Source organism: Phyllobates terribilis, unplaced genomic scaffold (genome assembly GCF_046119375.1).
Source record: "Phyllobates terribilis strain yellow unplaced genomic scaffold, ASM4611937v1 Scaffold_60__1_contigs__length_8166268, whole genome shotgun sequence".
Taxonomy (NCBI): Eukaryota; Metazoa; Chordata; class Amphibia; order Anura; family Dendrobatidae; genus Phyllobates; species Phyllobates terribilis.
The window spans coordinates 4,151,133-4,439,490 of NW_027362820.1; the positions used below are offsets into that span (position 1 = coordinate 4,151,133).

Consider the following 288,358-nt stretch of genomic DNA (forward strand, 5'->3'; position numbering starts at 1 on the left):
GTACGGAGCAGAGCCGCGTGTGTACGAGGTGTACGGAGCAGAGCCGTGTGTGTACGAGGCGTACGGAGCAGAGCCGTGTGTGTACGAGGCGTACGGAGCAGAGCCGTGTGTGTACGAGGCGTACGGAGCAGAGCCGCGTGTGTACGAGGTGTACGGAGCAGAGCCGTGTGTACGAGGTGTACGGAGCGGAGCCGCGTGTGTACGAGGTGTACGGAGCGGAGCCGCGTGTGTACGAGGTGTACGGAGCGGAGCCGCGTGTGTACGAGGTGTACGGAGCAGAGCCGCGTGTGTACGAGGTGTACGGAGCAGAGCCGTGTGTGTACGAGGCGTACTTAGCAGAGCCGCGTGTGTACGAGGCGTACGGAGCAGAGCCGCGTGTACGAGGTGTACGGAGCGGAGCCGCGCGTGTACGAGGTGTATGGAGCGGAGCCGCGTGTGTACGAGGCGTACGGAGCGGAGCCGCGCGTGTACGAGATGTACGGAGTGGAGCCGCGCGTGTACGAGGTGTACGGAGCGGAGCCGCGTGTGTACGAGGTTTACGGAGCGGAGCCGCGTGTGTACGGAGCGGAGCCACGTGTGTACGAGGTGTACGGAGCGGAGCCGTGTGTGTACGGAGCGGAGCCGCGTGTGTACGAGGTGTACGGAGCGGAGCCGCGTGTGTTCGAGGTTTACGGTGCGGAGCCGCGTGTGTACGAGGTGTACGGAGCGGAGCCGCGTGTGTACGAGGTGTACGGAGCGGAGCCGTGTGTGTACGGAGCGGAGCCGCGTGTGTACGAGGTGTACGGAGCGGAGCCGCGTGTGTACGAGGTGTACGGAGGGGAGCCGCGTGTGTACGAGGTGTACGGAGCAGAGCCGCGTGTACGAGGTGTACGGAGCAGAGTCGCGTGTGTACGGAGCGGAGCCGAGTGTGTACGAGGTGTACGGAGCGGAGCCGCGTGTGTACGAGGTGTACGGAGCGGAGCCGCGTGTGTACGAGGTGTACGGAGCGGAGCCGCGTGTGTACGAGGTGTATGGAGCGGAGCCGCGTGTGTACGAGGTGTACGGAGCGGAGCCGCACGTGTACGGAGCAGAGCCGCGTGTGTGTATAGAGCCTTGTGTGTATGCTGTATACAGCTGTATACTCCCCAGGTTTGGTCGGAGACACCGCGGCTCTTTATCAGACTGTAGAAGAACTGACACTGGACACTCGGTAAAACTGCACTCGGACGTCTCTTGTTTCTCGCACAGATATTGATGACATAAGATGGAGTCAGACGAACCCTCCTACAAAACCTGATAACAAAGTCATTACTACAGGACTGGATGAGAAAGGGATTTATTCTACAAGAAACGCTGGGGCCACAAATGAGAGAATCCGGGCCCTGTGGCTGGATACTCCGGGCCCCCAGCGTGTTAGGACCAGACGGGGTCTTTGTCCCTGGAGCTTCTCTGCTCGGTATAATGAGACTCTGATCTTGTTCTTATAAAGAGGGTTGGAGTAAAATAGAAGCTGCCTGAATATGAGGACCTTGTCTGATCTCTATGTCCTTGTGTACAGAGCTATGGAGATAGCGCTATTCTCTGTATAATAGATGTGATGTCGCTGGAGCCCTAATATTCCTGTACAGGGGTCTCTGGAGAGATAATCTTACCCCAGCATTATGGATTGGGAGAAGGGAAAAAGAGAATGGAGACATTTTATTGTAATTTCCCTGTAATAAAAACTGTAATAAAATATAACGGATTAATAAAAAGTGCTTTGTTTTCCCACCATTTTGTCTGTAGGAGGTAAAGAGCCGAGGCTGAAGATGCGTTGTCTACAAAAGGCCGCAGCCCCACTATCAGTATTTGGTCAGTATTCGGTCAGTATTTTTTCTCAGGAGTGGGTGATAAATGCAGAATTGGTGACTTGTTTCTATTTTACCTTTTCTCTGATTGCTCCTCACATGGTTTTGGCTCCCACTCCTGAGAAAAAATACTGATAGTGGGACCGTGGCCTAAGAGGGAGGATTGGAAACTCCGAATGTCCTTGTCTATTTGGGGATTGGGAGTTAGGAAAAGGGGCAGGGGAACATTTTGGGTTTTGTTTTGGGGGCAAGAGATGCAATATTTATCCATAGAGTGTAAATATATGAATACAGTTCGGTCCAGAAATATTTGGACAGTGAATCTTCGTGATTTCAGCTCTGCAGCCGCTAATCTGGATTTAAAATGAAACAACTGAGATGTAATTGTAGTGGAGACTTTCAGGTTTAATTAAAAGGATTAAACAAAAATCTCCTGTGAAACGTTTAGGAATTACAACCATTTTTCTACAAAGCCTCCTCATTCCAGGGGCTGAAAAGTAATTGGAGAAATTAACTTTACCATAAATAAAATGCTCATTAATACTTTGTAGAGAATCCTTTGCAGCAATGACGGCCTGGAGTCTGGAAGCCATGGACGTCACCAAACGCTGGGTTTCCTCCTTTGTGCCTTTCCTGCAGTGACTTCAGTTGTTGGTTGTTTGTGGGTCTTTCTCCCTTATGTTTTGTCTTCAGCCTGTGAAATGCAGCTCGATGGGGTCGAGATCTGGTGACTGACGTGACCATTGCGCCATTACAGAATATTTAACTGCTTTACAGTAAAAAACCTCCAGGGTTGCTTTCGCACTATGTTTTAGGTGATTGTCCATCTGTATTGTGAAGAACTGATCATGTGACTGCTGTCCATGTGATCTTCTCTGCCCAGCCACATGACCGTGACTATAATGATGTGATCGTACATCACTTCCCATTCTGCCACCACATTATTCATTATCATGTGATTTTTTTATGTGCCGAATCCGTCAGCACCTCCAGTATTGGCGCGTCACCAGTGAGATGACTGCTTCCTCTCACGTGTTGATCGCATCACATGAAAACAGCACCATCAATCATGCGCACAGGCACCTTGTTTTCAGTGGGCGGGCCATCTGAAGATAGTGTCTGAAGTTACTACCGCTTCTTGGATGATGTTCCATTCATTTTGTATGTGTAGGAATCCACATGCGTTACAACTTTTTTTATTGGGTCCTACATGTAAATAGCCTGGTTGTTCAGTCCACCATCTCCCCATGACGAAGCCAGGTGCAAAACGTGCGTCGGGTGTGTTTTTCCCTTTTGACTGGTGAGGTTACTTTATGCCACTGTGCATTTCTTACACTATAATATTAATATAATATAATGATGGTCTGTTTCACTTCCATGAGAGCTCTTTTCCGCGTTATGGGTTCACAGCAACAGTTTCCAAATACAAATGCCACACCTGGAATCAGCTCCAGACCTTTTACCTGCTTAATTGATGATGGATTAATGAGGGAAGAGCCCATGCAGTCAATGAAAGAGCTTTTGAGATAATTGTCCAATTACTTTGGTCCCATGAAAAAGATACTGCTCCATATTAAAGAGCTGTAATTCCTAAACCCTTCAATTAGGATGTGAATACCCTCAAATTAAGGCTATGGCCCCACTATCAGTTTTTGGTCAGTATTCGGTCAGGAATGGGAGCCAAAACCAGGTCACATGACCGTGAATCGCTGATGGGCTGGCATGACAACCTGGGGTCTGCAGGAGACCCCTGCGGTTGTCATTGCCAGGACGCTATGAACGCCGCCTAGCGGTCGGCGCTCATAGCCAGTGAGCATTTCTGCTACACACAGGTGATCTGATGATCGCAGCTTCTACTCTCCCATAGAGACTATTGAAGGACGTGAAAAGTAAAAAAAAAATGTTTTTAAAAATATTTAAAAAATATAAAAGTTTAAATCGCCCCCTTTCACCACATTCAAAATAAAACAATAACAAAAAAAATAAAATATACAGATATTTGGTGTCGCTGCATTTAGAATCATCCATTCTATCAATATATGGGCAGCTGACCAGTGCTCAACGGCCAGTGGCGGCTGCCCCATAGTTAGCCCGGCTCCTGAGGTAACAAAGAGGGGTGGAAAGGTAGGGTAGCACGGTGGCTCAGTGGTTAGCACTGCAGCCTTGCAGTGCTGGGGTCCTGGGTTTAAATCCCACCAAGGATAACATCTGCAAGGAGTTTGTATGTTCTCCCCATGTTTGTGTGGGTTTCCTCCAGTTTCCTCCCACACTCCAAAAACATACTATAAAATAAGTAGAGGGGAGAGAGCACAGATTGTAAGTGCAGTATCAAGATTCAAATATATATTAAATAAGTGCTGGTTGCACTCACCTTTATGATGTCATAATAAACTTATCAATAATTCCAAGATAACCATAAGAAAGAAAAATGAGCTGCACTCACCAGTCCTTAAAAGCAGTATCTTTATTGCATGAGGATAAAAAGTCCAGCAAGCAGGGAGAGCAGGGAAGAAAAAAGCAGACAACAGCTGTTTCACGTGAAGACGCTTCTACAGGTCTGTGTTACAAACCTTTTAGTAGCCGTTTGTGCATGATGGGAGGATGACTTATAGCGTTTTGATAAAAGACTATCTCGTGTAAAGTTTTGTGCTTTCTCAAGGATAACCACGAGCAAGAAAGTTGTTTTTCAACTCTGTAGCCTGATCAAGAAAGGTTTTGTCAGAAGTATTCAGTTTGCGCAGAGGGAGAAATTGGCTGTATGGAACCCCAGCTTTAGTCTGCACTGGATGAGCACTATTATAATGTAACAAAGTGTTACCAGCTGAAGGTTTTTCAAATAATTTTGTATGAATGGTATTATTTTCAATTGAAATGGAAACGTCCAGAAAATCAAGAAAAAGTCCTCCAAAATTCGCAGTAAAATTCATATTAGCTGTATTTGTGGTGTTCAAAAACTGAACAAAAGCCGTAAAATCTTCTGCGGTACCCGACCAAGCAATGAAAATATCATCAATATATCTTAAAAAAGATCTAATATACTTAACAAACGGATTTTTGCAGGAAATGATAAATTGCGTTTCACAAAAAGATAAAAAAAAGTATTTGTGCCCATTGCAGTCCCGATATTCTGGCGGTACCATTGGTTCTGGAACTGAAAACAATTATCTGAGAGTACAAAATCAAGGCTTTCTAAAATAAAGGAGGAAAATTCCTCACTTTTATTAGACTGCATCAGGAATTTTTTTACTGCCTCCAACCCTAGTGCTTTGGGGATGCGAGTGTATAAACTGGTAACATCTATAGAACATAGAGAAAAATCAGGTTGCCAGTTAACCTCCTTTAGAGCAACCAGAAAACGATCAGTGTTCTTTATGAATGAAGGTATTTTTTGTAGAAACGGTTTTAAAAGCCAATCTATATATCTCGAGAGAGGTTCCAAAAGGGAGCCCACCCCTGAGACAATAGGGCGGCCTGGGGGGATTTTGGTACACTTATGGATTTTTGGTATAGTATACAAATAAGGTCTCAATGGGAATTCTGGCAGAAGCTTTTCAGCAGTAGATTTAGATAGAACGCCTTTCTCTACGTATTTTCTTAATAAAGATCTCAATAAATTTTTATTTTTGAATGTGGGGTCACTAGGTAAAGGTGTATAAGTATTGGAATCTGCCAATTGAAACAATCACTCTGCCACATAAAAATCTCTATTAAGTAATACTATTTTACCACCTTTATCTGTTTTACGTACAACAACATCCTTCCAAGATTTAATTTCATTCAAAGCCGATTTTTCATTTTGTGACAAATTAGAAAGCGGGGGTACATAAATCAATGATTCAACCTCCCGGATAACACGATCCTGAAAGGTGTCAATAATATTACCAGGACTAGTGGGAGGTAGAAAAGAAGACGAGATGCCACCAATGAAGGCTGCATTCTCATTACCGTCAGGTAAGTCAGACAACACCTCATAATCAGCATCAAAATCAGCAGGTGGAATAGTATTCAAATTAGCCAAAACATTAGCCGATTATATAGTAGATTACAGGGTTTTTTTTAACGGAAGTTACAATAAAATGTCCCCAATCCCTTTTTTCCTTTCTCCTAATCCATAATGCTGGGGTAAGATTATCTCTACAGAGACCCCTGTACAGGAATATTAGGGCTCCAGCGACATCACATCTATTATACAGAGAATAGCGCTATCTCCATAGCTCTGTACACAAGGACATAGAGCTCAGACAAGGTCCTCATATTCAGGCAGCTTCTATTTTACTCCAACCCTCTTTATAAGAACAAGATCAGAGTCTCATTATACCGAGCAGAGAAGCTCCAGGGACAAAGACCCCGTCTGGTCCTAACACGCCGGGGGCCCGGAGTATACAGCCACGGGGCCCGGATTCTCTCATTTGTGGCCCCAGCGTTTCTTGTAGAATAAATCCCTTTCTCATCCAGTCCTGTAGTAATGACTGTTATCAGGTTTTGTAGGAGGGTTCGTCTGACTCCATCTTATGTTATCAATATCTGTGCGAGAAACAAGAGACGTCCAAGCGCAGTTTTACCGAGTGTCCAGGGTCAGTTCTTCTACAGTCTGAGCCGCGGTGTCTGCGACCGAACCTGGGGGGGTATACAGCTGTATACAGCGTACACACGGCTCAGCTCTGTACACACACGGCTCTGCTCTGTACACACAGAGCTCCGCTCCGTACACACACGGCTCCGCTCCGTACATGCACAGCTCCGTACACACAGGGCTATGTACACACATGGCTCCATAAACACACACGGCTCCGCTCCGTACACTTCGTACACACACAGCTCCGCTCCGTACACTTCGCACACACACAGCTCCGCTCCGTACACTTCGCACATGCACGGCTCCGCTCCGTACACCTTGTACACGCGCGGCTCCGTACACCTCGTACACGCTCCGCTCCGTACACTTCGTACACGCGCGGCTCCGCTTCGTACATGCGCGGCTCTGCTCTGTACACCTCATACACGCGCGGCTCTGCTCCGTACACCTCGTGCACGCGCGGCTCTGCTCCGTACACCTCGTACACGCGCGGCTCTGCTCCGTACACCTCGTACACGCGCGGCTCCGCTCCGTACACCTCGTACACGCGCGGCTCCGCTCCGTACACCTCGTACACGCGCGGCTCCGCTCCGTACACCTCGTACACGCGCGGCTCCGCTCCGTACACCTCGTACACGCGCGGCTCCGCTCCGTACACCTCGTACACGCGCGGCTCCGCTCCGTACACCTCGTACACGCTCGACTCCGCTCCGTACACCTCGTACACGCGCGGCTCCGCTCCGTACACCTCGTACACACGCGGCTCCGCTCCGTACACACACGGCTCCGCTCCGTACACCTAGTACACACGCGGCTCCGCTCCGTACGCCGGGTACACACGGCTCTGCTCCGTACGCCTTGTACACACACGGCTCTGCTCCGTACACCTCGTACACACACGGCTCTGCTCCCTACACCTCGTACACACACGGCTCTGCTCCCTACACCTCGTACACACACGGCTCCGCTCCGTACACGTCGTACACACAAGGCTCCGTACACCTCGTACACACACGGCTCTGCTCCGTACGCCTCGTACACACACGGCTCTGCTCCGTACACCTCGTACACATGCGGCTCCGCTCCGTACACCTCGTACACACATGGCTCTGCTCCGTACACCTCGTACACACGCGGCTCTGCTCCGTACACCTCGTACACACGCGGCTCTGCTCCGTACACCTCGTACACACGCGGCTCTGCTCCGTACACCTCGTACACACGCGGCTCTGCTCCCTACACCTCGTACACACAAGGCTCTGCTCCCTACACCTCGTACACACAAGGCTCTGCTCCCTACACCTCAAACACACACGGCTCCGCTCCGTACACCTCGTACACACAAGGCTCCGTACACCTCGTACACACACGGCTCTGCTCCGTACGCCTCGTACACACACGGCTCTGCTCCGTACACCTCGTACACACGCGGCTCCGCTCCGTACACCTCGTACACACATGGCTCTGCTCCGTACACCTCGTACACACGCGGCTCCGCTCCGTACACCTCGTACACACGCGGCTCCGCTCCGTACACCTCGTACACACACGGCTCCGCTCCGTACACCTCGTACACATGCGGCTCCGCTCTGTACACCTCGTACACACGCGGCTCCACTCCGTACCCCTCGTACACGCGCGGCTCTGCTCCGTACACCTCGTACACACGCGGCTCTGCTCCGTACACCTCGTACACACACAGCTCTGCTCCGTACACCTCGTACACACACGGCTCCGCTCCGTACACCTCGTACACACGCAGCTCTGCTCCGTACACCTCGTACACACGCGGCTCTGCTCTGTACACCTCGTACACACGCGGCTCTGCTCTGTACACCTCGTACACACGCGGCTCTGCTCCGTACACCTCGTACACACACGGCTCCGCTCCGTACACCTCGTACACACGCGGCTCTGCTCCGTACACCTCGTACACACGCGGCTCTGCTCCGTACACCTCGTACACACGCGGCTCTGCTCCGTACACCTCGTACACACGCGGCTCTGCTCCGTACACCTCGTACACACGCGGCTCTGCTCCGTACACCTCGTACACACACGGCTCTGCTCCGTACGCCTCGTACACACACGGCTCTGCTACATCCACACTGTAAACCCCTCCTGACCCCACACATAAACTTCAGCTCATCCAGCACCATGACAACCAGCACAGCAGAGTCCTGCATCCACTGAGGCCCCTGATCATGTGACCCCTGACTCCTCCCCTCCTGTGACCTCATCACAGCTCCTGTGCGCACAGAGCAGCCATATATGTGGTGGCGGCTCTGCAGGTGGAGGTATGTGGAGACCCCATTACTGGGCGCAGGGGGCATTAACCCCTTCAGAACGGAGACTCTTTTGGGGTCTTGTGTTGCCCCTTTATAAGAATCATAAGGTTTTTGTTCTGTTTCCTGTAATAGATACATACGACCCAACTATGGAGACAGGAAGGGGGGAAACGTATTGTTCTCATAGTACAGGACCCCTTTACTGGCCCCACAGTGTAATGCCCCCATTATGCCCCTTATACAGGATGTATGATGCCCCCACAGTGTAATGCCCCTTATGCAGGATGTATGATGCCCCCACAGAGTGTAATGCCCCCATTATGTCCCTTATACAGGATGTATGATGCCCCCACAGTGTAATGCCCCTTATGCAGTATGTATGATGCTCCCACACAGTGTAATGCTCCCATTATGCCCCTTATGTAGGATGTAAGATGCCCCCCACAGTATAATGCCCCCATTATGCCCCTTATGTAGTATTTATGATGCCCACACAGTGTAATGCCCCCATTATGCCCCTTGTACAGTAAGTATGATGCCCCCATTATGCCTCTTATGCAGGATGTATGATGCCTCCACAGTGTAATGCCCCCATTATGCCCCTATGCAGGATGTATGATGTCCCCACACAGTGTAATGCCCTCATTATGCCCCTTATGCAGTATGTATGATGCCCCCCACAGTGTAATGCCCCTTTTGCAGTATGTATGATGCACCACACACAGTATAATGTTCCCACAGTACCGCCTGAGGTTGGAATAATTCCTCTGGAGTTGGTTTTACCTTTCCTTGCTCCCCTACATGTAGACCCTCGAGCATGTATACATGCATGTAGGGAAGCAGTCTTCACTAGATATCGAGGCTTTGTACAGCAATATACCGCATGAGGATGTAAGACGTTTCTTGAAATTGAGATCAATAGAGTGTAGCAGACATAATGACTTCATAGAGGATCTTCTAAAATTCACTCTTACTCATAACTTCTTCCTTTTTGACAGGAAGTACTTCCACCAGCTCAGGAGTACTGCGATGGGGAGCCCCTGTGCCCCCCTCGTATGCTAACCTATTCCTGGGATGGTGGGAGGAAACCACAATATTCAGGGATGATCATAAGTGGTGGCATCCATATACTGGGACATAGTATAGATATATTGACGACATTCTTATTATCTGCTCGGGGACGAGTGAAAAGTTTCTTGAATTTGTCAGGGAACATAACATCAATAAAGTGGGCCTTAGATTTATATCAGAGTTTAATTATTACCAGTTGCCTTTCCTGGATGTACCAATCAAGAAAGAATGGGATGGGACCCTTGGGACACTCATCTACCATAAACCTACAAGCACTAATAAACTATTGAAGTGGGAAAGTCACCACCCCATCCTCCAAATAAAACAAAAACAATATCCACGGGCCAATTTTTATGGTTGAGAAGAAACTGCTCTAATGTCACAGATTTTAATAAACAGTAAATAGACATGAACACCAGATTCATGGAAAAAGGGTACAGACACTCCTTCATACCTAACCAAGAAAAAGATGGGATAACACGAGTAATAGGAACTTAGGACAATCAGAATGACCATATCTTTAATATCCTCAGAAAACACTAGGGTGTACTTGTAGTCAACCCGGACCTGGGGGTGTTGTGTGATCAACTCCCACAATAATTTCAGAAAGGGTCGGTCAATTAGGGACCGTTTAGTGCAAGGGGACTTGGTTGGATAGAAGAATCTGCTGTTTCTTTAGATGTGGAGAATAATGTACATAGATTTACATGGTCTCATCCAATTACATCTCGAGTTCCTCTACAGGTAAAGCCCCCGTCTCACATAGCGAGATCGCTAGCGAGATCGCTGCTGTGTCACGGTTTTGGTGATGCAACAGCGACCTCACCAGCGATATCGCTATGTGTGACACTTTGCAACGATCAGGCCCCTGCTGTGAGGTCGCTGATCGCTGCAAAGTGTCCTGGACCATTTTTTGGTCGTTGCTCTCCCGCTGGTCAGCACACATTGCTGTGTGTGACCAGCGGGAGCAACGATCAGGCTGGTAACTATGGTAAACATCGGGTTACTAGGGGCACACGCGCACCTAGTAACCCGTTGTTTATCATGGTTACGAGCCTGCTAAAGTGAGCGGTAACCTCCCGCTCACTGTAGCAGAGTGGTAACCATGATAAACAACGGGTTACTAGGTTCGCGTGTGCCCCTAGTAACCTGATGTTTACCATAGTTACCAGCCTGCTCCTGCTTCAGCAGGCTGGTAACTAGGAGCAGGACATCGTGGAAAGATTCTTTCCACAATGTCGCTGCTCCCCTGATCGTTGGTGAGCCTGCCTGTTTGACAGCTCACCAGCGACCACATAGCGACGCAGCAACGATCCCTGACAGGTCATATCGTTGTCGGGATCGTTGCAGCGTCGCTAAGTGTGACGGGGCCTTAAAACCTTTTTCCAGAGCCAGAGGGATTATTTCAACTGTAAAACTTCAGGACTTGTATGTGTGGCCACATGCACCTGCCCCCTAGATTATGTATGCACGACCAAGAGGCAATCTAGGAGGAGGGTGGGGAGCATTTGGGCGATATAAACCATGGTCGAGACACATGAACAGGGCACATTGAGGTGAAACCGGAGACATCTCTTTTTGTATCATTGAGTTTAAACCCAATGTGAGAGGAGGTGATCATAATAGATGTGTCCTCAAAAAGGAAAGTAAGTAGATTTCCAGACTTGATTCATAAACCCCTAAGGGACTCAATGAGCAAATTTCCTATGCCTGTTTTGTGTGAATACAGCCCCATTCTGGATTACATTTTTGGGTTTTATACTCTATCCATTGCTACTCAGTTCCCTGTGAATGGGGTTCACATATTGTTGTACTTCATCGATATATCTGAGCTTCTATATAAGAATTATTTCTCATCAGTTATATCCCATATATACTATTTAGTAATTAACAAGTGTGGTGATCCTTGTGTATCTCTAATTATGCAATAGGGGTCAAATTTGACCATTTAGGAATATACTGTGGGCTATCATCATCTCATATTTTATGTAGTGATGAAGTAGATCTACATGCCTATTGCATGATGGGAGAATGTGCAATACTTGTGTGACGATACAGCATAAAATCTTAATTAGCCAGACGATTAGATTTGTTAATCCAAGACAAATACATTATTGTGTTTTATTGGAGATTACTGGCTGGGTTTTACTAATGTTCTGCTTGCTCGTCAGTTTATGTACACTAATTTAACTTGTAAAGTGTCCACCATTCCACTAATCTCAGTATCTCAGGAGCCGCTAACCCAGGGGTCGACAAAGTTGTTCAGAATCTAGGAGCCAGCCAAAAAATTTAGGAGCCAGAATTTTTTTTGTTGACAAACTGTACATATAGACCCCCTCACACACGGCGTCTCCCCGGGGAGCACGGCCTTTGTATGTACTTACACAGGTAGCGGGAGATGAGAATGGGCCCCCGGCCACAGCGATCCTTCCCCCCCAGGGCCGGCTCCAGGTTTTTCTGGGCCCCGGGCGAAAGAGTCTCAGTGGGCCCTTTTAACACATACACGATTCATGATGCACAGATACGGCGGAGAAATAAATATATATATATATATATATATATATTTATTACACATGGCCCAGCCTGCCCCCTCATCCTTCACGTACGCAGACATATGCGCGCGCACACACGGTACGCAGACATATGCACACGCACACACGGTACGCAGACATATGCACGCACACACGGTACGCAGACATATGCACGCACACACGGTACGCAGACATATGCGTGCGCACACACGGTACGCAGACATATGCGCGCGCACACACGGTACGCAGACATATGCGCGCGCACACACGGTACGCAGACATATGCGCGCGCACACACGGTACGCAGACATGCGCGCGCACACACGGTACGCAGACATGCGTGCGCACACACGGTACGCAGACATATGCGCGCGCACACACGGTACGCAGACATGCGCGCGCACACACGGTACGCAGACATATGCGCGCGCACACACGGTACGCAGACATACGCACACACACGGTACGCAGACATATGCGTGCGCACACACGGTACGCAGACATATGCGTGCGCACACACGGTACGCAGACATATGCGCGCGCGCACACGGTACGCAGACATATGCACGCACACACGGTACGCAGACATGCGTGCGCACACACGGTGCGCAGACATATGCGTGCGCACACACGGTACGCAGACATATGCGTGCGCACACACGGTACGCAGACATATGCGCGCGCACACACGGTACGCAGACATATGCGTGCGCACACACGGTACGCAGACATATGCGCGCGCACACACGGTACGCAGACATATGCGCGCGCACACACGGTACGCAGACATATGCGCGCGCACACACGGTACGCAGACATATGCGCGCGCACACACGGTACGCAGACATATGTACACATACAGACATACACATAGATAAAACAGACAAATATATATACAGTCATATACACTGACATTCACATACATGCACTCACACAGACCCATTACTAATATTTTTAATATGGGGATTGGGGAATCCTCACTCACCTGTCCCCGGTCCAGTGTCCTGTCCAGCAGCTCCTCGGGTATGGGGCAGTGCAGGGCCCCCGGCGTGTCACAGACTTCATGGCCCTGGAACATCAGAGGGGCCCACTTGCGGTCGGGTCCGGGCCCCACCCGCCCATCTGTGCAGGACCTCCGCTCCGACGGTGTTTGATTGCCGGCACTCCCCCAGACATGGCCGCGCGCTGTGCGGCTGTGTCTGCTAGTAATGACGCGGCAGGAGCGACACACAAGCACAATTAAAGGTGCAGTGCCGTCGACCCTGCCGTGTCATTACTAGCAGACACAGCCGGACAGCGCGCGGCCATGTCTGGGGGAAGTGCCGGCAATCAAGCAGCGCCTGCGTCCCTGAACAGGTGCCGAGGAAGCGGCCAGGGCCCCGACAGTGAGTGGGCGGGTGGGTGTATGGGCCCGGCCCCGACAGTGAGTGGGCGGGTGGGTGTGTGGGCCCGGCCCCGACAGTGAGTGGGCGGGTGGGTGTGTGGGCCCGGCCCCGACAGTGAGTGGGCGGGTGGGTGTGTGGGCCCGGGCCCCGACAGTGAGTGGGCGGCTGGGCCCCTCTGATTTTCCAGGGCCCCGGCACTTGCCCGGGTACGCTGGGTGCTGACGCCGGCCCTGCTTCCCCCGTAACCCAACTCTCCCTGTCCAGTCCCGGAGCATAAGGGGGGCGGAGCAAAGTGGAGAAGGCAGCCTGAGTGATACTGTCCCTGCTTCCTCCGATTGGATGACTCCGTGCAGGAGGTGGGATTGGATTGAGAGTATTTTTTTTTCTTCTCAACTCCTCAACTCCTCAAGCACCAGGCAACATTTTCTAGGCGCCAGACAACATTTTCTAGGCGCCACTGGCGACCAGGCGCCTGGGTTTGTCGAGCCCTGCGCTAACCATTGTTCAAGAAATTGTCTAGGCCCATTGTGTGTAAGTGTTGAAAGAAGAATCCTGTGGAGCCTTCACCACAGGGAGTCTCACATGTAGACCCAGGTGATGAGGTCACCTGAGAAAGATACCTCCACTAATACACACTTAGCTTTGGGGGAGGAGGGTGAGAGCAGTTCTGCCATTCAGGGGGCTGAGCCCAGAGAAGCAGAAGGGACATGTGTTTCTGTAGCAGTCACACTTGAAACAGAGATTGGAGAAAGACTTTACAAAGAGAATGAGAGACATCCTTCAGGACAGCAGATGGATTGCATGGCATTATCCAAAGAGGCACAGATTTCTATTCTAAATGATTCTATTGTAAGGGTATCGGCCCTGACTGGAAAGATACAGATCTTCTCCATTTGACTATCAGAGAGAAAATGGATACATTTTGGGGAGACCAGGAGAGGACAAAGAAGTCACCTGGCCCCATGGATATATTGTTTGGGGTTGGCAGGAGGGACCCACCAGTCCCCTCCAACCCATGGAGACATTCGGAGAAGCCAGATTGGGACCTGCCAGTCATCTGGCCCCATGGAAACTCTTGGAGAGGCCAGGTTGGGACCCTCGGGTCTCCTGGTCTTGTACCTTGATGGACTGCTAGCTTCCTAAGCTTGCCGCTACCTCCTCTTTGTGGGGCCCACCAGAAGCGGGGAGCCACTGGTTGAGGTAGTCGGCTCTGGAAGTTTCCAAAGTCGCAGCTGTTCTATCCCAGGCAGGCTGAGAAGGATGGGTGAGACTGTGTAATGTTGTACCATCTTGGGTATTTGCTAGGACTGTTTTGTGTGTTTATTGTCCTATTTTGTGGTTCAATAAAGTATTACCACACTGTTTTACCATCACCCTGTGTTGTCTGAGTAGTGTTATGCCCACGGAAGACCCAGTGTCTTCGCAATTTTTTTTTAGTCTCATATGATGCTGATCTCAGAGGATTTTTGTGAGATGGAATGCAATCCAATACCATATGGTCTCCGGCGTGAAACGCAGACATCCGGGCATACGCAATCGCAGACAATGATCCTAGATATGTTCTGGCGTAGAACGCATAACTATGGGAATGCGCAGTCACGGGTACCAGTGGGGCGGTCGCAATCAGTTTATTTGGTGTTTCAGTGTAAAGCACGTCACTTCCGAACATGCACACTAGGGTATGGAAATAATCGAACTGCTAGTGCATGAGAATTTGCGCAAGTTCAGTACATTATTGTAGACAGACTCCATTCTATATATCCTATGACAATTCACGTCTAGGAATAGGAATGGGTCTCCTAGTCTGGGGAGGGGTTTTGGATGAAGTGGGATATTTAAACATGGACACCTGGCTATTAGACACACTATGCTGAATATTATGAATTATCTTCCCTATATCAATTCTCCTGATGAAGCTGTTGGGGAAACGCGTTGAGGCGGATTATTGAAACATTCTGAGTACCATACCCTTTCCTTTATATATACCTTGATACGTATCTGGTTCTATTTAATGTATCAGTGTATTATATACAGTTGAAACCACAAGTTTACATACACTATTTAAATAGACACACATGAATGTTTTTCTCAATATCTGACATGAAATCAGAATAAACCTTTCCCAGATGCCAGAATAATGAGAGAGAGAGAATGTTTTAAGGCATTTTTATTACTTACTGCAAAGTCAAAAGTCAAAGTCGTGGTGATCGCATTAAATCTCTGGCGCCATCTTACTTCAGGGTAGATGGCGCCGCCTCCCCCCACACCTACGATCGCTGTGATTGGCTGTTCAATTCTGAACAGCCAATCACAGCATTTCTCACTGTTTCTGGCAATCAGATTGCCAGAAACAGTGATGTTCAGCTTTGGATCGGTGCTCATAAGAGCATCGATCCTAGGCTGTTGCTAAGAGACCCCAGCTCTCTCCCCAACCTGCTATGATCGGTGTGATCGACAATCACATCGATCACACCGATCATAGAGCAACCGCGCGGTGACTGGGCGGTCACCGGCTTGTGACCTACCTGTCACCACCCCATGACCCCTTGTGATGTCAGCAGAGGCCCCAGACAGCTCTGATTGGAGCGATCGATGATGACATCGATCGCTCCAATCAGAGTATCTGAACACAGGTGACAAGGCGGTCACAGGGCGGTGACCGACCTGTCACCTCCCTGTGACCCCCTGTGATGCTGCCCAGGCCCCAGCCATCTCTCATTGGTGCGATCGATGTCATCATCGATCGCACCAATCAGAGTGCCTGACCGGGAGGTGACCGGCGGGTGACCTACCTGTCACCACCCTATTACCCCCCAGTGACCGCCCTGCAGATCCTCACACTTGGTGAGGATTTCTACAGACCGGTCACGTTTGATCACCTCTGTGCTGGGCCTTGTGTTGCCACAGAAGCACCTGTGACACCACAAGACCTTCTTCTCACCTGCTCCAGTCGCTGCTACTCCGGCGTCCTGCTGCGGTCTCCTGGGTCTCCTGCTCCGTGTCCTGCTGCTGCAGATCTTGATCCTGAACCTGCTTCTGAAAGAAGAACAGAGAAGACTTTGGTAAGTCCATCCCTGTTCTCCCCTCATCCACCCTAACCCCCTTCTTTTTACCCACCCTGCCCCCAGTTTTTTTTTTTTTTGTGCGTCCTGCAGCGGCCGAGCACTGACCAGTGACTACGTCCATGCTCGCTGCTTTTCAGGACTTTTTTTCATCCCTGTCAATTATTTCTCCCCCACCCCCCCTCACTTTGCACCACCTCCGTGCGTACATCCAGCAGCCGCCGAGGGTTGATCGGTGACGCAAATCACCGATCAGCACTAGTGCTCGCTACTTTACCTTTTTTTTCAACTAACCATTTTTCTTTTCTAGAGGGCAGTCGCGCTGTCCGATTGTGCGCCGTGTTGGGCCACAGAAGCCTGTGACACCACAATCGCCGCTCCTGCTCCAGAAGACATCTTACAGAAGACATGTGATAGACGACATCTGAAAGACAACAAATGTAAGCAGGATTTTTTGATCCCTCCTCATCCACCCCAATCCCCCTCTCAACCTTCCCATCCCCCTTTCTGCCACCAAGTGCTGATCATCACTTCATCGCTCGACTGTTGTCTGTTGTTTTTTTTTTGCGCTTCCTGCAGCGGCCTAGCGCTGATCAGTGACCACAGATCTTATTCCAATTGCATACCTTTTTGTACTCCAGTGAGCGTCAGTCACAAACAGCCAGTGATCGCTAATCAGCAGGTGCTCTGCCCAAAGAAAGATTTTTCCTTTGATATCCTGTTAGCAGATAGAAGGTGGCACTCCAGCATGCGATTGAATATGAAGATCCTTTATTCTTTACACACAATTTTAAAACATGGAGCCGGGAAAGCGGCAGTCCTTCAGGTGCTGCTGAACCGCCACTCAGACGCCCCAGGAGAAAAGATGAACCAGCGCCCTCCCCCTACTACTGACCCCGTGTGGACCTCGCCCCTCAAAAATTATGAGCCACTGATTCCTGATTTTGTGGCGGAATCAGGAATCAAGTTTGACACCACCAGCCTCACAGAACTAGACTTTTTCAAAGTCTTTTTCTCTGAGGATCTTGTATACCTCATGGTGGGCCAAACTAATTTATACGCTCATCAATTTTTGGAACAAAACCCCTCTTCATCATTTTCTAACTGGTCTCCTGTAGACGCAGTAGAAATAATGAAGTTTTGGGGCCTGGTCCTTCATATGGGATCTTGAAGAAGCCAGAACTTTGGCAATATTGGAGTGTTGACGTTTCATATAACACTCCAGTGTTCCAAATGGTCATGACCCGGAAACGTTTTCAGGCCATCTACAAGTTCTTGCATTACAACGATAATGCAAGGTGTCCTGCACGCGATGACCCGAACTTTGATCATCTTCTCAAAGTTCGGCCGGTCATCGACCACTTCAACAACAAGTTTGCTGAAGTGTACATGCCCCAAAGGGACATCTGCGTGGATGACTTCTTAATTGCTTTTATGGAGCGGCTTGGATTCCTGCACTACCTGCCCAATAAGAAGGCCAGGTACGGAATCAAGCTGTATAAACTTTGTGAGAGTACCTCAGGGTACACTCACAAGCTTAGAGTTTATGAAGGGAAGGACTCTCGGATTGAATCCACTGACTGACCCCCTGTTCTGGGAGTGAGTGGGAAAATTGTGTGGGACTTGGTGCACCCACTGCTGGATAAAGGTTAGCACTTGTACGTGGATAACTTTTATACCAGTGTCCCTCTCTTCAAGTCCCTCTCTGCGCGGCGTACCGCAGCCTGCGATACTGTCTGCAAAAATAGAGAGGCCTCCCAAAGACGCTAATTGGGCAGCTGCTCAGAAGGGGTGAGAGCAGAACCCAATGTAGCGACTACCTTCTAGTGGTAAAGTACAAGAGGGATGTCCTTTTCTTGACCACCATACATGGTGATGGCAGCACCCTCAGCACTGTACAAGGTTCCACTACACAGGTCGTCAAACCAGACTGTGTAGTGGGGTACAACAAGTACATGGGGGGAGTTGATCTCTCTGATCAAGTCCTCCAGCTGTACAGTGCTTTGAGAAAGGCCAAGGTGTGGTACAAGAAGTTGGCCGTGCACATTGTACAGATAGCAATGTACAACGCTTTCCTTCTGTCACAATGTGCAGGCCAGACTTCTACGTTGTACCTTCAGTTCCAGGAGGTAGTTATCAAGGCCCTGATATTTTGCAGTAGTGACAGAGCGGGCCCCAGTACTTCTGGAACTGAAGGTCCTCGAATTGTACGAGACCAGCATTTCCCAGGGCAGATGCCTCACAGCGGAAAAAAAGGTAAGTCACAAAAGAAGTGCCGAGTGTGTTTATAAAAGGTGAATACGCAAGGACACCATTTATCAATGTGACACCTGCCCCGACAAACCTGGCCTGTGCATGAAAGAATGCTTCAAAAGGTACCATACTTCCATGGACTACTAAATTAATTTCAGACGTATGACAACCTGACAAACACTACACAACTGACGTAGTGTTTGTCAGGTTGTCATACGTTAGTTGTGTAATGTTCGTCAGGTTGTCCTATACAACTGACGTATGACACTACATTATAAGATTCACAAATTGGGTATTCGTTCCAAAAGGGGGCACTTGTTGGCCATTTCCACTGTTTAGGCACATCAGGGGCTCTGAGAACGTGACATGACGCCCCCAGACCATTCCATCAAAGTCTGCATTCCAAAACGTCACTCCTTCCCTTCCTAGCGCTGACGTGCGCCCAAACAGTAGTTTTCTCCAACACATGGGGTATCACCGTACTCAGGAGGAATTGGACAACAGATTTTGAAGTCCACTTTCTCCTAGTACCCTCGAGAAAATAAAAAAATTTAGGCTAAAAGTTCCTTAATGGGTCTAGTTTCCAAAATGGGGTCACTTGTGGGGGGTTTCCACTGTTTAGGCACATGGGGTCCTCTGTCAATTCCAGCAAATTTTGCATTGAAAACGTTAAATGCCGCTCCTTCCCTTCCAAGCTCTGCCGTGCACCCAAACAATGGCTTTCCCCCACATATGGGGTATCAGCATACTCAGGAGAAATTGCACAACAACTTTTGGTTTCCAATTTTTCCTGGTACGCTTGTGAAAATAAAAAAAATTGGGGGTTAAAGTAAAATTTTAGTGAAAAAAAGTTAAATGTTCATTTTTTCCTCTCACGTTCAATTAATTGCTGTGAAGCACGTGAAGGGTTAATAAACTTCTTGAATGTGGTTTTGAGCACCTTGAGGGGTGCAGTTTTTAGAATGGTGTTACTTTTGGATATTTTCTGTCATAAAAACCCCTCAAAGTGACTTCAAATATGACGGGGACCCCCAAAAAATAGTTTTATAAATTTTATTGTACAAATGAGAAATCGCTGGTCAACTTTTAACCCTTATAGCTCCCTAACAAAAAAAAATTTGTTTCCAAAATTGTGCTCATGTAAAGTAGACATATGGGAAATGTTATTTATTAACTATTTTGTATGACATATCTCTCTGATGTAAGGGCATGAAAATTCAAAGTTTGAAAATTGTGAAATTTTCAAAACTTTCACCAAATTGCCATTTTTTTTCACAAATAAACACAAGTGATATCGAAGAAATTTTACCACTATCATGAAGTACAATATGTCACGAAAAAACAGTCTCAGAATCAGGGGGATCCATTGAAGCGTTCCAGAGTTCTTACCTCATAAAGTGACAGTGGTCAGAATTGTAAAAATTGGTCTGGTGATTAACGTGCAAACCACCCTGGGGGGTAAAGGGGTTAAACTGAATGATTTGGGTCAAGCATTTGGGATATTCTTCCACAAGCTTCTCACAATAGTTCAGTTGGAATTTGGGCCCATTCCTCCTGACAAAACTGGTGTACCAGGTTTGTAGGTCACCTAATAGGATTGAGATCAGGGCTTTGTGATGGCTACTCCAAAACATTGACTTTGTTATCCTTAAGCCACTTTGTTACCATTTTGGCAGTATGCTTCGGGTCATTGTCCATTTGGAAGACCCTTTTTCGCCCAAGCTTTAACTTCCTGGCTGATGTCTTGAGATGTTGCTTCAGTATTGCCAAATAATATTCTTTTCTCATGATACCATCTATTTTGTGATGTGCATCAGTCCCTCCTGCAGCAAAACAACTCCACAACATGATGCTGTCACCCCCCGTGTTTCACAGTTGGGATGGTGTTCTTAGGCTTCCAAGCTTCTCCCTTTTTCCTCCAAATGTAACAATGGTAATTATGCCCAAAATTTTAGTTTAATCAAACCACAGGACATGCCTCCAAAAATTAAGGTCTTTGTTCCTGTGTGCATTTGCCAACATTAATCTGGCTTTTTTATGTTTCTTTTGGAGTAATGGCTTCTTCCTGGCAGAGTGGCCTTTCAGCCCATGTTGATACAGCACTCGTTTCACTGTGGATATTGACACAGTGTAACATACCTGGCTGCGTCCTTGCATAGTGGTCCATCTCCCACTGTGCAAGAGCGCGCACTTGATCTCCAGTCCAGACTATCACTCTGGCTTCCCTCCATGCTGTCTGTTTGCCTCTGTTTCTGCTGCTTAAGGGCGGCGCCTGATCACTTCCTGCTTTTTGTATCTGCTGCAGGCACACCCCTTGTGCGTCCTCAGCCTATTGCTGTCTGTCACCTGGTATTTAACCCAGCTCCTCCCTGGAATCCCTGCCTGAGCATTGTGTTCTGTCAGTTGGCGTCTAGTCACTGATGTGCCAGGTTCTGTCTATGTTTCCTGCCTTGCGGTATCAGTTCCCGTGTCTGAACTGTGTCCTGTCTGAACTATCTTCTAGCCTGTTGTCTTCTGCCTATCCTGGAGGCTGTATTTCCAGGCCAGTGTGAACACGCTCCTAACCTGTTCTTTCCGCCTTCTAGGGGCCGCATACCTAGACCCGTTCCTGTATCTTGCCTGTTCCTGTCTGAACACGCTCCTAGCCTGTTCGTTCCGCCTTCTAGGGGCCGCATACCTAGACCCGCTCCTGTATCTTGCTGCTGTGTCTGTTCTTGTCTGAATACTCTCCTAGCCTGTTTCCTGTTTTTCTCTATGTCCGTACCTTCCCTTTTTCTGCAGAGTCTGAACTCGTACCTAACTCCTGCTCGTTGTCACTGTACTTCCGTTTGTGAGTTTGTGGTCCACTCGCTACTTCACTGCAAGTACCCTGTGGGTATCTGGTTCTGCCTTTCCCTTCCTGTCTGTTCCGTGTGTACAGAGCCCTGTCCCCCCTGCTCTGCCTTGCTCACCGCTCCGGCGGTTCTTGCCTGCTCTTCCTTGCTCACCGCTCCGGCGGTTCTAGCCTGCTCTGCCTTTGCTCACTGCTCCGGCAGTCTTGCTCCGCTCTGACCCTTTGCTCACTGCTCCGGCAGTCTTGCTCCGCTCTGACCCTTTGCTCACTGCTCCGGCAGTCTTGCTCCGCTCTGACCCTTTGCTCACTGCTCCGGCAGTCTTGCTCCGCTCTGACCCTTTGCTCACTGCTCCGGCAGTCTTGCTCCGCTCTGACCCTTTGCTCACTGCTCCGGCAGTCTTGCTCCGCTCTGACCCTTTGCTCACTGCTCCGGCAGTCTCGCTCCGCTCTGACCCTTTGCTCACTGCTCCGGCAGTCTCGCTCTGCTCTGACCCTTTGCTCACCGCTCCAGGCGGCCTTGTCCTGCTCTACTGGCGGTCTCGTCTTGCTCTGCTCTTGCTCACTGCTCCGGGCGGTCTCACTCTGCTGTGTTTGTCCGCTGCATCTGCGGTTCTGTTCCTGAGTCCCAGTCTGAAGTGGGTCCTATCCACTCTGTGCTCCAACCTGTCATACCAGCCAGTACCTCCCTGCCTGCATACCAGTCGTGCTCGCCAGCATCCACCCGTCTGTATTCCAGCCGTGTCTGCCTATACCCACCAGTCTGTGTGCCAGCCTAACCTGCCTGTTCCAGTATTCCCCTGTGTGGGTCAACAGCCGTGTCCGGGGTCTGACCTGGAGTAGCACCTGGTCCCTCTGCCCGGTTCCTCCCTGGTGCACTGACGTCGTATGCCGTCGTGCGACCTTGGTCGGATCGGGCAGATACTTAGTTACGCCCCTCCAGACACTCTCCGGTTCATGGCACAGTGGAATCACTACATACACACGCACACGCCACTCAGCCCGGGCGTGTGCATTACAGCATGCTCAGGCCATGGTTCCCGTTGAGCCCCACGGCCTTCGCTCTCTGAGACGTTTTCCAGCGAATACATGCTTCTAGAAGAAATTTATTTTTTTTTGCTACCAGCTGAGTTTCAGGCGTATTACGCACCCGTCCACATGGATCTATCAGCACTCGTTCCTGCGGATTCGCCATGGTACTATGGGGATCCAAGACTGAGTCGTGCATTTGTGGAGCAATGCATGCTACACTTCAAGTTCTACCCTCTTTGTTTTCCCACCGATCGGTTTAAGGTGGGATTCATGATGTCTTACCTAATGGGTGATGCCTTGGAATGAATCAACCCCCTATGGGAAGCACAGGATCCTATCCTCCTGGACCTTCAGGCCTTCCTGGTGGCCTTTTTAATGGTCTTCGATGACCCTAATCCAGAGGCTCCTGCTGAAGCTTCACTTCCCAATAACCCGGAGCAGCCCCGTTGGGTAATGTGTGTGGGTAGCGCACTAGTCCTCCTACCCGAAGAGACTACTGCCCACCCAGAATCCACACAGGATGACTACTCTCTTCGGAATACTTCTCCCAACCTCAAGAGGCAGTCCAGACGTGCTAGGCATAGAGGCAAGCCGTCACGCCATTGTCTGTCCTCCCAAAGACCTCCTGACCCCAACCTTGAAGTCCCTGCTGAAGCTTCACTTCCCTGTATCCCGGAGCAGCCCCGACGGGTAATGTGCGTGGGTAGCGCACCAGTTCTCCTGCCGGAAGAGACTTCTGCCCACCTAGAATCCACACAGGAAGACTTCCTGCACTCGATATCTGATGCTTCACCCACTTTAACCGGTGAGCCTGTCCAAGGGTACTCCGAAGCAGTGATTACCTTCGAGTCTGTGCATCTCTACTACCTGGCGGAGGACCCCCTGTTGCCTCCTGAATCCTCTGGGATACCACCTGATGACAAATGGAGAGAGACTTCCCTACACCCGGTACCTGATACTTCGTCCGCTCCATCCTGTGAGCCTGACAATGGGTACCTCAAAGCGGTAGTTAATCCCGAGTCTCTACACCCCTCCGACCAGGTGGAGGACCTCCAGTTGTCTCCAGAACCCTTCGGGGTGCTACCTGGTAGCGAATGGACTGAGTCTTCCCTATACTCTGTACCTGATACCTCGCCCGCTTCTTCCAGTGAGTCCGACCTAGTGTACTCCGAAGCAGAGGTTGCCCCCGAGACTCTGCACTCTTCCGACCCGGCGGAGGACCCCCAGTTGTTTCCTGAATCCTCCGGGGTACCACCAGATAACCAAGAGACAGTGACTTTTTTACACCTTGTACCTGATACCTCGCCCATTTCATCCTGTGAGCTTCACAAGATGTACCCCGAAGCAGAGGTTACCCCCCGAGTCTCTGCACCCCTCCAACCCGGCGGAGGACTTCCAGTTGTCTCCTGAACCCTCTGGGGTGCTACCTGATAATAAGTGGAGAGAGACCTTCCTTGTGTGCTGTTCCTAGTACTCCACCCATTTCGTCTGTTGCTGAGGATGGCTGGATAGGAGGTAGCATCCTAGCTACTCAGATGAGACCAGTTTTTCCTGTGGACAGTGGAAGTGATCTCCTTGAAGTGAAAGATTGGCCCTCAAATTCCCTGCGGAACATTCTGGCAGGCCTGAGGAAGAGGGGGCGTAAGGGGGGGGGTACTGTAACATACCTGGCGGCGTCCTTACATAGTGGTCCATCTCCCACTGTACAAGAGCGCGCACTTGATCTCCAGTCCAGACTATCACTCTGGCTTCCCTCCATGCTGTCTGTTTGCCTCTGTTTCTGCTGCTTAAGGGTGGCGCCCGATCACATCCTGCTTTTTGTATCTGCTGCAGGCACATCCCTTGTGCGTCCTCAGCCTATTGCTGTCTGTCACCTGGTATTTAACCCAGCTCCTCCTTGGAATCCCTGCCTGAGCATTGTGTTCTGTCAGTTGGCGTTTAGTCACTGATGTGCCAGGTCCTGTCTATGTTTCCTGCCTTGCGGTATCAGTTCCCGTGTCTGAACTGTGTCCTGTCTGAACTATCTTCTAGCCTGTTGTCTTCTGCCTATCCTGGAGGCTGTATTTCCAGGTCAGTGTGAACACGCTCCTAGCCTGTTCCTTCCGCCTTCTAGGGGCCGCATACCTAGACCCTTTCCTGTATCTTGCCTGTTCCTGTCTGAACACACTCCTAGCCTGTTCGTTCCGCCTTCTAGGGGCCGCATACCTAGACCCGCTCCTGTATCTTGCTGCTGTGTCTGTTCTTGTCTGAATACTCTCCTAGCCTGTTTCCTGTTTTTCTCTGTCTGTACCTTCCCTTTTTCTGCAGAGTCTGAACTCGTACCTAACTCCTGCTCGTTGTCACTGTACTTCCGTTTGTGAGTTTGTGGTCCACTCGCTACTTCACTGCAAGTACCCTGTGGGTATCTGGTTCTGCCTTTCCCTTCCTGTCTGTTCCGTGTGTACAGAGCCCTGTCCCCCCTGCTCTGCCTTGCTCACCGCTCCGGCGGTTCTTGTCTGCTCTGCCTTGCTCACCGCTCTGGCAGTTCTAGCCTGCTCTGCCTTGCTCACCGCTCCGGCGGTTCTAGCCTGCTCTGCCTTGCTCACCGCTCCGGCGGTTCTAGCCTGCTCTGCCTTGCTCACCGCTCCGGCGGTTCTAGCCTGCTCTGCCTTGCTCACCGCTCCGGCGGTTCTAGCCTGCTCTGCCTTTGCTCACTGCTCCGGCAGTCTTGCTCCGCTCTGACCCTTTGCTCACTGCTCCGGCAGTCATGCTCCGCTCTGACCCTTTGCTCACTGCTCCGGCAGTCTCGCTCCGCTCTGACCCTTTGCTCACTGCTCCGGCAGTCTCGCTTCGCTCTGACCCTTTGCTCACTGCTCCGGCAGTCTCGCTCCGCTCTGACCCTTTGCTCCCTGCTCCGGCAGTCTCGCTCCGCTCTGACCCTTTGCTCCCTGCTCCGGCAGTCTCGCTCCGCTCTGACCCTTTGCTCACTGCTCCGGCAGTCTCGCTCCGCTCTGACCCTTTGCTCACTGCTCCGGCAGTCTCGCTCCGCTCTGACCCTTTGCTCACTGCTCCGGCAGTCTCGCTCCGCTCTGACCCTTTGCTCACTGCTCCGGCAGTCTCGCTCCGCTCTGACCCTTTGCTCACTGCTCCGGCAGTCTCGCTCCGCTCTGACCCTTTGCTCACTGCTCCGGCAGTCATGCTCCGCTCTGACCCTTTGCTCACTGCTCCGGCAGTCTCGCTCTGCTCTGACTCCTTTGCTCACTGCTCCGGCAGTCTCGCTCCGCTCTGACCCTTTGCTCACTGCTCCGGCAGTCTCGCTCTGCTCTGACCCTTTGCTCACTGCTCCGGCAGTCTCGCTCTGCTCTGACCCTTTGCTCACTGCTCCAGCAATCTCGCTCTGCTCTGACTCCTTTGCTCACTGCTCCGGCAGTCTCGCTCTGCTCTGACTCCTTTGCTCACTGCTCCGGCAGTCTCGCTCCGCTCTGACCCTTTGCTCACTGCTCCGGCAGTCTCGCTCCGCTCTGACCCTTTGCTCACTGCTCCGGCAGTCTCGCTCTGCTCTGACCCTTTGCTCACTGCTCCGGCAGTCTCGCTCTGCTCTGACCTTTTGCTCACTGCTCCGGCAGTCTCGCTCTGCTCTGACCCTTTGCTCACTGCTCCGGCAATCTCGCTCTGCTCTGACTCCTTTGCTCACTGCTCCGGCAGTCTCGCTCTGCTCTGACTCCTTTGCTCACTGCTCCGGCAGTCTCGCTCTGCTCTGACTCCTTGCTCACTGCTCCGGCAGTCTCGCTCTGCTCTGACCCTTTGCTCACCGCTCCAGGCGGCCTTGTCCTGCTCTACTCTCGCTCACCGCTACTGGCGGTCTCGTCTTGCTCTGCTCTTGCTCGCCGCTCCGGGCGGTCTCACTCTGCTGTGTTTGTCCGCTGCATCTGCGGTTCTGTTCCTGAGTCCCAGTCTGAAGTGGGTCCTATCCACTCTGTGCTCCAACCTGTCATACCAGCCAGTACCTCCCTGCCTGCATACCTGTCGTGCTCGCCAGCATCCACCCGTCTGTATTCCAGCCGTGTCTACCTATACCCACCAGTTTGTGTGCCAGCCTAACCTGCCTGTTCCAGTATTCCCCTGTGTGGGTCAACAGCCGTGTCCGGGGTCTGACCTGGAGTAGCACCTGGTCCCTCTGCCCGGTTCCTCCCTGGTGCACTGGCGTCGTATGCCGTCGTGCGACCTTGGTCGGATCGGGCAAATACTTAGTTACGCCCCTCCAGGCACTCTCCGGTTCATGGCACAGTGGAATCACTACATACACACGCACACGCCACTCAGCCTTGGCGTGTGCATTACACACAGTCTTACCAGCTTCCGCCATCATCTTCACAAGGTCTCTTGCTTTTGTCCTTGGGTTGATATGCACATGTCAGACCAAAAGCACGTTCATCTCTGGGACACAGAACCCGCCTACTTCCTGAGCAGTATGATGGCTGGACATTCCTATCTTGTTTGTACTTGCGTATAATTGTTTGTACAGATGAATGAGGCACCTTCAGGTATCTTGAAATTGTACCCAAGGATGAGCTGGACTTGTGCAAGTCCACAATTCTCTTCCTGAAATCTTGGCTGATTACTTTAGACTTTCCCTTGATGCTACACAAAGAAGCAGTGGGTTTTAGGTGTGCATTAAAATACGTGTCTCTAAATAACTAAGATGTTGCCAAAAAAACTATCGGAAGCTTCCAAACACATGATATGTGTAGTGTCGGCGTCTCTGCCTCCTGCCCGGCAGAGATGTCGATCCACTCATCACCGCGGCTACAGTCCGGCATCCCCCGCTGCTTCCTCTGGTCTCACCGCAGCGTCTTCCCAGGGTGTGTGCACCGCGCGCAGATCCACTGTACTCTTAAAGGGGCCGCGAGCGCCGTCCTAAAAAGTCCCCAGCCAATAGCCCGAGGACTGCCCCTATTTAAAGCACCTCCTCCAAAATGGAGGTGCCTCTGCAAATTTGTGGTTTGTGTTCTAAACACTCTCTCCAGCCCTCAGGTCCCAGTGCTGCCTGCCTGTCTATCAGCCGTGTCCGCCTGTCAGCCAAGCCTGCCCGTTTACCTGCATTGTCTATCAGCCGTGCTCATCTGTCTTGCCTGTTGGCTTTGGCCATCAGTCCCGTGGGAGTCGCCTGCTCTCACTTGAGGTCAGTCCCAGTGTGGCACCTGGTCCACCTTCCCGGTCCCTCCTTGGTGCACGGAGTCGATTAAGCCACCGTGTAGCCAGGGTCTGTCAGGGTAGGCACTTAGTTACGCCCCTCTGGTCCCTCCTTGTATCTCAGCACAGAGGTTCCACCACCCGGACCTGTAACAATATGATCATATGGGCAGTCCAGAATTGTTTAAAGGCATAGTAATCTTAGTGTATGTAAACTTTTGACTTTGCAGTAAGTAATAAATATGCCTTAAAACATTCTCTCTCTCTCATTATTCTGGCATTTGACAAATATTAAAAATTATAATAATCCTAATTGACCTAAAACGGGAAAGGTTTATTCTGATTTCATTTCAGATATTGAGAAAAACATGCATACAGAGAAGGAAATAATTATTTCATCCCTTGCTATTTTTATAAGTTTGCCCACTGACAAAGACATGAACAGTCTGTAATTTTAAGGGTAGGTTAATTTTAACATTGAGAGATAGAATATCCGAAAAAAAAATCAAGAAAATCACATTATATAAATTAGATAAATTTATTTTCATTTTGCAGTGACAAATAAGTATACAAACTTACAAAAACAGCAAGGGATCATAAGGGCTTCTGAGGTACAGCCACCAGTGAGCGGGGTCACCATTGTTGAGGGTGCCAACCTCGTCAGCTAGGCAGTATAAGCTTTGTTTAGGTACAGGATAGAGTAAGGTAGTGACTGTACCAATTATTCAGCAGCATCATTGTTTACATCTGTTTATATACATCCACAACAAGCCATTCGGCTTGTAATTTTGCTTGTTTTAAGAACATATGTGTTGTTAGTCCAGTTTTTAATGCATATATTTAATAAATGTTTAAGATTTTACTTTAGGGAGGTTTTCCCACAGTACTGCCCCCTACACCCACAATATGGTTTCATCCACTCCACCGACTACCCCAGTGCTGATTAATAAATACTCACTTAGCCCCATTCTTGGTGCAGATACTAATGAATCCAGAACCTATGAGATTTTTACCACATCATAGTTGGATAGTTAAAGGCGTATCATCCATAGCGGCAGCCCACCCAGCCACTATGGTGCCCATGAGAAAAACAAGAATTTGAGCTTGGTTTAAATTGGTATACATGCAGCACATAAATGCATGTTTACAATGGCCATTAATCAGAAAAAACCTACAAGAAGAAAAATGATCATAAACCCTGCTGTAAATAAATAAATAAATAAATAAATAAATAAAAAGCAAAAGTGCATTTAAATAAAATAGGGTTCTTAGTAACACTGTTTTTGATCAAAAATAGCATGAAAGCTATCCCAACCATGGCAAGGTGAACCTATTTGGGATAGTCCTACTCTGTCTAATATTAAAAATTTTACCATGTGTCAAAGCCTCAAACTTCTGTGTGTGAATCAGACGTGAGATCTAATGTGATACAAGATTACAGTCCGGAGAAGACGGAAAACATTCATATAGACGGCCAGTGGTGATGTAGTCAGCGAGGCATGAGGGGGTATATACAGTTAGGTCCATATATATTTGGACAGAGACAACATTTTTCTAATTTTGGTTCTAGACATTACCACAATGAATTTTAAACAAAACAATTCAGATGCAGTTGAAGTTCAGACTTTCAGCTTTCATTTGAGTGTATCCACATTAAAATTGGATGAAGGGTTTAGGAGTTTCAGCGCCTTAACATGTGCCACCTTGTTTTTAAAGGGACCAAAAGTAATTGGACAGATTAAATAATTGTAAATAAAATGTTCATTTTTAGTACTTGGTTGAAAACCCTGTGTTGGCAATGACTGCCTGAAGTCTTGAACTCATGGACATCACCAGACGCTGTGTTTCCTCCTTTTTGATGCTCTGCCAGGCCTTCACTGCGGTGGTTTTCAGTTGCTGTTTGTTTGTGGGTCTTTCTGTCTGAAGTTTAGTCTTTAACAAGTGAAATGCATGCTCAATTGGGTTGAGATTAGGTGACTGACTTGGCCATTCAAGAATATTCCACTTCTTTGCTTTAATAAACTCCTGGGTTGCTTTGGCTTTATGTTTTGGGTCATTGTCCATCTGTAGTATGAAACGACGACCAATCAGTTAGGCTGCATTTGGCTGGATCTGAGCACACAGTATGGCTCTGAAGACTTCAGAATTCATTTGGCTGCTTCTGTCCTGTGTCATATCATCAATAAACACTAGTGACCCAGTGCCACTGGCAGCCATGTTTTACAGATGATGTGGTATGCTTTGGATCATGAGCTGTACCACGCCTTCGCCATACTTTTCTCCTTCCATCATTCTGGTAGAGATTGATCTTGGTTTCATCTGTCCAAAGAATGTTCTTCCAGAACTGTGCTGGCTTTTTTACATGCTTTTTAACAAAGTCCAGTCTAGGCTTTTTATTCTTGTTTCTTATGAGTGGCTTGCACCGTGCAGTGAACCCTCTGTATTTACTTTCATGCAGTCTTCTCTTTATGGTAGATTTGGATATTGATACGCCTACCTCCTGGAGGGTGTTGTTCACTTGGTTGGCTGTTGTGAAGGGGTTTCTCTTCACCATGGAGATTATTCTGCGATCATCCACCACTGTTGTCTTCCATGGGAGCCCCAAGTCTTTTTGCATTGATGAGTTCACCAGTGCTTTCTTTCTCAGGATGTACCAAACTGTAGATTTTGCCACTCCTAATATTGTAGCAATTTCTCGGATGTTTTTTTTATGTTTTTGCAGCTTAAGGAAGGCTTGTTTCACCTGCATGGAGAGCTCCTTTGACCGCATGTTTACTTCACCGCAAAACCTTCCAAATGCAAGCCCCACACCTCAAATCAACTCCAGGCCTTTTATCTGCTTAATTGAGAATGACATTACAAAGGGATTGCCCCCACCTGTCCATGAAATAGCCTTGGAGTCAATTGTCCAATTACTTTTGGTCCCTTTAAAACAAGCTGAAAGTCTGAACTTCAACTGCATCTGAATTGTTTTGTTTAAAATTCATTGTGGTAATGTCTAGAACCAAAATTAGAAAAATGTTGTCTCTGTCCAAATATATATGGACCTAACTGTATATGATGTGTGGGGGGAGCGGTAGCGGCGGAGGAGCGGGGCTCAGGAGGCAGCAGCCGCCTGCTACAGCCTACACTGTCCCCGCTGCTAAAGAAATTGAATATTCAGTGCTCCCCACGCCCATGGGCGTGGGGAGCACTGAATATTCATACTCCTTAATAGCGGCACACAGTGTAGCCGCAGTGCGGCTCCTGCTGCTGCCGGAATCGCCTGTGCCCGCTGTTAAAGGGCATGAATATTCAACCTCTCTCCATGCTCATGGTCGTGGGGAGGGGGTGAATATTCATGCCCTTTAATAGCGGGCACACGCGATTGCCCGGCAGGAGCCCCGCTGCAGCTACGTTGTGTGCCGGCTATTAAGGTGCATGAAGTCACTGCTCCCCGCGCACACAGTCCCGGCGTGGGGAGCAGTGATTCCGGCAGCTGATCTCTCCTTGTGAGCCGCGCATGGTGGTGACGCCATGCGTGGCTCACATGGCGAGGTCAGTGCGGGCAGACAGGACGCAACGCTGGAGGAGAGAAGAAAGGTGAGTAGGAGTGTTTATTTTTTTTATGTGCAGCATGATGGAGATTAAGGGGACCATGCATACCAGGATAAAGATGAGGGGGACCATGCATACCAGGATAAAGATGAGGGGGCCATACATACCAGGGTAAGGATGAGGGACTATACATACCAGGATAAGGATGAGGGGTGCCCTGCATACCAGGACAGGGATGAGGGGTGTCATGCATACCAGGACAGGGATGAGGGGTGCCATGCATGCCAGGATTAGGATGAGGGGTGCCATGCATACCAGGATAAAGATGAGGGGGCCATACATACCAGGGTAAGGATGAGGGGGGCATTCAAACCAGGATAAGGATGAGGGGGCCATACATACCAGGATAAGAATGAGGGGGCCATACATACCAGGATAAGGATGAGGGACTATACATACCAGGATAAGGATGAGGGGTGCCATGGATACCAGGACAGGGATGAGGGGTGCCATGCATACCAGGACAGGGATGAGGGGTGCCATGCATACCAGGACAGGGATGGGGGGTGCTATGCATACCAGGACAGGGATGAGGGGTGCCATGCATGCCAGGATTCGGATGAGGGGTGCCATGCATGCCAGGATTAGGATGGAGGGGTTCCATGCATACCAGGATGGAGGGATGCCAGGCATACCAGGATGGGGATGGGGGCCACGTATAAAAGGAAGGGGGGGCATATAAACCAGGATGGGGGATATTGTCAGATTTGGGGGACATTACCCCTATACCAGTGTCAGCAATGTCAACACATTTTTTGCTTACATTTTTTTTTCTATTTTCCTCCTCTAAAACCTAGGTGCATCTTATAGTCCGAAAAATATGGTACTGTAAAATAATATATCTCCTCATATGTTTCTGTGGCATCCCGGTACCCATTCTACTGCTGCTAAATGAGACAGTTGTAGTGTGATAGTAGACTTGTTCCACTGTGGGCACTGTGAGTTAAGAGATATAATACATTGCATTGTAAATTGGACTTTCCTGCCATCTACTGGCCAATGTGTGTATATGAAAGGTAAGTGATTATTCTCCTCACAATAAGCTGCCATACAAATGTCTGTGAGGGGTCTCCCAGCTCAGGGCTCGCACACTGACTGAGCACTGGTACAAATCAGTAGTGGGGGGTTCACGTTGCCTAATGAAGATATAGGAGACAGACACTATTTCTCACAGAAGAGTTTCCATGCCAGTCCTCGCTGGGGGGACATTTTTCTCCACATAATCTCCTTCCCAAAAAGACAAGCGTCTTCCAGTCAGGAGAAATAACGCTGTTCGTGTGCTCTCCTGCACGCTGGTTATCCTGTTTGCTTCTAGTCGGGACTAGATCCACGTGGCTGCCACACCACCGACTTTTTGTTTAAACCTACCCCCTGCGAAAGGGAACGGTGGGCTAAAAACTGTGAGCACACCCACACTTTAGTGTGTTTCCACGGAGAGCCAATCTGTGAAGGTCCCTCCATCAGTGTAATATTTCTTAGACTGCGCATAGCATTTCCTCTACCAGCAAGTGAAGAGGACTCTGCTCCAGCCGCCCTGAGAGGCCATAACCTCGCTTGTCTCATGAGGAGAGAACCATTACTTTCATATGCACAAAATACTGTAAACTTTGCCTTCAAGAGAGACTGTACCCCGTTACCTCCTTCAGTAAAATTGTTATGTTTACAAGTTCACCTGCGTGTCTGGCTGCTTGAGTTTGCACAAACATCACAGGCCCTCCAAACTTGCACCCAGACACCACTACTACAGGAGTGCCCCCTGGGGGTCCTATACCATCCACAAGTGCCAACTCCTGCTTTTGACAATTGTTGTGGACACTAGGGAAGTGTTTAGGGGTCCAGCGACCCACTTCAACTACTGTGACATCATTCTCTGCTGCCTTTGAGACTACATACCCCAGCTGGCCCTTCTGCAACATCTGGCGCCTCCCCAGTGGCCCACCACATTTCCCCTTATTGTCTCCAGTAATTGTATTATTACACAGGATTTTTATGATGTTACATCGGCTCATCATCTTCTCATTCAGGTACCTACAATATCGGATCCTCTCAGTGAAGATCTTCTATATAAGAGAATTATCCTTATTGACCCATCAAAGATGGATATGGACAGAAACAAGATGGCGGAGAGGATATTACACCTCACCCTAGAGATCCTCTTCCGGCTTACTGGAGAGGTGAGAGATTCTGATGACGTCACATTACATCATTCTTATCTATGGGAATAACAGATGGACAGAACTGGAGAGGTGAGGACTCTGGAAATGTCTAGAGTGAGATTTATTAATGTGTCTCTCCATAACCAGAGATTAATCATGGGGCCTCCATCTCACCCCCTGATACATGAGGACATCAATGACCAGAAGATCCTAGAACTCGCCTACAAGATGATTGATCTGCTGACTGGAGAGGTGACACTGCTGGGACATTATACAGTAACGCTATGAAGGGATCGGAGGAATGACTGTATCATTTTATGTGTCAGGTTGCTATAAGGTGTCAGGATGTCGCCGTCTATTTCTCCATGGAGGAGTGGGAGTATTTAGAAAGACACAAAGATCTGTACAAGGACGTCATGATGGAGGTTCCCCAGCCCCTCACATCTCCAGGTAATAGACAGGACTAAATACACACGGCCTATAATTATCTGTATGTAAAGAATGAATTAAATCCCTGTATGTGTTTCCTCCAGATCTATCCAGTAAGAGGACAACACCAGAGAGATGTCCCCATCATCTTCTTCCACAGGACTGTAAACAAGAAGATCCCAATGTTCCTCAGAATCATCAGGTAGATGGAGAGAAGGTGTCATGAGATCTCCCCTATGATGTGTAGACAGCTGTGAAGGTCTTGTGCTCAGTCTTGTTTTATCCACCAGTATTATATGTTTTATACTAGCTATTGAACCCATTCTACGCCCAGGTGGCGAGCATTTTTATTGGTATATGGTCTCCCATGCTGGTATGTGCTGCCCCCCTCCTGGTATTTGTGCTGCCCCCATCCTGTCCCCACCATCCTATCCTGGTATGCATGGCAACACTCACCCCCAAACCCTGGTATGCATGGCACCCCTCACCCCCAAACCCTGGTATGCATGGCACCCCTCAACCCCCAATCCTGGTATGCGTGGTACCCCTCACCCCCCAATCCTGATATGCATGGTCCCCTCACCCCGCAATCCTGGTATGTGTGGTACCCCTCATCCTGGTATGCATGATCCCTCATCCCACAATCCTGGTATGCATGGTCCCCTCACCCCCCAATCCTGGTATGTGTGGCCCCCTCATTCCTTTCACACTATACACACTTACAAAAAAATAAACAGTTATACTCACCTTTCTTCTCTGTGCTCCAGCGCTTCTGCGCCCTGTTCTGCCGGAGGCCGGGGGAGGAGTGTGTCGTCGGAGCACTGCGCTGACCGGCGCCATTTTACTGAGCACACACTGTAAATGTGTCTTCAGTAAAATGGCGCCTGATAGCGCTATGCACATGCGCCGATCTGACGCCTCACTCCTGCCCCATCTCCGACAAAGAGAGGCGCCGCGGCAACGCTCCTCCCGATCAGGTAAGTATGTAAGTATGGCGCCGGAGATTGCGGTATGCGTTCAGTGCCTACGCATACCGCGATCTCCGGAGCCATACATACCCCTCTTACCTGTAACGGCTGGATGCCTGATTCTGTCTGGAGCCAGACTGCGCGTCGCGCATGCGCAGTCTATCGAGGCTTCAGACAGAGACCCGCATCCCCGGTTATATTATAGACTATTGTAATGAGAACGGTGGAGATGGCAGGATTAGAGCTGATCATAGATGTGACTTCTCCATCTGTCTGTGACTTTTACAATATTTCTTTCAGGGTGAAGAAATGACCCATATTAATACTACAGAGACATATGTGAGGGGTGATGAGCGGTGTAAAGAGGAGATTCCTTCATATGACTACCCAGGTGAGTAGTGACCACTAAATGCAGAGAAGTCACAGATTCTTCTCAGTCATCGGCTGTGGCTGCTTTATCAGTGGTGTAGTCCGGCTGTATTACAATCGTGTGATCACCATTTTACCTCTAGTCCACAACATTCACCTCCATCCAAAACTGTTCAAATGATTTTGGACATTGAAAGCCCTTTTCTATAGAACTTACAACCTCGACAATCCACCTATATCCTGGGATTAGTAGACACTGACCATTTCCTGCCCAGATCTGTAAACTACAAAAAATAAATAAAAAGATTATTATTATTATTATTAACTACAAAGCCAAATGACAGCGTATGAAGAATGTGCTGACAAGTTAGAAAATCACTTTAAGAAAAATATTATGATGGGCCTGTAAGAGAAAGTGGAGGGTAATGATGCTGTTGGCTTCCTAGAACCCTGATATCTTATTGGATGAATCTACCTTCTCTCCCTTCTGTGCTGCTGAATGTGCTCATATGGTCCCTACAAGACCAGGTCCAGTCTTTCTGGCCAAACTTCACTTTTATGATCGACAGCATTAAATGTGCAGTGAGGGACACGTGTGAATTTCTGTACAATAACAGCAGAGTTTCCCTTTATCCTGACTTTTCAATTTCTTTTAAAACCAACTAACTTCAAACAGGATTGTGATAAACTACATAAAAACATTACACCTGTGCCATGATATATCTCTAAGCTGTGCGTGGCTGATGGCTGTAATATACATTTATTCCCGCCTGCAGGAGATGTGTTGGCTCCAGCCCTGGTTTCATGGATTCACTCCACGTCATAAATTCCATTATGTTTTCAATCCTAAGGAATTCAGATTACTGCACAATCTCTCCTGAAATGGGGGCGCTAATACTTTCTCTACTCTCCTGGTCAGGACTCATAGTAGCTCCAATGGTCCACCACAAATGAGTGCGACTCCGATTTAGTTTGTAGTTCTCCTCTCATACATACATTGATGTTGAGGCTGTAACAGAATAAAAAAATAAGTTATTTTTTCCAAGTTCATTCTGTATGATAGTTTGATTGTGTTTGGATCGGCCGGCCTCACTTATGTCAGTCTGTAACTCCCTGGTAGCCTTTAAAAAAAAGGTCTCCATTGCCTCTGCCAGATGCCCGAGATCTAAAATTAAGACATTTTCAGCTCTGCACTATTATAAATAGTTCTCTTTAATAAAAGTATATTTTTTCTTGAATCTCATGTGATAGAAAATATTTATTAGATCTTACAATAATTTAGATTGCCAAGAGCCACCAAGCCACATCATATAATTACTCCAGAAAGGTTTCACCATTAGTTACTCATTTTTTACTGATGATGTGTTATTGTCTATACTCACAGTTTTGCTTATCATCCTTTAACCCCTCTACATGGATCTGTTCTTGCACAGAGACCCCTAGGCTTGGGCCTTGGTGTTACCTGATGTTCTGTGGAGTGAGATGGGAAGAAGAATAGTCAGGTAGTTGGGACAGGACCAGGAAAGCAGAGAAAATACAAAATCAGAAGACACAAGAGTAGTCCGTAAACGGGCCGAGGTCACAACAGGAAACAAATACACAAGCCGGGAGCTGATCACAGAGGACTGACCCAGAGGAGAACAAGGCTGTATCTGGCAGCTTCCAGCAATATGTTTCCAGCTTTAGTAGGGTGCGGTGCTTTCCAAATGGCTGAAGTAGGGAGCAGATTACTCCAGCTGGACAGCACACACCCCCATACTGCCAGACTGGATGGTACTACTGGTCCCAGCAACCCTAATCTTAGTGGCTGGACAGAGCCTTTGCCACACAGAGCTTCTGGTTCTGACGTCTCCTCCATCACCAGCGCCGCCTGCAGAATGAATAAGGCGGCTCCTGGTGACAGAAGCAGACATCGCAGGAGCAGATTCCAGAGGAGATGCGACCCACCATTTGCAGAAGCCCTAATATGACATAATAACAGAAAACCAGAGCAGTAATAATCTTTATTTGTTTATATATATATATATATATATATATATATATATATATATATATATATATATATATATATATATATATATATATGTATAGCGCCAACATATTCCTCAGCGGTTTACATACATTATCATCGCTGTCCCCATTGGGGCTTTAAATTCCCTATCACTAGTATGTCTTTGAAGTGTGGGAGGAAACCAGAGAAACACGGGGAGAACATACAAACTCCTTGCAGATGTTGTCCTTGGTGGCATTTGAGCCCAGGACCGCAGGCTGCAGTACGAACCACTAAGCTATCGTGCTGCCCTAAGCAGGGCAGCACGGTGAAATCCACATAAATTGACTCCATTGCTCCATTGTGTAATTTTTAACCCTCAGGGAATTAATCTAAAGGGGTAGTGACTATTTTGATTGTACTGGCACTTTCCGGATATTAGAACGCAGTAGATGTTGGAGAGTGAAAATTGCAATTATGCCATTTTATTGCCCAACACATAGTGCCCAGATTGTGCTCCAGGAGACACACACCGTAAATTAAGTGGGTTCTTCTCACTATAGTAATGTCAAATACATAGATGCTAAATGTGGTTTGGGCGCACTGCAAGGCTCAGAAGCAAGGGGGAGATTTGACTTTGGGAGATCGGATATAGCTGGATTGGGTTATGGAAGCCATGTTGCTTTTCAAGAGCCTTTATGGAAACCTCTGTTTTTTTCCCTTTTTCACCACCTGAGAGAGGGTATCCGCCCACCAAGGGTACACGCGGGAGTGCAGTGGTATTATGCACCCTGTGGCTAAGCGCGCTGGCAAGTTGGACTTCCGGGGCTGTGCACATGCAGGGCACGTGTCAAGAGGTTCCGGCGCGCCCTGCTGACGTAGCGTGCCGGGACCAGGACTACACACACGCAGGGCGCATGTTAGTTTCCGGCACACCCTGCTGACGTTGCGCGCCAGAATGCTGGTCCATGGGGCTGCGCACACGCAGGGCGTGTGTCAGGAAGTGAAGCGCCCCGCAGTCACCAGAGCAGCAGCAGCAGAAGCCACCAAAGCAGCCTCAGCAGCAACAGCAGCTCCATCAAGGCCGCAGCAGTGTCAGTCGGACAAGTGGCAGCAAGACCAGCCAGAGGAGCAGGGCAGGTCACGAGTCCACCACCTCCAGCCGGGAGCGATCATATGAATTGATCCAGCCTCAATCTCCGGTACCCTGAACGGCAGAGTAGTGAGTGATCTATGTGAAAGTTCACCATAGTAGATTTGTCCCTTTTTTCTATGTATTTTTTCTACTAGGAAAAACCCAAAAAGTGTAGTGCCAAGAGGAATAACATGGAGTGTGTGCTGTGCGGGGTTAATTTTCCCAGCACTTATACTAAAAAGCTTAGCCCGAGTTGTATCCAAGAAACCATATCAGAGGAAACACATAATTTTGCTATGGATTTAAAATCTTTAATCCAGACGGAGGTTAGGGACTCCCTAAAGATGTTGGCTATACGTAAAAAGAGTAGGAAGCTGAGACGTCATACATCAGACTCAGAAGAATCTGTAGTATTCCAGGGCAAGGGGAAGTCTGTTTCCTCTCCTACCTACTCGTCATCCTCATCATCATCATCTTCCTCAGATAGCGATACAGGAGGTAGGCCGTGTTTTCCAGTGCAAAACACGGATAAGCTGATTAAAGCCATCAGAACAACTATGGGCATAGCCGATACCAAGACCCCTAGTACTGTTCAGGACATCATGATCGGGGGTCTGGATCAGAAGAAGAGGCGCACATTCCCTGTCAATGAGAGGATCGTTTATCGACAGGGAATAGAAAAGACCTGATAGGAGAGGGCAGTTACCATCACCTTCAAAGAGAAGATACCCGTTTGAGGAAGAAGAATCAACCAGGTGAGATAAAACCCCAAAAATTGACGTGACCGTATCAAAATTCTCTAAAAAAAATCCACCCTGCCGTTTGAGGATTTAGAAGCTTTCAAGGATCCTCTTGATAAAAAAGGGGAAACCTTATTAAAACAAACCTGGGAGTGACCAGCGGGAGCATTGAAACCGGAAGTCGCAGCCACTTGCACAGCCAGGTCAATGATGGTCTGGTTTCAGCATCTAGAAGACCAGATTAAAGGGGACATTCCAAGGGAAAAAATCTTGGCCAGTCTTCCGCTAATGCAGGGGGCGGCTGCCTTCCTCGCGGACGCGTCGGCAGATTCAGTAAGGCTGGCCGCCAGATCAGCGAATTTATCCATTGCAGCTCGCAGAGCTCTGTGGCTCAAGAGCTGGTCAGGTGATGTACAGTCTAAGATGAAATTGTGTTCAATCCCGTGTGAAGGGGAGTTTCTTTTTGGCAAAGCTCTGGATGACATACTGGATAAAGCCACAGATAAGAAACACAGGTTTTCCAGTGTGTTGATGCCTCAGTACAAGACTTCCTTTTGTAAAAGGAAGTATAGCATAGGTAAATTTTCCAGAGACCAGGGCAGATGGAAGGACAAGGAGTGGAGGCTTCATGTTCGGAGGTCCTTCCTTTGAGAACAGAAAAACCCCTAAGTGATGGGCCTCCCCAGGTAGGAGGAAGATTGTCCCACTTCCTGCCTACCTGGGAAAAAATTACATCCAGTGCCTGGATATTAGGGATTATAAAGACAGGACTGAGACTGGAATTCAGATCCATTCCCCTGCAGACCTTCAGGATTTCATCTCCCAGGAGGCCCAGAGAGCAAACATCCCTGGAGCAAGAGGTATTAAACCTAGTGGAAAAGAAGGTTCTGAGAGAGACTAATAAGCGAGCAGGGGAAAGGATTCTATTCGCCCCTGTTTCTGATAAAGAAGCCGGATGGCTCCTTTAGAACCATAATCAACTTGAAGGGCCTAAACAACTTTCTAATCTACAGACCCTTCAAGATGGAATCTATAATATCAGCCATAAAGGTGTTGTTCCCGGGTTGTTATATGAGTGTCCTTGACCTGAAGGACGCCTATTACCACGTCCCAATCCATACAGGATACCAGCAGTATCTGAGAGTAGCTGTGTATATCATCAATCGTGTGAGGCAATTTCAGTTCACAGCTCTGCCCTTCGGCCTCTCCATGGCTCCGAGAATCTTTACGAAGATCATTCTGGAGGTCATGGTGCATTTGAGAGAACAAGATACTCTAGTTGTCCCTTACCTGGACGACTTCCTGGTAGTATGCAGATCAAGAGAGAGCATTGAAAACTCGCATTGACAAGAGTCAGAGCCAGCCTGATCAATCTTGGATGGATACTGAATCTAGAGAAGTCAAGCCTGGAGCCTCGGAAGGTTCCGTCTTTTTTAGGGCTTATCTTGGACTCAGAGGGATAGACTTGTCTGCTACCGGAAGACAAGAAAAACAAAATTACGTCCCTAGCCTCAGGAGTAGTCAGGAATCCATCCATGACCCTAAGGAAAGCAATGTCTCTTTTAGGTTCAATGACATCATGTATCCCAGCAGTCCAGTGGGCTCAGATACACTCCCGATATCTGCAGCAAGATATCCTAGCAGCGGAGAAACAACTCAGGGGACACTTGGACAGGAAGATGACACTTTCCAATACAGCCATCAGCTCAATCGCATGGTGGCTGGATTGGGAGAACCTGTCACAGAAAGTTCCCTGGTTGTATCAGGTCAGGGACATAATTACAGCGGACTCAAGCTCAGATGGCTGGGAGCACATCTGGGAGATCGTGTAATACAAGGAATCTGGTCGGACAGCGAGAAAGCCTTCTCAAAACATGAAGGAGCTGTCGGCGGTAAAGAATGCAGTGATGAAGTTCAGTTCCCAACTACAGGGACAACACATCCGAATTATGTCAGACAACAGGACAACAGTCGCCTATGTCAATCATCAGGGGGCACGAGATCCTGACCTCTCCTGTTCGTGAAAGAGCAGATTCTACAGTTTGCAGAACAACATCAATTTATGCTCTCGGCTCTGCAAATAAGAGGCAAAGAAAACTAAAGATCAGATTTTCTGAGTCCGAATATACTGAATCAGGGCGAATGGGAGCTGAATCCAACAGTATTCCAGCAAATTGTGGATCGCTGGGGTCAATCAGAAATAGATCTTTTCGCAAACAAACGAAACAGAAAAACAAGGATCTTCTGCTCCTTAAATCCAAAAGAAAGACCCTATGCATTAGATGCATTACAAATACCCTGGAGCTTTGGCCTAGCCTATGCTTTCCCCCCACTAATGTTAATGCCAACGATTTTGAGGAAGATCCGAGAGGAGCAGGCAAGGGTCATACTAATCGCCCCATTCTGGCCCAAGAGACCCTGGTTCACCTGGATAAAGAGGATGTCCCAGTCAGATCCATGGGTCCTTCCAGATACTCCAGATCTCCTCAAGCAAGGCCCAGGCTTCCTTCTTCAGAGGTTGGGCATTTGATGGCCTGGAGTTTGAAAGGTCGTTACTAATCCAGGAAGGGTTTTCCCTAGGTCTAGTAACTACTCTGCTCAAAAGCAGTGTGACGACTAAGATCTATTGTAGGACATGGTCAAAATTCCTATCTATTTCGGCGCAGTCAGCTAAGGTTAAAATTCCTATAAAGCTATTCTGGAATTTCTTCAAAGGGTCTTAGATATGGGGTTGGCTACCAGTACCCTTTAGGTGCAAGTATCAGCGCTTGGAGCTTTATATAACTATAATTTGGCAGCAGATAGATGGGTTATCAGGTTTAAAAAGGCGTGCAATAGATCCAGACCTATTGCTACCCCGAGAATGCCTCCCTGGGATCTAAACCTGGTCCTGGAAGCCCTGACTAAGTCTCCTTTTTGAGCACTTAGGAAGCGTGACAGAAAGAACTCTCACTCTGAACACAGTGATACCGATAGCTATAACATCAGCCCGTAGAGTTATTGACTTACAAGCTCTGTCAGTAAATCATCCTTTTACACTGGTCACTGTAGATGGAGTTACATTAATACCAGACCCGGCCTATTTTCCGAAGGTGGCCTCCAAATTCCACAAAACACAGGAGATCATTCTCCCCTCATTGTATCCTAGCCCAACAGATTTAGGGGAACAGAGGCTTCATACTCTAGATGTTAGACTGGTTTTGGTTCAGTATTTGGAGGTAACAAGGCCTTGGAGGAGAAGTGATGCCTTATTTGTCTCCTTCCAGGGAGCTAGTAAGGGACTTAAAGTTACAAGGGGAACTATAGCTAGATGGATCAGGGACGCCGTTAGCTTAGCATATTCCCCTAGTAATGTGCCAGTTTCAGAGAACCTGAAGGGCCATTCCACAGAGCTGGTGCAGCCTCCTGGGCTGAGAAGGCGGAAGTGTCCATTGATAACATATGTAAGGCAGCAACATGGTAATCTCCTTCTACCTTTTATAACCATTACTGTCTTGATCTTTCTTCATCTGCTGATCTATCCTTTGGGAGAAAGGTGTTGCAAGTGGTGATCCATCCCTAAGGTGTCTGTTCTATATAAATCTCTCAGGTGGTGCTATCATAGGAGAAGGGGAAAAAAATCATAGTTACCTACCGGTAACGGGATTTTACAGAGCCCATGACAGCACCCTTATATGCCCCCCCTTTTTTGATCACTTATGGTGTTCTCTATATATGGGTGTACAGTGAGAAATGTTTTATTGGTGGTAGTTGTGTACTAACATACTGTCTGGAGGTCCTCTCATGCTCTAAAACAAAACTGATGTGAAGGAGAGGTACCGCCTTTTGTATTCAGCAGGTTTCCTGTCCTGGGTGGGCGGATACCATCTCTCAGGTGGTGCTATCATGGGCTCTGTAAAATCCTGTTACCGGTAACTATGATTTTTTTCATTTACAGACGATGGACGTGAGTGGGGCTTGTTGTTTGTGAGATGAGTAGAAGTTTTTATTGGTATTATTGTTGCCTACATAACTTGGTGGCTTTTTATTCCATATTTGAAAGGCAGAATGAACAAACAGTTGAAAACCACGCTCTACTGGTTCATCCTATGAGGTTTTCTATTAGATTTTGAAATGTCAGTGTCTTGGTGAATAATTAATTCAATGTATTTTTCGGACTATAAGACGCACTTTTTTCCTCCTTTTTTTTCTCCTATGCCTGCTGTTAAAGGGCATGAATATTCAACCTCTCTCCACGCCCACGGGCATGGGGAAGGGGTGAATATTCATTCCCTTTAATGAGCGGGCACAGGAGATAGCCAGCAGCCGCAGCGCGGCTCCACTATGTGCCGGCTATGAAGGAGAGTGAAGTCACTGCTCCCCGTGCACACAGTCCCGGCGTCGGAAGCAGTGACTTCCAGCAGCTAATCTCTCCTTGTGAGCCGCGCATTGCAGTGACGTCATGCACGGCTCACATGGAGAGATCAGTGCAGGCAGACAGGACGCTGCGCTGGAGGAGAGAGAAGAGAGGTGAGTAGGAGTGTTTATTTTTTTTTAATGTGCAGCATGATGGGGATTAGGGGTGCCATGCATATTTGGGCAGGGATTAAGGGTGCCATGCATACCAGGATAGGGATTAGTGGTGTCAAGCATACCAGGACAGGGATTAGGGGTGCCATGCATACCAGGACAGGGATGAGGGGTGCCATGCATACCAGGACAGGGATGAGGGGTGCCATGCATACCAGGATAGGGATGATGGGTGCCATGCATACCAGGATAGGGATTAGGGGTGCCATGCATATCAGGACAGGGATGAGGGGTGCCATGCATACCAGGACAGGGATGAGGGGTGCCATGCATACCAGGATAGGGATTAGGGGTGCCATGCATGCCAGGACAGGGATGAGGGGTGCCATGCATGCCAGGACAGGGATGAGGGGTGCCATGCATACCAGGACAGGGATGAGGGGTGCCATGCATACCTGGACAGGGATGAAGGGTGCCATGCATACCAGGATAGGGATGATGGGTGCCATGCATACCAGGATAGGGATGATGGGTGCCATGCATACCAGGATAGGGATGAGGGGTGCCATACATACCAGGACAGGGATGAGGGGTGCCATGCATACTAGGACAGGGATGATGGGTGCCATGCATACCAGGACAGGGATGAGGGGTACCATGCATACCAGGACAGGGATGAGGGGTGCCATGCATATCAGGATAGGGATGAGGGGTGCCATGCATATCAGGATAAGGATGAGGGGTGCCATGCATACCAGGATGGAGGGATGCCAGGCATACCAGGATGGGGATGGGGACCACGTATAAAAGGAAGGGGGCGGCATATATACCAGGATGGGGGATATTGTCAGAATTGGGGGACATTACCCCTGTACCAGTGTCAGCAGAAGACCCCCCTCCCCCTTAAAAGTGCATCATGACCACATTTTATGCTTAAATATTTATTTTTTTATTTTCCTCCTCTAAAACCTAGGTGCGTCTTATGGTCCGTTGCGTCTTATAGTCCGAAAAATACGGTACATAACTTGCCATTATTATAGACAGTTTAAGTAGAAATGTAAAAAAATAAAATCCAAGGATATTTTATTGAAAAATAATAGATTTTTATCTTAGCAGATAACTGTACCTGGAGATCAGAGGGACAGCTGACATCTTCAATTTTTAAATCAGAAGATCTTGAGATCCCACAGGATACAATTGAAGTGAATGCCATTACTCCAGATATACCATCATCCCTTCACAGCAAAGATTTGTCATCTGATCCTTTGAAACAGGTCCTGTCTTCTGATTCATTACCAACTACTAAGAAAAATCATAGTCACAAATTAAGCATTAAAAAACAAACTGCTCCTAAAGCAAATAAGACATTTTTAGAATATGGAAATAGTTTTCCTCTCGAAAAATCTTTTCCTAAACATCAAAAAATTCACACAGCCGAGAATAGATTTTCTTGTTCCAAGTGTGGGAAATATTTTAACAAGAAATCAGATCTTGTTAAACACCAGGGAACTCACACAGGGGAGAAGCCTTTTTCATGTTCAGAATGTGGGAAATGTTTTACACGAAAAGCAGCTCTTAATAAACATCAGAGAAGTCACACAAGGGAGAAGCCTTTTTCATGTTCAGAATGTGGTAAACATTTTAAACAGAAATACGGTCTTGTTATACACCAGATAACTCATACAGAGGAGAAGCCTTTTTCATGTTCAGAATGTGGGAAATATTTTACACGAAAAGCAGCTCTTAATAAACATCAGAGAAGTCACACAAGGGAGAAGCCTTTTTCATGTTCAGAATGTGGGAAATATTTTAAACAGAAATACAGTCTTGTTATACACCAGAGAACTCACACAGGGGAGAAGCCTTTTTCATGTTCAGAATGTGGTAAACATTTTAAACAGAAATACAGTCTTGTTATACACCAGAGAACTCACACAGGGGAGAAGCCTTTTTCATGTTCAGAATGCGGTAAACATTTTAAACAGAAATGCAATCTTGTTGAACACTACAGAACTCACACAGGGGAGAAGCCTTTTTCATGTTCAGAATGTGGGAAATATTTTACGCGGAAAGCAACTCTTAATAAACATCAGAGAAGTCACACAGGGGAGAAGCCTTTTTCAAAATTAAATTTTTATTGAAAGGTTAAATAATTTTCAATTACAAAAATACAAAAAAAAAAAATATATATATATCAGCATCAATATATCCTAGAATATAAGTATAACGTCCAATAAAACATCAAGTTATAGGAAGAAAAAGGAAGAAAGAGAACATTTTAGGCCATCAGTATTACAATTATGAAGTTAGTAAAATCCAATGGAAACCATACATAGTGCAGCCAGGCCCGAACCAATGCAGAGCACAATCCGGACAGAGAAGAAACGCACCAGAGAAAAGGGTGGGTCACATTAGTGTGATGTAAGACGGTAGGCATCGGATTCCTGGAATTCAATCCAGTCTCTCCAAGACTTACAGTATCTATCACAATCAGTGGGGGATCAGGCAATCAAATGTTCCATCCTATTTAGAAGAGCTATGTCACAGAACCACTCCTCCAGAGTAGGTGGAGAAGTACTTTTCCATTGATGAGGAATGATATTCTTAGCAGCCTGTATAAGGTAGCTTATTAAAGAACTTTTGTATGTGGTGAGACTAGTTGGGATCATAAAGAGCAAAAGAGATTCAGGAGAGTTGGGCAGAGAAGCCTTTTTCATGTTCAAAATTTGGGAAATCTTTTAACCAGAAAGCACATCTTGATAGCCACCAGAGAACCCACACAGGGAAGAATGCAGCAACTACACCCAATTGGTCTCTGTGCAGACAGGCCCTAGCTAACTAAAAATAACACCTCAGACCTAACTCCCTAATAGGCAGTTGAAGAGTTTCTCTTACCTCCTGAGGAATCAGAGGGGGGGCAGCAATACACTGTCAACAAGGGGAAAGAAAAGTATGAAGATATGAAAACCCTGAGTGAGAAACTTAAGACACATTCATATAGGGCAAAGAAGGCAAGCTAATGAGAACCAAAAATAAAAGGAATAAGTATAACTTCCCAGAAACCTAACCGTGGTAGAAAGAAAAGGTACTGGGAGGGAAAGAAAACAGACAAGGAGGATTGTTTCACCTTTGTGGTGAAACTTACAAAATTCATCCTCACCCACAATTATTTGAATTTGATAACATTTATCTATAGGAGACTGGTACAGCAATGGGAAGTAAAATGGCTCCACAGTACGCAAATCTTTTTGTGGCCAAGCTTTATAGTGACTTCTTGTCCTCATGTCCCATCAGGCCTCTTGCCTACTACCGTTACATTGACGATATTTTAATCATCTGGACAGAATCTCAGCAACAGCTTAAGACGTTCCATGAACACTTTAATCAATTTCATCTCACCATCAACTTAACACTCAACTACTCCTGTACTGAAATTAACACCTTGGTGGCCTCAGAATGGCCTTTTTGAACGAGAGCTACCATACAAGAACAATTGTAAACCAGATTGCAAGAGCCACCAGAATATCAAGGAATCATCTCCTACATTTCAAAACTAAACAAGAAAGCAATCTGGAGTCTCTAGTAGTCACCTACAATCCAAATCTGGAGATGCCAATGGGATCTGCATGGAAATTACAACCATTATTACAAAAAGATGCTGATTACAATCTATATTTCCAGACCCAGCACTTCTGTGATTTAGGCAGCCCACAAATCTAAGAAGCATCATCATCAGAAACTCCCTGTCCTCTCCAACAGCTACAGGAACTTTTCCCTGCTGCCAGAAAAAATGTAAAACATGTCTATTTATAATGATCACTGACAAGATAAAGATTCCCAACTCAAATCAGGAGACAACCACAAGATCCCAGGTACTTTCAGCTTCATCACTTCTAATGTAGTGTACTTAATTACATGTACCAAATGTCCAGCTGGCGGTCTGTACATAGGGGAGACAGGGCAAAAACTTAGAACAAGGATGAATTTTCTTCGCCACACAATAAAAGAAAAAAGAATAGATCTACCTGTGGCCAAACGTTTTTTATCCCTGATCACAGCATCATTGACATGAAATTACTTGTATTAAAAGGTAACTTCAAATCTCAGAGAGACAGAAAAATGTGGAATTACAAACTTATGACAATCTTTGACACACTCACAGAGCAGGAGTTAATGTGTCGCATGGATTTATGTCTTTCTACATTAACTAAGGAATGTGCTCCTCAGACCGTTTGGGGGCATCACAATCATGGACCAGACTAGTGTTGAGCCACCCCCGTAGTGTTCGGGTTCGGTTCGGTTCGTCGAACACCGGGATGTTCGAGGAACTGTTCGTCGAACACCTTAGAACACTGTCGAACACCGTTAAAACCAATGGCAGGCAAACAAAAACACATAGAAACACATAGAAAACACCTGCAAAGGTGTCCAAAAGCTGACAAACTGCTCAGAAGACACTCTCTTTAAAAAAAGCCGGCCGGCAAATTCAGCAGCGGCATACACCGGTACCCGACAATTTAGACAAGAAGGAATAGAGCATCACACATAGATTAGATAGATAGAAACATGTCAGTCACACATATAAGAAGCACAGTGACAGTGTTGGTTACTGCACTTGTCATTTAGTGTAAAGGATTTATTAAAAAAAAATATTAGTGTTTTCATGCACCGTCTCTTTAAAAAAGCCGGCCGGCAATTCAGCATCTGTACCCGACAATTTTGAACAGAAAGATAGAGCATCACACATAGATTAGATAGATAGAAACATGTCAGTCACATATATATGAAGTACAGTGATAGTGTTGGTTACTGTACTTGTCATTTAGTATTAAAATAAAGGATTTATTATTAAAAAAATTGGCGTGGGGTTCCCCTTAATTTTAGGCTCTAGCGGAGGTTAAGCAGACGGCTGGGGCAGATGTTTGAAGCCTGGGAAGGGGGTAATACCCACGGAGCTTCCCAGGCTACTAATATCAGCCCCCAGCTGAATACATAGCCTTTACTAGCTATTAAAATGGGGGACCCCCCAAAAAAAATGACGTGGGGTCCCCCCTAATTTAATAGCTAGCAAAGGCTAGGCAGACAGCTGGGGGCTGATATTAATAGCCCAGGAAGGGAGCCATGAATATAGGCCCCCTCCCAGGCTAGAAACACCAGCCGTCAGCCGCCCCAGAAATGGCGCATTCATAGGATGCGCCAATTCTGGCACTTAGCCTCGCTCTTCCACGCTGCCCTGGTGCGGTGGCAGGGGGTAATAGGGTTGGGGTTGATGTCAGCTTATAATGCCAGCTGACATCAAGCCCAGGTTAGTAATGGAGAGGCGTCTATAAGACACCCCCATTACTAACCCCATAGTCAAAGTTAAAAAAAACACAAACACCCAGAATAAAGTCCTTTAATTGAAATAAAGACACAATCCTTTATTGTTCTAAATTAAACCATACTTACCATCACGCCCATTCCAGCTGAAGCCAACGATCTCCTGCAATAAAAGAAAAATAATAAAGCAACCTCATCCTTACCTTTCCATGGTTCCCACGACAGCTTCAGCTCTGCTACATCGAGATGACAGGCTGGACCGCAGCAGAACGCTGCCATCCAGCCTGTCATCCCGCAGACACTGAGAAGCGCAGGCTTGCTTGCGCTGCTCAGCGTCTCTCTGTGACGACATCCAGATGAGCCGAGTTCATGTCCAATGAACTCTGCTCACCTCATGCACGTCACTGACAGCGTGGGAAAATTCTCACGCTGAAGCGCTGATTGCAGGAGAATTTTCCCACGCTGTCAGTGACGTGCAGGAGGTGAGCTGAGTTCATTGGACATGAGCTCACCTCATGCACATCACTGACAGCGTGGGAGAATTCTCCTGCACTCAGCACTTCAGCGTGAGAATTTTCCCACGCTGTCAGTGACGTGCATGAGGTGAGCCGAGTTCATTGGACATGACCTCGGCTCATCTGGATGCCGTCACAGCGACACAGTGAGGAGCGCAAGCATGCCTGCGCTTCTCAGTGTCTGCGGGATGACAGACTGGATGGCAGCGTTCTGCTGCGGTCCAGCCAGTCATCTCGATGTAGCAGAGCTGAAGCTGTCGTGGGAACCATGGAAAGGTAAGGATGAGGTTGGTTTATTATTTTTCTTTTATTGCAGGAGATCGTTGGCTTCAGCTGGAATGGGTGTGATGGTAAGTATGGTTTAATTTAGAACAATAAAGAATTGTGTCTTTATTTCAATTAAAGGACTTTATTCTGGGTGTTGTGTTTTTTTTAAATACTTTACTAGAAATTCATGGCGGTCATGTCTAATACTGGCGTGACCCCATGAATTTTGGGCTTGGGGCCAGCTGATAATACCAAGCTGGCCCTAACCCCTTTATTACCCAGTGAGCCACCGCACCAGGGCCCTGGATGAGTTGGGTACAGCGCCAGAAGATGGCGCTTCTATGAACGCGCCATTTTCCGGGGTGGCTGCGGACTGCAATTTGTAGCGGGGGGGGGGGCCCAGAAAGCTTGGGCCTCCCTGCGCTGCAGATTCCAGCCCCCAGCTGCCTAGTTGTACCTGGCTGGACACAAAAATAGGGCGAAGCCCCACGTACTTTTTTTTTAATTATTTCATGAAATTCATGAAATAATTAAGAAAAAAAGGGCTTCCCTATATTGTTGTGTCCGGCCAGGTACAAATAGGCAGCTGGTGGATGGGGGCAGCCCGTTCCTGCCTGCTGTACCTGGCTGGACACAAATATAGTGCGAAGCCCCACTTCAATTTGTTTTTAATTATTTCATGAAATAATTAAGAAAAAAAGGGCTTCCCTATATTGTTGTGTCCGGCCAGGTACAAATAGGCAGCTGGTGGATGGGGGCAGCCCGTTCCTGCCTGCTGTACCTGGCTGGACACAAATATAGTGCGAAGCCCCACTTCAATTTTTTTAAATTATTTCAGGAAATTCATGAAATAATTTAAAAAAAATTGACGTGGGGCTTCGCACTATATTTGTGTCCAGCCAGGTACAGCAGGCAGGAACGGGCTGCCCCCAACCACCAGCTGCCTATTTGTACCTGGCCGGACACAACAATATAGGGAAGCCCTTTTTTTCTTAATTATTTCATGAAATAATTTAAAGAAAATTGACGTGGGGCTTCGCCCTGTTTTTGTGTCCAGCCAGGTACAACTAGGCAGCTGGGGGCTGGAATCCGCAGCGCAGGGAGGCCCAAGCTTTCTGGGCCACCCCCGCTGCAAATTGCAGTCCGCAGCCACCCCGGAAAATGGCGCGTTCATAGAAGCGCCATCTTCTGGCGCTGTACCCAACTCATCCAGGGCACTGATGCGGTGGCTCACTGGGTAATAAAGGGGTTAGGGCCAGCTTGGCATTATCAGCTGGCCCTAAGCCCGAAATTCATGGGGTCACGCCAATATTAGACATGACCACCATGAATTTCTAGTAAAGTATTTAAAAAAAACACAACACCCAGAAAAAAGTCCTTTAATTGAAATAAACACACAATTCTTTATTGTTCTAAATTAAACCATACTTACCATCACGCCCATTCCAGCTGAAGCCAACGATCTCCTGAAATAAAAGAAAAATAATAAAGCAACATCATCCTTACCTTTCCATGGTTCCCATGACAGCTTCAGCTCTGCTACATCGAGATGACAGGCTGGACCGCAGCAGAACGCTGCCATCCAGCCTCTCATCCCGCAGACACTGAGAAGCGCAGGCTTGCTTGCGCTCCACAGTGTCTCTCTGTGAGGGCATCCAGATGAGCCAAGTTAATGTCCAATGAACTCGGCTCACCTCATGCACGTCACTGACAGCGTGGGAAAATTCTCCTGCACTCAGCGCTTCAGCGTGGGAGAATTCTCACACTGAAGCGCTGAGTGCAGGAGAATTCTCCCACGCTGTCAGTGACGTGCAGGAGGTGAGCTGAGTTCATTGGACATGAGCTCACCTTATGCACGTCACTGACAGCGTGGGAAAATTCTCCTGCACTCAGCGCTTCAGCGTGGGAGAATTCTCACGCTGAAGCGCTGAGTGCAGGAGAATTCTCCCACGCTGTCAGTGACGTGCAGGAGGTGAGCTGAGTTCATTGGACATGAGCTCACCTTATGCACGTCACTGACAGCGTGGGAGAATTCTCCTGCACTCACCGCTTCAGCGTGAGAATTTTCCCACGCTGTCAGTGACGTGCATGAGGTGAGCCGAGTTCATTGGACATGAACTCGGCTCATCTGGATGTCGTCACAGAGAGACGCTGAGCAGCGCAAGCAAGCCTGCGCTTCTCAGTGTCTGCGGGATGAGAGGCTGGATGGCAGCGTTCTGCTGCGGTCCAGCCTGTCATCTCGATGTAGCAGAGCTGAAGCTGTCGTGGGAACCATGGAAAGGTAAGGATGAGGTTGCTTTATTATTTTTCTTTTATTGCAGGAGATCGTTGGCTTCAGCTGGAATGGGCGTGATGGTAAGTATGGTTTAATTTAGAACAATAAAGGATTGTGTCTTTATTTCAATTAAAGGACTTTATTCTGGGTGTTTGTGTTTTTTTTAACTTTGACTATGGGGTTAGTAATGGGGGTGTCTTATAGACGCCTCTCCATTACTAACCTGGGCTTGATGTCAGCTGGCATTATAAGCTGACATCAACCCCAACCCTATTACCCCCTGCCACCGCACCAGGGCAGCGTGGAAGAGCGAGGCTAAGTGCCAGAATTGGCGCATCCTATGAATGCGCCATTTCTGGGGCGGCTGACGGCTGGTGTTTCTAGCCTGGGAGGGGGCCAATATTCATGGCTCCCTTCCTGGGCTATTAATATCAGCCCCCAGCTGTCTGCCTAGCCTTTGCTAGCTATTAAATTAGGGGGGACCCCACGTCATTTTTTTTTGGGGTGTCCCCCATTTTAATAGCTAGTAAAGGCTATGTATTCAGCTGGGGGCTGATATTAGTAGCCTGGGAAGCTCCGTGGGTATTACCCCCTTCCCAGGCTTCAAACATCTGCCCCAGCCGTCTGCTTAACCTCCGCTAGAGCCTAAAATTAAGGGGAACCCCACGCCAATTTTTTTAATAATAAATCCTTTATTTTAATACTAAATGACAAGTACAGTAACCAACACTATCACTGTACTTCATATATATGTGACTGACATGTTTCTATCTATCTAATCTATGTGTGAAGCTCTATTCTGTCTGTTATAAATTGTCGGGTACCGCTGCTGAATTGCCGGCCGGCTTTTTTAAAGAGACGGTGCATGAAAACACTATTATTTTTTTTGATAAATCCTTTACGCTAAATGACAAGTACAGTAAGCAACACTGTCACTGTACTTCGTATATATGTGGCTGACATGTTTCTATCTATCTAATCTATGTGTGAAGCTCTATTCTGTCTGTTATAAATTGTCGGGTACCGCTGCTGAATTGCCGGCCGGCTTTTTTAAAGAGACGGTGCATGAAAACACTATTATTTTTTTTGATAAATCCTTTACGCTAAATGACAAGTACAGTAAGCAACACTGTCACTGTACTTCGTATATATGTGGCTGACATGTTTCTATCTATCTAATCTATGTGTGAAGCTCTATTCTGTCTGTTATAAATTGTCGGGTACAGGTGTATGCCGCTGCTGAATTGCCGGCTTTTCATGTTTCACTGTTGGCACTGTTCCCATCGATTTGGGCAATCACTGTAATGCCACAACCACCATGGCTGTGGCATTACAGTGAGTGGCAGACAATCCCTGCATGATTGGTGCTCTAAATAGCGCCAGACATGCAGGACACGCTTTTGGTGCACGAACAGTTATCGAACATAACCTCGAACAGCCGAATTTTTTGCAAATCGTTCGGGTTCGTCGAACAACTCGAACACCGCCCAAAACAGCTCGAATTTGAGATTGGCGAACAGTTCTAGTCGAACACCGCTCATCTCTAGACCAGACCTCAATCACAGGACAATAAAACTTTCACACTCCTTATCAATGAACTGTTCCAATATTCATGGACACAACTGCTTCTCCCTCTCCCATACTAATAGTTCTGCTTCACGCCACTTGTCTCATCTATTGTTTTATTCCTGTGCCCTGTTGTGTATAAATATATGACACTTCAGATTTTGTGTTATACTATGTCTAAAGAAGAGACCTGAGTAGTCTTGAAAGCTTGTAATTTGTTACCATCTTTTCAGTTAGCCAAAGGTATCAACCACTGAAGACTCTCATATTTTTCTCCAAACAGCAATTTTAAGATCTCTCCACAGGTGTTCAATGGGATTTAGATCCAAGCTCATTGGCGGTCACTTCACAACTCTCCCGCACTTTGTTTCCATCCATTTCTGGGTGCTTCTTGATGTATGTTTGGGGTCATTGCCATGCTGGCTACCCATGACCTAGAACGCTAACCCAGCTTTCTGACACTAGGCACTACATTGCCACACAAAATCCTTTGGTAATCTTCAGATTTCATGATGCCTTGCACACAGTGAAGGCACCCAATGCCAGAGGCCGCAAAACCACTCCAAAACATCTTTGAACCTCCACCATATTCCACTGTAGTTACTGTGATCTTTTCTTTGTATGCTTCATTCTGTTTAAACAGTAGAACGATTTGCTTTACCGAAAAACTCTATATTGGTCTCCTCTGTCCACAAGACACTTCCCCAGAAGGGTTTTAGCTTACTCATGTGCATCTTGGCAAACTGCAGTGTAGCTTTTTTATGCCTCTGTGTCAGCAGTGGGGTCCTCTTTATTCTCCTGCCATAGCGTTTCATTTAATTCAAATGTTAGCGGTTAGTTCATGCTGGCACTGATGCACCCTAAGCATGTAAGACAACTTGAATTTCTTTGGAACTTTGGTGGGGCTACTTATTCACCATCTGGACTATCCTGCATTGCAACCTTTCGTCAATTTTTCTCTTCTGTCCACATCCAGGGAGATTAGCTACAGTGACATGGGTTGTAATTGTATTGATTATGTTGTGCACCATGGACAAAGAAACATCCGCATCTCTGGAGATGGACTTGAAAAATATCAAAAATTTCAAGATTAGAACAATTTTGGTTCTCAAGTCCTCAAACAGTTCTCTTCTTCTCTTTCTGTTCTCCGTGCTTAGTGTGGCACAAGCATGCACACATTGCAAAGATTGAATCAGCTTCTCCCTTTTTATCTGGTTTCAGGTGTGATTTTCATGTTGCCCACACCTGTTACTTGCCACAATTGAGTTTGAACGAGTTTCACATGCTTGAAACAAAGTTGTTTACCCACACCCCACAATTTTGACAAAAGGTGCCAACAATTTTGACCGGCTCAGTTTTGGTGGTTTTGTGTGAAATTATGTTCACCTAGCTTTTTTTTGTCTGTTTTTTGTGTTGTTCCCATACATATAAAGGAAATAAAAATGTATAACAAAATATGTGTAATTGCAATAATTTTCTGGGAGAATTACTTCATTTTCTGGAACAATTTCAAGGGAGCCAACACTTTGACCATGACTTGTTTTTGTTGCAGCATTTCATCCTCTACATGTTCAGCTATATTAGAAGGCTTGTAGCAAACTCCAATTAGCAGCGTTACATTATTGGCATTTCCATGTACATTTACCCATACTGACTCTACATTGTCGAAGCTCCACTCCAATGTCGTCATTTAGCACAGGTCTTAAGTTGGATTTAATGAAAATACCCACCCCTCTACCTTTTTTTCTTTCCTAACCTTTTGAATGTAGTGTAATCCTCTGTTTGTCACTCAGTCATGGCTTTCCAGCCAGGTTTCCGTAATGCCCACCACATCGTAATCTGTGGCTGACATTAGAGTCTCTTAATTCATTAATTTTGTTTGCAAGACCTCTTGCATTTGCCAGCAGACGTTTAATACTATTAATACTATTAACTATTTATTACTCCTATTTGCCTCCTTACTTTCCTTGAATGTCCCAGCCCCCTAAATCCTCATTGACCCCTACTGTCTCTCTCTCTGTCTACTCTATCCCCTTATTTGTACAAAAAAACTCCCTCCCCCCAGATCCTAGTTTAAAAGCTCCCCCATCCATCTGACCATTTTTCACTGCAGCACATCTGCACCCTCCCAGTTGAGGTGCAGCCTGTCCCTATAGTAGAGCCTGTAGCCAACAGAAGTAGGCCCAGTTCTCCATGAACCCAAACCCTTTATCCTGCCAATTATTTATCTCCTTAAGTTCCCGCTAACTTTCTAGTGACGCTAGTGGAATCGGCAGTATTTCGGCAAACACTACCTTAGAGGTCCTGTACTTCAGCTTCTCTCCTAATTCCCTGTGACCTTCCACCTTCCTCTAACTTTGTCATTGGTACCAATGTGTACCATGACTGCTGGGTTTTCCCCAGCCCCACCCAATAATCTGTTTATCTGATTGCAGGAAGATCCCTCATATTAACTTGGGAGCTACCGTAAGGACCATAAAATTTCCACTTAACGAGATAGTTCCAGGTGGGTCAGGCGCTGTCTGCACTAAGAACTCGCTCTACCTCATACTCCCGACACCCTTCCAAATCCACCTCATTTATGTCTTGAGGTCCCCTCAAATTTTTTGAAAAGAGAAGAATGGAAAGAATTATGATTTTCCAGGTAATAAGAAGTTGCAAATTAACTGTCACAGGATTTAAATTTGTAATAATTTTATAAGTACCTACAAATTTAGGTGCAAACTTTCTAGATGTGAACTTTAAGCGCAGATATTTTGAGGACAACCACACAAAATCCCCCACCCTAAAGATAGAAGCATTCCTACGTCTGCAGTTAGCACCACTTTTGGCCTGGTCACTAGCTACCAAAAAATCCCTTTTGTCCTCCCTCCAGACCTTAATTAGTTGGGGACAAAATCTCTCCTCCTCTGGCAGGGAAGATTGTAATCCTGTAATATTCCCAAACACTAGATTAAAACTACAGCAGCTAAAAAAAGGCAAGGTCCTGGTAGCCTTTGAGGAACGGTTATTTAGAGCACACTCGATAAGGGGCAGAAATTCCACCCAGTCTTCCTGATTAGAGGAGACACAACATCACTAATACTGCTCTATTTCCTGGTTCATCTTTCTGATTGACCATTAGTCTCGGTATGATAGACTGAGAGAAAAAAAACCGCTTGTTACCCAATCTGGATCTAAAACTAAACAGAAATTGAACCCCTCAATCAAAAATTATGTTTTTGGGAACACCATGAAATTTAACAATATGAGAAATGAACAAAGTTGCTAAGATCCTAGCAGTTGGCAACTTTTGAAGCGGGACCAAAAGAACCTTTTTACTCAAACGGTCCACCACCCACACAACAGTAATACCACCAGAGTTAAGCAAATCATTGACAAAGTCTATGGACAAGTGGGTCAAGGGCTGCAACGGAACATCGTTAGGGAAGAGATAACCCACTGAGCTTGATGAGAGGCTTTAGCCTTGGAACAGACTTTGCATTTCCAATCATACTCTCCAATATCCTTAAGAGCATTCTGCCACCAAAAGGACCTAGAAAGAGATCTCCAAGTGGCAGACGAACCCGCGTGCCGAGCTAAAACGGAATCATGTTCTTCATTAAGAAGAGCTACACGTAAAGAGGGCAGTACATAAAGCTTGTTCATAGGTAAACCTTCCTGAGCATCCTGAATGAACTTCCTGAGATCTGACCTCATCACAGGTCCTGTGCGCACAGAACAGCCATATATGTGTTGGCGGCTCTGCAGGTGGAGATATGTGGAGATTCCCCATTACTGGGCGTGGAGGGCATTAACCCCTTCAGCACTGAGACTCTTTTGGGGTCTCGTGTGGTGTGAACAGTGACGTAACAGCTATGGACAGAATGCGGCTTAACTGGGTCCCGTCCACATTAGATCCATTCAGATGACTGCAGGATGAAGGACAGAAGCCCAGAGAAGTCCTCACACAACACCATTATTCATCTCCTAGTTCCACTGTATGTGGCAGGTACTTGATGGATCTTCTGCTTTCTGGACCGGTTCCTCCTGTAAGTCCTATTAACCCTTTCTCCCCAGAGCCTGTTTTTTCACCTTCCTGAGCAGCATCCCTTTATGAGGTAATAACTCTGGAGCTTCAGCGGATCCCATTGATTCTGAGATTGAGTTTTCATGACAAATTGTTCTTCATGTTAGTGGTAAATTTAGGACGATATTTTTTGCTTTTATTTGTGAAAATATCGGAAATTTGGAGAAAGTTTCACAATTTTCAAACTTTTAATTTTTATGCCATTGAACCTAAGAGTTCTGCGACACAAAATAGTTAATAAATAACATTTCCCATATGTCTACTTTACATCAGCACCATTATTGAAACATAATTTTTTTTATGTTAGGAAATTAGAAGGGTTAAAAGTTTATCATCAATTTCTCATTTTTTCCAATGTGTGGTGAACACCTTGAACCCCAAGGTGCTTCATGAGCCGTGAAAATTAAAAAAAACTCCAGTAACGTTCTTCCCCGCACTCCTCCTGCACCGCTTCTCCTTTATGTCTATCCAAATAAAGATTGCAGATCCCACATACCTATGGTGAGTGCTACCATTCTTCTATTCAATTACTGCATATACATGCAGGGCTGTGGAGTCGGTAAGCCACAGTTGCGACTCCAACTCCGACTCCTGGATTTTATCAGGTTCCGACTCCGGCTCCGACTCCAACTCTGGCTCCGACTCCTTCATAAATGGCCAATTCGTAACAATAAATTTACTGTTGTAAAATATTAACATCGTGCTTATTCAGTTTCTCACCATCATATAAGTAATCAGACCACTTAGAGCAAAAACTATATTTATTAGAATACAATTAGAATATAGCAAATAACTTTTCTAAACTTTTCTAAACTCTTGTAAGTAAATATGCAATAAACACTGTTATGCAGTTAATAAGAAGAAATCTATAAATTTGTCCTCAGAAAAAGTATTGCCTCTGTCAGATCCTCCTTCATGGATGCCCTCAAATCTGATCTAATTATTTTGAGAGCAGAGAACAACCTCTCTACACTAACTTGGGTTGGTGGCAAAGCAGTAACCACTCGGGTAACATCTCTGACAATGTCAGGATACAGAGGAATCGCTTGTTGCACTGTTATTTTTGATGAATGGTCAAATTTCTCAGTTTCTTTTAGTGCACATGAAAAATTCTGCTGAAATGTACTGGCTGTGTTCTTTGATGGGGATGACTCTTCTTCTATGCGGGAACGCTTTGCACGGTCCTTGTGATCCAAATATTTTTCGAAATTAAATTCTTCATCAGTTGATGATGAGGGTGAAGATGTGGCAGGACGACCAAATTCTTCTTGTTCCTCTTGACTGTTCTGCAACCCTTTCATCCTTACTGCTATTTCAAACAGAGCTTCTTTTCCTTTAGTTAGCTGTTGATCATCTAGAAGAATCCGATGCATTGGGTCTACATAAACAGCTGCCAAAAGAATGTTATTTTGTAATAGTAGCTCCTCTCTCCGTTTCATTGATGTAGCAATGCCACTTGCAATTAACCCTCCTCTTTGGGACAGGCGAAACATCAGGTTCTTCCACCCCTTTAAGAAAATACCTGGAGTTAAGTCCTCTGCTTGTAATTTTTTAGTCACTAAAAATGGGTGCTCTAGCAATCAAGCGTCAGTTGAGGGTTAGCCATGTCTACAAGAAAGGTTTTAAGTTCAACCAAGCGCTGAATCATTAAGTAAGTACTGCCCCATCGTGTGGCTTGATCAATAATTACCCCTTTTCCAGCACGTCTCTTCAAAATTGAGTCAACTTTAGGGGTTCTGGCAACAGTAGCCAATTTTCTCACCTTGCCAATCAGTGCAGCAGCATGTCCTTCTTGCAGACTGTCTCTTATAGCCAGCTGTAGCGTACGCACAACACAGCGCATGTGATGAATGAAAGAACGTATTGACACAGTTTCAACAAGATCATCTAAACTATCATGTTGCTGTTCATCTGAAGCAACTTCAGTTTGCTCCTCAGTTACAATACTGTGTTCCTCTATTTCAAACATTTCTGTGTCTGTGGACCCAGAATGTTCTTCTAGCTGCTGGTCACCATCATTACTCTCATTCATTAGCTTAATAGTACTTATCATATTTGAAGCATTGTCAGTTATGACAGAAAGAACTTGCTCTTTTTTTAAGTTCATAGTCTTGCAGAACCTTTTCCACCAAGACCTGGAGAAACTCACTGGTGTGATGAGCTTTGGTGTCTTTTACTGCTAATGTCTTGGTAACTATTTCATTTTTGTCACAAGCAAATCGGACATTGATGGCAAAATAGTTCACTCTGTGACGTGTGCAGGCATCCATTTTAAGAAACAGAAAGCGTCCCTTGAGAGTTTTTTTAAGTTCTTCCATTTGTTTAAAAGCTTCTTTGATTACTAATTTTCTAATACTCTCACTCTCCAGAGAAACACCAAGCTTGCGGGCCATTTCCCCATTCAGACACATAAAAGCTGGTCGTGAAAATAATGAAATAGGCACACTATCCTTTACAACAAGCTCTATGATCTGTTTTTTAAATGTATCTACTGTCATTGTTACAGTAACTTTGTCACTGACAAAATATCTTGCAACTGATGGCTGCAAAGTTCTCTGCTCCTTTGTTTGGCTGGAAGAGCTGGGCACTGGCTCATTGGTTTGGATGCAGTCTTTCTCATCCACTGCTTTCATTACTTCTGGATGAAAGCGCTGTAAATGTCTCTTTAGATTAGAAGCTCTCGTAGGAACATTTTTATCTTTGCCTGAATATGCACTGATCTTGGCTTCACAGCATTTGTTTTCGTCTGGATCATTTGTCATACACTGACAGACATAATGTTTTCTATCTTGAGTGATGGTGAAATGTTCAAATACAGCTGATTTAATGTGACGCTTCTTTGACATTCTCAGGTTTTTAATTCTGCATTCACAATCCAAATGACAATTGTTTTTCCTAAAAACAATTGTACAAAATTATTGCCAGGTCGTACAACTGATATAGTGGTCAGTAATACTGTTATTCCTCATGTACTCACAGTTAACTGATGCAAAGTTTGTTGAAAGGATAATACTTCTTACAGTCTTCCTCTTCTGAGTAGCAGCTGTGAGATGCTTGGAAGATGCACACCTAGTAAACATCTAGTCTAGAGGAGGAGCTTTACTACTAAGAATTTGCAACACATTTTCACTTTCAGTTTCATACATTGTAAGTAGGGGGGTTGGGGCAGCATGAAGTTAACCAAGTATAAGATTAGATAAGGGCAGTGGAGAACAGTGACACACAAGAAGTAAGAAATGTCTCTATCTCCAGCAGAACTGCTTATCACTGTTGTTCATAGTTTGATAGAACATATATATTTGAGTAACATTTATAAAATTCATATGAAAGTTCAATTCTGAAATATTAATACATTTTTTTAAAAGCTGGAGTTGGGAGTCGGTACATTTCTACCGACTCCGACCAAAACTAACTCCGACTCTGACTCCACAACTCCGACTCCACAGCCCTGCTCAGATCCCTGCTTATCATGCCCAAATTTATATCTCTAAAAGAAATCCTACTCTCTTGCCCCTCCCCTAATTTTACAGCTTAAAAAACATGACCCTCTCACTTTAATGATCGGGGCTGCCAAACATTTAATACCAATACATTGGAAAAGTCCTATTCCCCCTACGCATTCAGAATGGCAAGACAAAGTCAGACTGATCTACTGGATGGAAGCAATCTCGAGTTGGGAGGCACACACACATACGCTAATTTTAAAATCTTGGTCGCCATGGTCACAAGAATTTATTCCTAAAATATAAAAACATATTTTCCCCTAGTCCTATAAGTCAAAAAGAGTTCTAATAGTTGGACCTTTACATGGTGGATTAATATCCACATAATACATCTACTTATCAGACATCTTACTTATTGAAGTTGGTTCTTGTAACATAACCTAGATAACAATATGAGCTAACTATGTTTTAGACACCTTTATCTATCAGGAGGAAATCTAGATATGCAATATTTTTTTTTCATACGCCATATATAAAGTCAAGACTCTATAACTAGTTCTTGAAAACATTTGTACCAATTGCGTAAAAATGTGTTTATTTGTTCATTTGTTTATATTGATCTATGTTTCTAAGTGTTATCCTTATGTTTTTGGCTATAAAATTCAATAAATAAAGAATTTGTAAAAAAAAAAAACTAATAATTTATGGTGGTCATAGTTAGTGTTGAGCGAATTTGTTCAGCATTTCAAATTCAGGCTCGTGTTCGGGGTTCCAGCTTGTTCGCGCCAAAAAATCGTCTCTGCCCTTGAACATCGAATTTAAAATGCTGAACAAATTCGCTCAACAGTAGTCATAGTGTACCTGCAGAAGAAATGCTGACCAAGTGATCTTACAATGGAAATCAATGTTGCAACATGTGAAAAATATCCATGAGTGGTCTGGTCCTGAACCCTATATTGCATGTGAGCATTTACCACTCACTGCGGAGAAATTGGACAATATCAAATGGCTGAAGCTTACATCAACTGCCATGACCCTGCTGAAAGGAATAGTAGAAAATAAAAATCTTCTACGGAACATAAGACAGACCAACTACTTCTGTCACACAGGAGAATTGGCATTGTATTTGTATTTTTAAAATACCAGCCTAAGCGTTTACATCTCTTTATTGATGGCATGATTGCTCGCAGCCAGTTGGCAGCCTTGGACCACAATAGGAATGTTAGTAGGTTGAAGGTTGTGGTGGAACATGGCAATGAAACAACTTATTGCACTGACAGCGTTAGACACCATCTTGAATTTTCAAAAGCACGCAAAGCTCGGTTGTAAAATGTTTATATGAGCCCACATCAAGATTTTCTACAAGACATTCGAATTATGAAACAGGAACTTCAAAGCACCTGGAGATCGAAACGCACAGAGTTACCACCAAATATTGCTTCTGTCCCGAAGCCGGATAAACGACAAATTATTGAAGAGCAGGCAACCCGCTACTAAAGTTTAACAACATGTCATGTCTAAAAATAACAGTCTAACTAATACTTGTAGTTAAAGGTGTTCTTTAACACCGGGCAACAAGTCAGTAGTGACTGTATGTAAATGCAGACTTGTGATTCCCACATCACACACAGAGGGCGAGCGGCCATATGACTGCAAGTGTGTGATTACAATACTTCCAATGGTGTCGGCACTGTATCTCCCAGTGATTGCGTCACAGTGTAATGTTATGTGAACCCTGTGGCCGGTCAGTGGCCCCTTCTCTGTCTTCACCTTAGTAAAAATCGGTTACATCTGGAGCAAGAGGAAACGCAGGAGCTCTCACGTCCTACAGATATAAGTGGTTGGTCAGAAGGTGGGAGAGTGAAGCGGCTGATTGGCCACAGAGTGACTGCTGACTTGTACTTGATGACCGCTCAACCCTTTTAATGCATGGTCTGGTTCAGCACGTTTTGTATAAAAACTTTTTTTTAAAGCAAGTTATTATTGTTTTTGTACTAAATATATTATGTTTAATTAAAAATATTGTTAATTAATAAAAAAATTTTTACACTTAACACTACTTCTACGGTGAATATTTTCATAACCTTGTATAATTAAAAAGGCCAGTCATGTACAAAAACATATTTTGTATTTATTTTAACATAAGTTACAATAAAAATTGGAACATATAGTTTAAATAGTAGAAACATTAATTTAATTTTTTAATTATTAATCATTAAACACGAATAAAAAATAGTTACAGAATGTACACATGCTACATAACTGCTAATAAATTTGGAACACTCAACTATCCAATACATATGAAACAGCCTCGTTCAGACGAATGTAAAATACTTGCAGTCACAGACCTAAACTATTGTCAGTCACCGACCTCGTACAATATGCTGTCTGTGAATTAAAGCTTAATCGAAGCAAAAAATTTATATTATTAAAAATTTATATGTGTGGGTAGGGGACCTGTGGATGTTGGGGACGCCACGTAACACCAGTGTCCTCCCCTTCAGGGTCAGGATATTTATCTCTTATTGTATTAACTGCACATGAAGGAATGGGCACACGATGGGGTTCTCCCATAAAACCATATCTCATGCTGGTGAGACTTCTGTACGCCGATAGTCACAGATACCTGGGTGTTAGAAAAATAACATATAGTTTATTTACACTTTATTTGACATTGTATAGCGTATAGATGTAAAGAAGGTTGTAATTATTTTGATTCGAGGGAACAAGTCTATAAACACTATTTTCCTGCAGATATAGTGGTGATCTGCAGATAATTAGCATTAGGGCTCTCACCACCTTATAAATCACAAGCGCTATCGGATGGTTTATTGGATAACACTGACATTTTCTCTGTGAAAAAAAATTGCAGCCTGCTGTGATCTGACTCTGAAATGACATGCCACTCACACATTCAAGTCTATGGATGCAGAAAAAAAATCGGATGACTTACAGAGCCACAGGTTGGCATGTGATTTTTACAAATACAGGGCATCAGTCACTAAGTAGTGGACAACTCCTTTAAGGTAACAAGTTATATATCCTATCAAAAATCAATTTATTTGGCCCTTTGTTTATCATGGAAAAATATATTGATGACCTAGCCTATTGGTCGTTTGATTAAGATCATTGGCGGTTGAACACAATGACCCACGCTGTGATTCACAACCTGAACTTGCTTATGCAAATTTGGATTAGGCAGATAAATCCGGTCAGGATGTATATCGGCCAAGGCAGGATGTATAGCGGCCGAGGCAGGATGTATAGCGGCCGAGGCAGGATGTATAATGTCCAGGGCAGGATGTATAGCGGTCAGGGCAGGATGTATAGCGGTCGGGGTGGGATGTATAGCGGCCAGGGCAGGATGTATAGCGGTCGGGGCAGGATATATAATGTCCGGGGCAGGATGTATAGTTGTTAGTCCACGCCGGATTCCTGCTCTGACTGGAAGAGTCTCCGGCGTGTCACTTCACTCACCAGCACTGCAGTTGAGGCTTCCCTCCCCTGTGCTGTGTCTGCTTCCAGCAAGGCTTCCAGTCATGTGCTTAGGGCATGCGCGCTTGCTCCCATCCTCTTACAGGGCCAGAGCGTGCACTTGCTATTCCGTCCCCAGCCAATGACTGTGGGACATTACATATATATTGCTTCCTCCCCACTAGGGCGGTGCCTGAGCAACCTTCCTGTTTCACAGTCGAAGTTGTTAAGGTTGCATACCAGTCCTGTCTACTGCACTCTGGTGCGAATCCTGTCTGCTGCACTCTGGTGCGAATCCTGCCTGCTGCACTCTGGTGCGAATCCTGTCTGCTGCTCCATCCAGCCTGTCCTACTGGGTCCAGCTGCTGTGCGTCCGTTGGTCTGTACTGGAGTGGCACCTGGCGTTCATTGGGAGCCAAGACCATGTAACAAGACCTCTGCTGACAAAGCGTGCAGGAAAAGTTGTCAATGCAGTTGCAGTCCCTGACTACCAAGTTGGAGACCTTAAACATCTCTCCAGTGTCCCCTCATGTTCAAGCAGCCATGTCTTCTCCGGAAACTTCTCAGACTGTTTGCTTAGCTCGAGGTCCAGGCCCCTGACTCGCAGCTCCACCACACTTTGACGGCAATCCAAAGCTCTACCGCAGGTTCATCAATCAGTGCCAGCTACACTTTGAACTTCTTCCTCACCACTTCCTGTTGGACCGAGCAAAGGTAGCATTCCTTATGTTGCACCTTGGAGACGAGGCCCTGGCGTGGTTGAACCCATTATGGGAGAGAGAGGATCTGATCATCTCCAATTTGCCAGTATTCTTGGAGGCTTTACGCAAAGTATTGAATGAACACAGGCGAACCACCTCTTCAGCTTCCGCTCTTCTCCGCTTAGGTCAGTCCAATTCATCTGTGGGACAATATGCGGTACGCTTCCGCACTCTGGCGTCTGAACTCAGATGGAATAACAGAGCTTTGGTGACGACATTCTGGGAGGGGCTTTCTGGAAACAATAAGGATGAGCTAGCCGGTCGAGACCTACCAACTACCTTCGACGACCTGATTCCCCCCCCATCCGTATAGACCTTCGTTTCCGAGAGCGTGCCCGTGAGGTGGCAGGTGAAAGAGGATCATGGCGCCTGGCTTTGTCCTTTCAAAGGCCGCTTTTTCCTTCGCCCTCCCCTGTCGAGGCTTCACCTGAACCCATGCAGATCGACTGCTTTGCCGTTGCCAGTCAGCGACAGAAGGAACGCCGCACTAAGAGCCAGTGCCTGTATTGTGGAGACATGGGCTACTCCATTCGAGCCTGTCCGGTGAAGCCGGAGAAACTCCAGTGGCTAGGGTCGGTAGGAGAGGCCTCCCTAGACGGAAAAGACACCTCTCTACCCCTGACTATTACTGTGGCTGTGACAACCGGTGTATCCCAGTTTATTGAGACGGCGTATTTGGATTCTGGGGCAGGAGGCAATGTTATCCTCCAGGCAGTAGTGGATCACTTCCAAATACCAGTTCGTCCACACCTAAACCCTCTGGCTATAACATCTGTCGATGGGAGAACTCTTCGGGAGACTGTTCTTCTGGCTACTGAGCCGCTTGAGGTCCGTATTGGAATGCTTCATACTGAGAAGATAGTGTTCTATGTCCTTTCCCACATGACTCACGCCTTTCTCTTAGGCCTACCATGGCTACGACAGCATGAACCTGTGTTGGACTGGAGGACTAGAGAGGTGCTCCGCTGGGGACATTCCTGTCATGAGAATTGTCTGGCCTGTGTGTCCGGCTAAGGCCCCGTCTTCTCCAGCATTGCTGACCGGTTCGCCATCTGCCTATTGGCTCTTTGCCGATGTATTCGACAAAAAGGTAGCAGAGAATTTGCCGCCTCACAGGCTGTATGAGTGCCCTATCAACTTGATTCCTGGATCTACACCCCCTAGAGGCCGAATTTACCCCCTGTCTCCAGCTGAGACAGAAGCTATGTCGGACTACTTTCAGGAGAATCTGGCCAGGTGGTTCATTCAGAAGTCCTCTTCTCTCCTGCTGGGGCCGGATTTTTCTTCATGAAAAAGAAGGACGGATCACTCCGACCCTGTATAGACTATCGGGGTCTCAACCAGATCATGGTGAAAAATAAATACCCTATCCCACTGATCCCTGAGTTGTTTGACCGATTAAGGGGTGCCAGGATCTTCACCAAATTAGATTTAAGAGGCGCCTACAATCTAATCCGCATTCGCCAGGGAGACGAGTGGAAGACGGCCTTCAACACCAGGGACGGACATTATGAATACCGAGTGATGCCCTTTGGTCTCAGTAATGCACCGGCAGTTTTTCAAGAGTTTGTCAATGATATCTTCCTGGATCTGCTTTATTCCTGCGTTGTTGTGTATCTGGACGATATTTTGGTATTTTCCCCTGATCTGGCATCCCACAGACGAGCAGTTCGGCAAGTTCTTCAGCGTCTTAGGGAGAATCGACTCTACGCCAAGTATGAGAAATGCGTTTTTGAACAGTCCGCCATTCCCTTCTTGGGTTACATTATCTCAGATACCAGATTCAGGATGGATCCTGAAAAAGCTTCTTCCATCCTTAAATGGCCGCTGCCCATTGGAGTCAAGGCAATACAGAGATTTCTTGGCTTTGCTAACTATTATTGACTATTCATTCCTCACTTCTCCACTCTGATCGCTCCCATCTCTGCCTTGACCAGAAAAGGAGCCGATCCAAAGAACTGGTCCTCTGAGGCTAAAGAAGCCTTCCGCTCTCTTAAATGGTCCTTCTCCACCTCTCCCATTCTGCATCGTCCGGATTTGAACAAACAGTTCTTCCTAGAGGTGGATGCATCCTCGTTAGGGGCTGTGCTCACTCAGAAATATTCCTCGAGTCGCCGAGTGTCCTGCGGTTTCTTCTCCAAGGCCTTCTCTGCTCCACAGCGTAACTACTCCATTGGTGACTTGGAGTTACTCGCCAATAATATGGCTTTGGAGGAGTGGCAATACCTGCTGGAGGGCGCAGTCTATCCAGTGGTCATCTACACAGACCATAAGAACCTGGCGTATCTCCAGTCCGGCCAGAGACTTAATCCACACCAGGCCAGGTGGTCTTTGTTTTGTTACATTTCAGGTCTGGAGACAAGAATGTCAGAGCTGAAGCCCTCTCTTGCTCATTTCTGTCCGAGGACCAAGAGAAGGATCCTCAATTTATCATCGAACCATCCAAGATGGCTACTGTCACTCCAGTCAGCCTGTCACGAATTCCCCCAGGAAAAACCCTTGTGGCTGAATCCGAGAAAGAGCGAGTTTTGTCATGGGGCCACTAGTCCAAGGTGGCTCGCCACGCGGGACAAAGGAAGACGCTACAATTGATTTCTCGCCACTACTGGTGGCCATCTATGAGGAGGGAGATCTATGCTTACGTGGCTGCCTGTCCGATTTATGCCCACAATAAAGTCCCTAGACGACTTCCTACCGGTTCTCTCCTGCCATTACCCATGCCATCTGGTCCATGGCAGCACATAGCAATGGACTTCATTACAGATTAGCCAGTATCCGAGGGTTTCACTGTCATCTGGGTAGTTGTGGACCGCTTCTCCAAAATGGTGCATTTTACCCCATTGTCTGCTCTTCTGTCTGCTCCTGAACTGGCCGACAGTTTCATCAAACATATTTTCCGCCTGCATGGATTTCCTCGTCACATTGTGTCCAATCAAGGTTCGCAGTTCACTTCCAGATTCTGGCGAGCTCTCTGTAAACATCTGGATATCGTCTTGGACTTCTCCTCGGCCTATCACCCTCAGTCCAGTGGGCAGTTGGAGCATGTCAACCAGGTCCTGGGCAACTACCTGCGACACTTTGTCAATGCCCACCACAATGATTGGGTGAAATTACTTCCCTGGGCTGAGTTCTCGTACAACAATCACGTTGGTGAAGCCTCGGGAGAGTCTCCTTTCTACATTGTGTTCAGTTGGCAACCCGAGGTTCCCCTCCCGGTGACGGTTCCTTCTGATGTTCCTGCGGCAGATGTCCTCTCCAAGGATTTTGTAAAGTTATGGGAGAACACCAAAGCCACTCTAGAAGCATCCTCCACCCGTATGAAGAGACATGCAGACTAAAGGCGCCTGGACCCTCCGTGCTTCCGCCCTGGCAACAAGGTATGGCTTTCGTCAAGGTACGTCCGGCTGAAGGTTCCCTCTTACAAGTTGGGTCCTCGTTTTATCGAGTCTTTCGAAGTGCTGAAGCGGATCAACAAGGTCTCCTATAAATTGAAGTTGCCTCCTTCATTACAGATTTCAAATTCTTTCCATGTATCTCTACTGAAGCTGGTCATCCTGAGCCCTTTCTTCAAGGATCCCAGTACCACGCCCGCGCCAACCACCTCGGATGATATTTTTGAGGTGGAGAACATCTTGGCCATGAAGAAGGTGAGAGGCAAGACTTTCTTCCTGGTTGACTGGAAGGGATTTGGTCCCGAAGAGAGGTCCTGGGAGCCTAAGGAGAACATTCACGCTCCAATTCTCCTCCAGAACTTCCTTGATGGCTTGAAGAGGTGGGGGCATAAAAAGGGGGGGTACTGTTAGCACCACGCCAGATTCCTGCTCTGACAGGCCGGTTCTCCGGCGTGTCACTTCACTCACCCGCGCTGCGGTTGATGTTTCCCTCCCCTGTGCTGTGGTTGCTTCCAGCAAGGCTTCCATTCATGTGCGCGTGCACTTGCTATTACGTCCCCAGCCAATGACTGTGGGACATTACATATATATTGCTTCCTCCCCACTAGGGAGATGCCTGAGCAACCTTCCTGTTTCATAGTCGAAGTTGTTAAGGTTGCATACCAGTCCTGTCTGCTGAACTCTGGTTCAAATCCTGCCTGCTGCACTCTGGTGCAAATCCTGCCCGCTGCACTCTGGTGCAAATCCTGCCCGCTGCATTCTGATGCAAACCCAGCGTGCTGCTCCATCCAGTGTGTCCTACTGGGTCCAGGTGCTGCGCGTCCGTTGGTCTGTCCTGAAGTGGCATCTGGCGTTCATTGGGAGATAAGTCTAACCTTACCATCAGAGGCTCTAGTGAACAGTCAGGTGCTCACCTAGTCGAGCCCCTCCAGGCTCTCCGCGGTCCATGGTACAGTGGTTCCACAAACCACGTCCGTGACAATAGTGTCCAGGGCAGGATGTATAGTGGCCGAAGCAGGATGTATAGTGGCCTGCGGGCAGGGTATATAGTGGTCGGGAGGCAGGGTGTATAGTGTTTGGGAGGCAGGGTGTATAGTCGTCGGGAGGCAGGGTGTATAGTCGTCAGGAGGCAGGGTGTATAGTCGTCGGGAGGCAGGGCGTATAGTTGTCGGGAGGCAGGGTGTATAGCGGTCGAGGCAGGATGTATAGCGGCCGGACAAGGAAGAATAGCGGCCGGACAAGGATGTATAGTGGCTGTGGCAGGGTGTATAGCGGTCGGAGCAGGATGTATAATGGCCGTGGCAGGGTGTATAGCGGTCGGAGCAGGATGTATAGTGGCCTGCGGGCAGGGTATATAGTGGTCGGGAGGCAGGGTGTATAGTCGTCGGGAGGCAGGGCGTATAGTTGTCGGGAGGCAGGGTGTATAGCGGCCGAGGCAGGATGTATAGCGGCCGGACAAGGAAGAATAACGGCCGGACAAGGATGTATAGTGGCTGTGGCAGGGTGTATAGCGGTCGGAGCAGGATGTATAATGGCCGTGGCAGGGTGTATAGCGGTCGGAGCAGGATGTATAGTGGCCTGCGGGCAGGGTATATAGTGGTCGGGAGGCAGGGTGTATAGTGTTTGGGAGGCAGGGTGTATAGTCGTCGGGAGGCAGGGTGTATAGTCGTCGGGAGGCAGGGTGTATAGTCGTCGGGAGGCAGGGCGTATAGTTGTCGGGAGGCAGGGTATATAGCGGCCGAGGCAGGATGTATAGCGGCCGGACAAGGAAGAATAGCGGCCGGACAAGGATGTATAGCGGCCGGACAAGGATGTATAGTGGCTGTGGCAGGGTGTATAGCGGTCGGAGCAGGATGTATAATGGCCGTGGCAGGGTGTATAGCGGTCGGAGCAGGATGTATAGTGGTCAGGACAAGTATTCAATCAAGAGCACAGTGTTTTATGTATGTGATAAACTGGCCTTTGATATTTAGAGAACATTTTAATGATTATTACTTATGAATTCTCATGTTGATTACATTGTCTTTCTGTCAGTTGACGGCCAGACTGGATAATCCTGATTTGAAAGTCTCTTGACAGAATCTCTGTGTTGAGCTGCGGATCGTCCGTCACACATTGGTGAGTTTCTAAAATATGTGACATAGATTGATACTCAAGGCTGCAGACGCCTTCTTCTACTGTTGGCATTGCAGAGCATTATCTGTGCTCAACAATCTTCCATGTGGATCTGGTGTTTGAGTTGGACGTTCCTCCCTGTGGATCATTTTGGAAACACCATGGGTTAAGTCAGTTTTCATCATTAACACGACTCTGCAGTCTGTCTAGCAAGACTTGCAATCCCTTAAAAAGAACAATTAACTCATATTATGGTACAGACTGGTGAGCTGCACTTCAAAAATGTTTTCTTAATTTTGGTTAACATTATAAGTTAAAAACATGAATGGATTAAAAAAAATTACACACAGTATATGTTTATACCCTTTGATAGAGGTTTTGTTTTTTAGGATAGGTCATCAATACATATTAGATTGCAGTGGGATGTAGCAGCCAAGATAAACTATTTATTTCAACTTTGTACTTTAGAAGTAAAAGTGTACAATGCAGAACAGCGTTGCCGCACCAGTATACTTCAAAAAAATATAACATGAGAAGATTTGCAGCATCCGGCACCACCACTTACTAAACTGTGATGGAGCAGCGGTGTCAGCACCATAGACTTTGCTCCAGGTGACCCCGAACTGTGATCTAATCAATTAATTTATCAATGAACAATTAGAAATCAATGTAATCCCAAGGTTATGTGCTAACTAATATACCTACAGAGTTAGAGCCTTGAGGGAGGTGAGTTGAAGTTGGTCTGACTTTGTGATCATCATCACCATCATCCTCTGTTTCTTCCTGCAAATATAAAATACAAATTAGCATAATAATAATGCAACTAAATAGACCTTAGAATGAAAATGTAGAATTATACTTAACAAATTGTTACCTCGGAAGCTGGATCAATGTCTGACTCTGATTCATAATCAATTAGTTCAGCAGCAAAAGTTCACAGGACTGTTGGTAAACACAACATGTAAAAGTAGATTATTTTAGTGTTAAAAAACAACAACAATAATATTAGACATTAAAATTAGCACTATGCATAATCCATTTACAGTATACTGTATTTAATGGGATTGTCCAGTAATTTACATTGATGGCTTAGCCTAAGTATAGGTGATAAATATAAAATCAGCAGTTATTGGCATCAGCGGCCAGACGTCAACAGCAATGTCAACTACCTGGTGGACATGGCCGGGTAATGCACATCTGCCCTAATGGAAATGAACAAGGTTAGATCTGTAGCACCACACTGTGGCTGCCGTACAGTGGGAGCGAGGTAGCTCCGCTACTGAGCAGATCTCTCCGCTGTTGGAGCCAATAACAGCTGATTGGTGAGGGTGCCGGATGTCGTATCGCCACCCCAGTGATGACCTATCAGAAGGAGAGGCCATACATATAAAGTAATGCACAAGTACTGAACAATCCCTTTAATATATGATACATAAACTGTTTGTGATCTATAAGATGCACAGAGTATGTTCCATTCACTATGTAACCAGCGTTATACCCATGACAGCAGTCTGTGCATCAGGGTGCATGAGAACGAGTTGCCATCCATCATCTCATGCCTAGTCACCCTGCTAACAGACTAATTTGAAGGGGTTGTCCATCATTAGACTACAAGTCAGTAGTCACTCAGGGTGAATGGAGACTTGTAATTCCTCACATCACACACACACAGGGAGTGAGCATCATGTGAGTGCAAGTATGTGATTTCAATACTTCCAATGGTGTTGGCACTGTGTGTCTACCGGCAATTGTGTCACAGTGTGACATTATGTGAACCTTGTGGCCGGTCAGTGGCCACTTCACTGTCTTCGCCTTAGTAAAAATCGCTTGCATCTGGAGGAAGAGAAAAAGCAGCATCAGTGCTCACGTTCTACAGATAGAAGTGGTTGGTCAGAAGGTGGGAAGAGTGAAGCGACCACTGATTGACCACAGGGTTCGAGTGAGGTTGTAATGACCGGTGGTCCGAGAGAGATCCAGTGAGTCACAAACTGAGACAGAGACAGAAATAAACAACACTTTCTTTACTAAAACAGAGATTAGACTAAAATTCAGTATTGGATGAATCAGTCTCAGGTTCTGCCTGGGACACTGTCTCTACTAACTACACACAATCAGCAAGAGCTGAAATCAATGTGCCAATCTCAAGGTTTCCAGCTCATGTAAATTATTCTAAAGATCTGGAGCAATTTTACCTAAACACAGTGTCAGACTAGTGAGGGCGGTATATGGGGACCCCCTGAGATGGCACACTGCATACAATCCTACCACTATAAACAATAATAATGCATGAAACTATATCAATTGCTCTTATTATTAGGATATCCGGATATCTTAAAGTTATGGTACCGTTAACCTCGGATGCAATCTATCACAGGGCTGTGAATCGCGGTGGCTGCAGCTAGTCCCGGAAAACTTTGGCGCCAAAACAAAAACAGAGTTCACAAAACAGCAAAAATTCCTTGTCTTGTCGGCCGATGCCGAGCCCACACGCCGGGGACTTAAGTCCTGTAGCCTCAGATTAAGGTCTGGGAAGATCTCTTCACAAAGTCTTGTCAATATCCTCTCAGTGGAAATAGCACCAGAAATCGTCTTTCCTCCCGAAGTCTCTCACTGTTATCCAGTACACCATACACGTGTTCAGTCACAGAGATGGATTGCTCAGCCTCTTCATCACCCGACAGTGACTCCCCAAGCACAAAGTCTATAATCCACTCAGCATGGACTTTCACAAAACTCCACAGAGCCACACAGCTTCCCCAGCTCAGCACTTGTCCTTAAACAGGGATAGGGGTCAGCAAACTCCACACAGAAGAGAGTAAAGACAGCGTCTTCTTGCAGCTCCTTCTCTCAGACTTCCTGTCTAGACTCACACATCAGACGCTCTCAAAATACACAGTTTCTAGCCCTGCCCCTCCTCTGAGCCCAGCCATGCAAAAGTCACAGGGTCCTAGAGCTCTCCAGCTGTTGTCACATTTCAGACTCTCACATGCCACCCCAATAGAGGTTGGCGTCCTCGACACACCTCCCCACTCAAAGTCGTCTTGTGCATAGCGTCGTGGTGGTATACCCGCCGTAGCTCGAGTAGTTCTCCTGAGACCCACCCCAACAGGCTCAGCTCCCGAGGGAGCAGATGTCTCTTCAACGGGAGCCAATGAGGCTGCTCCCTCCTGAGGTGTGGCGCCCTGTGCCACACCAGACGGATCAGGTAACTGACCTGAGTCCCCGTTCTCTGTAGAACATACCACATTCTCAATACTCTCTCCACACGGGGACAGATCGGTTGCAGGAGGCGAGTAAGCAGGGGCGGAGACAGACTCACCATCAAATTCGAGAGTATTAGGGATGCCCACCCCTCGGGACACAGCCGGTGGTTCCGGGGAAACGGGGACAGCATCTTTAAACCAGCACCGTTGTAGCATGTTACGATGAAGATTACGGGATGGTCCCCCTGTCCCCACTGGTTCAACCTCGTAGACTGGAGTCTCAGGGCTCAGTCGTTTTTTTACCAGGTACGGAGTCGCCTCCCACCGTTCACTCAGCTTTCCGAACCGTCGTTTGATTCTCACCAACACTCTATGCCCCGGGGAGAAAGGCTCGGTTTGCACAGGGCGCGTGTCCTTATGGGTCACCTGACTGAGTCGATCACCCACCACCTGATACACCACCCTCAATCGGCGTCGGTGTTCCCGAACCCATTCTGACGCGGTCCGAGGGGGATTGGAGGAGGGATCTGGCATGCTCAAATCCTCAATGTCCTGCCCTGGCCTCCCGAACATCAACATGTGTGGTGAGTAGCCAGTAGTGCTGTGCACTCTATTATTGTAGGCCCACATCAATTCGGGAAGATACTCAGGCCAGCGTACCTGTTGTTTACCCTCCAACGTCCTCAACATCTGCAACAGAGTCCGATTAAAGCGCTCACAAGCTCCGTTACCTTGGGGGTGGTAAGGTGTCGTTCTCGACTGTGCGACACCATACAGCTGGTACAGCTCCTTCATCAATGCCCCCTGAAAACATGCCCCTTGATCTGAGTGTATTCTTTGCGGACACCCAAACACCTGAATGAAATATCGACACACGGCTTCAGCCGCCGACTCCGAAGTCTGATCTCTTGTCGGCACTGCTACAGCATGCTTGGTGAAGTGGTCTGTCATTACCAAGCAATAGGAATACCCAGACGTTGAGTATCCTATCAGGACATAGTCAATCATGAGCAGCTCTAAAGGAGCGGAAGTCTTAATAGATTGCGTGGGCGCCCGCTGCTCAGGGCTCTGAGACCACAGACCCGACACTGCCGACACGCCTCTGTCACCATCTCCCCCAATTCAGGACAATAGAGGACTCGCTGTAGCCACTGGAGTGTCTTTTCACTCCCAAAGTGGGCCCCCTTCTCATGCGCCTCGCGAGCGACTACCGGACCCATCACCATAGGAATTACTAGCTGGTACCGGTGCTGCAGCTCAGATGGCAGGTACACCTTACGGTACAAGAGGCCCTGTTCCACGCACAACTTATCCCACTGTCGCAGTAGTTTCACTCCTTCCACGGACAGCTGGGCCTTTTCCTCTGCACGCGGCCAGACCCCTTTTTGTACCCAACTGCGCACTAGTGCAATGTCAGAGCAATCGTTCTGGTCCTTTGCCCAATCCGAGGGTGTTTTCCCCAGAACACACGGCATCCCTGACGCCACCCCACTTGAATGTACCACACTTCGGAAGATAGGTACCTGCCCCAAGTCAGGGGTTTCAGTGTCCTCCAGCTGGTCATCAACATTTTTCCCCGAGGACCCAAGGGGCACCCTTGAGAGTGCATCCGCATTTCCGTTTTCCCGCCCAGATCGAAACTTAATTCGATAGTTAAACTTAGCAAGGCGAGCAACCCACCGCTGCTCCAACGCTCCCAGCTTTGCGTTTTCTAGGTGAGCCAGAGGGTTATTATCAGTCATGACCAGCACCTCAGCTCCCGTTAAATACTCGGCAAAGCGTTCCGTCATCGCCCACACCAGGGCCAGTAGCTCTAGGCAAAACGAACTGTAGTTAGCTGGGTTGCATTCAGTGTCTTTCAAAGACCTGCTGCCATAGGCGATTACTCGCTCCTGACCATCCTGCACTTGTGCTAGTACCGCCCCCAGCCCATGCAGACTGCCATCGGTATATAGCAGGAAAGGGGAATCGAACCGGGCATACGCTAACAACGGAGCACTTGTTAGGGCGGCCTTCACCTCCTCAAATGCCTTTCGCTGCTGGGGTCCCCATGGGATGGGGCGATTTTGGGGGCCTTGAGCAGTCCCTCTTAAGAGCTCATTCAGGGGACTCACTACTTGTGAAAACTTAGGCACAAATCGCCGATAGTACCCCGCTAAACCTAAGAAGGCCCGAACCTCTCGCAGGGTACGGGGGGGTGGCCACTCCTGCACAACCATGACCTTACTGGTCGCGGGCAGAACCCCGTCCGGAGTCACCACGTGACCTAGATACTCAATCTGACTCTGTAACAGTTGGCACTTCTTTGGTTTAATTTTTAGGCCATAACAACTGAGCCGTCGGAGAACTTGACGTAACTTCTCAAGATGGTCTTCAAATGAGGACCCGAACACCACAATGTCATCTAGGTATATCAGGACTGATTCAAAATTCAGGTCACCTAAGCAATGTTCCATCAGGCGCTGAAAAGTTCCCGGGGCGTTAGTGAGCCCGAAGGGCATCCGGTTGAATTCAAAGAGCCCCATTGGTAGGACAAACGCAGTCTTGGCTCGGTCTTTTTCGGCCATTGGTACCTGCCAATAGCCACTTGCTAAATCCAACGTCGAGAAATATTTGGCCCGACCCAATGCCAACAGAGACTCTTCTATGCGAGGTAATGGATATGCGTCCCTCACCGTGTGAGCATTCAATTTGCGATAGTCCACACAAAACCGAAGGGTCCCATCCTTCTTCCGCACCAAGACCACAGGGGCCGCCCAGGGGCTCTGGCTTTCTCGGATCACTTGGTTGTCAAGCATACTGGCCACCATGCGCTTCACCTCTTGATAGAGTGTTGGGGGGATTTGACGATAACGTTCCCTAATAGGAGGAGTATCCCCTGTGGGAATCTCATGCTCAATCGTCCGGGAACAACCGAAATCCTCCGCATGTCGCGAAAAGGTCTCTTGATGTTCCCACAAGACCCTCTCCAGCTGCTCCAATTGCACGGGGGTCAGTTTCTCCCGATCCACTCCCATCTGGTCCATGATCACACGACCATTCCATTCTTCGGTAGGAGATTCGGTCTGGCCTACTTCAACCGCAAATGTCCAGGAAGACTGTTCATCTGAGCAAAGTTCAAACACTGTCTTATCAGGCACCTTCCCTGCTGGCACGAACAATTCAGCCAGAATGGTCCCAGCAGGAATTGTAACAGCCTCATCTAAAACGTTGATACATCTGACTGGCACCCATCCATTCTTCACAATCGTCAGAGACCGGGCCACATGCGCCTTCGCGAACGAGGACTTCTCTGGGGCTGGCTCGATGAGTACTTCAAGCCCATTTAGTCTCTGCGCAGCCCCCACCGGTAACATTAAGAGTTCTTCATGCCGGGGCGCTAGCGAGATCGTGGTCCGCGATGGCACTCGGACCAGGCCCACCCGACCCCCAGGGACCGCACTCTTCAGGAGATCGCAACTCAGCACTAGACGATGTAACATTCTCTGGGTTGGTCGATGGTGGGTAGCACTTGCCCAGTATCTGGGTCCCTCTCTGGCATACATCTGATGATTTAAATCTCGCAGAACGTTCATTCCGAGCGTCACCTCCATCCCTCTTCTGGGAGGGTGGTCCACCAGCACTATCCCTTTCTGACCCAGCTCTTGACCAAACATTTTCAGTTGCATCCACACGATCCCCTTCACTGACAGTTGGCCATTGTTAGCGGCTGTAAGCCTTATCACTCGGCCGTCCTCGGGAACCACGAGTTGACTGAAATGCCTTTTGTACACCTCTAAGGGCATTATGGTACATTCAGATCCTGTGTTGACCAAGCATCTCATCTTCCGCCCTTCAAACTCTGCTTCCAGCACTGGACTGCATGCGAACAAATCTTGTTCTTCCCGTCGAGGGCTTTGTGTGGGGTGGGCCGCTGCTGCTCGCTCTCTCATGGCAGCGGCTGGGAGTTTAACGACGGTGAAGGAGGCTCCGGGGTTGCAGACATCCGGCAGTACCGGGAGATGTGTCCCCGACGCCCACACCTCCAGCAGGTGACTGCTCCTCGTGGATGAGAACTTGGATCATTCGAGGGGGGCGACCTGGCAGACTGTGGAACCACCATTCCAGAGGACGGGGCGGGTGGCCCTTCCGTAGGAGTAGGGACCGGCCCAGCTCTGAGTTTAGACACCTCCAGCTTTAACTCCTTCAGTTCGGCACGCAGAGCCTGTACAACGTTTACCAGTCCACCCCCTCCTGAAAATGGCGCCAAACCTCCCTCCAGCTGTGCACTGTCCACTGCCCCCACGGCCACCAGAGTAGACTCCTCCCTTTCCACCGCGGCCCGATAAATCTGCCAGAAGGATAATTCCGGGGTAGCTCGGGACATCTCCATCAGTTTGTCTCGAAGGAGTCTATTGGCTAACCCCATTATGAATTGATCCCGGAGTAAGCGGTCTACCTCTCGGAATGCCCCCATGGCCCCTGGGTCTAGTCGCTGCACCTCATTCAACGTTTCCTGTAAAGTGTTCGAGTACTGCATCAAAGTCTCACATTCCCTTTGGGGACGATTGAAAAACAAGGAACGAAGCTGGGCCACACGAGCCCGGCCTCCTGAACTCCCCTCTAACAGCTCCAAGATTTTCTCTAACGTGCTCCTCTCTGACTCTGGACGTACCATCACCATCCGCCTAGCGTCGCCCTCTAGTGCAATTAATGCCAACTCTGCCCGTAATGCGGGGGCCAGATTACACATCCGCAGCACACTCTGAACCCTCTCAGCCCAATCCTGCAAAGGCATGTTACGCCCGTCGTATTTTGGCATGTGCTGGAGTAAAGCTCCTACCGGCACATATCCTCCCACAGTCGTCGCGGCTGCCAGGGGTTCCGCTACCAGCGGGGGGGCTGCTGGTGCGGGAGAGTCATTTCTTCCCTCGTCTCCGTCCATGACAAGCACTGGATCCTGCCAACTACGCCAAAAATGTAATGACCGGTGGTCCGAGAGAGATCCAGTGAGTCACAAACTGAGACAGAGACAGAAATAAACAACACTTTCTTTACTAAAACAGAGATTAGACTAAAATTCAGTATTGGATGAATCAGTCTCAGGTTCTGCCTGGGACACTGTCTCTAGTAACTACACACAATCAGCAAGAGCTGAAATCAATGTGCCAATCTCAAGGTTTCCAGCTCATGTAAATTATTCTAAAGATCTGGAGCAATTTTACCTAAACACAGTGTCAGACTAGTGAGGGCGGTATATGGGGACCCCCTGAGATGGCACACTGCATACAATCCTACCACTATAAACAATAATAATGCATGAAACTATATCAATTGCTCTTATTATTAGGATATCCGGATATCTTAAAGTTATGGTACCGTTAACCTCGGATGCAGTCTATCACAGGGCTGTGAATCGCGGTGGCTGCAGCTAGTCCCGGAAAACTTTGGCGCCAAAACAAAAACAGAGTTCACAAAACAGCAAAAATTCCTTGTCTTGTCGGCCGATGCCGAGCCCACACGCCGGGGACTTAAGTCCTGTAGCCTCAGATTAAGGTCTGGGAAGATCTCTTCACAAAGTCTTGTCAATATCCTCTCAGTGGAAATAGCACCAGAAATCGTCTTTCCTCCCGAAGTCTCTCACTGTTATCCAGTACACCATACACGTGTTCAGTCACAGAGATGGATTGCTCAGCCTCTTCATCACCCGACAGTGACTCCCCAAGCACAAAGTCTATAATCCACTCAGCATGGACTTTCACAAAACTCCACAGAGCCACACAGCTTCCCCAGCTCAGCACTTGTCCTTAAACAGGGATAGGGGTCAGCAAACTCCACACAGAAGAGAGTAAAGACAGCGTCTTCTTGCAGCTCCTTCTCTCAGACTTCCTGTCTAGACTCACACATCAGATGCTCTCAAAATACACACAGTTTCTAGCCCTGCCCCTCCTCTGAGCCCAGCCATGCAAAAGTCACAGGGTCCTAGAGCTCTCCAGCTGTTGTCACATTTCACACAGTGGCCACTTCACTGTCTTCGCCTTAGTAAAAATCGCTTGCATCTGGAGGAAGAGAAAAAGCAGCATCAGCGCTCACGTTCTACAGATAGAAGTGGTTGGTCAGAAGGTGGGAAGAGTGAAGCGACCACTGATTGACCACAGGGTTCGAGTGAGGTCACACTGTGACGCAATCGCTGGGAGAGACACAGTGCCGACACCATTGGAACGTACAGGCACTGGAATTGAGTAAACATACAGACTAAGAAGGGGCTGTTAGAATAGTGGACAAACCCTTCAAAGTTCATATATAGTTTTATATATATTGTCATAGAAAATATTAAGAAAATTTCTCTCTCCTCCCTCCACTGTACTATTTGTCAAAACAGCTATAACCAGTTGCTCATATGCAAATAACAGAAGCCACCAAGTGTCCAGGCTAATTAACACATCAAATGGAAAGACAGAGTTGATGAATAGACACCTTGGTGAGGAGGATACAGCTCCTTTGAGCTTCAAAGGAATTCTTTCACACTTCACACAATAGCAGGGTCACCCTTATTTGGAAAGTCTTTTTGCTCAACAAAAATCTGCAATCTCGCGGGCACCGACATGAAATATAGAATATGGAATACCCCCCCAAGGTTCAGTTCTAGGACCCCTGCTCTTCTCCATCTACACCTTAGGCCTGGGACAGCTCATAGAGTCTCATGGCTTTCGTTATCACCTCTATGCTGATGACACACAGATCTACCTCTCTGGACCCGATATCACCTCCTTACTAACCAAAATCCCACAATGTCTGTCTGCTATTTCATCCCTCTTCTCTGCTAGATTTCTAAAACTTAACATGGACAAAACAGAATTCATCATCTTTCCACCATCTCATTCAACCCCCCAACTAACCTATCTATCAACGTCAATGGATGCCCACTCTCCCCAGTCCCTCAGGCTTGCTGCCTTGGGGTAACCCTGGACTCTGAACTCTCCTTCAAACCACATATCCAAGCCCTTTCCACTTCCTGCTGACTCCAACTCAAAAATATTTCCCGGATTCGCACATTCCTCAACCATGAATCTGCAAAAACACTAGTGCACGCCCTCATCATCTCCCGCCTTGACTACTGCAACCTCCTGCTCTCTTGCCTCCCTTCCAACACTCTCGCACCCCTCCAATCCATCCTAAACTCGGCTGCCCGACTAATCCACCTGCCCCCCGCTATTCCCTGGCCTCTCCTCTCTGTCAATCTCTTCATTGGCTCCCCATTGCCCAGAGACTCCAGTTCAAAACCCTAACCATGACATACAAAGCCATTCACAACCTGTCTCCTCCATATATCTCTGACCTAGTCTCCCGCTACATACCCGCACGCAACCTCCGATCCTCACAAGATCTCCTTCTCTACTCCCCTCTTATCTCCTCCTCCCACAATCGCATACAAGATTTCTCCCGCGCTTCCCCCCTACTCTGGAACTCTCTACCCCAACACATCAGACTCTCGTTGACCGTGGAAACCTTCAAAAAGAGCCTGAAGACCCACCTCTTCAGACAAGCCTACAACCTGCAGTAACCACCACTCCACCAATACCGCTGCACGACCAGCTCTACCCTCACCTACTGTATCCTCACCCATCCCTTGTAGACTGTGAGCCCTCACGGGCAGAGTCCTCGCTCCTCCTGTACCAGTCGCCGTCACATTGTGTTCAAGATTATTGTAATTGTTCTTATATGTATACCCCTTTTTCACATGTAAAGTGCCATGGAATAAATGGCGCTATAATAATAAATAAAATAATAATAATAATATCGGGGCTTCTATAATACCAATTGCAATGGGACACATTTTTAGCGGTGGGGTTAGCTAAGGAACAATACGCATATATTTCAGTATCTGCACGCCCCGCTGATGAGCTATAAGGCAAACGTACAAAAATAACAGTCACAGATATGCCATGTGTAGTCTCTAAAGAAAGGTAAATTCATAATAAAAAATATGGCATCACTTGCTAACTTCGGCGATCAACCATCGAGGAGTTATCGCAGAAATTAGATATTTTAATAAAACCATGAAGGCTAGAGCCAAGCCCACGTGAGGTCATCACAGGGGAGTGTGTGGGCAAGTCCCCCCTTCGGCATAACAGATCCAGCGAAAGATGGATCAATACTCATGCAGGAAATTACATAATTTCATGTAGCACGGGTCCGGTTACATAATGGCCAGAATTGGGGTGCTTCCCTCCAGCTAAACTGAATTGTCTCTGCAATCTGTATAGTAAGTTTCTGATATTAATCCCATTTATTTTTGTGTAACTGCATATTATGTACTGTATTGTCTCTCTTTGTAAAACCTTTTGTATATTTTTCATAAACACTGCCTCCCTTTTGGATTAAATATAAGATTGAATAGTCCTATTTCTTTTGCTCTGTAATCGTTCCTCCCCCGAAGCCATACACTACCAGAAAGCAGGCGTCCGATCAGGCCTGTATTTCAAACTTGATAGGTGGTAGCAGCGAATAATATTAATTGGGTTATCGTGAAGCTGGCAGTGATCGTATGGGGCATATACACATATTCCATGCATTGGAATTCGGAGGTGTATATGCCATACGCTCACTGTGCGCTTGCCAATACCTCTGTAGTGAGTAATTGGGATCACGTGTGCGCGAATCCCTGACAATCCTGACAAAGTGATGGCAGCAGTGGGATATTGTATGATCCCCCCGGTGTCGTCCCTGACATATATATATAGACATATCTGACTCTGCATCAAAATATTCAAGTGTATAATATATGTACATGGATAACTATTTTTTTACTTACATACATACACATAAAAATATATATATATGTGTGTGTATATCAGGGTTGACATAACACTGGTGCAATTTGTGCAGCCAAGAGGCAAGGGGGGTCATTTCTACCTTCAGAGAAGGTGCAATTGTGCATTATGATGAGCTGTAAGGGTATGTGCAACCATCCGTACTGTCAGTGCTTTGAACGCACTTTATGCTGTGTCCAAAGCGCTGCACGTAGGTGAATCTGCATGTGTTCATTGAACCATGCGGATTCACTGCATCCACTACATTGTAGTGATAGAATTTCTCTTTCGGAGACTAGTGGCTCCGCAAGAGAAATTGTAATGCTGCGGTCTGGAAAGACACGCCACATGTCCGTGTCCGCAGGTGAGCTGCAGTTGCACGGGGATGCATAGTGGGCATAAGATTTCTTGAAATCCCATCCACTATGCTGTAACATCTGGCCGCTGCAGATTGCACACAGCGAATACTGATAGGGTGCACATACCCTTGTACTGCAAAGGGCCCATATACCGTTTCTGAAACAGGTGTCTCTCCTGTCTATGAGCCCTTATGGTGTAAAATACACACACATATAATATGCACACAAGTATATGTAGATGGACATATATACCCACACATGTAGTGTGCATTTACTTATATGAGACATATGTACAGTGAGATCTCTCTATATCATACAGTACAGACCAAAAGTTTGGACACACCTTCTCATTTAAAGATTTTTCTGTATTTTCATGACTATGAAAATTGTACGTTCACACTGAAGGCATCAAAACTATGAATTAACACATGTGGAATTATATACTTAACAAAAAAGTGTGAAACAACTAAAAATATGTCTTATATTCTAGGTTCTTCAAAGTAGCCACCTTTTGCTTTGATGACTGCTTTGCACACTCTTGGCATTCTCTTGATGAGCTTCAAGAGGTAGTCAGAGGAAATGGTTTTCACTTCACAGGTGTGCCCTGTCAGGTTTAATAAGTGGGATTTGTTGCCTTATAAATGGGGTTGGGACCATCAGTTGTGTTGTGCAGAAGTCAGGTGGATACACAGCTGATAGTCCTACTGAATAGACTGTTAGAATTTGTATTATGGCAAGAAAAAAGCAGCTAAGTAAAGAAAAACGAGTGGCCATCATTACTTTAAGAAATGAAGGTCAGTCAGTGCGAAAAATTGGGCAAACTTTGAAAGTGTCCCCAAGTCAAGTTGCAAAAACCATCAAGCGCTACAAAGAAACTGGCTCACATGAGGACCACCCCAGGAAAAGAGGACCAAGAGTCACCTCTGCTTCTGAGGATAAGATTATCCGAGTCACCAGCCTCAGAAATCGCAGGTTAACAGCAGCTCAGATTAGAGACCAGGTCAATGCCACACAGAGTGCTAGCAGCAGACACATCTCTTCAACAACTGTTAAGAGGAGACTGTGCAGCAGGCCTTCATGGTAAAATAGCTGCTAGGAAACCACTGCTAAGGACAGGCAACAAGCAGAAGAGACTTGTTTGGGCTAAAGAACACAAGGAATGGACATTAGACCAGTGGAAATCTGTGCTTTGGTCTGATAAGTCCAAATTTGAGATCTTTGGTTCCAACCACCGTGTCTTTGTACTACACAGAAAAGGTGAACGGATGGACTCTACATGCCTGGTTCCCACCGTGAAGCATGCAGGAGGAGGTGTGATGGTGTGGGGGTGCTTTGCTGGTGACACTGTTAGGGATTTATTCAAAATTGAAGGTATACTGAACCAGCATGGCTACCACAGCATCTTGCAGAGGCATGCTATTCCATCCGGTTTGCATTTAGTTGGACCATCATTTATTTTTCAACAGGACAATGACCCCAAACACACCTCCAGGCTGTGTAAGGGCTATTTGACCAAGAAGGAGAGTGATGGGGTGCTACGCCAGATGACCTGGCCTCCACAGTCACCAGACCTGAACCCAATCAAGATGGTTTGGGGTGAGCTGGACCGCAGAGTGAATGCAAAAGGGCCAGCAAGTGCTAAGCATCTCTGGGAACTCCTTCAAGATTGTTGGAAGACCATTTCTGGTGACTACCCCTTGAAGCTCATCAAGAGAATGCCAAGAGTGTGCAAAGCAGTCATCAAAGCAAAAGGTGGCTACTTTGAAGAACCTAGAATATAAGACATATTTTTCAGTTGTTTCACACTTTTTTGTTAAGTATATAATTCCACATGGGTTAGTTCATAGTTTTGATGCCTTCAGTGTGAATGTACAATTTTCAAAGTCATGAAAATACAGAAAAATCTTTAAATGAGAAGGTGTGTCCAAACTTTTGGTCTGTACTGTATATCTATACTAATCTATATATACTATGAAATATATCATAAAGAGCAAAAGATAAAAGCTTTATTACCATGGCTGTGCCATCCTTGGTCCTGGAGCTTGTGACACTGATGTGATGTCTCCTCAGCCATAGGTGCTTGTGTCACAATAAGATGCTACAGATTGAAGATAGAGGAGGGTGGGTGTGCTAGGTGCTGGCTTACAGGCCAGTGCAATGCATGATGGAACTTATAGTATTAGAACACAGGAAGTCAGGAGACAGGAAGTTGTCGATTAACCCCATTAGAGCTGGAGCCAGCACTTCTTTAAATCAGACCTTGAAGGAATCCCCAGTTCTTGAGGAGGCACATCTTCTGGTATCCCTCGCAATTTTACATTGCTTCCTCGAAATCCACTAGTTTAGTTTGTATTGCTTACAATTCATCTGAGAGTTCATTATGTGCAGCTATCAGCTTGTTGTGTGATTTCGCAAAGGCTCCCATTTTATTTTCCATGTGAGATACTCTCTTATCTAGTTCCTTAGTTACAGTTTGTATAGTCAATAGTGATGAGCGAGTATGTTCGGTTAACCCTTTCGCTGAGTATACTCGGCCGAGCACCGAGTATTTATAGCATGCTTTAAGTTTTCGTCGCTCCATGAACATGATTTGCGACTGTTTGACAGATTTAATACATGTGAGGAATGCCTGTTTTTCCAGCATTCCTCATATGTATTAAATCTGTCAAACAGTCGCAAATCATGTTCACAGAGTGACGAAAACTTAAAGCCCGAGCATTCTATAAATACTCAGTACTCGCCCGAGAATACTCGCCGAAAGGGTTAACCGAACATACTCGCTCATCACTTTGTGTGACATCTCTCTGATTTAAGGGTATGAAAATTCAAAGTTTGAAAATTGCTGAATTTTTGCCAAATTTCTGATTTTTTAACAAAGTAACGCAAGTGATATCGAATAAATTTTTACCACTATCATGAAGCGCAATATGTCACGAAAAAACAATCTCAGAATCAGGGGGATCCATTGAAGCGTTCCAGAGTAATTACCTCATAAAGTGACAGTGGTCAGAATTGTAAAAACTGGCCTGGTCATTAATGTGCAAACCACCTTTGGGGGTAAAGGGGTTAAGGCAAATAAATGGAATATTCTGCAATGGTCGGGTCAGTCACCAGATCTCAACCCCATCGAGCTGCATTTCACAGGCCGTAGACAAAACATAAGGCAGAAAGACCCACAAACAAGCAATAACTGAAGTCACTGCAGTGAAGGAGGCAAAGCCTCACAAAGGAGGAAACCCAGCATTCGGTGACGTCCATGGCTTCCAGACTTCAGGCCATCATTGCTGCAAAGGATTCTCTTCAAAGTATTAAACATGCCTGCCTTTTCTTTGAGCTGGACAATATATTCATGCAGTTTCCCATGGCTGGGTGTCCATTAGCCGGGTCTCGGTACTTCTCAGTCCTTATCCACGTACACTCTACTTGACAAATGGTAAGGTTTTAATATTAGAGTTTAGGACCATTCCGAATAGGGTCACCGAGGTGTGTTGGGATGGCTTTTACATTTTTTTGATCAAAATTATGTTAACTAAGCACCTTATATTATTTTCATGCACTCACTGTTGTTGTTCATTTACTGCAAGAGTATTTACTTACTATGTTTTTATCTTGGGTCTTTTAAAGTATTAAACATGAACATTGTATTTATGGTAAAGTTAATTTGTCCAATTACTTTTGAGCTGCTGAAATGAGGAGGGTTCGTAGAAAAATGGTTGCAATTCCTAAACATTTCACAGGATATTTTTGTTGAACTGATTTAATTAAACCTGAAAGTCTCCCGTTCTATTGTATCTCAGTTGTTTCATTTTAAATCCTAATAAGTAGGCTGCAGAGCTGAAATCACAAAGATTCAGTCACTGTCCAAATATTTCTGGACCTAACTGTATTCATATATTTACACTATATGGACAAATATTACATCTCTTGCCCCCAAAACAAAATCGAAAATGTTCTCCTGCCCCTTTTCCTAACTCATAATCCCAAAATAGACAAGGACATTCGGAGCTGCCAATCCTCCCTCTTTTGTAGACTTCTGGAGATAAAGCATCTTCAGCTTCGGCTCTTTACCTCCTACAGACAAAATGGGGGAAAATGAACCACTTTTTTTAATCAGTTATTTTTTATTACAGGTTTTGTTTTTTTTTAAAGGGAAATTACAATAAAATGTCACCAATCCGCTTTCTCCTTTCTCCCAATCCATAATGCTGGGGTAAGATTATCTCTACAGAGACCCCTGTACAGGAATATTAGGGCTCCAGAGACATCACATCTATTATACAGAGAATAGCGCTATCTCCATAGCTCTGTACACAAGGACATAGAGCTCAGACAAGGTCCTCATATTCAGGCAGCTTCTATTTTACTCCAACCCTCTTTATAAGAACAAGATCAGAGTCTCATTATACCGAGCAGAGAAGCTCCAGGGACAAACACCCCGTCTGGTCCTAACACGCTGGGGGCCCGGAGTATCCATCCAGCACCATGACAACCAGCACAGCAGAGTCCTGCATCCACTGAGGCCCCTGATCATGTGACCCCTGACTCCTCCCCTCCTGTGACCTCATCACAGGTCCTGTGCACACAGAACAGCCATATATGTGGTGGCGGCTCTGCAGGTGGAGGTATGTGGAGACCTCCATTACTGGGCGCAGGGGGCATTAACCCCTTCAGCACCAAGACTCTTTTGGGGTCTTGTGTTGCCCCTTTATAAGAATCATAAGGTTTTTGTTCTGTTTCCTGTAATAGATACATACGACCCAACTATGGAGGCAGGAAGGGAGGAAACGTATTGTTCTCATAGTACAGGACCCCTTTACTGGCCCCACAGTGTAATGCCCCCATTATACCCCTTATGCAGTATGTATGATGCCCCCACACAGTGTAATGCCCCCTTGATGCCCCCACAGTGTAATGCCCCCATTATGCCCCTTATGCAGGATGTATGATGCCCCCACACAGTGTAATGCCCCCATTATGCCCCTTATGCAGGATGTATGATGCCCCCACATAGTGTAATGCCCCCATTATGCCCCTTATGCAGGATGTATGATGCCCCCACAGTGTAATGCCCCCATTATGTCCCTTATGCAGGATGTATGATGCCCCCACACAGTGTAATGCCCCCATTATGCCCCTTATGCAGGATGTATGATGCCCCCACACAGTGTAATGCCCCCATTATGCCCCTTATGCAGGATGTATGATGCCCCCACAGTGTAATGCCCCCATTATGCCCCTTATGCAGTATGTATGATGCCCCCACACAGTATAATGCTCCCTGAGGTCCTGCAGTTGGAATAAGTCTTGAGGTTTTACAGTTGGAATAATCCCTCTGGAGTTGGTTTTCCCTCTGCCTGCTCCCCTACATGTAGACCCTCGAGCATGTATACTTGCATGTAGGGGAGCAGGCCTTACTAGATATCGAGGCTTTGTACAGTAATATACTGCATGAGGATGGTATCAGAGGGGTAAAACGTTTATTGAAATCGACATCAATAGAGTGTAGCAGACATAATGACTTCATGGAGGATCTTCTAAAATTCACTCTTACTTATAACGTCTTTCTTTTGACAGTAAGTACTTCCCCCAGCTCAGGGGTACTGCGATGGGGAGCCTCTGTGCCCCCTCATATGCTAACCTATTCCTAGGCTGGTGGGAGGAAAACACAATATTCAGGGATGATCATAAGTGATGACATCCATATATTGGGGTATGATATAAATATACTGACTACATTTTTATCATCTGGTCTGGGAAGAGTGAACAATGTTTTGAATTTGTCAGGGAACTCAATATTTATAGACTGGGCCTGAGATTTATATCAGAGTTTAATTATTACCAGTTGCCGTTCTTGGATGTACTAATCAAGAAAGATTGGAATGGGACCCTAGGAACACTCATCTACCATAAACCTACAAGCACTAATAAACTATTGAAGTGGGATAGCCACCACCCCATCCCCATAAAAAGAGGAATACCCAAGGGCCAATTTTTATGGTTGAGAAGGTACTGCCATAATGTCACAGATTTTAATATACAGGCAATAGACCTGAACACCAGATTCAGGGAAAAAGGGTACTCCTGGTACATTTTGGATTTCACATCATCGTTTGCAGAAAAATGGGAGAGACACACACTCCTCCATACCTAACCAAGAGACCAAGAAAAATATTGAACTACACGAGTAAGAAAAACTTATGACAATCAGAGTGACTGTATCTTTCATATCCTCAGAAAACACTGGGATATACTTGTGACTGTCCCGGACCTGAGGGGTGCAGTGGGATCTACTCTCACAATAACTTTCAGAAAGGGTCGGTCCATTAGGGACCATTTAGTGCATAATTTCTATAAAAAACCTGCACCCAAGGGGACTTGGCTAGATAGAGGAATCTGCAGTTTCTTTAGATTTGGAGAACATTGTACATGTAATTGGATGAGACCATGTAAATCGTTCTAGAGCTCCTCCATGGTTGAAATCTTTTTTTCCAGTGGGATTATTCCAACTGTAAAACCACAGGACTAGTATATATGGTCACATGCACCTGCCCCCTAGATTATGTAGGCAAGATCAAGTGGGAGTCTAGGAGGAGGGTGGGGGAGCATTTGGGTGACATACGCCATGGTTGGGACACCTCATTAGAGAGACACATAAACAGTGTACATCGAGGTGAATCTGGAGACATCTCCTTTTGTATCATTGAGATGGTTAAACTCATTGTGAGACGAGGTGATAACAATAGATGTATCCTCAAAAAAGAAAGTGAGTGGATTGTTAGACTGATTTCACTGGCCCCTAAGGGACTCAATGAGCAAATTTCCTATGCCTGTTTTGTGTGAATACAGACAGACCCATTCTGGATTATATTTTTGGATTGTATACTCTACCCATTGCTACTCAGTTCCCTGTGAATGAGGTTCACATATTGTTGTACTTCATCGAGATATCTGAGCTTCTATATCAGAATTATTACTTATCAATTATATTCCACTTATACTATTTCATAATTAACAACTGTGGTGATCCTTGTGTATCTCTAATTGTGCAATAGAGAGAAAATTTGACCATTTAGGAATATACTGTGGGCCATCATCCCATATCTTATGTAGTGATAAAGCATATCTACATGCCTATTGCATGATGGAAGGATGTGCAATACTTGTTTTTAGTCTCCCATGACGCTGATCTCAAAGATAGAAAAATCCTATGTTGGTGGAATGCAATCCAAAACCATTATGCGCTCCAGTGTGGAACGCATGCTTCCGGACATGCGCATTCGCAGATAGGAGACCATGATGCACTCCGTCGTGGAACGCACATGTCCGGGCACGTTTGTGCTTTCTGCCCGCCCCTCTCCGTTGTTTTGTGCTGAATTGTGGGGAATACTTGAGAATTTATTTTTGTTCTGTCTTTAGTTGATCCCACTGATACATCAGATAAGTCCTCGGAGAATTATAATTAGAGGAACCCATGGACACATTAGGATTTGTGAAGCTGACCTCCGCTCTCCTCTGTTTCCTTTGAATTTGTTGTGTGATCTGTATTTCAGAACAGTAGCTCTTGGTTTGTTTCATTTCCATGTGTAAATTGAATTTGACTCGTAGTCTTTGATATCTCTTTCAAACTTAATTTTTTTGATGTCTGAGATCCATCCTCCAGACTTTGTAAATTCTTCTGCATATTTTGAGTTTTGTATCCAAAAAGGCTTCTACACTAGGCGGAAAACTTTCACCTAGTTATTTTCAAGAAACAAATATCAAACGCAATGTGACTTGGTTATCCTATAATTTTTTTTTTAAATGTGGACATACACCCTGTAAAGCGTGCAACTATGTTTATAAAACCGACACATTTGAAGAAAACCTAATGGAACAGCAATTTGCAATACACAATTTCATCAATTGTAACACTATAGGGGTCATCTATTTAATAGAGTGTATAGAGAGTTAACTACAATATGTGGGATGCACGTCAGGTCCGCAAAAAACTATATTAGCAGACAATTATCCGACGACATCAATCCCACAACATTAAACGTGTCTGTGGTTTCAAGACACTTTTCACAAAAACATAACGCGGGTGCTCGGGTTCAACATATTGCGGATCGGATAGACAGATTGCTGGGTGGAGCTGGGGAAAACCCACCGTTCATGGTACACATTGGTACTAATGACAAAGTTAGAGGGAGGTGGAAGGTCCTTAAAAATGAGTACAGGGAAGCTGAAGACCAGTACCCCAAAGGTGGTGTTTTCACAAATACTGCCGGTGCCACCTGCGTCACTAGAAAGATGTCGGGAGCTTAGGGAGATAAATCAGTCGCTTAGAAATTAGTGCAGGAAGGAAGGGTTTGGGCTCATGGAGAACTGTGCCGATTTCGCGGTTGGCTACAGGCTCTACGGTAGGGATGGGTTGCATCTCAATAGGGGAAGGTGCAGCTTTGCTGGGGGAAAAAATGGTCAGACGGATGGGGGAGCTTTTAAACTAAGATCTGGGGAGAGGGTAGTCATGCTTATAAGGGGTTAGATAGACTAGACAGAGTGGGAGAGTAGGGGCTATGGAGGATCTAGGGAGGCTGGGATAAGCAAGGAAAGTAAGGAGTTGAGTAGGAGTAGGAAATTTGCTAATTGTATTAAATGTCTGCTAGCAAATGCAAGAAGTCTTGCAAACAAAATGGCTGAACTGGAGACTCTTATGTCGGTCAGAGAATACGATGTGGTGGGTATTACAGAAACCTGGCTGGATGAAAGCCATGACTGGGTGACAAATATAGAGGGATACACTACATTTAGAAAGGACAGGAAAGAGAAAAAAGGTGGAGGGATGTGTATTTTCGTAAGATCCAACTTAAAATCTGTGCTCAATGACAACATTGGTGGGAGCTGCGACAATGTAGAGTCAATTTGGGTAAATGTACATGGGGATGGCAATAATGGAAAGCTGCTAAGAGGAGTTTGTTACAAGCTTCCTAATATAGCTGAACTTCTAGAGGACGAAATGTTGGAACAAATTAAAAATGCAGCAAATAATAATAGGGTCCTTATTATGGGGGATTTTAACTATCCAGATTTTCATTGGGACATAGAATCTTTTGTGCTAAAAGCTGCAAATTCTTATCCACAGTTCAGAACAATTACCTCTCTCAGTTGGTAGATGAACCAACCAGGGGAGGTAATCTGCTGGATCTGGTGCTGTCAAATAGACCACATACAATTTCAGATCTAGAGGTCCGGGAGCATTTGGGAAACAGCGACCATAATATGATAAGTTTCAATGTAATATTTAATAAAACATTTCAAAACGAAAATGCTAAAACCTGGAACTTTAGGAAAGCTGATTTCAACAAATTAAGGGAAGAGCTTAATTGTGTAGACTGGGACCATATCATGGTAACTGGGAATACCAAATGTAAATGGGTCATGTTTAAGGAAATACTACTAGATTCCTGTAGAAAATTTATACCCTGGAATAAAAAGGAACCAGGAATAAAAATAAACCATTATGGATAAATAAGACAGTACAAAGTTTAATAAGACAAAAACAAAGGGCATTCAAAATCTTGAAGGCCGAGAATACAGAAATAGCATTTCAGTAGTATAAAGACCTAAATAAGAAATGTAAAAAAGAAATCAACCTAGCAAAATTATCTACAGAGAAACAAATTGACAGAGACATTAAATTCCATTGCCAAAAAGAGTAAATCAGATGGTATTGGCCCCTTAAAAGACAATAATACCAAGATAATTATAGAGGACAAAGAAAAGGCTGAGATATTAAGCTGACACTTTTCATACGTGTTCACCAACAAACAGTCTGTTTCAGGGTTCTTTCAAGAGGGCAAAAATCAAAGTTCACCTCCTAATATAACTAGTTTAACACAAAAAGAAGTACGCCTGTGTGGCACCCCAGGGGTCTGGTTTTCCACAGTAATGTAATGTTATGTCTGAGAGCAGGTGGGAGGTCCTTTGGTCAGGGATCCTGTGCATGCCACACCTCCTGCCCAGTCTTGGGAGGGGAAGAACTTCCCCTGTATAAACCCGGGGCTGAGGCAGGGTGAGTGAGACAAGTGGAGTAGAGACAAGAAGCAGCATAGGAAACAGCAGAGACACAAGGAGTCAGGGGCTGGCAGCTGCAGAGCTCGCCCTGACTAAGAAGACTTCTTTCCGGACCCGGAGTCCGAGGCTGTGGGGACTAACTCCTACCCAGCAGCAGAATCCGTCAGGCAGGGGATTTCAGGTCCTCTGGCCCAGAAGCCCGAAGGCACGGTCACACGCGTGGGACCAGCACCGCCATCGTGGAGCGGAAGCCATTAGAAGGCCCCGAGTCACTGGCCATACGGGTGAGCACCACACGGTACACTCAGGGACGTGGGCTACTTACATCAGCTTCTAGCAAGGTAGCTAGAAGAGTACAGTCAGTTTGGGAGGCCTACAACTATGCCTGGCCAGGGGAGATCCCATCTGCTCAAGGACTGACCAGGCCCCGTTCGCTAGCAAGTACTCCGGGAGGGTCTATCGTTGTTACCAGTAAAGACCCTGAACTACACCGTACCGTCTCTGAGTGGTTCCTGCTACCCCCATCATCCACGTCGGCTGCCCTGAGGCCATACCCCTCCCGTTGGGGGTTATACTATCACGCTGCATAATCCTACCATCGGCCTCAGCGGTCTGCCCCGCAGCAGCAGCTCCCTGGCTGCACTCAACGGGTGGCGTAGTCATCAACTATTTACTACTAATAGACTGCCGTCCAGTTTGACTCCCTGGGCACGGACCGGGTCACCGCCACGAGACTACAACCCTCCACGGATCCGGCTCCGGGTAAGTTCCCGCGTGCGCACCGCAGTGCGACACAGGCCCAGGGGCGCGTCAACTTTGGCGTAGTCGGCAGGATTTCGTGCCCGCAACCACCGGGTACTGCGTGCCTGAAAAGCAAAGACTGTTCAAACTTACCAGTGGTGAAGATTCCCGCTATCCGTGGAGGTTTCCCGCCATCCGGCGCCATCTTCTACCTTCTTCCCGCCATCCGCGAAGTTTTCCCGCCATCTTCGACCTTCTTCCCGCCATCCGTGGAGTTTTCCCGCCATTGGACGCCATCTTGAGGACGCCGCGCGGGAAGAAGAGGGGCGTGGACTCCGAAAGCGCGCGAGAACTGAAGCCCCGCCTCACGTCCGGACGTTGCGTAAGGTCCTGGAAGGAGCCCAGCAGACGCCGACGTCACAGGAGCGCGACGGAAGGTCCTCAACCCTGACGATCCACTGCGGAGCCGCGGCCTACGGAAGAGGATCATCGCAAGGTAGGCCACGGTCCACTAGGGGGGAGGAAGATGTCGGATACGGAAGAGAGCTTCGCTGCCTCAACCCCCGCCAGCGCCACCGCTGCTGCAGTTATGCCCTTCACCATGCCCTATATCCCGGGAGCAGCTTGGCTACCCCAGTACTCAGGGGAGTCACATACCCTGCATGACTTTAGAGAAAAGCTGGATAGCCTCTTCCAGGTGTACCCCCTCACAGAAGAGCAAAAAGTGAGCATCCTGGTGGCCCAACTAACTGGGGCAGCCAAAAGGGAAGTAAAATCCTGGCCACCTGGGAGGAAGACTGTCGCAGGGATACTAACCCGGCTGAAGGACACCTTTGATACCCGCACCTCAGCCGAGATTAAGCTTAGATTCTACGGGTGCAAGCAGCGAGCGCATGAGAGTATAAGGGACTATGCACTAAACCTACAAGAGGCCCTGAGGGCCATTAAGCAGACCGACCCTGATGGGGTGGGAAACGAGGACAGGCTGTTGACTGAACAATTTATAGAGGGTTTATATTGCAATGCCCACCGAACCCAGTTGCGGGCAATGGCCTTACAGGATCCCCATCTGGACTTTGCATAGTTCAAGGACAGAGCCATCCGGGTGCTCCGAGAACCGGCACCAGGTGGCGTTGTGACCCACAGACGCCCCACTACCACTTACTACCAGGAGGCGGCGCCCTTGTCAGCAGGGCCTGTGGGAGCTGATGCGCAGGCTCTGGACAATGACCCGGCTCCAGACCTACACCATCAGGTCCAAGAGCTAGCTAAGAGCGTTGCTGCGCTAACCCGAACTGTGCAGTCTTTACAGGTTTCCACCCCAGGGAAGATCCAGCTGGCATCCGGACCGGAGGACATCCCGTGGCGTCGACCAAGGAGGACCCCACCGGCCAGAGGAAGACCCAGTGACCGATACAGTGAGGACGGACGACCCATCTGCCGCCGCTGCAATCAACCCGGACATATGGCAAGGTACTGTTCTTTAAACGGGCACAACCTGGGGTAGAGGGCCAACCCCCAGGAAAAAGATCACCAGGCCCATCGAACTGGCGCGACAGATATGTGGGAGGACGTCCAGTCTTGCCTGTGGTACTGGATGGCATTCCCATGAGTGCCCTACTGGACACCGGGTCACAGGTCACCACCATCCCGTACGTGCTCTTCAAGCAGTACTGGAATGACTCGGATATTACCCGCTACCCCGACGACGACTTGAGTATCATCGCCAGCAATGGTCGGCCCGTGCCACAGATCGGATTTAAAGAGGTGACCATCAAAATTGGTAGAGTCGAACTGGCCGCACAGGGACTGATCATTGTAGATATTGATAAACATGAGAGTCACCCAAAAATAACTCTAGGAACTAATGTAATTGAAAATTGTCTTGCAGAAGTGATTTTCCTTTTACAGCAGGTTGCCAAGAATGCCAGCTCCGGCGAGCAGCGGGTGCTCCAGAAAGAGATCCGGGCACTGATGCAACGGCAACAAGTGGAACTCTCCGGCGGTGAGATTGGTAGCGTAAGAATGTGTGACCCTTTTCCTATTGCCATGCCCCCAAAAAGTGAAATGATGATTTGGTGCCGGGCAGCTATTGGTCTGAGAGGTAGAGATTACCAGGCAATGGTAGAACCAGTTTACTCAGACAGTAGGCCCACCATTTTGACAGCACGGGGGGTCGTCAATGTACGCCATGGGAGGGTGCCCGTTCGCATAATAAATATCGGGGAGAGGGAAGTGTACCTGCCCCGGTATGCCACGCTAGCCAAATTATATATCACTAATCAAAATTCTATACAATCTGTGGAACCCTTGCCTCCATCTCACCCGGAGGAAGGTAACGGCTCTAAGAAAGACATGGAGGACTGGTGTCAGCAACTACATCTGGGTACTGACTCCACTCCCTCACATCAGAAACAAGGAGTCTATCGGGTGGTTCAAGAGTATGAGAGAGTGTTTAGTAAACACCCGTTAGACTTCGGGCGAGTCAAGGGGGTAGAACATCGCATCCCCACGGGAGATCATCCTCCCATAAAAGAGAGGTATCGACCCGTACCCCCTGCACATTACCAACACGCCAAGGGGATGCTTAGAGACATGAAGGAGGCTGGGGTAATCCGGGATAGTTGTAGCCCCTGGGCAGCCCCATTAGTTTTAGTCAAAAAGAAAGACAACACCATGAGGATGTGTGTAGATTACCGGAAAATCAACCGTATCACACACAAGGATGCGTACCCCTTACCAAGGATAGAGGAGTCATTGGCTGCGTTAAGATCTGCTAACTTCTTCTCTACCTTGGATCTCACTAGCGGGTACTGGCAGGTTCCTGTAGCAGAGGCAGACCGGGAGAAGACCGCATTCACCACCCCGATGGGACTTAGCGAGTTCACCTGCATGCCATTCGGACTCTGCAACGCACCAGGAACCTTCCAACGCCTAATGGAGTGTTGTCTGGGCCACAGAAACTTCGAGACGGTCCTGTTGTACCTGGACGATGTCATCGTATATTCCAAGACGTATGAGGACCACCTGAAACACCTGGCGGAAGTGTTCGAGGCTCTGGCGAGTTACGGCCTAAAGGTGAAACCCTCCAAGTGTCACCTCCTGAAACCAAAGGTGCAGTACCTGGGACACGTAGTGAGCGCTGACGGAGTGGCTCCCGACCCTGATAAAATCACCGCAATTAAGGAATGGCCAAGCCCCTCCAGCGTAAAAGAAGTGCGGCAGTTCCTCGGGTTGGTAGGCTACTACCGAAGGTTTATTCCCGGTTTCACCAAAAAGGCAGCACCTATGCAGGACCTCCTGATAGGCCAGTCCCGGAAGGCCAAGAACCAGAAGCCGCCCTTCAAATGGGAAGAGCTGGAAGAAGAGTCCTTCCGCCAGCTGAAGATGGCCCTCACGGGGGACGAAATCCTGGCGTACCCGGATTATAGCCAGCCCTTTATCCTCTACACCGACGCCAGTAACATCGGGCTAGGAGCCGTACTGTCCCAGATCCAGCAGGGGAAGGAACGAGTAATCGCCTACGCCAGCCGAAAACTGCGACCCACCGAAAGGAACCCCGAGAATTACAGCTCATTTAAGTTAGAGTTCCTGGCCGTAGTATGGGCAATCACTGAGCGCTTTAAGCATTACCTCGCTTCTTCCCGGTTCACCGTGTACACGGATAACAACCCGCTGACACACCTGGACACGGCAAGACTCGGTGCCCTGGAGCAGAGGTGGATGGCCCGTCTGTCCAACTACGAGTTCACAATTAAATACCGGGCAGGACGCTCCAATACCAACGCGGACGCCCTGTCCAGGATGCCCAACCTGCCGGACGGAGGAGAAGATCCGGAGGGACTGGAAGAAGTTGAACTCCCTGCGTTCCACCGTCATGGGACTATTCAGTATTCCCACCGGGTAAGGAGTAAGCAGGCTGCTACGTTGAACCCCTTACCCCACTACAACTGGGCGGAAACGCAAGACAGCGACCCTGCCGTCCGACTGGTGAAGGAGATGCTGACTCGGCCGGAGGCTCGCCTTGAACCAGACGCTCCGGAGGAAGCCAAACAACTATGGGCAGAGAAGAGTCGACTGTTCCTTTACAAAGGGAAGTTGTGCCGCAGAATGGTTAACTCCCGGACGCATGAATTACTCTGGCAAGTAGTGGTGCCACGAAGAGACGCAGCCATGGTGATGGAGGCATACCACGACGGAGCTGGACACTTTGGGTGGAAAAAGCTGGAGTTCCTGCTGCGCGAGCGGTTCCACTGGGTAGGCATGAGGGGAACCATCGAGAAGTGGTGCAGAGATTGTGGCCCGTGCAACCTGAGAAGGAAGGACCGAGCCAGCCAGAAGACTCCCCTGCAGTCCATCGTCACCCGGCAACCGTTGGAACTGGTAGCCTTGGATCATGTAAAACTGACCCCAAGCAGAAGTGGCTACGTCTACGCGTTAACCATCGTGGATCATTACTCCCGGTTCTTGGTTGTCGTCCCCGTCAAGGACTTAACGGCTCAAACAGCAGCTAGAGCCTTCCAGCAGCACTTCTGCCGTCCACACGGGTACCCGGACCAAGTGCTGACGGACCAGGGACCTGCCTTTGAAGCGGAGGTCTTTCAGGAATTCTGCAATCTGTATGGCTGCCGGAAGATAAGGACGACACCCTACCATCCGCAGACTAATGGACTTTGTGAAAAAATGAACCAGGTGGTAATGGATCTTCTAAAAACGTTGCCCCTGGAAGAACGCAGTCTGTGGCCTGAAAAGTTGCCCGATCTGGTGGACCTATACAACCACATCCCGGTAGGTTCCACCAACTGTACCCCGGCTTACCTAATGAGGGCAAGACCTGGTAAGTTACCTGTTGACCTGGAAATGGGAGTCCTGACCCCCGAGGACACTTCACCAGAAACAGACTGGGACACAGAGAGGCAGCAGCAGTACCGGAGAGTACAGGAGAGCGTGGAGCGAAGTCTCTGTCAGGCTAGGGAAAGACAAGAGAAAACTTACAACCAGTATGCTCCCGCTGTTCCCCTGGTACCCGGAGAGCAGGTCTTGAAGAGGAAGAGACGGCTCCACAAGTTGGACGACCAGTGGGAGAAGGACCCGTACACCGTACTGCCCTCAAGCCACGAGAACCCGAAGGTCTGTACCATCAGTAAAGACGGAGGGGAAACCACAGCCATTGTATCCCGGGACCACCTGAAGAAGTGTCCCGAACAACTGAGGAACCCTGAAGAGGAACAAGAAGACCATCGACCCGTGGAAGAAAGGGAAGATATGGTTAGTACCGTGCTCGGGGACTTCCCTCAGTCTTGGACTCAAGTCAATGGTGCAGTTGTGGTACCCGTACTCACCTTCCTCCAACCATCATCCCAAGAACCTACGGAGCAACGGGTAGAGCTGGAAGAACAGCCGGTCCAGGAGGCAGAAGACTCCACACAAGCAGAACAGAAGAATCAACCCTCTGCTTATAGTGAGCCTGCCGTACCCCTAGTGAGACAAAGAGCCGGTAGACAGCTGCCCAGTTTACCCTTGACAGTTCCTACACCCTGTAGTTCAGGGCCAGACAGTCAGCTCCGTAGGTCCACTCGGGCCACTAGAGGCCAGTTACCCGCACGCTGGAGAATTTGAAGTGTATAAATTGTTTTATTTATGTTTTTCTGTGTCTTGTTGCTTGTGTATAATTTTGTGTTTCTAGTTATTTTTAGGGATCCTTGGTGGATTTACCGGGAATCCTTGTACATAGTTGGAGCGTAACCCAGGATGGACTAGAGACTGTTAAGGACTCGGGGTAGGACAGACCCCTACCTGGTTACGTCTCCCTGTGTTGGTGAAATGGACACCTTGCTTTCTTCAGAGACTGCACCCGGTTGCGGACACGCCGTAACCATCTTTATATGTTTTCTTATTGTATTATTAATGTTTTTGCCTTGTTATGTTTTTCTAAATGTGTTTAGTCCCGGAGTACTAAATTTCACTAGGGGGGAATGTGGCACCCCAGGGGTCTGGTTTTCCACAGTAATGTAATGTTATGTCTGAGAGCAGGTGGGAGGTCCTTTGGTCAGGGATCCTGTGCATGCCACACCTCCTGCCCAGTCTTGGGAGGGGAAGAACTTCCCCTGTATAAACCCGGGGCTGAGACAGGGTGAGTGAGACAAGTGGAGTAGAGACAAGAAGCAGCATAGGAAACAGCAGAGACACAAGGAGTCAGGGGCTGGCAGCTGCAGAGCTCGCCCTGACTAAGAAGACTTCTTTCCGGACCCGGAGTCCGAGGCTGTGGGGACTAACTCCTACCCAGCAGCAGAATCCGTCAGGCAGGGGATTTCAGGTCCTCTGGCCCAGAAGCCCGAAGGCACGGTCACACGCGTGGGACCAGCACCGCCATCGTGGAGCGGAAGCCATTAGAAGGCCCCGAGTCACCGGCCATACGGGTGAGCACCACACGGTACACTCAGGGACGTGGGCTACTTACATCAGCTTCTAGCAAGGTAGCCAGAAGAGTACAGTCAGTTTGGGAGGCCTACAACTACGCCTGGCCAGGGGAGATCCCATCTGCTCAAGGACTGACCAGGCCCCGTTCGCTAGCAAGTACTCCGGGAGGGTCTATCGTTGTTACCAGTAAAGACCCTGAACTACACCGTACCGTCTCTGAGTGGTTCCTGCTACCCCCATCATCCACGTCGGCTGCCCTGAGGCCATACCCCTCCCGTTGGGGGTTATACTATCACGCTGCATAATCCTACCATCGGCCTCAGCGGTCTGCCCCGCAGCAGCAGCTCCCTGGCTGCACTCAACGGGTGGCGTAGTCATCAACTATTTACTACTAATAGACTGCCGTCCAGTTTGACTCCCTGGGCACGGACCGGGTCACCGCCACGAGACTACAACCCTCCACGGATCCGGCTCCGGGTAAGTTCCCGCGTGCGCACCGCAGTGCGACACAGGCCCAGGGGCGCGTCACCTGCGTCTGAGCAAATTAAACATTGTCAAATCTCCTGGACCAGATGGTATTCATCCACGGATACTGAGGGAATTGAGCTCAGTAATTGACAAACCGCTGCATCTCGTATTCTTAGACACTCTTGTAACAGGGGTAGTGCCACAGGATTGGAGGATAGCAAATGTACCGATATTTAAGAAAGGTAAGAGGGTGGATCCAGGTAACTACCGTCCGGTAAGTCTGACATCAGTAGTGTGCATAGTTTTTGAGGGCATCATAAGAGTTGACCTGCAGAGATATATTGCAGAGAATAATATAATAAATGATAATCAGCACGGATTCATGAAAAATAGGTTGTGTCTAACCAACATGTTGGGGTTCTATGAGGGGATAAGTGCAAATCTAGATGTTGGTAATGTGGCTGATGTGATTTACCTGGACTTTGCAAAGGCATTTGATACTGTACCACATAGCAGCCTTATACTGAAGCTACAGAAGCAATGACTTGGGGGAACTATATGTAGATGGGTAAGGAATTGGCTAAATGATAGGAAACAAAGAGTCGTCATAAATGGTACATTCTCTAAATAGGACATAGTCCGCAGTGGGGTGCTACAGGGATCTGTGCTAGGACCAATTCTTTTTAACCTCTTTATTAATGACCTTGGGAATGGGATTGTAAGTAAAGTGACAGTTTTTGCTGACGATACCAAACTATGTAGGATATTAAAATCTGATCTTGACATTACGATATTGCAGAACGATCTGGATAAGATGACTGAATGGGCAAACACTTGGCAGATTAAGTTTAATGTAGATAAATGTAGAGTAATGCACCTAGGATGGAGTAATCCTATTGCTGCATATACATTAAGTGGGAGTATACTCAGGACTACAGAACAGGAGAAGGATTTGGGTATTCTGGTTACAAGTAAGCTGAGCAGCAGTGCTCAATGTCAAGCAGCAAAAGCAAACAAGATTTTAGGGTGTATAAAAAGAGAAATAAAATCCTGCAATCCCAACGTATTGTTACCCCTTTATTAATCACTGGTGAGGCCACATCTGGAATATGGGATCAAGTTTTGGGCTCCACATTTTAAAAAGGATATTCAGAAGTTAGAGTCAGTTCAAAGGTGGGCAACTAGATTATTATATAGGATGGTAGACCTCTCATATGATGAGAGGTTGAAAAAGTTGAGCTTCTTTAGCTTAGAAAAACGACGCCTCAGAGGGGATCTCATCTACATATATAGAGATATGTGTGGTCAATACAAAGGTCTAGCACATGACTTATTCCTTCCAAAGACTATACTAAGGACCAGGGGGCAATCATTACAGGTGAAAGAAAGGTGATTCCGGCACCTAAACAGGAAATGGTTCTTTGCAGTAAGAGCAGTTGGGCTGTGGAATGCCCTACTACAGTAGGTAGTAATGGCAGACACTATATCAGCTTTCAAAAAAGGGCTGAATGATTTCCTTGACACAGGTAACATTGTGGGTTACAGTTAAATTATACAAAATGTTACACCTATAGTAGTACATTTGATCCAGGGTTCTTGTACTGATCGCTTTTTCTCGGGGTCAAGAAGGATGCAAATTGTCTGAATGTGTCCTGGGTTTTTTGCCTTCTTCTGGATCAACAGATTTAAGTACAGGGATTTTAGTAATACCATATGAGTAATACAAAAAATAAAACTAATTAAAAAATTATAAACTGGTTCATTTGTAACTGTAATAGTGCAGTAATAATAAAAATGGTAATACATTTGTGAGGCCTGGTTCCATTAAGTTAGTTTAGTGTTAGCGTAGGGAGTACAATTGGGGGAGAAAGGTTGAACTTGATGGACCTAGGTCTTTATTCAACCTACTTTACTATGTTACTTTGTATAAAGGGGATATCATATCCTTCAGATTTTAGGAATAGAAAAGGCTTATAAACCATTAAGAGGTGGAGATATGAAAAGAAAAATGTTAAATAGAAAGTCATATTGGATATTTAAATTACACACTAGAGCCCCACAGGGAATGAACATCAGACAGGATTTAATATTACAGTGCAATTAATTGTATTTGTTTTTGATTTTCAGTGATTTTATTGAATATCTCATGCATGAGTTGTATTTGTGTATTATTGTGACTCTGAGTCACTTTTTACAGCCAAGCTGTGAGACGGAATAGCCGAGGAGTCCGGAGTTAAAAGCCAGTAGGGTACGTCATAAACAGAAGGAAGAGGCAAAGGCTTAGGCAGGTAACGTTATGTTGGTCAGAATACCAGGAGGATAGCGAATCAGAGCAGAAGGGGTTAAACAGACGGATGGTCAGAACAAGGTCCAAGGTCAGGCAACAGAATTTCAATACACAGAACACTTAGGCACAGAGAATCAAACCTCACACTAGCTGAATGTACGTCTGGCAGAGGTCAGGGAGAAACAGCTCAGTTATGTAGCCTGGCAGTCATCTGGAATGATGAACACCTGGAGATAGCAAGTGCCACCCAGTCTCAGATTGGACAGCCGAGCAGGCAATCATCACACTAACAGCTTCAGCACGCCCCTATACCAGATTGGACCACCGAGTTGTCAAAGTACCGACAGCTCCAGCATGCCCCTGTACAAGATTGGATGGCTGAGTTGTCAGTAACTGTATCCCAGACACAGTGAGGGGTGGAACCTTGACAGTACCCCCTCTTCTAAGGGAGGCCGCCGGACCCCAAGGCTTCCCAGGAAACTTTAGATGGAAGGCCCTGACTAACTGATCGGCCTTCACATCTCAAGCAGGGACCTAGGATCTCTCCTCTGGTCTGTATCCCCTCCAGTGGATGAGGTATTGGAGGGAATTTCGGACCCTACGAGAATCCACCACCCTCTGAACCTCATGCTCTAAGCCATCGTCGACTGACACTGGAGGAGGCGGGGATGAGAGAGATAATACCGAAGGGATAAACGCCTTTAATAGGGATTTATAGAAGACATTAGGGATGCGAAGGGATGGAGGAAGCTTTAATCTGAATGCCACTGGATTGACCACCTCAACGATCTCATTTGGACCAATAAACTTTGGACCCAATTTTGCAGACGGCACTTGAAGTTTAAAGTTCCTGGATGACAACCAAACCTTATCCCCGATCTTAAAAACAGGACCCACTGAACGTCTTCTATCGGCCTTCTGTTTTTGGCGAGTCTAAGTGGTCCAATATTCTTCTGAACCTCCTTCCAGACATCTCCAAGTATTTGTACGGCGACTTCCACCCCAGGACATTTAGAACTAATCCTAGAAAATTCACCAAAATGGGGATTCAATCTATAATTACAGAAAAACGGAGAGGTTCCAGTAGACTGTACTCGACTGTTAAATGCAAATTCAGCAAGAGGTAAAAACGAAGACCAGTCCTCCTGCTGAGCTGCCACAAAGCACCTTAAAATTTGTTCCAAAGATTGATTTGTCCTCTCAGTCTGACCGTTGGTCTCAGGGTGGTAAGCAGATGAAAAGGACAAGTTAATCCTGACCTTATTACAAAATGCTCTCCAGAACTTGAAGACAAATTGTACTCCCCTATCAGACAAAATGTTAAGAGGGATACCACGTAACTTACAATATGAGAAATAAACAACTTGGAGAGTGTCTCTGCATTAGGTAATCCTGACAAAGGAACAAAATGAGCTTGTTTGCTGAATCGGTCAACTACCACCCAGATAGCAATTTTCCCACCAGACAGAGGCAAATCCATGATGAAATCCATGGACAAATGAGTCCATGGCCTTTCTAGAATTGGCAGTGGAGCCAATTCCCCGGACGGCCGGATGTGACTGACTTTAGCGCGTGCGCAGGCATCACAAGCAGATACAAAATCTTTGATATCATTATGCATGGACAGCCACCAAAAAAGTCTGGTAAAGACTTTCCATGTAGCAGTAACCCCAGGATGACCACTTAAGACGGAATCATGAAATTCTTGTAACACACACAATCTTAGGTACACAGGCACAAATGATTTAGATCCTGGAGTGTCGGAAGAAGCCAATGACTGGGCGTTATGGATCTCCTTTTCCAATTCTGAGGTTACCATAGAAACCACAATACCCTGAGGAATAATGGAGGATGGAGGTTCTGGAGGAGAAACTGAATCGAGACTACGAGATAATGCGTCAGCTTTCACATTCTTAAGGCCCCGTCACACTAAGCGATATCGCTAGCGAGATCGCTGCTGTGTCACGGTTTTGGTGACTCACCAGCGACCTCACCAGCGATGTCGCTATGTGTGACACTTTGCAACGATCAGGCCCCTGCTGTGAGGTCGCTGATCGTTGCAAAGTGTCCTGGACCATTTTTTGGTCGTTGGCCTCCCGCTGGCCAGCACACATCGCTGTGTGTGACCAGCGGGACCAACGATCTGACTGGTAACCATGGTAAATATCGGGTTACTAGGGGCACGCGCGCACTTAGTAACCCGCTGTTTACCATGGATACCACTCTGCTACAGTGAGCGGAGGCTCCAGCGCACCGTAGCAGAGTGGTATCCATGGTAAACAGCAGGTTACTAGGGGCACACGCGCACTTAGTAACCCGATATTTACCATAGTTACCAGCCTGCTCCTGCTTAAGCAGCAGGCTGGTAACGGGAGCAGGACATCGTGGAACGATTCTTTCCACGATATCGCTGCTCCCCTCATCGCTGGTGAGCCTGCCTGTTTGACAGCTCACCAGCGATGTATTAGCGATGCAGCAACGATCCCTGACAGGTCGTATCGTTGTCGGGATCGCTGCTGCATCGCTTAGTGTGACGGGGCCTTTAGACTCCGGTCTGAATGTAATGCCTCTGTGGGAGTTTATCTTTTAGCTGATTCAATGTAAGCTAGATTCTTCTGATCACTGACCACAGTAACTGGATGAACCGCTCCTCCAAAAAATGCCTCCATTCCTCAAAGGCTAATTTTACAGAAAGTAACTCACGATTCCCAACATCATAACTTCTTTCTGCCGAAAATTATTTAGACAAAAAAGCCCATGGACGCAAGTTAGTCAGAGTTTTGGACCCCTGCGACAAAACCGCCCCCACTCCGACCTCCGAAGCATCCACCTCTACAATGGATGGCTCTTTGAGATCCGGTTAGATCAGAATGGGAAGAGGCATGAAACACTCTTTTCATTTTTCAAAAGCCCTGATAGCACTCTGTGACCACACCTTGAGATTTGCCCCCTTACGTGTAAGGTCAGTAAGAGGTTATACAATCTGAGAAAACCTCTTGATAAATTTCCTATAATAGTTGGCGAATCCCACAAAATGCTCCAAAGGCTTGAGATCACGAAGCTGAACCCAGTCAATTATGGCCTGTACCTTCCAAGGGTCCATCTTAAACCCTTCTGCTGACAAGATGAACCCCAAGAATGAAATTTCCTGAACAGAACAAACACATTTCTCTAATTTAGCACACAAAGAGTTCTCACTTAATCTTTGTAACACAACACGGACGGGTGCATTTAGTAACCCAAATGGCATGACAAGTAGTGTTGAGCGAATTTGTTTGGCATTTAAAATTCGTGTTTGTGTGCAGGGTTCCGACTTTTTCACGCCAAAAAATCAGCTCCGAAATGCTGAACAAATTCGCTCAACACTAATGACAAGGTTTTCAAACAGACCCTCAGACCTTAAAAACGCTGTTTTCCACTAATCACCCTCCCGGATGCGGATCAAATTGTAAGCCCCTCTAAGATCAAGTTTAGAGAACACCATGGCCCCCAGAAGCTGATTATATAGGTTGTGGATGAGTGAAAGTGGGTACGTATTTTTAACCATGATTTTGTCGAGTTCTCGGAAATCGAGACAAGGATGGAGACCCCCATCTTTCTTTTTTACGAAGAAAAAAATGGCAGCTACCGGAGAGGAGGAAGGACGGATATGACCCTTCTGTAAACTTTTGTTAGCATATTCTTGCCCATTCAGGCCCAGACAAATTGTAAAGGAGAGCTTTAGGCAATTTGGCACAAGGAATAAGATCAATAGCACAATCATAAGGATGATGGGGAGGTAGTATCTCCGCCTCTTTCTCTGAGAACACATCTCCAAAGTCCTTCAGGTACCCCGGCAGACCCTTCAGACTAGCAGAGCATGTTTGTACAGTTTTTAAACATTTCTTGCAACAATTAGGGCCCCATTTAACAATCTCCCTCTGACACCAATCAATAACAGGATTGTGAATCGGCAACCATGGAAGCCCTAGTACCAACCCAACAGGTAAATTATCCAACACAAAACATGAGAAGGATTCAAGGTGGAGTGCTCCCACTTGAAGCGTGAAATCCACTGTTACCTTCTTGATCAAATTCCTAGATAATGGCGTCTTGTCAAGGGCAAAGATTTGCTTGGGTCTTTCTAAACGAACTGTCCCTAACCCTAACTTCAGAACCAGTCCCGAATCAATAAAGTTAGCAGCAGACCCACAGTCAATGAAAGCCAATGTTGATAACACCTGGTTCTCAAAGCATAACACTGTATTTATCAGTACTTTAGCAGAAAAAGGTACGTGGGAGTCTGGGTGACCTCCTTGGCCATCACCCAGACTCGGACGTTCTCCTGATGGTGTGCTAGCCTGAGGGCAAGTAGGGCAATTCTTGAGAAAATGTTCAGCGAGACCACAATACAGGCAGAGTCCGAGATCTTGTCTACGTCTACAACACGAAGACTGGCAACTTTAATCTCCAATGGCTCTACCTCTGGTAAATGGACCTGCTCCGGGAGAATATAATGGGCAGCTTGTTGTTCCTCACGTCTCTCATGGATTGTACAGTCCATTCATATGGCCTGGGTCATGGCCTCCGCCAGGGAACAAGGAGCTTCATGGAGGACCAGGGCGTCCTTAAGGGTTTTAGAAAGGCCTTTGTAGAACTGGCACATGAGAGCTGCATCGTTCCACAGAACTGCAGTGGACCACTGCCGGAACTCAGTACAGTAGTCCTCAGCTGTGCGACCCCCTTGAGCCAGGATCTTAGCCTCAGCGACCTGGATCCTGTTGGGTTCGTCATATATCAGTCAAAGAAGGCGTCAACAGAAAACCGTTCTGGGGCTTGTGGGGACAAGGAAAATGCCCAGGTCTGAGGGCACCCTTGCCGAAGGGACATGATTATTCCCACCGGCTAGAACTCCTCCCCTGACAGCTCTCCCTGAAGACCCTAAACTGGTCTTTCTCTCCAGAAAATTTATCATGGAGGTCTAATACAGATTCAGGAGAGACCAACTGTACATCAGAGGGTACTAACGTCACAGCCACTGCCGGCAGTGGAGGGTTATCCGAGATTTTCATTAGATTAGTTATCTGACCCTGCAACTGACATTGTGATGACTCCAGACTCTGGCATTTCTTAGCCAGATCCTGAGTCATCAGCTTCAAATTCGCCATATGGTCACAGAGCGTGTGAACAGTCTCCATACAGATGAAAAAGAAAAACGTATTGGCCAGACGTAATGTGACGCTGAGTCACTTTTCACTGCCAAGCTGTGAGACAGAATAGTCGAGGGGTCCAGAGTAAAAAAACAGGAGGGTACGTCATAAACAGAGGGAAGAGGCAAAGGCATAGTCAGGTAACGTTATGTTGGTCAGAATACCAGGATAGCGGATCAGAGCAGAAGGAGTTAAACAGACGGATGGGCAGAGCAAGGTCCAAGGTCAGGCAACAGAATATCAATACACAGAACACTTAGGCACAGAGAAACAAACCTCACACTAGCTGAATGTACGTCTGGCAGAGGTCAGGGAGAAACAGCTCAGTTATGTAGCCTAGCAGTCACCTGGAATGATGAACACCTGGAAATAGCCAGTGCCTCCCAGTCTCAGATTGGACAGCCAAGCTGTCAATCAACACACTGACAGCTTGAGCACGCTCCTGTACCAGATTGGACCACCGAGCTGTCAATCAAAGTACCGACAGCTCCAGCATGCCCCTGTACAAGATTGGACGGCTGAGCTGTCAGTAACTGCATCCCAGACACAGTGAGGGGTGGAACTGTGACAATTATCTTTTCCTTCCATACAGTACAGGGTCAAATTGTCTGAGAAGTGCTCAGTAATCAACGGACACCCAGGTGTTTGAAAGGGAAGGATATAAAAGTATCAGAGACTCACATGTTGCAAACCATGAATAAGCATTGGTTTCGTATGTGGGCACTTGGTGGTATGACATCACAACAGTTTTTATGAATTTACAATAAATGTGAGGTTTTAACAATATAGACAATGCTGGAGAATTCATCCCTCCTCCTTTCTCTACTTGAAATGTCCCTGACCAGGGCGGCTCCAGTGATCTTTAGACAAAGTGCATTGAATAAACAGTGAGCTGACCTCCCTCTCCATTTTCCCATTACATGCATGCTTTCCCTATAGTGACAAATATTTATTTTTGCTAAAACTGTGATATTTTCACTTAAACTTTTTTTTAAACCTTTTTTATAAACTTTTTTAAACAACTTTCATTAGTGCAATCATACAACATACAAACCTTTGATTGCTCAGGTGATGCACTGTACTACTGTAGTGCCGTGTATTATCACTGCCTGTCAGTGCAATAGTAACGACCCCATACACATGAGATAAGTATTGGTTGAATGGTCATTTGGCAGATGGCTATCTCTCCCGACTCCCCCATACACACAAATATTCCAGCTTTCCTGTGGTCTGTATGACTGACTGCATCTGTAGGGAGGCCCCCAAATACATTATATAGTCGACCAAAACCCCCAAAATCAGTGCTTTCATGCAACTTTAGTCTAATATTTAAGGGTGGCGTTAAAAGGTAACTTATTGGACGCTGCCTATGGCCCGGCCTAATAGACTTTTGTACATTGCAGGCCCAGACACCATTATTAGGCATTTAAGTATTGTAGGAACTATACCATTGAGCATTTGGGGAAGAAGGTGCATTGGGCCAAACTCTGTCACACCTTCTTAGATACCATGTTTGCTTTTTGCAGGAGCAAGTGGTTAAGCTGCCAGGGATTTTGTTGCAGCCGCACCTGTGTCATCCTTGCTGTGTACATCTATGTTCTGGTGCCCAAAAGAATTCATATAAAAACAAAAACAAATGTTTAACGTGTTAAAAAATAATATGTGTCTTCTGCTTTTTGCATGTTTTTTCTTTTTACAAGAATTGTTGGTGACCATTTTCTTTTGAAACATTTTAATATCTGCTCTTTTTTTCTGGGGGTTTTCTTGTAATATAGGAAAGCCTAAGGCCAGAAATAAACCCCATAATACACTGTACACGTAGACTTTGATATCAAATAATTGCTGTTCGCGGTGTTTGTGCAATCAAAACAGCTTTTATAAAATCCTCAAACTTCTGTGTGTGAATCAGACATGAGCTGTAACTTGATAGAAGATTACAGTCCAGGGAAGACGGGAAACATTCATACAGACAGCCTGTGTTGATGTGTTTAGTGACGGTTTGTGGCTAAATATGTTTTTAGAGCCGTAGTAGAAGATGTCGTCCTCATCATGTAATTATTTCTCATGTCACGTGAAATTAATATCTCCTGCAGTACTGCTAATGCCAGTGTCGGAATATGAGACGAGAATTAGCGGTATGGAAGATGAGTCTATGAGAAACGTATTCAGCTGCAGACTCCGAGGAAGAAATTGCTTGTTGTCTGTGGCCTAAAATATAAAGGTTTTATTACTAGATGTAAAGAAAAAACTAAATACTGTAAAATCATAAATCTTATATGTTTCCCCTCATTATGTCCAATAGTTGTATTATACCAACAGGATTTTTATGATGTTCCATCGGCTCATCATCTCCTCATTCAGGTCTCTACAACACCGGATCCTCTCAGTGGAGATCTTCCATATAAGAAAATTTTCCTGATTTATCCATCAAAGATGGATATGGACAGGGACAAGATGGCGGCGAGGATATTACACCTCACCCTAGAGATCCTCTTCCGGCTTACTGGAGAGGTGAGAGATTCTGATGACATCACATTTAATCATTCTTATCTATGGGAATAACAGATGAACAGAACTGGAGAGGTGAGGACTCTGGAAATGTCTGTTGTAAGATTTATTAATGTGTCTTTCCATAACCAGGATTACACAGTAGTGAAGAAGACCTCTAGTGAGTGCTGTCAGGACCCTGTGTCTGAGGGATGGGGAAGACCCCTGAGCCCAATCACGGGGCCTCCACCTCACCCCCTGATACATGAGGACATCAATGACCAGAAGATCCTAGAACTCACCTACAAGATGATTGAGCTTCTGATTGGAGAGGTGACATTACTGGGAATGCTGGGACATTATACAGTAACGCTATGAAGGGATTGTGGAGATGACGGTATCAATGTATATGTCAGGTTCCTATACGGTGTCAGGATGTGTGGGAGTATTTACAAGGACACAAAGATCTGTACAGGGACATCATGATGAAGATTCCTCAGCCCCTCACATCACCAGGTAATAGACAGGACTAAATACATGCAGCTTACAATTATCCGTATGAAAATAATTCAGTCCCTGTATGTGTTTCCTCCAGATCGATCCAGTAAGAGGACAACACCAGAGAGATATCCCCGTCCTCTTCTTCCACAGGCCTGTAAACAAGAAGATCCCAATGTTCCTCAGGATCATCAGGTAGATGGAGAGAAGGTGTCATGAGATCTCCCCTACAATGTGTAGACGGCTGTAAAGGTCTTGTGTTCAGTCTTGTTTTATCCACAAATATTTATATTTGTGTAATGAGAACAGTGGAGATGACGGGATTAGAGCTGATCATAGATGTGACTTCTCCATCTTACTTCTATAATATTTGTTCCAGAGTGAAGATCAGACCCATATTAATACTACAGAGACATATGTGATGGGTGATGAGCGGTGTAAAGAGGAGATTCCTACATATGACTACCCAGGTGAGTCGTAACCACTAAATGCAGTGAACTCACAGATTCTTCTCAGTCACCGGCTGTAGCTGCTTTATCGGTGGTGTAGTCCGGCCGTATCACAATCGTGGATCACCATTTTGCCGCTCGACCACAACATTCTCCTCTGTCCGAAAATGTTCAAATTACTTTGTGAAATTGTGAAAGACCTTTTCTATAGAACTTACAACCTGGAGGATCCACCTACTCCCTAGGATTAGAAGACGCTGACCGTTACCTGCCCATATCTGTAAACTACAAAGCCAAATGACAGCGTACGTAGAATCTGCTGACAAGTTAGAAAATCACTTGAAGAAAAATATTATGATGGGCCTGTAAGAGAAAGCGGAGGGTAATAATGCTGTTGGCTTCCTAGAACCCTGATATCTTATTGGATGAATCTACCTTCTCGCCCTTCTGTGCTGCTGAATGTGCTCATATGGTCCTTACAAGACACTGTACAATAACAGCAGAGTTTCCCTTTATCTTGACTTTTCAATTTCTTTTCAGCCAACTAACTTCAAACAGGATCGTGATAAACTATACAGAAAACATTACACCTGTGCCATGATATATCTCTAAGCTGTGCGTGGCTGATGGCTGTAATATACATTTATTCACGCCTGCAGGAGATGTGTTGGCTCCAGCCCTGGTTTCATGGATTCACTCCACGTCATAAATTTCATTATGTTTTCAATCCTAAGGAATTCAGATTACTACACAATCTCTCCTGAAACAGGGAGCACTAATACTTTCTATACTCTGCTGGTCAGAATTCATAGTAGCTCCAATGCTCCACCATAAATAAGTGCAACTCCGGTTTAGTGTTGGATTTCTCCCTTCATACATACGTTGTTGTTGGGGATGTTACATGTTTTTATATATATTTTTTTTTTTTTTACCAGTTCATTCAGTATGATAGCTTCATTGTATTGGGATCGGCCTTCCTCACTTATGTGACTCTGTAACTCCCTGGTAGCCTTTCAAAAAGATCTCCATTGCCTCTTCCAAATGCCCAAGCTCTAAATTTAAGACACCTCATCTCTGCACTATTATAAAAAGTTCTCTTTGAATGCCTAATATTTCTTCTTGAAACTCATCTGCCAGAAAATATTGTCCCTTAAGATAGTTTAGATTGCCAAGAGCCACCGAGCCCCATACTCTAATTACTCCCATCACCAGAGCCGCCTGCAGAATGAATAAGGCGGCTCCTGGTGACAGAAGCCGATTCACAGGATCAGATCCCAGAGGAGATGGGACAAACCATTTGCAGAAGCCCTAATATGACAAAATGTCAGAAAACCAGAGCAGTAGAAATCCCCATAAAGTGACTTCATTTTGGAAATTACAACTCTCAGTGAATTAATCTATAGGAGTATTGATTATTTTGACTACACAGGCATTTTCCGAAAATTAGCCCTGGATGTTGGAGAGTAAAAATTGCATATTGGCCATTTTATTACCCAACACATAGTGCTCAGATTGTGCTCCAGGAGACACAAACACCTTAAATTAAGTGGGTTCTTCTCACTATAGTAATGCCAAATACATGGATGATAAATGTGGTTTGGGCACACTGCAAGGCTGAGAAGTGAGGGTGAGATTTGACTTCGGAAAAGAAGATATTGCTGGATTGGTTTATGGAAGCCATGTTGATTCTCAAGAGCCTTTGTGCCACTAATAATGTGGAAACCTCTGTTTTTCCACTGACAGATGATGGACCTGAGTGGGGGCTTGTTTTTTGTAGGATGAGTAGAAGTTTTTATTGGTATCATTTTTGCCTACATAACATTTTTTGATGGCTTCTTATTCCATATTTTGGAGGCAGAATGAACAGTTGGACACCACGCTCTACTGGTTCATCCTATGAGGTTTTCTATTAGACTGTGAACTGTCATTCTGTCAATAACTTCCCATTTCTACAGACATTTTAAGTACAATTAACACAAGAATCCCATAGAAAAATAAATAAAGATTGCATACCACTTCTAAATCAATCTAAACAAACACATCCCTGGGCTACATGCTAGTCCAGGAAAATGAAGAGATATAAGCTCAAGTTTAAAAATCTATTTTATTAGACGCAAATCTAAAAAATAGAGGAATATTTAAAATATTTCTCTATTTTTTAGATTTGTGTCTAATAAAATTGATTTTTAAACTTGAGCATATATTTCTTCATTTTCCTGGACTAGCATGTAGCCCAGGGATGTGTTTGTTTAGACATTTTAAGTAGAAATGTTCAAAAACATAAATTTCAAGGACATTTTATTCAAAATTAATAATTGTTTTTTTTTTTCTTGGCAGATGATTGTACCAGGAGATCAGAGGGACAGGAGATTTTTAAATTGGATGATCTTGAGATCCCACATGATACAATTGAAGTGAATGCCATTACTCCAGATATACCATCATCCCTTCACAGCAAACATCAATCATCTGATCCTATGAAACAGGTCCTATCTTCTGATTCATTGCCAACTACTAAGGAAAATGAAAATAAAATAAGCATTAAAAAACGAACTGCTCCTAAAGCAAAGAAATCATTTTTATGTTCAGAAAATGGAAATAGTTTTACCCTCGAAAAGTCTATTCTTAAACCTCAAAAAATACACAAAGCGGACAATATATTTTTTTGTTCCAATTGTGGAAAATATTTTAACCAGAAATCAGTTTTTGTTGATCACCAGAGAACCCACACAGAGGAGAAGCCTTTTTCATGTTCAGAATGTGGGAAATATTTTAATCGGAAAGACCATCTTGATAACCACCAGAGAACCCACACAGGGGAGAAGCCCTTTTCCTGTTCAGAATGTGGGAAATGTTTTAACCGGAAAGAGCATCTTGATAACCACCAGAGAACCCACACAGGCGAGAAGCCCTTTTCCTGTTCAGAATGTGGGAAATGTTTTAACCGGAAAGAGCATCTTGATAACCACCAGAGAACCCACACAGGCGAGAAGCCCTTTTCATGTTCAGAATGTGGGAAATGTTTTAACCTTAAATCAGCTTTGGTTACGCACCAGAGAACCCACACGGGGGAGAAGCCCTTTTCATGTTCAGAATGTGGGAAATGTTTTACCCATAAATCGGATTTGGTTAAGCACCAGAGAACCCACACAGGGGAGAAGCCTTTTTCATGTTCAGATTGTGGGAAATGTTTTAACCAGAAATCCAATTTGATTAGGCACCAGAGAACCCACACAGGGTAGAAGCCTTATTTCTAATCTTATTTTTAATCCAATACATTTTTATTGAGATTTATTCATTAGTTGTTTTTTTTGTTTTTTTATAAAACAAGAAACCAGTGCATACAATAATAAAATAACATACCATAGGGATCACATACATGCATCTCTCCTATATATCCTTTCAGCTTGCCCATTACCATCTGATAACTTGCAATTACTATATCTTACAATTAACATTCCACAGTCTTGAAATCTCTTATATAACCATAATATTGTAATAAACATCATAATCCTCTACACAATATAGGTGTGCTATATTACCCATACCACATGTTAAGGAATTCCAATACACATTACAATGAAACATTAGACCTCGCCAATACTGCCCTTCTCCCATAAGTCATTGTCTCTCCAACAATAACCCCCTTGATGGCATTCCAGGTGTATCCAACCATAAGCCCCATGTTTTCTTAAATGTATTCACGGAGTTTAGCTTTTTACATACCCCTTTTTCTAATCTGATAATATTATTTATCCTATTTTTGAGTTCACTAATTTCTGGAGATAAGGGGTTAATCCATTTGGATGCAATATGTTTCCTAGCTTGAAATAAAATATGTGAAATCCCTATTGAAATTGGGTCAAATTCCATATCATCCTCTAATATACCTAATAGGCATTTTTTGGGTCTGGTTGAATATCTATTTTATATACCCTCTTTATAATAGACAGAACGCCTTTCCAGTATTTACCTAACTCCCGGCATTCCCATAGCGTATGTAATAGGCCCGCAGCATCCATGTTACATCTTGGACATTCAGCAGCAGTCCGGTATCCTATGTTACATAGGAATCTAGGCATCTTATATTTCCTATGTATTAATATGATCTGGGAAAATCTCTGTGCCTCATTTAAAGATAATTGGGGTACCAGGTCTAATACCTCTCTCCATTGATCCTCAGAAATTGGACCTATATCTCCATCCATTTTTGTCTAGCTGGAGAAGGAAATTTTGTTAAATAATTATCAAGGAGGACTCAATAAAATATCAGAAATACGACCCTTAGTATTTCCCTTCTCTAATACCAACTTAACAAAAGTATTATTTTCTACCCAAAAGGGCGTCCATCTTGATTGTGCATTAAATGAATGCCGAAACTGTAGATATTCATAGAATTGTTTATTTGTCAACCCAAATCCCCCCTTTAATTGATCAAAGGACTTAAGTATCCCTTCAGATAACGTTTTATATCATATATATTCCTTTATCCACCCAACTCCAAAATCCCTCTAATTTACAGAACTCAGCATATTTATTATTAAACCATATATAGGTGTAGATTCATTGCAGTCTCCTATTTCCATTATATCTTTACCCCTATCCCAGACCTTGTAGAGTAGAGCAAGTGTAGGGTATATTGATTTCTTGTGTGCGAGATCATTCAGTTCCACTATATGAATAGGAATATTCCACGGTGTTCCTGAGGTAATTAACCGCTTAATACTATTTGGGTTTGCAGCGCTTTGCCACCCACCCAAATGTTGCAATTGCGCTGCCATATAATACAGTGGGGCAAGAAAGTCTTTAGTCAGCCACCAATTGTGCAAGTTCTCCCACTTAAAAAGATGAGAGAGTCCTGTAATTGACATCATAGGTAGACCTCAGCTATGAGAGACAAAATGAGAAAACAAATCCTGAAAATCACATTGTCTGATTTGGAAAGAATTTTTTTTCAAATTTTGGTGGAAAATAAGTATTTGGTCAATTGCAAAAGTTCATCTCAATACTTTATTATATATCCTTTGTTGGCAATGACAGAGGTCAAACGTTTTCTGTAAGTCTTCACAAGGTTGGCACACACTGTTACTGGTATGTTGGCCCATTCCTCCATGCAGATCTCCTCTAGAGCAGTGATGTTTTGGGGCTGTCGCTGGGCAACACGGACTTTCAACTCCCTCCAAAGGTTTTCTATAGGGTTTAGATCTGGAGACTGGCTAGGCCACTCCAGGACCTTGAAATGCTTCTTACGAAGCCACTCCTTTGTTGCCCTGGCAGTGTGCTTGTCATGCTGAAAGACCCAGCCATGTTTCATCTTCAATGCCTTTGCTGATGGAAGGAGGTTTGCACTCAAAATCTCACGATACATGAGCCCATTCATTCTTTCATGTACACGGATTAGTCGTCCTGGTCCCTTGGCAGAGACACAGCCCCAAAGCATGATGTTGCCACCCCATGCTTCACTGTAGGTATGGTGTTCTTTGGATGCAACTCAGCATTCTTTCTCCTCCAAACACGACAAGTTGTGTTTCTACCAAACAGTTCTACTTTGGTTTCATCTGACCATATGACATTCTCCCAATACTCTTCTGGATCATCCAAATGCTCTTTAGCAAACTTCAGATGGGCCCAGACATGTAATGGCTTAAGCAGAGGGACACGTCTGGCACTGCAGGATCTGAGTCCCTGGTGGCATAGTGTGTTACTGATGGTAGTCTGTGTAACGTTGGTCCCAGCTCTCTGCAGGTCATTCACTAGGTCCCCCTGTGAGGTTCTGGGATTTTTGCTCACCGTTCCTGAGATCATTTTGACCCAACGGGGTGAAATCTTGTGTGGAGCCCCAGATCGAGGGAGATTATCAGTGGTCTTGTATGTCTTCCATTTTCTAATTAATGCTCCCACAGTTGATTTCTTCACACCAAGCTGCTTGCCTATTGCAGATTCAGTCTTCCCAGCTTGGTGCAGGGCTATAATTTTGTTTCTGGTGTCCTTCGACAGCTCTTTGGTCTTCACCATAGTGGAGTTTGGAGTGTGACTGTTTGAGGTTGCGGACAAGTGTTTTTTATACTGATAACAAGTTGAAACAGGTGCCAGTACTACAGGTAATGAGTGGAGGACAGAGGAGCCCCTTAAAGAAGAAGTTACAGGTCTGTGAGAGCCAGAAATCTTGCTTGTTTGTAATTGACCAAATACTTATCTTCCACCAAAATTTGAAAAAACATTCTTTCTAAATCAGACAATGTGATTTTCAGGATTTCTTTTCTCATTTTGTCTCTCATAGTTGAGGTCTACCTATGATGTCAATTAGAGGCCTCTCTCATCTTTTTAAGTGGGAAAACTTGCACGATTGGTGGCTGACTAAATACTTTTTTTCCCCACTGTATATTAGTGCATTAGGAATCGCCAAAACACCAGATTCCTTGTCACTTTGTAGTTATTCAAATTTTATCCTCGCCGATTTCTTTTTCCATATAAGAGAACGAAACTTGCTATGAATTTTTTGAAAATAGGAATTATGGATCCAAATAGGGGCATTATGCAGAATGTATAAGAGTTGGGGCATCAATATCATTTTTAATAAGTTCCCTCTTCCTACAGCCAATAATGGTAATCTCTACCACACATCTATTTTCTTCTTATACTTTTCCAGAAGAAGATATAGAATCAGTACAATGTAATCCGGAGATCTTATTGTTATATTTATACCCGGTATTAGAATTTCTCAACCGTTTGTATTCGTGTATGTTCTAATATGCTGGAATCAGGGATATCCTCAAATGGTAGAATAATCGACTTATCCCAATTAATGGACAGGCCTGACCATTCACCAAACTCTCCAATAATGTTCAGAATAGGATCAATAGACTTCTGTATATCACCTACTGTACATATATAACTGTTTGTGTATTATACAATCACTGTATTTTACGTAGTGTGGGCACCCACTTCTGCAGTGCCACCATGTAACCAATTGCTGGTGAAATAAAGGTTTTTGACCAAACTCATGTTTGGTGTTTCTGCTTTGGGTTTCTGATTATTCCCAAATGGTCTGCCATTCATATCCTAGTGTAGATATGTCACCATCTTATTGGTACTAGACAATTGTCTGATACGTAGATACTTTCCTTTGGTTTGATATATATTATTTGCTTCGTTCAATTTTTATTTTTGTTGTGTTAACCCCTTTACCCCCTAACGTGATTTGCACGTTAATGACCAGGCCAATTTTTACAATTCTGACCACTGTCACTTTATGATGTAATAACTTTGGAACGCTTCAAAGGATCTCACTGATTCGGAGATTATTTTTTGTGACATATTGTACTTCATGATAGTGTTAAAATTTCTTCGATGTGACTTGTGTTACTTTGTGAAAAAATCAGAAATTTGGCGAAATTTGAATTTTCATACCCTTAAATCAGAGATTTATGTCACTCAAAATAGTTAATAAATAACATTTCCCACATGTCTACTTTACATCAGCAAAATTTTTGAACCAAAATTTAAGGGTTAAAATTTGACCAGCGAGTTCTCATTTTTCCAACATAATTTAAAAAACCCTTTTTTTAGGGACCACATCACATTTGAAGTGACTTTGAGGAGCCATTATGACAGAAAATACCCAGAAGTGACACCTTTCAGGTGCTTCACAGGAAGTTTTGGAATGTGGAAAAAAACCATGAACATTTAACTTTTTTTCACAAAAAATGTTACTTTAGAAACAATTTTTTTTTATTTTTGAAAAGGTAACAGGAAAAAATGGACCATAAAATTTGTAGTGCAATTTCTCCTGAGCACACCAATACCCCATATGTGGGGAAAAACCTCTGTTTGGGCATATGGCCGGGCTCGGAAGGGAAGGAGCGCCATTTGACTTTTTGAATGTAAAATTTGTTTGAATAATTAGTGGATGCCATGTCACGTTCTGGGAGCCCCTGCTGTGCCTAAACAGTGAAACTCCCCATAAGTGACACCATTTTACAAACTAGACCCCTTAGGGAACTTATCTGGATGTGTGATGAGCACCTTGAACCCCCAGGTGCTTCGCAGAAGTTTATAACATTGAGCCATAAAAATAAAATTTTCAAATTTTTCCCACAAAAATGTTTTTCAGCCCCCAATTTGACATTTTCGTAAAGGTAACAGGATAAAATGCACAATACCATTTGTTGTGCAATTTCTCCTGAGTAAGGCGATACTCCATATGTGGGGCAAAACCACGGATTGAGCGCATGGCAGGGTTCGGAAGGGAAAGAGCACCATTTGACTTTCTGAATGTAAAATTTGCTTGTATAATTAGCTGATGCAATGTCGTGTTTGGGAAGTCACTAATGTGCCTAAACAGTGGAAACTGCCAAATTTTGGAAACTAGATCCCTGAAGGATCTTATCTAGATGTGTGGTAAGCACCCTGAACCCCTTGGTGCTTCACAGACGAGCCGTGAAAATAAACAAAACTTTTTCCACAAAAATGATCTTTTAGCCCCAAATTTTTTATTTTCACAAGGGTAAGAGGAGAAAATGGACAGCAAAAACTGTTATGCAATTTCTTCTGAGTACGCCGATACCCCAAATGTGGGGAAAAAACACTGTTTGGATGCACGGCAGGTTCAGAAAGGGAGGAGCACTGTGTGGCTTTATGAACGCAAAATTGGCTGGAATCGAGAGCGGACGCCATGTCGCGTTTGGAGAGCTCCATTTTGGAAACTAGACCCCTCAAGGATTTTATCAAGGGGTATAGTGAACATTTTGAACCCAGACGTACGACACAGAATTTTGATAACATTAGGTCATCATATTGAATAAGTTGTCATTAGTTTTGAGCGCAAGTGCTTGCTACTAGAGTTTGCATCGGGTACTCGGGTATGCACCAAGTATCGTGGGTGCTCGAGTGACATGACATGAGTCCTCGCCCCGCATGTTTCATGGTTGTTAAACACCCAAAAAAAACATGCGGAGCTTGCTCGTGTATGGTAGGCAATCCCCATGTGTTTTTTTATTTGCTGTATAACAGCCGTGAAACATGCGGGGCGGAGACTTGAGTATGTAACCCGAGTACCCACGATACTCGGAGCATACCCAAGCACCCGATGCAAACTCAAGTAGCAAGCACTTGCGCTCAACACTAGTCGCCATATCCTCCTCACTTTTTTTTTTCCTTTGGAAAAAATCCCAACCCTAACACAACCCTAACCTTAAAACAACCCTAATCCTAACCGTAATCCTAACCCCAATCCTAACACAACCCTAACCCTACCTCGAGGGATCCATTCACTATAAAGAGGCAGCAGAGTTACTCTGGACTCTATCTGGCCTCTGTTTAGCCGTGTCCTTTTTTTCAGAGCTTCACAAAACTGTGGCTAACGGCACTTTTATGCAAATCTAATTAAAAGACAGACACCGTGGGATCACAGGCCAGACTGCGTCCACAGTGCCTCCATCTGACTCATTACAGGGAGTCTTCCGCCGGGGGTTCCGTCTGATTTTGATAGCTAGAATTTTTCCATATTTCGACCGACAAAGTCATATAAAGGTTTGTTTTTTGCAGGACAAATTGACGTTTTTATTGGTGCCATTTTCGGGCACATGACATTGTTTGATCGCTTTCTATTCCAATTTTTGGGAGGCAGAATAAACAAAAACCAACAGTTCAGGAATAGCTTTTTTTATGCTGTTCCGCATGTAGGGTGACACCACTGAATTGAAATTCTTGGTGATATTGGACGTTTTTTGATACAGTGGTGGTCAAAAGTATTGGCACCCCTGCAATTCTGTTAGATAATACTCAGTTTCATCCTGAAAATGATTAAAATCACAAATTCTTTGGTTTTATTCTCTTCATTTAATTTGTCTTCAATGAAAAAACACAAAAAGAATTGTCCTAAAGCCAAATTGGATATAATTCCACACCAAACCTAAAAAAGGGGGTGGAAAAAAGTATTGGCACTGTTTGAAAAATCATGTGATGCTTCTCTAATTTGTGTAATTAACAGCACCTGTAACTTACCTGTGGCACCTAACAGATGTTGGCAATAACTAAATCACACTTGCAGCCAGTTAACATGGATTAAAGTTGACTCAACCTCTGTCCTGTGTCCTTGTGTGTACCACATTGAGCATGGAGAAAAGAAAGAAGACCAAAAAACTGTCTGAGGACTTGAGAAACCAAATTGTGAGGAATCATGAGCAATCTCAAGGCTACAAGTCCATCTCCAAAGACCTGAATGTTCCTGTGTCTTCCGTGCGCAGTGTCATCAAGAAGTTTAAAGCCCATGGCACTGTGGCTAACCTCCCTAGATGTGGACGGAAAAGAAAAATTGACGAGAGATTTCAACGCAAGATTGTGCGGATGGTGGATAAAGAACCTCGACTAACATCCAAACAAGTTCAAGCTGCCCTGCAGTCCAAGGGTACAACAGTGTCAACCCGTACTATCCGTCGGCGTCCGAATGAAAAGGGACTGTATGGTAGGATACCCAGGAAGACCCCACTTCTTACCCCGAGGCATAAAAAAGCCAGGCTGGAGTTTGCCAAAACTTACCTGAGAAAGCCTAAAACGTTTTGGAAGAATGTTCTCTGGTCAGATGAGACAAAAGTCGAGCTTTTTGGGAAAAAGCATCAACATAGAGTGTACAGGAAAAAAAAAGAGGCATTCAAAGAAAAGAACACGATCCCTACAGTCAAACATGGCGGAGGTTCCCTGATGTTTTGACGTTGCTTTGCTGCTTCTGGCACTGGACTGCTTGACCGTGTGCATGGCATTATGAAGTCTGAAGACTACCAACAAATTTTGCAGCATAATGTAGGGCCCAGTGTGAGAAAGCTGGGTCTCCCTCAGAGGTCATGGGTCTTCCAGCAGGACAATGACCCAAAACACACTTCCAAAAGCACTATAAAATGGTTTGAGAGAAAGCTCGGGAGACTTCTAAGGTGGCCAGCAATGAGTCCAGACCTGAATCCCATAGAACACCCGTGGAGAGATCTCAAAATGGCAGTTTGGAGAAGGCACCCTTCAAATATCAGGGACCTGGAGAAGTTTGCCAAAGAAGAATGGTCTACAATTCCAGCAGAGCATTGTAAGAAACTCATTGATGGTTACCGGAAGCGGTTGTTCGCAGATATTTTGGCTAAAGGTTGTGCAACCAAGTATTAGGCTGAGGGTGCCAATACTTTTGTCTGGCCCATTTTTGGAGTTTTGTGTGAAATGATCAATGATTTGATTTTTGCTTCATTCTCCTTTGTGTTTTTTCCTTGCAAGCAAATTAAATGAAGATAATAATACCATAGAATTTGTGGTTGCAATCATTTTCAGGAAGAAACGGAGTATTATCTGACAGAATTGCAGGGGTGGCAATACTTTTGGCCTCCACTGTATGTGGTGGCGGCTCTGCAGGTGGAGGTATGTGGAGATTCCCCATTACTCTCTATCAGGATGTTCCTCTTCCTTCTATATCACCTCCATACTCCACAGCGCTGTACACACATTATCATCACCGTTGAGCTTGAGGAAGTGAGAGTAGAAGGAGGAGGATATGGCTGATGGACACTCCGGGACTCTGGGCAGCAGAGAGGTGACGTCTGAGCCAGAGAGGTAGATCTGGGTGTCATCAGCGTACAGATGGTGCTGGAAGCCATGGGGATTTATGAGCTGTCCCAGGCCAAGGGTATAGATGGAGAAGAGTAGGGGTCCTAGGACAGAGCCTTGGGGGATGCCATCAGAGAGGTGGTGTGATGAGGAGGTAGTGTGGGAGTGGAGACGCTGAATGTGCGGCTGGAAAGGTATGAGGAGATCCAGGATGGGGCGAGGTCTTTGACGCCAAAGGAAGAGAGGATCTGTAGTAGGAGGCAGTGGTCAACTGTGTCGAAGGCAGAGGACAAGTCTAGAAGGAGGAGTATAGAGAACTCCGTTAGCTTTAGCTGTAAGTAGGTCATTAGTAATTTTGGTCAGGGCAGTTTCAGTGGAATGGTGGGGGCGGAAGCCAGATTGTAGGCTGTAGAAGAGCAAGTTAGATGAGAGATGGGGAGAAAGTTTAGCGTGAACATGTTGTTGAAGGAGTTTGGAAGCGAATGGGAGCAACGATATGGGGTGATAGCCTGACATAGCAGTCAGGTTGAGGGATGGCTTTTTGAGGACAGGCGTGATTGTGGCATGTTTGAAAGCAGAAGGGAAGGTACCAGAGGTTAGAGATAGGTTGAAGAGGTGGGTTAGGGCCGGGATAAGTGGGGTAGTGAGGTTGGGGAGGAGGTGGGATGGGATGGGGTCGAGTGCATAAGTGGTGAGGTGTGATTTGGAGAGGAGGTAAGTTCTCCTTCAGTGATGTTGGAGAGGGAGGTAATAGGGGAAGGGAATTGGTCTGGTACACAAAGGGGTTGTGGTGGTGGGAAAATAAAGACTTGCCTTGATTGGTAGATCTGTTTTTTTGAAGTGTGTGGCGAAGTCCTCAGCATGATGTGGCCATCTCTTCATTATTCCTGTCTGAGGTTCATTACAACTTTGAACACCACAATGTGCCCTGGACCAACAGCAGAGAGTAGTATCATAGAAGAGGTTTCCCCTTTCAGTGTTCTGTACACAATCTACGAGCCTGTGTAACAAATACTATAATTAGCATTACTCACCTTTCCCCTGCTCCAGTACCGGCTCTCTGCTGCTGCTCGGGTCTTCTTTATAGGTTGCAGTGGTGATGTCATGTCTTTAGCGTGTGTGACAACCGCAGCCAATCTCTGAGCTCAACGGTTCATACTGAATAAATTGGCATCAGTTCCGAGATCAGTGGTTGATTGCAGCGGTCTAATGCGCTACAGTATGATGTCACCAGGGCTGAAAATTTAGTATCTAACAATTTTTTCGTGTCGCCATTTTCTGAGACCTGTAACTATTATTATTATTATTTATTATTATAGCGCTATTTTTTCCATGGCGCTTTACATGTGATAGGGATATACATAGCAAAAACATTTACATAATCTTAAAACGAGTCAGTGACTGGTACAGGAGGAGCGAGGACCCTGCCCGCGAGGGCTCACAGTCTACAAGGGATGGGTGAGGATACAGTAGGTGGGGGTAGAGGAGGTCATGCAGTAATGTGGTGGAGTGGTGGTTACTGCAGGTTGTAGGCTTGTCGGAAGAGGTAGGTCTTCAGGTTTCTTTTGAAGGCTTCCATGGTAGGCGAGAGTCTGATGTGTTAGGTTACAGAGTTCCAGAGTAGGGGGGATGCACGGGAGAAATCTTGTATGTGATTGTGGGAAGACGAGATAAGAGGGGAGTAGAGAAGGAGATCTTGTGAGGATCGGAGGTTGCGTGCAGGTAAGTTCCGGGAGACTAGGTCACAGATGTATGGAGGAGACAGGTTGTGGATGGCTTTGTATGCCATGGTTAGGGTTTTGAACTTTAGTCTCTGAGCAATGGGGAGCCAGTGAAGGGATTGACAGAGGGGGGAGGCCGGGGAATAGTGGGGGGACAGGTGGATTAGTCGAGCAGCAGAGTTTAGGATAGATTGGAGGGGCACAAGAGTGTTGGAAGGGAGGCCACAGAGCACGAGGTTGCAGTAGTCGAGGCTGGAGATGATGAGGGCATGCACTAGTGTTTTTGCAGAGTCTTTGCTGAGGAATGCACGCATCCGGGAGATATTTTTGAGTTGGAGTCGGCAGGAAGTGGAAAGGGCTTGGATATGTGGTTTGAAGGAGAGATCAGAGTCCATGGTTACCCCAAGGCAGGGAGCTTGTGGGACTGGGGAGAGTGAACAGCCATTTACGTTGATGGATAGGTCAGATGGGGGATATGAATGAGAGGGTCGAAAGATGATGAACTCTGTTTTATTCATGTTGAGTTTTAGAAATCTGGCAGAGAAGAAGGATGAAATAGCGGACAGACATTGTGGGATTTTGGTTAGTGGGGAGGAGATATCGGGTCCAGAGAGGTAGATCTGTGTGTCATCAGCATAGAGGTGATACTGAAAGCCGTGAGACTCTATGAGCTGTCCCAGGCCAAAGGTGTAGATGGAGAAGAGCATAGGTCCTAGAACTGAACCTTGGGGGACACTGACAGATAGGGGGCGAGATGAGGAGGTGGTGCGTGAGTGGGAGACGCTGAATGTCCTGTCTGTTAAGTATGAGGAGATTCAAGATAGGGCCCAGTCCGTGATGCCAAGAGATGAGAGAATCTGTAGTAAGAGGGAATGGTCCACTGTGTCAAAGGCAGATGACAGGTCCAGAAGGAGGAGGATGGAGTAGTGTCGCTTGGATTTGGCGTTTAATAGGTCGTTGGTGACTTTGGTCAGGGCAGTTTCAGTCGAGTGATGCGGTCGGAAGCCAGATTGCAGGCGGTCGAAGAGGGAACAGGAGGAGGGGTGGGAGGACAGTTCAAAGTGGACATGTTGTTCTAATAGTTTTGAGGCAAAGGGGAGAAGTGATATGGGGCGGTAGCTAGTCAGAGAGGATGGGTCAAGGGGGGCTTTTTGAGGATGGGTGTGATTGCGGCATGTTTGAAACATGAGGGGAAGACACCGGTTGTTAGTGACAGGTTGAAGAGGTGGGTTAGGGTTGGGATGAAGACTGTGGTAAGGTTAGGGATGAGATGGGATGGGATTGGGTCAAGTTCGCAGGTGGTGAGGTGTGATTTGGAGAGTAAAGAGGAAACTTGACCTTCTGTAATGGTGGAAAAGTGGTGTTTGGAGGAGGAAGGTTGAGTAGATATGAGGAGGGGTTGTGCGGACTTTAGGCAAAAGCTTTGTCTGATGGTGTCAATCTTCTGCTTGAAGAATGAGGCAAAGTCTTCGGCTGAGATGAGAGAAGAGGGAGGAGGTGCTGGGGAACGAAGGAGAAAATTGAAAGTGTTAAATAGCTGTTTAGGGTTGTGAGAAAGGGAGGATATGAGAGATGAGAAGTAGGTTTGTTTTGCTGTAGTGAGTGCGGACTTGAAAATAGTGAGGGATTGTTTGAATGCAATGAAGTGTTCGATGGAGTGAGACCTTTTCCATTTCCGCTCCGCAACCCTGGAGGCCCGTCGCAGTTCTTTAGTAAGTTTGGTGTGCCAGGGTTGCCTGTTGATTGTGCGAGATTTGGTTTGTGTGAGAGGAGCGATCGAGTCGAGAGCTGCAGTTATTGTGGTGTTATATGAAGCGGCAGCAACATCTGCATTGTGTAAGGAATTTATGTCTGTAAGAGGGAGGAGGGATTCAGAGAGTGAGTGTAGGTCAAGGTGTTTGAGGTTTCGGCGAGTGTGTGTAAGTTTGTGGAGTGGGGATTGTGCATCTGGAGAGGAGAGGGTAGAGAATGTGAGGAGGTTATGGTCAGAGAGAGGGAGGGGTGAGTTAGAGAGGTTAGATAGGGAACAGAGGCGGGTGAAGATGAGGTCCAGTGTGTGGCCATCTTTATGAGTACCTGCCGAAGACCATTGAGCAAGGCCGAAGGAGGAAGTGAGGGATAGGAACTTAGAGACAGATGAGTGGGAAGTGTCAATGGGGATGTTGAAGTCACCCATTATGATAGTGGGGATGTCAGTGGAAAGGAAGTGAAGCAGCCAGGTGGTGAAGTGGTCTAAGAAAGTGGTGGCTAGCCCTGGGGGTCGGTAAATGATGGCCAGTTGGAGGTCAGAGGGGGAATAGATGCGCACACAGTGCACCTCAAAAGAGGGGAGTGTAACGGAGGGTGGCAGTGATATTTGGGTGAAAGCGCAGGTATCTGACAGGAGAAAACCTATGCCTCCGCCATTTGCCGTTGGGGCGGGGGGTGTGGGAAAGGTGGAATCCGCCATATGAAAGTGCAGCTGGGGAGGCTGTGTCAGAGGGGGTGAGCCATGTTTCGGTGATGGCGAGGAAGGAAAGTTTGTTAGTAATGAAAAGGTCATGGATGTAGGAAAGTTTGTTGCTGATGGAGCGAGTGTTCCATAGAGCTCCTGTTAGTGCAACTGAGGAAGTGGGGATTAGAACTATTTTCATTCTTCCATCGATGGCCCGGTTTCAATGATTATTTCTTGTTTTCTTCGTTTTTGTTGATACAATTTTGGAGGAAATATGACATTTTAATAGCTTTTTATTACATTTTTATGTGGAATTGTGGTGATCAAAAACATTATTCCTAGTGTTTCAATTTATACCACATGGGAAAAAATATTTAAATATTTTTATTAGTTCAGGCAGTTACGTGCATGGCAATACCGAATAATTTTTTCATTGTATTACCTTTTGCTATTTACTTTGGGGGGAGGGGAATGATATAAACATTTATTGCTTGTGTGTTTTTTAATATTTTGTCTTTTTCATATATATATTTTTCATTACTCTTCTTAGGTGTCCTGCCCATTTTTCCCCAATTATACATAGTGCTATAACCATATATAGTGCCCTATAAAGTAATAGCCCCCCCTCTCATTGCCATATACAGTAATGATCCTCATCTTTGTTACCCCCATAGTTTTAGTGCCCCACAGCGACACCACTAATAGTGTTGTTCTTCTCATTTGCTGTAATCTACAGGATATGGTTGTAATCATTTATTTTTTGTAACACCAGAAATTAACTCCTGAGCGTGCACTGCACCCTGCTAGGTGCCACTATGCCAGTGTTTCTTTTTGTATTACCATAAAAAAACAGTGCACCCCTAATACACACTGAAATAACTGAGAGATTTAAATTTGCTTATAACATATCATAATCACAATGGAGATGAGCTTAAGAATCTTGCCCAACTATTTTCACTTTTTGGCTTTGTCAGGGGTGAGATGTGGAATCCACGTTCTATGGATTGAAGGATGATTCCTGAGCATTGCACCCCTAGCTTATAGCAGGTGAGAATAAAAAATAGTTTTCTTGATCACTGAAACATACACTGTGTGAGCAATTATTAGGCAAGTGAATATTTTGACCATATCATCATTTCTATGCAAATTTTACAAATGCAAGTTATATAAAAGTTTGTTATTGGATGAAGTACTGTATTTTTCGGACTATAAGACGCACTTTTTTCCTCCAAAATTTTGCAGGAAAGTGGGGGGTGCGTCTTATAGTCCGATATACATAAATACTGTGGCTGTGGGTGGTGGGGGATGCGGGGGAAGCGACAGTGACAGTGGTGAAGTAGCGGGGCACAGGAGGCAGCAGCCGCCTGCTGCAGCCTACACTGTGCCCGCTACTAAAGAAAATGAATATTCACTGCTCCCCATGCCCACACCCATGCCTGCAGCGCGGCTCCTGGTCCCCCTCATGGCTCATCCCTGTATGTATGGCCTCCCCTCATGCCTCATCCCTGTATACATGGCCCCCCTCATGCCTCAACCCTGTATGCATGGCCCCCTCATCCTTGTATGCATGGCCCCCTTCATCCCTGTATGTATGGCCCCCTCTGTGGGGAGTTATCACAGAAGCTTCAAAAGTCTACAGCGTTGCAAAAGAAATAAACAGAATAACATTAACTGCAAAATATTTCAGAAGACTCAAACATGAAGCGACCAGGAAGATATTATCCTCCAGTGCTGTCGTATTCCAGAATTGCAGCCTCCCTGGAGGCCCAGAAGAACTAGGTGTTCAGTGCTCAGATACAAGGCCGAGGCTGAATATCAACCACCTCTGAACAAGACACAAGTGCAAACATCAAGACTTAACCAAAAGATATCCGAAGACAGATTTTTTTTAAAGGTTTCATGGACTGATGAGAGTGACTCTTGACAGACCAGATGGATGGGCTCATGGCTAGATCATTAATGGGCACAGACCTAGACTTCAACTCAGACGTCAGCGAGATGGAGTTGGGCAATACTATGGGCTGGTATTACTACATATGAGCTAGTTGGACCTTTTTGAGTTGAATATGGACTCAAAAATCAAATCCCAAACCTACTGCCAGTTTTTAGTTGACACTTTCTTCAAACAGAGGTACAGAAAAAATCTACATCTTTAAAAAAAACAAAACAGGATTGTTCTGCGGGAGAATGCTCAATCGCAGCATCGAAGTCTTCACTGCTCAGTACCCAGAAAGGCCTTAAAGATGAAAGACTAATGACATGACTTTTTCCTCACTGGACCTAAACCTTCCTGAGAACTTTCGAGCTTTTCTTAAACTCGAGATTTATGGTGAAGGAGAACTGTCCCCTCTGTGATCAGTGTCGGGGACTGTGCCTGGTGCTGCCCACAAAGATGATCGTCAGAAGATTAAGAAACTAATGGACTCCATGGATGGATGGCTTATCACTGGTATTGAGAAGAATGTGGGCTATATTGGTCACTGATAAATTTTTAGTAAATGTCAGAAATGTATTTCATAGAATCATAGAATGGTAGAGTTGGAGGGGACCTCCTGGGTCATCTGGTCCAACCCCCTGCTCAAAGCAGGATTCACTAAATCATCTCAGACAGATATCTGTCCAGCCTCTGTTTGAAGACGTCCATTGAAGGGGAACTCACCACCTCTCGTGGCAGCCTGTTCCACTCATTGATCACCCTAACTGTCAAAAAGTTTTTTCTAATATTTAATCTGTGTCTCCTCCCATTCAGTTTCATCCCATTGCTTCTAGTCTTTCCTTGTGCAAATGAGAATAAAGATGATCCTTCTACAATGTGACAGCCCTTGAGATATTTGTAGACAGCTATTAAGTCTCCTCTCAGTCTTCTTTTTTGTAAGCTAAACATTCCCAAATCCTGTAACCGTTCCTCATAGGACATGGTTTGCAGACCCGTCACCATTCTGGTCGCTCTTCTCTGAACTTGCTCCAGTTTGTCTATGTCTTTTTTAAAATGTGGTGCCCAAAGCTGTACACAGTATTCCAGATGAGGTCTGACCAAAGAGGAGTAAAGACCGATAATGACTTCACGTGATCTAGACTGTATGCTTCTGTTAATACATCCCAGAATTGTATTTGCCTTTTTTGCTGCTGCATCACACTGTTGACTCATGTTCAGTCTATGATCTATTAGTATACCTAAGTCTTTTTCACATGTACTGTTGCTTAGCTCTATTCCTCCCATTCTGTATATGCTTTTTTCATTTTTATTGCCCAGATGTAGTACTTTGCATTTTTCCCTGTTAAAAACCATTGTTAGTTACTGCCCACTGCTCCAGTTTATTTAGGTCTTTTTGAATCCTCTCTCTCTCTCTTCTCTAGTATTAGCTATCCCTCCTAGCTTTGTATCATCAGCATATTTAATCACTTTACCCTCAATTCCTTCATCTAAATCATTGATAAAGATGTTGAACAATACAGGTCCCAGGACAGAGCCCTGTGGTACCCCACTTGAGACATTCATCCAACTGGATGTGAAGCCATTTATGACCACTCTTTGAGTCCGATCACTAAGCCAGTTATGAATCCACCTAACAGTTGCCTTGTCCATTCCATACTTGGTAATTTTTTCAATAAGGATGGTGTGATATACTTTGTCAAATGCTTTGCTGAAGTCAAGACATACTATATCTACAGCATTTTCCTCATCCACCCAGTCAGTGATTCTGTCATAGAAGGAAATTAAGTTAGTCTGACATGACTTGTTAGTTACAAACCCATGCTGACTCTGGTTAATCACGTCATTCTTATCCAGGTACTTACAGTACATACATATTGTTTAATAATTTGTTCAAAGATCTTTCCTGGTATAGAAGTCAGACTCACCGGCCTATAGTTCCCTGGGTCCACCTTCTTCCCCTTTTTGAAGATAGGAACAACATTTGCTCTTCTCCAGTCTTCTGGGACTTCTTCTGTTCTCCAAGAATTTTCAAAGACTATGGAGAGTGGTTCTAAAATTTCTTCTACGATCTCCTTCAGTATTCTGGGGTGTAATTCATCTGGACTGGACCTGGAGACTTGAACTCATTTATGTTAGCTAAATATTCCCTCACAATCTTTATGTTCACAGATGACCTGGATTCTTCTATTCCTTTAATAGGACAGTGAAGATCAGTTGATGTTACATTTTCTTTCTGAGAGAAAACTTATACAAAATAGGAATTAAAAAGTTTGGCCTTCTCAACATCCTTTCTTACCATTTCACCATTTTCATCCTGTAAAAATCCTATAGCATCTTTGACTGTTCTTTTACTTTTGACATACCCCCAAAATCCTTTTTTATTGCTTTTGACATCTCTTGCAAGCCTTAATTCATTGTCAGCTTTAGCTAACCTGATACGTGCCCTACAGGTTCTGCAGACTGCATTATAATCTTCTTTAGATATGCCTCCCTCTTTCCATTTGATAAACATTTCTTCCTTTCTTTTTAGCATGTGTTTAAGTTCTGTGTTCATCCATCCTGGTTTCCTTAAATGCTTCCCATTCTTCCTACTTTTCAGGATTGTTAACGATTGTGCTTTGAGAATCTCATTTTTAAAAATTTCCCATCCTTCCTGGACATTTTTGTCCTTAAGGACATCCAGCCATTGGATCCCTCCTATTCTCTTTCTGAGTCGCTTAAAATCTGCCTTTCTGAAATCTAACCTTGAAGTTTGAGTCTTCACATGTCTTCTTCCTCTAGTTATCCAAAATTCTAGAATAGCATGATCGCTGCTTCCTGGGGTCCCAGCCACTTTTACCTCCTCAACCATTTCCTCCCTGTTTATAAGGATTAGAGCCAAAGTAGCAGATCTCCTTGTTTTCTCCCCTACCTTTTGGAAGATAAAGTTGTCAGCAAGAGAGGATAAGAATTAGCTTGACCTGTTAGTTTTACTTGAGAGAGATTCCCAACAAATGTCTGGATAGTTGACATCTCCCATGACCAGTACGTCATATTTTTTGGAGAACTTGGTCATTTGATACATAAAGAGTTCATCCATAACGGCCAGAATTGGATTGTGTCCCTCCAGCTAAACTGAATCGTCTCCGCGATCGGTCTAGTAAGTTTTTTCTGTTAATCCCTTTTATTTTGTGTAATTGTATATGTTGTATCGTCTTGTCCCCCTTTGTAGAATGTTTGTATATTTTTTCATAAACACTGCCTCCCTTTTGGATTAAATATAAAATGTAATAGTCCTGTTTCTTTTGCTCTGTAATAGTTCCTCCCCCGAAGCCATATACACTACCAGAAAGCAGGTGTCCAATCAGACCTGTATTGAATATTTAAAACTGATTGGTGGTGGCAGCGAATAATCTTAATTGGATTATCGTGAAGCTGGCAGTGACCATACGGGGGCATATACACATATTCCATGCACTGGAATTCGTAGGTGTGTACACCATACGCTCACTGCTCGCTTGCCGATAGTTACGTAATGAGTAATCAGGATCGTGCGTGTGCATAATCCCTGACAAATTGGGGGCAGCGGTGGGATATTGTATGATCTTGCCGGTGTCGTCCCTGACAACTTCATGGCAATGGTGGGATATTACAGAACATCAGTGGCTGGATTGAGCAATCATTCCTGTCACTGAACACTTGCACGGTTCTTGCGAGAATTCTGTGCATAGTTTTAAGGAATCAGACTCAGTGTTTTAATATATTTTATCTGGGACATTACTGTACATGCAGCAGTTGCAACCCCCCCCCCTTCTCTTGTTTTTCTGTCCTATCTTTTGTTTGGCAATGATGGTTATGCGTGGAGAGCCCTGATATCACCAGCAGTCAAAGGACACTATCACTGCCCTCTGCGAGCTGGGACAGATTGACCTCACGGGCAAAACCAAGGCCCAAATGATTGCTGAACTGTTGCAAGGTGCCACAGAGCCAGTCCGACAGCAGAACCCTGTTGATGGGGCGGCCAACCAAGGCCTAGACGGGGCTGTTGCATGGGTCCCACCTGTGATTGACAGTCATACCCGAAGCCAGGGTAGTGTGCACCCCCACCTGCAGATGGCCTGGGAGCAGCTCGCGGCAGACGATTGTGATGGATGACTGCAGTTGATCATGAAATTCTGAGAGGCTGAGAGAGCTGAGTGACAGGCCCAAGCTGACCGAGAGGCTGCTGAGTGACAGGCCCAAGCTCACCGAGAGGCTGCTGAGCGACAGGCCCAAGCTGACGGAGAGGCTGCTAAGCGACACGCCCAAGACGAGCGTCTGTCCTCACTGAAGCTAGCCTGGATTCAGAAGGAGCCATCCCCCATACATAGCCATGAGTGCAACAGTGCCAACAGCTTTAAACCCCATCTCGAGCATATTCCTGTAATGGAAAAGAAGAGGGACTTGGACATATTTCTGCTGAGATTTGAAAAAGCCTGCAGACAGTACCAGTTGCTCGAGGACCAGATATAACTCCAGGACTCAGAGGAAAAGCTCTGGAAGTGTTTGCTTCTCTCCCTCGTGCCCACGATGGAGACTATGAGGCCATCAAGCAGGCCCTGATTAAAAAGTACCAGCTGACTCCGGAGGCATACCGGAAAAAGTTCAGAGCCATATAGCGTGGACCACATGACAGCTACAGTTATGTGGGTCCAAGGACTGTCAGTCATCACTTTTGAGGACCTGAAAGATCTGATAGTGAAGGACCAGTTTCTTCATCTTTGCCCTGTGGAAGTGCGACAGTTTGTGCTGGACCAGGAGCCAAAGGAAGCCGCCAAAGCAGCCCAGATCGCATACACTAGAACATTCGTATCTGCCTCAAGCTTCTGTGTTCTCTATGAGAGAGCTGCTCTAGCATTCGCTTATCTCCCTGTGAACAAAAGAATCAGCCCTCAGAAATCCAAAGTTTCGGATCCTTTTCTCTCATCTTATTCATAAGAATAGGAAAGCGCCCATACACATTAGACTGTTGGCAGATCCCATCGATTCGCCTAACTGTAGTCCAATGTGGATGGTGGCCTTTAGCGATAGGCCGCTTCTCATGGGCTAGGGCTTGTAACCCCAGGATATAACATGCCAGCTAGCCCCTGAATCTAAGCCACAATGGATGGTTATGGCTCTATGGAAGTGGGAGGGGGAGGGGGGGGGGGATGTGCAAGCTGCCGAATGGGGAATAATTGAAAATATAAAAATATATGTAAAAAACAATAAACATTTTAAATCCTTCCCCTTTTATTTTATTTTAACCACTGAATAATAATAAATTCTTCTTAAATTTGGTATCACACCAACCGGGAGAATCGGCGCATGTGACGACACAGCTTTTCTTCTTAATTATGCTAGACATACTTTCTGATGGTCAAGAGCAATATACCTCTATTTTTATGTTGACTTTTTAACTTGTGTTCTTCTTTGGTTGATTAACACAGACTATTGTTTGAATAATCCTGAATGTTAACAATTGAGTTAAGATGTACTACAACTTATTGTCTGCAAATCTTAAAAAGATAGGGTCATGGAGCAATACCGTTTGATAACATGCTGATTACGTATTATACTGGTCCAGGGATTTGTTGATTTGCTGAAGAATGGAGGACAAACTATGCAAGTGGATTAAATGCTCAAACAAACAATCTCTTTCCACCTTCAACCCTGACCCTTGACCTGTGAATGATGGCTGTAAGGACAATTGTGATCTATAAAAAGGGGGTCTCTGCCTCTATTCGGTGTCATTCTACAGCATGTCAGCTTAGGGGACTACAGCCCCAGCTGGAGGAATACAGATCGGCTCCATTGACCATTGCTGAACACTCAGAGATGTCTTGAGCCCTAGTCCATGTGGTCTTTCTAAAGACAGCCGGGCCAGCAGACAAGAGCACCCACTGATCCCCGTGTCTTCACACCGCTCATTCACACTGGACATTTAACCCCTTTACAACCGATGACACACTAATACGCGTCTGTGCCCTGGACTTTAAGAGCCTGGGACATATTAGTACGTCATGGCGATCGCGCCCGCACACAGGATGTGCGGGCGCGATCGCCGCCGGGTGTCAGCTGATTGTCACAGCTGACACCCGGTGCTATGTGCAGGGAGCGGTCCCGCACCAGTCCCGGCACATTAACCCTCGAAGTCGATCGCAGCATTGCCGTGGCTAAGGGGAGGTGATCTGTATACTCACCTCCTCTTCCGGCCTCCAGCGCTGTCTGCCGCGGCTTCCAGGGTGTTGCCATGACGACCCAATGTCGTCATGACAACATCAGGGTCACCAGACAGCAGGAAGATTTTTTGGACATGCGCAGTGCATTTTCAAATTATCTTGTCCCTGTCCAGCGCTGACAGACTGCACAGCACAGGGATGGTGCTCCATTCCTGTGCCATGCAGGCGATCAGAGAAAAAAAAAGTGAAAGTCCCATAGTGGAACAAAGTAAAAAAGTAAAAAAAACTGTCAGAAAGTGAAAAAAAAAAAAAAAAAAAAAAAAATTGTAAAAATATAAAAAAAATACAAAAAATAATCCACCAAAAATAAAAATATAATGTACCCATCAATAAATATTATGAAAAAAAAAAAAGCAATAAAAGTACACATATTTGGTATCGCCGCGTCCGAAACGACCTGACCTATAAAAATGTCCCACTAGTTAACCCCTTCAGTGAACACGGTAAAAAATAAAAAACGAAGCAAAAAACAATGCTTTATCACCATACCGCCAAACAAAAAATGGAATAACACGCGATCAAAAAGACGAATATAAATAAAAATGGTACCGCTGAAAACGTCATCTCGTCCCGCAAAAAACAAGCCACCATACAGCTCTATCAGCCGAAAAATAAAAAAGTTATAGCTCTCAGAATAAAGCGATGCTAAAAAAATAATTTTTTCTATAAAATAGCTTTTGTTATGTAAAAGTTGAAAACATAGAAAAACTATATAAATGTGGTACTGCTGTAAACGTACTGACCCAAAGAATAAAGCTACCTTATCAATTTTACCACACGTGGAACAGAATAAAAAAATAAAAAATAAAAAATTCCTGAATTGTTGGTTTTTGTTTATTCTGCCTCCCAAAAATCGGAATAAAAAGCGATCAAAAAATGTCACGTGCCTGAAAATGGCATCAATGAAAACTTCAACTCATCTCGCAAAAAACGAGCCATCACATGACTCTGTCGGCCAAAATATGGAAAAATTATAGCTCTCAAAATATGGCGATGCAAAAACTAGATTTTACAAAAAATGTGTCTTTTAGTGTGTGACAGCTGTCAATCATAAAAACCCCATATGATTCTAGTATCGCAGTAATCGCACCGACTCGAAGAATAAAGTCGTCTAATCACTTATACCGCACGAGGAACGGCGTAAAAAATAAACTCTCGGGTTAGGGCTGGGGTTGGGGTTGTGATTTTTTTCAAAAGTAAGAAAAAAAGATGACGATATTGCGACTAGTGTTGAGCGCAAGTGCTCGCTACTTGAGTTTGCATCGGGTGCTCTGGTATGCATTGAGTATCGTGGGTATTTGAGTGACATGCTCAAATCTCCGCCCCCATATGCTTCGTGGCCAAAAAAAACTTTGCGGGGATTGCCTGCCATGCACGAGCGATCATCGCATGTTTTTTTGGGGGGTGTCTAATAACCGTGAAACATGCGGGGCAGGGACTCGAGCATGTCACTTGAGCACCCGTGATACATGGTGCATACCTGAGTACCCGATGCAAACTCAAGTAGTGAGCACTTGCGCTCAAGACTAATGACAACTTATTCAATATGATGACCTAATGTTATCAAATTCTGTGTTGTACCTGTGGGTTCAAAATGTTCACTATAACCCTTGATAAAATCCTTGAGGGGTCTAGTTTCCAAAATGGGGTCACTCGTGGGGGGTTTCCACTGTTTAGGCACATCAGGGGCTCTCCAAACGCGACATGGTGTCCGCTAACAAATTGAATGGAAAATCGGCTCAAATTGTTAGCGGACACCATGTTGCGTTGGGAGAGCCCCTGTGTGCCTAAACATTGGAGCTCCCCCACAAGTGACCCCATTTTGGAAACTAGACCACGCAAGGCACCTATCTAGATGCATAGTGAGCACTTGGAACCCCCAGGTACTTCACAAATTGATTCGTAAAAATGAAAAAGTGGGAAAAAAAATACTTTTTCATTTTTATGGATTAATTTGTGAAGCACCTGGGGGTTCAAAATGCTCACCACCTATCTAGATAAGTTCCCTAAGGGGTCTAGTTTCCAAAATGGAGTCACTTGTGGGGGGTTTCCACTGTTTAGGCACATCAGAGGATCTCTAAACGCAACATGGCGTCCGCTAATTATTAAAGCAAATTTTACAATCAAAAAGTCAAATGCGCTCCTTCCTTTCCGAGCCCTGCCGTGCGCCCCAACAATGTTTTTTCCCCACATATGGGGTATCTGCGTGCCCAGGGGAAATTGCACAACAAATTTTGGGGTCCATTTTTTCCTGTAGCCGCGCGGGTACGAGGCGTACGGAGCGGAGCAGGTACGAGGCGTACGGAGCGGAGCCGCGCGGGTACGAGGCGTACGGAGCAGAGCCGCGCGTGCAAGAGGAGCTCTGGAGCGGAGCTGTGTGTGTATACCTGGATGGGGGACCATATATACCAACATGGGAATCATATATGTCTGGATGGGGACATATATATATCAGGATGGGGGATATTAGTATAGAATTGGGGTACATTAACCCTATAACAGTGTCAGCAGCAGACCTCCCCCATACCAGGGCATCATATGGTATATCTCAGAGGCACACAGACAATTAATGGATGACTCCACATATGTTCTTTTGCCGGATGATCCTACTAATAAATATAAAATTCAACTCCGTATGTTTTTCAGAAAAAGGTTGAAAAATACTGGTACTATGTACTCAAAGTGCACAAATCCTTAACCTCACCTCCTGGCAGTCCGATAATCTCAGGGATTGGTTCTGAAATGGAACCACTGTCAAAATATCTCGACTCGCTGCTGAGACCATTGTTAACAAATACTCCACCATATCTAAAAGACTCTGGTGAATTCCTGAAGACTTTATATGACACTGAATGACAGGAGAATTTTATTTTAACATTGATAGAATTCCCAAAAAAAACGGCAATTGAATGTACATTAAAACCCCTCTCTAACATTGTCAGCAATGGTACGTCCCTGTGTCCTGAGCCTATTGGACTACTGCTATTACGCACCATGTGATCACGCACGCACACAAGCTGTGCAGGGCGATCGCTGCCGGTGCTGTGTGCCAGGAGCGGTGCCACCCCGCTCCTGGCACATTAACCCCCAAAATGCTGCGATTGAAGTCGATCACGGCATTCCGGGAGCAAGGGGAGGTAAGCACGCCCCTCTTATCTTCTCTCCGGCATCTCGCGCTGTCTGTGCTGGCTCCCGGTAGTTGCCATGGTGACTTGATGTCCGAGTCACCAGGCATCAGGAACGTACTTTGATCATGCGCAGTGCTCAATCAAAGTAACTTCTGCATAAATTTTCTTAGTCGAGGTTATCCATTACCCCTACTAAATGAACAGACAGAGTCAGTAAAAAAAAATCAAAAAGATTTATTAAAACAGAAAGATAAGAAAAAGCAGAGTACTGTAGAGAGGTTAACTTTAACTGTCAAACACAAAGCAATGGATAAGGTGATCCATACAGCTATAAGACAAAACGGACACCTGATAGAAAGTGACAAAGAGCTAAACGAGAAAGCCAATAATAATCCCCTATCTTCATGTAGAAGTAGTAAATTGGGAGATTTAATAGTCAGAAACAGAACTGAACACAATACAGGTAACTGGCTAGAGAAACTTCGTTCTGCCACCTGCAGACCACAGATAAAAGCTTCCGCTTAGGACCATTGACCTGACATGTGAAGGACTTTGTGTCATGTAGAACTAAGCATGTGGTATACGTCATCTCCCCATGTAAATTCTATAACAAAAGTAAAACTATATGACCTTTTTCCGAACATTATCGCTCTATAATCACTGGAAAGGGAGCTTCTCCACTTAGAAGACACATGCATGATAATGCTGATCTGAAGTGTTTTGCAGGAATAGAAAAGGTCAAGGTCCCTCCACAATTTGGAAATCTTCATGTTATTATTAAAACAAGAATCAAGGTTGATTCTTAATTCTGCAGTCCAGGGTAAGGCAATAGGACCCCTAACACATCCCCCCACCTAGGTTGGTCAGGTATCATGTTCTGATGACCACTTCCATTAAAATTGTTACCTTTTTCCCAAAAAAATACCAGCAGAACTTAAATATGTGGTGTACTTTAGGGCTGAGGCTTAATAGTGATTGCAATTTCAGAGTTAGAGTCCCTGGGTTACTGCGACAGAGAGGGGTCAGAAGACTGCGGTGCCTGGTTTCATGTACTTCTGCACTGGTTAAAAGTACTTCACCATCATATTCAAAAGTGCAGTTTTTTCCTTGCTAGCAGTGCAAGGGTTAATCTGTTCAGTTGACGCTCCCGGAGCTTTCCTACCTGGATTGTCTCAGCTGTTCAGTGTTGGCCACTGCTATATAAGCTCACCTCTGACACTTATGTAATGCCAGTGTTAGTTCTTACTGCCTGGTTCTGGAGTTGGCAGTAGTAGTGGACAACTCCTTTAAGAAGATACAATTTTCAGTTAAAACATTTCCAACATTCTGAACATGAAAAAGGCTTCTCCCCTGTGTGACTTCTCTGATGTTTATTAAAAGTTGATTCCGTGTAAAACATTTCCCACATTAATTACATGAAAAAGGCTTCTTCACTGTGTGGGTTGTCTGGTGACTAAGAAGGCTTGTTTTCTTCACAAAACATTTTCCACATTCTGAACATGAAAATGGCTTCTCCCCTGTGTGAATTTTCTGGTGTCTATTAAGATGCGCTTTCAGTTTAAAACATTTTCCACATTCCAAACATGAAAATGGTTTCTCCCCTGTGTGACTTTTCTGGTGCGTAACAAGATTTGATTTATGGTTAAAACATTTCCCACATTCTGAACATGAAAATGGCTTCTCCCCTGTGTGAATTATTTGGTGACTTAAAAGATATGATTTGTTCACAAAACTTTTTCCACATTCTAAACAGGAAAATGGTTTCTCCCCTGTGTGACTTTTCTGGTGCGTAACAAAATTTGATTTCTGGTTAAAACATTTACCACATTCTGAACATGAAAATGGCTTCTCCCCTGTGTGAATTATTTGGTGACTTAAAAGATATGATTCTCTCACAAAACTTTTTCCACATTCTAAACAGGAAAATGGTTTCTCCCCTGTGTGACTTTTCTGGTGCGTAATAAAATTTGATTTATGGTTAAAACATTTCCCACATTCTGAACAGGAAAATGGCTTCTCCCCTGTGTGACTTTTCTGGTGCTTAACCAAAGCTGATTTCTGGTTAAAACATTTACCACATTCTGAACATGAAAATGGCTTCTCCCCTGTGTGAATTATTTGGTGACTTAAAAGATATGATTTTCTCACAAAACTTTTTCCACATTCTAAACAGGAAAATGGTTTCTCCCCTGTGTGACTTTTCTGGTGCGTAACAAAATTTGATTTATGGTTAAAACATTTCCCACATTCTGAACAGGAAAATGGCTTCTCCCCTGTGTGGGTTCTCTGGTGGTAATTAAGCTGTGCTGTCGAGTTAAAACTTTTCCCACATTCTGAACAGGAAAATGGCTTCTCCCCTGTGTGGGTTCTCTGGTGGTAATTAAGCTGTGCTGTCGAGTTAAAACATTTCCCACATTCTGAACAGGAAAAAGGCTTCTCCCCTGTGTGAATTCTCTGGTGCTTAACGAAATCTGATTTCTGGTTAAAACATTTCCCACACTTGGAACATGCAAAGCTATTCTCTGTCGTATGAATTTTTTGATGTTTAAGAATAGATTTTTTGAGGGGAAAGTTATTTCCACATTCTGAATGTGAAAATGGCTTCTTTGCTTTAGGAGCAGTTTGTTTTTTAATACTTATTTTGTGACTTTGATTTTCCTTAGTAGTCGGTAATGAATCCGAAGACAGGGCCTCTTTCAAATGATCAGATGACAGATCTTTGCTGTGAAGGGATGATGGTATATCCGGAGTAATGACATTCACTTCAATTGTATCCTGTGGGATCTCAAGATCATCTGATTTAAAAATTGAAGATGTCAGCTGTTCTTCTGAACTCCTGGTACAGTCATCTGCCAAGAATAAAACCAATTATTATTTTAGAATAAAATATCCTTGAATTGTATATTTTTGAACATTTCTACTTAAACTGTCTGTAAAAATGGCAAGTTATGTAAAATATTGAATTATTCATCAAGACAATGACAGTTCAGAGTCTAATAGAAAACCTCATAGGATGAACCAGTAGAGCGTGGTGTTCAACTATTTGTTCATTTTGCCTCCCAAATATGGAATAAAAAGCCACCAAACAATGTTATGTAGGCGAAAATAATACCAATAAAAACTTCTACTCATCTCACAAAAAACAAGCCCCCACTCAGGTACATCATGTGTCAGTGGAAAACCAAAGGTTTCTACACCATTAGTGGCTCAAAGACTCTTGAAAGGTAACATGGCTTCCATAACCCAATCCAGCAATATCCACTCTCCCAAATTGAAATCTCCCCCTCGCTTCTGAGCCTTGCAGTGCGCCCAAACCACATTTATCATCCATGTATTCGGCATTACTATAGTGAGAAGAACCCACTTAATTTACGGTGTATGTCTCCTGGAGCACAATCTGGGCACTATGTGTTGGGTAATAAAATGGTATATTTGCAATTTTCTTTCTCCAACATCCACTGCATGCTAATTTCAGGAAAGTGCCTGTGGAGTCAAAATAGTCACTACTCCTATAGATTATATCACTGAGGGTTATAATTTCCAAAATGGAGTCACTTATGTGGATTTCTACTGCTCTGGTTTTCAGCAATTTTGTTATTTTAGGGCTTCTGCAAAAGGCATCTCCCATTTTCTCTGGGATCTGCTCCTGCGACATCTGCCTCTGTCACCTTATTCATTCTGCAGGCGGCGCTGGTAATGGAGGAGACATCAGAACCAGAAGCTCTGGGTGATGCAGGTTCTGTCCAGCCCTTGGCTCTGACCTGGCTACATGACTATTCTTCTTCCCATCTCACACCAAAGAACAGCAGGTAACACCATGGCCCAAGCCTAGGGGTGCAAGTCCAGATCCATGTAGAGGGGTAAAAGGGTGATGGGCAAGGCAATCCCTATTTTGGACACTAACTAGTGCAGTCAAAAAGTGTGAGTATAGACAATGACACATCTATTGAAATGATCAAACTCAACAGTCTTCATCAGTAAATAGTAACTAGTGGTGAAACCTCTCTGGGTAATTGGAGTATGGGGCTTGGTTGCTCTTAGCTATCTAAACTATCGTAAGGGCATTTGGAAGAGGCAATGGAGACTTTTTTTTTTTTTTAAAGACTACCAGGGAGTTACAGACATACATAAGTGAGGCAGGCCGATCCCACCACAATCAAACTATCACACAGAATTAAGCTGTAAAGAAAGATATGGAATAAAAAAATGTTACATCTCCAACAAAATTTTATGTATGGGGGGGAGAACACCAACACTAAACCGGACTTTATTCATTTATGGTGGACCACTGGAGCTACTACGAGTCCTGACCAGAAGAGTAGAGAAAGTATTATCGCCCCCATTTCAGGAGAGATTGTGCAGTAATCTGAATTCCTTAGGATTGAAAACATAATGGAATTTATGACGTGGAGTGAATCCATGAAACCAGGGCTCGAGCCAACACATCTCCTGCAGGCGTGAATAAATGTATATTACAGCCATCAGCCACGCACAGCTTAGAGATATATCATGGCACAGGTGTAATGTTTTTTATGTAGTCTATCACAATCCTGTATGAAGTTAGTTGGTTTTAAAATAAAGTGTAAAGTCAGGATAAAGGGAAACTCTGTTGTTATTGTACAGAAATTCACACTTGTTCCTCACTGCACATTAAATGTTGTCGATCATAAAAGTGAAGTTTGGCCAGAAAGACTGGACCTGGTCTTGTAGGTACCATATGAGCACATTCAGCAGCACAGAAGGGAGAGAAGGGAGATTCATCCAATAAGATATCAGGATTCTAGGAAGCCAACAGAGGGTAGGTGGATCCTCCAGGTTGTAAATTCTATAGAAAAGGGCTTTCAATGCCCAAAGTCATTCGAACAGTTTTGGGTGAAGGAGAATGTTGTGGTCAAGAGGTAAAATGGTGATCACATGATTGTGATACGGCCGGACTACACCACCGATAAAGCAGCCACAGCCGGTGACTGAGGAGAATCGGTGACTTCTCTGCATTTAGTGGTTACTACTCACCTGGATGGTTATCGGTAGGAATCTCCTCTTTACACCGCTCATCACTCCTCACATATGTTTCTGTAGTATTAATATAGGTCAGATCTTCACCCTGAAACAAATATTGTAAAAGTCACAGACAGATGGAGAAGTCACATCTATGATCAGCTCTAATCCTGACATCTCCACCGTTCTCACTACACGAGTATAAAACATATAATACTGGTGGATAAAACAAGACTGAACACAAGACCTTTACAGCCGTCTACACATCATAGGGGAGATCTCATGACACCATCTCTCCATCTACCTGATGATCCCGAGGAACACTGGGATCTTCTTGTTTACAGTCCTGTGGAAGAAGAGGACGGGGACATCTCTCTGGTGTTGTCCTCTTACTGGATAGATCTGGAGGAAACACATACAGGGACTGAATTCATTCTTTACATACAGATAATTATAGGCCGTGTGTATTTAGTCCTATCTATTACCTGGTGATGTGAGGGGCTGGGGAACCTCCATCTTGATGTCCTTGTACAGATATTTGTGTTCTTCTATATACTCCCACTCCTCCATGGAGAAATAAACAGCGACATCCTGACACCTTATAGGAACCTGACACATACAATGATACCGTCATCCCCCCAATCCCTTCATAGCGTTACTGTCTAATGTCCCAGCATTCCCAGCAGTGTCACCTCTCCAGTCAGCAGCTCAATCATCTTGTAGATGAGCTCTAGGATCTTCTGGTCATTGATGTCCTCATGTATCAGGGGGTGAGATGGAGGCCTCGTGATTGGGCTCAGGGGTCTTCCCCATCCCTCAGACACAGGGTCCTGACAGCGCTCACTAGAGGTCTTCTTCACTACTGTATAATCCTGGTTATGGAGAGACACATTAATAAATCTCACTCCAGACATTTCCAGAGTCCTCACCTTTCCAGTTCTGTCCATCTGTTATTCCCATAGATAAGAATGATGTAATGTGATGTCATCAGAATCTCTCACCTCTCCAGTAATCCGGAAGAGGATCTCTAGGGTGAGGTGTAATATTCTCTCCGCCATCTTGTCTCTATCCATATCCATCTTTGATGGGAGAATCAGGAAAATTCTCTTACATAGAAGATCTTCACTGAGAGGATCTGATATTGACCTGAACAAGAAGAAAATGAGCCGATGGAACATCATAAAAATCCTGGAGATAATAAGGGAAACATGAGGAGATTTATTATTTTACAGTATTTAGTTTTCTGCTTTACATCTAGTAATAAAACCTATATATTTTAGGCCACAAACAAAAATCAGTTTCTTCCTCGGAGTCTGGAGCTGAACACGTTTCTCAAAGACTCATCTTCCATAACGCTAATTCTCGTCCCATTTACCGACACTGGAATCGGCATTAGCAATACTGCAGGAGATATTCATTACATGTAACATGAGAAATAACTACTTCATGATGAGGACGACACGTTCATCATCTACTACGGCTCTAGAAAGATATTTGGCCAGAGTCCATCATTGACTACATCTCCACCGGTCGTCTATATGAATGTTTCCCGTCTTCCCCGGACTGTAATCTTATGTCACGTTAGATCTCATGTCTGATTCACACACAGAAGTTTGATGCTTTTATATATAATTTCACAAGCCCCTACATATAATAAACTTAAGTGCCTTTCATGTGGCACTAAAGAGTGTTTACCCGAATAAATAAATGAAAAAAAACACACTTGGGGTCCCCCACTATTTTTCATAACCAGGCAAGGTGAAGCAGACAGCTGCGGGCTGATATCAGGCTCAGAAGGATCCTGGTTATTGACCCTTTCCAGCCTGAAAATACGCGCTTTGCCCACCTCTTCTCTATTGCCCTGGTGCGGTGGCAATTGGGGTAATGATAGTTGAGGTTGATGTCAGCTGTGAATTGTCAAAAAACACATTTGGCATCAAGCCCTGGGGTTAGTAATGGAGAAAAAAATACACAGACATAAAAAAAAAAATTATTTGAAGAAAGACTCCCCGACACTCTTCCTGGTTCACCAATTTATTTTTGAAAAAAAAAAAAACATGCAGGTCCGACGTAGTCCATGGCATTCCCATAACGATCCCCGAATCCAACATCCAAAGGCTATGGAGCCTTGTTCAGAGGACGACGCTCTATAGGTCGTAGCAGCAGCCACTCCGGGGCCCACTGCGTTCCACAAGACCTGGCGGCTCTGATGAGCAGTGACCTCAGTAACTACACCGCTCATCAGAGTCACCAAGTCCTCTGTATAATAACCCCATGTAGTGCCCCAGTGTCTAATGGCCCCATATAGCGCACCATACTATAATGTGCCCCACAGTATCATGACCCCATATAGTGAACTATAGTATAATACCCCCCCATATAGTGCCCCAGTGTCTAATGCCCCCGACATATAGTGCCCCAGTGTCTAATGCCCCCCCCAAATAGTGCCCCAGTGTCTAATGCCCCCCCCAAATAGTGCCCCAGTGTCTAATGGCCCCATACAGTGGCCCACAGTCTAATGGCCCCATACAGTGGCCCACAGTCTAATGGTCCCATACAGTGGCCCACAGTCTAATGGCCCCATACAGTGGCCCACAGAATAATGGCCCCATACAGTGGCCCACAGAATAATGTGCCCCACAGTATCATGGCCCCATATAGTGAACTATAGTATAATGTCTTCCCCATATAGTGCCACCACAGTATAATGGTCCCATGTAGTGCATCCTGGTATATGGCCCGTGACATTACTAATAGATGGGGGCACAGGTGACATTACTAAATATATGGGGGCACACAGGGGACATTACTAATATATGGGGGCACACAGGGGACATTACTAATATATGGGGGCACACAGGGGACATTACTAATATATGGGGGCACACAGGAGGACATTACTAATATATGGGGGCACACAGGCGACATTACTAATATATGGGGGCACACAGGCGACATTACTAATATATGGGGGCACACAGGGGACATTACTAATATATGGGGGCACACAGGGGACATTACTAATATATGGGGGCACACAGGCGACATTACTAATATATGGGGGCACACAGGCGACATTACTAATATATGGGGGCACACAGGCGACATTACTAATATATGGGGGCACACAGGAGACATTACTAATATATGGGGGCACACAGGAGACATTACTAATATATGGGGGCACACAGGAGACATTACTAATATATGGGGGCACACAGGGGACATTACTAATATATGAGTGCACACAGGGGACATTACTAATATATGGGGGCACACAGGGGACATTACTAATATATGGGGGCACACAGGTGACATTACTAATATAGGGGGGCACACAGGGGACATTACTAATATAGGGGGGCACACAGGGGACATTACTAATATAGGGGGGCACACAGGGGACATTACTAATATAGGGGGGCACACAGGAGGACATTACTAATATAGGGGGGCACACAGGGGACATTACTAATATATGGGGGCACACAGGGGACATTACTAATATATGGGGGCACACAGGGGACATTACTAATATATGGGGGCACACAGGGGACATTACTAATATATGAGGGCACACAGGCGACATTACTAATATATGGGGGCACACAGGCGACATTACTAATATATGGGGGCACACAGGCGACATTACTAATATATGGGGGCACACAGGGGACATTACTAATATATGGGGGCACACAGGGGACATTACTAATATATGGGGGCACACAGGGGACATTACTGATATATGGGGGCACACAGGGGACATTACTGATATATGGGGGCACACAGGGGACATTACTGATATATGGGGGCACACAGGGGACATTACTGATATATGGGGGCACACAGGGGACATTACTGATATATGGGGGCACACAGGGGACATTACTGATATATGGGGGCACACAGGGGACATTACTGATATATGGGGGCACACAGGGGACATTACTAATATATGGGGGCACACAGCTGACATTACTAATATATGGGGGCACACAGGGGAAATTACTAATATATGGGGGCACACAGGTGACATTACTAATATATGGGGGCACACAGGCGACATTACTAATATATGGGGGCACACAGGGGACGTTACTAATATATGGGGGCACACAGGGGACATTACTAATATATGGGGGCACACAGGGGACATTACTAATATATGGGGGCACACAGGGGACGTTACTAATATATGGGGGCACACAGGGGACATTACTGATATATGGGGCACACAGGTGACATTACTAATATATGGGGGCACACAGGGGACGTTACTAATATATGGGGGCACACAGGGGACATTACTAATATATGGGGGCACACAGGGGACATTACTAATATATGGGGGCACACAGGGGACGTTACTAATATATGGGGGCACACAGGGGACATTACTGATATATGGGGCACACAGGTGACATTACTAATATATGGGGGCACACAGGAGACATTACTAATATATGGGGGCACACAGGGGACATTACTAATATATGGGGGCACACAGGAGACATTACTGATATATGGGGGCACACAGGGGACGTTACTAATATATGGGGGCACACAGGGGACATTACTGATATATGGGGCACACAGGTGACATTACTAATATATGGGGGCACACAGGAGACATTACTGATATATGGGGGCACACAGGGGACATTACTAATATATGGGGGCACACAGGAGACATTACTGATATATGGGGGCACACAGGGGACATTACTGATATATGGGGGCACACAGGGGACATTACTGATATATGGGGCACACAGGGGACATTACTGATATATGGGGCACACAGGAGGAGTTGTGGCCGCTGCAGGTGAATAGGGGAATATTATCATGTGGAGTCACAGGGGTAGAAGGGAGAATTATTACAGTGGCCGGTACAGAGGGGAGGACATTACTGTCTGGAGGACAGGAGGAAACCGCAATCACTGCACACACAGATAGGAATCGCAGGTGTGAATAAGGACTATAGTGAGTGCGATAATAATGTGCACAGTGCTGCGGAGTATGGCGGCGATATAGAAGGAAGAGGAAGAAATAATCCGCATAGAGAATAACGAGGAGTCTCCACATACCTCCACCTGCAGAGCCGCCACCACATATATGGCTGCTCTGTGCGCACAGGAGCTGTGATGAGGTCACAGGAGGGGAGGAGTCAGGGGTCACATGATCAGGGGCCTCAGTGGATGCAGGACTCTGCTGTGCTGGTTGTCATGGTGCTGGATGAGCTGAAGTTTATGTGTGGGGTCAGGAGGGGTTTACAGTGTGGATGTAGCAGAGCCGCGTGTGTACGAGGTGTACGGAGCGAAGCCACGTGTGTACGAGGTGTACGGAGCGGAGCCGCGTGTGTACGAGGTGTACGGAGCAGAGCCGCGTGTGTACGAGGTGTACGGAGCAGAGCCGTGTGTGTACGAGGTGTACGGAGCAGAGCCGCGTGTGTACGAGGCGTACGGAGCGGAGCCGCGTGTGTACGAGGTGTACGGAGCAGAGCCGCGTGTGTACGAGGTGTACGGAGCGGAGCCGCGTGTGTGCGAGGTGTACGGAGCGGAGTCGCATGTGTACGAGGTGTACGGAGCGGAGCCGCGTGTGTACGAGGTGTACGGAGCGGAGCCGCGTGTGTGCGAGGTGTACGGAGCGGAGCCGCATGTATGAAGTGTATGGAAGCAACACAAGTTTTTTCTACACAGTTCTTCTTCACAAAGGAGTTTGAATAGCTCCTCTGATAATATCTACAGGACTTACAAGCAGCAGATAAGGACATGGTGGGAAATTGCGAGTTTTGAAACTTATTTTCAGAGGAGAATCGTATATGGGGGTGTGAGAATCCCAGTCCTTCCTGATGCACATAGAGATGATGAGGCGTTTATGAAAGGTTGGGAAGATCTCCTGACAGCTCCTTACGGATGATTAATCACCTTCTCGAATATGAGAAGAACCTGTTACTGATGAATCAAAAATTAGAGAAAGAGATGAGAGAAATTGAACAGTTTGCTTCACAGCCTGATTTCGTGAATTTGGAGTTAAAATTACAAAAACATCTTGAAATATTTAATAGGGACATCAAAGAAAGGAAGCATGGGAAGTTTATATGAGATCTGAAAGACTTCGAGACAGGAGAGGTATAGAAAAATAAATGTAGTGAGCAAAGATCAACAAGACCCAGGTTTACTGACCTTTCGCGTACTGATCTATCGGAGTCTGATAGCGCTGTCAGTGGGCAGGGAGATTTTAGGTTAGGAATGAAGAGAAAGAGCCGATATAAAAGGAATCGGAGACAAAGGAAATTGTCCTTCTCTAAATCATTGGGGGGACAATTTGTGGAACAATTCAAAATTGTTTTCCAGAATCCCCCTCTCCTGCTTATTTTCATCTCCATTAACCACTATGAGAACAGAACCAGTAACTCAGGGAGTGGAAAACTCAGCCCACTATACCTGCTGTGTTTGGAAATATGATGTCAACGGGAACACCAATTGTCCCCCAAATGTCAGTAGCGACAGCTTTACCTGCAACCCCCATGACTATGGCAACAACAATGCCATCAATAGGCGCCACTGGACAGACTTTCCCTTTTTTAGGGAACAAATAATAGACATAGAAAGTAATAATAGGTCTCTCGGTAATGATGATAATTTACAGATTTTCACTTAGTGACATACAGATAGGACTTCTAAGGAAAGGGCTGTCATTTACTCCAACCCCAAGGTTTGATCTCTTTGTATGGACGAAGGATGTCAACTTATTCACCCGTAAACTGGCCTTGCATAAATATCATGCAATTAACCCCTTAATGACCAGAGCATTTTCCATTTTTGCATTTTCGTTTTTTGCTCCCCTTGTTCCCAGAGCCATAGCGTTTTTATTTTTCTGTCAATATGGTCGTGTGAGGGCTTATTTTTTGTGGGACAAGTTGTACTTTTGCACGCCATCGCTGGTTTTATCATATCATGTACTGGAAAACGGGGAAAAAAATCCAATTACGGTGAAATTGCAAAAAAAGTGCAATACCACAGTTTTTTTTTTACCACGTTCACTGAATGCTAAAACTGACCTGCCATTATTATTCTCCAGGTCATGACAAGTTCGTAGACACCAAACATATATAGGTTCTTTTTTATTTACGTGGTGAAAAAAAATCCAAAGTTTGCTAAAAAAAAGTCTCCATTTTCCGAGACCCGTAGCGTCTCCATTTTTCATGATCTGGGGCCGTATCTACCATTTTGGGGTAGATCCGATGTTTTGATCGATTGTTATTGCATTTTATTGCAATGTTGCGGCGACCAAAAAAACTTAATTTTGGAGTTTAGAATTTTTTTTCTCGTTACGCCATTTACCGATCAAATTAATTATTTTTTTAGATTGATAGATCGGGCTATTCTGAATGCGACTATACCAAATATGTGTATGTGTTTTTTTTATTGTTTTATATTTAATGGGGCGAAAGGGGGGTGATTTAAACTTTTATATATTTTTTATTTTTTTAATATTTTTTGCATGCTTCAATAGTCCATGGGAGACTAGAAGCTGCACTTGCCTGATCGGCTCTGCTTCATACAGGCGATGAACAGATCATCTGTATGTAGCAGAGATGCTCACTGGCTATGAGCGCTGACCACTGGGCGGCACTCATAGTAATCTTTACATGACAACCACAGGGGTCTGCTGCAGACCCTAGGTTGTCATGCCAACCCATTGGTGACCCGCGATCATGTGACGGCATGACTGATGGGCGGGGCTAATGCCGCACTTCCAGCGCGGCGATGTTAAATGCCGCTGTCAGAGATTGACAGCGGCATTTAACTGGTTAACAGCCGCGGGTGACATGTTGCGGGCACATTTCAGCTGTATAGATCAGCTGACATGTGCCCGGTTCAGGCACTGAGCCCGCACTAAACCGGGGGTACTGACATGGTGCATATTAGTTCGTACCACGTCGGTAAGGGGTTAAATCATTAGAACCCATATTGATGAAGGAGAAGGAGGAAGAGGCAATACATTAGAAGACCTGGGAAATTACTCAATGACTTCTGACTCACCCAGTCCTCCTTTTTCAAATTTAAGATCTAAGAGCAAAAATATCCCACCTGTTGCACAATATCACTACATAGATACAGTACAGACCAAAAGTTTGGACACACCTGATTTAAAGATTTTTCTATATTTTCATGACTATGAAAATTGTACATTCACACTGAAGGCATCAAAACTATGAATTAACACATGTGGAATTATATACTTAACAAAAAAGTGTGAAACAACTGAAAATATGTCTTATATTCTAGGTTCTTCAAAGTAGCCACCTTTTGCTTTGATGACTGCTTTGCGCACTCTTGGCATTCTCTTGATGAGCTTCAAGAGGTAGTCACCGGAAATGGTTTTCACTTCACAGGTGTGCCCTGTCAGGTTTAATAAGTGGGATTTCTTGCCTTATAAATGGGGTTGGGATCATCAGTTGTGTTGTGCAGAAGTCTGGTGGATACACAGCTGATAGTCCTACTGAATAGACTGTTAGAATTTGTATTATGGCAAGAAAAAAGCAGCTAAGTAAAGAAAGACGAGTGGCCATCATTACTTTAAGAAATGAAGGTCAGTCACTCTGAAAAATTGGGAGAACTTTGAAAGTGTCCCCAAGTGCAGTTGCAAAATCCATCAAGTGCTACAAAGAAACTGACTCACATGAGGACCGCCCCAGGAAAGGAAGACCAAGAGTCACCTCTGCTTCTGAGGATAAGTTTATCCGAGTCACCAGCCTCAGAAATCGCAGGTTAACAGCAGATCAGATTAGAGACCAGATCAATGCCACACAGAGTTCTAGCAGCAGACACATCTCTTCAACAACTGTTAAGAGGAGACTTTGTGTAGCAGGCCTTCATAGTAAAATAGCTGCTAGGAAACCACTGCTAAGGACAGGCAACAAGCAGAAGAGACTTGATTGGGCTAAAGAACACAAGGAATGGACATTAGACCAGTGGAAATCTGTGCTTTGGTCTGATGAGTCCAAATTTGAGATCTTTGGTTCCAACCACCGTGTCTTTGTGCGACGCAGAAAAGGTGAACGGATGGACTCTACATGCCTGGTTCCCACCGTGAAGCATGGAGGAGGACGTGTGATGGTGTGGGGGTGCTTTGCTGGTGACACTGTTGGGGATTTATTCAAAATTGAAGCCATACTGAACCAGCATGGCTACCACAGCATCTTGCATCGGCATGCTATTCCATCCGGTTTGCGTTTAGTTGGACCATCATTTATTTTTCAACAGGACAATGACCCCAAACAGATCAAAGAGCCTCGGCACTTAATCGTCCTTTTGCAAGAGAAAATTTATTGAATTTGTGAAATAAATCTGCACACAGAAATAACACCAAAACGTTTCGGTCTTAGCGACCTTCAGTTGACTGTAGAAAATAGGACAATGTCATAGACAATTAGATACAGAACGATATAAATATCATTTCTAGATGACATAGTGAAAAAACAGCATATCATAAGTAGTGAAACAGAAATCCTTCCCATTATATTATACAAGTGTGCACAGTAATGCATAAGCGAAATATATAGCACATAGATACACAGTATACTTTTCCATAATATGTAGGGAAATCATAAAGGAGGGGGGGGGGAGAAGAAGGACAGGGAGAAGGGGACAAAGGTATGGAGCACATAGGTATGGGGGGAAGGGGAAGAAAAAACAACACAAGACAGCTGGCAGAAGTGGGCACATACCGGGTAATTCTGCGAGAGATGTGAGCAACAAGTGGGTCCCAATAGGGCTGCCTACAGGTGAGAAGGTGAAAGAAATCAGAGGCAAGGACCTCACAGAGTGAGCCAGAAAGGCGTGCTGTGCCAAAGGTTACCTGCTGAGAAGCGCGTGGGGGCATGGACATCACAACGCGGTCTCCACCGTTAGTTGGAGTAACCATAAGTGCAGAGAGGGAGGTTAATAAAGGGTCTAAAATGCAAAAGACGCGCGAATCCGAAACGCCGGACCGCGCATACCGGAAGTGCCATACTACGCAACCGGAAATGACGTTTGCGGGTCACCGTCTGCGTTCCACAGAGGGAGAGCGCAAACCGGAAGTTCCGGTTTGAAGCGAACAGGAAGTGATGAAAGCCGGTGCGTTCCATGAAGGGATCACTTGCGTTCCAGGACGATGTACATAGCCAGGGGAGGGAAACAACGAGAGGTATAGATGGAAAACGAAGGGGAGGTGGGAGAGGACCACAGTACAAGGTGAATCTGCAACAAAAGAGACATAAGTTAGAGCGCACACGCGAACTTACATAAACACGCCAGTCATCACTTCCTGTTCGCTTCAAACCGGAACTTCCGGTTTGCGCTCTCCCTCTGTGGAACGCAGACGGTGACCCGCAAACGTCATTTCCGGTTGCGTAGTATGGCACTTCCGGTATGCGCGGTCCGGCGTTTCAGATTCGCGCGTCTTTTGCATTTTAGACCCTTTATTAACCTCGCTCTCTGCACTTATGGTTACTCCAACTAGCGGTGGAGACCGCGTTGTGATGTCCATGCCCCCACGCGCTTCTCAGCAGGTAGCCTTTGGCACAGCACGCCTTTCTGGGGCACTCTGTGAGGTCCTTGCCTCTGATTTCTGTCACCTTCTCACCTGTAGGCATCCCTATTGGGACCCACTTGTTGCTCACATCTCTCGCAGAATTACCCGGTATGTGCCCACTTCTGCCAGCTGTCTTGTGTTCTGTTTTTTCTTCCCCTTCCCCCCATACCTATGTGCTCCATACCTTTGTCCCCTTCTCCCTGTCCTTCTTCTTCCACCCCCCACCCCCCCCCCCTCCCTCCTTTGTGATTTCCCTACATATTATGGAAAAGTATACTGTGTATCTATGTGCTATATATTTCGCTTATGCATTACTGTGCACACTTGTATAATATAATGGGAAGGATTTCTGTTTCACTACTTATGATATGCTGTTTTTTCACTATGTCATCTAGAAATGATATTTATATCGTTCTGTATCTAATTGTCTATGACATTGTCCTATTTTCTACAGTCAACTGAAGAAGGTCGCTAAGACCGAAACGTTTTGGTGTTATTTCTGTGTGCAGATTTATTTCACAAAGTCAATAAATTTTCTCTTGCAAAAGGACGATTAAGTGCCGAGGCTCTTTGATCTGATATACCAGGGTTCGGCCCCTACTCGTGCACACTCATAGGGAGTGCAGTGATTTATATCTTTATTTAATGACCCCAAACACACCTCCAGGCTGTGTAAGGGCTATTTGACCAAGAAGGAGAGTGATGGGGTGCTACGCCAGATGACCTGGCCTCCACAGTCACCAGACCTGAACTAAATCGAGATGGTTTGGGGTGAGCTGGACCACAGAGTGAAGGCAAAAGGGCTAACAAGTGCTAAGCATCTCTGGGAACTCCTTCAAGATTGTTGGAAGACCATTTCCGGTGACTACTTCTTGAAGCTCATCAAGAGAATGCCAAGAGTGTGCAAAGCAGTCATCAAAGCAAAAGGTGGCTACTTTGAAGAACCTAGAATATAAGACATATTTTCAGTTGTTTCACACTTTTTTGTTAACTATATAATTCCACATGTGTTAATTCACAGTTTTGATGTCTTCAGTGTGAATGTACAATTTTCATAGTCATGAAAATACAGAAAAATCTTTAAATGAGGTGTGTCCAAACTTTTGGTCTGTACTGTATATGATAGATAATAGATAGATAAATGATAAATAGATAACAGATAGATGATAGATAATAGATAGATATATGGTTAGATGATAGATAAATAGATAGATGATACGAGGGTCAGTCAATAAGTAATGCCTCCTATTTTTTTTTCTCCTTAAATAAGGTAGTTATGTTAAATATTCGAATTTGGCACAATTCCTCAAACCCTCTTCTCCAATCCACAGCAATTGCAACTTCCTGCACAAACAGGTGGCAGGACTGTATCCGTTTGCAAAATGGCTGACATCGATGTTCGTATTAGACAACGTTCTGTGATTGAATTCTTGCATGCAGAAGGTGAAACGCCCATTCGAATTCATGAGAGACTGAAAAATGTGTCCGGTGATGCAGCAGTGGATGTCAGTACTGTTAGACGATGGGTTCGTCGCTGTAACACAGCTGAAGGGCCATCACCGTTGGCTGACAAAATGCGGATTGGCAGGCCAGTAACTGCAGTGACTCCAAGCAACATTCAGCAAGTCGATGACACCATTCGTGGTGACCGCCGGGTGACTGCAGATGAATTGTGTGGCATTATCTGCCTCAGTAACGGCAGTGTGATGAAAATTATTGGACAACTGGGATACAGAAAAGTTTGTGCACGGTGGGTCCCAAGAATGCTTTTTACCATGCTGGAATACATGTCCTTGTTAAACGGTGGACCAAGACTGTGGAAGTGGATGGAGATTATATTGAAAAGTGACAAATTAATCGTTAATGTTGTGGTTTTCAACCTCTGTAATTGCATTTGAATTTCTTGCCAATTAAAAGGAGAAAAAAAATAGGAGGCATTACTTATTGACTGACCCTCATAGATAAATAATAGATAGACGATAGATAATAGATAGATAATAGATAATAAATATATGATAAATACATAGTTGATAGAGAGATAATAGATCGATGATAGGTAATAGATAGATGACAGATAGATAGATGATAGGTAATAGATGATAAATAGATGATAAGTAATAGATGATAAATAGATATAGATGATAGCTGATAGGTAATAGATGATAAATAGATAGATGATAGATAGATAATAGAGAAATGATAAATAGATGATAGATTATAGATAGATATATGGATAGATATATGATAGATAATAGATGATAAATAGATAGATGATAGATAAATAATAAATAGATAATTGATAGATAATAGATAAATGATTAATAGATAGATAGATAATAGATAGGTGATAGATAGATAATAGATGATTGATAGATAGATGATAGATAATAGATGGATGATAGATAGATAATAGATAGATGATAGATAATAGATAGATAATAGATGATAGATAGATAATAGATAGATAATAGATAGATAATAGATAGATGATAGATAGATAATAGATAGATAATAGATAGATGATAGATAGATAATAGATAGATAATAGATAGATAATAGATAGATGATAGATAGATAATAGATAGATGATAGATAGATGATAGATAATACATAGATGATAGATAATAAATAGATGATAGATAGATAATAGATAGATGATAGATAGATAATAGATAGATAATAGATAGATGATAGATAGATAATAGATGATAGATAGATAGATAATAGATAAGGTACTCCGGTCTCTTCCTCATGGACTGGTGACACCTAAGATGTCTGACAGCAGCTCGCTGGTGACATCATTATTTCTCTTCGTTAGCCATTAAAGACATCAGACCTCCAGGATCATCTTGTTTCCCACTGAGAACAATCTGTAATTATCTGCAAACTGGGGGCATACAGACCCCACCCATAATCCAGCAAAGCAGAGTCCTGCACCCACTGAGGCCCCTGATCATGTGACCCCTGACTCCTCCCCTCCTGTGACCTCATCACAGGTCCTGTGCGCACAGAACAGCCATATAAGTGGTGGCGACTCTGCAGGTGGAGGTATGTGGAGATTCCCCATTACTCTCTATCGGGATATTCCTCTCCCTTCTATATCGCCTCCATACTCCGCAGCGCTGTACACACATTATTATCACCGTTGAGCTTGAGGAAGCGAGAGGAGAAGGAGGCGGATATGGCTGATGGACACTCCGGGACTCTGGACAGCAGAGAGGTGACGTCTGGGCCAGAGAGGTAGATCTGGGTGTCATCAGCGTACAGATGGTGCTGGAAGCCATGGGATTTATGAGCTGTCACAGGCCAAGGGTATAGATGAAGAAGAGTAGGGTTCCTAGGACAGAGCCTCTCCAACAGAGAGGGTGGGCTGAGGAGGTAGTGTGGGAGTGGGAGACGCTGAATGTGCAGCTGGAAAGGTATGAGTCTTTCTAGGATGGGGCGAGGTCTTTTGACACCAAAGGAAGAGAGGATCTGTAGTAGGAAGCAGTGGTCAACTGTGTCGAAGGCAGAGGACAGACTAGAAGGAGGAGTATGGAGAATTGTCTGTTAGCTTTGGCTGTAAGTCATTAGCAATTTTGGTCAGGGCAGTTTCAGTGGAATGATGGGGGCTGAAGCCGGATTGTAGGTTGTCGAAGAGCAAGTTAGATGAGAGATGGGAAGAAAGTTTAGTGTGTACATGTTGCTGAAGGAGTTTGGAAGCGAATGGTAGCAGCGATATGGGGCGATAGTTTGACATAGCGGGCGGGTCGAGGGATGGTTTTTTGAGGGCAGGCATGATTGTGGCATGTTTGAAAGCAGAAAGGAAGGTACCAGAATATTGATAGGTAGAAGAGGTGGGTTAGGGCCGGGATAAGTGGGGTAGTAAGGTTGGGGAGGAGGTGGGATGGGGTCGAGTGCACAAGTGGTGAGGTGTGATTTGTAGAGGAGGCGAGTAAGCTGTCCTTCAATGATGTTGGAGAGGGAGGTAATAGGAAAAGGGAATTGGTCTGGTACACGAAGGGGTTGTGGTGGTGGGAAAATAAAGACTTGCCTTAATTGGTAGATCTTTATTTTGAAGTGTGTGGCAAAGTCCTCAGCATGATGTGGCCATCTCATAATTATTCCTGTCTGTCCTCAGGCTAAAGCTCATTATAACTTTGAGCATCACAATGTGCCCTGGACTAACAGCAGAGAGGAGTATCATAGAAGAGGATTCCCCTTTCAGTGTTCTGTACACAATCTACAAGTCTGTGTAACAAATACTACAATCAGCATTACTCACCTTCCCCTGCTCCAGCGCCGGCTCTCTGCTGCTGCTCGGGTCTTCTTTATAGGCTGCAGTGGTGATGTCATGTCTTTAGCGTGTGTGACAACTGCAGCCAGTCACTGAGCTCAACGAGTCATACTGAATAAATAGTCATCAGTTCTGAGATCAGTGGTTGACTGCAGCGGTCTAATGCGCTACATCTATGATGTCACCTGGGCTGAAAATTTAGTATCTAACAATTTTTTCGTGTCGCCATTTTCTGAGACCTGTAACTATTTTCATTCTTCCATCGATGGTCCGGTTTCAATGATTATTTCTTGTTTTCTTCGCTTTTGCTGATACAATTTTGGAGGAAATATGACATTTTAATAGCTTTTTATTACATTTTTATGTGGAATTGAAGTGATCAAAAAACATTATTCCTAGTGTTTCAATTTATACCACATGGGAAAAAATATTTCAAAATGTTATTAATTCAGGCAGTTACGTGCATGGCAATACCGAATAATGTTTTCAATGTATTACATTTTGCTATTTACTTTGGGGGGAGGGGAATGATATAAACATTTATTGTTTGTGTGTTTTTTTAATATTTTGTCTTTTTCATATATATATTTTTCATTACTCTCCTTAGTTGTCCTGCTCATTTGTCCCCACTTCCACATAGTGCTATAACCATCTATAGTGCCCTATAAAGTAATAGCCCCCCTCTCATTGCCGTATACAGTAATGATCCTCATCTTTGTTACCCCCATAGTTTTAGTGCCCCACACCACTAATAGGTTTCTTCTCCTCTTTTGCTGTATTCTACAGGATATGGCTGTAATCATTTATTTATTGTAACTCCTGAGCGTGCACTGCACCCTGCTAGGTGCAACCATGCCAGTATTTCTTTTTGTATTACCATAAAAAAAACAGTGCACCCCTAATACACATTAACATAACTGAGAGATTTAAACTTGCTTATAACATATCATAATCACAATGGAGATAAGCTTCAGATTATTGCCCAACTATTTTCACTTTTTGGCTTTGTCAAGGTGAGATGTGGAATCCACGATCTATGGATTGAGGGATGATTCCTGAACATTACATCCATAGCTTATAGCAGTTGAGAATAAAAAATAGTTTTCTTGATCACTTTGAAACATACACTGTCTGCGCAATTATTAGGCAAGTGAATATTTTGACCATATGATCATTTTTATGCAAATTTTACAAATGCAAGCTATATAAACATTTCTTATTGGATGAAGTACTGTATTTTTCGGACTATAAGACGCACCTTTTTTCCTCCAAAATTTTGGAGATAAGTCGGAGGTGCGTCTTAAAGTCCGATATACATAAATACTGTAGCTGTGAGGGAAGCGACAGTGAGAGTGGCGAAGTAGTGGGGCACAGGAGGCAGCAGCCGCCTGCTGCAGCCTAGCTGTGCCCGCTACTAAAGAAAATGAATATTCACTGCTCCCCACGCCCAGTGAATATCCCATGGGTGTGGTGAATATTAATGGACTTTGATAGCGGGCATGTTGACAACCGAGCACAGCAGGAGCCGTGCTACGGCTACAGCGTGCGCGCTATTGGGGAGAATGAAGGTCACTGCTCCCCACGCACGCAGTCCCAGCGTGGGGAGCAGTGACTATTCCGGCACAGAGCGGAACACAGCGCTGGAGGAGAGAGGAGGTGAGTATGATTGTTTATTTTTTCTGTGCAGCGTGATGGAGATCAGGGGGTGCCAAGCATACCAGGATGTGGGGGCCATACATACAGGGATGAAGGGGGCCATGCATGCAAGGATAAAGGGGGCCATGCATACAGGGATGAGGCATAAGGGGGGCCATGCATACAGGGATGAGGCATGAGCGGGGCCATACATACAGAGATGAAGAGGTCCATACATACAGGGATGAAGGGGGCCATACACACAGGGATGACGAGTGCCATACATACCAGGAAGAGGAATGAAGGTACCGTACATATGAAGAAGAGGGATGAAGGTGCCATACATAGTAACATAGTTTGTAAAGCCGAATAAAGACTTGCGTCCATCAAGTTCGACCTGTTAGTTCTGTAATTGCTAAAGTTGATCCAGAGGAGGGCAAAAACCCCAAATGATTTGGCCAATCTTCATCTGAGGAAAAATTCCCTCCCGACTCTGAAACCAGCAGTCAGAATAAATCCCTGTATCAACCTACTATTTTATTTTATTTTTAAGTATATGCTGAAATCTGCCTGGTATCTAGAAATGCATCCAGTCCCCGCTTGAACTGGTGTAGTGAATCTGACATTACCGTCTCCTCACTCAGTGAATTCCATATTCTCACTGCTCTTACCGTAAAGAACCCCTTCCTATGCTGGTGCTGAAACCTTTCCTCTTCCAGTCTTAGTGAGTGCCCTCTTGTTACCGTAATATCCCTCCTTTTGAACAAATCCCGGGCAAGATCTCTATACTGTCCCCTAACATATTTGTACACATTTATTATGTCCCCCCTCAACCTTCTCTTTTCCAGGCTGAATAGTCCTAGTTTTGCCAACCTCTCTGGGTATTGCAGTCCCTCCATTCCCTTTATTAATTTTGTTGCCCTCCTTTGTACCTTTTCAAGCTCATTTATATCCTTTCTATATATTGGGGCCCATAACTGAGCACAGTATTCCAAGTGTGGTCTGACCAGTGCTTTGTACAGTGGAAGAACAATGTTCTCCTCCTTTGCAGCTATACCTCTTCTGATACATCCCATTACCCTGTTTGCCCTTACAGCAGCCGCCTGACTTTGGGCACTCCAATTTAGTTTGCTATCAATCAAGATGCCCAAGTCCTTCTCCATCTCTGAATTCCCCAATGATTTCCCATTCAGTGAGTACTGGTGACTTCCATTTTTCCTTCCCATATGTATGACCTTACATTTCTCCTCGTTAAACCTCATTTGCCATTTAATGCTCCACCTACCCAGCTTATCCAAATCCCTCTGTAGGTCTGCACTGTCCTCTTTTGTATTAATTGTTTTACATAACTTTGTGTCATCTGCAAATATTGATATTTTACTATTTATCCCGTTGACTATGTCATTAATAAAGATATTAAATAACATTGGGCCTAGTACAGACCCCTGTGGTACCCCACTAGTGACGCTTACCCAATCTGAGTATATTCCATTTATAACCACCCTCTGCCTTCTATCCTTTAGCCAGTTAGCTACCCACTTGCAGACATTTTCCCCCAGCCCCATCATTCTCATTTTGTATACCAACCTATTATGTGGCACGCTATCGAACGCTTTTGAGAAGTCGAGATACACGACATCCACTGGTTCCCCCTGATCTACTCGAGAGCTAACCTCCTCGTAGAAGTCAATCAGGTTTGTTTGGCAGGAGCGATTCCTCATGAATCCATGTTGGTTCGGGGTTAATAGATTATTAGCATCAAGATGCTCCGTAATTGCCTCATTAATGAAGCCTTCAAAAATTTTGCCCACAACGGACGTCAGACTCACCGGCCGATAGTTTCCGGCGTCACTTTTCGCTCCCTTTTTGAATATTGGCACTACATTCGCCTGTCGCCAATCAAGTGGCACAGACCCAGTCTCAACAGAGTCCTTAAATATAAGATATAACGGTCTGTCTATCACATTACTTAGTTCCCTTAGTACCCGTGGGTGTATGCCATCAGGTCCTGGTGATTTGTTTATTTTAATGTTACTGAGGCGTTTCTGTACCCCAGCTTGGGTTAGATTTGTCATACTTAGTGGAGGATTAAGTTTGTCACTTCTCATTTCGCCTGTTAGTTCTTTTTCCTTTGTGAAAGTTGACGAAAAAAATTTATTTAATAGATTAGCTTTATCCTCATCTTTCTCTATGATTTTGCCTTCATCACTTTTTATCGGTCCAATATTATCCGATTTAATCCTTTTACTATTTATATACGTAAAGAACAGTTTGGGATTTGATCTACTTTCCCTAGCAATACGTCTCTCTGTTTCCTCCTTCGCTATTTTTATTTGTTTTTTGCAGGTTCTCGTTTTTTCCTTGTAACACATTAGTGCCTCCTTACTGTTTTCCTGTTTTAATCTCTTGAATGCCTCTTTTTTGCTATTTAACGCCCCTTTTACGTTCTTGTTCAACCATATTGGTTTCCTCTTATTTCTTGTCCTTTTATTCCCATACGGTATATACCTCTCGCACTGAGTATTCAGAATTCTTTTGAAGGTTTCCCATTTACTATTCGTATTCCTTTGATTAAGAACTTTGTCCCAGTCAATAAGTTGAAGGTTTTCTTTCAGCTGATCAAACTTCGCCCTCCTAAAGTTTAATGTTTTGTTGTTCCTTTATTGACAACCCTACTGAAGGGCATTTTGAAATTGATAATATTATGATCGCTATTACCTAGGTGCCCCCCTATCTGTACCTCAGTTATTCTATCAGGCCTATTAGTCAATATTAAGTCCAACACGGCCTTCCCTCTCGTTGGTTCCTGCACTAGTTGGGAGAGATAATTATCCTTAGTATTTGTCAAGAACCTTTTTCCTTTCTGAGATCTACAGGTTTCTGTTTCCCAGTCAATATCCGGATACTTGAAATCCCCCATTACAATCACCTCATTATGTTTTGCTACTTTGTCTATTTGTCCTAATAGCAGTTTCTCATTCTCCTCTGTTATATTGGGTGGCTTATAGCAGACCCCCAGTAATATTTTATTATTATTTTTTGCCCCCTCTATCTCTACCCACATGGACTCGACCCACTCTTCTCCCTCTCCTATATCTTCCCTTAGTCTGGGCTTTAGACGTGACTTTACATATAAGCAGACTCCTCCGCCCTTCCCCTGTTTCCGGTCCCTTCTAAATAAACTATAATCTGTTAAATTTACCGCCCAGTCGTAGCTATCGTCTAGCCAAGTCTCTGTTATACCTACGATGTCATACCTCTCCTCCGATATAAGCGCCCGCAGCTCATCCGCCTTATTGGTCAGGCTTCTTGCGTTGGTCAGCATGCAAGATAAAACTTTGGGGTTATTTAGCATCCTATTCTTCTCTAACGATCTAACTGTACTATCCCCACCCCCTCTCCACCCTCATTATATTCACTTCTCCCCTTCCCCCTTGCTTGCCTCACATCCCACCTATTTCCTTGGTTTCCCCCCCCCCGTCTCTAGTTTAAAAACTCCTCCAACCTATTAGCCATCTTCTTCCCCAGCACCGCTGCACCCTCCCCATTGAGGTGCAGCCCGTCCCTACGGTAGAGCCTGTAGCCGACAGCGAAGTCGGCCCAGTTCTCCATGAACCCAAACCCTTCTGCCTTGCACCAACTCTTTAGCCACTTATTCACCTCCCTAACCTCCCGTTGGCGCTCCTGTGTGGCTCGCGGGATTGGTAGTATTTCTGAGAAAACTACCTTGGAGGTCCTTGCCCTAAGCTTCCTACCTAGATCCCTGAAATCATTTTTAAGGACCCTCCATCTACCACTCACTTTGTCATTGGTGTCAATGTGGACCATGACCGCTGGGTCTTCGCCAGCCCCACCCAGTAACCTGTCAACCCGATCCGCGATGTGCCGGACTCGAGCGCCAGGGAGGCAGCACACCGTTCGGCGATCCCGGTCTTTGTGACAGATTGCCCTGTCTGTCCCCCTAATAATAGAGTCACCCACTACCAGGACCTGTCTAGCCTGCCCTACACTTCCCCCCTCCCCCTCATTACTGGAGCATACACTCCCCCGGCAGTCAGAGGATCTGTCGTGCTCCAATAATGCCGGTTCTGAACCAGCCTTCCTATACTTCTTCCCTCTATCCCTCCTAACTGTTATCCAGCTCCCTGCCTGTTCAGCCTGCGCTTCCCCACTAAGCTCCACCCCCAGTGTTGACCCATTGAGTGTCTGCTCGGTGAGCAGCAAACTCCGTTCCATGTTGTCGATGCTCCTCAGTACCGCTATCTGAGCACTTAGATCCAGGATTTGGGCTTCCAAGTGCACGATATGCTCACATCTCTCGCAGCAGTATGGATCCCTGAGCGGTAGCTCAGGGAATGCATACATTGCGCAAGATGTACACTGCACGGCTCCGGCCAACATGGACGTCATTCTAAATATGGGGATACAGTCAGTATATATGTACAAGTACAAAACACAATTATTTATATATAGGTGTATGGACGGGGATCAATTAGGGATGTGCAAGTGTATCGATTAGATATCGGCGCGGGATCAGTTAAGTATGGACGGGGGATCAATTAAGTATCAATTAAGTATGGACGGGGGATCAGCTGAGTGGGTCAGGTGGATTAATTAAGTATGGACGGTGTGTCAATTAACTATGGACTGGGATCAATAAGTATGAACTGGGGAAATAATTAATTGTGGACTAGGGAATCAATCAATTAATTATGGACAGGGGGTTTAATTAAATAGGATGGGGGGTAAAGCAAATAAATAGGTATGGACGGTGGGTCAATTAACTAAGGACTGGGGATCAATAAGTATCAATAATATCAATAAATATGGACTGGGGAAATAATTAATTGTGGTCTGGGGAATCAATCAATTAATTATGGACAGGGGTTAATTAAATATGGTGGGGGATAAGGCAAATAGATAGGGACTGGGGATGAGTAAAAGTGGACAAGGGGAATCTATTAAATAGGACAAGTGGGATCAATCAATTATGGGCTGGGGGGGTCAATCATTTAAATGTGGTCAGGGGGATCACTTTAATATGGACGGGGGGTGGTCGGGGATCAATTAAATGAGGACGGGGGGTCAATTTAATGTGGTCAGAGGGATCAGTTAAATATGGACGGGGGTGTTCAGGGGAATCAATTTAAATATGGACGGGGGGGTAATCAATTAAATATGGACTAGGGAATACAATACAATTACAATACAGATACAAATACAATACAGTACAGTACACACTTGGGTTCAGTAGGGCCGCTTATCGCGGCCTCCTGCCCCTCACTCACCTCCTCTAGGGACGCTGCACGCTATCACAGCGCGCTTTTCCCTCCGGTCGCCTCTTACGGTCCTCCTCATCACCTCCTGGTCACCACCACCTGGCACCCTCCGCTGGCCGGCACTGCACGCTGCCACAGCGCTCTCTTGCGCTCGTCCCTCCGGTCGCCTCCTACTGGTCCTCCCGGTCCGCTCGGTCACCTCCGCCTGGCTCTCCTCCCTTCCCAGGAGCTCTCTCCACACACAGCACAACTCTTGCAGCACACGGCAGGCTCCGCCTCCACCACTTCCTGTCAGGCCTCCTCCTGTCATGCCAGGATGGGTGTGAGGGGGGCCATACATACCAGAATGAAGGGTGCCATACATACCAGGAAGAGGGAAGAGGGGGCCATGCATATCAGGATGGGGATGAGGGCCACATATAACAGTGAAAAGGGGTCATATATACCAGGATGGGGCATATTAACAGAATTAGGGGACAATACCCCTATAACAGTGTCAGCAGTAGACCCCCTCCCCCTTAACAGGGCATCATGACCACATTTTTGGCTTAAATTTTTTTTTCTATTTTCCTCCTCTAAAACCTAGGTGCATCTGATGGTCCGGTGCGTCTTATAGTCTGAAAAATAAAGTAGATCGGGTGATGTGTATTTGTGTAATGAGGGGTGTGTGGCCTATGGATATTGACACCCTTTATCAGGGGGGGGGGGAATTATTGGACAGCTTCTTGTCCTCAGACAAAATGGGCCAAAAAGAGTTTTAACTGACTCTAAAAAGTCAAAAATGGTTAAAAGTCTTACAGAGGGATGCAACACTCCTTAAATTGCTCAGATATTGGGGAGTGACCACAGAAACTTCAAAAGTCTACAGGGTTGCAAAAAATATATACAGAATAACATTAACTGCAAAAGATTTCAGAAGACTCAAATGTGAAGCGACCAGGAAGATATTATCCTCCAGTGCTGTCGTATTCCAGAATCGCAGCCTCCCTGGAGGCCCAGAAGAACTAGGTGTTCAGTGCTCAGAGACAAGGCCGAGGCTGAATATCAATCACCACCAACAAGACACAAGTGCAAACATCAAGACTTAACCAAAAGAAAGCTGAAAAAAGATTTTTTTTAAAGGTTTTATGGACTGATGAGAGTGACTCTCAACGGAGCAGATGGATGGGCCCATGGCTGGATCATTAATGGGCACAGACCTAGACTTCAACTCAGACGCCAGCGAGATGGAGTTGGGCAATGCTATGGGCTGGTATTATTACAGATGAGCTAGTTGGACTTTTTTTAATTGAATATGGACTCAAAATCAAATCCCAAACCTACTGCAAGTTTTTAGATGACGCTTTCTTTAAACAGAGGTACAGAAAAAATCTGCATCTTTAAAAAAAAAAAAACAGCAGGATTGTTCTGCGGGAGAATGCTCAATGGCAGCATCAAAGTCTTCACTGCTCAGTACCCGGAAAGGCCTTAAAGATGAAAGAGTAATGACATGACCTTTTCCTCACTGGACCTAAACCTTCCGGAGAACTTTTGAGCTTTTCTTAAACTCGATATTTAAGGTGAAGGAGAACAGTCCCCTCTTTGATAAGTGTCGGGGGGCTGTGCCTGGTGCTGCCCACAAAGATGATCGTCAACAGATTAAGAAACTAATGGACTCCATGGATGGATGGCTTATCACTGGTGTTGAGAAGAATGGTGGCTATATTGGTCACTGATAAATTTTTGTTAAATGTCAGAAATGTATTTTTGGACATTGAGTTGTTTGGGTCTTATTCTCAATATACCAGATGAAAATAAACAGTTAAGATGGAAAATTTAAATTTTTCATATAGTTGCATAATAACTCTGGAAACAGAGATATTCTCCTTAGACAGCACCTCACTTTTACTTTCTTAAATATTCAGGTTTATTACTCTGTGGATTGACCGACAGCACTGGAGATGTTAACTAATAAAAATAATCATCAAAAATACAAATTATCTAATAATCGTGCACACAGTGTAGAGTAGGCGGTGGAGATAGAAGACGTCTTCTTTCTAGAACTTATCATGGAGTGGTGAGATGTATACAAATAAACCATTAACATATTTTATTGGCTGTACAAAGACTGTTGCATTCTTTATATTGTTATATTACTGAATTATTTTATAACTTCCATAATCCCAACTGATAGCACATCGGTATCTCTGTGTGATCTGAAGATGTATGTAGAGCTCTACCACATTATTGCTTTATACTGGCATCACAATGCTATTCATGTTTTTTATTACACAGAATTTTATATATTTTACACCAACTCATCTTCAATCCACTCAGATTCCCACAATATGAGATAGTAATAATTTATCTATATAATTTTCCTAGAGAAGAATGGATAGAGACAGAAAGAAGATGGTAGAGAGGATATTACGCCTCACCCTAGAGATCCTCTTCCGGCTTACTGGAGAGGTGAGAGATTCTGATGACGTCACATTACATCATTCTTATCTATGGGAATAACAGATGGACAGAACTGGAGAGGTGAGGACTCGTCTGGAGTGAGATTTATTAATGTGTCTCTCCATAACCAGGATTACACAGTAGTGAAGAAGACCTCTAGTGAGCGCTGCCAGGCCCCTGTATCTGAGGGATGGAGAAGACCCCTGAGCCCAATCACAGGACCTCCACCTCACCCCCTGATACACGAGGACATCAATGACCAGAAGATCCTAGAACTCATTTACAAGATGATTGAGCTGCTGACTGGAGAGGTGACACTACTGGGAATGCTGGGACATTATACAGTAACGCTATGAAGGGATCGGGGGGATGACCTTATCATTGTATGTGTCAGGTTCCTATAAGGTGTCAGGACGTCACTGTCTATTTCTCCATGGAGGAGTGGGAGTATTTAGAAGGACACAAAGATCTGTACAAGGACATCATGATGGAGGTTACCCAGCCCCTCACATCACCAGGTAATAGACAGGAATAAATAAAATTATTCGGAAGAAAAAGACTCAGGATATATAACCATGCACACCCAATGTTGGAAAAGTGAAAAAAAATCTTTATTACATGATTACATTTAGACAACAAAAGAAAAAATTTTTTTAAAAGCATTTAAAACAGACAAAAACATGTGCAATCTTCATATGGGGGAATTCATGATAATATGCATAAAAATAGCAATAAACCCCACTATGTTATGTGCCACAGGTATATTTTACATCACTTATATAACATTCGATTAATGTAGACCAACTAAGCAACCCTGGTATAAATAGCGCAGCACAACCAGTCAAAATATGTGTTTATGACAAAGCAAACCCCCCTAAATAATATAAGTGAATCAAGGAATGAGTAGGAGAGATGGTCTATTGGCAATGGGGGCCCATATTTTAGAGGTATTGGCCAGATTGTGTCACCAAAGTCATATATGACGTGGCACAGTTGATCCACATATAAATAACAAGCCAGGCATTCCTGAGTGGTCAAGTCAAGAAAATAAGTAAATAAAAAATATATGGAAGAATAATTACCTGCTGGCACCAGAGACCCTACGCGTTACGCTGCTCAGACGCAGCTTCGTCAGGGGTATGTTGTCTAAGAGCACATGTGTGTGTTATATAGTTGATCCCAAATGGTGTGACTAGTTTCAGGTGAGTGTTTGTCTCCCTATGGTGTGTAGACAGGCCTGTTCTCATCAGAATGTGTTCCACCCAGTCCACGTGGAACGCAAACGGAAATGGGTTAAACGTCATATCCGGTCCAAAGCAGAGGGCGCCAAATACAGCCCTGAAGCTATTATTGTCAAAGGTGCGTCCCACCCGTACCATACGGTGGAACGGGGGTGGAAGTAAAGTAAACGTCATATCCAGTCAGAAGGGTAAACACGCAGAGCAATGAACTATGCACGTAGTCATAATAAAGAAGAGGCTTGCGTTCCACGATGGAATGCAAAAGCCCCAGGAGCAGCGCGTCCGCTGCAGAGAATAATAGTGATCACACAAGAAAGTGCTAGCATTAAAAAAAAAAAAAAGAAGAAAGAATTGCAGTCCAAACCAGGAATACTAAGAAGTCAGTATATGATCTGAGGACAATCACCAAACATGCATAGATACAAAGATGCATCACATAACAGAATACAGACCTGGACATATAAGACTCACTAACCAGACAGACATAAAACAACAAAAAAAATCCCATTTAAAATAAAACTCTCTCCTTTCCCTCTTTCCTTTTTTCTCTTCCTTTCTTTCTCCTTTCCCTTTCCCTTCTTTTCCTTCCCTTTTCCATCCTCCCCTCTCCTTCCTTTATTAAGATAAAAGACAAGACATATAAATGCATATGAGACTGTGTGCAAGTATGTGAAAAGATGCACACAGTTAAACAATCACAAATACAAGAAATAAGCAATAAACTAATGGAACTGCACAAGTTGGCCCCATGGGAGGGAAAAAAAAAAAAAAAGGTGAATCAAAACCCCAATAGTGGGCAAGATTCCACATATAAGAACACCATGGGAGTCTGGAAAAGTCAGAACTGGAAAATACTCATTCGTGCCCCTCATAGCCACTACATCAAACATTAGGGTCCAATAAGAAACCAACCCCGGGGAACTGGGTAGAATTTAAAAAATATTGATATTAAAGCTGCTGGAATGGAATTTAAAGGAGGTGCACATGCACCCCCAAAATAAACAGAGTACTGCTTATAAGGACACCATGGAAATTTAAGCCAAGTAACCAGTAAATGAGAGATCCTCATTTATGCCCTTTGGGGCCACTGTGTCAAGTGTAAAGATCCACCTGGATTCTGTCCTCAAAAGGTCCCTAGTATGATCTGAATTGCGAGGGTTAGGCTTCATTTTTTGAAGGCCTGTAACTCGCAATTTATTAGTGCTGCTGGAATGGAATTGAAGAAAGTGCAGGGCCACCGTGGAGATGGTCCTGCCCTTTCTCAAATCCTGTTCAGCAAGATGGATATTCGAAGCGTGTTGCTGTACCCGCCTCCGAAGTTCCTGCGATGTTTGACCAACATAGACCTTGGGACAGGGACAGGTCAAAGCATAAATAACATTAGTGGACCTGCAGTTAATGTAGTCCCTCAAAGGAAATTGACGATTGTCAGTCGGGTTAGTAAAGATTTTTTCAGATGAAAAAAATGGACATGCAGAACAATTGCCGCAGGGAAAAGAGCCTTTGAGCCTATTACCACCAGAGGTATTGTACAACGGACGTAAGTAATGGTTATGAACGAGTTTGTCCCTTAAATTTGGGGCTCGTCTAGCCGTCAGCAAAGGTTTGTTTGATAATATACTGGATAGACGGTGATCCGTCTTCAGTATATTCCAATGTTTGCGGAATAGACCACCTACTTCATTCCATTGATTGTTAAACCTAGTAATAAATCTGATCTGTGTGTCTTCCATGTCAGCTCGTGGTTGCAACAGAACCTCCCGTGGTTTGGCGATGATCCTCTGATGTGCTTTAGAGATTATGGATTTCGGATAGCCCCGTTCACGAAAGCGTGTAGTTAGGTTACTGGCCTCAGTTTTGAAGTCATCCTGTGTTGTACAATTCCTCTTGGCCCTTGAAAACTGTCCCACTGGTATACTGTCTCTCAAATTTCTGGGATGAAAGCTTTGGTAATGTAGAAGACTGTTTGTAGCAGTCGATTTTCTGTATAATTTAGTAACAAGTGATCCGCCCACTATCCTGATTTCCAAATCCAGAAAATAGACTACGGAAGAAGATATACAATGGGTAAGATGGATGTTAAAGTCATTGACATTAAGTCTATCAACAAAATCAATTGCCTCCGCCTCCGTGCCCGTCCAAATAATTAAAATATCATCAATGAAGCGGAACCACTTGAAAACCCCATAATTGTATTCCCGTAAGGGATAGACGTGTGTATCCTCCCACCAACCCAGGAATAGATTGGCGAAGGCGGGCGCACACCGTGCGCCCATGGCGGTCCCAGAGGCCTGCCGATAAAACACATGATCGAATACAAAATAGTTGTGCGTGAGGATAAATTTCAAAAGATCCACAATAAAGGAGTCATGCAGACGATTACCTCCACTCGTGTTATTCAGAAAGTGCAGGACCGCTGCTATGCCGTCCTGGTGAGCTATATTGGAATACAGCGATTCAACATCAACAGTAATGAGCAGGAACTGGTCAGGTAAACTTAGGGAGTTGAGAGACTGTATTAGATGGGAAGAGTCTCTGAGATAAGAAGGAAGGCTGGTGGCAAGTGGCTGCAAGAAAAAATCTACATAAAAGCATGCATTTATGTAGATTTTTTCTTGCAGCCACTTGCCACCAGCCTTCCTTCTGGTGGCAGCCTTCCTTCTTATCTCAGAGACTCTTCCCATCTAATACAGTCTCTCAACTTCATAAGTTTACCTGACCAGTTCCTGCTCATTACTGTTGATGTTGAATCGCTGTATTCCAATATAGCTCACCAGGACGGCATAGCAGCGGTCCTGCACTTTCTGAATAACACGAGTGGAGGTAATCGTCTGCATGACTCCTTTATTGTGGATCTTTTGAAATTTATCCTCACGCACAACTATTTTGTATTCGATCATGTGTTTTATCGGCAGGCCTCTGGGACCGCCATGGGCGCACGGTGTGCGCCCGCCTTCGCCAATCTATTCCTGGGTTGGTGGGAGGATACACACGTCTATCCCTTACGGGAATACAATTATGGGGTTTTCAAGTGGTTCCGCTTCATTGATGATATTTTAATTATTTGGACGGGCACGGAGGCGGAGGCAATTGATTTTGTTGATAGACTTAATGTTAATGACTTTAACATCCATCTTACCCATTGTATATCTTCTTCCGTAGTCTATTTTCTGGATTTGGAAATCAGGATAGTGGGCGGATCACTTGTTACTAAATTATACAGAAAATCGACTGCTACAAACAGTCTTCTACATTACCAAAGCTTTCATCCCAGAAATTTGAGAGACAGTATACCAGTGGGACAGTTTTCAAGGGCCAAGAGGAATTGTACAACACAGGATGACTTCAAAACTGAGGCCAGTAACCTAACTACACGCTTTCGTGAACGGGGCTATCCGAAATCCATAATCTCTAAAGCACATCAGAGGATCATCGCCAAACCACGGGAGGTTCTGTTGCAACCACGAGCTGACATGGAAGACACACAGATCAGATTTATTACTAGGTTTAACAATCAATGGAATGAAGTAGGTGGTCTATTCCGCAAACATTGGAATATACTGAAGACGGATCACCGTCTATCCAGTATATTATCAAACAAACCTTTGCTGACGGCTAGACGAGCCCCAAATTTAAGGGACAAACTCGTTCATAACCATTACTTACGTCCGTTGTACAATACCTCTGGTGGTAATAGGCTCAAAGGCTCTTTTCCCTGCGGCAATTGTTCTGCGTGTCCATTTTTTTCATCTGAAAAAATCTTTACTAACCCGACTGACAATCGTCAATTTCCTTTGAGGGACTACATTAACTGCAGGTCCAATAATGTTATTTATGCTTTGACCTGTCCCTGTCCCAAGGTCTATGTTGGTCAAACATCGCAGGAACTTCGGAGGCGGGTACAGCAACACGCTTCGAATATCCATCTTACTGAACAGGATTTGAGAAAGGGCAGGACCATCTCCACGGTGGCCCTGCACTTTCTTCAATTCCATTCCAGCAGCACTAATAAATTGCGAGTTACAGGCCTCCAAAAAATGAAGCCTAACCCTCGCAATTCAGATCATACTAGGGACCTTTTGAGGACAGAATCCAGGTGGATCTTTACACTTGACACAGTGGCCCCAAAGGGCATAAATGAGGATCTCTCATTTACTGGTTACTTGGCTTAAATTTCCATGGTGTCCTTATAAGCAGTACTCTGTTTATTTTGGGGGTGCATGTGCACCTCCTTTAAATTCCATTCCAGCGGCTTTAATATCAATATTTTTTAAATTCTACCCAGTTCCCCGGGGTTGGTTTCTTATTGGACCCTAATGTTTGATGTAGTGGCTATGAGGGGCACGAATGAGTATTTTCCAGTTCTGACTTTTCCAGACTCCCATGGTGTTCTTATATGTGGAATCTTGCCCACTATTGGGGTTTTGATTCACCTTTTTTTTTTTCCCTCCCATGGGGCCAACTTGTGCAGTTCCATTAGTTTATTGCTTATTTCTTGTATTTGTGATTGTTTAACTGTGTGCATCTTTTCACATACTTGCACACAGTCTCATATGCATTTATATGTCTTGTCTTTTATCTTAATAAAGGAAGGAGAGGGGAGGATGGAAAGGGGAAGGAAAAGAAGGGAAAGGGAAAGGAGAAAGAAAGGAAGAGAAAAAAGGAAAGAGGGAAAGGAGAGAGTTTTATTTTAAAAAAAATTTTTTTGTTGTTTTATGTCTGTCTGGTTAGTGAGTCTTATATGTCCAGGTCTGTATTCTGTTATGTGATGCATCTTTGTATCTATGCATGTTTGGTGATTGTCCTCAGATCATATACTGACTTCTTAGTATTCCTGGTTTGGACTGCAATTCTTTCTTTTTTTTTTTTTTAATGCTAGCACTTTCTTGTGTGATCACTATTATTCTCTGCAGCGGACGCGCTGCTCCTGGGGTTTTTGCGTTCCATCGTGGAACGCAAGCCTCTTCTTTATTATGACTACGTGCATAGTTCATTGCTCTGCGTGTTTACCCTTCTGACTGGATATGACGTTTACTTTACTTCCACCCCCGTTCCACCGTATGGTACGGGTGGGACGCACCTTTGACAATAATAGCTTCAGGGCTGTATTTGGCGCCCTCTGCTTTGGACCGGATATGACGTTTAACCCATTTCCGTTTGCGTTCCACGTGGACTGGGTGGAACACATTCTGATGAGAACAGGCCTGTCTACACACCATAGGGAGACAAACACTCACCTGAAACTAGTCACACCATTTGGGATCAACTATATAACACACACATGTGCTCTTAGACAACATACCCCTGACGAAGCTGCGTCTGAGCAGCGTAACGCGTAGGGTCTCTGGTGCCAGCAGGTAATTATTCTTCCATATATTTTTTATTTACTTATTTTCTTGACTTGACCACTCAGGAATGCCTGGCTTGTTATTTATATGTGGATCAACTGTGCCACGTCATATACGACTTTGGTGACACAATCTGGCCAATACCTCTATCTGGCCCCCATTGCCAATAGACCATCTCTCCTACTCATTCCTTGATTCACTTATATTATTTAGGGGGGTTTGCTTTGTCATAAACACATATTTTGACTGGTTGTGCTGTGCTATTTATACCAGGTTTGCTTAGTAGGTCTACATTAATCGAATGTTATATAAGTGATGTAAAATATACCTGTGGCACATAACATAGTGGGGTTTATTGCTATTTTTATGCATATTATCATGAATTCCCCCATATGAAGATTGCACATGTTTTTGTCTGTTTTAAATGCTTTTAAAAAAATGTTTTCTTTTGTTGTCTAAATGTAATCATGTAATAAAGATTTTTTTCACTTTTCCAACATTGGGTGTGCATGGTTATATATCCTGAGTCTTTTTCTTCCGAATAATTTTGTGTCTTTACATCAGGTTACTGTAGCATCCCTTTCTATTTGTGATTATTATTCCCCAGCAGTGCCCACTTTTTCTTTTTGTGTACTTGTATTTCTAGACAGGAATAAATTCACACGGCCTATAATTATCTGTATGTAAAGAATGAATTCAGTCCCTGTATGTGTTTCCTCCAGATCTATCCAGTAAGAGGACAACACCAGAGAGATGTCCCCGTCCTCTTCTTCCACAGGACTGTAAACAAGAAGACCCCAATGTTCCTCAGGATCATCAGGTAGATGGAGAGAAGATGTCATGAGATCTCCCCTATGATGTGTAGACGGCTGTGAAGGTCTTGTGCTCAGTCTTGTTTTATCCACCAGTATTATGTGTTTTTTACTTGTGTAATGAGAACGGTGGAGATGGCAGGATTAGAGCTGATCATAGATGTGACTTCTCCATCTGTCTTTGACTTTTATAATATTTGTTTCAGGGTGAAGATCTGACCCATATTAATACTACAGAGACATATGTGAGGGGTGATGAGCGGTGTAAAGAGGAGATTCCTACATATGACTACCCAGGTGAGTAGTAACCACTAGATACAGAGAAATTAAAGATTCTTCTCAGTCACCGGCTGTGGCTGCTTTATCAGTGGTGTAGTCCGGTTGTGTTACAATTGTGTGATCACCATTTTACCTCTAGACCACAAGATTTTCCTCCATCCAAAAATGTTCACATTACTTTGTGTAATTGTGAAAGACCTTTTCTGTAGAACTTACAACCTGGAGGATCCACCTAACCCCTGGGATTAGAAGCCTCTGTCCATTACCTGCTCAGATCTGTAAACTACAAAGCCAAATGACAGCGTACGTAGAATGTGCTGACAAGTGAGAAAATCACTTGAAGAGAAAGTGGAGGGTGATGATGCTGTTGGCTTCCTAGAACCCTGATATCTTATTGGATGAATCTACCTTCTCTCCCTTCTGTGCTGCTGAATGTGCTCATATGGTCCCTACAAGACCAGGTCCCGTCTTTCTGGCCAAACTTCACTTTTTTGATCGATAACATTAAATGTGCAGTGAGGCCAAGTGTGAATTTCTGTACAATAACAACAGAGTTTCCCTTTATCCTGACTTTTCAATTTCTTTTAAAATTGACTAACTTCAAACAGGATTGTGATAAACTATACAGAAAACATTACACCTGTGCCATGCTATATCTCTAAGCTGTGCGTGGCTGATGGCTGTAATATACATTTATTCACACCTGCAGGAGATGTGTTGGCATGACTCGAGCCCTGGTTTCATGGATTCACTCAACGCCATAAATTACATTATTTTTCAATCCTAAGGAATTCAGATTACTGCACAATCTCTCCTGAAATGTGGGCGCTAATAGTTTCTCTACTCTTCTGCTCAGGAGTCATAGTAGCTCCAATGGTCCACCATAAATGAGTGCAACTCCAGTTTAGTGTTGGAGCTCTCCCCTTATATATATGTTGTTGGGAATGTAACATATCTTTTATTCTGTCTTTTTTTTTCCAGTTTCATTTTGTATGATAGCTTTATTGTGGTGGGATCGGCCGGCCTCACTTATGTGAGTCTGTAACTCCCTGGTAGTCTTTAAAAGAAGGTCTCCATTACGTCTTCCCAATGCTCGAGGTCTAAATTTAAGACACCTCAGCTCTGCACTATTATAAAAAAGTTCACTTTAAATGTCTAATATTTCTTCTTGACACTCATCTGATAGAAAATATTGTCCCTTACGATAGTTTAGATTGCCAAGAGCCACCGAGCCCCATACTGTAATTACCCCAGAGAGGTTTCACCACTAGTTACTCATTTATTACTGATGAAGACTGTTGAGTTTGATAATTTCAGTAGATGTGTTATTGTGTATAGTCACAGTTTTTGACTTCAGTAATCCTCTGCTTTAACCCCTTCCTGCAGCCAGTTTTCTGTTCCTATCTGGCCCCATTTTTCAAATCTGACGTGTGTCACTTTATGTGGTGATAACTTTGGAATTCTTCACAAAGGATAATAGGAAACAAATGGACCTTACAAATTATTTTCCAACTTCTCTTGAGTCCGACAATACCCTATATATGGTTGTACACTACTGTCTGGGCACATGGCAGGTTAAGAAGAGAAGGAGCGACATTTAGCTATTTGAATGCAGATCTTGCTGGAATAGTTTGCAGACACAATGTATTGGGGGCACTGTTCATGGTCACCTGGCAGCTCAAAAGATGGTCACCATGAACAGTTTGGCGCTATATACTCCAGATCCCAGGGATTGCCTTGCTCATCACCCTTTAACGTCAAGAAGAATAGTCAGGTATTCGGGTCAGAACTAGGAGGGCAGAGAAAATAACAAATCAGAAGACACAAGAGTAGTCAGTAAACGGGCCGGGGTCACAATAGGAAACAAATACACAAGCCGGGAGCTGAGTACAGAGGACTGAACCAGAGGAGAACAAGGCTGTATCTGGCAGCTTCCAGCAATATGCTTCCAGCTTTAGTAGGGTGCGGTGCTTTCTAAATGGCTGAAGCAGGGAGCAGATTACTCTAGCTGGACAGCACACACACCCATACTGCCAGACTGGATGGTACTACTGGTCCCAACAACCCTAATCTTAGTGGCTGGACAGAGCCTGCACCGCCCAGAGCTTCTGGTTCTGACGTCTCTTCCATCACAAGTGCCGCCTGCAGAATTAATAAGGAGACGCCTGGTGACAAAAGCAGACGTCACACAAGTCGAAGCAGGAGGAGAAGTAAATGCCCCAGAGGAGATGGGACGCACCATTTGCAGAAATCCTAATATAACAAAATGGCAGAAAATCAGAGCAGTAGAAATCCCCATAAAGTGACTCCATGTTGGAAATTCTAATCCTCAGTGAATTAATCTATAGGAGTAGTGACTATTTTGATTCCACAGTCACTTTCCAGAAATTAGCACTCGGTGGATGTTGGAGAGTGAAAATTGCAAATATATCATTTTATTACCCAACACATAGTGCCCAGATTGTGCTCCAGGAGACACACACCGTAAATTAAGTGTGTTCTTCTCACTATAGTAATGCCAAATACATGGAGGCTAAATGTGGTTTGAGCGCACTGCAAGGCTCAGAACGAGGGGGAGATTTGACTTTGGGAGAGTGGATATTGCTGGATTGGTTTATGGAAGCCATGTTGCTTTTCAAAAACCTTTGAGCCACTAATAATGTGGAAACTTACGTTTTTCCATTGACAGATGATGGACCTGAGTGGGGACTTGTTTTTTGTGGGATGAGTAGAAGTTTTCATTGGTATTATTTTTGCCTACATAACATTTTTTGATGGCTTCTTATTCCATATTTTGGAGGCAGAATGAACAAACAGTTGGACACCACGCTCTACTGGTTCCTCCTATGAGGTTTTCTATTAGACTGTGAACTGTCATTCTGGCAATAACTTGCCATTTCTACAGACATTTTAAGTACAATTAACACAAGAATCTCATAGAAAAAGAAATAAAGATTGCGTACCACATCTAAATCAATCTCAACAAACACATCCCTGGGCTACATGCTAATCCAGGGAAATGAAGAGATATAAGCTCAAGTTTAAAAATCAATTTTATTAGACACAAATCTAAAAAATAACAGGAATATTTAAAATATTCCTCTATTTTTTAGATTTGTGTCTAATAAAATTGATTTTTAAACTTGAGCATATATCTCTTCATTTCCCTGGATTAGCATGTAGCCCAGGGATGTGCTTGTTTAGACATTTTAAGTAGAAATGTTCAAAAATATAAATTTCAATGATATTTTATTCAAAATTAATAATTTTTTTTTCTTGGCAGATGACTGTACCAGAAGATCAGATGGACAGGAGATTTTTAAATCTGATGATCTTGAGATCACACAAGATACAATGGAAGTGAATGCCATTACTCCAGATATACCATCATCCCTTCACAGCAAAGATCTATCATCTGATCCTATGAAACAGGTCCTATCTTCTGATTCATTACCAACTACTAAGGAAAATCAAAATAAAATAAGCATTAAAAAACGAACTGCTCCTAAAGCAAAGAAATCATTTTCACGTTCAGAAAATGGAAATAGTTTTACCCTCGAGAAGTCTATTCTTAAACATCAAAAATTACACACAGCGGACAATAGATTTTGTTACAAATGTGGAAAATGTTTTAACCAGAAATCAGTTTTTGTTGTTCACCAGAAAACCCACACAGGGGAGAAGCCTTTTTCATGTTCAGAATGTGGGAAATGTTTTAACCATAAAGCGCATCTTGATATCCACCAGAGAACTCACACAGGGGAGAAGCCTTTTTCATGTTCAGAATGTGGGAAATGTTTTATCCAGAAAGCGCATCTTGATAACCACCAGAGAACCCACACAGGGGAGAAGCTCTTTTCCTGTTCAGAATGTGGGAAATGTTTTAACAATAAATATGTTTTGGTTAACCACCAGAGAATCCACTCAGGGAAGAAGCCTTTTTCATGTTCAGAATGTGGGAAATGTTTTAATCATAAAGCGCATCTTGATATCCACCAGAGAACTCACACAGGGGAGAAGCCTTTTTCATGTTCAGAATGTGGGAAATGTTTTATACAGAAAGCGCAACTTGATAACCACCAGAGAACCCACACAGGGGAGAAGCTCTTTTCCTGTTCAGAATGTGGGAAATGTTTTAACAATAAATATGTTTTGGTTAACCACCAGAGAATCCACTCAGGGAAGAAGCCTTTTTCATGTTCAGAATGTGAGAAATGTTTTAACCGGAAAGCGCATCTTGATAGCCACCAGAGAACCCACACAGGGGAGAAGCCTTTTTCTTGTTCAGACTGTGGGACATGTTTTAACCGGAATGCGTATCTTAATAAGCACCAGAGAACCCACATAGGGGAGAAGCCTTTTTCATGTTCAGAATGTGGGAAATGTTTTAACTGGAAAGCGAATCTTGTTAGACACCAGAACAGTCACACAAGGGAGAAGCCTTTTTCCTGTTCAGAATGTGGGAAATGTTTTAACCAGAAATCAGGTTTGATTAGGCACCAGAGAACCCACACAGGGGAGAAGCCCTTTTCCTGTTTAGAATGTGGGAAATGTTTTAATCGTAAAATGATTCTTGATAGACATAAGAGAACTCACACAGGGGAAAAGCCTTTTTCTTGTTCAGAATGTGGGAAATGTTTTAACCGGAAAGAGCATCTTGATAACCACCAGAGAACCCACACAGGGGAGAAGCCTTTTTCATGTTCAGAATGTGGGAAATGTTTTAACCATAAATCACATCTTGATAGTCACAAGAGAACCCACACAGGGGAGAAGCCTTTTTCATGTTCAGAATGTGGGAAATGTTTTAACCAGAAATCGGCTTTGGTTAAGCACCAGAGAACTCACACAGGGGAGAAGCCTTTTTCATGTTCAGAATGTGGGAAATGTTTTAACCAGAAATCAGCTTTGGTTAAGCACCAGAGAACTCACACAGGATAGAAGCCTTTTTTCTAATCTTTTTTTTTTTAATCCAATAAATTTTTATTGAGATTTTTTTACAAAACAAGAAACCAGTACATACTGTTAAGCGTCGGTATGTTGTTGGAGTTGAAATGGTTTCAGAAGCTTCTGTGGTCTCCCATTTTGGTCCAGCCAGGGCTGATGCTGCTCAGCATCATCATCAGCCCCAACGCTTGTCTGGTCCACGAGATGTGCAGATTGTCTCCTGGGTATTTGTGCCTAGCAATGTTAAGCATAGGTTGCAGAGGGAGATAGGGCTTTTGGAGTCTAAGTCCAGGATTCGCCGCACTGAGCACGCCCATGACCTGGCGGATCGTGATTGGTGGTTTGGCACCCACCTGACCCGGTGACCTGACACCGCCTGATTGGTCCACGGGTAGCGTCACCAATGGCGCATCGGTGGGCAGGGTTTAGTCTTTAAATGGCCCGCCCATAAACATGGCGGCGTGCTCTGATCATTTGAGCAAGTGATGCTGTGGTGTGGACAACTGTGTTCCACGTGCTCCCTAGCTGTTCACTCCGGAACCTGCTGATGCCAGAGTTCGCTCGGCTGATCAGCACAGGTCGCTTAGGCAGGCTTAGATGTGCATAGGCAGGTAGCTTCGTCTTGCACCCTGGCTCAGCCAAAGGGGTCACCTATCACCCCGAGCAGCCTGCAGACGTCCTGTCCACAGCTATCGCCTGTCAGCCACGTGGAGTTTTACCCTTCAGTCCAAGAGCACGCCGGCTGGAGGAACGTGTACCCGTTGGCGTAGTCACACACGCATCCTAGTGCCGCCACTGTAGTCCCTGTGCTGTAACAGGACTACAGATAGTTTTTTTCTGCCTATCTCTCGTGCAGCTAACGGAGATAGTGCGAATTGCTATACCCGTTCCAGTGTGCAGAAACACGGAGGGGTTTTACATTTAAGTTGGTTGCTTCCCTTTCCACCCGGAAAGTGTTCGGCAGCAGTCCACCAGGCTGCATCGCGAACCCCAGGGTCGGTTGCGTTCCATTATATTAAAGTCTGCAACCGCCCTCCTAACACATACAATAAAAAAATAACATACCATAGGGATGACATACATGCATCTCTCCAATATATCCTTTCAGCTTGCCCATTACCGTCTGATAACTTGCAATTACTATATCTTACTTCTAGCTGGAGAAGGAAATATTCTTAAATATTTATCAAGAAGGACTCAGTAAATATCAGAAATACGACCCATACTATTTCCCTTCTCTAATACCAACTTAACAAAAGTATTATTTTCTGCCCAAAAGGGAGTCCATCTTGATTGTGCATTAAATGAATGCCGAAACTGTAAAGATTTATAGAATTGTTTGTCATCCCAAATTCCCCCTTTAATTGATCAAAGCACTTAAGTATCCCTTTAGATAATATGTTTTATATCGTATATATTCCTTTATCCACCCAACTCCGAAATCCCTCTAATTTATAGAACTCAGCATATTTATTATTAAACCATATAGGTGTAGATTCATTGCAGTCTCCTATTTCCATTATATCTTTACTCCTATCCCAGACCTTGTAGAGTAGAGCAAGTGTAGGGTATATTGATTTCTTGTGTACGAGGTCATTCAGTTCCACTATATGAATAGGAATATTCCACGGTGTTCCTGAAGTAATTAACCCCTTAATACTATTTGGGTTTGCAGCGCTATGCCACCCACCCAAATGTTGCAATTCCGCTGCCATATAATGCAATGGGGAAAAAAAGTATTTAGTCGGCCACCAATTGTGCAAGTTCTCCCACTTAAAAAGATGAGAGAGACCTGTAAGTGACATCATAGGTCGACCTCAACTATGAGAGACAAAATGGGAAAACAAATCCTGAAAATCACATTGTCTGAGATGGGAAGAAATTTTTTTTTAAATTTTGGTGGAAAATAAGTATTTGGTCAATTACAAAAGTTCATCTCAATACTTTGTTATATATCCTTTGTTAGCAATGACAGAGGTCAAACTTTTTCTGTAAGTCTTCACAAGGTTGTCACACACTGTAGCTGGTATGTTGGCCCATTCCTCCATGCAGATCTCCTCTAGAACAGTGATGTTTAAGGGCTGTCGCTGGGCAACATGGTCTTTCAACTCCCTCCAAAGGTTTTCTATAGTGTTTAGATCTGGAGACACTAGGCCACTCCAGGACCTTGAAATGCTTCTTACGAAGCCACTCCTTCATTGCCCTGGCGGTGTGCTTGGGATCATTGTCATGCTGAAAGACCCAGCCGCATTTCATCTTCAATGCCCTTGCTGATGGAAGGAGGTTTGCACTCAAAATCTCATGATACATGACCCCATTCATTCTTTCATGTACACGGATCAGTCGTCCTGGTCCCTTGGCAGAGAAACAGCCCAAAAGCATGATGTTGCCACCCCCATGCTTCACAGTAGGTATGGTGTTCTTTGGATGCAACTCAGCATTCTTTCTCCTCCAAACACGCCGAGTTGTGTTTCTACCAAACAGTTCTACTTTGGTTTCATCTGACCATATGACATTCTCCCAATACTCTTCTGGATCATCCAAATGCTCTTTAGAAAACTGCAGACAGGCATGGACATGTAATAGCTTAAGCAGGGGGACACGTCTGGCACTGCAGGATCTGAGTCCCTGGCGGCGTAGTGTGTTACTTATGGTAGCCTGTGTACCATTGGTCCCAGCTCTCTACAGGTCATTCACTAAGTCCCTCTTTGTGGTTCTTGGATTTTTACTCACCGTTCTTGAGATCATTTTGACCCCACGGGGTGAGATCTTGTGTGGAGCCCCAGATCAAGGGAGATTATCAGTGGTCGTGTATGTCTTCCATTTTCTAATGATTGCTCCCACAGTTGATTTCTTCACACCAAGCTGCTTGTCTATTGCAGATTCAGTCTTCCCAGCCTGGTGCAGGGCTACAATTTTGTTTCTGGTGTACTTCGACAGCTCTTTGGTCTTCACCATAGTGGAGTTTGGAGTGTGACTGTTTGAAGTTGCGGACAGGTGTCTTTTATACTGATAACAAGTTCAAACAGGTACCAGTACTACAGGTAATGAGTATAGGACAGCGGAGCCCCTTAAAGAAGAAGTTACAGATCTGTGAGAGCCAGAAATCTTTCTTTCCAAATCAGACAATGTGATTTTCAGGGTTTGTTTTCTCATTTTGTCTCCCATAGTTGAGGTCGACCTATGTTGTCAATTACACGCCTCTCTCATCTTTTTAAGTGGGAGAACTTGCACAATTGGTGGCTGTCTAAATACTTTTTTTTCTTATTTTTTCTAATATGCTCGAATTAGAGATATCATCAAATGGTAGAATAACCGACTTATCCCAATTAATGGACAGGCCTGACCATTCACCAAACTCGCCAATAATGTTCAGAATAGGATCAATAGACTTCTGGATATATTGTACATATAGAACTGTTTGTGTATTATACAATCACTGTATTTTATGTAGTGTGGTCTCCCGCTTCTGAGGTGCCACCACGTAACCAATTGCTTGTGAAATAAAGGTTTTTGACCAAACTCATGTTTGGTGTTTCTGATTATTCCCAAATGGTCTGCCATTCATATCCTAGCATAGATATGTCACCATCTTATTGGTACTAGACAATTGTCTGATACGTAGATACTTTCCTTTGGTTTGATATATATTATTTGCTTTGTTCAATTTTTATTTTTGTTGTGTTAACCCATTTACCCCCGAACGTGGTTTGCACGTTAATGACCAGGCCAATTTTTACAATTCTGACCACTGTCACTTTATGATGTAATAACGTTGGAACGCTTCAACGGATCTCACTGATTCTGAGATTATTTTTTGTCACATATTGTACTTCATGATAGTGTTAAAATTTCTTCGATGTGACTTGGCGTTACTTTGTGATCAGAAATTTTGGCAAAATTTGAATTTTCATGCCCTTAAATCAGAGATATGTCACATAAAATAGTTAATAAATAACATTTCCGACATGTCTGCTTTATACCAGCACCATTTTGAACCAATTTTTTTTTTGTTAAGTTATAATGGTTAAAAGTTAAAAGCGATTTCTAATTTTTTCAACATAATTTAAAAAACCCTTTTTTTTAGGGACCACATCACATTTGAAGTAACTTTGAGGAGCCTTTATGACAGAAAATGCCCAGAAGTGACACCTTTAAGGTGGTTCACAGGAAGTTTAGGAATGTGGAAGAAAACAATGAACATTTAACTTTTTTTCACAAGAATGTTACTTTAGAAACAATTTTTTTTTATTTTTGCAAGGGTAACAGGAAAAAATGTACCACAAAATTTGTAGTGCAATTTCTCATGAGCACGCCAATACCCCATATGCGGGGGAAAAACACTGTTTGGGCATATGGCAGGGCTCGGAAGGGAAAGAGCGCCATTTGACTTTTTGAATGTAAAATTTGTTTGAATAATTAGCGGACGCCATGTCACGTTCTGGGAGCCCCTGCTGTGCCTAAACAGTGAAAACTCCCCATAAGTGACACCATTTTGGAAACTAGACCCCTCAGGGAACTTATCTAGATGTGTGGTGACCTTGAACCCCCAGGTGCTTCACAGAAGTTTATAACATTGAGCCATAAAAATAAAATTTTCACATTTTTCCCACAAAAATGTTTTCCAGCCCCCAATTTTACATTTTCATAAAGGTAACAGGAGAAATTGCACAACAAATGGTATTGTGCAATTTCTCATACGATACCCCATATGTGGGGCAAAACCTCGGATTGAGCGCATGGAAGGGAAGGAGCACCATTTGACTTTCTGAATGTAAAATTTGCTTGAATAATTAGCTGATGCAATGTTGTGTTTGGGAAACCCCTGATGTGCCTAAACAGTGGAAACCGCCCCATTTTGGAAACTAGACCCATCAAGGGACTTATCTAGATGTGTGGTGAGCACCCTGAACCCCCAGGTGCTTCACAGAAGTTTAGAACGTAGAGCTGTGAAAATAAACAAAACTTTTTCCACAAAAATGATCTTTTAGCCCCAAATTTTTTATTTTCACAAGGGTAAGAGGAGAAAATGGACTGCAAAAACTGTTGTGCAATTTCTTCTGAGTACGCCGATACCCCAAATGTGGAAAAAAAAACACTGTTTGGATGCACGGCAGGTTCAGAAAGGAAGGAGCACTGTGTGACTTTATGAACGCAAAATTGGCTGGAATCGAGAGCGGACGCCATGTCGTGTTTGGAGAGCTCCTGATGTGCCTAAACAGCGGAAACCCCCCATAAGTGACCCGATTTTGGAAACTAGACCCCTCAAGGATTTTATCAAGGGTATTGTGAACATTTTGAACCTAGACGTACGACACAGCATTTTGATATCATTAGATCATTAGGTCATCATATTGAATAAGTTGTCATTAGTCTTGAGCGCAAGTGCTTGCTAGTAGAGTTTGCATCGGGTACTCGGGTATGCACAAAGCATCGTGGGTGTTCGCGGGACATGCTCGAGTCCCCGCCCCGCATGTTTCACGGTTGTTAAAACCCCCAAAAAACATGCGGGGATTGTTCGTGTATGGCAGGCAATCCCCACGTGTTTTTTTTTTTGCTGTATAACAGCCACGAAACATGCACGGTGGAGACTTGAGTATGTCACCCGAGCACCCACGATACACGGAGCAAACCCAAGCACCCGATGCAAACTCAACACTAGTCGCCATATCCTCATCATTTTTTTCTTTACTTTTGAAAAAATCCCAACCCTAACATAACCCTAACCTTAACACAACTCTAATCCTAACTGTAACCCTAATCCTAACCCCAACCCTAACCCTAACACAACGCTAACCCTACCCCAAGGGATCTATTCACTATAAAGAGGCAGCAGAGTTACTCTGGACTCTATCTGGCCTCTGTTTAGCGGTGTCCTTTTTTTCAGAGGTTCACAAAACTGTGGCTAATGGCACTTTTATGCCCATCTAATTAAAAGACAGACACCGTGGGATCAATGGCCAGACTGCGTCCACGGTGCCTCCATCTGACTCATTACAGGGAGTCTTCCGCAGGGGGTTCCATCTGAATCATGTATTTCAGAGATTTACACAGAAACCCCGGTGTAAGCCCTCAGCACAGAATACAGGATAAATGTGAGCTGAGCCATCCTGCGATCTTTGGGAGGCAGAATGAACAAATCAGCAGCAGGTGAAGAATTGATTTTATTTATTTTTTATACCGTTCCTCATGTGGTATACCGTATTTTTCGGACTATAAGATGCACTGGACCATAAGACGCACCTAGGTTTTAGAGGAGGAAGATAAAAATGTAAGCAAAAAATGTGGTCATGATGCACTTTTAAGGGGGAGGGGGTCTTCTGCTAACACTGGTATAGGGGTAATGTCCCCCAATTCTGACAATATCCCATATTCTGATATATGTGCCCCCCCCCTTCCTTTTATACGTGGTCCCCATCCCCATCCTGGTATGCCTGGCATCCCTCCATCCTGGTATGCATGGCACCCCTCATCCCTATCCTGGTATGCATGGCACTCCTCATCCCTATACTGGTATGCATGGCACCCCTAATCCCTATCCTGGTATGCATGGCACCCCTCATCCCTATCCTGATATGCACGACACCCCTCATCCCTGTCCTAGTATGCATGGCACCCCTCATCCCTGTCCTAGTATGCATGGCACGCCTTATCCCTGTCCTGGTATGCATGGCACCCCTGATCCCTGTCCTGGTATGCATGGCACCCCTCATCTCTGTCCTGGTATACATGGCACCCCTAATCCCCATCATGCTGCACATTAAAAAAAAATAAACACTCCTACTCACCTCTCTTCTCTCCTCCAGCGCTGCATCCTGTCTGCCTGCACTGATCTCTCCATGTGAGCCGTGCATGACGTCACTGCCATGCGCGGCTCACATAGAAAGCTCAGCTGCCGGAAGACACTGCTCCCCACGCCGGAGTGTGCCGGTGTGCACGGGGAGCAGTGACTTCACTCTCCTTCATAGCGGCACACAGCGGAGCTGCGCTGCGGCTGCTGCTGGCTATCTCCTTTGCTCGCTCATTAAAGGGCATGAATATTCAAACCCTCCCCATGCCCATGGGCGTGGAGAGAGGTTGAATATTCATGCCCTTTAACAGAGGGCACAGGTGATTCCGGCAGCAGCAGGAGCCGCAGCGTGGCTACACTGTGTACCGCTATTAAGGAGCATGAATATTCAGTGCTCCCCACGTCCCATGGGGCGTGCGGAGCAGTGAATATTCATTTTCTTTAGCAGCATGGACAGTGTAGGCTGCAGCGGGCGGCTGCTGCCTCCTGTGCCCCGCTTCTCCACCGCTACCGCTCCCCCCACACCCCACATATATAAACACCACACCCCCCAACATTCGGACCATAAGACGCACCCCCCATTTTCCTCCAAAATTTGGGAGGAAAAAAGTGCGTCTTATGGTCTGAAAAATACGGTAAGTGATTAGACGACTTTATTCTTTGGGTCGGTGCGATTAGTGATACCAGATTTATATCGGGTTTTTATGTTTGGCTGCTGTCACACTAAAATACACTTATTTTTGCAAAGACTAGTTTTTGCATCGCCATATTTTTATAGCTATAATTTTTCCATATTTCGACCGACAAAGTCATGTAAAGGTTTGCTTTTTGCCGGACAATTTGAAGTTTTTATTGGTGCCATTTTCAGGCATGTGACATTGTTTAATGGCTTTTTATTCCAATTTTTGGGAGGAATAAACAAAAACCAACAGTTCAGGAAGTTTTTTTTTTATGCTGTTCCACATGTAGGGTGACACCACTGAATTTAAATTCTTAGTGATATTGGACGTTTTTTGATATCTGAATTATTTCTGTCGTTACAGAGTGTCCAAGTAAAAAATTGTTTGATTAAATCCAAAATGGATCTTAAAGCCAGAGAACTGGTCTGGCAATCTAAGGCTATAGAATTTTTTAAAAAAGGTAGTACATGTGGTTTTAGTGACACCTCCATCTCAAATAAAGAAACCATACATCAATACAAAAATCTATTATTCAAGAAAACCAAACTTTGGTGGACCAAAACTTCACTTGAGAATTATCTAGATCAAAAATTAATTCCTGGGAGTCTGAGAATCCAGCTTTTTCCCACTTTAGAACTTGAAGATGAAATCCTTGTTAGTAAATGGATCACAGTAGCCACTACATGCTCCATGTTGTTCATTAAGATCAAAGTGGACAAAAATACCTCCTAAGGCTAAGTGCCAACGATGCAGAAATGCTGTAGATTTTTTCCGCATCTCCCTAGCAGGAAAAACGCATGCGGATTTTACATGCGTTTTTCCGGCCATATAGAAGCGTTTGTCAAGCGTTTTTGCAGGCATTTCCGCATGCGGGTTATCAAGCGCTTTTACAAGCAATTTTAGCATCACTTGGAAAAGTGCTTCACAACTTGGTCACACTATATAAATCCATGCAACCGGCATGGATTTATATAGAGTGACCAAGTGAATAGTTAAAAAAAAGAATAAAAATGGTAAAAAATAAAAATAAACATTATACTTACCCAGGGGGGGATTAAGAGTAGCAAGGGCCCCGGGCAGTTTAGAAGGCGCGGGCCCCCCCCCCACACCTGATTTATCACGTGACATGTCACATGATCCCCTGTGATAGATCATGTGATAGTTCACGGGAAATTAATTTGGCACAATATTAATTTTGCTTGCTTATCTGAGAGCAGCACAATATTGGGGCAGATACCCTGATTCCAGCGATGTGTCACTTTTTCAGCTGCTTGTTGTCATTTTGAGAAAATCACCGTTTTATCTGCTGCAGATCTAGCAGCTCTCTGAATGCTGCGCTCTGTATAGCCGCACCCACACCACTGATTGGCAGCTTTCTGCCCATGCTCAGTGTACACAGAAATCTACTGATCAGTGATGGGGGTGGGGTCCTACAGAACTTACTAGTCATCTAGTGATAATTACCTTCTGACAAATCAATGATTTTATCAAAACAACACTAAGCAGCCCAGTAAGTGACACATTACTGGAATCAGTGCCTCTAACCCTACATTATGCTGCTCTCAGATTAGGTGGCAAAAACCTGATGACAGATTCCCTATAAAGGAGCTGTAAACACAAAAAAGTTTGTATTAAAAAAAAATACAAGCCATTTGTTAAATTAACTTTTTTTCATTGTTAATTCACAATAGACTGTATCTTCAACACTTTTGTCAGCAGGTCTTATTACAGACTCTGAATAGGGCAGCTCTCTCCCTCTCCCTCAGCAGAAAGTCACAGCATGGTGAAAAAACGGGATCTTTTATGATTTTCTCATAATAAATAAAAAAGGACATGCAAGTCCTCCAAACTATTTTCCGTTTCTCTATAGGGGAGGTCCTAAATCTTTCTTGTTCTTTAGTTGATCACATGTCAAAAAGGCAAAGCATTTACTATGAACTCGCCTAAAAAAATATGCACTTGGAGAGTAATATCATCATCTGCATGTAAATATTCCTTGACTCTAAGGGCTCGCTCACACTGTCGTATAACACGGCCGAATGCTATGTGATGTTTTATCGGATAGGACTCGGCCCTATGTTATACTATGGGACAGTGCGATTATTGGCATGAGAAAATAATCTCATTCGATATTCGGACCATGTGCACCCATACAAGTCTATGGGTGCATGTAAAACATTGGACTGCACTCGGATGTCATCCAAGTGCAGTCCGATGAACACTCACAGAGACTATGGAGAAGATGGAGAAATTAAGTTTTCCATCTTCTCCATATCTGTGCTGCGAGAGAATCGGATCACACTCAGTTGAAGCTCTGACAGAGTTTGAGCCCAGTGTCATTAGCATAATTGGCCCTATTCTCTTGCATGAGAGAATATATGGCTTAGTGAGTGGACCCTAAAACTGAATAGTAGTGACGGACAGGCACCTCACAAGCGGGATCCATGTAGCTCTCAGATGTCATCTAGGTAGGGCTTCATTCCATGGGGTAGGGCTTAATTTCAAGGTATATAAAAAATGGACTTCAAATAAAAATTAAATGAACACAAAAAGCACTAATTGAATTATTTTTTTCGTATTTATGTTTGCAGCCCCTTTAAAAACCCTTTGAGGACCAAGGCACATATATGTCCCATAGTTTTAAACTGGAAAAAAATTTGATTGAATAAAATTTAAGGTCCTCAAAGGTTTAAGTAGGTCATAAATTCATATGAATACTTGCTCATACAATTGCACATGCCAAAAGATGAAGAAGAACAGAATCAAAAATATGACATTAAGTGGAACACTTACAGGTATTCAAGGTGAAAGAGACCAGCAAAGGCATCGTCTCGAATGACAGTAAATGAGTTAGAATTCAGCAAGCTGAAAATGAAGACAGCAGGTTAGAAGTGAACCAGACTTTATGGTGCTCAGAATTAGTCAAGCAGAATTTATTGACTGCTCTTGTAAAGCACTGAGACTCCCGCTGTGTATAGATGGCGCCGTGCGGCCTCCCGCTGTGTATAGATGGCGCCGTGCGGCCTCCCGCTGTGTATAGATGGCGCCGTGCGGCCTCCCGCTGTGTATAGATGGCAACGTATAGATGGCTACGTGCGGCCTCCTGCTGAGTATACGTGTATAGATGGCTACGTGCGGCCTCCTGCTGAGTATAGATGCTGCACGGCGCTACCCCCAGAGACAGCAGGAGGCCGCACAGCACCATCTATACTCAGCGGGAGACCGCACGTAGCCATCTATACACAGCAGGAGGCTGCACGGCGACATCTATACACAGCAGGGGGCCGCACGTAGCCATCTATACACAGCGGGGGGCGCACGTAGCCATCTATACACAGCGGGGGGCCGCACGGCGCCGTCTGCACACAGCGGGGGGCCGCACGTAGCCATCTATACACAGCGGGGGGCCACACGTAGCCATCTATACACAGCGGGAGGCTGCACGGCGCCCCCCCAGAGACATCAGGAGGCCGCACGGCGCCAACTATACTCAGCAGGAGGCCGCATGCAGTCATTCACACACACAAACATATACAGACACGCATAAACACATTTGAAACACAAAAATACATACAAACAGACATCACACAATGACATCTGCCCACACACACACACACACACACAAACAGACATCACACACACACACACCTGCCCACACACACACACACCTGCCCACACACACATCTGTGTGTGTGTGTGTGTATGTGTGTGTGTGTGTGTATGTGTGTATGTATGTGTATGTGTGTGTATGTGTGTGTGGGTGTATGTGTGTGTGTGTATGTGTGTGTGTATGTGTGTGTGTGTGTGTATGTATGTGTATGTGTGTGTGTGTGTGTCTGTGTATGTGTGTGCGTGTGTCTGTATGTGTGTGTGTATGTATGTGTGTGTATGTGTGTGTATGTATGTGCGTGTGTGTATGTGTGTGTGTATGTGTGTGTGTATGTGTGTGTGTATGTGTGTGTATATGTGTGTGTATATGTGTGTGTGTGTGTATGTGTGTGTGTGTATGTGTGTGTGTGTATATGTGTGTGTGTGTGTGTAGTGTAGTGTAGTGTAGTGTAGTGTAGTGTAGTGTGAGTGTATTAATATAGTCATCTACCTCCTTTTCCTGAAGAATGTGGCAGTAGATCAGTATAGTAACACACACCACACTACATACACATATAAGCAGCTTTAGTATAAAGAATCCTCATGGGGGGGCTTCTTTAAGTGAGATGGAGGTATGGCATGAGACCACTTGTCTCTGCCGAATGTCTGCGCAGGGCCTGTGCGGCTAGCAGTTTTACTGGCCCATTGTGATTGGCCCCTTAGCAGGTTTATTGCATGTATCCGGCAGTTTGTCATATTAGTAAGTCTTTAAAACCTTTCAGAAATTACAGGACATAGTTGGGGTTTGTGCACACTGAGTTTTTGAGGAGTCTTTGGAGCAGAAACGGAGTGGAAACTCACCTCAAAAATGTAAAACTTCTCAAAAACTTGGAGGTTCAGTTTCTGCTTTGAAAGCGTCAAAAAGACTCCTTGTACTCACAGCCTTAGTATGATTGAGAAAAAGACATGTCCATCAAGTTCTATGGAGTGATTGGTAAGGGGTGTAGATCCATCCAGAATGTCTGATCCAATGCTTTACTAGAGCCTAAAGCTGGAAAATCTGGGTTATGTTAATAAAAAATAAACCTTAAAAAAAAAGTTTTCTGCCCTTTTCTTTCTCGTGTCCTGCATGTGGTTTTCTTCTGTAGAATACACTAGATGTACGAGTATACAAGTATTCCATGTTACCTCTGTGAAGTTACTGAGCATTCACATCACTTTGTAGAAAGCACCATGTCCATGTACCTGAACATCGCTGGTTGTATGGGGATCAGAGCCAAAAAAGGGGAAAAAAAGGGCCCGATTTGTAATGTGTTTTTAAGTCACTTTTCTTTTGATGTCTTTTAGTATTCCTACATATTTTTGCGCCTGATTCTTAAAAATTGTGCGTGTGGTTTCATGAATTTGGGTGGATTTAGCACAAGTCTCATATGTTCGACTGCAATGTCGCAAAAAAACGGAGTAAAAATGACAGCCGTCTATAGAATAATTTGGGGTGGGGGCCTAGTACATTTCTGCAGAAGGGTCTAGGCTATTTTTGCTCTCACTTGAGAGCTTGAGGAAGGTGAGTGTTTTTGCTCCTTTCATGTGGTGTTGGTGCAGTGTGTCGGCCATTGTTGCTGTGGTTTTGTGCTTGTGGGGCGGCGTGGCCTGGAGTCATGGGGACTCGGTCTGGCAGCATGGGTGCTGTGAGGCACCGGGCCGCCCGCCCTGCTGGTGCATTGTCGCTGCGGCGGTGGGTGGCGCACGGCTCCGCTCCCGTTCAGGCAGGAAATGTTAGGACCCTCTATGAGGTTTGCCGTGACGTGGCAGTGGGCTTCATACAGTCTGATCATTACATCAAATGGATGAGTTTTTGGAGGTGCGCTCCATGCTCCTTTTTTTTACATTTCTGTAAAGACTTTGTAACATTTTAAATAAACCCAGGCGAAGACATAAAATAGACTTTACAAAAGGGGCAAATTAAAAACGTATAAGGCCGAAATGAGAAACAGCCAAAAACACAGAAAACCACACAAAAATGTGCAAATGAAAACATGGATTGAGCCCAAAGTTTATTATTATAGAGGGATTGATGCCTTTACTTATAAAAAGGGACTTAAAATGGGAGTCGCATCACAGCTCAATACAACCTACTTTATATTTCAGCAAATACATTAATGTAATTATAGCGGTGCATGGTATGGATGGTGTATATAAACATGCAGACAAGATGGCGGTATATTATCGTACCTATAGCGGTGCATGGTATGGTATGGATGGTGTATATAAATGTAGCACCCTGAGGATTCGGCTGCTACAGGGGTATTGCACCTCAACCCAGAGGTGTGATATTCCACTCCCGGGTAAGGATGGAGTGTGGAACTGAGCTCGGTAGGCTGCATGCACTACATACATCCCATTTCCGAGGAACAGGCCGACGGTACTCCCACTTAGAAATGTGCAGGTACGACCGAGTCTGTTCCTGGCTGGAGTGGGAGGGGGGTGGTACATCCCAGTAGTGTAGGGGCAGATAGGGGGAGCAGCCTGGGTAAAGATAGGAGCTCATTGGGTGCTGGTCACCTGAGCTCACACATAGAGGGTGTATATAAGGTGGGCACCATCAGAGAACAGGGTCAGTCAGTCAGTCTTTGCAGAGGAAGAGGAGCAGAGAAGCCCTAGAGAGAGAGGAGAAAGAAGGAAAGACCCAGAGAGGGGACAAAGAGAGGACTCTGAGAGCCCAAATCCAATCTACGGGTGAAGAGTCGGCATCAGGGTACCGGAACCCAAGCTGGTGGGGGCAAAAACACACCCCAGCCAGAGACCGGAGGCCGTGGGCAGAGTCTGCCACGGCCACCCACCACATCCACCACGAAGGCATACCACGTGGAGGGTCAGGGAACCCAAGGCCAAGGGTCACCCAACAGAAGGCCCGAGGGAGCTGGACCTGGGTGGATCAATAGTGGGGACGGCCAGAGAAAGGACAGAAGGAGAGCTCAGGGTCACGCTCCGGACTCGCTTGGGGGTTGGCTGGATCCAGGACCTGGTGGACGCAGCACGGCTCGGGAGGTCACTTGAAGCTGGAGTGACCGGAACATCAGCAGTGAGTAAATACCCTAAACTGCACAACCCGACTCTGTCGTCCTTTAACACCTATGCTGCACCACCACAACCCCCATCCTCTGCACCTGACCCCCTGAGGCTATACCCCACCCGTTGGGGGTTATACCACCAAAAGCTGCACCTACACCATCAGCCTCAGCGGACCCTGCTGCAGCGGCGGCCATAGTGACCGCAATACAACGGGTGGCGTAGTCGACAATAAAGAACTTAATAACATCTGTAGGACTGCCACATACAACTGAGTTTGACACCCTGGGCACGGACCGGGTCACAGCCACTCGGAAGACTACAACCCCCATCTGATCCGGCTCCGGATATTCCCACTAAAGAATATGGCCCAGGGGGCGCGTCAACTTTGGCGTAGTCGGCAGGATTACGTGCCCGCAACACCCGGGTACTGCGTGCCTGAAGAAAAGTGCAAGTTTACCTAAAAAAGAAGTCTCCTGCCGGTTCCGGAGGGTCCCCGCCATCGGACTCCATCACAGGTCGATTCCCGCCGGTTGTCCGCCATTAACAGCGTTTTCCCGCCATCTGCAGAGTTACCCGCCACTGGGAAGCGATTCCCGCCATTTCCAAAGGTTTCCCGCCTTGTCAGAGCGGACGCCATTATGGGCGTGCCAGAGGGTGGCGAGAGGCCACCTCCCATCGTGGGCCAGGACCGAAAATGGCGCCAAAAGTGGAAACCGCCCCCACCAACAGAGACTGTGATGCTAGAGGTGTCTGTCAGCGTGAAAGAACAGCCCCTGGAGCTGACAGTCACCAAGTGGCCCCGGGACCGCCCTCGAGGTGGGAGGAGACGAAAGGAGAGAACAAAGATGGGTGTCGCTTGGAGCAGTCTAGAGCGAGCGCACCCGGAGGCAAGAAGCCGGGAGAAGAATATCGGAGGAGCTTACCCGGAGATGGCGAGAAAGCAGAGCAGCACCGGCCCGTTGGCCAGGAGCCTGCTAGAAACAGAGGAGGGAGAGCAGAGCAGCACCGGCCCGATGGCCAGGAGCCTGCTGGAGACAACTGTAGGAGAGCAGAGCAGCACCGACCCGTTGGTCAGGAGCCTGCTGGAAACAACGACCCCACTAGGCCTAGTGGAGGTCCTAGCACAGCTCCCCCGAGACCGGGAGTATGCGCAGACCGCTCTGGAGGGCCTCGCAAGGAGGATGGCCCTGGTGCAGCGAGAGACGTTGGCGGAGTGGAGCCGAGAGATGGCCCAGCAGACCGAGACCCGTCAGCGGAGCACGCCACCCAAGACGAGGAGACCGACCGCCTCTGAGGATGGCGCGGGAGGACTGAAGGCCGGAGACGGCGCCGAGAAGGGAGCCGAACGAGTGGAGGCAGGTAAAGGGGACGTCTATACCCCAAACCGGGAAACCGCGAACCTGCCCCAGCTCCCCGTCGCAGAGCCCGAAGTCTATCCTGCCGTGCCCGTCGCTGCAACGTCACCGCCGCAGACTAGGCCTCAAACGGGAGCCGCGACCCCTGTGACGTCACACGCCTCGACCCCGGGCGTGACCAAGCAGGAAGTACCACCAGCCTGGTCGCAAGGCCTAGTACCCCCGGGCGCCGCAATACCAACAGCGCCCCCTACCTCCGCGGAGCCCCCGGCCTGGTCGCAGGGCCAAGTAGCCCAGGGCGCCGCCGTCCTTACGGTGCCCTTCACCTTCCAGATACCCCAGGCCTGGCCGCAAGGCCCGGGCAACCCGGGCGCTAACACCACCGCGCCCATAAGACCTAAAGTGCCGCATCTGGGAGAGGACCTGTACGCCCAACACACGTGCCCGGATGGGCAGCCATTTATATGGCCACCGGAGTTCCACCATCCCCGACTCCGGAGAGAGAGACCCCTGGATGAACCCCTGATCCCGGCTCCAAAGCCCGTAAAGAGGATCTCGCCCCCGCTAGCAGAAGCGCAGTTCGAGTGGGACCCCACCGGAGAAGATCTCATGGGGTTCACTCAAGAGACTCGGGCAGCTGCAGCGGAGCGTGCTGAGTGCTGCCGCCAATAGCTCGAGGACTTTGAGAGGGAGCGGAGAGAGAGGCGGGTCCGGGAACAGCAAGCTCAAGTAAGGAGCGCGGAGCAGAAGAGCCGGGCCAGGAGAGACCCCCGTGCAGCGCATAGTCCCCGCACCACCGGGACTGTGATAAAGTTTAATATGCAGCATGGGTGGGGCTTCATCCGAGACCACCGCACCCTAGGCGACGTCTTCGTGACCAGGAGAGACGTTGAGTCCCACCTACCGGAGGGACACAGAGGTCGTGACCTTTACATCGGGGACGAGGTCACCTTCACCCGGCACAAGTGTGCCAAAGGACCCTACGCCCTCCATGTGCATCGTCTGACGGAGGAAGAGCTGCGGTGTGAGGAGGAAGAACAAGAGGACCCGGACGGGTCTGAAACTAGAGCCAAAGGTAACAATAAAGAAAGAGCAGGAGGACGCCGTCGTTAAGTACAGCGAAGCAGGAGCTGTATATAGTTGCCCGTCGGGGCACCATAAACTGAAACTGAAACTGTTACTGCTGCTAATATAGTCCCCGTTGGGACCAGCATCTGTGAACTGTTTACCCGTTTATCCCTTTAATCCCACTGGCCGAGGACTGAGAGCGGTCATCCCTATTCCCATTACCTGGCCGAGGACTGAGAGCGGCCACTACCCCTGTATATAGTTGCGCGTCCTAAAGCGCCCCCTACCGGTTTTATAGGAAAACCATTTTTCTAAGAGACTGTCGCACTTTTCCCGGACACACGTTGCACAGTGTCCGGAGGAGGAACCAGAAAAAGAAGAGAGAATGTTTATATGAAAAGTTTTTATATGATGTTTTATTATGTTGTTTTATGAAAAAAAATGTATGTTTGTGGATGTTTTGTCTTACAGCCCGAGGACGTGCTGTCATTTACCAGGGGGGAATGTAGCACCCTGAGGATTCGGCTGCTACAGGGGTATTGCACCTCAACCCAGAGGTGTGATATTCCACTCCCGGGTAAGGATGGAGTGTGGAACTGAGCTCGGTAGGCTGCATGCACTACATACATCCCATTTCCGAGGAACAGGCCGACGGTACTCCCACTTAGAAATGTGCAGGTACGACCGAGTCTGTTCCTGGCTGGAGTGGGAGGGGGGTGGTACATCCCAGTAGTGTAGGGGCAGATAGGGGGAGCAGCCTGGGTAAAGATAGGAGCTCATTGGGTGCTGGTCACCTGAGCTCACACATAGAGGGTGTATATAAGGTGGGCACCATCAGAGAACAGGGTCAGTCAGTCAGTCTTTGCAGAGGAAGAGGAGCAGAGAAGCCCTAGAGAGAGAGGAGAAAGAAGGAAAGACCCAGAGAGGGGACAAAGAGAGGACTCTGAGAGCCCAAATCCAATCTACGGGTGAAGAGTCGGCATCAGGGTACCGGAACCCAAGCTGGTGGGGGCAAAAACACACCCCAGCCAGAGACCGGAGGCCGTGGGCAGAGTCTGCCACGGCCACCCACCACATCCACCACGAAGGCATACCACGTGGAGGGTCAGGGAACCCAAGACCAAGGGTCACCCAACAGAAGGCCCGAGGGAGCTGGACCTGGGTGGATCAATAGTGGGGACGGCCAGAGAAAGGACAGAAGGAGAGCTCAGGGTCACGCTCCGGACTCGCTTGGGGGTTGGCTGGATCCAGGACCTGGTGGACGCAGCACGGCTCGGGAGGTCACTTGAAGCTGGAGTGACCGGAACATCAGCAGTGAGTAAATACCCTAAACTGCACAACCCGACTCTGTCGTCCTTTAACACCTATGCTGCACCACCACAACCCCCATCCTCTGCACCTGACCCCCTGAGGCTATACCCCACCCGTTGGGGGTTATACCACCAAAAGCTGCACCTACACCATCAGCCTCAGCGGACCCTGCTGCAGCGGCGGCCATAGTGACCGCAATACAACGGGTGGCGTAGTCGACAATAAAGAACTTAATAACATCTGTAGGACTGCCACATACAACTGAGTTTGACACCCTGGGCACGGACCGGGTCACAGCCACTCGGAAGACTACAACTCCCATCTGATCCGGCTCCGGAAATTCCCACTAAAGAATATGGCCCAGGGGGCGCGTCATAAACATGCAGACAAGATGGCGGTATATTATCATACCTATAGTGGTGCATAGTATGGATGGTGTATATAAACATGCAGACAACATGGCAGTATATTATCATACCTATAGCGGTGCATAGTATGGATGGTGAATATAAACATGCAGACAACATGGCGGTATATTATCGTACCTATAGCGGTGCATAGTATGGATGGTGTATATAAACATGCAGACAACATGGCGGTATATTATCGTACCTATAGCGGTGCATAGTATGGATGGTGTATATAAACATGCAGACAACATGGTGGTATATTATCATACCTATAGCGGTGCATAGTATGGATGGTGTATATAAACATGCAGACAACATGGCGGTATATTATCGTACCTATAGCGGTGCATGGTATGGTATGGATGGTGTATATAAACATGCAGACAAGATGGCGGTATATTATCATACCTATAGCGGTACATGGTATGGATGGTGTATATAAACATGCAGACAAGATGGCGGTATATTATTATACCTATAGCGGTGCATGGTATGGATGGTGTATATAAACATGCAGACAACATGGCGGTATATTATCATACCTATAGCGGTGCATGGTATGGATGGTGTATATAAACATGCAGACAACATGGCGGTATATTATCGTACCTATAGCGGTGCATGATATGGATGGTGTATATAAACATGCAGACAAGATGGCGGTATATTATTATACCTATAGCGGTGCATGGTATGGATGGTGTATATAAACATGCAGACAAGATGGCGGTATATTATTATACCTATAGCGGTGCATGGTATGGATGGTGTATATAAACATGCAGACAACATGGCGGTATATTATCGTACCTATAGCGGTGCATAGTATGGATGGTGTATATAAACATGCAGACAAGATGGCGGTATATTATCATACCTATAGCGGTGCATAGTATGGATGGTGTATATGAACATGCAGACAACATGGCGGTATATTATCATACCTATAGCGGTGCATGGTATGGATGATGTATATAAACATGCAGACAAGATGGCGGTATATTATTATACCTATAGCGGTGCATGGTATGGATGATGTATATAAACATGCAGACAAGATGGCGGTATATTATCGTACCTATAGCGGTGCATAGTATTGATGGTGTATATGAACATGCAGACAACATGGCGGTATATTATCGTACCTATAGCGGTGCATGGTATGGATGGTGTATATAAACATGCAGACAAGATGGCGGTATATTATCATACCTATAGCGGTGCATAGTATGGATGGTGTATATAAACATGCAGACAAGATGGCGGTATATTATCGTACCTATAGAGGTGCATGGTATGGTATGGATGGTGTATATGTACATGCAGACAAGATGGCGGTATATTATCGTACCTATAGCGGTGCATGGTATGGATGGTGTATATAAACATGCAGACAAGATGGCGGTATATTATCGTACCTATAGCGGTGCATGGTATGGTATGGATGGTGTATATAAACATGCAGACAAGATGGCGGTATATTATCGTACCTATAGCGGTGCATGGTATGGTATGGATGGTGTATATAAACATGCAGACAAGATGGCGGTATATTATTATACCTATAGTGGTGCATGGTATGGATGGTGTATATAAACATGCAGACAAGATGGCGGTATATTATTATACCTATAGCGGTGCATGGTATGGATGGTGTATATAAACATGCAGACAACATGGCGGTATATTATCGTACCTACAGCGGTGCATAGTATGGATGGTGTATATAAACATGCAGACAAGATGGCGGTATATTATCGTACCTATAGTGGTGCATAGTATTGATGGTGTATATAAACATGCAGACAAGATGGCGGTATATTATTATACCTATAGCGGTTCATGGTATGGATGGTGTATATAAACATGCAGACAAGATGGCGGTATATTATTATACCTATAGCGGTGCATGGTATGGATGGTGTATATAAACATGCAGACAACATGGCGGTATATTATCGTACCTATAGCGGTGCATAGTATAGATGGTGTATATAAACATGCAGACAAGATGGCGGTATATTATCATACCTATAGCGGTGCATAGTATGGATGGTGTATATAAACATGCAGACAAGATGGCGGTATATTATCGTACCTATAGTGGTGCATAGTATTGATGGTGTATATGAACATGCAGACAACATGGCGGTATATTATCGTACCTATAGCGGTGCATAGTATGGATGGTGTATATAAACATGCAGACAAGATGGCGGTATATTATCGTACCTATAGAGGTGCATGGTATGGTATGGATGGTGTATATGTACATGCAGACAAGATGGCGGTATATTATCGTACCTATAGCGGTGCATGGTATGGATGGTGTATATAAACATGCAGACAAGATGGCGGTATATTATCGTACCTATAGCGGTGCATGGTATGGTATGGATGGTGTATATAAACATGCAGACAAGATGGCGGTATATTATCGTACCTATAGCGGTGCATGGTATGGTATGGATGGTGTATATAAACATGCAGACAAGATGGCGGTATATTATTATACCTATAGTGGTGCATGGTATGGATGGTGTATATAAACATGCAGACAAGATGGCGGTATATTATCGTAGCTATAGCGGGTGCATGATATGGATGGTGTATATAAACATGCAGACAAGATGGCGGTATATTATCGTACCTATAGCGATGCATGGTATGGATGGTGTATATAAACATGCAGACAAGATGGCGGTATATTATCGTACCTATAGCGGTGCATGGTATGGTATGGATGGTGTATATGTATATGCAGACAAAATGGAGGTATATTATCGTACCTATAGCAGTGTATGGTATGTATGGATGGTGTACATGTACATGCAGAGGACATGACGGTATATTATACCTACAGCAGTGCATGGTATATATGCACATGCAGAGAATATGGTATATTATTGTACCTATGGCGGTGTATGGTGTATATGAACATGCAGAGGATGCGGTGGTATATTCTACCTATAGCGGGTGCATGATATGGATGGTGTATATGTACATGCAGACAACATGGCGGTATATTATCGTACCTATAGCGTTGCATGGTATGGATGGTGTATATAAACATGCAGACAACATGGCGGTATATTATCGTACATATAGCGGTGCATGGTACGAATGGTGTATATAAACAAACAGAGAAGATGGCGGTATATTATCGTACCTATAGCGGTGCGTGGTATGGATGGTGTATATAAACAAACAGAGAAGATGGCGGTATATTATCGTACCTATAGCGGTGCATAGTATGGATGGTGTATATAAACATGCAGATAACATGGCGGTATATTATCGTACCTATAGCAGTGCATAGTATGGATGGTGTATATGAACATACAGACAACATGGCGGTATATTATCATACCTATAGCGGTGCACAGTATGGATGGTGTATATAAACATGCAGACAAGATGGCGGTATATTATCGTACCTATAGCAGTGCATAGTATGGATGGTGTATATGAACATACAGACAACATGGCGGTATATTATCGTACCTATAGCGGTGCATAGTATGGATGGTGTATATAAACATGCAGACAAGATGGCGGTATATTATCGTACCTATAGCGGTGCATGGTAGGGTATGGATGGTGTATATAAACATGCAGACAACATGGCGGTATATTATTATACCTATAGCGGTGCGTGGTATGGATGGTGTATATGAATATGCAGACAAGATGGCGGTATATTATCCTACCTATAGCGGTGCATAGTATGGATGGTGTATATAAACATGCAGACAACATGGCGGTATATTATCGTACCTATAGCGGTGCATAGTATGGATGGTGTATATGAACATGCAGACAACATGGCGGTATATTATCGTACCTATAGCGGTGCATAGTATGGATGGTGTATATGAACATGCAGACAACATGGCGGTATATTATCGTACCTATAGCGGTGCATAGTATGGATGGTGTATATGAACATGCAGACAACATGGCGGTATATTATCATACCTATAGCGGTGCATGGTATGGATGGTGTATATGAACATGGAGACAACATGGCGGTATATTATCGTACCTATAGCGGTGCATAGTAAGGATGGTGTATATAAACATGCAGACAACATGGCGGTATATTATCGTACCTATAGCGGTGCATGGTATGGATGGTGTATATAAACATGCAGACAACATGGCGGTATATTATCGTACCTATAGCGGTGCATGGTATGGATGGTGTATATGAACATGCAGACAACATGGCGGTATATTATCGTACCTATAGCGGTGCATAGTATGGATGGTGTATATGAACATGCAGACAACATGGCGGTATATTATCGTACCTATAGCGGTGCATAGTATGGATGGTGTATATGAACATGCAGACAACATGGCGGTATATTATCATACCTATAGCGGTGCATAGTATGGATGGTGTATATGAACATGCAGACAACATGGCGGTATATTATCGTACCTATAGCGGTGCATAGTATGGATGGTGTATATGAACATGCAGACAACATGGCGGTATATTATCGTACCTATAGCGGTGCATAGTATGGATGGTGTATATGAACATGCAGACAACATGGCGGTATATTATCGTACCTATAGCGGTGCATAGTATGGATGGTGTATATGAACATGCAGACAACATGGCGGTATATTATCGTACCTATAGCAGTGCATGGTATGGTATGGATGGTGTATAAAAACATGCAGACAAGATGGCGGTATATTATCGTACCTATAGCGGTGCATAGTATGGATGGTGTATATAAACATGCAGACAAGATGGCGGTATATTATCGTACCTATAGTGGTGCATAGTATGGATGGTGTATATGAACATGCAGACAACATGGCGGTATATTATCGTACCTATAGCGGTGCACAGTATGGATGGTGTATATGAATATGCAGACAACATGGCGGTATATTATCGTACCTATAGCGGTGCATAGTATGGATGGTGTATATGAACATGCAGACAACATGGCGGTATATTATCGTACCTATAGCGGTGCATGGTATGGTATGGATGGTGTATAAAAACATGCAGACAAGATGGCGGTATATTATCGTACCTATAGCGGTGCATAGTATGGATGGTGTATATAAACATGCAGACAACATGGCGGTATATTATCGTACCTATAGTGGTGCATAGTATGGATGGTGTATATGAACATGCAGACAACATGGCGGTATATTATCGTACCTATAGCGGTGCACAGTATGGATGGTGTATATGAATATGCAGACAACATGGCGGTATATTATCGTACCTATAGCGGTGCATAGTATGGATGGTGTATATGAACATGCAGACAAGATGGCGGTATATTATCGTACCTATAGCGGTGCATAGTATGGATGGTGTATATGAACATGCAGACAACATGGCGGTATATTATCGTACCTATAGCGGTGCATAGTATGGATGGTGTATATGAACATGCAGACAACATGGCGGTATATTATCGTACCTATAGCGGTGCATAGTATGGATGGTGTATATGAACATGCAGACAACATGGCGGTATATTATCGTACCTATAGCGGTGCATAGTATGGATGGTGTATATGAACATGCAGACAACATGGCGGTATATTATCGTACCTATAGCGGTGCACGGTATGGTATGGATTGTGTATAAAAACATGCAGACAAGATGGCGGTATATTATCGTACCTATAGCGGTGCATAGTATGGATGGTGTATATAAACATGCAGACAAGATGGCGGTATATTATCGTACCTATAGTGGTGCATAGTATGGATGGTGTATATGAACATGCAGACAACATGGCGGTATATTATCGTACCTATAGCGGTGCACAGTATGGATGGTGTATATGAATATGCAGACAACATGGCGGTATATTATCGTACCTATAGCGGTGCATAGTATGGATGGTGTATATGAACATGCAGACAACATGGCGGTATATTATCGTACCTATAGCGGTGCATGGTATGGATGGTGTATATGAACATGCAGACAACATGGCGGTATATTATCGTACCTATAGCGGTGCATGGTATGGATGGTGTATATAAACATGCAGACAAGATGGCGGTATATTATCGTACCTATAGCGGTGCGTAGTATGGATGGTGTATATGAACATGCAGACAACATGGCGGTATATTATCGTACCTATAGCGGTGCATGGTATGGATGGTGTATATGAACATGCAGACAACATGGCGGTATATTATCGTACCTATAGCGGTGCATGGTATGGATGGTGTATATAAACATACAGACAACATGGCGGTATATTATCGTACCTATAGTGGTGCATAGTATGGATGGTGTATATGAACATGCAGACAACATGGCGGTATATTATCGTACCTATAGCGGTGCATAGTATGGATGGTGTATATAAACATGCAGACAACATGGCGGTATATTATCGTACCTATAGCGGTGCATAGTATGGATGGTGTATATGAACATGCAGACAACATGGCGGTATATTATCGTACCTATAGCGGTGCATAGTATGGATGGTGTATATGAACATGCAGACAACATGGCGGTATATTATCGTACCTATAGCGGTGCATGGTATGGATGGTGTCTAAGAACATGCAGACAACATGGCGGTATATTATCGTACCTATAGCGGTGCATAGTATGGATGGTGTATATAAACATGCAGACAACATGGCGGTATATTATCGTACCTATAGCGGTGCATGGTATGGATGGTGTATATGAACATGCAGACAACATGGCGGTATATTATCGCACCTATAGCGGTGCATGGTATGGATGGTGTATATGTACATGCAGACAACATGGCGGTATATTATCGTACCTATAGCGGTGCATGGTATGGATGGTGTATATGAACATGCAGACAACATGGCGGTATATTATCGCACCTATAGCGGTGCATGGTATGGATGGTGTATATGTACATGCAGACAACATGGTGGTATATTATCGTACCTATAGCGGTGCATGGTATGGATGGTGTATATGTACATGCAGACAACATGGTGGTATATTATCGTACCTATAGCGGTGCATAGTATGGATGGTGTATATAAACATGCAGACAACATGGCGGTATATTATCGTACCTATAGCGGTGCACAGTATGGATGGTGTATATGAACATGCAGACAACATGGCGGTATATTATCGTACCTATAGCGGTGCATGGTATGGATGGTGTATATGAACATGCAGACAACATGGCGGTATATTATCGTACCTATAGCGGTGCATGGTATGGATGGTGTATATGAACATGCAGACAACATGGCGGTATATTATCGTACCTATAGCGGTGCATGGTATGGATGGTGTATATGAACATGCAGACAACATGGCGGTATATTATCGTACCTATAGCGGTGCATAGTATGGATGGTGTATATGAACATGCAGACAACATGGCGGTATATTATCGTACCTATAGCGGTGCATAGTATGGATGGTGTATATGAACATGCAGACAATATGGCGGTATATTATCGTACCTATAGCGGTGCATGGTATGGATGGTGTATATAAACATGCAGACAAGATGGCGGTATATTATCGTACCTATAGCGGTGCATAGTATGGATGGTGTATATAAACATGCAGACAACATGGCGGTATATTATCGTACCTATAGCAGTGCATAGTATGGATGGTGTATATGAACATGCAGACAACATGGCGGTATATTATCGTACCTATAGCGGTGCATAGTATGGATGGTGTATATGAACATGCAGACAACATGGCGGTATATTATCGTACCTATAGCGGTGCATAGTATGGATGGTGTATATGAACATGCAGACAACATGGCCGTATATTATCGTACCTATAGCGGTGCATAGTATGGATGGTGTATATGAACATGCAGACAATATGGTGGTATATTATCGTACCTATAGCGGTGCATGGTATGGATGGTGTATATGAACATGCAGACAACATGGCGGTATATTATCGTACCTATAGCGGTGCATAGTATGGATGGTGTATATGAACATGCAGACAAGATGGCGGTATATTATCGTACCTATATCGGTGCATAGTATGGATGGTGTATATGAACATGCAGACAAGATGGCGGTATATTATCGTACCTATAGCGGTGCATGGTATGGATGGTGTATATGAACATGCAGACAACATGGTGGTATATTATCGTACCTATAGCGGTGCATAGTATGGATGGTGTATATGAACATGCAGACAAGATGGTGGTATATTATCGTACCTATAGCGGTGCATAGTATGGATGGTGTATATAAACATGCAGACAAGATGGCGGTATATTATCGTACCTATAGCGGTGCATAGTATGGATGGTGTATATAAACATGCAGACAACATGGCGGTATATTATCGTACCTATAGCAGTGCATAGTATGGATGGTGTATATGAACATGCAGACAACATGGCGGTATATTATCGTACCTATAGCGGTGCATAGTATGGATGGTGTATATAAACATGCAGAGAACATGGCGGTATATTATTATACCTATAGCGGTGCATAGTATGGATGGTGTATATAAACATGCAGACAACATGGCGGTATATTATCGTACCTATAGCGGTGCATAGTATGGATGGTGTATATGAACATGCAGACAACATGGCGGTATATTATCGTACCTATAGCGGTGCATAGTATGGATGGTGTATATGAACATGCAGACAACATGGCGGTATATTATCGTACCTATAGCGGTGCATAGTATGGATGGTGTATATGAACATGCAGACAACATGGCGGTATATTATCGTACCTATAGCGGTGCATAGTATGGATGGTGTATATGAACATGCAGACAACATGGCGGTATATTATCGTACCTATAGCGGTGCATAGTATGGATGGTGTATATGAACATGCAGACAACATGGCGGTATATTATCGTACCTATAGCGGTGCCTGGTCCTGGCTGTGCAGGGATATGGACTGTTGCAGCTTCTCTACTGTGGCAGCACTGAGAGATAGGAGACAAATCGTCAGTGATGTGAATGGCTTCTAGAGACATAAGTGAAACATGACAGGACTCGGCTCTGCACAGATGCACAATATGATCTAGAGAGCAATTACAATGCCACCTTGGGCCATGGAGCCAGTGTCAGTCACTCTCTTTGTCTTTCCTAGGCTTCTTCGTGCCGTCGTTGTATAGGTGCACTATAGGTGCATCAGTGACTGCCAGTCATACTGAGATAACACAGGAGGACATACAATACAAGAGGGCTGTATCCAGCACCAGATCGGAAGAAAATCATTGTAAAAACAACCATTTATTGAAAAGTTTTTAAAACTGACGCACTTCAGACTCTGCGCTCTTAATCCTAGTATGGCGTAGTTCTCAAGCGCTAGGTCGTGGTTAAATAATGGAGGTATAGGATATGATGTAGACAGATCATTAGTTCTCTGAACTGAATATATAGACATTTGTTTCTCCAATCAATTATTTATTTAGTTAATATCCATTAAATCAGTTCCACCATGCATGCCATCTGGTTCTCTGATCTTTAATGTGAGGAGCCATGACGCCTCTATGTTTTCTACTACGTGATCCATCGCCTCCTCTCTTGGGTGGAGGAACTTTCTCAGACGCATTAACCCCGAGGCTTCTGACATCACCATTGTGCTGATGTGGAGAGGCACCGGATACCCTATACCTTCATTATTTCCCCCCACCTAGCTCTGGAGAGCTAGAACATACTAGGAGAACACATGGTGTGAAGCGCGGCAGTCGTGCATGCCTCGGAGAAATGCTTTTTTTATTAGATGAATTCTTTGTAACATTTTTTTCAATAAATGGTTTTTACAATGATTTTCTTCGGCCTGGTGCTGGGTGCACCCCTCTTGTAGCCATTTTGCCCTGCTGGGGGGAGTATGCACAATCAGCAGGGGAGCTGGATTAACCTCTTCTTTCCTCTCTAGGAGGACATACAATGTGGAGGCCATGGCTTCCCGCTCATCGGTACAAGCCGTGTCCGCTGCTCCACCAGATCCAGACCGCAGATAACATTCGCTCTATGGATCCAAGGCTGACCAGCCCAGATACTGAAGCATTAATGGCAGCAATTCCCTGTATACAGACATATCTTAGGGAACTGCTATTCATGCAATTCCCCAGTATAAGGTGCACCACTATTAAACCAATACCACAGCACTTACTCTTCTCTTTTCCATGAACAGAGTTAAAAAATCATCTATTTCTGTTTTTCCCTCAAGGAAATTTTGGGCAAAATTGTCAGAGTCCTCTTCAGCTTGGTGGGCAGCGACTTTTAACCTGGCCTGTAGTGCGCTGAGACTGCAGCTCTGCGAGGGGGGAAGGAGCAGGACGTTACACCTCATCCCATATGGCACAGGGACTCACCTATTTTACTAGCGGCAGTAGGTTTCCCCAGCAAATGGGGCTCATTTACAGATCGTCCATTGCAGCCAATCATAATGCAGCTTTCATTCCTCAAACTGTTCCTAAAAAATGAAAGCCAAGCTCTGGTTGGCTGCTGTGAAAGCATCTGGTCATGTACCATTCACATGCTATAACCTCACAGTACTAATCATCAGGATTAAATACAAGTCTGGACAATTGGACCTATCGTCTGTCTAGTAGAAAAGATCAGCTGATATAAAAATGTGTATTATATGGAAAACTGGGCGAGATGATGCTGAAAACATTGTATAGGACTATAGTGGCAATCTGGGAACATGTAGCGACTAGTGATGAGCGAGCGTGCTCGTTTAACCCTTTAAACGAGCACACTCGGGTACTCGCTGAGTAGTTTCGTCGTGTTCAGCATTTCCGTTGCAGCCGGAGCGGCTGCATCTATCGCGGCTGTTACACAGCTGTGACACATGCAGGGATTGCCTGTTTGTTAGCCAGTCTCTGCATGTGTCACAGCTGCTGCGGCTGCAACCGATATGCACAGCACGCTGAAACTACTTGGCGAGTACCCGAGCGTGCTCGTTTAAAGGGTTAAACGAGCACGCTCGCTCATCACTAGTAGCGACATCATACATATAGTAATATTTCAATATTCAGCCAATTCTTGCATGGCCCCCTTACAGTGCACGCCGTCCATATCCCCCCGCACTGTAAACCTTTCAGAATGTTCCCTTTGTTCTACTGAACAATAATGTCATTTGTGGCTTCAGCGGCTTTCTGCAGATTAGAAGTCCAGTTTCCACAGGACACATAAAGGGCTTTTATTACCCTTTAACTTATCAAAGAGATCTACTGACAGCACAGTTCTGCAATTAAAGGGAATGTGTCATCAGAAAATGACCAGGACTTTATGTTAAAGGTAACCTGTCAGCTCCCCCGAGATCACAAACCGTCACCATGTATTTATTTCTCACTTTATACCCGTCCTAACAAACCCCTTTTAGTGGCTTTCTGATTTCTGCATTTGGCGAAAATCTATTTTATAATTGTGGTGGCAATTTGCTAATTAGAGGGTGACTAGTGGTGGGGCGCGTTGCAATGCCCCCACAAATATTCACCTACTTATTATCACGGCCGCAGTTATAAAAATGTTAGAAATCAGTAAGCCACTATTAATGGGCTCTTTACACAGGGTACAAAAAGATGAATAAATACATGGTGGCGCTTCGGGAGGCATGAGAAAGCTGACAGCTTCTCTTTACATGTTATTTTTAACTACTGAGTTTTTTTTCGATTTTCCATAACACAATCTAGATAAAAAAAAAATGCAAACTGGCCATTAATCCTAATACTAGACTCAAACGTCTTATTCTGTTCACAAGGCTTTGCATCAGTCTCATGATGATCACAGACAGGATAATAATGAAAGGTAACAATCAATATACAATAGAATCCACCATTCACAAGAGGTGATATCACTGTCCCGCAGGCGCCATCTCCTCTAGCCCCGTATCCGCCACATTACCTCGCTCAGCTCATGCTGTCTTTGCTGGTTTTCATTTGAGTCAGAAGCTCATACTGGAAGAGAAGAAAAACACAAGGAAATGAGGATGAATTCACGCCTGCCGCATTTGCTGCAGCTTTTACGGCCAGATCAGAGCAGGTTTATAAGGTAAGTGGATGAGACTTTACAAATCTCATCCGCAAACTGTAAAGATTGTCCATATAGAAAAATGAGAACGCCAAAGATGTTCCAAATCCCGGCATGTCATTGTGGGGTGAAAATACAGCAGATTATCAATGTGAATTTCACCAACTTCAATATAGCAAGGGTGAGATCGTCAGAATTCCTCAGCACAATCCACAAATGAACCAAACCTACCGTAAAGACTGCGCCTGCCATGTCAGCCCCATCCACAGTGGCTTACCTTATCTAATAATGCTTGTCGCTTTGACTCCAGAATTGGCTCAATTTGAAGATTCTTTTCTGGATTAAAAAAATGAAAAAAAATTCTATATTAATATACACATACAGAGGATGAAATAAGTATTGAACATGTCACCAATTGTCTAAGTAAATATATTACTAAAGGTGCTATTGACATGAAATTCTCACCAGATGTCGGTAACAACCCATCCAGTCCACACAGGCAAAGAAATCAAATCATAGATGTCCATGAATTATGTGTAATAATGAGAAATGACACAGGAAAAAGGTACTGAACACATGAAGAGAGAGAGAGGCAAAAAGCCATGGAAAGTCATGACACCAGCTGAAATCTATCAGTAATTAGAAACCCATCCTGCCACTTAGTGAAAAATAATATTAGGTGGTTCAACTGATGGCCTATAAAAAGGTGTCTCGTTAGCAAGATGCCACACAAGAAACATCTCATGATGGGTAAATCCAGTGAGCGGCCTCAAGACCTCCGCAACCTAATTGTTGCAAAACATACTGACGGTATTGGTTACAGAAGAATTTCTAAATTACTGAAGGCTCCAGTGAGCACTGCTGGGGCCATAATCCAGAAATGTAAAGAACATAATTTCATAATAAACCGGCCACGACCAGGTGCTCCCCGCAAGATTTCAAACAGAGGAGTGAAGTTAATTATCAAAAGAGTTGTCCATGACCAAGGACCACCTGTGGAGAGTTACAGAAAGACCAGGAATCAGCAATTGTTTCAAAGAAAACTATAAGTGATGCACTCAACCTCCATGGTCTGTATGCACGCTTAGCACGCAAGACTCCATTGCTGAACAAAAAGCATGTTGACGCGTGTTTAACGTTTGCTCAACAATATTTAGACAAGCCTGTGAAATACTGGGAGGATAGAGTCTGGTCAGATGAGACCAAAATTGAGCTCTTTGGATGTCATAATACACACCATGTTTGGAGGCCAAAAGACACTGCATATCACCCCCAAAACACCATACTAACAGTGAAGTTTGGAGGTGGGAACATCATGGAATGTGGCTGTTTTTCAGCATACGGCAATCTTCATATTAATGAAGGAAGGAGGAATGGATAAATGTACGAGACATTCTTGATAAAAATCGGCTGCAATCTACCAGGATGATGATGAAACAAGGGTGGACATTTCAGCAAGACAATGATCCCAAACACACAGCCAAGGAAACGCTCAATTGTTTTCAGAGAGAGATAATTAAAGCTGCTAAAATGGCCCACCCAATCACCTGACCTGAATCCAACAGAATATTTATAGAAGGAACTGAAGCTCAGAGTTCATAGAAGGAGCCCAAGGGATCTTCAGGATTTGTAGCGTGTTTGTGTGGAAGAATGGGACAAAATCACACCTGAGCAATGCATGCGACTAGTTTCTCCATACAGGATGAATCTTGAAGCTGTCATCACCAACAAAGGCTTGTGTACGAAGTATTAAATACATTTCAGTAAGCATAGTCAATACTTTTTCCCCGTGTAATTTCTCATTATTACACATAACTTAATCTATGGACATCTATTGTTTGATTTCTTTGCCTATGTGGATTGGATGGTCTGTTACTGATATCTGGGGAGAATTTCATGCCTATAGCACCTTTAGTAACATAGTTACTTAGAAAATTGGTGAAGTGTGAGTATTTCACCCGCTGTGTATATCCAGTGGGGAAAATAAGTATTTGATACACTGCCGATATTGCAAGTTTTCCCACCTACAAAGAATGGAGAGGTCTGTATTTCTTTTTTTATCGCAGGTATACTTCAACTGTGAGAGACAGAAGAAGAATCCAGAAAATAACATTGTATGATTTTTACATAATTAATTAGCATTTTATTGATTGAAATAAGTATGTGATACAATAGAAAAACAGAACGTAATATTTGGTACAGAAACCTTTGTTTGCAATTACAGAGGTCAGAAGTTTCCTGTAGTTCTTGACCAAGTTTGCACACACCGCAGCAGGGACTTTGGCCCACTCCTCCATACAGATCTTCTCCAGATCTTTCAGGTTTCGGGGCTGTCGCTGGGCAACATTGGAGTTTCAGCTCCCTCTAAAGATTTTCTACTGGGTTCAGGTCTGGAGACTGGTTAGGCTACTCCAGGACCTTGAAATGCTTCTAGCAGAGACACTCCTTAGTTTCCTTGGCTATGTGTTTCGGGTCATTGTCATGGTGGAAGACCCAGGCACGTCCCATCTTCAATGCTCTTACTGAGGGATAGAAGTTGTTGGACAAAATCTCGCGATACATGACCCCATCCATCCTCCCTTCAATATGGTGCAGTCATCCTATCCCCTTTGCAGAAAAGCACCCCCAAAGTATGACATTTTCCTCACCATGCTTAACGGTTGGGACAGTGTTCTTGGGGTTGTACTCATCCTCCTTCTTGCTCACGGCGAGTGGAGTTGATACCAAAAAGTTCTATTTTGGTCTCATCTGACCACAAGACCTTCTCCCATGCCAGATGGTCATTGGCAAACTTGAAATGGGCCTGGAAGACCATTTCCGGTGACTACCTCTTGAAGCTCATCAAGAGAATGCCAAGAGTGTTCAAAGCAGTCATGAAAGCAAAAGGTGGCTACTTTGAAGAACCTAGAATATAAGACATATTTTCAGTTGTTTCGCACTTTTTTGTTAACTATATAATTCCACATGTGTTAATTCATAGTTTTGATGCCTTCAGTGTGAATGTACAATTTTCATAGTTATGAAAATACAGAAAAATCTTTAAATGAGAAGGTGTGTCCAAACTTTTGGTCTGTACTGTATATCTATCTATCTATATTTTTTTTCCCAAGAACCAGAAAAACTCTTCATTCCTCAAAACCGTATTCAACTACCATCCACCAAATCTTACTTACCAGCTCCTCGGTATTTTTCACCAGCTCCTCTTTACCAGATATAATCTGTTTTAGTTGTGGAAGATTTACAAACTGCTCCAGAAGAACATCCTCTTGCTCCATCATATCGGTGAGCTGTGACACGCTGAAGTCGAAAAAAAGAGAAACGTGCGTCCAAGACTTTCATGGAAATGTTACAACAGGGTACAGAGAAGCTAGTGTGCAGAATAAGCCCCCACAGACTTATCTATAGGGGTGGCCCTGGGGAATACTAGGATGGATGTCATTTTATCATTAGAACTAATATAGAATTCAGAATTTTTTTTTTGACAAATAAAAATTAAACTTTTTATTTTTTATTTTAGTTGTAAAAATACAAACCTCAAATCTGACAGCTCAGGAAACGTTTCAGGGAGATCAGGCATCTTATATGTAAAGCCGTTCACACCCATCTAAGAAATATATACAGGTACTGGTGAGAGACTACAGAAACAGAAATGTTCGGTGCCTAGGTTACCGGCCACTGCTGCAGTCTATCAGTGGTGGCCAGTCTCCTAGGCAAGGAAAGCAGTTTGCTATACAGCTTGCAAGTGCAGCTCTGAAGTTGGCCGGATCCCTGGATTCAGTACCTCTGTGCTCCTCCGACGCTGCAAAGTCAAAGCGGTCTCTGCCGACAGCAGAGGAAAGTGCATAGTTCAGACCAGCGGCGCGACCATGCCGCTGGTTGAAACTGTCCATCTTCAGGAGATCACTGACCCCAGCAAGGAGGTAGCCAGCAAGACAGAGGAGCAGTGTGCTCCTGATGAAACAAGATTAGACAAGCTCTTAAAGGGGTTTTCTGATCCGACATGACACTGACTGCAGACTTGTGAATTCTCACATAGTGTGCACTGCTGTCTGCAAGTACGCGCTATGCATACTCCCAGCCAGAATCCAACTACAGTTCAAGGCCTCGCACAATACACTTGCATTGAGCGCGCTGGAAACAGTGTAGCCAGATTGTGGCCGGAAGTACGCATATTGTAAATGTAGCACCCTGAGGATTCGGCTGCTACAGGGGTATTGCACCTCAACCCAGAGGTGTGATATTCCACTCCCGGGTAAGGATGGAGTGTGGGACTGAGCTCAGTTAGCTGCATGCACTACATACATCCCATTTCCGGGAAACAGACCGATGGTACTCCCACTAGAGAAATGTGCAGGTACGACAGTGTCTGTTCCTGGCTGGAGTGGGAGGGGGGTGGAACATCCCAGTAGTGTAGGGGCAGATAGGGGGAGCAGTCTGGGTAAAGTTAGGAGCTCATTGGGTGCTGGTCACCTGAGCTCACACATAGAGGGAGTATATAAGGTGGGAACCATCTTAGATCAGGGTCTTTGCAGAGGAGTCTTTTGTAGAAGGCTGGTCAGTCAGTCAGTCTGCCAGTCTTTGCAGAGGAAGAGAGCAGAGGAGCAGAGCAGCCCCAGGCCAAGAGAGAGGAGAAAGAAGGACCCAGAGGGGGAGAAAGAAGGAACTCTGAGAACCCAAACTAAACCACAGGGTGAAGAGTTGGCAACAGGGTACCGGATCCCAAGCTGGTGGAGGCTACAGCACACCTCAGCCAGAGACCGGAGGTCGTGGGCAGCATCTGCCACGACCACTCACCATATCCGCCCGGAAGGCAGACCACGAATAGGGTCAGGGAACCCAGAGACAAGGGTTTACCACCAAAAGGCCCGAGGGAGCCGGACATAGGTGGATCCCTGGTGGGGACGGCCAGAGACGAGGACAGGACAGAAAGGGAGCTCAGAACCACGCTCCAGAACTACTTGGGGGTTGGCCGAGTCCAGGACCTGGTGGACGCAGCACGGCTCGGGTGGTCACTCAAGGCCGGAGTGACCGGAACATCTGCAGTAAGTAAAAACCCTGAACTGCACAACCCGACTCTGTCTCTGATTACCATCCTCCCTGCACCTCCACAACCACCATCCTCTGCACCTGACCCCCTGAGGCTATACCCCTCCCGTTGGGGGTTATACTACCTAAGCTGCACCAACACCATCAGCCTCAGCGGACCCTGCTGCAGCGGCGGCCGTAGTGACCGCAATACAACGGGTGGCGTAGTCGACATAAAGAACTTTAGTAACATCAGTAAGGACTGCCACACACTGAGCTTGACACCCTGGGCACGGACCGGGTCACAGCCACTCGGAGACTACAACCCCCATCTGATCCGGCTCCGGGTATTCCCCTAAAGAATATGGCCCAGGGGGTGCATCATATACTTGTGGCCACCTGACCGCCTTTCCCGGTGTGGACACCACAGAATCCTCACTGTGTGCAGTGTGCTCTATGTGAGGATTCACAAGTCTGCAGTCATACACAGTGACTGCAGACTTGTCGTTTTAGACTAGACAACCCCTTTACAGAAACATCTTCCCTGCCCACCTATTAAAGTTTAATTGACATTTTTTGGCTTTTTCTGATCACGGCTGCGCACTTACTTCAGACGTGGGGACAACCACCGGCAGATCTGTAATTAGGCCGTATGCGGGGGCGGCAGTTTTGGCAGAGTTGTATGTGGAAGGAACAGGTTCAGATACTGGCACTGATCTATTGTTATCTTGTGTAGGGAAAGGTGGAAACAAAGAAAAGCCAGAAAGAGGGTGCGGAGGCCTCCCTGCGGGATTGCTGTACAGGCGGAAAGACAAGAAAGGGTTTCCCTCATTAGATTAGTATTCTCCCAAGCACCATCGTAATGAAATAGGACATACAATATCTGTAGGTAGATGCTGTGTCGCCAACATGCCAGCAGATAGATCAGCCTATTATGTGCTGTAATTCTGCAGCTCTGAACATACTGTGTACGGACAGATACACACTATTAACACACAGTTACCCTGCAATCCTATTAGTATACCAGAGATGTTAATCTGCAGATAAGGTTACTGACAGGCTTCATGAGGACACAATGTAGCCCGTACTCCACATGGGCTGCCAGATGATCACCTCTCCTCTACTGCTAGTGTAGCCGCCATGCAAGGTGCACAATGGGAGAGAACTGTCCGGGCCCTGCTTACCGGCAGCAGCAACATACAGCACATCCACGGACAGAAAATGTACAAGAGAAGTAAGAGGAGCCGTCTGGATGGTATATAGCACACTGTAATGCTGGGTTTAGTCATTATACCCATTCTGCCCATCAGCAGCATCATATCCATAGGCAGTCACTTCTGGAGATGTTTAGACAGGCGAGCCGCACTTCTGTCCGCACAGAACGATGGTTAATATGATAGAATCTCAGCAGCACACGATCTGATCACACAGGGCAATGATGTGCTGCCAATAACGCTACAGCTTAAGCAGTCTTGAAAATGACCGCCCCATCGCACCAGCTTTGTGCTCCAAGTCTCTTCTATTCACCGCCACAGATTTCTGATAAATTTACATCACTGTGACTCCAACTTGTCACTACAACTGAAGACTTCTTTGGTCTCTGAAGTGTAAATGATTGTGAACACACCGCCATTTCCACAGCTCCCATAGCGTTAGCCTATGTTCACATGTCCAGTAATCATCAGTTAGGATGGATCCAGCAGCGATCCATTCACACACAAAAAAAAAAATTGACACAACTTTTTTGTCCACCTGAAAAGAAACTAATTTCAACTCGGTCCATTTTCTTAACACTGACGTCTATGGAAAACGGATCCGTTTATTAGCCATCTGTTTTCTTCCTTTTGAAACTGATCCAGTAAATAGAACAATTAACCTGTTGCAAAATGAAAAAAAAAATGGATGGCTAATTAACAATCAGTTTTCCATAGGGTTCAATGTTACAAAATGGATCAAATTGAAATAAGTTGTTTTTTTTTGCCACATAAAAAAAAGTTGGGCCTGCACAACTGTTCTGTTATCAGATTGCTGCTGGATACAGACTATGTTCACACATCCAATAATCATGTTAGAACGCTCTAATGGATGATTACTGACGTGTGAACATAGTCTCATGTGCAGCGGCATCATGCAGAGTTTCCCCGACACACCGTGTCTGCAAATTGAGAATCTGGTTTGGCTTTTATCACAAGTCATATAGCAAGGCTCGTTAAAGGGTCGATATTGACTTTTAGGATTACTTCCAAAAGGTGGCGCTAAAGTTCTAATCCTCTTCCTCTCTGAAGAGACAATTTGCATATTTAATTGCCCAGAGGAGCATGCACGGCTTATATGTAGCACCCTGAGGATTCGGCTGCTACAGGGGTATTGCACCTCAGCCAGAGGTGTGATATTCCACTCCCGGGTAAGGATGGAGTGTGGAACTGAGCTCAGTTAGCTGCATGCACTACACACATCCCATTTCCGGAGGGCAGACCAACGGTACTCCCACTTAGAAATGTGCAGGTACGATCGAGTCTGTCCTTGGCTGGAGTGGGAGGGGGGTGGACCATCCCAGTAGTGTAGGGGCAGATAGGGGGAGCAGTCTGGGTAGTGCTAGGAGCTCATTGGGTGCTGGTCACCTGAGCTCACACATAGAGGGAGTATAAAAGGTGGGAACCATCTAAGATCAGGGTCAGTCAGTCAGTCAGCCACAGTCAGTCAGTCAGTCTGTGAGAAGTAAGTCTTTGCAGAGCAGTGGAAGAAAGCAGAGGAGCAGAGCAGCCCCAGGCCCAGAGTGAGAGAGGAGAGAACGAAAGACCCAGAGGGGGAGAAAGAAGGAACTCTGAGAGCCCAAATACAACCACAGGGTGAAGAGTTGGCAACAGGGTACCGGATCCCAAACTGGTGGGGGCTACAGCATACCTCAGCCAGAGACCGGAGGCCGTGGGCAGTATCTGCCACGGCCACCCACCATATCCACCCGGAAGGCAGACCACGCGAAGGGTCAGGGAACCCAGAGTCAAGGGTTTTACCAACAGAAGGCCCGAGGGAGCCGGACATAGGTGGATCCCTGGTGGGGAAGGCCAGAGACGAGGACAGGACAGAACGGGAGCTCAGAACCACGCTCCAGAACTACTTGGGGGTTGGCCGAGTCCAGGACCTGGTGGACGCAGCACGGCTCGGGTGGTCACTCAAGGCCGGAGTGACCGGAACATCTGCAGTAAGTAAAGAACCCTGAACTGCACAACCCGACTCTGACTCTCATTACCATCATCCCTGCACCTCCACAACCACCATCCTCTGCACCTGACCCCCCTGGGGCTATACCCCTCCCGTTGGGGGTTATACTACCTAAGCTGCACAAACACCATCAGCCTCAGCGGACCCTGCTGCAGCGGCGGCCGTAGTGACCGCAATTCAACGGGTGGCGTAGTCGACATAAAGAACTTTAGTAACATCAGTAAGGACTGCCACACACTGAGCTTGACACCCTGGGCACGGACCGGGTCACAGCCACTCGGAGACTACAACCCCCATCTGATCCGGCTCCGGGTATCCCCAACAACACTGGCCCAGGGGGCGCGTCATATACGTCTCCTCACTCTGACATGCCAGGCTTGGCTTGGCATTCTCCACAAGGAGAAACGCTAGCCCTTAGACCCCAACCACTCGGTACAAAACTCTCATCAGTGGTGTACAGTGGGTATTCCCATCAAACAATATGGAAAGGAGGGGACCCATAATTTGTAAAGTCTGAATTTTGATAATGTTAAAAGTCTAAAGGAGAGAAAAAGAAAAGTTCAGGTACAAGTTAAGGTACAACTCTACAAAGAAACCTGCAGTCAAAATTAGAACTTACTGTCATTTGCTACATGGAACCACAAATTCAGCCGCAATGTGAGGGTAAACAATCGTTCAGATGAGCAGAAATAAGTGCTAAAAGCGGATGTGCCATCTTATCAAGTAGAAGTGCACCGCTCCCCAGCCTCCTCGCTTCCCGATTTATGGGGAGCAGTGCGCTCCTGCTTGATTGACAGCTTGGTGCAGCGGCATGTGTTGTGCGGCTTGTCCGAACTATGCGCTCTCTGGTGCTGCAAGCAGAGATCATTTTGCCTTTGCAGCATCTGGGAAGCAGCGGCACTGAAGCCGGCAGTGCGCTCCAGCCATCCAGCCAGCTTCGGGCAGTGCTTACAAGCTCTACTGGGAAGGACTTGTATTTTGCCACCGCAGAAGCAGAAAAGAATAAAATTAAATATACTTCCATTGTTGAGAATGGAAAGGATTTTTAGTAACAAGTAAATTACTAAATTGCTTGATTTTACAAGAATTTTGCAATTTCACCACTTTAAGAATATTGGAATAACCCTTTAAACTTAGATGATATTCCACCATAACAATGGAAGGATCTGAGATCTCAGGACAATATAATTACTTACTAGGGGAAAGAGCCAGAGGTTGGGGCCAGGGTTGGAGGGCTTTTCCAAAACTCTTCTAGTAAATTCTGGACTATTTTCCCAAGATCTGAGTGCATAGTAAACTAAAAAAGGAGAAAATTGTTAAGATGTTAACAGCTGTAAACTCTCATCAGAAAGAATCATGTGGCTAATGCCATAATAACACCTAACATGATCAGAGATTCCTGGCTTTACACTGTGTTCCAAATTATTATGCAAATAATATTTTCTCAGATTTTCCCAAATTACCTATATGAATTGCAGTCATTGTAATTTTCCAGTCAAATAACTATTAGAGTACAATTGAAAGGTTTTTGTACAAACTGCCTATGATAACAGTATATTTAAAAAAAAATAAAAAACTCAAACTGCACTCAAAATGCATGTTCCAAATTATTATGCACAGCAGAGTTTTCAACCTTTTCATTTTAATAAAGAACAAAAAAAATGTCTTTTTTGAAATTATAAGCATTAGCAGGTTATTACAAACTGAAATCAAACAGTTTTCAACTCAAAACTTTATTCTAGGTGATGTTACATTTGCACATAGGACCGCTTGTTTGAAAGGAGCTTCTGAACTCTCTCGTCCATTGAATTTGTCAGGTTTTGGATGGTTTCTGCTTCAATTGTTTTGCATGAGGACAGAATACCCTCCCAGAGCTGTTGCTTAGATGTGAACTGCCTCCCGCCATCATAGACACTCCTTTTGATGATGCTCCAGAGGTTCTCAATGGGGTTGAGGTCAGGGGAGCATGGGGGTCACACCATAAGTTTGTCCCCTTTTATGCCCATAGCAGCCAGAGATGCAGATGTGTTATGTGCAGCATGAGACGGGGCATTATCATGCATGAAATGATCTCGATGGTCCAGATGGATGGAGTGGAGGATGGCTGGTTGATGGACACCCCATGCAAACACGGCTACGGCGCCAACAAGGAGGAGGTGGAGTAATGTCTTGGGCTGGAATCATGGGGAGAGGGATTGTCGGCCCTTTTAGGATCCCTGAAGGGGTAAAGATGAACTCCATAATGTATGTTGAGTTTCTCAAACAGCACTTCCTTCCATGGTTCAAGAAGAAGAACCGTGCATTCCGCAGCAAGATCATTTTCATGCATGATAATGCCCCATCTCATGCTGCACATAACACATCTGCATCTCTGGCTGCTATGGGCATAAAAGGGGACAAACTTATGGTGTGGCCCCCATGCTCCCCTGACCTCAACCCCATTGAGAACCTGGAGCATCATCAAAAGGAGCGTCTATGATGGCGGGAGGCAGCTCACATCTAAGCAACAGCTCTGGGAGGGTATTCTGTCCTCATGCAAAACAATTGAAGCAGAAACCATCCAAAACCTGACAAATTCAATGGACGAGAGAGTTCAGAAGCTCCTTTCGAACAAGCGGTCCTATGTGAAAATGTAACATCACCTAGAATAAAGTTTTGAGTTGAAAACTGTTTGATTTCAGTTTGTAATAACCTGCTAATGCTTATAATTTCAAGAAAGACCATTTTTTTGTTCTTTATTAAAATGAAAAGGTTGAAAACTCTGCTGTGCATAATAATTTGGAACATGCATTTTGAGTGCAGTTTGAGTTTTTTTATTTTTTTTTAAATATACTGTTATCATAGGCAGTTTGTACAAAAACCTTTCAATTGTACTCTAATAGTTATTTGACTGGAAAATTACAATGACTGCAATTCATATAGGTAATTTGGGAAAATCTGAGAAAATATTATTTGCATAATAATTTGGAACACAGTGTATACAGACCACAAAGTATGGCAGTATCAGCGATCAAGCAGACAAGGGCTGGAGAGAGAGAGAGCAGGAGAGACGCTAGAAAGACGCTCGAGAGAGAGAGAGAGCAGGAGAGACGCTCGAGAGAGTGAGAGCAGGAGAGACGCTAGAAAGACGCTCAAGAGAGAGAGAGCAGGAGAGACGCTCGAGAGAGAGAGAGCAGGAGAGACGCTAGAAAGACGCTCGAGAGAGAGAGAGCAGGAGAGACGCGCGAGAGAGAGAGCAGGAGAGACGCTCGAGAGAGAGAGCAGGAGAGACGCTCAAGATCAGGAGAGACGCTCGAGAGAGAGAGAGCAGGAGAGACGCTCGAGAGAGAGAGCAGGAGAGACGCTCAAGATCAGGAGAGATGCTCGAGAGAGAGAGAGCAGGAGAGACGCTCGAGAGAGAGAGAGAGCAGGAGAGACGCTCAAGATCAGGAGAGACGCTCGAGAGAGAGAGAGCAGGAGAGACGCTCGAGAAAGAGCAGGAGAGACGCTCGAGAGAGAGAGAGCAGGAGAGACGCTCGAGAGAGAGAGCAGGAGAGACGCTCGAGAGAGAGAGCAGGAGAGACGCTCGAGAGAGAGAGAGCAGGAGAGACGCTTGAGAGAGAGAGAGCAGGAGAGACGCTCGAGAGAGAGAGCAGGAAAGAAGCTTGAGAGAGAGAGAGCAGGAGAGACGCTCGAGAGAGAGAGAGCAGGAGAGACGCTCGAGAGAGAGAGAGCAGGAGAGACGCTCGAGAGAGAGATCAGGAGAGACGCTCGAGAGAGAGAGCAGGAGTGACGCTCGAGAGAGAGAGAGCAGGAGAGACGCTCGAGAGAGAGAGCAGGAGAGACGCTCGAGAGAGAGAGAGCAGGAGAGACGCTCGGGAGAGAGAGAGCAGGAGAGACGCTCGAGAGAGAGAGCAGGAGAGATGCTCGAGAGAGAGAGCAGGAGAGACGCTCGAGAGAGAGAGCAGGAGAGACGCTCGAGAGAGAGAGCGGGAGAGACGCTCGAGAGAGAGAGAGCAGGAGAGACGCTCGACAGAGAGCAGGACAGACGCTCGAGAGAGAGCAGGAGAGACGCTCGAGAGAGAGAGCAGGAGAGATGCTCGAGAGAGAGAGAGCAGGAGAGACGCTCGAGAGAGAGAGCAGGAGAGACGCTCGAGAGAGAGAGCAGGAGAGACGCTCGAGAGAGAGAGAGCAGGAGAGACGCTCGAGAGAGAGAGAGCAGGAGAGACGCCCGAGAGAGAGAGAGCAGGAGAGACGCTCGAGAGAGAGAGAGCAGGAGAGACGCTAGAGAGAGAGAGACGCTCGAGAGAGAGAGCAGGAGAGAAGCTCGAGAGAGAGAGCAGGAGAGAAGCTCGAGAGAGAGAGCAGGAGAGATGCTCAAGAGAGAGAGCAGGAGAGACTCTCGAGAGAGAGCAGGAGAGACGCTCGAGAGAGAGCAGGAGAGACGCTCGAGAGAGAGAGCAGGAGAGACGCTCGAGAGAGAGAGCAGGAGAGACGCTCGAGAGAGAGAGAGCAGGAGAGACGCTAGAGAGAGAGAGATGCTCGAGAGAGAGAGAACAGGAGAGAAGCTCGAGAGAGAGAGAGCAGGAGAGACGCTCGAGAGAGAGCAGGAGAGACGCTCGAGAGAGAGCAATAGAGACGCTCGAGAGAGAGAGCAGGAGAGACGCTCGAGAGAGAGAGCAGGAGAGACGTTCGAGAGAGAGAGAGCAGGAGAGACACTCGAGAGAGAGAGCAGGAGAGACGCTCGAGAGAGAGCAGGAGAGACGCTCGAGAGAGAGAGCAGGAGAGACGCTCGAGAGAGAGCAGGAGAGACGCTCGAGAGAAAGAGCAGGAGAGAAGCTAGAGAGAGAGAGCAGGAGAGACGCTCGAGAGAGAGAGCAGGAGAGATGCTCGAGAGAGAGAGCAGGAGAGATGCTCGAGAGAGAGAGCAGGAGAGACGCTCGAGAGAGAGCAGGAGAGACGCTCGAGAGAGAGAGCAGGAGACACGCTCGAGAGAGAGAGCAGGAGAGACGCTCGAGAGAGAGAGCAGGAGAGACGCTCGAGAGAGAGAGCAGGAGAGACGCTCGAGAGAGAGAGAGAGCAGGAGAGACGCTCGAGAGAGAGAGCAGGAGAGACGCTCGAGAGAGAGCAGGAGAGACGCTCGAGAGAGAGAGCAGGAGAGACGCTCGAGAGAGAGCAGGAGAGACGCTCGAGAGAAAGAGCAGGAGAGAAGCTAGAGAGAGAGAGCAGGAGAGACGCTCGAGAGAGAGAGCAGGAGAGATGCTCGAGAGAGAGAGCAGGAGAGACGCTCGAGAGAGAAAGAGCAGGAGAGACGCTCGAGAGAGCAGGAGAGACGCTCGATAGAAAGCAGGAGCAACTGTCAATCACTTCATCACTATATGACTCAGTAATGATACCTATAGCATATTACTCAGGGTGACAACATGGCAGCTCACAGAGTTACTTTCATGATCTAGATTTGCTAAATTGGAGACATATCATGATACAGAGCCCATGTCCATGACTTATGTCAGCTCCAAAGTGAAATATGTATTGAAAAAAGAAAAAAAAAATTATATATATACACACACATATACATACACTGCTCAAAAACATAAAGGGAACACTCAAATAACACATCCTAGATCTGAATGAATGAAATATTCTCATTGAATACTTTGTTCTGTACAAAGCTGAATGTGCTGACAACAAAATCACATAAAAATCATCAATGGAAATCAAATTTATTAACTAATGGAGGCCTGGATTTGGAGCCACCCCCAAAATTAAAGTGGTAAAACACACTACAGGCTGATCCAACTTTGATGTAATGTCCTTAAAACAAGTCAAAATGAGGTTCAGTATTGTGTGTGGCCTCCACGTGCCTGTATGACCTCCCTACAACGCCTGGGCATGCTCCTGATGAGGTTGCGGATGGTCTCCTGTGCGATCTCCTCCCAGACCTGGACTAAAGCATCCGCCAACTCCTGGACAGTCTGTGGTGCAACGTGACGTTGGTGGATGGAGCGAGACATGATGTCCCAGATGTGCTCAATCGGATTCAGGTCTGGGGAACGGGCGGGACAGTCCATAGCTTCAATGCCTTCATCTTGCAGGAACTGCTGACACACTCCAGCCACATGAGGTCTGGCATTGTCCTGCATTAGGAGGAACCCAGGGCAAACCTCACCAGCATATGGTCTCCCAAGGGGTCTGAGGATCTCATCTCGGTACCTAATGGCAGTCAGGCTACCTCTGGCGAGCACATGGAGGGCTGTGCGGCCCTCCAAAGAAATGCCACTCCACACCATTACTGACCCACTGCCTAACCGGTCATGCTGAAGGATGTTGCAGGCAGCAGATCGCTCTCCGCGGCGTCTCCAGACTCTGTCATGTCTGTCACATGTGCTCAGTGTGAACCAGCTTTCATCTGTGAAGAGCACAGGGTGCCAGTGGCGACTTTGCCAATCCTGGTGTTCTGTGGCAAATGCCAAGCGTCCTGCACAATGTTGGGATGTGATCACAACCCCCATCTGTGGACGTCGGGCCTTCATACCACCCTCATGGAGTCGGTTTCTAACCGTTTGTGTAGACACATGAACATTTGTGGCCTGCTGGAGGTCATTTTGCAGGGCTCTGTCAGTGCTCCCCCTGTTCCTCCTTGCACAAAGGCTGAGGTAGCGGTCCTGCTGCTGGGTTGTTGCCCTCCTACGGCCCCCTCCTTGTCTCCTGGTGTACTGGCCTGTCTCCTGGTAGCACCTCCAGCCTCTGGACACTACGCTGACAGACACAGCAAACCTTCTTGCCACAGCTCGCACTGATGTGCCATCCTGGATGAGCTGCACTACCTGAGCAACTTCTGTGGGTTGTAGAGTCTGTCTCATGCTACCACGAGTGTGAAAGCATAACCAACATTCAAAAGTGACCAAAACATCTGCCAGAAAGCATTGGTACTGAGATGTGGTCTGTGGTCCCCACCTGCAGAATCAATCCTTTGAGGGTGTCTTGATAATTGCCAATAATTTCCATCTATTGTCTATTCCATTTGCACAACAGCATGTGAAATTGATTGTCAATCAGTGTTGTTTCCTAAGTGGACAGTTTGATCTACTTGGAGTTATATTCTGTTGTTTAAGTGTTCCCTTTATTTTTTTGAGCAGTGTATATATACAGTACAGACCAAAAGGTGGACACACCTTCTCATTTAAAGATTTATCTGTATTTTCATGACTAAGAAAATTGTACATTCACACTGAAGGCATCAAAACTATGAATTAACACATGTGGAATTATATACTTAACAAAAAAGTGTGAAACAACTGAAAATATGTCTTATATTCTAGGTTCTTCAAAGTAGCCACCTTTTGCTTTGATGGCTGCTTTGCACACTCTTGGCATTCTCTTGATGAGCTTCAAGAGGTAGTCGCCGGAAATGGCTTTCACTTCACACGTGTGCCCAGTCAGGTTTAATAAGTGGGATTTCTTGCCTTATAAATGGGGTTGGGACCATCAGTTGTGTTGTGCAGAAGTCTGGTGGATACACAGCTGATAGTCCTACTGAATAGACTGTTAGAATTTGTATTATGGCAAGAAAAAAGCAGCTAAGTAAAGAAAAACGAGTGGCCATCATTACTTTAAGAAATGAAGGTCAGTCAGTCCGAAAAATTGTGAAAACTTTGAAAGTGTCCCCAAGTGCAGTTGCAAAAACCATCAAGCGCTACAAAGAAACTGTCTCACATGAGGACTGCCCCAGGAAAGGAAGACCAAGAGTCACCTCTGCTTCTGAGGATAAGTTTATCCAAGTCACCAGCCTCAGAAATCGCAGGTTAACAGCAGCTCAGATTAGAGACCAGGTCAATGCCACACAGAGTTCTAGCAGCAGAAACATCTCTTCAACAACTGTTAAGAGGAGACTTTGTGCAGCAGGCCTTCATGGTAAAATAGCTGCTAGGAAACCACTGCTAAGGACAGGCAACAAGCAGAAGAGACTTGTTTGGGCTAAAGAACACAAGGAATGGACAGTAGACCAGTGGAAATCTGTGCTTTGGTCTGATGAGTCCAAATTTGAGATCTTTGGTTCCAACCACCATGTCTTTGTGCGACGCAGAAAAGGTGAACGGATGGACTCTACATGCCTGGTTCACACAGTGAAGCATGGAGGAGGAGGAGTGATGGTGTGGGGGTGCTTTGCTGGTGACACTGTTGGAGATTTATTCAAAATTGAAGGCATACTGAACCAGCATGACTACCACAGCATCTTGCAGCGGCATGCTATTCCATCCGGTTTGCGTTTAGTTGGACTATCATTTATTTTTCAAAAGGACAATGACCCCAAACACAACTCCAGTCTGTGTAAGGGCTATTTGACCAAGAAGGAGAGTGATGGGGTGCTACGCCAGATGACCTGGCCTCCACAGTCACCAGACCTGAACCCAATCGAGATGGTTTGGGGTGAGCTGGACCGCCGAGTGAAGGCAAAAGGGCCAACAAGTGCTAAGCATCTCCGGGAACTCCTTCAAGATTGTTGGAAGACCATTACCGGTGACTACCACTTGAAGCGCATCAAGAGAATGCCAGGAGTGTGCAAAGCAGTCATCAAAGCAAAAAGTGGCTACTTTGAAGAACCTAGAATATAAGACATATTTTCAGTTGTTTCACACTTTTTGTTAAGTATATAATTCCACATGTGTTAATTCATAGTTTTGATGCCTTCAGTGTGAATGTACAATTTTCATAGTCATGAAAATACATAAAAAGTCTTTAAATGAGAAGGTGTGTCCAAACTTTTGGTCTGTACTGTACATACACACACACACACACACATATATATATATACATACACGCACGCAGTAGGGAAAATAAGTATTTGATACACTGCCGATTTTGCAAGTTTTCCCACCTACAAAGAATGGAGAGGTCTGTCATTTTTATCATAGGTACACTTCAACTGTGAGAGACAGAATCTAAAAATAAAATCCAAAAAAAAATCACATTTGATGATTTTTAAATAATTAAATCGCATTTCATTGCATGAAATAAGTATTTGATCACCTACCAACCAGCAAGAAATCTGGCTCTCACAGACCTGTTAGTTTTTCTTTCAGAAGCCCTCCTACTCTGCACTCCTCACCTGTATTTATTGTACCTGTTTGAACTCGTTACCTGTATAAAAGACACCTGTCCACACACTCAATCAATCACACTCCAACCTATCCACCATGGTTAAGACCAAAGAGCTATCTAAGGACACCAGGGACAAAATTGTAGACCTGCTCCAGGCTGGGATTGGCTACAGGACAATATGCAAGCAGCTTGGTGAGAAGGCAACAACTGTTGGCACAATTATTAGAAAACGGAAGAAACACAAGATGACTGTCAATCTTCCTCGGTCTGGGGCTCCATGCAAGATCTCGACCCGTGGGATAAGGATGATTCTGAGAAAGGTCAGGAATCAGCCCAGAACTACACAGGAGGACCTGGTCAATGACCTGAAGAGAGCCGAGACTACAGTCTCAAACATTACCATTAGTAACACACTATGCCGTCATGGATTAAACTCCTGCAGGTCCCCTGCTCACACCAGCACATGTCCAGGCCCGTTTGAAGTTCGCCAATGACCATCTGGGTGATCCAGAGGAGGCATGGGAGAGGGTCATGTGGTCAGATGAGACCAAAATAGGACTTTTTGGTATCAACTCCACTTGCCGTGTTTGGAGAAAGAAGAAGGATGAGTACAACCCCAAGAACACCGTCCCAACTGGGAAGCATGCTGGGTGAAACCTTATACTTTGGGGGTGCTTTTCTGCAAAGGGGACAGGACAACTGCACCCAGCAACAGTCCCGAAACTTGAAAGATCTGGAGAAGATCTGTATGGAGGAGTGGTCCAAAATTCCTGCTGCAGTGTCTGCAAACTTGGTCAAGAACTACAGGAAACGTCTGACCTCTGTAATTGCAAACAAAGGTTTCCGTACCAAATATTAAGATCTGTTTTTCTATTGTATCAAATAATTAATTTGCATAATTACATGAAATAAGTATATAAAAATTATAAAATGTTATTTTCTGTTTTTTATTTTTAGATTCTGTCTCTCACAGGTGAAGTGTACCTACGATAAAAATTACAGCCCTCTCCATTCTTTGTAGGTGGGAAAACTTGCAAAATCGTCAGTGTATCCAATACTTATTTTCCCCACTGTATATACTTTGTTACTAAAAAAGAAAAAACCCACCGGTCTTCTATGTGAACATAACAAAGACTATAACTAAAAATCTTATATATTAAAAAAAAAAACTAAAACAAGGTTGACCACATTTTCTTATGGTATTTTTATCTGAAACTTCCTTGGAAAATTCACTGGAAATATCAGAAATGTCTGAAGTGGGGACCTCAATGTAAGACCCCCACCCATTAGATGTAAGGGGGCTCCCAAACCTCACGTGTCGATGCCGCACAGCCATCTGCAGCCACATTTTACGTAGAGCACACGCAGAACCGGGTCATTAACACATACATTAATCCTTTCATTTCGTTCTCCTTTGCTGAAGATGTGTTTGACAAAGACCTCATCTACCAAAATAAAGAGGTGTATTCCCTATGAAGTAACAATACCGTGGCATCTCTTCTTCCCAGGTCCTCTGCGTTGTGCCAATCTTCTGGAAATGTGTGGATACATTGACAACTGGCCACTGCCAGGCCCCTGGTCGTAGTGATTATGCCTACTGTCCAAACTGATTAGACATGGACAAGGAGTAAGGTAACACCCCATTGTCAATTAGATGTAAGGCTATGTTCACACTAGGCGTTTTTTCACTACACATTACTTTCAATGGGTGAAATACACTGAAAGAAGTGACGTGCTCTATTCAGCAAAAAACAATGCAAATCACAAAATACTGATCATACAAAAACCAGGGTGTGAGCAGGAGGTTTCTGAAACCTCATAGACTTTGCTTGTACTGTAAAACACAGCTGAAAATTTGCATTAAAAAAACGCTGAAAAAAACGCAATGTGTGAACATAGCCTTCAAAGGCACTGCACAGTGGTCTGAAACACAAATTCTGCACATTTGTGATTTTATAGGGTTTATAAGATTACTAAAACAGATGTGTCAGGAGACCACACAGATCCACTTTATAAAAAAAAAAAACACCTCAGTCATTGAAAGGTTAAATTACAACATTCCTAAGTCCAGTGCTCAAAATCTCCCAAGTCTCCTTACATTATGTAGTAAAGGACAGGTGACATTGGGGCCTTGCTTGTCCACCAGGTGATGTCTTATCGGTGGAAAGACTGTGATGAGAGGTTTGTCTTGAGGAAATTGTGGCGGAAGTAAACTGCAATAAAAACAAAGTATTAGAGCAAGACGCGGGATACATGACTGCAGCCTACAGAAACGTGACAGGTCCGGGGAAAATACCCAACACCCTCATCTCATCTCAATGGAAAATCCATTTAGGTGGCACGTAGCGTAAGGCATAAAGGGACGTCAGCACCTTGACATATGATCGTAATGGTGTTATAAGAGATCTGATGAGTCCATCATGACAAATCTAGTGTGGAAAACATATGCAAATCCGTCTGGAAGTGCACTGGGGCGTATCCCTGCACTTAGACAGCTCCTTTCAAGTGCACGGACACGCCCCTCTGCACTCCCACACCAATCTGCAGACACTCCATTTCCTTTTGACTGGCACATCGGAGCTCTGCAAAAAAAAAAAAAGGATAATTTTTCTGGGGAGGGACAATCGACGATACTGTTCTACCACTACTTCCATATGTAAAAGGAAGCTGAGAGGACCCTATAAGCCTCCATATTGATTTAAAGTGATTTCTTATTAGTAGCAATTAAACAACTTGCATTAATACACATCATCTATAGTGACGTCATGAGCCGCCAAGCAACATCATTTAATGGCTCCAGTGCTACAAGACATGACTATGGATGACAAGTCATTGTAGGGTACCGATTACACGCGGTGGGGTCTATCAACAGCATGGGACAAAGATATTCTAGAAGTACCTAACATGGTCTGCTTTCTTTAAGGGGTTGCCCACTACCTTGATATTGATCACTTACCCATTGGATAGGTCATTAATATGGAATCAGTGGGGGCCATCTTCACAAGTGAATAGGAGCATGCGGCTCCCTCTCTGGGGGGCTGTCAGAACCCCATCGATTTGATATTGATACCCAATGCTGATGTTATCAATATCAAAGTAGAGGACAATCCCTTTAATTCCCATTAGGTTCACATTTAATAACCCCAACAAATGCAACGTAATCTCTCAACTAAGACAATAGCACCCCGTGTCACTTACATATTGATGCTGATGGTGAAGTTCTTAAAGGTGATTGGCAGTCTGTACTCCACATCTTTCTGAATTTCAGTAATACTGGAAAGATAAAAAAAAAGAAAACATTAATGATGACAATTCTACAAACTGCTGTGTCCCAAAAGAAAACACAACAGGTGGATGTGTGTAAACCTAACCGATGCTCCAGTATTGTGGGTGCTGGAGCGTGCAGTCTCACAAGACACGATTTGTCTACCGTCTTGAATTGGAGGTGCCCCAGCCCCCAATAATGATCTAGGTCTGATTCGGCAGAACAGCATGAGGTCCGGCAAATCTGACCGCTTTATGGATACAACATGCTCCATATTACGACCACAAGAAAAAAGCCAAATAAAGAAGTGTGAGAACAGGACGGCGATGGGTGTACGGAGGATGGCAGAGAGATGACTGCAGAACGCAGCATAAAGCACTCAGACATTAATCATCCCTGACAAAACATAATACAAGTCCTGCTTCATGCTGGGTACGCTTCTCAGGTAACCCTATACTGAAGGACTTGTACTGTTCATAGACCTAACATACAACACATTACATACAAGTTATCCCGCATCAAGAGACACATGACATAAAATAATAACCATCCTAGACATCAAGTTCCCCTTTGAGAGGTCACAAGGTAATATCCGATGGCTCTAAAATGGAATCTGCCAGCAGGTTTTGCTATCCCATCTGCATGATGTAAGGGCAGAAACCTGATTCCAGAAATGTGTCCCTTATTTCGCTGCAGTTTTGATAAATTTTAGTTTTATCTACTGCAGATCTAGCAGTGCTCTGAATGCTGAGCTCCGTATAACCGGCTGCACCACTGATTGGCAGCTTTCTGTGTACACTGTGCATAGGCAGAAGGCTGCTATACAGACCATGTGAAAAATGAGAAAAGAGAAAGGGAGAAAAAGCGCGCCATGTACCACCTGAGGAAGATAGTTCACTATCGAAACGCTTTGTGGAAAGGGCTCATTAAATTTATTTTTTAGTCCTAAAATTTTTTTCACTTCTAGTGTTCCTTCTTTTAGCGCCCTATAGACCGCTTTTTTATTTAATTTGGACCACTCCTGAAAAATGAGGGATACCTGGTTGCAGGTTTACTAGTCTTCTAGTCACAACCTCCTACTGATAAAACAAAGATTTTATCAAAACACCAGCAAGCAGCCCAGAAAGTGACACATCGCTGGAATCAGGGTCTCTGTCTCTACATCATGCTGCTCTCGGAATATATGGCAAAAACCTAGTGACAGATTCCCTTTAAGCTCTCATCTCTAGTGATCAGGACCCTAGAATTTTCTTCTGAGGTGGGTTTCCCTTTAGCTCTGCACCTACCTAGCGTCACTGCATGGCTGCGGAAATAAAAAAATAAAAAAAAAAATCTTTCTGAATTCTGAAGAGAAGGAGCAGTTGTGGAGTGTCTATATAATAGATGTAGAGAAGTGGGATGACGGCGGCCTGTGCTGAGCATTGCCCGGCTGATCGGGTGATGACTGATGGGTCACATGAATGAGTTATTACAGCAGAAACCGCACCCGTCCTGATAACTATTCCTGCAAGGAACCGGCCGTCCCTAACCCTGCAGCTACATAATAGAGATGCAAAGAAGCAAGGAGAAAGAAAGGATGCAATGACCGGGATCACCAAGGAATAGCAAAAATATAGAATTTTATTAAAGACTAAACATACAAGACATGCTAAAAAAAAAACTAAAAAGCAACAATTGCGCCAATGAATAACAAAACCATTGCAAGGTACTGATATGGTTAATCCTCACATATATATGCCCAACTAGTCACAGAAAATCTCAATATATGACTACAGACTGCCCACCACAATATAATAAAGAGCAAGGTAGCAGCAAAGTATCTATTCACAAAGGCATTAATATCCAAATAAGCCTATAAAAATAGTGCCCATTATATAAAGCCACAATGAAACCTGCTGCGGACACAATCGCCCCAAATGTGAAACAATACAATTGGATTGCTAAAAGAGCAAGCTAACGCTGTTAGGTCGGGCAGTAGAAAAAAATAATGTAAATACACCTGAACCATCAGGCAACCTACAGAAATGTGCATGGAGGATGTTGTTTTTACATAAGAGTTATGTATACAGAAAAGCTATATGTCCTATACAGGAAAAGTGTGGGATGAGGAGCTTACAAGACCACTAAAGTAATGTGGCACCCCAGGGGTCTGGTTTCCACAGTAACAGCAATGTTATGTCTGAGAGCAGGTGGGAGGTCTCTTGGTCAGGGATCCTGTGCATGCCACACCTCCTGCCCAGTCCTGGGAGGGGAAGAACTTCCCCTATATAAACCTAGGGCTGAGGCAGGGTTAGTGAGTAGAGAAGAAGTAGAGACAGAGAAGAGAAGCAGATCTAGGAAAAGAACATCAGGAGCTCTGTGGGAGCAGTGCTATAAGGAGTCAGGGGCTGGCAGCTGCAGAGCTCGCTCTGACTGAGAAGATTTCTTACCGGACCCGGAGTCCGAGGCTGTGGGGACTAACTCCTACCCAGCAGCAGAATCCGTCAGGCAGGGGATTTCAGGTCCTCTGGCCAAGAAACCCGAAGGCACGGTCACACGCATGGGACCAGCACCGCCATCGTGGAGCGGAAGCTACTAGAAGGCCCCGAGTCACCGGCCATACGGGTGAGCACCACACGGTACACTCAGGGACGTGGGCTACTTATACCCGCCTCTAGCAAGGTAGCCAGAAGAGTATCGTCAGTTTGGGAGGCCTACAACTCCGCCTGGGCAGGGGAGATCCCATCTGCTCAAGGACTGACCAGGCCCCAATCGCTAGCCAGTACTCCGGGAGGGTCTATCGTTGTCACCAGTAAAGACCCTGAACTACACCGTACCGTCTCCGAGTGGTTCCTGCTACCCCCATCATCCACATCTGCTGCCCTGAGGCCATACCCCTCCCGTTGGGGGTGATACTATCACGCTGCACAATCCTACCACCGGCCTCAGCGGTCTGCCCTGCAGCGGCAGCTCCTTCGCTGCATTCAACGGGTGGCGTAGTCGTCCAACATCTACCGCTAATACATCGCCGCTCAGTTTGACTCCCTGGGCACGGACCAGGTCACCGCCACGAGACTACAACCCTCAACAGATCCGGCTCCGGGTAAGCTCCCGCGTGCGCAACGCAGCGCGACACAGGCCCAGGGGCGCGTCAGTAAGACATTCACAAGCTCCTTCTGTATACTCCCTGGTGCCGGGGGTCCGACCCCACTGATCTTACACTGAGAATGTATGGAACTCCTGTAATGTCACCCTTCTTTTCTACAATGTAATCAAGGCATATTTATATGTCTGAACAAGACTTGTATCGACCCATAAAAGAAAAGAGCCGCAGCTCCACCATACTGAATCCCTGCACAGCGACGCTATCAGCCGTGCAGGGACACAACGCAGCTGCCGTCACTTATATAATGGCCGAATGTGCAGGGAAAAGCCACAACGGAGCTCATTGTTCTGAAGGCTGCAGCGTATCCGAGCTATATGTGATACTACTCTGACATAGGGAGAGGGACAAAAACCCTTCAAATAGCAGGGAGTGACGTCTGATTAATATTTAGATTTGTATTGAACATAAAAGCACAATCTTAGGACCATTACATACATTACCAGACTACTTTATAGATGATCAATTGCCAGCACAAGTTATATTACGCCCAAAATATCTCTTCAGCACCACCAAATTGCTGTATGAAAAATATGAGGAGTTATAGAAGTGTGCGCCCACATATTATCTGTACAGGTCCATATATCAGCCACTATTATGTGAAATATGTAAGAAAATACACTATTATACATTATTAATGTTCTGTCCCTTTAAAATTCTGTCACCATGGTAACGACAGTCATACTCAGCCAATAGGATTGCTCGGTTTGAATTTGAAAAAAAAAAAACCTCCTATGTGGTCAGTTTGTTCCATCTCATCTGAGTGTGAAGACAGACACCTGCGATCAGCGAGAGATTATAGGTATAAGACGTGATATAATATAATGGACGGAGCCACATCCCATCACACGCACTCAGCGAGCACAACTGACAGGAATCAGCCCATTTACCAGAGGAGAAGTCATTATTCCCCAACACATGATACGCTGAGACACCAGTGGGGGGCGCCACACTCATCACATCTCCCATCTGGAAGGATCCAGCCATCACTTCTAATGGGGGTCACTGCCCTTTTTTGGTGATTGCTGGAGTTTCCCGCGGTCGGACCCCACTGATCTATCAGCCAATCACCAAACCCTCTGCTGACGCCTCCTGAGGTTTTATAGATTGTGGAGACATTTCTACAAGAGAAGATATCAGCGGACACCATGGGGATGGAGTATTCTGCCAGCGTTGGAGCAGGTAGTATCCATCACTCACTCACCGTTCTCTATACTCTTCTTACATGGCTTTCTGGGGCTTTCATTAAACAGACTCATCTGTGGGGACATTTTCTTTCCTTTAATGCATATACTTGGTGGTAAATATTTTTCTGAGTTTTATTGAAAATTGTGCACAGTTTGCCTCCTGTACCCTCTGTGCTGTACTGTCTATTGCTGGCTGCAGAACTAGTTAACTGAGAATCCATCAGTGAGCTCCTTCTGACAGTCTTCACATACATACGTCCTCTTTGTACGGTGAGGATTGCTCCTAATATCTGGTTGTGTTTTCTGCAGATTACATCAGTCCTGAGGAACAGCTGAGGAGACTGGCATATTGTGTGAAGTTTCTCCCTTCTCCCCTCTACAAGAAGGAGGTCAGTGAGACGACTCAGGGCAACGCTACGGCCTCTTCTATAAGGTAGCTGTGTATTCGGATCTTCCTTGTAGCCTCCTAACTTCATCTCTTCTCTTCCAGCGCCTTATGCCGACCAACCCCATTGCCCAAAGAAGATGCATCGAAGAGTATAAAGCCAGGGAGAAAAGGAAGAGGGAAGAAAGGCGCAAGGAACTAAAAGAACAGCGCAAGTACCTGGATGAAGAGGAAGACGAGGAAGAAGAGAAGGAAGAAGAGGAGAAAGCAGCAAAGAAGATAAAGCTGGACATCATGGATTTAAGACAGAAGACACTAAAAGAACTGTGCGCCTACCTGGATGAAGAGGAAGAAGAGGAAGAAGAGAAAGAAGAGAAAGCAAAGAAGATGAAACTCCACATCAAGATCCCTAGGGGGGAAGTGACGGCCAAAGGCCAGAAAAGAAGACAACCGATCCCAACAACAAGAAGGAAGAAGGAGAACCAGACCAACTTCCGCCAGTACATCAACCGGTATTTGAGAGGAAAGAGGAACATCATGTGGACCATCCTGCTGGAACCTCTCTGCCGATAACATCACATACGGCAATACCGGCTGGTAAGTACCAGACCACCAAATAACAGCAGGATAGTGTAATATAGTGGTAGTGTATCAGTATTAGTGTAATAAGAGTAATAATACTAGTGATAATAGTAAGAAATAAATAAAATAGTAATAAAATAACAGTAGTAATAGTAGTAGGTAGAATAGCAGTGTGATCCAGGGTCCTAGGACTGATCGCCTTTTCTCGGGGTCAAGAAGGAATTTTTCCCCTGTGACACAAATTGGCTGAAGGTGTCCTGGGGTTTTTGCCTTCTTCTGGATCAATACTGTAGTTATAGGGTAGTATTAGTAGTGATAGGAAAGAATAATAATAATGTAAAAATATAGCAGGTTATTAATAATAAGAAGAATATTAAATAGCTATATTTATAAAAATAAAAACATAAATTAAAATAACTCCAGTAGTACAATAAGTAATATATTAATTATACAACTAATAATAACATTATTAGGTTTGATCCAGGGTCCTAGGACTGATCGCCTTTTCTCGGGGTCAAGAAGGAATTTTTCCCCAGTGACACAAATTGGCTGAAGGTGTCCTGGGGTTTTTGCCTTCTTCTCGATCAACACTCTAGGTATAGGGTAGTATTAGTAGTGATAGGAAAGTAGAATAATACTGTAATAAGATAGCAGGATGTTAATAATAGTAAGAATATAAAAATAATTATAGTGTTGTTTTGATTATTTTAAGTAGTTATAGAAAAGTTAGAATAACAAAGTAATAAGATAGCAGGACATAAATAATATATAATCTATAAAAAGTACAAAAACCTAAATTAAAATACTAATAACTACAGTAGCAGTACAATTAGTTGTGTAATATTAATAAGAATTATTAATAACTAGTAATAACATTATTAGATTTGATCCAGGGTCCTAGGACTGATCGCCTTTTCTCGGGGTCAAGAAGGAATTTTTCCCCTGTGACACAAATTGGCTGAAGGTGTCCTGGGGTTTTTGCCTTCTTCTGGATCAACACTAAGTATAGGGATTTTAGTAATACCATTATCATAAACACAAGAGTAATAAAAAATTATAAAACTAATTAAAAAAATGAATTATAACAGGTACAATTGATTGCATTAGTGCAGTAATAATAAACATTAAAAATGGTGGTCCCAGTTAGTAAGTTAGTGTAGTGTTAGTGTAGGGACCCATCTGAAGAGGTCGCCTTGACGTTGGCAGATGGGCTCGCACAATTTGCTCAAAGTGTGCGCTAAGAACCTCATATTTCTATGTACAGGAGATCTAGCAGTAATACCATTCAGGAGATAGGTATTTGTGTACACACATTTTGTTATATACTTTTGTGCCGCACACAGGGCAGGTATACACGTACAGGACGCTCATATGTAGTGAGAGTGTTGCAGTAATATTATAACTGGGCCTTAAGGGTAAAATGTTGATAACTACAGGTCCTGGAAACACATCAGAAACTAGAACCTGTAAGTAACTGGTTCCCAGCTAGTGATTAATATGTAAAGGGCAGTCTGGTACCAGGACCCACGTTATAGGACACATTATCATCAGGCAGGTGCAGTCAGGGCTCTTACAAGATCTGCGGCAGTCGTGTGGCGGTATAACACAGTCCCGCTCCTGCCTCAGGCGCCAGCAGTGGAGCCAACCCTGATCCTGGCAGCTTAACCCCTTATATGACACAGTCAGTGGCTTTCACAGCATTTAGGCACTTAAGACCGGAGAGGGAGGCGCGATCATGGTGCCGATGAGTTTCTATGGCAGCCGAGATCTAACAATGGACCCCATGACAGCCATCTTACTGCTCTTATTAGACCCCGGCTGAGGAGAGGTCTATGAGGACACCGGTCAGAGTTATGTCGCCTGCTCTGCAGCTATTAGAAATATCTAGGGCTGATTAGTTTGCTATCTGTAAATCGGATCTAGCCCTGCCCCCCCCCAGCAGCACTGGGCTACCACTGGTGTGATCAGGGCTATTGGGCTCCTAGATTGGGCAGAGGAGCTCAGTCTTCAGCAGGAGCTGGCTGAGGAGAGCGGAGCGACTTGCATGGGGCTGCGGCACAAGAAGCAGCTCACAAGGTGGAGATTTATCCGGAGACGCGGTACCCGGGCTGTCATCTGCTTTGCAGGCTGCATAGTCGCTGCTTCCTAGGACCCGAACTTCACCCCTAACAGGCACAGCAGAGCTCGGACGGCTGCAAGTGCTGGAGAGTGGCTGATTAGTGACTGCTGTGTCTCCTGCACTCAGATAAGAGCGGTACAGAGAGGGGGCTCAGTAATGGTGAATACGGGAAGTGTCCACCCCTCACATGCCCTATATGTGGCCCCCAGAGGTAAAGTCTTCCCTGTACCCAGCGCCTCCTCCCGCCTTCACTGCTGGCATGCGCCATTGCTTAGAGGGGATGTCTGAAGATAACAAGTTACATACATAGTAACATAGTTTTTAAGGTTGAAGGAAGACTAAGTCCATCTAGTTCAACCCATAGCCTAACATGTTGCTCCAGAGGAAGGCAAAAAAAAACCCATGTGGCAAACACTAAGCTCCACATTGGGGAAAAAAATTCCTTCCCGACTCCATACGACAATCAGACTAGTTCCCTGGATCAACGCCCTATCAAGGAATCTAGTATATATAACCTGTAATATTATACTTTTCAAGAAAGGAATCCATGCCCTTCTTAAATTTTATTAGTGAATCACTCATTACAACATCATGCGGCAGAGAGTTCCATAGTCTCACTGCTCTTACAGTAAAGAATCCCCGTCTGTGATTATGATTAAACCTTCTTTCCTCCAGACGTAGAAGATGCCCCCTTGTCCCCGTCTCAGGCCTCAGAGTAGAAAGATCAGTAGAAAGGTCTTTGTACTGTCCCCTCATATACTTGTACATAGTAATAAGATCACCCCTAAGCCTTCGTTTTTCCACAGTAAATAACCCCAAGTGTAATAACCTGTCTTGGTATTGCAGACCCCCCAGTCCTCTAATAACCTTGGTCGCTCTTCTCTGCACCCTCTCTAGTTCAGATATGTCTTTCTTATACACCGGAGACCAGAACTGTACACAGTATTCTAAGTGTGGTCGCACTAATGACTTGTATAGAGGGTCATGAGATTATTCTTCTTCAGATACTCTATTATAGAATCTCTTAGGAAACCCTATAGGATTTTACCCACAGTAGAGGTTAAGCTTACCGGCCTATAATTTCCAAGTTCGGTTTTTGTCCCCTTTTTGAATATTGGCACCACATTTGCTATACGCCAGTCCTGTGGTACAGACTCTGTTATTATGGAATCTTTAAAGATTAAAAATAATGGTCTATCTATGACGTTACTTAATTCCTGCAGTACTCGCGGGTGTATCCCATCCGGGCCTGGGGATTTGTCAACTTTAGTTATCACTTATCCACAGGCTCAGTGATCACTTACTGATCGTGGGGTCTGACCACTGCGAACCATCGTCTGATCGGGAAGGAACGGAAAGTCAGGGAACAACTGCAGCTCCATTCATTCTCTATGGGGCTCTGGAAAAAGCCGAGCTCAGCGCTTGGATGCCACATAGGGAATGAATGGAGCAGATCCTGGAGTAATAACATGTCCTCCTCAGCTTTCTGTCTGTGTAAGTGGCTCAGCCCTCGTCTCCCCTTCTGTTCCTGACTTCTGTTTTGTTCCCTGAGGACTTTCTCTCAGTCCTCTGCAGCCATTATGTGTGTAGACAACTTCAAAAAGAAAAAGTAGCAGAACATCAGTCATCTAATAATCCACGATATTCAGGGGGGAAAACAAAACGGTGATGTTCTTACACAGTCGCCTCCTCCTGAGCTGATGAAGATGTCGGTGGCAGCACATTGCGGTTTGTGTTCTCTGCCTGAAAATCGCGGATTATGTGACGTCCCGCAGCTTCTCATCATCCATGTTGGGCTGTTGGACGACGTGTGGACACTCGGCTTGTTGGATTCTTGTGTTACTACCAGCACTGACTTTATATTGTGACTCCTGTGCCGATTCCCATTTCTAATTGCAGCATGTTATACCAGCACGTGACGGCTGCCACAATCACGTGACGGCTGCCACAATCACATGACGGCTGCCACAATCACGTGACGGCTGCTACAATCACGTGACGACTGTAGCGTCGGCGTCCCTGCCTCCTGCTAGGCAGGGACGCCGTTCCCCTAACCTCTCCGCTCCGTGCCCGGCGTCTTCCTCCCGCTTTGCTGGCAGCGCACGCTGCTTCCTGGTCAACGTGCTTAGGGCGCGCGCGTGCTCCCTCTCTCTTAAAGGGGCCGCGCGCGCAGTCCTAAGGAGTCCCCGGCCAATGGCCGGAGGACCTCACCATATATAAGGCACCTCCTCCAAAATGGAGGTGCCCGAGCTCTGTTGTTGCAAAGCCTTTCAACTCTGCTTCAGCCCTCAGGTCCCGTTGCCTGATACCTGCCTGATATCTGCCTGATTTCTGTCTACCTGCTTGCAATCCTGTGGTCCGACAGTCTGCCTACCAGCACCTGCCAGTCTGTCTATGGATCAGTCCGCCTGCGGACCAGGAACTACCTGCCAGATACCTGCCTGCCTGTCCAGAGACTCTTACCCGCTCACCTGGGAGCGCTCACCTGGGAGCGCTCACCTGCTACCCGCCTGCTAGCCTACCTGGAGGCTTAGCCGTCACTTGTTGTTACCACCTGCCTGTCCAAAGACTCTCACCCGCTCACCTGGGAGCGCTCTCCTGCTACCTGCCTGCTAGCCTACCTGGAGGCTTAGCAGTCACTTGCTGTGACCACCTGCCTGTCCAGAGACTCTTACTCGCTCACCTGGGAGCGCTCACCTGCTACCTGCCTGCTAGCCTACCTGGAGGCTTATCCGTCACTTGCTGTGACCACCTGCCTGTCCACAGACTCTTACTCGCTCACCTGGGAGCGCTCACCTGCTACCTGCCTGCTAGCCTACCTGGAGGCTCAGCCGTCACTTGCCGTGACCCCCTGCCTGCCCAGAGACTCTTACCCTGTTGTCACTCGCCGTGACCACCCGCCTGTCAAGAGACTGTCCCCGTCACTTGCCGTGACCACCCGCCTGTCAAGAGACTGTCCCCGTCACTTGCTGTGACCGCCCTGCCCTTCTACCCTGAGACTGTCCTTGTCACTTGCAGTGTCTACCTACCCGCCTTCCCTGGGAGCCACCCGCTTCCTTACAAGGACTGCCCTTTGTATAGTAGCTCAGAGGTTCCACCTCCCAGACCCGTTACAGTTTGCTCGGGCCATGGAACCCGGTGTCACCCAAGCTCCCTCGCTCTCGGACCTATGTCATGAACTTTCCCGTCAGAGGTGAGGACTCTGGAAATGTCTGGAGTGCGATTTATCAATGTGTCTCTCCATAACCAGGATTACACAGTAGTGAAGAAGACCTCTAGTGGGCGCTGTCAGGACCCTGTGTCTGAGGGAAGGGAGAGACCTCTGAGCCCAATCACGGGGCCTCCATCTCACCCCCTGATACATGAGGACATCAATGACCAGAAGATCCTAGAACTTACCTGCAAGATGATTGAGCTGCTGACTGGAGAGGTGACACTGCTGGGACATTATACAGTAATGCTATGAAAGGATCGGGGGATGACGGTATCATTGTATGTGTCAGGTTCCTATAAGGTGTCAGGATGTCGCTGTCTATTTCTCCATGGAAGAGTGGGAGTATTTAGAAGGACACAAAGATCTGTACAAGGACGTCATGATGGAGGTTCCCCAGCCCCTCACATCACCAGGTAATAGACAGGACTAAATACACACAGCCTATAATTATCTGTATGTAAAGAACGAATTCATTCCCTTTATTTGTTTCCTCCAGTTCTAGCCAGTAAGAGGACAACACCAGAGAGATGTCCCCGTCCTCTTCTTCCACAGGACTGTAAACAAGAAGATCCCAATGTTCCTCAGGATCATCAGGTAGATGGAGATAAGGTGTCATGAGATCTCCCCTATGATGTGTAGACGGCTGTGAAGGTCTTGTGCTCAGTCTTGTTTTATCCACCAGTATTATATGTTTTATACTTGTGTAATGAGAACGGTGGAGATGGCAGGATTAGAGCTGATCATAGATGAGACTTCTCCATCTGTCTGTGACTTTTACAATATTTGTTTCAGGGTGAAGATCTGACCCATATTAATACTACAGAGACATATGTGAGGGGTGATGAGCGGTGTAAAGAGGAGATTCCTACATATAACCGACCAGGTGAGTAGTAACCACTGAATACAGAGAAGTCACAGATTCTTCCCAGTCACCGGCTGTGGCTGCTTTATCGGTCGTGTAGACTCATAGAAGAACAAAGCGATCAAGATCACCCAAAAGAATGTTTCTCAATATAAAAAACAAATTTTATTGTATAAATATAAAATGCAAAATGCAATACACATGCTTGACAGAAATTGTGTAAATACATACACTATAAAAAATCCATCGTAATTAGAGATGAGCGTTGTTCTACTCGAACTGTTCGCCAATCTCAAATTCGAGCTGTTTTGGGCGGTGTTCGAGCCGTTCGGCGAACACGAACGATTTGAGAAAAATTCGGCTGTTCGAGGTTATGTTCGATAACTGTTCGTGCACCAAAATCATAACTGGATTTTTTCTCAGTAATGATGAAAATTAATGTTAATACGCAGTTTGAGTGTACAGCGGGGTGGGGGGAGGGGCAGGGGATGGATCTCTGCAGGAATAATGAAGATCTCCATTTTTTTTTCTCTTTCCCGCATTTACAGTGGGGAGGTGCAATCTGTCAGCCTATCAGCAGCGCACACACGGAGCGAAGTGCTTTTTTTCACACAAGCAAGGGCATGTGTCATTGGCAGTGTATGTCACATGTCCTTGCCCTATAAGACCAAGCCATTTTCCCCGTCACCACCATTTTCTCACTGCTGCAGCTGCGTGTTAGACGGCACCGCTGTTGCTGTGTGCGCTATACCTTGTTAATTTCAAGCCAATTTTCGCACAAATCTACAGATAGCTTGGGAGTAGGGAATATTTGTGATTGCAGTCCTTTTAAGGACTAGGTTACAGCATTTCCTACGACTTTTATCAGGCAGGTCTGTGCTCTTAAATAGATAGATTGTGGGAGTAAAGACTAATTGTAATTGGAGTCCTTTTCAGGACTAGGTTACATCAGTTCCTATCAGTTTTTGCCAGGCAGGTCTGTGCCAGTGCTGTGCAAGTTTTTTTCACAGCATTTGGCTGAATCTAGCAAAGCTAATCCTTTTTGGCCTATTGCAGAGTGTGTTAGTCAGTGGAGTAGCCTATCTGTGTTGCAAGACATACCACCTGTGTATAGAATACCAATTTTTTTACTGCACCTAGTGAAGTAAAATCTTTTGGGCATAGCATCATTCTATTAGTCCATCTATACTGACCTCCATCAGGTTGCAAATTGAATATAATTTTTTTCTGCATCTAGCTCTGAAAAATATTGGGCTTCTAGCTGTGTGTGGGACTTGTTGTATTAGTCCATCTATACTGACCTCCATCAGGTTGCAAACTGCATATATTTTTTTCTTCATCTACCTCTGAAAAAATATTGGGCTTCTAGCTGTGTGTGGGACTTGTTCTATTAATCCATCTATACAGACCTCCATCAGGTTGCAAACTGAATATATTTTTTTCTGCATCTACCTCTGAAAAAATATTGGGCTTCTAGCTGTGTGTGGGACTTGTTGTATTAGTCCATCTATACTGACCTCCATCAGGTTGCAAACTGAATATATTTTTTTCTGCATCTACCTCTGAAAAAATATTGGGCTTCTAGCTGTGTGTGGGACTTGTTCTATTAATCCATCTATACAGACCTCCATCAGGTTGCAAACTGAATATATTTTTTTCTGCATCTACCTCTGAAAAAATATTGGGCTTGAGAGGATGATAGGAGTTATACTTCACCCAAGACTACGATGTAAGACACAGATGAAGTTATTCTTCCCTTATCTGGACATTTGGACTGACGCCCAGAAATTAGATTGTAACTTGTTTTTAGCTGTCTCAGCAACCTTCTACTGCTATGAATTATCACTTTTCTGTTTATGAAACTTTCTTATCAACATTCCACTGTTATGAATCATCACTTCACTGCTTGTGAAACAAAGGCATTTTACTGCGCATGTGTGACAAAAAAAACTAAGATTATTAGTATAAATAAAGGGACAGCACCTATAGAGGCAGACGCGCTCAGGGGCTTCCCAGTACTTGATTATACACTACGTGTCTGTGTATTTCTTGTTACGGGGATACCCCGACTCCAACAAGGACCCTCCATGGCTGAATGATCCTAACAATTCCTGGCGCCCGAAACAGGGACCCGAGGTCTGCGTATTCCTTCAAGTTCATCGACCGGCACGAGTAACCGCTGAGATTGGGACATCGGAACAGCAGATGACAAACCTGGCCAGGTAAGAGACACTGTTAGTTCTCTTACATCTGCTCTGCGATAGTCCGTAAATTTCATGCATATCTTGTGTTGGGATTGAGGAACTAGTAGAGAAGGATACCTATAGCTCGGGTCATTCATGTATATACTGTAGGATCTGCCGAAGGAGAGGTCAGAGAAGGTTATGAAACGGATGGTATGAAAGAGATGTGGATGTCGGGAATAGCCTCATAAGCCGCACTAAGGTAGATGACATAAGTATTACGGAGATTGCCTAACTGAGTCATAAGGTTGTGTCCTTTCGGGGAAACCTTCGCTCACGCTTAACTCCCGAACCTTTGTCCTCCTTTTTGACGGATAAGAGATTGACAGAATGAGCCCATGGAAGTAATGATAATACTCCAGGGACACGATATATAATGGAGACTGTATGGTTCATTTTATGTATTGTTGGTCTTGCCCTTGTTGCCATATATATATGTGTTAGAATTACTCTACACTTCAGACAAAACGGTCCAGAGAAACCGTTTCAGATACTGGCTCCTTAGGACAGAATAGGTAACGAGGAAAGGTAAAATATAGAATATATTTTATCTAACCCAAAAAGCCTCCTAAGGTATGAATAGTCAGGAAAAATGGGCAACAAACAGACTAAGACCACAAATGATGAACAAGATGTCTATACGATCGTGAAAGAAAGGTGTGGTGTAGAAGCAACTAAGAATTTAGGGAAAGTTTGCAAAACTTTTCAGGTAGCAAGGCATGACAGGTTTAACAGGAAACTATGGGAGGACATTCGAGTTAGAAAAGCAGGAGTGATAAGAGACAAAGGATGGTAGAGTCCAAATTTTGGTGCCTGATGACCAAGAGTCTCTAGAAAACATTGTAAAAATCCAAGCCTTAGAGGATGAGAAAGATCCTGCCCCTACCCAAATTATTTTAGATCTTTCTGAGGTACCAGAAAAATTATGGGCACAACATGACACCGATGTAGGACTAATGCCAATAGCTCCAGTAAAAGTCACTCCTGTTCCAGGTGTGACACTACCCCAATTGAGACAGTATCCTATTAGTGCCCAACAAGAACACGCCATAGGAGAACAGATAAAAGATTATCTAAAAACTGGAGTACTGATAGAAGTAAAGTCACCAGCCAATACACCGTTGTACCCCGTAAAAAAGAAATCTACTGAGGGGTCAGCTGCTAGATACCGGATGGTACATGATTTAAGAGAGATAAATAAAATTTTGGAACCTATTACTCCTGTTGTGCCAAATCCACACACGTTGCTATCACAGATCCCAGCAACAGCACGAGTATTTTCTGTCATAGACTTGTCAAATGCATTTTTTTCAGTACCATTACACCCAGACTGTTACAAACTGTTTGCATTTACATTTAAGAATAGACAATTAGCATGGACAAGATTACCACAGGGTATGATACATTCACCTACCTTGTACTCAGAAGCTATGAGATCAGTTCTTCAAAATTTCAAACCTACGGATGAGGTTGTAATTCTTCAATATGTTGATGACCTATTATTATGTGCCCCTGCTCAAGAGTCCGCAAACAGCAACACAATAAGATTGTTAATATTTCTAGCAGACATGGGCTGTAAAGTTAACAAGAAAAAAGTACAACTTTGTATGACTACGGTAGTATTTCTAGGTCACTGCATTTCACAAGGTATTCGGCACCTCACCGCCGACAGACTAAAAATCATTAGAGATCTTGTTCCTCCCAAGAACTACAAAACATTAAGAGCATTTTTGGGAATAGTATCACACTGCAGACAATGGGTTATACATGCTAGTCAGCTTATGCAACCTCTATATGATTGTTTAAAAATCGAGCCTTTTCAGTTAACTGAATCAGCGCTCATAGCCTTTCAAGACCTCAAGAAAGGTCTCATGTCAGCCCCGGCCTTGGGAATCCCAGACTACGCCAAACCATTCCAATTAATGGCTGCGGAAATGTCTAATCATGCTACAGGAGTACTAACACAGAAACATGAAAATAAACAAAGACCTGTCGCATACTATTCTGCTCAATTAGATAATGTTACCAAAGCTGCACCATCATGTGTCAGAGTAGTAGCAGCTGTCTCTCTTTTGGTAGAAAAAGCCTCAGAAATAGTACTAGACCATGCCTTAATAGTACAAACTACACATGATGTACATGGCATACTGAATCAGGTATTGCCAAAACACATTTCAATGGCTAGACATCTTAGATTACAATGCTCCTTACTAATGCCACCAAACCTCACTTTTCGCCGCATATTGTCTCTAAATTTAGCCACTCTGTTACCACTAGAGACAAAGGGGGGAGTGGAAGGAGGTCAGGAAGACGAAGATGAAAATTTTTTACAATACCACGAACAAGACAATATAATACATGATTGCTTACAGTGTATAGAACAAGAAACACAAGGGCTACCTAATGTACAGGACACCCCTCTTGACAATCCAGACCTACATATGTATATAGATGGTAGTAGGTATGCAGATGAAACTGGTAACTTTCACACAGGTTATGCCATTGTATCAGATCATGATGTTATTGAAGCTGAGCCAATGCAGGCCAGCTGTTCAGCCCAGGAAGCTGAACTATTAGCTCTAATACGAGCATTACAGTTAGCAAAAGAAAAAAACGCTAATATTTTTACTGATTCTAGATATGCATATGGTATTGTACATGATTTTGGATGTATATGGAGAGCTAGAGGTTACATGACAGCTTCAGGTCAACCAGTAAAACATGGACAAATGATTAGACAAATCCTAGAATCAGCTGCCTCAACCAAACAAGTAGCAGTAATAAAAGTACCTGCACATGTAAGACTCGACACCGAGATAGCTAGGGGTAATGACCGAGCCGACAAGGCTGCTAAGCGAGCTGCAGTAAAACCTCTGACAACTGACCACACTATTAGTGCAGTATCAGAATTTGACTTAATTACACGGCTCAAAGAAGCCCACCAGCAGGTGAGTAGAGAAGAAAAAGAAGAGTGGCAGAAACAGGGGGCAGAAGAAAAAGAAGGACTATGGAGAAAAGGAGATGAGCTTTGTCTCCCCCGAGCGTGGTACCCTGTTGTGGTCAGTGAAGCCCACGGACCTACACATGTGTCTGCAAACGGTATGATACAGAGGGTCAGACAGAAGTGGTTAGCCCCAGGGTTCGGCCAGGTAGCTCGAGCAAAATGTGGTTCTTGTGAAATCTGTTTAGCCCACAATCCAGGACAGACTGTTAAGACCCCCCAGAAGCACCATGTAAGACCACTATATCCGTTCCAGAGACTTCAGATCGATTACATCCAGATGCCTAAGCATGGACACTATGAGTATGTACTGGTATGTGTGGACATGTTTTCGGGGTGGCCAGAGGCTTATCCAGTTCATACAGCCACGGCTAAAGTCACTGCAGTAAAAATAGCACATGAACTGGTACCCCGTTATGGTATCCCAGAAGTGATCGAGTCAGATAGAGGTACACATTTTACTGGAGAGATCTTTCAGAATGTAATGAAAATGTTGTGTATAAAAAGTGAACTACACACCCCTTACCACCCACAGAGTTCTGGTAAGGTTGAGAGAATGAATGGAACACTTAAGTTAAAAATACAGAAAGCCATGGCAGAAACACAGAAACCATGGACTGAGTGTCTCCCAATAGCATTGTATTCAGTCAGAAACACCCCCCAGGGAAAGAGCAAACTCACCCCCATGAAATATTGTTTGGTAGAGTTGCCAATACAGGATTGTATTTCCCACAGACTTTAATGTTAGAAACTGAAAGCTTAACTGCTTATGTACAAAATTTATGTAAGCATGTGTCTAAAATACACTCTTTAGTGTTCTCTTCCATTCCAGATCCTGATTCCATTGAGGGAACGCACAAGCTGCAACCAGGAGACGAAGTTTACGTAAAAAGACATAACAGAAGAACGCTAGAACCCAGATTTGAGGGTCCATATCAGGTGTTATTGACAACTCCAACTGCAGTAAAATTGGAAGGAAAATCAGCATGGGTACATGCAAGCCATTGCAAAAAGAAATAGTGGTGATTGTACTTGTGTTAGCTATAACGATAGATCAGGGAGACCTGTGGGATAAACTAAGTTCCCCAAAACCTGCAGATAATAAATTTATAAAACATCATGAGACATTGGTAAACGGGCTGCTCGATGGCGGACAGAAAATAGCAGACTGTTGGATTTGTACGCATTCTCCAATATGAGCCACGAGCATACCCTTCCTGGCCGTACCCATGACCCCTGAGGAAGTGTTTACATGGACTAATTGCTCAGACAAATTAGCAAATAACCAAACCGTTAATTCTAGATTATGGAACACTACTGTTGCCATCCCAGTTGTGGGGTGGGTGGGATTTCCCTGGTGGCAAGGTAATATGACCGGAAAAATAAACAACTTACAATATTTAGCGTTTAAAGGAGGTGTATGGGTTCCTAGAAATAAGACGGGACTAACAGACTTAGGGTTAATTCCTACAGAAAATATACAACTCAGTTTTAGTAGCACAGTATCTTCTTCTCAACCTTTTAAACCTGATATAGTAGAAAAATACATACACAATAATGGTTGGAAATATTCACAATTATTCCCCGATGGAAACAATGATACATGTTCAAAGATACCAGGTAATATATTATGTAATGAATCAAGTGCATATGACCCAGGTACACCGACTTGTGAAAATCCAGATGCAGGATACTGTAGTCCATTAGGTCAAAAACCCCCTTGGTGTATACTTCAGAATGTATCTAAATTTTTAGATTTGGTACATAGGTTGGTGCTCCAACACTCTGCAATATGGGATCTGCCTGAAGGAACCTTCTGGATTTGTGGAAATGGAGCATACAAATGGCTCCCAGTAGGAATAAAAGGTGCATGTACTCTAGGACGCTTAACACCGGCCACATTTATAGTTCAGAATCAGCAGGTAGATATGCAAGCAGTACCTAAACACACACTATACAAAAGAGCAGCCGACAACTCGCCTAGACCTTCAGGTAGGCCACATGTGGTCCAAATGGGAATTCCTAATAAAATATTCAGCACTTTCTTTGTGTATCCAATGTTGATGCAGATGTGGGATAAATTAGTTCAGGCCACCGACTATCTAGATGATCAGATATGGGATATTATGGATATACTTAATACTAGTATAGCTGTCCAAAATCAACTTATAATTGTTACTAATCAACATACTGTAGTGTTAGACTACCTAACTGCGGCCCAGGGAGGAATGTGTCAAATTATTGGTCCAACCTGTTGTCATTACATAGATCCAAACAGTACAATGAGTATGAGGTTCAAGCTGGCAGATATACAACGATTACGGGATGAATATGACAGACACAATGACCAAAATAAAGATAGCTGGTGGTCAGACACCTTCTCCTTTCTCAACCCAAAGAACTGGTTTAAGGGTATTGGAGGTTGGGTGGCTGGAATTCTGCAAGGTATATTACAGATTGTGCTAATTATAGTAGTCATATATGTAGTGTTTAAAATAGGATTAAAAATTATTTTAATATGCATAAATAAGCTTTGTAACACGGACTCAAGAATATGAAAGAAAAGAACTCCCGGACCAGGTTTTCTACCAAAAGTCCATAAGGAAGAATCAAAGGGGGGACTGAGAGGATGATAGGAGTTATACTTCACCCAAGACTACGATGTAAGACACAGATGAAGTTATTCTTCCCTTATCTGGACATTTGGACTGACGCCCAGAAATTAGATTGTAACTTGTTTTTAGCTGTCTCAGCAACCTTCTACTGTTATCACTTTTCTGTTTATGAAACTTTCTTATCAACATTCCACTGTTATGAATCATCACTTCACTGCTTGTGAAACAAAGGCATTTTACTGCGCATGTGTGACAAAAAAACTAAGATTATTAGTATAAATAAAGGGACAGCACCTATAGAGGCTGACGCGCTCAGGGGCTTCCCAGTACTTGATTATACACTACGTGTCTGTGTATTTCTTGTTACGGGGATACCCCGACTCCAACAAGGACCCTCCATGGCTGAATGATCCTAACATCTGCGACCTCAAATTTTAGACTGGAGAACATGGGAGTAGGAGGAGCCTAAGCTGGAGGGGCCGGTTGTCACTTTTTCTAAATCTGAGGTGAACTATCCTGTGGGGCTCCGCCAACCCACTAGTAATGGATCTGTGTCTCCCTTCCTTCCCTTCTGCTGCTGAAATGCTTGTTCGTAGGGTGAAATTATTTTTAAATCATTAAAAATCATTCTTCTTGGCGGCGCATCATCCTGTATAAACAGGACTTGCACTGCCAAGAACAATGGTAAGCTTACGCCTTCTGAACGTTCAACGCACATCATTTAGCATGGTTTTCCTGTGTAAACAGGCTTCTAAACCTCCGACAATCAGTAAAGATTTACCAGTTAGTGGTAGTTTACTGCCACTAATCTGTCTGTGTAAATGGAGTATTAGTGGGCAAAGCAAAAATTCCAAGATTTTAGGATTTTATTTTTATATGTAACCTCTCACCGCATTAGGATGTGAATGAACATCCTGAGAAGGAGCCTGCGTGTGTGGAGGTGGCTCAGGAACTCCACAAGAAGCTGATGGTGTCTGTTAACTATTTTGAATGTGCGCTGTTAATCGATGGGTTACCACAGCAGCCGGGGGCCAGCTTAAGCAGAGGCGTTCATAGAAATCATGGGGCCCCATACCAAGAGTCTATATTGATGGACTAGGCAGGGTTAAAACATATTGATGCAGTCACACAAGGGCCTACTTTCCAACTTTTAAATACAGGGAGAGGACATGTTTTGTGGCTTGAACACAGAAATAATGCCCCTGCTACTGATTCCTCTTGTTTGCACATGTGGCACCCCAGGGGTCTGGTCTCCACAGTAATAGCAATGTTATGTCTGAGAGCAGGTGGGAGGTCTCTTGGTCAGGAATCCTATGCATGCCACACCTCCTGCCCAGTCCTGGGAGGGGAAGAACTTCCCCTATATAAAACTGGGGCTGAGGCAGGGTTAGAGAGAAGAAGAGGAGTCCCAGACAGAGACATAGTCTGGTCAGAAGAGGAGCAGCTTAGGAAAGAAAGATCAGGAGCTCAGTGGGAGCAGTGCTAAAAGGAATCAGGGGCTGGCAGCTGAAGAGCTCGCCCTGATTGAAGAGTTACCACCGGACCCGGAGTCCGAGGCTGTGGGGATTAACCTTGACCCAGCAGCAGAAACCGACCGGCAGGGGATTTCAGGTCCTCTGGCCAAGAAACCCGAAGGCACGGTCACACGCGTGGGACCAGCACCGCCGTCGTGGAGCGGAAGCCACTAGAAGGCCCCGAGTCACCGGCCATACGGGTGAGCACCACACGGTACACTCAGGGACGTGGGCTACCTTTACCCGCCTCTAGCAAGGAAGCCAGAAGAGTACAATTAGTTGGGGAGGCCTACAACTCCGCCTGGCCAAGGGGGATCCCATCTGCTCAAGGACTGACCAGGCCCCGACCGTTAGCCAGTACTCCGGGAGGGTCTATCTTTGTCACCAGTAAAGACCCTGAATTACACCGCATCGTCTCTGAGTGGTTCCTACTACCCCCATCATCCACGTCGGCTGCCCTGAGGCCATACCCCTCCCGTTGGGGGTTATACCATCCACGCTGCACCATCCTTCCACCGGCCTCAGCGGTCTGCCCTGCAGCGGCAGCTCCATAGCTGCATTCAACGGGTGGCGTAGTCGTCCTACATCTACTGCTAATATACCGCCACTTAGTCTGACACCCTGGGCACGGACCGGGTCACCGCCACAAGGACTACTACCCCTATCCAGATCCGGCTCCGGGTATCCCTTGAACATGGCCCAGGGGGCGCGTCAGCTTTTGGCGTAGTCGGCAGGATTCCGTGCCCGCAACCACCGGGTACTGCGTGCCTGAAAAAAGAGACTTTTAAACTTACCTGTGGCGAAGATTCCCGCCATCCGGCGCCATCTTCAGCCTTCTTCCCGCCATCGGTGAAGATTCCCGCCATCCGGCGCCATTTTCAGCCTTCTTCCCGCCTTCCGTGGAGTTTTCCCGCCGTTGGACGCCATCTTGAAGACGCCGCGCGGGAAGAAGAGGGGCGTGGACTCCAAAAGCGCGCGAGAACTGAAGCCCCGCCTCACGTCCAGACGTCGCGTAAGGTCCTGGAAGGAGCCCAGCAGACGCTGACGTCACAGGAGCGCGACGAAAGGTCCTCAACCTTGACGATCCACTGCGGAGCCGCGGCCTACGGAAGAGGATCATCGCAAGGTAGGCCACGGTCCACTAGGGGGGAGGAAGATGTCGGATACGGAGGAGAGCTTCACTGCCTCAACCCCCGCCAGCGCCAGCGCTGCTGCAGTCATGCCTTTTACCATGCCCTATATCCCGGGAGCAGCCTGGCTACCCCAATACTCAGGGGAGTCACATACCCTGAATGGCTTTAGAGAAAAGCTGGATAGCCTCTTCCAGGTGTACCCCCTCACAGAAGAGCAAAAAGTGAGCATCCTGGTGGCCCAACTAACCGGGGCAGCCCAAAGGGAGGTAAAGTCCTGGCCACCTGGGAGGAGGACTGTCGCGGGGATACTAACCCGGCTGAGGGACACCTTTGATACCCGCACCTCAGCCGAGATTAAGCTTAAATTCTATGGGTGCAAGCAGCGAGCACATGAGAGTATAAGGGACTATGCACTAAACCTACAAGAGGCCCTGAGAGCCATTAAGCAGACCGACCCCGACAGCGTGGGAAACGAGGACAGGCTGTTGACCGAACAATTTATAGAGGGACTATATTGCAATGTCCACCGAACCCAGTTGCGGGCCATAGCCTTACAGGATCCTCATCTGGACTTTGCACAGTTCAAAGACAGAGCCATCCGGGTGCTCCGAGAACCGGCACCGGGTGGCGTTGTGACCCACAGGCGCCCAGCTATCACTTACCACCAGGAGGCGGCGCCCTTGTCGGCAGGGCCTGTGGGGGCTGATGCGCAGGCTTTGAATAATGACCCGGCTCCAGACCTGCACCATCAGGTCCAAGAGCTAGCTAAAAGCGTTGCTGCGCTAACCCGAACTGTGCAGTCTTTACAGGTTTCCACTCCAGGGAAGATCCAGCTGGCATCCGGACCGGAGGACATCCCGTGGCGTCGACCAAGGAGGACCCCACCGGCCAGAGGAAGACCCAGCGACCGATACAACGAGGACGGACAACCCATCTGCCGCCGCTGCAATCAACCCGGACATATGGCAAGGTACTGTCCTTTAAACTGGCACAACCTGGGGTAGAGGGCCAACCCCCAGGAAAAAGATCACCAGGCCCATCGAGCTGGCGCGACAAATATGTGGGAGGACGTCCAGTCTTGCCTGTGGTACTGGATGGCATTCCTATGAGTGCCCTACTGGACACCGGGTCACAGGTCACCACCATCCCGTACGTGCTCTTCAAGCAGTACTGGAATGACTCGGATATAACCCGCTACCCTGACGACGACTTGAGTATCATTGCCAGCAATGGTCAACCCGTGCCGCAGATCGGATTTAAAGAAATGACCATTAAAATCGGTAGAGTCGAACTGGCAGCACAGGGACTGATCATTGTGGACATTGACAAGCGCGAGAGTCACCCAAAGATAACTCTAGGAACTAATGTGATTGAAAATTGTCTTGCAGAGGTGATTTTCATTTTACAGCAGGTAAGCAGCTCCGGCCAGCAGCGAGTGCTCCAGAAAGAGATCCGGGCACTGATGCGACGGCAACAAGTGGAACTCTCCGGCGGTGAGATTGGTAGCGTAAGAATGTGTGACCCTTTCCCTATTGCCATACCCCCGAAAAGTGAAATGATGATTTGGTGCCGGGCAGCTATTGGTCTGAGAGGTAGAGATTACCAGGCCATGGTAGAGCCAGTCTACTCAGACAGTAGGCCCACCATTTTGACAGCCCGGGGGGTAGTTGATGTACGCCATGGGAGGGTACCCGTTCGCATAATAAATATTGGGAAAAGGGAAGTATACCTGCCCCGGTATGCTACGCTAGCCAAATTATATACTATCAACCAAAATTCTATACAGTCTGTGGAACCCTTGCCTCCATCTCATCCGGAGGAAGGTAACGGCTCTGAGAAAATAATGGAGGATTGGTGTCAGCAACTACATTTGGGTACTGACTCCACTCCCTCCCACCAGAAACAGGGAGTCTACCGGGTGGTTCATGAGTACGAGAGAGTGTTTAGTAAACACCCGTTAGACTTCGGGCGAGTCAAGGGGGTAGAACACCACATCCCCACGGGAGACCATCCTCCCATAAAAGAGAGGTATCGGCCCGTACCCCCTGCACACTACCAACACGCCAAGGGGATGCTTAGAGACATGAAGGAGGCTGGGGTAATCAGGGATAGCTGTAGCCCCTGGGCAGCTCCACTAGTCTTGGTCAAAAAGAAAGACAACACCATGAGAATGTGTGTAGATTACCGGAAAATTAACCGTATCACACACAAGGATGCGTACCCCTTACCAAGAATAGAGGAGTCTTTGGCTGCTTTAAAATCTGCTAACTTCTTCTCCACCTTGGATCTCACTAGCGGGTACTGGCAGGTTCCTGTAGCAGAGGCGGATCGGGAGAAGACCGCATTCACCACCCCGATGGGACTTAGCGAGTTTACCTGCATGCCGTTTGGACTCTGCAACGCACCAGGAACCTTCCAGCGATTGATGGAGTGCTGTCTGGGACACCGGAACTTTGAGACGGTCCTGTTATACCTGGACGATGTCATCGTCTACTCCAAGACCTACGAGGACCACCTGAAACACCTGGCAGAAGTGTTCGAAGCCCTGGCAAACTACGGCCTAAAGGTGAAACCCTCCAAGTGTCACCTCCTGAAACCAAAGGTGCAGTACCTGGGACACGTGGTGAGTGCTGACGGAGTGGCTCCCGACCCTGATAAGATCACCGCAATTAAGGAATGGCCAAGCCCCTCTAGCGTAAAGGAAGTGAGGCAGTTCCTCGGGTTGGTAGGCTACTACCAAAGGTTCATTCCCGGTTTCACCAAAAAGGCAGCTCCTATGCAGGACCTCCTGATAGGCCAGTCCAGGAAGGCCAAGAACCAGAAGCCGCCCTTCAGATGGGAGAAGTTGGAAGAAGAGTCCTTCCGCCAGCTGAAGATGGCCCTCACGGGGGATGAAATCCTGGCGTACCCGGATTACAGCCAGCCCTTTATCCTCTACACCGACGCCAGTAACATCGGGCTAGGAGCCGTACTGTCCCAGATCCAGCAGGGGAAAGAACGGGTAATTGCTTACGCCAGCCGAAAACTGCGACCCACCGAAAGAAACCCTGAGAATTACAGCTCATTTAAGCTAGAGTTCCTGGCAGTGGTGTGGGCAGTCACCGAACGCTTTAAGCACTACCTCGCTTCTTCCCGGTTCACCGTGTACACGGATAACAACCCGTTGACACACCTGGACACTGCAAGACTCGGTGCCCTAGAGCAGAGATGGATGGCCCTCTTGTCCAACTATGAGTTTACAATCAAATACCGGGCAGGATGCTCCAATACCAACGCGGACGCCCTGTCCAGGATGCCAAACCTACCGGACGTAGGGGAAGATTCAGAGGGATTGGAAGAAGTTGAGCTCCCCGCGTTCCACCGTCATGGGACTATCCAGTATTCCCACCGTGTAAGAAGTAAGCAAACCGCTACGTTGAACCCCTTACCTCACTACAACTGGGTGGAGACGCAAGACAGTGACCCTGCCGTCCGTCTGGTAAAGGAGATGCTGACTTGGCCAGATGCACGCCTTGACCCAGACGCTCCGGAGGAAGCCAAGCAACTGTGGGCTGAGAAGAGTCGACTGTTCCTTTACAAGGGAAAGTTGTGCCGCAGAATGGTTAACTCCCGGACGCATGAACTAATCTGGCAAGTAGTGGTGCCAAGAAGAGACGCAGCTATGGTGATGGAGGCATACCACGACGGAGCTGGGCATTTCGGATGGAAGAAGCTGGAGTTCCTGCTGCGCGGGCGGTTCCATTGGGTAGGCATGAGAGGAACCATCGAGAGGTGGTGCAGAGACTGTGGCCCATGCAACTTAAGAAGGGGGGACCGTGCCAGCCAGAAGACTCCCCTGCGGTCCATCATCACCAGACAGCCGTTGGAACTGGTAGCCTTGGATCATGTAAAACTGACCCCAAGCAGAAGTGGCTACGTCTACGCGTTAACCATCGTGGATCACTACTCCCGGTTCCTGGTTGTCGTCCCCGTCAAGGACTTAACGGCTCACACAGCAGCTAGAGCCTTCCAGCAGCACTTCTGCCGTCCGCATGGATACCGGGAGCAGGTGCTGACGGACCAGGGGCCTGCCTTTGAAGCGGAGGTCTTCCAGGAGTTCTGCACCCTGTATGGATGCCGGAAGATAAGAACAACACCCTATCACCCGCAAACTAATGGACTTTGTGAGAAAATGAACCAGGTGGTGATAGATCTCCTGAAAACATTGCCCCTGGAGGAACGCAGTCTGTGGCCTGAGAAGCTGCCCGACCTGGTGGACCTATACAACCACATCCCTGTAGGTTCCACCAACTGTACCCCGGCTTACCTAATGAGGGCAAGACCTGGTAAGCTTCCTGTTGATCTGGAGATGGGAGTCCTGACACCCGAGGACACTTCACCAGAAGCCAACTGGGACACAGAGAGGCAGCAGCAATACCGAAAAGTACAGGAGAGCGTGGAGCGTAGTCTCTGTCAAGCTAGGGAAAGACAAGAGAAAACTTACAACCAGTATGCTCCCGCTGTTCCCCTGGTGCCCGGAGAGCAGGTCTTGAAGAGGAAAAGACGGCTCCACAAGTTGGACGACCAATGGGAGAAGGACCCGTACACCGTACTGCCCTCAAGCCACGACAACCCAAAGGTCTGTACAATCAGTAAAGACGGAGGGGAAACCACAGCCATTGTATCCCGGGATCACCTAAAGAAGTGTCCCGAACAGCTACGGAACCCTGAAGAGGAACAAGAGGACCCTCGACCCGTAGAGGAAAGGGAAGATATGGTTAGTACTGTGCTCGGAGACTTCCCTCGGTCTTGGACTCAAGTCAATGGTGCTGTTGTGGTACCCGTCCTCACGTTCCTCCAACCAGCATCCCAAGTGCCTACGGAGACACAGGTAGAACTGGAAGAACAGCCGGTCCAGGAGGCAGAAGGCCCCACACAAGCAGACCAGGAAAATCAACCCTCTGCTTATAGTGAGCCTGCCATACCCCTAGTGAGCCAAAGAGTCCGTAGACGGCTGCCCAGTTTACCCTTGACAGCTCCTATACCCTGTAGCTCAGGACCAATCAACCAGCCCCGTAGGTCCACTAGGGTCACTAAAGGCCAGCTGCCCATACGGTGGAGGATCTAAATGTTCAAACTATTTTATTAATGTTTACCTGTTTATTGTTGCTTGTGTATAATTATGTGTTTCTAGTTATTTATAGGAGTCTTTGGTGGATTTACCGGGAATCCTTTGTGCATATAGTTGGAGCGTAACCCAGGACGGACTGAAAGACTGTTAAGGACTCGGGGCAGGACAGACCCCTACCTGGTTACGTCTCCCTGTGTTGGTGAAATGGACACCCTTGTTTTCCTCAAAAGTTACACCCGGTTGCGGACACGCCGTGACCACCTTATGTGTTGTCTCTATCAGAATGTTATTGTTTGCACCTTGTTATGTTTACAAAAGTATGTTTAGTCCCGGAGTACTAACATTCACTAGGGGGGAATGTGGCACCCCAGGGGTCTGGTCTCCACAGTAATAGCAATGTTATGTCTGAGAGCAGGTGGGAGGTCTCTTGGTCAGGAATCCTATGCATGCCACACCTCCTGCCCAGTCCTGGGAGGGGAAGAACTTCCCCTATATAAAACTGGGGCTGAGGCAGGGTTAGAGAGAAGAAGAGGAGTCCCAGACAGAGACATAGTCTGGTTAGAAGAGGAGCAGCTTAGGAAAGAAAGATCAGGAGCTCAGTGGGAGCAGTGCTAAAAGGAATCAGGGGCTGGCAGCTGAAGATCTCGCCCTGATTGAAGAGTTACCACCGGACCCGGAGTCCGAGGCTGTGGGGATTAACCTTGACCCAGCAGCAGAAACCGACCGGCAGGGGATTTCAGGTCCTCTGGCCAAGAAACCCGAAGGCACGGTCACACGCGTGGGACCAGCACCGCCGTCGTGGAGCGGAAGCCACTAGAAGGCCCCGAGTCACCGGCCATACGGGTGAGCACTAGAGATGAGCGTTGTTCTACTCGAACTGTTCGCCAATCTCAAATTCGAGCTGTTTTGGGCGGTGTTCGAGCCGATCGGCGAACACGAACAATTTGAGAAAAATTCGGCTGTTCGAGGTTATGTTCGATAACTGTTCGTGCACCAAAATCATAACTGGATTTTTTCTCAGTAATGATGAAAATTAATGTTAATACGCAGTTTGAGTGTACAGCGGGGCGGGGGGAGGGGCAGGGGATGGATCTCTGCAGGAACAATGAAGATCTCCATTTTTTTTTCTCTTTCCCGCATTTGCAGTGGGGAGGTGCAATCTGTCAGCCTATCAGCAGCGCACACACGGAGCGAAGTGCTTTTTTTCACACAAGCAAGGGCATGTGTGATTGGCAGTGTATGTCACATGTCCTTGCCCTATAAGACCAAGCCATTTTCCCCGTCGCCACCATTTTCTCACTGCTGCAGCTGCGTGTTAGACGGCACCGCTGTTGCTGTGTGCGCTATACCTTGTTAATTTCAAGCCAATTTTCGCACAAATATACAGATAGCTTGGGAGTAGGGAATAGTTGTGATTGCAGTCCTTTTAAGGACTAGGTTACAGCATTTCCTACGACTTTTATCAGGCAGGTCTGTGCTCTTAAATAGATAGATTGTGGGAGTAAAGACTAATTGTAATTGGAGTCCTTTTCAGGACTAGGTTACATCAGTTCCTATCAGTTTTTGCCAGGCAGGTCTGTGCCAGTGCTGTGCAAGTTTTTTCACAGCATTTGGCTGAATCTAGCAAAGCTAATCCTTTTTGGCCTATTGCAGAGTGTGTTAGTCAGTGGAGTAGCCTATCTGTGTTGCAAGATATACCACCTGTGTATAGAATACCAATTTTTTTACTGCACCTAGTGAAGTAAAATCTTTTGGGCATAGCATCATTCTATTAGTCCATCTATACTGACCTCCATCAGGTTGCAAACTGAATATAATTTTTTTCTGCATCTAGCTCTGAAAAAATATTTGGGCTTCTAGCAGTGTGTGGGACTTGGTCTATTAGTCCATCTATACTGACCTCCATCAGGTTGCAAATTAAAAAGAATTTTTTTCTTCATTTAGCTCTGAAAAAATATTTGGGCTTCTAGCAGTGTGTGGGACTTGTTCTATTAGTCCTTCTATACTGACCTCCAGCAGGTTGCAAATTGAATATAATTTTTTTCTGCATCTAGCTCTGAAAAAATATTTGGGCTTCTAGCGGTGTGTGGGACTTGGTCTATTAGTCCATCTATACTGACCTCCATCAGGTTGCAAATTAAAAATAATTTTTTTCTGCATCTAGCTCTGAAAAAATATTTGGGCTTCTAGCAGCGTGTGGGACTTGTTCTATTAGTCCATCTATACTGACCTCCATCAGGTTGCAAATTAAAAATAATTTTTTTCTGCATCTAGCTCTGAAAAAATATTTAGGCTTCTAGCTGTGTGTGGGACTTGTTCTATTAGTCCTTCTATACTGACCTCCAGCAGGTTGCAAATTGAATATAATTTTTTTCTGCATCTAGCTCTGAAAAAATATTTGGGCTTCTAGCGGTGTGTGGGACTTGTTCTATTAGTCCATCTATACTGACCTCCATCAGGTTGCAAATTAAAAATAATTTTTTTCTTCATTTAGCTCTGAAAAAATATTTGGGCTTCTAGCTGTGTGTGGGACTTGTTCTATTAGTCCTTCTATACTGACCTCCAGCAGGTTGCAAATTGAATATAATTTTTTTCTGCATCTAGCTCTGAAAAAATATTTGGGCTTCTAGCGGTGTGTGGGACTTGGTCTATTAGTCCATCTATACTGACCTCCATCAGGTTGCAAATTAAAAATAATTTTTTTCTGCATCTAGCTCTGAAAAAATATTTGGGCTTCTAGCAGCGTGTGGGACTTGTTCTATTAGTCCATCTATACTGACCTCCATCAGGTTGCAAATTAAAAATAATTTTTTTCTGCATCTAGCTCTGAAAAAATATTTGGGCTTCTAGCAGTGTGTGGGACTTGGTCTATTAGTCCATCTATACTGACCTCCATCAGGTTGCAAATTGAATAAAAAAATTTTCTGCATCTAGCTCTGAAAAAATATTTGGGCTTCTAGCGGTGTGTGGGACTTGGTCTATTAGTCCATCTATACTGACCTCCATCAGGTTGCAAATTAAAAATAATTTTTTTCTGCATCTAGCTCTGAAAAAATATTTGGGCTTCTAGCAGTGTGTGGGACTTGGTCTATTAGTCCATCTATACTGACCTCCATCAGGTTGCAAATTGAATAAAAAAAATTTCTGCATCTAGCTCTGAAAAAATATTTGGGCTTCTAGCGGTGTGTGGGACTTGGTCTATTAGTCCATCTATACTGACCTCCATCAGGTTGCAAATTGAATAAAAAAAATTTCTGCATCTAGCTCTGAAAAAATATTTGGGCTTCTAGCGGTGTGTGGGACTTGGTCTATTAGTCCATCTATACTGACCTCCATCAGGTTGCAAATTAAAAATAATTTTTTTCTGCATCTAACCCAGCCAATAGTTTTGGCCTAATACCACAGTTTGGCCACTCAGCTCTGCTCGGTTACCATCCATTGTTTTTTTGTGCAAACAACTCCAGAGTTGTGAATTAGTTAACCACCAAAATGAGTGGAAAAAGGCCTGCTGCTGGTGGAAAGGGGAATAGGCGTGTTGGGAAGGGGAAAAAAGGTTGTGTCCGTGGGGTAGGTGCAGAAGAAAGACCATCTTCCAGCCAAACTAAAATGTCTACTTCTTTTAGCGGACAATGTGATAAGATCCCTTTCTTACGGCCACGCCAATCGCTACAAATTCCAGATGAGGCACAAAAACAGCAGGTGCTTCAACGGATATCAAGTGCTCCTTTAAGTGGGCTCTCCTCCACATCAACTTCAACATCACAAATACTCCAGTCCTCAAAGGTGTCACCCAAATCGCACTTGCTTCCTCACAGCTCCCAAATCTCCAGCTGCCCGTCTGAGTATGAGGTAGAACAGATGGTTGAGTCTGCAGAGCTGTTTACTCATACTATAGCCTGGGAATCAGAGGTCGACTCCAGCGCTTCTGTGAATCCAGACGAGGAAATGATCTGCACTGATGCCCAGAATCTTTATGAATCGGATCCAGGACCAGACGCAGAAGGTTCTGACCATAATGTAGACCCTCATTCCCAAACTGTAACTCCTGTTGGTGGAGACAATGAGGAAGACGATGATAAGACTCAAATACCTGATTGGAGCGACAACTTTAGTTTTTTGTCAGGGCAGGAACAGGTTGGCTCTGAGGACGACGGGTGTGATAACGCACAGGGTGATGATGATGAGGTCGGAGATCCCACTTACTGTCAACCCACAGTCAGCCAAGAGATGAGGTCAGCAGAGGAGGTGGAGGAAGATGCTAGTGACGACGAGGTCAGGTTGCGCCTTCCTGGACAGAGACGTAGTACTGGAAGCACGTCAACAACTGCATCCTCAAACACAACTCTGCCTCTCACCACAAGTCGTGGTGGCTCTTCAGGTCGCATGGGTGCTAAGCCTTGCATAGCCTGGGCATTTTTTCAGATCGATAAAGATGACCCAACTCGTGTTATCTGTAACATTTGTCAGCAAAAGCTAAGTAGAGGCCAAAAAATACATAGTTTGAGTACTTCATGCATGAACCGGCACATGGACATGAAGCATAAGTTGCAGTGGGAAGCTCAGTGTGCTACAATGCGGTCTAGCCGGCCGGGCCAACCACCGTCTGCCATATCTTGTGCATCCGCGGCCTCTTCATCCTCTGTGACTGGGGGGACAGCAGTCACACCTGTTTTGGGGCGCAGACCTGCCACCTCTTTACCCGCAACAGCCAGCGTGATTGGCAGGTCATCATTTTCTTTGGAGGTGGTAACACCAGCTGGTCTTGAGCGCTGTCCGACATCGATAGCACCACCTTTGGATCAAGGCAACCTAACATGTCCGCCTGCATCTTCCTCACAGACCGGCAGTTTGCCGGGGACACCCTTATCAACCCCGTCTAAGCACAATAGCCAGCCCTCGGTCCCTCAGATGTGGACAAGTAAAAGACCATTTCCTCCTAGCCATGAGAAAGCTAAGAGGTTGAATTTCACCATCTGCAAGCTCTTGGCTACAGAAATGCTGCCTTTCCGCCTGGTGGACACAGAGGATTTTCGAGACCTTATGTCCGTCGCAGTGCCCCAGTACCAGATGCCCAGTCGGCACAACTTCTCAATGAAAGGTGTGCCTGCGCTCCACCAGCATGTCGCACACAACATCACCGCTTCTTTGAGAAACTCTGTGTGTGACAGGGTGCATTTCACCACAGACACTTGGACGAGTAGGCATGGACAGGGGCGTTACATGTCGCTGACTGGGCACTGGGTAACTATGGTGACAGCAGGACAAGGGGCTGCTGTCCAAGTCTTGCCGTCCCCACGAGTTGTGCGTCAATCCTCTTTATGTCATTTTTCCTCCACTGCTTCTGCCTCCTCAACCTCCTCTCGGTCTTCCACCTGCACCCAAAGCCTGTCTGGTCATGCCACAAGCTTTCTAACTGCGCAGAAGGGATCCTGCACACCTCCTTACTATGCTGGCAGTAGGGCTCAACGTCATCAGGCGGTTTTTACATTGAAATGTCTGGGAAATGTGAGTCACACAGCTGAGGAGTTGTGGTCAGCTCTGGAGAACCAATTTCATGAATGGTTGTCTCCACTGGACCTGAAACCAGGGAAGGCCGTGTGCGACAATGCTGCAAACCTGGGTGCGGCCCTTCGCCGGGGCAATGTCACACACGTGCCTTGTATGGCTCACGTGTTGAACCTGGTTGTCCAGCAATTTTTAGCCCACTATCCCAGACTAGATGGCCTTCTGCAGAGGGCACGGTCGCTGTGTGCTCACTTCCGCCGTTCGCATCCCGCAGCTCAGCGACTTACATCTCTACAGAAGTCGTTGGGCCTGCCACTTCACCGGCTAAAATGCGATGTGCCTACCCGGTGGAATTCAACTCTGCACATGTTGCAGCGACTGTGGCAGCACCGACAAGCCCTGGTGCAATACGTTCTGACGTATAGCCTGGGCCAACGAGATTCAGAGGTGGGGCAAATCACGCTGGAGGAGTGGTCTCAGATCAGGGACCTATGCACCCTTCTGCACAGTTTTGAAATGGCGACGAAGATGTTTAGTGCTGACGATGCCATTATCAGCATGACTATTCCGGTGATTTACATGCTGGAGCACATGTTAAACAGAATTCGGAGTCAGGTGGTGGCACAAGAGGAGGTGGAGGAAGTAGAGGAGGAGGAGTTGTATGCGGAAGGGCTAACATCTGCAAGGTCCAGACGGTCGGCAGCACCAAGGCGGCAGGCATGTGAGGGTGGGGGAGATGATTTTACCAGGGCGCATGGTAGCAGCCAAACTAGTGAGGAAGGTGCAGGAGCCCAGGAAGAAGTGGAGGACGAACTGATGGAAGACTCATCAGATGAGGGAGACCTTGATCACATTTCTGTTGTGCGAGGTTGGGGGGAGAGGACAGAGGAAGGAAGCATGATTGCTACCTCGCCACCAACACAACAGGGACTTGGTGCTCCTGGATGCGCAACACACATGAGTGCCTTCTTGCTGCACTACCTGCAACATGACCCTTGAATTGTGAGAATTAGAAATAATCCTGACTACTGGGTTGCCACACTGTTAGATCCCCGGTACAAAAGTAAATTTGCAGAAATTATTCCTGCCATAGAAAGGGATGCACGCATGCAGGAGTATCAGCAGAGACTGTTGCAGAATCTTACATGTGCTTTTCCACAAAATACCAGTGGTGCACGTAGTGAATCTCACAGTTCCAACTTGCCAACCGTGGGACCGTCAAGTGTTCAGCACTCAAACCGTAACAGAACCACAGTATCTGCTGGTAACATCAATTTTGCGGAATCATTTCACCACTTTTTTAGCCCATCCTTTGCAAGGCCACAGGAGACAAGAAGTCTGACACATAGTCAACGCCTAGAGACGATGGTACAGGAGTATCTCCAAGTAAACATTGAAGCCACGACTGTGTCACTGGACCCTTGCTCTTTTTGGGCTTCCAATCTGGATAAATGGCCGGAGCTAGCCACTTACGCCTTGGAGATCTTGTCATGCCCCGCAGCCAGCGTTCTGTCTGAACGTGTGTTCAGCGCTGCTGGTGGTGTGCTGACAGATAAGCGCACGCGGCTCTCCACTGATAATGTAGACAGACTCACGTTCATAAAGATGAACAAATCATGGATCCGAAACAACTTTTCTACCCCTGTGTCATCCTGGGGAGAGTAAAAGCTTGATGATTGGTTAAAATCACCCTACCAACCGTTTTAAGCTTTCAAATTACTAATCATGTTTATCTGTATCTTGACTGGAAAATAATTTGGGCTTTGTAGCAGTGTGCAGCACTGATCCTATTAGGCCATCTATAATAAGCTTCACCAGATTTAAAATTAAAAATAATTTTTAGCTGCATCTAGCCCGGAAAATAATTTTGGGGCTCCGAGATGCGCAAGACACATAAGTGCCTTCTTGCTGCACTACCTGCAGCATGACCCTCATATTGTCAGAATTCGAAGTAATCATGACTACTGGGTTGCCACACTCTTAGATCCCCCAAACTTTTCGATCAACCTTTTCATTTTAATAAAGACCAAAAAAATGGTCATTTTTGAAATTATAAGCATTAGCAGGTTGTTAGAAACTGAAATCAAACAGTTTTCAACTCAAAACTTTATTCTAGGTGATGTTACATTTTCACATAGGACCCCTTGTTCGAAAGGAGCTTCTGAACTCTCTCGTCCATTGAATTTGTCAGGTTTTGGATGGTTTCTGCTTCAATTGTTTTGCATGAGGACAGAATACCCTCCCAGAGCTGTTGCTTAGATGTGAACTGCCTCCCGCCATCATAGACACTCCTTTAAATGATGCTCCAAAGGTTCTGAATGGGGTAGAGGTCAGGGGAGCATGGGGGTCACACCATAAGTTTGTCCCCTTTTATGCCCGTATCAGCCAGAGATGCAGATGTTTTATGTGCAGCATGAGATGGTGCATTATCATGCAGAAAAATGATCTTGCTGTGAAATACACGGTTCTTCTTCTTGAACCATGGCAGGAAGTGCTGTTTGAGAAAATCCACATACATTATGGAGTTCATCTTTAGCGCCTTCAGGGATCCTAAAGGGGCCGACAATCTCTCTCCCCATGATTCCAGCCCAAAACATTACTCCACCTCCTCCTTGTTGGCGCTGTAGCCGTGTTTGCGTGGGGTGTCCATCAACCAGCCATCCTCCACTCCATTCATCTGGACCATCGAGCGCTGCACGGCACTCATCCGTGAACAAAACAGTTTTGAAATCAGTCTTCATGTAATGTTTGGCCCACTGGAGCCGTTTCTGCTTGTGTGAAGTGGATAGAGGAGGTCGACAGGATGGCATATGCACAGCTGCAAACCTCTGAAGGACCCTGCATCTTGTTGTTCGGGGGACGTTGGAGGCACAAGCAGCTTCAAAAACTTGTCTGCTGCTATGACAAGGCTTTTTTGCCGCTGCTGTTTCAACCTGACGTAATTGCCTGTAGGAAAGAGTCCTCAATTTGCCCTTATCAGCACGCACACGTGTGTACTGTGAATCAGCTACATACTTCTTGATTGCCAAGACACTTCATCCTGATCATCGCACAATGTTGATTGTAGTCATGCCTTGACCTAAACACTCCACAATTTGTTGCTTCTCAGCAGCCGACACATCCTTTTTCTTTCCCATTTTGGCAGAAAATGTAGGCTGCTTAATAATGTGAGAGAGCCTTCTTAAGTAGTCTTGCCTTTCATTGGACACACCTGCCAAACTAATTAGCACAGGTGTCTGCAATTGCTTACAGTGATATAAAGAGCCCTGACACACATCACCATCAATGAGTTTAACTGACAAACAAACAAATTCTTGCCTTATCACTCCTAAACACTTTTTGCATAATAATTTGGAACACAGTGTACATGTGCTTTTCCACAAAACACCAGTGGTTCACGTAGTGAATCTTACAGTTCTAACTTGCCAACCGTGGTCTGTATGGAATTGTTCAATAAAGGGCCCAAAATTAAGATAACATAGATGGGAGAGGTCTCTATGAATAGGAATTCCTAAGTATTTGATACCCTGTGAGGGCCAGGCAAAGGGAAAGTTGGACTGGATGGAATCCTATATGGATTTAGGGAGGGAGACATCGAGGGCCTCAGACTTCGCTGCATTGATTTTAAAATTTTACCATGTAACAAAGTGATCTATTTCAGCCATAACAGCAGGGATGGATATATGTGATTGAGTGATATATACTAGGACATCATCAGCAAATAGAGAGCACTTGTACTCGGTGCCTCCCACCTCAATCCACCTAATATTGGGGTTATGGCGAATTGATGAGAGCAGGTGCTCCGTCACTAGGATGTATAAGAGAGGGGACAGAGGACATCCCTGCCTTGTCCCATTGGTGATTGTGAAAGGTGATGAAAATGTTCTGACGCACCCCCTGGGCCTTGGGACACCCGGAGCCGGACCCTTTTTGGTGGATGCTGGTGGTTGTAGTCTTCGTGGCGGCGATCCGGTTCCGTGGCTCAGGGCGGTCAAACCAGTGGCGGAACTATTTATGTGGTTTTGATGTTTAAATGTCCGACTACGCCACCCGTGGATTGCGGTCAGAGTGAACCGCCGCTACAGGGCAGACCGCTAAGGCTGGTGTTGTGGGTGCAGCAGAGCGTAGCATAACTCCTCACGGGAGGAGTATAGCCTCAGGGCAGTGTATGCGGAGGATGGGGGTGATGGTGCAGGGCAGCAGCAGTAACGACACGGAGTCAGTGATGCAGTTCAGGGCCTTTACTCACAGTTCTTATTATCCAGACCACATCTGCAGGTAACGGCTGCCCACGTCGTACTGTGCTCACCAGGTGAGGGGCTCAGACAACTCCCAGATAACTTTGGAGCGTTTCACAGGACCCCCTTTGTGTGTCCTTTGTCTGGCCTTTCTTACCAACACTTCTGTCCGGCTGCCTCGGGCCTCCTCTTGGTAAACTTGGCGCCAGTTTCCCTGACCCTATGTGGTGCCTTCCTAGCGGGTGGAGCAAGGGGCTGCGCCACATAAAATGTCAGAGCCTCCGGTTTCTAGCTGAGGGTCGTTTCCTGCCTCCACTAGTTCGGGGACCGGTCTCCCCGTTTGGCCTGACCCCTCCACGCAGGTGGATTCGGGCGTGCGGTGGCGACTCGCCCGTCCGCACCCCTGGGATCCCTTCATTCCTCGTTCCTGGAGCCTTCTCCGCTCCTCTTCCTTCCTTCTCCCTCTTGCAGGCCTGGGCCTCTGCTACTAGGCCCGCCTCCGGAGCAGAGCTCATGCAGAGCCCCTGCTCCCTGCCACTTCTGCTCAGACTTCTCTGCACTGAACTAAGATGGTGCCCACCTTTTATACTCCCTTCTCAATACACCCAGGAACTGCTTCCTCCCTGCTCCTGCACTGCAGGGTTCCCCTTCCTCAGTGTTCCCTCCCCCCACTCCAGCCAGGGACAGGGACTGTCGTGCCCATCTCAGGGGCATATTGGTCGCCCTGCCCCACGGCAATGTGGTGTAATGCATGCAGGTGTCGGGTCCTGATCCACACTCCATCCTTATCTGAGAGTGAGATATCACACCTCTGGGTGAGGTGCAATACGTCTGTAGCAACCGAGCCCTCGGTGCTACAGTTCCATTTATCTTCAGCCTAGGTGACGTATTGTGATACAGGGCCGTGATTTTGGCTATAAAAGGGTCCCCTAGACCCCTACCCCAAGCTTTTTAAGAGAATCATATATGGCGTGCCAGGAGACTCTATGGAATGCTTTCTCAGCATCCAACGAGAGTATCTACTTACAAATTTTTAACTGCATCTAGCCCAGGAAATACTTTGTGCCTAGTAGCAGTGTCTGCTAGTCAGCGGATTATCCCGGCTGTTAAGCAAGCTACACCACCTGTAGTTTGGACACTTAATTTTTTCAAAGGAAATGCTTCGGGACCACGGGATACTTAGTGAAGAGCATCAGGAGGCACCCCAAGGCATAGGGGCTGGGACTGGCACTAGGATGCCTTGCGGTGGACAGCCGAGCTCGATCCTTATAAAAGCTTTTTAACTGCAGCAGCTTTAGTGGACGCTACTGGAGCTGGAATTACGCGGCTGCTGGCATGAGACTTGCCCTCCAATAGATCCTTGTAAATGGATTTAAAGTGTATTCATTTAAATTAGAGGGACAATTTAAATTAAAAAGCTTAGAGCTGCCTCCACCACAGGGGGGCTCTCTCGACCCACCAGCGGACAGGCACCAGTATTGGGAGAGGGGGGCTGGCCGTCAGGGTTCACCGCGGCTCTGGCACAAACCCGGCGACACGGAGGTGGCACGGGCAGGAGCGGACTGGCCGTCTCGGCTTCTCACTTTTTGGATTTTAGAAGGGCATGACATGCCTATATCTGTGTCTCGCCCTCCTTTTACTCCTCCACCTCTTTTCTTTTCGCATGACTATATGTACTTGTCACTTTTCCATGTGTTAGTTGTGTCTTCTGAGCAGTTTGTCAGCTTTTGGACACCTTTGAAGGTGTTTTCTATGTGTTTCTATGTGTTTTTGTTTGCCTGCCATTGGTTTTAACGGTGTTCGTAGGTGTTCGACGAACAGTTCGACGAACAGTTCGGCGAACACACGGGTGTTCGACGAACCGAACCGAACTCGAACACTACGGGGGTGGCTCAACACTAGTGAGCACCACACGGTACACTCAGGGACGTGGGCTACCTTTACCCGCCTCTAGCAAGGAAGCCAGAAGAGTACAATTAGTTGGGGAGGCCTACAACTCCGCCTGGCTAAGGGGGATCCCATCTGCTCAAGGACTGACCAGGCCCCGACCGATAGCCAGTACTCCGGGAGGGTCTATCTTTGTCACCAGTAAAGACCCTGAATTACACCGCATCGTCTCTGAGTGGTTCCTACTACCCCCATCATCCACGTCGGCTGCCCTGAGGCCATACCCCTCCCGTTGGGGATTATACCATCCACGCTGCACCATCCTTCCACCGGCCTCAGCGGTCTGCCCTGCAGCGGCAGCTCCATAGCTGCATTCAACGGGTGGCGTAGTCGTCCTACATCTACTGCTAATATACCGCCACTTAGTCTGACACCCTGGGCACGGACCGGGTCACCGCCACAAGGACTACTACCCCTATCCAGATCCGGCTCCGGGTATCCCTTGAACATGGCCCAGGGGGCGCGTCACACACACTGATACCATTTTAATAAACCCCATAGAGTATGCTGCCCTCCACACACGGTGCGATACCTCGGAGTGAATCTCCTGTCATAATTTTCTCCCACAGTAGTCCTTACATGGACAACATGATGACCCCATGGCAAACCCCACCAATATAATGCACCTACACTACTCCCCCCCCCACACACACACAGTATGATGCTCTTACAGCCCCCCACACATATACACACACAGTATGATGTCTTCCACAGTTCGCTCACACAGTATGATGGCCCCCAACAGTTCGCTCACACAGTATGATGGCCCCCAACAGTTCGCTCACACAGTATGATGGCCCCCAACAGTTCGCTCACACAGTATGATGGCCGCCCCACATCATGTATGATGGATCCCACAGTATACGCTTTTCTTGTTGTCAAAATAAAAAAAAACTCCACACAGAGGGCCCGATCTAGTGACGTCATTGCACCTGCAGTGCTGAGACTTCGAGCACAGACGTACAGGCTGAATGATGGGGAACAAAGGCCATCTTTCAAAGAATGATATGCGGAAGAAGAAAGCCCTGTAGCATCAGGCTTTCCCAGCTAATGAGCGCCATAGTGGCCACGTGGTCTACCGCTATGGGCAAAATGCCTTTACCTTTAAGGTCCATCTTAGTACTTTTTACAGCAGACTGAGTGCCATAGGAAACCATCATTTCCAGTAAATACCGCAATACTGTGGTATTACAGTATATATAAGCAATCCAAGTATCACATGTTTAACCCCTTAACAACATCTGACGTACTAATACGCGTCTGTGCCCTGGGACTTAAGACCCAGACCCGTATTAGTACGTCATGGCGATCGCGCGCGCACATAGGCTGTGCAGGCGTGATCGCCGCCGGGTGTCAGCTGATTGTCACAGCTGACACCCGATACTATGTGCAGGGAGCGGTCCTGCACCGCTCCCAGCACATTAACCCCCTCTATGCTGCGATCGAAGTCGATCGAAGTCGATCGCAGCATTGCGGGGGCAAGGGGAGGTGATCGGCGATACTCACCTCCTCTTCCGGCTTCCAGCGCAGTCTGCAAAGGCTTCCCGGGTGTTGCCATGACGACCCAATGTCGTCATGACAACATCCGGGTCACCAGAGAGCATGAAGATTGCTTGGACATGCGCAGTGCATCTCCAAGCAATCTTCACATTGTGCACCGCTGACAGCCTACATGGCATAGGGATGGTGCTCCGTCCCTATGCCATGCAGGCGATCAGAAAAAAAAAAGTGAAAGTCCCAGAGTGGGACAAAGTAATAAAGTGTATAAACTGTGTGAAAGTGAAAAAAAAAAAAAAAAAAAAACATTTGCAAAAATATAAAAAAAAAATAAAAAAAATAATCCACCAAAAATAAAAATATAATGTACCCATCAATAAATATTATTATAAAAAAAACAAAACAAAACAATAAAAGTACACATATTTGGTATCGCCGCGTCCGGAACAACCTGACCTATAAAACTGTCCCACTAGTTAACCCCTTCAGTGAACACGGTAAAAAAAAAAAAAAAAAAAAACGAAGCAAAAAACAATGCTTTATCACCATACCGCCAAACAAAAAGTGGAATAACACGCGATAAAAAAGACGCATATAAATAAAAATGGTACCGATGAAAACGTCATCTCGTCCCGCAAAAAACAAGCTACCATACAGCTCCATCAGCCGAAAAATAAAAAAGTTATAGCTCTCAGAATAAAGCGATGCTAAAAAATATTTTTTTCTATAAAATAGCTTTTATTGTGTATAAGCGCCAAAATATAGAAAAATTATACAAATGTGGTACCGCTGTAAACGTACTGACCCGAAGAATAAAGCTGCCTTATCAATTTTACCACACGCAGAACAGAATAAAAAAAAAAAAAAAAAACAATTCCTGAATTGTTGGTTTTTGTTTATTCTGCCTCCCAAAAATCGGAATAGAAAGCGATCAAAAAATGTCACGTGCCTGAAAATGGCACCAATAACAACGTCAAGTCATCTCGCGAAAAACGAGCCGTCACATGACTGTCTGCCAAAATCTGGAAAAATTATAGCTCCAATGTTTGGGCACACAGGGACTCTCCAAATGCAACATGATATCCGCTAACAAATTGTCGGCTCAAATTGTTAGCGGACACCATGTTGCGTTTGGCGAGCCCCTGTGTGCCCAAACTTTGGAGCTCCCCCACAAGTGACCCCATATTGGAAACTAGACCCCCCAAGGCACCTATCTAGATGCATAGTGAGCACTTGGAACCCCCAGGTGCTTCACAAATTGATTCGTAAAAATGAAAAAGTGAAAAAAACCACTTTTTCATTTTTATGAATCAATTTGTGAAGCACCTGGGGTTCCAAGTGCTCACTATGAATCTAGATAGGTGCCTTGGGGGGTCTAGTTTCCAAAATGGGGTCACTTGTGGGGGAGCTCCAATGTTTGGGCACACAGGGACTCTCCAAACGCAACATGATATCCGCTAACAAATTGTCGGCTCAAATTGTTAGCGGACACCATGTTGCGTTTGGCGAGCCCCTGTGTGCCCAAACTTTGGAGCTCCCCCACAAGTGACCCCATTTTGGAAACTAGACCCCCCAAGGCACCTATCTAGATTCATAGTGAGCACTTGGAACCCCAGGTGCTTCACAAATTGATTCATAAAAATGAAAAAGTGTTTTTTTTTTCACTTTTTCATTTTTACGAATCAATTTGTGAAGCACCTGGGGGTTCCAAGTGCTCACTATGCATCTAGAAAGGTGCCTTGGGGGGTCTAGTTTCCAAAATGGGGTCACTTGTGGGGGAGCTCCAAAGTTTGGGCACAGAGGGGCTCTCCAAACGCAACGTGGTGTCCGCTAACAATTTGAGCCGATTTTCCATTCAATTTGTTAGTGGATATCATGTTGCATTTGGAGAGTCCCTGTGTGCCCAAACATTGGAGCTCCCCCACAAGTGACCCCATTTTGGAAACTAGAACCCCCAAGGCACCTATCTAGATGCATAGTGAGCACTTGGAACCCCAGGTGCTTCACAAATTGATTCATAAAAATGAAACAGTGTTTTTTTTTTCACTTTTTCATTTTTACGAATCAATTTGTGAAGCACCTGGGGGTTCCAAGTGCTCACTATACATCTAGAAAGGTGCCTTGGGGGGTCTAGTTTCAAAAATGGGTTCACTTGTGGGGGAGCTCCAAAGTTTGGGCACACATGGGCTCTCCAAACACAACATGGCGTCCGCTAATTATTCAAGCAAATTTTACAATCAAAAAGTCAAATGGCGCTCCTTCCCTTCCGAGCCCTGCCGTGCGCCCAAACAGTGTTTTTTCCCAAAATATTGGGTATCTGCGTGCCCAGGGGAAATTGCACAACAAATTTTGGGGTCCATTTTTTCTTGTTACCCCTGTGAAAATAAAAAAAATTGGGTCTAAAGTAACATTTTTGTGAAAAAAGTTAAATGTTCATTTTTTTCTTCCACATTCCAAAAATTCCTGTGAAGCACCTGAAGGGTTAATAAAGTTCTTGAATGTGGTTTTGAGCACCTTGAGGGGTGCAGTTTTTAGAATGGCGTCACTTTTGGATATTTTCTGTCATAAAGACCTCTCAAAGTGACTTCAAATGTGATGTGGTCCCTAAAAAAATGGTTTTGTAAATTTTGTTGGAAAAATGAGAAATCGCTGGTCAACTTTTAACCCTTATAGCTCCCTAACAAAAAAAAATTTTGGTTCCAAAATTGTGCTGATGTAAAGTAGACATGTGGTAAATGTTATTTATTAACTCTTTTGTGTGACATATCGCTCTGATTTCAGGGCTTAAAAATTCAAATTTTGAAAATTGCAAAATTTTCAAAATTTTCGCCAAATTTCCGTTTTTTTCACAAATAAACGCAAGTGATATCGAAGAAATTTTTCCACAATCATGAAGTACAATATGTCACAAAAAAACAATCTCAGAATCAGGGGGATCCGTTGACGCGTTCCAGAGTAATTACCTCATAAAGTGACAGTGGTCAGAATTGTAAAAATTGGCCTGGTCATTAACGTGCAAACCACCCTCGGGGCTTAAGGGGTTAAGTCCACTAATGGGTACAAAAAAAATGTAAAAAAAATAAAAAGTCAAAATATAAAAAATAGATAATTTTTAACTATCCCACGTTTTCCCTATTAAAAACAAAGAAACGGAAAAAAAAACATTTGGTATCGCCACATCCGTAAAAGTCAGATGTATCAAAGTATGGAATTATGGTAATTAACCTTTGCGGTAAACATTGCAGAAAAAAAAAATCAAAATGCCAAAATTGTGGGTTCTTTGTCACCTCACTTAACAAAAAAAATACAATACAAAGCTAGCAAAACGTTATATGTACTCCAAATTGGTATCAATAAAAACGTCAGCTCCATAAACACAAAAAGCGCTTAAATAAAAAACTCCCTGGTTCTTAGAGAGTTAAAATAGCGATCACAAGACGTTATGTCACCAAACTCATTAAGGCCTGGTACATTAATGGTGCCACAGGAACGGGCAACAGCGAAAAATGTCATTTGCAAATCTACTTTCAGCGTCTGTATGTTGGCCCTTGAGGACATTGCACACGCCGCTGCTGTTTTCCATGAATGTTTATTTTGTGCATAGGGTAAAAGAATACATAAAAGATATTTCTTATAGATGGCAGCTAGCGTTCTATTACTCCTGGTTTAGGAGCTGTGACTCTCACAATCCCTCCAGGTGAGCACCGCAAATTATTTCTTTCCCCCTCCAGTGTTTTTTTTCCCTATGTTCTGTGCGCTCTATTCCCTAAACAGCTCCATTTTCAATGGACAAATCATGATGTCTAGAGATCTCAATATTCTCCTTGTCAGAGGTGACCCCATGAGGGTTGTCAGAAGATCTCAAAAACAGCAGGTGTTGTGGGGTGTGCCTGGCATACAATAGTTAGTGCCTACCAGGGTAGAACATCCGGTGAGCAGGTGGCGGAGTCATGGGCGCCCAAGGCTCATTGATACTTGTGTGGAACGAAAGGTACAGTAGCCCCAGCTGGTCCGGTGCTGCAGAAGAAATACTGTGGCACATATTGCTGAAAAATTAACTTTTGGCTATGAAGAAAAGATGTCAGGATAAAGTATTGCAGCTTATTACATATGGAGATGCACACTGGTCATTGTCATGCTGACCCGGTTACAGCCAAAAGCACCTACAAGGGTATATGGGCATCAGAACTGAACCATAGAGTAATAGAAGAAAGGGTTCTGGTCTGATGAATCATGTTTTCTTGTACATCACGTAGATGGGTAGAGGTGTATAACTTACCTGGGGAGAAACATGGCCTCCAGGCGCACCTTAGGAAGAAGGCAAACTCCGGGGAAGTATTCTATAGTTGTATGTGCCAAACATTACATTTTATCACCCTTTTGGAATTTTTTTTATATAAAGTGACCAACCCCAATATAATAAATAATACAGAATTTTACATTTTCATTGTACAATTTTTAAGTCATATCCTCACTTGGAGTATCCTACACAACCCTATATATATATATATAAATATTCTCTATCTCAAGTCTTGGAGCAGAAATACTTCACATACAGAATCTGTTGCTATAGTGAGCTTATTGTTCTGTTCATGATTGCAGTTTGTGAGCTCCGATCTCCTTCTATGGGTGAATTTCTTTGGGGTCTTGAATCCTCTGGCTGGTTAAAACACGTGAAAACAATCCTAGATGCTGGTATCTTCATTGCAAAGGTAAGATGTGTTGTATCTGTTCATATTCTACTGCTGCTTGTCTGATTTGTACTATTCTAGGCACGGACTGTACAAAAATGATCCTTTTAGTGCTGAGAATAAACGAGATTTGTAATTATATAAATGTGTAATATTTTACATTTAATTTGCACATTTAGGCCGTGTCAGAAGAGGGCGCCAGCGTGCTCGTTCAATGTTCTGATGGATGGGACCGCACCGCTCAGGTCTGCTCTGTATCCAGTCTGTTACTTGACCCCTATTACCGAACCATCAGAGGATTCATGGTAAGAGGCTTTATTTCATATACTCTATGTACTGGTGGAGATTTACGGAGTTGATATTTTTTGCATAGTGTAACTTTTATTTTTCCCAATTACTATTAGGTGTTAATTGAAAAAGACTGCATTTCATTTGGACACAAATTTAATCACAGGTAACCCTGGTCACTGCACATATGTTGGAAAAGTCAAACAGAGTCACTTATTTACAGAGGGCCTTTCACCAAATTTTTCATGTTGAACTGAAAACACGTTGTAGCTTCAGAGCAGATAAAAAAAAAAATTTGTTAGTTCTTTTCTTATTTTGCATCTCTGTTGCAGGGATATTAACAATCAAAGTATTTGTCACCTAATGAGTTAATTTTCATTACATCCAAGTGGGTGTTATCAGAGAGCTTTCACTGTGGGGCATGTACTTCTCCTTGTACGATGCTGTCCAATTATAAACAGGCAGCAAGATGCTAGAAAAAGAACACGTCCACACCATATCTTACAGCAGGTTTCTCAGTGTGTGGGTTATAATGAAAGCCCGGATCTCCTGGTCTAACCTCCTGCATGATTAGAATATCAACTGTATTCAAATCCCATCAATCAACACATTTCAGATATGGGCCCAGCAGTCAGTGTGGGGCTAGGGTCAGCACAGCTGAGTTTAGCTGTGTCACTTTCCAAATCTTCCATCAGCTCTCCTCCTCTCAGCAAAAGAGACAAAAAAAACACCATACATTCTAATATAATATACTTACTGTAGTTTTTCTGTGCCATTCCCAGTCTCAGGCGGTTTTGGGAGCGCAGTCCACCTGAAAAAGATGTTGCATGCATATACCCCAATTGCATTGCTTCAGCATTTTTTTTTTTTTTAAGGTATGGAAATTTAGATGGGGATCCCAAGGAGGTGTCCCCAGTGATAGACCAGTTCCTGGAATGTGTCTGGCAGCTCATGGAGCAGTTTCCCTGTGCGTTTGAATTTAATGAGAGATTCTTGGTCCACATACAACACCATATATACTCCTGTCAGTATGGAAACTTTCTGTGCAACTGCGAGAAGGAGAGGAAGGAACTGATGTGAGAGAATATGTGCTCTGTGTATGGTCACTATAGGCTTGTAACAGAAATAGAATATGGATGGTTGACGTGTCCCTGATGCTGATCTGATCACACGGTGCCCCACAGTCTGGATAACAGCAATCACTTATAAACTGTGAAGGTTGAACCTTGGCAAAAAATTTCAATAACTGTGCAGGAGAAAAATGTATAAAGTGATGGCATATTGGTAAGATATGCCATCACTTCAGGATTGGTGGGGGTGTCAGACCTTAGGGACTCCCACATATCCGGAGACTGAATGGGTATGTGAACCTAAACCATTTCAGTTTTTTCCTGCCCATCTGGGTCGCTGGCATCGCTGGCAGTGCCACTGTACAGAGAAACATAAGAATGGTGAAATCAAAATGCCAATAATAAAATAAGATGGGTACATGGATTTAAGAATTGCACAGTTCCTGATGTAACCAATGGTCCACTAGAAGATACTTCTTGAAGATATTCTCTGTCCTGAGTAATGTTGAAATCTTGTAGATCTTCTTTCCCAGTCACAAAATTTCCTAACCTGCACGTCAGTAGCCAAGGACATGAGATACATCCTTGTAACTAGAGGATCATGGCTTTAAAGAGATATTCTTAAAATATCAAGCTCTCATTGAGGCCTCATTCAGACATCCGTATCCACATGTACGTGTTAATGCTAATGCTATTCACATGCCTGTGGATTTTCATGGACTATGTGCCTGTGCAAAACTCACGGAGACATGTCTGTTTTTTCTTCCAATATCACAGATGAAAAAGACCTATACAAGTCTATGGGTCCATGAAGAACATAGACAGCCCACGGATGGCATCATGGTGCTGTCCGAGATTAAAGGGGTTGTCCAGTACTTTATATTACCCCCCCCCCCCCCAATGTGTCTCCCCGGGGCCCCTAAGGATTTTTGTAATTACCTTCCATTGCAGATAATGCCTGTGAGTGGCCGCTCACAGGCATCACGTGACCCCCGGCTGCAGCCGGCTTTGACATCCGCCGATGTCGCTGGCAGCAGCCGGGGGTCTCTGTCTTCCGCATTCCAGGTGGATGCCAGACTGTGGGCGGGGTTACCCCCCCCACATCACACCCGGCATCCACCGCACGCTCTGCCTCTCCCCATTCATTGGGAAAGCGCGGTGGATGCTGGGTGTGACGCGTGGGGAGGAGGTGTAACCCTGCCCACAACCCAGCAGCCACCGTAGGGACCCCAGCGCTGAGTCACGCCTCACTTGTCGTGACATCAGCGTGGGGTCACGTGATGCCTGTGAGCGGCCACCGATAGCGAAGCTCACAGGCATTATCAGCAACGCAAGCTAATTACAAAAAGTCTTAGGGGCCCCGGGGGGATACATTGGGGGGGGTAATATAAAGTACTGGACAACTTCTTTAACATTACAAAGCATAGGAGAAACTTTATAACATATTTATCCATACGAGAAGAACACTGATAACACAATGATGGTAAAAATGGACACATTGATACCATTTTTTCACATACCTGTTTAAACCTGTACATGTGAATGAGGCCTTCTGCTGATCACTGAAGAGCCCCATTCTCAGCATCGCTAAAAGTCCCATCGGTCAGACCTCCAGCATTCAGAAAGTTATCTCCTAACCCTTTACAGCAGTGGTTCTCAACTCCAGTCCTCAGGACCCACCAACAGGCCATGTTTTCAGGATTTCCTTAGTATTGCACAGCTGATAATTGCATCACCTGCACAGGCAATAATTCCATCACCTGTGCAATACTAAGGAAATCCTGAAAACATGATCTGTTGGTGGGTCCTGAGGACTGGAGTTGGGGAACACTGCTGTAAAGGGACTGTCAGTACAGAAGGACTGTTCAAATCAAGTACAGGCGCTCGGTGCACCGTGGTGGGGCCAAGCAGTTCAGTGCATCTTTCCATCTACTTTTTGGAACCGGATTTTCCAATTTTGACTATGAAGCTACACAGCTACTATGCAAAGAAACATTGAAAGCTATAGAACTTGTGGCTCATTCATATAAGAGAATCAGGCACAGTTTCACCAGTTTGGTCAGTGTCAGTTTTTATCATTAGAGTTTGGCCTGAGCTTCAGTTTCTTCATCTTTTTCCATCAAACAGACCTGGAAAACTGGACAGCGCTCAGATGGCAATTAATTGTTGGCCGATTTTTTTTTTCACTGACCCATGGATGTGCATTGTTAATTTTGACCTGACACTCAGATAACTATCGTACATTTTGCCACGATTTTCCGTCTCTCAAACAATCACAGATATGTGAATGGCCCCATTCACTCTTCTAGGTACAAGTGCTATCTGGAAATAACACAAATAGGACTCGTACACAAAAAATGTACGTCTGAATGAGCCCTTAGTGTTAGTGCAGGTTGCAGTGGTGACGGGTATACTTGCAGCTCTCATAATCTCAATATATCAGTGATGCAATCATCATCTTCCAGAATTCAGGAGAGGACCTACTCCCTCTGGTCTTACCTGTGGAAGCAGCGGTTGGATTACATGAACCCTCTGTACAGAGCAGATCACAGTCAGACCCAAGGAACGCTGAGAGCACACACCACTCCATGCCACTTCAGGTAAGAGGTTATTCTGATTCCTCCTCTGCACTGAATAAAGCAGCAGAACTCTAACACACCATATACTTATCATTCATATATAGAAACATCAACCCTAACTTTACAGGTGAAAGAAGCGGGGTGACGTATCATGAGCCCAATGTGTCCTTCAGTGGTGAAATCCAAGGCCCAACACTCTTCCCTCTTGTAACCATGGTCTACATTTAGGGGTTGCCTCAGAGCTCACTCGTCAGTTCTATCTTCTGCCTGGCACAAATCAATTCACTTTAGACAGATTTACTGACATCTATGACAGCTTGTGACACGGTGATTCATTTTGCACATATTTAGACTGCGATAAAGTATTGATCTTTGGGGGTCAGACCGCTGGGACCCCCAACAATCCCCAGGAGGTTCTGTAGAGCAAGCTTTGAACAGAGCAGAGGTGGAGCATGTACATTTCTACTCCATTCATTCTCTGTGGAACTGACCCCTAGCGATCAATTCCTAAATCCTGTTGATAGGGGATTACTTATATACTTGGTACAACCCCTTTAATAGGGCATGCGGATGTCCCTGATCGGGAACTTTCTATATAAACGCATAATATAAAGTCGAGTTTGGGTCAGGAGACCTGAAGCCAGTCTTTGCATTGAAGCATACTCAGACCGCAAAACACACGTGTGAATCCAGGCAAAAGCTGTTTTTTTTTGTTTGCCTGTACAAAACAGACCAATTTCGCAAGTGTGTTAGATCCAAATTTCGGGCATATTTAGTCCACATGTCCGTTTTTATCAATGGTTTTGCCATATGCAAAAACAACGTGACAGAGGTTTCCCAAGCTTCTTCAAGTACCCAGTCAGTGAAAATGAAGAATAGCAGTAGGATGCAACTTGGATGTCCGCAAATAAGGTCAATGTAGGGGATGTCTCTGTTTATATACAGACCATCAGTCAGCAAAATAACAGAACGGACATGTGAATAGTGTAAGGATAGGATGTGTCAGTGTGCTGTCCGAGTAATGAGGCCCAACTTGCCACCACATATTTTCACTGATCTGAAGTCACCAGCCATAGATCAGCCACTGAGGGACTCATTAGGACTCGCTCACATTGCCACGTAACACGGCCGAGTGCTAGTGCTATGTGATGTTTTATCAGATAGCACTCGGACCAATAATATACTATGTTATCCGAGTGCAGTCTGATGTACGTGCACAGAGACAATGGAGAAGATGGAAAAATTAAGTCCTCCATCTTCTCCACACCTGTGCTGCAATTCTTCCATGCGAGAAAATTGGATCACACTCAGAGTTAAAGCAGAGTGTCATTAGCATAATCGGCCCAATTCTCTGGCATGGGAGAATATACAGCATTGTGAGCTAGCCCTTCATGTGTGTACCATGAGCTAGCACGTCTTAAGAACAGATATCATGAGAATTGCTCGATGATAATCTTCTGTACTTGTGCATATACTAACTCTTCAAACTTATTTTTCACCATGGAAGGTTTTGGAGGGGCCTCTATAACCGATTTGAGAAAGGAATGCACCCTCGCCAGTCAGTCACTGATTTTCTACAGGCAGTAAAAGAAGAGACGCAGCAGCTGGAGGAGGAAATGGAGTTCATGGAGAAGGTGTGGTAGAAATACTGAAAATCCAGCTTCCTGGCCTATATGTTTTTGACGTTTATACCTCCGCTTAGGTTTCAGTGTAAACCAATTCAGCTTTTAATGGTGACTGAGAAACAATTTTAAATGATTATATATAGAAACCCTGCACAAGATAAAAAAGAGGCAATCATTTTTAGCCGATGCCCTACGTCTTTGGTGTTCTCCAACACAATAACTGGAAGAGAGCACCATTAAAGGGAATCTGTTACCAGGTTTTTGCTACCCATCTGAGTGCAGCGCAATATAGGGGCAGAGGCCCTGATTCCAACAATCTGTCACTTACTGGGCTACCTGCTGTCATTTTGATAAAATTACTGTGTTATCTGCAGCAGACCCCGCCCACATCACTGATTGGCAGTTCTCTGACTGCTGAGCTCTGTATAACCCCGCCCACACCACTGATTGGCCACTTTGTGTATACTACATTTGCAGAAAGCTGCCAATCAGTGATGGGGGCGGGGTTGTACAGAGCTTATGAATATGTAGGACTACCTGGCAGCAGGTTTACTAGTCCCCAATGATAATCTGCTTGCTGATAAAATAGTGATTTTATAAAAACTACAGCAATCAGACCATTAAGTGACACATCACTGTAACCAGGGTCTCTACCTTGTGTCTTTTCAATGTCAGTAATGCCTGAGCACTGTGGCGTTATGGCTTTCTTATGGCACCAGAGAAGTTTGTTTATTGGTATAAAGTTTTCAAGTAAAGGTTCATTTAGGCAGGCCAATAATTGGGTTAGGGAGCGCTCCCTCATTCCCAACTGTTGGCTGCCTAAACAGGCCATCAAACATCCAATGGAGGGGCAAAACATTCATTGGTGTGATAATTTTTGAGCAAATTTAAAAATTATCATTAGCAGCACATTGTCCTGTGTAAACGAGAAATGTGCTGACGATAACATAAGTGCGGCCGGCCTTACTAAACAGACCATTAAACCACTGCTGATCGACTTGCATGTAGAGGTTACATTAACATGCCCTAACCCAATGTAACTTTTGCTCTTGTCTAACAATTTTTCCTTTAGAGATTAACAAAACTGGAAACTCGAGAGTCAAATGAAACCTACAAGAATCTCAATGACCAGCCAAAAATCCACAACTTCCAGATATGCATCACCAAACACTCTCCGGCTAATACGCCCCAAGATTACAGCACCAACCTGAAGCTGTTTCCCTCTCGTAGTCCATCCCAAGGTGAGGAGGACTCGGCCCTGATCCTAACCCAGGACCATTTGAAGAGCTCGGACCCCGACCTGTCGGCTAACAGTGACCAGGAATCTGGGGTGGAGGACTTGAGCTGCCGGTCTCCGAGTGGTGGAGACTCGTTACCCAGCGAGGACAGTGAGAAGGATCCCGATTCAGATGAAGCAGTGTTCCTGACTGCTTAGAGGTCTTATTAACCACTTGCTATTATATTAGTGCTTCTATTTATTTATAGGGAGTGATGTAAGCTGGGAGGGATATACTGGGGGAAAAAAAACATATCGACTTTGTTCACATGTATCAGTGGTAGTTTGTGCAGCGGAGACCAGATACTAATGTCCTATATAGTCGGTCTGATCCAGGCAATTGAACGACTGACAATTGGAAAAGTGCATACACAGGTTGACGAAACAATGACGGGGACACAATGATGGGTAATAATCTGGTATCATGTTATCAGCAGCACGTCTCCTGTTTACACTGAGCAATGTGCTGCCGTTAAGAATTTTAATGAATGCATAAAATGTATCGCACCCAATGAAACGGTGCTTTCCTAGTTTGTCTGCCGATTGTGGTCCTGGTTAGATGGGCCAATAATCGTATGTTGGAATGATTCCTATGAGCGCTCGTTCATCGTTTATTGGCTCTACGCCTTAAGTGCGTGTCTGCAGCCTCCGGGAATATTCAGAAACAGTTATCTTTTTTTAAGAGCCAACCTTATAATGCATTTTGTTTCCTTTCATGATTTCAAACCACATGTCCGTGGAGCATGAATCCTGTCCCAATATATTTGTATATTTAAGGTTTGTCATTGACAAAGGTGCCCTGTACTGGAAATATGGACACTTACATGGTTTTCGGGTTTAGGTCCACTGTGTGAAAGATCTGAATGTGCTTTGCTTCTGTGTAAGTTCCTGGTAGACTAATGGTGGTCATCCAGGATCTGACATTGGGTATTAATTCCCTACCTCCTAGTTATGTTAGGCATGACTATCACATGTAAGGTTCTTGCCACCTGGCCGAGAAAAGTTCGAAAAAAAGGACGCAAGCATAAACTGTTTGGCCTGTGACCACAGCAATTTACAGGAAAACAATGTGATTTTCGTCACATGATTAAAACCATGACCCAATGTCTATGGCTGAATAATCCCTTAAAGACTAATGTTTTGTGCTATGGTATACCATCGGTCCGATCTTCTGTAACTTTATACTGTTTCCACAAAGACTGCCAATGAAACAAAACTTCAGAATCTCATTTGGAGACTTTAAAGGGGCTGTCCAAGACTTTATTGAAGGCCTATACTTGATCATCAATGTCTGATTGATAGTGCGTGCTGTAGCTGTTCCTGTGTCAACGGTGGCCAGAAATGCTCAGGTGCCGAGCTCTGTTGACGGAGTACTACATATCGGCCACCCATTCAAATCATTAGGGGGCAGATGTGTAGTACGCAGCCGCAGCCACTATTCCCTCCACAGAGCTCTGCAGTGCAGCTCCGCTAATGAGCACCCCAATTGATCAAACATTGATGACTTATCTTAAAGAGGTGGTCACTACATTGTATAATGCCCCCATCAAATTACACCTTTTAAATACCTGCAGCCGGGGTCACGTGATGCAGACTGAGCAGTCAGCAATAGCGCCACCCACAGGTACATATGGAAGCAGGAGGTATTTACAAAAACATTTATTTAGTTAACATGTGTAAATCGATGGTGTCATTATACAATGTAGTGGACCACCTCTTTAAAGAAAGGCCATCAATGTTAAAGTCCGGGACAACCCCTTTAATTATTAATCGGTATCGGTACAGATCTATTAGACTTTTCAGACCTTCAGAATAGGTCCATCCTTCAAACAGATGCCAAAAAGTACAGTATGTTGCAAACTTTAATGGAAGCTTTCCCGTATGAATACAATATTGGAGGAAATAAAGAAAAAAAAAACAAAAAGCTTTGGCACTTTTATGTAGGTCTCCATAATATAGTGGGGAGAGACTTTCTAATTGACTTATATAAGTGAGGTAGAGCAGTAACCCCAAAGAAATTGAAAAATCAGCTGTGGTCCCTATAGGATGGCCCTACACATTGCATTTCCCATCACTTTTTTGAGAATACATTGGGGTGGAAAAATAAGATACCACTATTGAAAAGCGAAAATCAAAGCCGATAATAAGAATTTATAGTCCAGAATTTACTGGTCACTTTTGTATTTCTGTAGGAATTCCAGCTCTGTACGTTGCAGATATCCGGCCCATCAGCGGATTAGCGGGGTCCCGCGTACTTGAATCCTTGCATGTTATCTGGGGGCTAAGAGCCATAGGGGTCTCTCTAAGTGCTTCCGACACTGGTTTTCAGAAAACGTACTGATCCTTTTATATTCGTGCTGCACGGTAGTTACATGTGGGGTCTCAGCGTCCCATTACTGGGCTAGTACTAATATGGTAAGAGTCAATGTTGTGTAGTATCCCCCCGCCATCCTTTACGTGTCTGCCTGCTGCATAGTGAACGGCTGCCATCTTGAATGCTCATTGAAGCTGCTATTAGGTTTTTTTGTAAATTGCATGGATAATCTTACCAGAATAATCGCTCTCACTTCTTGACTTGTCGGCTCATTGTGACCAATATCATATTGGTTTTCTAGACGAGTTTACAAGCGCTTGTAGTGCTACAATACAAGAACAAAGCTCCTAGATGTAATAGGAAGATCATCATAAAATGACCGTCCCTCCCAACTGCAGATTCCAAAATCTTCTGAAGATGCAGCTTATAAGTGAGGTCCGTGATAGTCAGAAGCAGCGTCTTCTTCCCATGATCGGTGCCTGGGGTGGGAGCCCAGCGATGTAGGGGCTGAGCCGCAGTAACAGACATGGGGCCGTGTCTGCGGGGGAAGGTGGGGAATAGAGTTTTCATTTTCTAATCCAGGACAACCCTTTTAAAAGTAGAACTCCCAAAAACAATGAAAGGGAAAGCCTCTTAAAGGGACACTAATCCTCGAAATGAATGAGGGCAAAAAATAGAGCAGCTCTTACTTGTGTCCAGTCTGAACATGATCCTAAAAGAGATGGGGCCAGAGTCATCAAGAGCGGCGCTGTTCACATTGGTCTTGATGAGGAGGTGTGCTGGAGTCAGACAGACGCTCACGGTTCATGAAAAGGTGCATGCTTCTTCCTGAATTGAGAACGCACCGTGGGGCAATAAACAAATATGCAACATGTGAATGAGATTTTGTGGCTATTTATGGTACAAAGATTTATAAAAAATAATTCTGCACAAGCGCTGTGTGTGAACAAACCCCAACGGTGGTGCCGCAGGTCTTTTGGGAGTTCTCCTTGATTGCAAAGGGTTTTGTGTGTTTTTTTTTATATATTATTTATGGTTTATTTATTGATGCCATCATTGCTTATTTTTGTGACGAGTATAATAAAATCATGATCTATTTTTTTATTTTGTGTTGCATATTTTGGCTGTAATTTATATGCAGAAATTGATTTTTGTTTTAAGATATTTTAAAATATGTTGTCAAGCAATATTACCCTAATTGTGACTATATCAGTACAAAGTACGTATGTAAAGTAGTTTATTCCGTAATGTGCAATTAGAATATTTTTGTAAACTCCCTTGTGTTGTGTGTGTGCTGGTGTGTATAGATTAGATTGGGCCGCTGTCCTTTACGGACAGAGCATTAGAGTCATTTATGCTGCACTTATAGAAGATGCTAAAGAATTACACTACAGGTTTTTTAATACAATTTTATTTTCTTTTTTAAAGCAATACTTTACTCACCCTCTCTGGGTCTAATGCAGAGTGTCAGCTATTTGTCACATTGACAGCGCTGCAGCCAGTCAGTGAGTTCAGTGACTCTGAGCAAGTAGTGCCGTTAACTCAGGCAAAGCTGCTGATCTCAGTTATTGGTTGCAGCGCTGTCGACGTGAGGCCAAAGGACAGTAACAGACACTGGGAGCAGTGGCAGAGACCCTGTGCTGGACCCAAGGAAGGTGACTAGTGCACAGTTACAAAAAAAAAAAACAGCTGCACCAACGGGTTAAAGGAAAATCCCTTTAACCCTCAACTGGTGAGGTGGGGGTTGCCACACCCCAGGGAATTTTTGTTCGGCTGACATTCATTGAAAAATGCTGGTATGAGGATACGTGTCTCACTAGCTTCCATCCATTTGTGGGTGTCAAAAATTTGTTACACTCATATGCAATCAATCGCCAATAAGAAAACGATTAAAACAAACGTGATCTTCGCATTTTCTGTAAAAATAAGAGATTTCTAAACACTGGGGTATAGGAAACCCCACCTCACCAGTTGCATGACAAAAACCCCACCTCACCAGTTGAGGGTTAATGAAGCAGATAATCTGGCACAGATCAGCAATGGAATGGGGAATTTTACAAGATCAGAAGCAAGAAACTGAGCAGAAAATTAGGAAATTACCCTGATAACATTTTGAATTAGCAGCTTGTGTTTGGGCTATCTATACCAATCCAAGGGAGGTTTGTATACTTTATGACGGACATGTAATAATTCAGAATATTTGTTAGATCCCCCAGGTGAATTACCCCAATACTATAAAATGGACATAAATGACACATAAATCTGTGCGGTTACAAAGTAACATTGACGCTCCTCCCCAACTCCCCGTACAGAATGACATGCCCTCGGGTCAGGAGTGTCTACAGCTTCATAGAAATATATAAAGCAGTCACGTTAGGGTCGGGAAAGTCCGTGCATGG

General features: G+C 45.3%; 4 protein-coding genes and 1 pseudogene across 5 annotated transcripts; 3 read left to right on the top strand and 2 right to left on the bottom strand.

Moving 5' to 3' along the window:
• The first annotated feature begins 33,675 nt into the window (after positions 1-33,675).
• Positions 33,676-46,149, top strand: LOC141192328 (oocyte zinc finger protein XlCOF7.1-like). 2 transcript variants are annotated; one of them, XM_073661831.1, is made up of 6 exons: positions 33,676-33,797; positions 33,927-34,031; positions 34,106-34,229; positions 34,313-34,410; positions 35,477-35,567; positions 45,033-46,149. In XM_073661831.1, exons 1-6 carry the CDS (start codon positions 33,720-33,722, stop codon positions 46,058-46,060), a joined length of 1,524 nt encoding a protein of 507 aa, XP_073517932.1. In that variant the 5' UTR covers positions 33,676-33,719; the 3' UTR covers positions 46,061-46,149. The 2 variants fall into 2 exon arrangements, with proteins under 2 accessions (XP_073517932.1, XP_073517934.1); XM_073661833.1 differs by having other exon boundaries at positions 45,036-46,149.
• Positions 46,150-110,767: 64,618 nt separating this feature from the next.
• LOC141192357 (uncharacterized) lies at positions 110,768-116,493 on the top strand. Its single transcript, XM_073661875.1, has 6 exons — positions 110,768-111,138; positions 111,268-111,447; positions 111,531-111,630; positions 111,710-111,807; positions 111,992-112,082; positions 114,399-116,493. Exons 1-6 carry the CDS (start codon positions 111,061-111,063, stop codon positions 115,301-115,303), a joined length of 1,452 nt encoding a protein of 483 aa, XP_073517976.1. The 5' UTR covers positions 110,768-111,060; the 3' UTR covers positions 115,304-116,493.
• Positions 116,494-139,738: 23,245 nt separating this feature from the next.
• LOC141192382 (uncharacterized) lies at positions 139,739-172,457 on the bottom strand. The gene is made up of 7 exons (XM_073661901.1): positions 172,278-172,457; positions 171,237-172,124; positions 144,793-144,972; positions 144,586-144,709; positions 144,405-144,502; positions 144,116-144,206; positions 139,739-141,951 (listed from the first exon to the last, which is right to left on the bottom strand). Exons 1-7 carry the CDS (start codon positions 172,455-172,457, stop codon positions 140,510-140,512), a joined length of 3,003 nt encoding a protein of 1,000 aa, XP_073518002.1. The 3' UTR covers positions 139,739-140,509.
• A 6,881-nt stretch (positions 172,458-179,338) lies between these two features.
• Positions 179,339-181,285, top strand: LOC141192358 (uncharacterized). Its single transcript, XM_073661876.1, has one exon. The coding sequence runs from the start codon at positions 179,351-179,353 to the stop codon at positions 180,935-180,937; it is 1,587 nt and encodes a 528-aa protein (XP_073517977.1). The 5' UTR covers positions 179,339-179,350; the 3' UTR covers positions 180,938-181,285.
• Positions 181,286-208,101: 26,816 nt separating this feature from the next.
• Positions 208,102-238,489, bottom strand: LOC141192383 (vacuolar protein sorting-associated protein 37A-like; annotated as a pseudogene).
• Between the last annotated feature and the right edge of the window lie 49,869 nt (positions 238,490-288,358).

Bases quoted from the DNA above. Each gene is read 5' to 3' on its own strand.
- LOC141192382 (XM_073661901.1), bottom strand. From the start codon at position 172,457: ATGATCGAATACAAAATAGTTGTGCGTGAGGATAAATTTCAAAAGATC. The intron at 144,503-144,585 runs GTAATAGATAGG...TGTTTCCTCCAG, and splicing joins CCAGCCCCTCACATCACCAG to ATCTATCCAGTAAGAGGACA. The intron at 141,952-144,115 runs GTGAGTAGTAAC...TATTCTTGGCAG, and splicing joins TCCTACCGATAACCATCCAG to ATGACTGTACCAGGAGTTCA.
- LOC141192358 (XM_073661876.1), top strand. From the start codon at position 179,351: ATGGAAGTGAATGCCATTACTCCAGATATACCATCATCCCTTCACAGC.
- LOC141192328 (XM_073661831.1), top strand. From the start codon at position 33,720: ATGGATATGGACAGAAACAAGATGGCGGAGAGGATATTACACCTCACC. The intron at 34,032-34,105 runs GTGACACTGCTG...TTTATGTGTCAG, and splicing joins TTGATCTGCTGACTGGAGAG to GTTGCTATAAGGTGTCAGGA. The intron at 34,230-34,312 runs GTAATAGACAGG...TGTTTCCTCCAG, and splicing joins CCAGCCCCTCACATCTCCAG to ATCTATCCAGTAAGAGGACA.
- LOC141192357 (XM_073661875.1), top strand. From the start codon at position 111,061: ATGGATATGGACAGGGACAAGATGGCGGCGAGGATATTACACCTCACC. The intron at 111,448-111,530 runs GTGACATTACTG...TGTATATGTCAG, and splicing joins TTGAGCTTCTGATTGGAGAG to GTTCCTATACGGTGTCAGGA. The intron at 112,083-114,398 runs GTGAGTCGTAAC...TTTTCTTGGCAG, and splicing joins TCCTACATATGACTACCCAG to ATGATTGTACCAGGAGATCA.